Here is a 288,358-nt window from a genome sequence, read left to right on the forward strand (position 1 = left end):
TTCTGAGACAGTCTCTCACAGGACACGGAGTTCAGCGCTTGGCTAGTCTGACCAGTGAGTCCTGATATCTGCCTGTCTCTGTTCCCCACGCTAAGCTTTTTAGGTTGGTGTGGGGGATCTGAACTCAGGTCCTCATGCTGGCATTTTGCCCATGCAGCCATTTCCCCAGCCTCTGTTCTTATTTTCTTATCCTGTGGGGTCCGAGGGGATACACATATAGAGCTGTGACAGACAACAGGATCCTCTCAGTAGGTGCTGTGTATACAAAGTGTGGCGTCCACACTGCAGTACCAGAGTGCCACTTTAACAGCCCTTCTGTGTTTATTGAGCACCTACAGAGAGCAGGTCACAGGCTCTGGGTCCTTGTTCTTGGGACTCACAGGGCAGTAGGAGCCTGGTAGTAGGCTACTTGAACTTCAGATGACAGTATTTTAAAATAAGAGTATCCTCTGTGGTGTTTTCATTTGCTAGATCTGGTAAGTCTACCCAGGACACCATTAAGAATACAAAGTATGGGGCTGGCGAGATGGCTCAGTGGGTAAGAGCACTGACTGCTCTCCTGAAGGTCCTGAGTTCAAATCCCAGCAACCACATGGTGGCTCACAACCACCCGTAATGAGATCTGACGCCCTCTTCCGGTGCATCCGAAGACAGCTACAGTGTACTTACATATAATAATAAATAAATCTTTTTAAAAAAGGAAAAAAAGAGTGAGAATTAAAAAAAAAAAAAAGAATACAAAGTATGGAGTTCTTAGCTAGGGTCTCTTGTCATTTCTTCCTTTCTGACTCTTTCCAGGCCTTCCAGATGTTCAAGTAAGGACATGGGTTGGGTCCCCTGGAGTGACATTCTGGAGTTCCCTGGGTCTTTCGGTAGGAGCTGTGATCAACATTGCTGACATTACAGGAACCAAAAATTCGTCATCTCTGTGAAGGAAATCAAGGACCAGCCGAACAGATTTCCTGCTGCTGGTGTGGGCACAGTTAAGAAAGGCAAACAAGAACTAAGAAAAATGGTCCGCCCAGCAGGAGTCATGTGACAATGAAAGTCATACAGAAGAGAAGATAGGGTGTTGCTTTATTTTGAAAGATAACGCAGGGGTCAGAGTACACAATAAAGAGGAGATAAAAGGTTCTGCTATCACAGGTCAGTTATAAAGGAGTCTGCAGGCCTGTGGCCCAGAATTTTATCCAATGCAGTCAGCATTGCATGATTCTCCAGTGTATTTGTAAAATATATTAATTAAAAAGTATTTTCTCAACCAACAACACACACACACACACAAAGTATGAGCTAAGGATGTACTTTAGTTAGCTTCAGTTAGAAAAATATTTGTCCCCGGGCAGTGGTGGCACTCACCTTTGATCCCAGCACTTGGGAGGCAGGGTCAGGTGGATTTCTGAGTTCGAGGCCAGCCTGGTCTACAGAGTGAGTTCCAGGACAGCCAAGACTACACAGAGAAACTATGTCTCAAAAAACCAAACCAAACCAAACCAAACCAAACCAAACCAAACCAATCAAAAAAAGAATATTTGTTTAACACATGGGAAACCCTGGGTTTTTTTTTTTTTTAAGATTTATTTATTTATTTAATGTATGTGAGTACACTTTCACTGTCATCAGACACACCAGAAGAGGGCATCAGATCCCATTACAGATGGTTGTGAGCCACCATGTGGTTGCTGAGAATTGAACTCAGGATGTCTGGAAGAGCAGTCAGTGCTCTTAACCGCTGAGCCATCTCTCCAGCCTGAAACTCTGGGTTCTAGACCAACACTGCATGAACCGGGCATTCAGGGCATGGTGGTGCTGCAGTCCTGCCCTCAGGAGAGTGACAGCCCCAGTGACAGCCCCCACCCAGTGCCTGTCTTGTCACTCATGGCTGCTTCTGCATTTCTGTGGTCTCAGCAGCCTGTCCCCAGGACGATGGAAGCTCCTGAAGAGTCCTCCATCACTGACTGTCTTGGTTTCTAACAAGGATGCTGGCTGCTTATTAGACAAACAGCTGCTGCTGGGACCCATGGAAGGAGGGTGGAATGGTGAGGGAAGGCTTCTCAGACGATGCGGCATTGGAGTAGGACCTCAGAGAAAACCAGTACTGACTGAGAAGACAGAGCAGAGGGAAGGAGACTCCAGGCTCCCCGGGCTGTGGTGGGAGCAGAGGGCCATGCTCACGGAGTTGCCAGGATATGTCTGGGAAGGCTTGGGAAGGTGGCAGGAGCTTGGCCATGCAGGGTCCCCCGTGCCTTCCCTGGGGATGGGGGAGAGAGAGAGGCAAGGAAAGTCTTGGGGAAGGTGAAGGGTGAGGCACAGCAGGGAAAACAGACTGGGAGCTCCCCAGGCAGCGGTAGGGACAGCGCTCCAGGCAAGGAAAGCTGAGGCTCATGTGAACTGAAGTGTCCAAAGTCTCTCAAAGCTGACTGACCGGTTAGCATTTGGAAAGTTGGAATGGTTCAGATCTGAAGCCAAGTTATCTTGGGTTGGTTGTCCCTTTAATAGCTTCTCTCTGTCCAGTGTTGTCAGATTTAACAGCCACATAAGTCATTTCAGAATGCTCAGACAGACTTAACCATTAGCTTCCACCAGCCTCGAATCTAAGGATGTCATTAAAGAACGTCTACAACCTATAGCACAGACCTGGCTGCTTTGCTGTAAGCCACCTGTAAGCTTTCCACCAATGTATTTTTAAAAATAATGTGACTGGGGACTGTCTTTTGTTCTGTAATCATAAAAACCCCATGAAACCATTGCCATGTTGAAATATGATATTTGGGGCAATGTGAATCCACGTTCCTGGACCACAATAGTCGTATTTATCTACAGAATCAACTATCTCTTATTACTTTTGAGGTGAGAGCTACATATTGAATTGAGAGCTTGAACCAGGCAGGGAATTATATGTAAGCCGTTGTCAGACACACCAGAAGAGGACATCAGATCTCATTACAGATGGTTGTGAGCCACCATGTGGTTGCTGGGAATTGAACTCAGGATCTCTGGAAGAGCAGTCTATGCTCTTAACTGCTGAGCCATCTCTCCAGCCCCTGAGCCTCGTGTTTTAACACCTGTAAATCATGCACCCGTTCACCCTTCTCCCTAAACAGAGGCCTAGTGTCTAAATTTGCTTTTCTCTTAACCACTGGCCCTTACTCCCTCCAGAATCAGAGTCTTTACTGGAACCCAGTGGCCTTTGCTGAGGGTTTCTGGAGTCATATACCAGGCAAAACAGTATGTTTTGTTTTATTTTAACATATATTAAATGATTTGCCTTTCTGCCAACAAAGATGACTTAGTAGGATTTTTAAAAACTTCTTATTGATTATTTGTAAATTTCCCAGCATGCACCCTAATCCCACTCATCTCCCCGTCCCTTCATATCTACACTGGCAACCTCCCCCACAGAAGAAAACAAATAAAACATCACGGTAGAAGCCATAGTGTGTCACACAGTACAGCCTTCTTCCCAAACAGGTTTACATGCAAATGGCAAGAAGTTTCACATCACGAGATTTAGTTCAACACAGCATACGTGGCAAAGTGTGAGAGAGCCAGGTATTATAAACTAAAGGCTGTCAGAAGCAGCATAGATTGTTATTACTACAACAACAACAACAACAAACAAACAACAACAACAACAACAACTGTCCCAGAGAGCTGTAGGAAGGCACGGCTTGATTCCTGTTGTGGGATCTGACCTAAAGGTACAGGCCAAGGTTCTAACGTAATTTCACTATTTGAGCTGCTGAGGCAGGATAGACAGCTCAAGGTTGCCCAGGCTTCATGAGATTGTGTCTTAACCGTAATAAAAAAACCAACCAACCAACCAAACAAACAAAAAAACCCACCACCACCAACAAAGCAAACAAGCAAGAAGCCTCAGATAAGAGAAATTGTTTTGTCTTTGTTTTGATGCCAGAGAAAGTTTTAAGCAGGGATGTCACTGGGAAGGGGTAGCCTAGTTTCACTTGCAGAGGCAGGGGCTCTGTTGCATGGGGTGTGAGTGTGGGGTAACCTGATCTCACTTGCTGAGGTGGCGGCTCTGATGAATGGGGCATTTGTGTGTGGAGGGGGTGTTGAGGAAGTAAGACAGAAGCTGGTTAGGTATTTGGCTTTTATTTTTGGAAGCTATGGCTTGCCAAGGTTGGCATACAGACTCTGGGGTCAATGGCTTTGTCCAGTGTGTACTTTTATTGTGATTTTTTTCAACCCCTAGCTTGGCTTCTTATATCTCAAGTGGCTGTGATCTGAGTCATAGCTATTTCAATTTCCTGAACATTTCTTTCCTTATCTGTCCCAGGTATGGCATCTTCTTATAGAAACTTAATCACAATGTTGGAGAAGACGTGCCCAGAATGATGGGGCCTGACAAAATGCACCAGGAATTAAATGGAGTCAGAAGTGAGACAACTGCTTGGATCTCTCCGGACTCCTTCTAGTCCTGATTGTAGAACTCAGGCTACTTCCTTCTAGACAGCTTGTGGTCAGAGAAAGAACACAGAATTGGGGGTGGGAACTCATACCTCTAGAACACTCAGCTCAGTGTTTGGCCTAACAGAAACCCTTGTTGAGCAGCAGCTGGCTTCTCTGCCCCCTTTGTGTGCTGTCTGACATTCTGCCTCTGCTCAGGTGCAGACAACACCTACGGTCCAGGAGTGCGTCCAAGTGTCCATTCCACGTCACTAACACTCTATGTTCGGGACATACCTCTCAAGGTGGCCTAAAGAGTGAGAAACATACACAGCTCCCTCTCAGCCTATCAAAATCCATTGTGTGCTTTGAGCACATCTTGAAGCTACCTGTCCATCAAACACAGCTGCCCACCTCCTAGATGTGCTCAGGTGGTCCGTGAAATCATGATCCAGCTCAGACTTGAAACTATCAGAGGAGACAGTAAATTTTTCTCCCTCTCCCGTTGCACTTCTACATATGGCCACATGGGGTCAGTGTCCTCTTAGGCCTGGCCAGGAGATCTGCAATGGGACTCAAAAAGCTTTCTCTGAAGTCTTTTTGTAGAGTTGAAATAACTGCAAAATGCTCTCTGAGACTGGGAACAGGTGGCTTCCTTAGGTCAGAGGGACCAATAGTGAGGGTGAGGGTCTTCGGCTTGTGGTGTGGTGAATCACATGGCTTTCCTGAGCTGAGCCACAGGGGCAGTACAGGTGCAGCATGGGCTAGCTCTGTCCACCCTCACCTGGGCTGCCACAGAGCAAGCAGGAGGTCTGTCACAATAGGGAGAAAGACTGAAATATGAAGCTGTATGCCCCTCTAGTATACATGGGGTCCTAGTCTACCACAGACTCCTGCTGGTCCTGTTTGTTTGATTTTTGTTTTTTTTTTTTTGTTTTGGGTTCTTTAGGGGAACGGGGAGTTCGAGACAGGGGTTCTCTGTGTAGCCCTGGCTGTCCTGGAATTCACGCTGTAGACCAGACTGGCCTTGAACGCACAGAGATCTGCTGTCTCTGATGTGCTCCACTACCATCTGACTTGTTTGATCTTTTTTAACATTTACTGTCTCTCTGTGTGTGCACATGTGTGGGAAGACAGTTGGTTCCCTCCTTCGCCTTTCCATGGTTTCCCAGGATAGTGGGTAGAAAGTGTTTTTATCCACTGAGCCGTGACTACAAGGGACTCAGCCTCGGGTGTTGCTGGTGTCCTGGCTTAAGGCAGACCTTAGCTCTGGGCTTTCCCTATACCAGAAGGCAAGCATTGCTAATCCAATGGCCAGCCAGGTGCCTAGCCACACACATCTTTTTGGAAGGGAAACACCTAGAGGCCTATCAATCAAATAAGTGTGTCACCGGCCCATGTGCCTTCTGGCTTCTGAGCCTCTAGATGAAGATGGCTTCCAGGGTCTGGAAATAAGGACTAGGCAGAGACCTTGAGAGGGAATGGGCTAGGGGCCAAATGAAGCTTCTATGGCCAGGACTGACTGTTGGTGTACAGTACCTGGGCTGGACACAGATCTAGATTTTATAGAGTTTGAAGTTTAGAGGCCTCTGCAAGAAAAGTAACAGAGGGCTGGAGTAGTAGGTTAGACACTTGTGTTTCCCAAGGACCTGGGTCTGGCTCTTAGCACCCACATGGCCACTGTCAGTAATTCCAGTGCTAGGGCCTCCTCAGGCATCATTGCACACACATGATGCACTGATACACACACAGGCAAAATACTCATACATGTGAAACCAAAGTAAATAAATCTTAAAAAACAAAAAACAAAAAACCCAAGTACCACATTCAAGTAAACACCTTGTAGAATGAAAAACCATGTCACATCAGTTTATGAATTTTTAAAGGTAAATACCACAAACATCGTAAATTCCAGAAATTAGCATTTCTTAAAAAGATTTTAATTTATTTATTATTATAAGTAAGTACACTGTAGCTGTCTTCAGATGCACCAGAAGAGGGCTTCAGATTCCATTAAGGATGGTTGTGAGCCACCATGTGGTTGCTGGAATTTGAACTCAGGACCTTCAGAAGAGCAGTCAGTGCTCTTACCCGCTGAGCCATCTCACCTGCCCCCAGAAATTAGCATTTTTTAAGCTGGCACACATCTGCAATGTTTTTCCATTTATTTTGGATGAAAAGGCCTTGGTAATCACTTCCAATACCAACAATGTCATTTTCTATTTAAAAGATGAAAGAATAACTAGCTAGCATAGTTAGTCTTTTTACAAAACGATTGATCTAAATTTATGCAACATTGCTTTTAAACCTGTAGCTTTCGAGTTTGCTTACAAATTCAAGAGAGATTCGGCACATTATGTCCTGTCAGCCCTAATGGATAAAAAGTACACTGCAGTGCTAACCGTGTGCTCTGCAGTGCTCACCTGTGTACAGTGCTCACCTGTGTACAGTGCTCACCCGTGTACACTGCAGTGCTCACCGTGTGCTCTGCAGTGCTCACCTGTGTACAGTGCTCACCTGTGTACAGTGCTCACCCATGTACACTGCAGTGCTCACCGTGTGCTCTGCAGTGCTCACCTGTGTACAGTGCTCACCTGTGTACAGTGCTCACCCGTGTACACTGCAGTGCTCACCTGTGTACAGTGCTCACCTGTGTACAGTGCTCACCTGTGTACACTGCAGTGCTCACCTGTGTACAGTGCTCACCTGTGTACACTGCAGTGCTCACCGTGTGCTCTGCAGTGCTCACCTGTGTACAGTGCTCACCCGTGTACACTGCAGTGCTCACCTGTGTACAGTGCTCACCCGTGTACACTGCAGTGCTCACCTGTGTACAGTGCTCACCTGTGTACAGTGCTCACCCATGTACACTGCAGTGCTCACCTGTGTACAGTGCTCACCTGTGTACAGTGCTCACCCGTGTACACTGCAGTGCTCACCTGTGTGCTCTGCAGTGCTCACCTGTGTACAGTGCTCACCCATGTACACTGCAGTGCTCACCGTGTGCTCTGCAGTGCTCACCTGTGTACAGTGCTCACCTGTGTACAGTGCTCACCTGTGTGCTCTGCAGTGCTCACCTGTGTACAGTGCTCACCCATGTACACTGCAGTGCTCACCGTGTGCTCTGCAGTGCTCACCGTGTGCTCTGCAGTGCTCACCTGTGTACAGTGCTCACCCATGTACACTGCAGTGCTCACTGTGTGCTCTGCAGTGCTCACCGTGTGCTCTGCAGTGCTCACCTGTGTACAGTGCTCACCTGTGTACACTGCAGTGCTCACCGTGTGCTCTGCAGTGCTCACCTGTGTACAGTGCTCACCCGTGTACACTGCAGTGCTCACCTGTGTACAGTGCTCACCCGTGTACACTGCAGTGCTCACCTGTGTACAGTGCTCACCTGTGTACAGTGCTCACCCATGTACACTGCAGTGCTCACCTGTGTACAGTGCTCACCTGTGTACAGTGCTCACCCGTGTACACTGCAGTGCTCACCTGTGTGCTCTGCAGTGCTCACCTGTGTACAGTGCTCACCCATGTACACTGCAGTGCTCACCGTGTGCTCTGCAGTGCTCACCTGTGTACAGTGCTCACCTGTGTACAGTGCTCACCTGTGTGCTCTGCAGTGCTCACCTGTGTACAGTGCTCACCCATGTACACTGCAGTGCTCACCGTGTGCTCTGCAGTGCTCACCTGTGTACAGTGCTCACCCGTGTACACTGCAGTGCTCACCTGTGTGCTCTGCAGTGCTCACCTGTGTATAGTGCTCACCCGTGTACACTGCAGTGCTCACCTGTGTGCTCTGCAGTGCTCACCTGTGTACAGTGCTCACCTGTGTACACTGCAGTGCTCACCTGTGTACAGTGCTCACCTGTGTACAGTGCTCACCCGTGTACACTGCAGTGCTCACCGTGTGCTCTGCAGTGCTCACCCATGCACACTGCAGTGCTCACTGTGTGCTCTGCAGTGCTCACCGTGTGCTCTGCAGTGCTCACCTGTGTACAGTGCTCACCTGTGTACACTGCAGTGCTCACCGTGTGCTCTGCAGTGCTCACCTGTGTACAGTGCTCACCCATGTACACTGCAGTGCTCACCTGTGTACAGTGCTCACCCGTGTACACTGCAGTGCTCACCTGTGTGCTCTGCAGTGCTCACCTGTGTACAGTGCTCACCCATGTACACTGCAGTGCTCACTGTGTGCTCTGCAGTGCTCACCGTGTGCTCTGCAGTGCTCACCTGTGTACAGTGCTCACCTGTGTACACTGCAGTGCTCACCGTGTGCTCTGCAGTGCTCACCTGTGTACAGTGCTCACCCGTGTACACTGCAGTGCTCACCTGTGTACAGTGCTCACCCGTGTACACTGCAGTGCTCACCTGTGTACAGTGCTCACCTGTGTACAGTGCTCACCCATGTACACTGCAGTGCTCACCTGTGTACAGTGCTCACCTGTGTACAGTGCTCACCCGTGTACACTGCAGTGCTCACCTGTGTGCTCTGCAGTGCTCACCTGTGTACAGTGCTCACCCATGTACACTGCAGTGCTCACCGTGTGCTCTGCAGTGCTCACCTGTGTACAGTGCTCACCTGTGTACAGTGCTCACCTGTGTGCTCTGCAGTGCTCACCTGTGTACAGTGCTCACCCATGTACACTGCAGTGCTCACCGTGTGCTCTGCAGTGCTCACCTGTGTACAGTGCTCACCCGTGTACACTGCAGTGCTCACCTGTGTGCTCTGCAGTGCTCACCTGTGTATAGTGCTCACCCGTGTACACTGCAGTGCTCACCTGTGTGCTCTGCAGTGCTCACCTGTGTACACTGCAGTGCTCACCTGTGTACACTGCAGTGCTCACCTGTGTACAGTGCTCACCCATGTACACTGCAGTGCTCACCGTGTGCTCTGCAGTGACCTGTGTACAGTGCTCACCCGTGTACACTGCAGTGCTCACCGTGTGCTCTGCAGTGCTCACCTGTGTACAGTGCTCACCTGTGTACACTGCAGTGCTCACCGTGTGCTCTGCAGTGCTCACCTGTGTACAGTGCTCACCCATGTACACTGCAGTGCTCACCTGTGTACAGTGCTCACCTGTGTACACTGCAGTGCTCACCTGTGTACAGTGCTCACCCGTGTACACTGCAGTGCTCACCTGTGTACAGTGCTCACCCGTGTACACTGCAGTGCTCACCTGTGTGCTCTGCAGTGCTCACCTGTGTACAGTGCTCACCCATGTACACTGCAGTGCTCACCGTGTGCTCTGCAGTGCTCACCTGTGTACAGTGCTCACCTGTGTACAGTGCTCACCTGTGTACACTGCAGTGCTCACCGTGTGCTCTGCAGTGCTCACCTGTGTACAGTGCTCACCCATGTACACTGCAGTGCTCACCTGTGTACAGTGCTCACCTGTGTACACTGCAGTGCTCACCTGTGTACAGTGCTCACCCGTGTACACTGCAGTGCTCACCTGTGTACAGTGCTCACCCGTGTACACTGCAGTGCTCACCTGTGTGCTCTGCAGTGCTCACCTGTGTACAGTGCTCACCCATGTACACTGCAGTGCTCACCGTGTGCTCTGCAGTGCTCACCTGTGTACAGTGCTCACCTGTGTACAGTGCTCACCTGTGTGCTCTGCAGTGCTCACCTGTGTACAGTGCTCACCCATGTACACTGCAGTGCTCACCTGTGTACAGTGCTCACCTGTGTACAGTGCTCACCCGTGTACACTGCAGTGCTCACCTGTGTGCTCTGCAGTGCTCACCTGTGTACAGTGCTCACCCGTGTACACTGCAGTGCTCACCTGTGTGCTCTGCAGTGCTCACCTGTGTACAGTGCTCACCCATGTACACTGCAGTGCTCACCTGTGTACAGTGCTCACCCGTGTACACTGCAGTGCTCACCGTGTGCTCTGCAGTGCTCACCTGTGTACAGTGCTCACCCGTGTACACTGCAGTGCTCACCTGTGTGCTCTGCAGTGCTCACCTGTGTATAGTGCTCACCCGTGTACACTGCAGTGCTCACCTGTGTGCTCTGCAGTGCTCACCTGTGTACAGTGCTCACCTGTGTACACTGCAGTGCTCACCTGTGTACAGTGCTCACCTGTGTACAGTGCTCACCCGTGTACACTGCAGTGCTCACCGTGTGCTCTGCAGTGCTCACCTGTGTACAGTGCTCACCCGTGTACACTGCAGTGCTCACCATGTGCTCTGCAGTGCTCACCTGTGTACAGTGCTCACCCATGTACACTGCAGTGCTCACCGTGTGCTCTGCAGTGCTCACCTGTGTACAGTGCTCACCCGTGTACACTGCAGTGCTCACCTGTGTACAGTGCTCACCTGTGTACAGTGCTCACCCGTGTACACTGCAGTGCTCACCTGTGTACAGTGCTCACCTGTGTACACTGCAGTGCTCACCTGTGTACAGTGCTCACCCATGTACACTGCAGTGCTCACCGTGTGCTCTGCAGTGCTCACCTGTGTACAGTGCATCATTAAATGGAAGACATGTGATCTTGGCAGGCCAGACCCTGCTTTTACATTCATGCTGGATGAAAAGACTTCTCTTAAACTGGTTTCTCACTCAGAACAGTTTTGAGCTTCGTTTCTCTTACTCTTCCTGTCCACATGCAGTGCTGGGTGTGGAAAGTCATACCCATGCTGCACTGACATTGTAAGCAGCAGCCAGTCAGGACAGTCCCAGACGTCAGTTACACACTGGATGAGGCTGCTGCCAGACAGTGCCACAAGATGAAACCACAACCTGTTTAAAGACAGGGTTTCTTTGTGTAGCCTTGGCTGCCCTGGAACTCACTCTGTAGACCAGGCTGACCTCACACTCACAGAGATCTGCCTGCCTCTGCCTCTAGAGTGTGGGGACTAAAGGTGTGTGCCACCATTACCCAGGTCAATTTGAAGATTTTAACTAGTGTTTGTTTCTGGTTCTATCTTTAGCTAGACCTGGAGATCAGAGTACTGTGTCTGTAATATATTCAGATCGCATCGAATAAAAAGAAATAGAAGTAATGTAATAAACGATTTGGTTACCACTCAGTATTTTGCCCTATTCAATCCAGGGACTACCTGTGACTGACTGAAGCTGCCACCAGGACTCAGTGGACCCCTAAATTAGCTTTGGGATAACAACCCAAATTAGGTTGCAGCTTGTTATATATTGACTTAAGCAAGGAGGTACCGCCAGGCATGGTTTTAGTTTGACAGAAATGACTGTACACCACATAAATAAACATCTTCTTAACTCAGTTTTTCTCTAGCCAGAGGCTAAAACTGTCTACAACCTTTCCAGTCTCCATTCAGCTTAAAGAGGTGTGACTGAGGGATGTCAGAATGGAACAGAAATTTATAGTGGCTGATATATTAACTCTTACAGCTTTTGTAAGTGCAAAACCAATTGTTTTGGGGGTCTTCCTTCTGGAAACTTTGGAGGCTCCTTGCAAGTGAGGTGTTCAGGCTTAAGTACCCTTTCTTACCTTTGTGTAAAGTCTACCTTCATCCAAGACCCACCGCTCCTTCTCCTCTCCCCTTCCTCCTCCAGGTTGACCTGCCATCTTTGCTCTTTGCTGCCCAACTCCTAGGGCCTCTGGGGAGGGAGTTTCCTCTCCTTCCAAAGGGAAAACAGAGCAAGTCTCAGCCTCTAGACTCAGCCCCTAGACTCTCCAGGGCTTTGCCTTTCCTTCCAGCTTTCTAGAGACTGAACAGCCACAAAATAGATGCAGAACAGAACACAGCCCTGTTTTCTAATCCACTCTCATCTTCTGCTCCTTTGGGTGTCACAGAGTGACCCTAGCACATGTGCAGGAAGATGACACATATTATCTCCGAACAAGGGCTGGCTCAAGACTGTGGTCACATTTCAGAGGAGAGCAGTGTTTATCCCTGGAGGTGGGGTTGAAACTGTAGCAGGAAGAGATGGGAGAGAGACTGGGGTTGTGGCTACCCTCTCCCTCATCAGACCCGGCTCTTCATTGCTCTTTTGATGCAGCTGCCTTTCGAGGTTGCATCTTATGTGTCTCTGTGTTGCCAATCCCTCCCATAGACTTGGTACATAGATGGTGTTTGATGAATGTAGAATCTAAAACCCAGAGCAGGGCTGGGAGAGTGGGCAGCTCCCTGGTAGCATTGAGGCTACCGCAGGGCTCCTCATTGGCTGTGAGTTTGTGAGGGCAGGAGACTGCTCCATCCTGGATGCTATTCAGTCTTGGGTTTAGTTTTGAGAGAGGGTCCTGTTATGAGGCCTGGTTAGTCTGGAGCCCTCTATAAAGACCAGACTGGATGCTACTCTGCTTGCTAAAGGTCTTTGCTTAGCTGTTAAACAAAGGACACCCACCACTAGCATCTCCATGCAGGAATGTCTTCCAACTCTTGACCCCTAAGAGAGATCAATGGGGAAAAATGAGAAAAAGCGTTTCTCATTATCCAGTGAGCACTGAAGCTTGACCATCAACACAGAAACACCGGGGGTTTAAGGACTCTGCCGACATTCCATCCTTAGAAGCAACAAAAGGCTGACAACCCCAAGGTGAAGAAGGTTAAGGTTGACACTTTGGGGAACAATGACCAAGGTACACAGAAGAGAGATGGTCACTGTATAATCATTTTCACTGTAGCTCTTGTGGTGCTATGAGTATTTGTGACCTCTTCTGGTGCTATGAACTATTGGTGAAGTGAAATAAATGGTAATTAATTTATATTTACAGTGTAAGCTGTCCCCAAGTACTGTGAGTGGGCTGGGTCTGATAGTACAGGCTTGCAATCCCAGCTGCTTTGACAGTGGAGACAGTGTAACTTACAGGCCAACTTCAGGGAGAAAGAGAGTTTAGGGCCAGCCTGGGCTACGAAGTGATATCTTGCCTCAAAAACAAACAGGCAAACAAACAAAAAGCCAAACACTACAACAACAACAACAACAAAAAACTCAACCAACCAACCAACCAAACATACTGAGTATATAGCTCAGTGCTAGACTTTGCCTAGCATCCGTATGGTTTTGGGGGTGTTTGTCTGTCTGTCTGGTTTTTTTTTTAAAGTCCATTGGTGAAGTGCCAAGAAATAACTAAGTCTGAAAGCAAAAACGAAATCTGAGAGGCTGGTAAGATGGCTCAGCTGGTAAAGGCCAGCAGCCACCAAGTCTGATGACCCAAGTTTAATCTGGGGGCTCTCCATGGTAGAAGGAGAGATCTGACTCTTGTTCTCCACACACATGCCACAGCATAGGAACCCACCCACACAGAAGGGAAAAGAAGGTAGTTTTAGAAAGTTCCAAGATTCATAGCTCCAAACTGTAGTTCTGTGGAGCACCGGTCCCCTTGCTGGAGATCTGAAATATCTAAATATTTCCCGGTCAGTGTTCACTGCCCTTTTCCAGTGTCTGAGTGTTTCCTAATAGGTGGTTGTTCCACATAAATATCCTAAACTTAATACTTATTATATATTATATAAACTTATATATACATATACTAATGAGCAAAGGTTATAAAGAATATTAGAAGTATTTTGATAATAATATGATGGCAGAATTTCTTAGACTTCCCAGGAGCTCAGATTTCTTATTCCTGGAGAAGGGAGGCATCCGAGAGGGATTCGGAAGCCCTGCCACAGCCCCCGTGAAGGTCCCATTCCGAATCAGAGACTGAGCAGATCAATTTTCATACAGTAAAGACTCTGGCTTTGCTGGTCCACTTCAGTGACTCTTGGAAAATACTGTTTCCGAGGACATCCTGGTCCCGAGTGCATACTGCAGTTTGAATTGGTAGTGTCAAATCACAAGGAACTGGAAATCCGAGAGGATTCCGAGGGTCATCTAGAGCTCTCAAGACATAGGGCCACATAGATAGTTTTATTACCCATGATGCCCCGGCCCCGGCAGTTCCCACCTCCTCCCAGCGCAGTCCATCTCCTCAGCCTTTCTCAGGTAAGGAGAGTCTGTGAAATAAGACACCGCAGAGAGCATGACTGTGTTTCTTCAGGGGCAAGTGGGACCTAGCTGAAGCATCTTATCAGCTATAGGTACCGTCTTGGTGGCTCTCAAGCTGCTCCTGAAAGTGTTGTCAAGGCCCTTCAGTTGCTGCCCCCCCCCCCCGTCCTTTGTGGTGAGATTGCAGGGTGGCTCCGAAGTTCCCTTGCTTAGCATCAAAATCCAATAAGATAAAATTGTGAGCCACAAGGGTTCCGCGTGAGAGGTAAGGCATGTTTTTTAATTAAATGGGATTTCTTGTGAAATTCCTAGCTTTACGGCGGCGAAAGGACAAAGGTCATACCTGGCTTAGGTTTTAGTTGAGATTCACAGCTATCTAAATATGGTCATTGGAAAAACCTCTCTGTATAAAAGAAATACCATCCCCGTGTTGGTATCCGTCACAGCAAATGCTATTTGGTTTGAATTCTTGATTCCCAGCTGGAGAGAGGCTTGCCTCAGAGTATAATTTTTCTTACAGAATGAGTTCTAGACCCGATTTTAAAACCTGGATTTGAGTTCTGGGATCTGCCAATTAGAAGTGTTATTTTTCCGGACTCAGGTATGTTTACAGAGTTTTCTACGGACTGTGAGGACACGATTGGGCACTAAAGAAACACTGGCTAAATAAATCGAGTGGGGGGGGGGGGGAGAAATGAACACTTTGGAAGGCTCTTGAAAAGGGTCCAGGGCCTGACATCAGCCTCAACGCTAGCCTTCACAAAGGAGAAACAAGACCTTGGGGCTGAGCGGCGGAATATGTTAAACATGTATCCTCCTTCCCCAAACACCATCTGAGAAATTTTAAGAACTCCCAAGGACCAAGCAGAAGACATCAACAGCTGCTAAGAAGATGGAGTGGAGAGAGAGGAAACTGAAGGGGTGGGCGCCAGCTTCCTCAGCAGGCAGTAAAGACAAGCAGAGAAGAGGAGCAAGCGGTGGCCAGGAGGACAGGGGGCCACCTCTTCTCATTCCTGTGGAAGAGACAGGACATTCGTCCTGGTACAGTCGAGGGTGCAGAACAACACACTGCAAAGCATCTCTGGAGCTGGAGGCCACCATGAACATCTGGCGGTTCAGTCGCGGTACATCCTCCTGCTCCATGATGGACAGGTGAGCTGCAGGGGTCGCCTGGTCTTGCTCGCCTGCGCCCAGAGCGGGCATGCACCTGCCACAACTTGTGCTAACCAAAGGCAGCTTCGTGGTGCTGGTTCCCTCTCATCTTGGCTGTTACCATCCACGAGAGCTATTGTAGGATTTCTCTGTGGAAAACTGGCCAACCGGAGAAAAAAAAGGCCTATTGCTACTGAAATTAGATTCAGGCAACAAAATAAGCAGGCATCAGGCCTGCTCATGCTGGATAAGAGCCCAGTAGGCCCCATGCCCTGTCCCCTGCTTACAGAAGCCCCACTCACCACCCTAGATAGCCTGGGGCCTCCAGAGCATGAGGAAAACATAACAAACGAGAAAACCAAACTTTACTAATTTTTTTCAAGTTTAAAACAGTCACCACACTACTGCAACATACACGAGCAAGTAGAATTCATATAAGTATGTACTGGGTTCTAAATTCCATATTCCCATGGAAAAAAATCATTATTTTTATTTAATATTATTAACAGCTTTGGGCTTACAGTGAATGTTATACTGTCTATTAGGTTTTTAAATATGTTTAAAATTATCTTATGTATATGTGTGTTTTGTCTGCATGTTTTTGAGTGCCATGTATGTGCCTGGTGCCCAATGAACCCATGAGAGGATGTCAGATCTACCAGGTCTGGAGTTATAGATGGTTGTGAGCTGCCATCTGGGTCCTCTGCAAGAGCAACAAGTACTTTTGACTGCTGAGCCATCTCTCCAGCCATAGATATATTTACAGCCATATGTATGTGCCCGTTTTTCAGGCATACCCTCTCCCAGTTGGATAGTAAAGGCAAGGTCCCTGGTGGATCATAAACTCGTCTTATGGCACATATGTCCCCTCTCATGGATGAAGTAACTCTGATTGGGTCAAGAGAACACGGGTAAGACATATGCACTCCTTACTGGTTCTGTTCACTGTGTACTCAAAAATGGCCAGCTCTAATTAAGATGACTTCAGTTCCCAGTTTCTGTCACAAGACCCATAAAAGCCCATGGCAGGGCAACATGGGGTTTCCATATGTGGAGCCCCTCTCACTCTCACTCTTGGGATTCTGGTTTTTTTGTTAATCAATTAATTAAAATAATAATTATTATTCTTTAATTTTTTTTACATCCAGTCATTATCCCCCTCCCAATCCACCCTCTGACTGTTCCTCATTCCATTCCTCTCCCCCCTCTCCCCCTCCCCTCCTCCTGCGCCCCTCCCATCTCCAAGAGGATGTCCCTACCCCACCCCACCCCACCAGACCTCCCCACTCCCTGGACCCTCAACCTCAAGTCTTTCAAGACTTAGGTGCATCTTCTCTGACTGAGACCAGACCCGGCAGTCCTCTGCTGTATATGTGTCTGGGGCCTCATATCAGCTGGTATATGCTGCCTGGTTGGTGGTTCAGTGTCTGAGAGATCTCGGGGGGGGGGGGGGGAGGTCCAGGTTAGTTGAGACTGCTGGTCTTCCTATGTGACTGCCCTCCTCCTCAGCTTCTTCCAGCTTTTCCCTAATTCAACCACTGAGATCCCCAGCCTCTGTCCATTGGTTGGGTGCTAGTGTCTGCATCTGACTCTTTCAGCTGCTTGTTGGGCCTCTCATAGGGCAGCCATGCTAGACTCCTGTCTGTAATGGTTTGGTTTTCTTCTGCTATGATAAAGCATTGACCTAAAGCAACTTGGGGGGTGGGGGGAAAGGGTTCATGTGACTTACAAGCTGCAGTTCATTTTCAAGGGAGGCAACGACGGAGACTCAGGCAGGGACTGAAGCAGAGGCCATGGAAGAACCTGCTTACTGGCTTAGCCCTATGGCTTGCTCAGCCTGCATTCTTATTCAGCCCAGACCTGGCTGCTTAGGGATGGATTCGGCACACTAGGCTGAGCCCTCTTACATCAAATAGCAATTAAGAAAGTTCCCCACAAGGAGAGGCCCTTGGGGCCTGAGGGTGTTCGATGCCCCCTTGTAGGGGAATGCCAGGGTGGGAGGACAGGAGTGGGTAGGTGGGGAGCACTCTCATAGAGGCAGGGGGAGGGGGAATGGGATAGGGGGTTTCCGAAGGGGAGACCTGGAAAGGGAAAAAACATTTGAAAGTAAATAAAGAAAATATCCAATAAAAAAATTTTTTTTTCCACAAGTCAATCCGATGGCGGCAATCCTTCAGTTGAGAGCCCCTCCCTCTTCCTGGGTGACTCTAGGTTTGTGTCACCTTGAAGCCAACTTTTCCTTAATAAATCTGCGTCCACTGTGCCTACTGCTCATCTGTGGCTCCTGTGTCCACTATGCCTACTGCTCATCTGTGGCTCCTGCGTCCACTGTGCCTACTGCTCATCTGTGGCTCCTGCGTCCACTATGCCTACTGCTCATCTGTGGCTCCTGCGTCCACTGTGCCTACTGCTCATCTGTGGCTCCTGCGTCCACTGTGCCTACTGCTCATCTGTGGCTCCTGCGTCCACTGTGCCTACTGCTCATCTGTGGCTCCTGCGTCCGCTGTGCCTACTGCGCATCTGTGGCTCCTGCGTCCGCTGTGCCTACTGCTCATCTGTGGCTCCTGCGTCCGCTGTGCCTACTGCTCATCTGTGGCTCCTGCGTCCGCTGTGCCTACTGCTCATCTGTGGCTCCTGCGTCCGCTGTGCCTACTGCTCATCTGTGGTTCCTGCGTCCGCTATGCCTACTGCTCATCTGTGGTTCCTGCGTCCGCTATGCCTACTGCTCATCTGTGGTTCCTGCATCCGCTATGCCTACTGCTCATCTGTGGCTCCTGCGTCTACTATGCCTACTGCTCATCTGTGGCTCCTGCGTCCACTATGCCTACTGCTCATCTGTGGCTCCTGCTTCTCCTTGGGTTTGAGACAAGGAACTTGGGATCCACTGGCTCTGGGTGGCCGTGGTTATTTTGTGATTGTCAGGGATCCTAGCGACCCAGCTAAACTCCAAGAGCAGCAACAGGCTCTTCTCTCAGTAAACAGATGTCAGTTTCACAAATGGTAACCAATTCAAAAGCAGAAAAACTGCGATGCGATGTTTATAGTGAAAACAAGGTTTAATGCCAACTAATTTCTTTATTATTTCTGGGGTTTGTGGAGCATCTTAAATGTCATCTAGAAAGTACAATGTACAGCAAAATACAATCTTAGTTGAAATTTTTCATTTTATAACAATGAATTTACCTTTTGTCTCCTTAAAGGGAGCTTGTATACTTTAATTTTTTCTGAAGAGAGGTTTTTATATTTTGTTGTGAGTGTCCCCTCCTGCCCCAGCTTTTGTATTTTTGTATTTTTAAAGCCAAACTACACAACTTTCAGTGTTAAAGACACCAAAACTAACAAAAACAAACAGAGACAGGGACTTGGGTAACAAAGGGAATGTAAGGCACCAAAAACCCAACCCAACCCAAAACAAGCAAAGGAAACCCCCGAACCATTAAAATAATTACAGGGATGCTCAGAAAGATCAAAGTCCAGTTTTCCCTTCTTTTCTTTTCTTTCTTTTTAAAATTTTTTTTAGTTTTTTTCTATTTTTCTTTTGGTGTTTTGGGAAAGTCTGACTATGTAGATTAGGGCTGGTCTCTAACTTACAGATATCCATCTGTTTTTGAGTTACCACGTCCAGCTTAAGGCATAGCATTTCGTTTTGTTTTTGTTTTTAAAGGGGAAAGGTGCCATTTAAAGAAATGGATACAACTGCATAGCTTGGAAACTACTAACAGTTTTATCCCACTGGGGACTGTAAATACCAATTGTGGAAATCCCCTAGGAGTAAAACAAAAAACAAACAAACAAAAATCAAAGGAATGGAAAATAAGGAAGGTCAAAGGTCATACTGCAGGCGTTTCAGTGGGAAAGAGCAGAGAGCACATAATCAATTAAGCATACTAGAAAGTATTTCAGTGCCACGTTCATAAATCACTGGTCCAAAGGCATGGCGGAGAAATGAGGCCCACAGCCAGGTACTTAATCTTGAGTTGTCAGAGCATCGAGAACGCAGAGATGAGCTGGGTGAGGAGAAGTCACATACAAAGCGCAGGGATGAGGACAAAGGCGGCACACAAACCAGGGCACGAGGAACAGTGCCTTCAGAGTGATCGATCCCTTCGCCTTTTTGCACAGGACCGTACTAAACAGTAACTCCACCAAAATGAAGTGTAGGCCGAGGCAGAGAGAAGTAGGATCAAAAAGGAACTGAAAGCAAGTGTAGCGGGTCCATAGCAAGGAGATGAGAGCTTGCTACGGTGGTTTGAATAAGAAATGAGCTAGCTCCACGGTCCTGCATTTGAACATCTCGTCTCCAGTTGGTGGCGCTGTTTGGGGAGCTTTAGCCGGTGCAGCGGTGGGGCTGGGATCGGTGGAGGAGGGCTTTGAGCTTAAATAGCCTTGCAAAGTTTCAGTTTGGCCTTTCTGCTTATGTTTATAGCTGAGGATGTAAGCTCTCAGTTTCCTGGTTCTACAGCCCCATTTAACCCTTGCCAGGCAGCCATAACTACTGTAACTCCAGCTTTCTGTATTCTTGATGCTAACACCTGGCTGTGGGTCTCATTTCTCCACAATGCCTTCGGTTGCTTTGAATGGTGTCTTATGGAAGCAATAAAAGTAAATAAATCATCCTCTGAAGAGAGCGATGTTTCGGAGAGAAAAATTAAAGCATCCCGCTGTGGGTTTGAGTCATCTTGGAGGGGAGGTGGCATGGGGAGAGATGAATGATAAACTACACGGAGAATAAAGCAAAACAACAACGGCAGTTATTTTTTTTTTTAATTGAGGTTCATTTTTACTTTTCATATACGGATGTGGCCGTGTCTCTCTGTGTCTGCCCCAGGTGTGGGGGCGTCCTTAGAGGTCAGATCCCCTAGACCTGAAGTTGTAAGAAGTTATGAGCTGCCTGCTACAGCTGCTGGGACCTTGAAGAGCACCAAGCGATCTTAACCACCGACTCATTTCTCTAGTCCCATAAAGGTGGTCTCTAAGGTGGGAATGGGGTAGAGGTGGGGACTCTAAAGAAAGGAAATGAGTCTGGATTTAACATGGAGTAGTATTTGCCTCGAAACAATAAAAGTGCTAAATATTGGTTATTATTTTTTGGCATTACTTTTTGATTGATATATAGTAATTATATGCATTTTGGCATGGCTTATTTTAATACGGTGTATGCTGAATATTTAAATTTTTTTCTATTTTTAACTTTAAAATGTTTTAATTTTTGGTTCGGTCCATAATGGCCTTGTACAAGTGCGGGGACTTGGGCTTGCGTCTTAAGCATGCACTTGAAAAATCAAGTCAGACATGAGAGTATACGCCTATAATCCCATTGCCAGAGCCAGTGGTGGAGACAGGAGGATTCCTAGGACTTGCTGTATAGCCAAGCTAACTGAAATAGCAACCTCTGGTTCTGAGTGAGATCCTGTGTCAAATAAGGTGGGGGTTAAACTGAGGAAGACTTCTGGTATTGACCTCTGGCCTCTACAGGCCGACACCCACAGATGTACTGCACAGTTGCTCTCTCTCTCTCTCTCTCTCTCTCACATTGTAGTCTGTTAAAATGCATAATTAATCATGTCAGACTCTGTTGCTCTTTTGTGCTACAAAACATTAGATTGGCACCGCAACCAACTGTGGTTTGAAACCGTTCTCCACTCTCTACTGTCGAACAGCTGATGGTTAAGTGGGCCAGTGGAAGTGTGTGTGTGTGTGTGTGTGTGTGTGTGTGTGTGTGTATACACATGTGAGCGTGTGTCTGGGGATCAGAAAAGTATATGTAAAAGAGATGAATCTTCATCTTTTCTGGTGACAGTCAATAAAGAGTGTCTAAAATGAAAACTAGATCAAGATTAATAGCCCTTTAAAATGTGTAGTTAAAGTTTTAAGAATGGGTAAGGAAATACAGGAGGTTGCCCTCGGAGACTCTGGCTCTGAGGGAAAGTACTCGCTGCACTGCTGTTTGTATTTTATGCTTTTAAGTAATCCTTAACTTCGGAAACTATGAAATTATGCATAACTGTATAACACTATAAAAATCAATGCCAGTTGTTCAACATCTCTGCTTCCTTTCAGTTTTATATTGTACTACCCTCTGCCCCCCTGGCCCACTGACTAAGACAGTGTCAGAGTCACCTGAAGTCTACCAGAAACAACCAGAAAACTCTCTCTCTCCCCACTTCTAGGAGAGAAGCTGCCAGGCAGCAGCTTGGCGGTAGGGTGAGCCTCTACCTTGCTTCTGAGCTGGGAGCGCCTTCCAGATTCAGTGTTTTTTCCAAATCAGAGCAGAAACCCGAACTCTCCACTCCCGGCCCCCAAGCTGACCAAACTGACTTTGCAGGAAGAGTCATTAAACTGGAGGAACCTACAAAAGGAGAACCGTGCACAGCCCTAAGCCACAAGGCTTCTTCCATTGCTTTTGTCCTTCGGAGACAGCAGAATGGATGGGCTGCCCTGGAAGACCTGGCAGATGGGAAACTCGTTAGAGATGCAAGCTTCAGAGAGAAGGACCTGTGCATGTCAGGAGTTTGGGGGGTATTCACTGTTGCCTGGAAACCAGAGACCAAATAGGAAACAGGAAGCCCCAGGAGAAGAGAAGCAGGAATACTTGAGCTTCATTTCCAGAGGTGAGGGCTGCCTGCCAAGGCCCGAGGGCAGCTCTGTGCCTTATTTCTCCCCCAGCCTCAGACAATCAGCACTATTTCCCCTGTCTCCCACTCCTTCCCAGCCTCTCTTTGCACCTCTTAGAGTCTAGATGAGCCTGTAATGGTGTCCAAGGACATATTCGTGTGTGTACACGTGCACGCACTGAGCCTTGGGCCATTTTCTGGAAGAAGTTTCTGACGAAAGTGACAGTCTAATAGAAAAATTGCCTCACCTCTGGGTTTCTTGCAGCTGTTTGGCTACTCGGGGCATGGACTCCCAGGTCTATCTGTGTGACCCTGGGTGAGGCAGGGTCTGTCTGAGTTTGTCCTAGAAACTGCAGCTGGATCAGTGTGTGGCCAAGTTGGGAGAATTCCTAGCGTACAAGGGAGCACAGAGCATAAAACCCGAATGACCTCTATTCTGGGAACCTGCTGAACACACCAAATAGGTCCTTTACTGAGGTACACACAGGCCTAGCTAAAAAGGGTCACTCAATGGGCCATTCTGGTTCAGGGCATGGTCTTCATTGTCTCATACATCTGTCACTCCAAATGCAGGTGGAACCTCCTCCTCGTTCCCATCTTGGGAGCCAGATTATTGTACCCACACCATGGATATTTTTTTGGAGTTAGCACCTGTGCACTTGAAAGTTTGGGAGGAGGGAATGAACTTGGGGATCAGGCAGACTGCTCCCCATCACTGAAGCTGGGACAGCTTTGCCTCAGCTTCTTCATTTAGAGACCCGTGGGAATCCTATGGGCTCAGTGAGGCCATGAGGATTTGGGTATTTGAAATCTGGGTCTTGAATAGACATGGCTCCAGAGAGGATATACAAATGGGCAAGAAGCATCTGACCAGGGTAAAACCAGCGGAAAAATACAGCCCCATACTTACACGAGTGTCTATAGCAACGAAAAAGGAAAGGAGACCGTGATGGGCGTTGCAAGACTGTATGGAGCCTCTGTACACTGAGGGGAGAGATAGAAATGCAGCTGTGGGGGAATAGGCTGGCGTCTCTGATCCCCATCTCCACGTCCTCAGTGGGCCACCAAGCCAGGTTTGGCGCTCATCTTTTAGAGGAGGGTTGGTAACCTCCTCTGAACATTGCATCTCCAGTTGGTGGCGCTGTTTGGGGGAGCTCTAGCCGGTGAGGCGTGGAGCTGGAGGAATGGCATCAGTTGGGGAGGGCTTTGAGGTTAAAGCCTCTCTGTTTAAGTTTGTAGGGAGGATGTGAGTGCTCAACTTCCTGCTCCTGCAGCCACACTTGCCTCTTGTTGCAGCGGGCCTCTCTACCATGATGGACTGTAAGTCCTTGAACTGTAAGCCCGATTTAACCCTTCAATAAGTTGCCCCTTTTATCTGCATCTCTGGCCACCTGGTCCTCTCTCTTTCTTGGTTTCTTTATATTGAAGAAAATGGCATAACTGTGTATTCTAACAACAACAACAACAACAACAACAACAAAATCAGTCTTCCCTCACACACTCTCTGTTCCTTTCTCCTCTGCTACTTACTGTCACCTAATGTCCAACCCTTCCATATTGTGAATACCTCCTCTTTCCCCCATTCCCTGTCGTGGTTTTACCAGGCTGCTGTGGACTCTCTTCCTGACCCTTCTCCTTGTTCAGCCCCTGTACCTGTGCCCACGCTCTTCTCAGAAGGAACAAGTGGAACACTTTGCTCTACATAGTGCTCCTGCCTGGCTCTCCAAGCCTTCACAAGATGCATAAACTCAGAAACCCAGCATTCTTCCCTGCCCGTCCAACCTAGAGTGGCATCCTAGCTGTGTGCCACGGGAGGGCTCCTTTTTCTCCCTCGTATTCCTCATTATTTCCTATTTTCTTATTTGTCTGCCTCCACCATGATGTCTCTTCTTTTTCTTTCTGTTTCTGTTGTATTTTTCGAACTTCTAGCTATTCTTAGCTCATCTTTCATCTTAAGTTAAATAAGACTTCTGTCTCGGTCTCTGTGTATGTGTGTTTGTGTGTGTGTGTGTGTGTGTGTGTGTACATTCTTGAGTGTCTATATGCTTGTGACAGCGCATTCATGCCACAGCAAGGACAGCCTTGGGTGTTGGTCCTTGCTCACTCACCATCCTGTCTGGGGCAGTCTCCCATATCATTTGCACTGTATACTTCAGGAGAGTCAGAGCTCAAGCTTCCAGGGGACTGGCCTCCATCTCACATGTCCTAGGACGAGTGCTGGGACAACAGGTACACACCACTGTCACAGTGTCTGGCTTTTACTTGGGTGTTAGGGCTCTGAACTTGGGTCATCAGGTGACATAGTAATGTTGCTTTTACCTACCGAATACTTCCCTTGCCCTAGGTCAAATGTCAAGATTTACTGATAGGTGTCTGTTTATTTGTTTTTGCTTTGTCTTGTTTTTTAAATCTGGAAAAGACCATTTCATGTATTTCCACCAATGTCTTAGGAGAGACTACATTGTGGTGACCTTGGCAGCTCTAGGTTTTAACCAGTCAGTCACACACAAATGTACATGCCCCTTGGGAAAGATTTTGGAAAATCCAGAAGAATGTAGGCAAGACTCAGACTATGGAAGGTCTCAGAGGACAGTGCTGATGACCCCTGTGCAGAAGCAGGACATGGCTAAAAGGAACAGAGCCACCAGGTCACTCTCACCCAATGTGTCACTGTTCTAATGCAAAGGGCACTCATCAGAGGGGCAGGACAAGTACAGGCTGGGGGAAGGGAAAGAACCCTTCAGGGAAGTAAAACCAGGTTGCCTCCAGTGAGTGTTAACACTAGGTTATTTTCACCTGTTTTGTATTGCTCTTATAACTAATAAGCTGAGACACTTTAGACAACACAGATTTCCGTTCTTACAGTTTTAGAGATCGGAAGTCCAACACAGGGTTTCACTGTGCTAAAGTCGAAGGGTCGGCAGGCCCTGCTTATCCAGGCTCCCAGGGACAGTGTGCCTCCTGGCCTTTTCTAACAATCTGCCCTCATTCATCAGTAGCCCCTTCCTCATCATAAAGAGCAGGACTGTGGGGCCATGGCCTTCCCTTGCTGCTCTGATGCCTGCCTCCCCCTTTCTGCTTTGCAGGCCCCTTGTGGTCCACGTGGATGTATATGAAGAGCCCAGAATAAGACAACCTTGGCTTCTTCACTCTCATCCACACACTGTGCCAGGAAGTCATCCGTCCCCAGATGCTGGGGGTTCCATGTAAACATCTTTCAGAGGCTTCAGTTTTGTTTGGAAGATTAATATGAAAGATGAACATGGAAGGGTAGGTCTATTACTTGGGGGAAACAAACAACTGTTAATAAACATCAGGGTCCACTCGGAGGCCATCTGCTCCTAACAGTTTTAAGAAGCCGTTGCTCCTGGAATAGCAGCTGGCTTAGCAGAGGAGACTCTTGACTCACAGGTTCACATGTGGAAGGAAGGTCATATTTTTCTATTTTTCCTCCAGCCTGAATCCAAGTTCCTACACTGTCAGCTTGGCAAGAAATCCTATTTAAATTATTACCAAGACTGTCTCCTTCCCAGAACCCAGGGGCCACAAAACCATCAGTCACCACAAGGGACAGCACAATGCTACGTGCCAGGCACTGTTGTAAGCTTTAGAACTGTGACCAATCCCATTCTCCACGTGAGGAGGTCATGATCCAAAGAATCACGGAGGTTCGTGTCAGAGCTGGACTCCGTTTTAATCGGCAGCCTGCAACTCACAGTGGAGCTCAGGTGGGCAGCCTCTGGAGGCCACTGTGCCATTGTGCGTAGTAGGGCCAGGCCTTGAAAACATCCTAGCTTAACCCTCTCAACCAGACAGACACAAGGGATCATCCTTATTTTACAGATGATTCCAGAATTCACGCTCGATCTCACCACACCAGGCTATTACGGCTGTGACTGACACCCTTATCATCCAAAGCCAGAGTGACTCCTTGAAGGCTTTCTCTGTTTCTATGGAGTGTGGGCCACGAGAGCCTGTGTTACAGCCACCCTGCCCCATGATACCACACAGCCATTCACCCAGGTCTGACCACTCCCTCAGCACTGCCCGGCCTTGCTTCCTCCCACTGTGATTGATTTCTAACTTATTTTCCATTTTTGGCTCTGGGGGGTCTCTTGGCATTAAAAAAAAACTGGGTATTTTTCAAGCCAGCACCAGCAATAGTCAAGCAGGTACCTCTCTGCGTTGGTTCTCTCTGGAAAGAAAGCTCCTGTGGGAGAGAATGTATGTACATACATACATACGTGTGTGTGTGTGTGTGTGTGTGTGTGTGTGTGTGTGTGTGTAAGGCTAGTTTCTTTCACCCTTCTTGAGGCCAGCACATTTCAGTGAGAGGACACTCACATTCAAGTTTTAAGAAATGACCTTGCTGGGTCTGGAAAGATGGCTCAGTGGTTGAAAGTCCTGGCTGCTCTTCCTGACAACCTACGTTTAACTCCCAGAACCCACATGGCAGCATCATCATCAGTAACTCCAGCTATAGGGAATCCAATACACTTCTGATCTCGGAGTGCACAGATAGACACACAGCCGAAGCACTCATAGATGTAAAATAAAATACATGCGCACACTCCCACTCTTCTGGGAGGAGGCTTGGGGAAGGGAGGAGGTCCCAGGAGTCCTGCAGATGTTGAGCCAAGTTCTTTAAAGTGTGTGTGTGTGTGTGTGTATGTGTGTGTGTGTGTGTGTGTGTGTGTGTTTTGATGGGAGAAGAGATTCTAAAGACAGATGCCAACCTTGGTGATAGTCTCTTTTCCTGTAATAGCAGGGCCATCAGACTGGAGGACACAGGAGCTCTTACACTCAAGGGGACTCAGGGCTCTAATATGACTGTTACCAACTTGAGGATGGAATAGAAAAGTCCAGTTGATAGCTGGTCAGATGGGATTGTGGCTGCTTCAAGGAAGCTCTTAAAAAGCAGTTGTTAAGAAACTGTCATGTGTGGCAAGGACCAGGGTGGAACTAAATTGATGTATGTGGGGTGGCTTTTATCCCATTGGACATTTGCATTAATTTGCTGGGTTACACCAGGGCATGCTTGTGGAAATATAGCTTGGACTATTACAGGGAAACGGGAAAGAAAAGAGCTCACAGGTCATGTGACTTGCTATGGCTTCCAGAGCAGAGCCTGATTGGCAGTTCCCCCAGGTTTGCCTTCATCTCATGTTTATGTATTTATTATCATCTCATGCTTGTTTGTTTACTTGGTCAAAGTCTCACTATGTAGCTCTGGCTGGCCAGGAGCTCGTTATGTAGACCAGGATGCCTTGGAGTACTAGAGATCTCCCTGCTTCTGCCTCCTGAGTGCTGGGATTGTGCCACCACCACCCGGCCGCTCAAAGTAATTCCTGATGTATACTTCATATACATAGTAATGACGTTTTTGGTTTTTGAGACAGGGTTTCTCTGTGTAGCCCTGACTGACCTGCAACTGACTACGTAGACCAGACTGGCCTTGAACTCACAGAGATCCGAGTGCCTTTGCCTCTCAAGGGTTGGGATTAAAGGTGTGTGCCTCCATGCCTAGCTTCTAATCCTATTAAAGTTACTTTTTAATACTGTGTGTGTGCACAGGCATGGGTGCTGCCCGTGGAGGTCAGAGATAGCTTGGGACGTTGGTGTTCTCCATTCACCTCTGTGCGGGATCCAGGGAGTGAAGTAAGGTCCCCAGGCTTGTGTGTTGAGCACCTTTATCTGCTGCGCCATCTCGCTGGCTCCCCAGCACTATTAATGCCATGGACTCAGAGGTCTGCAAGTCGCAGCTCTGGACATGTGACAAGTTCTCACCCATTTAATTCTCTCAACCCTAGGAGAACGGTGCTGTGACCAATCCCATTCTCCACGTGAGGAGGTCATGATCCAAAGAATCACGGAGGTTAATGTCAGAGCTGGACTCCGTTTTAATCGACAGCCTGCAACTCACAGTGGAGCTCAGGCGGGCAGCCTCTGGAGGCCACTGTGCCATTGCGCGTAGTAGGGCAAGGCTTTGAAAACATCCTCTGTGACTACATGTGCTGTCCTGGGACAGAGAGTACACAGAATGTGCTCTGTCCCAGAGTCAGGCTCGACAGCCCACAGCACACAGCAAGCTGGGTGCTGGGTCACCTGGATGACTGATTCCACGGCTGGTTAACATCTCCGGATGTCTTAAGCTGTTTGGCGGCCAGTAAAATTCCCCGCAATGTGCTTTGGGGGAAAAAAATACCCAATCATCAAACAAGAATCCCACCCCCACCCTCACCCTTAAATTTTTGAGTCCATGTGTATTCTTTGGGAAAATTCAATCCATATGTTTCTCAGCCTTTTATATATTGAAATGTTTCTTGGGGAATATTTGCCTTCCAGGAAGTTCAAATCCTTCTCTCCCTGTGCCCCACCCCCACATCCCTCCCCCTGTCTCCTCCTCATCTCCTCTCTCCCAACACTTTAAAACCAGGAATTCATGCTTGCTCAAGCAAAACTCCAGGGTAATACTAAAGCTACAACCATCAGCACCCCCAAAGAGGCACCCTAAAGCCTTCAGGTGCTAGGTCAGAAAAGCTGGACGTTCCCGTCTGTCCCAAGTGCATCCTATTCAAGGAGGGCTGCACTGGAACAGTTTGCAGGGCCTCGCTGTCTCTTTGCACACCCAGGGTGGGGGACAGCCTGTGGAGTCTGATCAGACTCACGTTTTTGTTAGAAGCTGGAGATTGCTTGCGCCCAGGGTTCTCACCATCGTTCTCAGCAAGGCCCTTCATGAAGGCTGAGTGTGCAGGGTAGAGGATCTGAGGTGTTGCTACACAGAGCTTCGAGCCAAGCTCTAGGAGGTGGAGGTAATGATCATTTTAATGCCTGGCTTTTTATAGAGCACTTCATAGTTTAAGAAATGCTGTCAGCGGCTGGATGGAGCCAGCGGTTTTCTGGACCAGGGAATCTGGGTTCAGACTCTTTGTCCTAGATCGACAAGCGAGACGAATGGTCTCATCTATCTAAGCCTCCGTCCATTCGTCTGTGACAAGGGACAGCGGTGCCTACTCACAGTCAAGTCTCATGAGACAATGCCTCTGACACTCTGCAAGGCTGACTGCCACCACTGCTATCGTGGAAGCAGTCTCATTCAACGCTTAAATCCCAGTGCTTATGAGCCTGACCTGCTCAAAAAGATAACTCCAGGAAAGGAACAATATCTGCACAAAGATGTTCATAGCACAATTATTAACAAGAGGAACTTCAATTTCCAGTTATTAGGAAACAACTGTGTCCTTCAGGCATATGTACACACACACACACACACACAAACAGAGAAAGAGAGAGAGAGAGAGAGAGAGACACCAGGCTAAGAGAGAAAGAGACAGACAGACAGGCACAGACAGACACACACAACCCAAAACCAAAGCATTAAACAGATTACAGATGTCAGGAGGGACCAGCATGAACTCTCAGGACTGTGGAAATGTGTTTACAATCTAGTTCTACGTAAAATAAACAGAATACAAAATTACTTATAAACACTATGATTAGAACTGAGTTAAAAAAAAAAGTATTTTAGCTGAAGATTACAAAGGGGCAGAGAGACATGGAAATGGTTGTGTAAGAGGAACAGGTAGGATTACACATTGGCCTTTTTCCCTCTAAGCTCTTTTAATGTTATTGTAAAACCCATGTCAATAAACATGTCATATAAAATTAAAAGTAACACACTACTGTCCCATTCCAAGAAAGTTCATGCCAAATATGTCATGGCTTGAGGTTACTCTCTCCTGGTTGTCTACTTGGATCAGGAAGGACGCTTCTGGGAAGTAGACTTCCCCTCTTTGTAAATGTCTTATGTATGTGTGTGTTGCCTGCACATATGTATGTGTACCATATGTGTGTGTTGGATCCCCTGGACCTGGAGTTATGGATGGTTGGGAAGTGAATTTGGGTCCTCTGCAAGAGTGGCAAGTGTTCTTAAACACCATGCCACCTCTCCAGCCCAGTGAGGCTTCCCATATTGGAAACCTTAGGAGATGGGGTCTTAGGCAGGCTGTGTGGTGCGAGCCAACTCCTGCCTCGTTTCCTCGCAGACTCCAGTAGATGAAGAAATGAACCATCACATTTTTCTTGGCTCATTCCAGGGACCAACTTCCTAAGGAGCCAACGGCCTGTGGCAACTGCTCTTCTGTTTCTGGATGCCTAATGTCATGGAGCAGCCAGCCTCATAGGTACTCAACCTCAGTCCAGGCTGGAAAGTAGGTTACAACAGCAAGGGGAGGGGCACGAGATCTCAAGAGAGAAGGGAGAAGGGCTGAGAAGTGACAGAGGTCATCCAGATGTGGCCCAGGCTGGGAGTCAGTGTGCTCCAGCGGAGGAAGAATGGAGTCTGCGGTCACACCACATATTAGCCGGGTGTCTTAGAACAAGTCGTCTGTCTTTCCAGCCTTAATTTTCCCTCCTGTAAAATGGACATTTAATGACTCCTTTCTGACTATGAGAAATGATCAAGGACCTCAAAGTACAGCGCTGCTCGTCAGAGGCACCGTCATTGTTTCCAATATGTCTTTTTGGTGGGGTTGGAAGGAAACCCAGGCAGACTCTCTCCAAGTTCATGATGTTCCAGGGGAACCGCAAGGGAAAGGGCACCGTGAATCATGGCGAGAAACACAGAGGAGCTGGGAATGTGTCCCAGATATGGAGCACTTGCCTAGCATGTCCAAGGCCCTGGGTTTGAGCCCATCACCGCAAGAAGAAGAAAAAAAGCATAGCAACCCCAGAAGGCAGGTCCTGGAAGGGTGTGCAGCCCAGAACATTCTAGCCTTATGATTTTAACGCCTTACAAGTCCATGCTTTATCATCACTGTCTGTGCCACAGGAGCTCCGAGACCCTCAGAATCCGGGACCATCTCTCCAAAGGACCACTGGGAATGGATGACCAATGTCAGGGAGAACAGCCTCTCTCTCAAGCTCCGACAAAGCCGAGGGAGATTTTGCCACCTCTTGACTAAACAGGCCAACCCAGTGCCTGAGTTGTGAAATGAGTGCTCAGGGAGAGACCCCATGTGTGTCTTCTGTGAACTAAATGGCCAGAGGCCACTGAAATGAACCAGCTACTGGGGCACGAAGCCTAGCAGGGAAAGCCAAGTGGAGTTTAGTCATGATTAAGCTATGGGTGGCTGCAGGGAGCACTGTAGATTGCTAAGATGCTACGTGTGTGTGTGTGTGTGTGTGTGTGTGTATGTGTACACGTATGTATGTATGCATGTATGTATGGCATGAAAGCAAAAGTCACGTGTGTGAAGGAAGGGGATGGAGGGGACTAGGAGTGAAAAGGAGAGGGTGTAACGGACATAACTGATAACTGATTGCCTAGCTAAGCTGTAGCAAGAGAAGTCATACTCTGTGTTTCCCTCCTGTTTTCCTATAGATGCCGCCGGAAGACACTGTTGCCTGGAGTCATCAGAGCCTACCTGGGTTCTGAGGCTATCCCATTTCACATAATTACTTCTGTCTTGCTAAATAAACTCCATTAAATTCCATCGATGGGACTGTCTGTAGTGAAGCACGCTGAGTGCCTTTGCCCTGCCTGCCTGAGACAGAGCGAGTGGCAGACAGCTTTGTGGGGCCTGCGCCTGGGTCCTCATCCCTATTGTAGCAGCACAGAAAACGCCAAAGACGGGAAGCCTTGCTCATCTGCTGACTCTGACGCCGAGGAATCCTGGGGAAGTCCCTCTTCCTCCTCCTCTTCAACTTACTTTAATTTACTTTTTATCTTTATTTTGCTTTAAAGAAGACTTCATTATTTTGTGTGTATGGGTGTTTTCTGCCGGAAATGTTTGTCTGTGTATGTATGCAGTACTCTTGGAGACCAGAAGAGGGCGCCAAATCGACTGGACCTGGAGTTACAGTTGCCATGTGGGTTACAAGGACAGAACACTGGTCCTCTAGGGCCACTGAGCCGTTGCTCCAGCCCCATCTTTTGGACAGGATTTCACTGTAGCGCTACATAGCATTGTGGTCTCAGGTTTGCAGTGAGCCTCTTATCTCAGCCTCCCAAATGTGTGGGCCACTGCCCAGTTTACTTCACATGAAAAACATTGTTTGAATTGGTACATGTTCATTGTGCAGTGGTAGGTTCTGTAAATATATTCACCCTTTCCCTCTCCTTTCTACTCCTTGCACATACACACCCATCTTTTTTCTTTATAGTCTTTTGGTTTCATGGTGTGTGTGTATGTGTGTGTGTGTGTGTATGTGTGTGTATATAAACATATATGATCTTACATATGTGATCTTATGTCTCTATAAAGTCTAGAACCCACAAATGAAAGGAAACATGACATTTGTCTCTCTAAGTCTGGCTTATTTCACTTAATATGATGCTCTTCAGTTGCTCCCATCTTCCAGCGAAAGACATGATTTCATTCTTCCATATGGCTGAGTAATTCCACCATATGTATACATCACACTTTCTTTGCCCGTTCATTTGATAATGGACGTTTGGCAGATTCTGTAACTTGGCTACTGTGACTAGAGCTGAAGCAAACGTGGGTGTGGTGTGCTATCTCAGGCCTCCTCAGCTATGTACCTCAGAGTGATAAAGCTCGGCCATATGGTATTCTCTTTATAGTTTATTTACTCTATACATGCTTCCCACCAGCACTCATCACGCAGTCTGCTCAGCCTGTACTGGGTGCTGCATTGAAGGTGGTGTACTTGCTGTTGGTACTTGCTAGGGTGGGTTACCTCACAGGCAGTGAGGGGTGTCACACCCACTCCAGTGGAGTTTGCATGACAAGTCCAAAAGCTTGGCCACAGTCCTGAGGCAAAAAGTTTCACGGAAACTGGTCTTCTGGAGGTCCTTGGTGTCCCCTAACAGGGGTGTGGTCCAGATTTGTCCTTGCGATAGTCGCTGGAGGGGTTTGTGTGCTTTCTTTCAGTGTTGTTTTATTATAGGTGCCCCCAAGGAATGATTTGACTTATTCAAACAAAATGCCTCCAGTACTGATAGAGAGATAGTGAAAGAAATCAGGCATAGCAGTTTTCTGGATAAGAGTGAGAAATTTCAGGGCAAGTTCAACAAAGTAAACCTAGAATTCTCATTACAGTCATGTATGGCAGACTACATTACATAGTAGAAGAAAGTTGGGCTCCTCTGATAAATGGAGGCTCCCCATGGATACTTAAAATAACAGCCAAGTCACTCCCATATGCAGGAATTTACAATGGTCTAGGAAGAAGGTTTAAGAAGAAACTAGAGTATTGTATTATTCATGAAAAGGTTAGCAAGAGTGGAACCCCCTGGTGCAAGCTTTCACAAGGCCCAGTGGAATAGGAGCAGCATAATTAGGTGCTTACTAAGGGACCCAATGGAGGGTTATACAATACACTAGAATTGTCACTAGGGTGTGAAACCCTCACACCTGGCTCCTAGAATAGCTGACTTTAGATGGGGCCACTTTTATCTCAGTTGTAACCACTCCCTGGTTCCTGCCAGTCTTTATGTATGCATTTCTCTGTTTTGTTTAAAGAGTCATTATGCATCAGATGACCTCAATGTATCTTGGCCGATGTATCACCTAACTTCCTTGTTTTCTTCTGTAATATAAATCTGACACTCACTTTGTGAAATTACACTCAGATTCAGCACTCTCTTGTGTTTGTGTCTGTTTGTCACTCACCGACTCCTTGCCTACCTGAGTACCAGAACTCTGATTCTCCCCTGGGTTGAGGGACCAGCAGAGGGGTACATCATATTGAAGCAAACCAGAAAAGGACAAGCTTGCAGGTGAAGCCCAAGCTGAGGCTTGAAGGCTGTGTCCTATGTGCCCCAGGTATCTGTGTAGGTGATTGGCAGGTAGAAAGGCAGAGTCACAGGTTAGGCAAAAAGGAAGAGCTATAGATGGTGGCAGCAGAAAAATGTCCTTAGAAAGGACAAAAAAGACTCAGTCATGCCTTGGTGCCATGCTTGGGGCTTTGAGTCTTGTCCTGGGGACCCAGCTTCCTATGCACGTGAGTTTGAAGTGTGATCAGTTAACGTCACAGTGATAGGATGGGCAGCACTCCTCTGTGGGCCTCTACCTACCACCATGAAACTCCTAAGATGCCTGGAATCCATGGGAGAAGATCAACATGCACACACTCTGTCTTAGGGTTTCCATTGCTTTGAAGAGACACCATGACCAAGGCAACTCTTATAAGGACAACATTTAATTAGGGCTGGCTTGCAGGCTCAGAGGTTCAGTCCATTATCATCATGGCAGGAAGCATGGCAGCATGCATGTAGACATGGTGTTAGAGGAGCCGAGAGTCCTACATGTTTATCCAAAGGAAGCCAGGAAGAGACTGTCTCCTCTGCCCTGGTGGAACTTCAAAACCCATTCCCACAGTGACACACTTCCTTCAAAAAGGCCACACCCATGCCAACAAGACCATACCTCCTAATAGTGCAACTCCTTGGGCCAAGCATATTCAAATCACCACACACTCCCTGAGAATTTGTTCACTGCCCAGGGATCCTTGGAGCTCAAGAAGGGACCTGGGGCACTGGATGGTAAGGCTTCTCCTTACTGTGCTTCATGAGGCCTCAGAGCTCAGTGCGACTAGTGTTGTGCTTCTGCACATCAGGTAGTCACACCATTGTCCTTGTCTTGGCCTTCCTGCAGGATTCCCCAGACACTCAATGCCTCCCGTCTCCTTACGACAAGTTGCTCCAGCCCTGCTTCCTATCCCTCCTGTCCGGAGCTGAGTGCCACAGGAAGCCATGGATCCTCCTAGAGATGCTACAAACAACCCCCCAGTATCTGACATCCTGGGACCCACACATCATACAATCAGGGAGTTACACCAGCCTGTGTCCTTTCCAAAAACAGTATGAGGAGCCTACTCAAGGTGACAAGCAAGGCACTCATTACCTTGACCTAGCAAGGGAGACAACACAGCAAAATTCTCATTTCTGGGCAACCCAAGGAAGCAGTTAGCACACTGGGGTCAACTTGGACTCATAGCCCAGCCTGGTTGAAAGACACTGGGGTGTCAAGGCAGTGCTGAGGTGACACACACATGCCCTTGGGAGAACTGAAGGGGCCAAGGGCCTCTCACTGGAGGACTTCCTTCATATCCTCAGGATTATTTTCCCCTCCCAAAGTTCTCTTTTTATTTTCATACATACATAAAATTGTTCATAAAAATTGTATGAGTAGCATGAAGTTTCCTCCTGTGAATTCATTATGTGAATCTCTGATCAAAGTAAACGTGTCCATGTGTAAATTAATATGAATTATGCTTACTCTCGTCCAGCTTCAAGTGAATGAGACTCAAACTATGATTTATTTATTAGGTCTGTGCAATTACTGGAGGATTGCCTCTAATCTAATTCTCTAACCCTAGACTGGCTACTTCTGTTTGAATCTTCCTGGGTTATTTCTGCTCCAGCATTCTGGAGTCCTAGGGAGGCATTTCCCTCAGGCATGTGTTGCTGCTCCATCACGACTGATGGAGACCTCTGTTCTGTTTCCTCCTCCTCTTCCTCCCCCTCTTCTTCTTCCTCCTTTCCCTCTTCCTCCTCCCTCCTCTCCCCTTCTCCTCATGGTCCCTACTTGTGACTCTGAGTCCAGAAACTCAAACTCCACTTCTGCCCCCACTGGTGATTGGCTGTTACCAGTTTTACATAACCAATAGTTTTAAACTGGAGAGTAAGGTTTGCACAACAAAGGCTGGGAGTTTGTTCATCTTGGGGGCAACCAGATTTTGGGGTACAGAATTTAGCATATACATACAAGCAACACCAGACCAACCCCCAACATCCATGTCACATTGTGTAAAATTCTGATCAAAGTAACTGTGTCCCATCCGGTGTCCATCATTTCTTCATGGTGAGGCAATTGTCTCTTTAATGCACATCTTCTGGCTCCATTTGTGCAAGCAGATGTTGGAAGGCAGGGTCTGAGTCACATTTTCCTTCTGTCTTGAGAATTGAATGAGAAGTACCCCTTGCAGTGGGCTAGAAACCATGGCAGCTCACCTCAGCTTTGAGATTTGGGTGGGATCCCAGTTAGTATAGAGACACGGGAAGTACACCCTGACAGAGATGGTATAACTCAAGCTGCACATGGGAAGGGACACAGTGTGTCAGGAGCTCAAACGCAGTGGGTGGGGTCCATGGTACAGAACCACGAGGAATAAGACCTCAGAGGGGGCCTTTGGCATAGCCTGAGCCTGGGGGAGTGATCTTTTTTCCAGGCTGACTTTGGCTCGGCACAGGGAACGACGGTGTTATGGAAGAGCCTGATTGCACTTGGCACTTTCTTGCAATCAAGAAAGGAGAAAGAAAAATAACTTAACACTAAATTAGGTAAACAAATAAGACCCAAGCTGCTGTGTCCAGACCCTGAGTGAAAACAGACAGCCTTGCTGTCTGACGCAAGTGCGTCACCCCAGATGAGATCGGACCTTTGCGGCTGCTCCAGACGAACCACAGCAGGGTCCCCTCGAGGATGGCGCTGGTCACTGGCTGAGGTGAGGCTGACTCCTAGCAGCGGTGATGATAAGGCCAGACTCTGCCCCCTCAGACACTTAGGGGACTGTGCGAGGCAGGAGAGGAGGCTTTCTTCGGGAACCTTCCTCTTTTGCTGGCCTCTGCTGTCAGTCTAAAGACCCTTCCAGAGAAAAAGCTGGGGGGGAGGGGTAGAGACGATCTTCTGGAATGGCTAGGACTTTCTCAAGAGCCTCTGTAGCCTTGGCTCCAGGTATCCACCACCTTTCCCTGCTCTCTAGGGCTGGCAGCAGGGAGAAGTGGTCAGCCCCTACTCGGGCCCAGCCTAATTTTGGTTGGAATTCTGGTGTTAAGTAAAAACATCAGGGAAACCTGGCAGTGACTCAGACGAAATGAGAATTAGGAAAACAGAAGAATCTCCAAGTCTTCCCAAGTGGGATAAGCCAGCGGCCCAAGCCTTGGAAGCCTCTGGAGAGCGTCTCTGGCAGCAGGCAGCCCACCACCTGCCCAGCTCGGGAAGCGTCCTCTGCCTGTGGTTCATGTTAGAGACGCTAACTGATGCGTACAACAGGCTCTAGATGCTTCCATCTGAAAGGAAACGCCGCGTACTCAACAGGTCAAATGCAAACTTTCCCCAGCCCCATACACATCAGAATTTCCAGGACCATCACACACCAGGGAGAAGAGGACCAGGCTGCTGAGGAGGTTCAGTCATCCCAACGCCAAGTGCTCCCCAGGGCTAGTCCTCCTCCCCAATTATGCCGCTGCTTCCTGAGTTCAAAGCTATTGTTTAGGAGACTCACAAAGGACTTCCATGTTCTTCTTGCATACACGCTGCCCATCCTTAAGGCACCAGGAGACTTTCTAAAAACAAGGTGGGCCCTTTTTCCTCTCAGTGTATGCTGGAGGGAACAGTTGGAAACCAAAGCTTTGCAGGGCGTATCCTTTTGAGAGGTAATACTCTGGTTGGGAGGTAGACTGGGGGAGATCCTTTCTCCCACGACAAAGGATGGGAAACAAGGGGCATTGCTTAGGGCAATGAGACCAGAGAGATGGCCGAGTGGCAAGAGCACATGTTGCTTTTGCAGAGGAGCCAGGTTCTATCCCAGCACCCGCATAGTGGCTCACAACTGTCTGTAACTCCTGTTCCAGGGGATCTTCTGACTTCATGCACACAGCACACACAAATACATGCAGGCAAATGTATATACACTACTGGGAACAAGTAAAATATGTAAAGCTTACCTTCTTTCCTCCCTCCCTCCTTCCTTCCTTCCCTCTTCTTCCTTTCTTTTCTTTCTTCCTTCCTTCCTTCCTTCCTTCCTTTTGAAAATGTCAGGGCCAGTCTTGCAGGACAGCGGAGCTAACAAGAGGCTCCATGACAAACTTCAACAGTTGAACAGGTTGAGCTAGAGAAAGATGGTAGATTCATTAAAACACCTAAACTCTATATAGAGAAGTGAGGACGGGTTAAAAGGAGTGTGGGTATAATGAGGTGTGTTAATTTGTTGTGACTTTGATACATGGGACATTTCATAGAAACAGAGCTTTTTTTTTTTTCCTAATATATACCTTTCATTACGGATAGATGCTTATTTCTGTCTGCAAGCAGGAGAAAACAGATGAAGGAATATTGGGAGTTTGCTGACTGACTAAAGAAAGGCCTCCATGTATTTCCAGGGGGGCTATAAGTGACCCAAATGGATGTCCTGCCTCTTCCCTTAGTCAATTAGAGTTCACAGTAGCTCTGTAAATTATGAGTCTACCCCAGTAGGAAGACACTCCACTGTATTAATGCTAACAGCCCCCAAGTCCATCTTGAACTCGGAGCAGTGGATATGAGCTGGTAGCAAACCAGATTTTCCTGACCTCATTTCATGGGGGATGGTCAGGGCTACCAACTCCTCCCTCAATAGTTAAGGGTTCTTTATAATATGTAGGCTTAGTTGTCAGCCCCCCCCCCAAAGTAATTGGAGATCTTTTAATAAATTTGATTTCTTTATTTCTCAAAAAAAAAAAAAAAAAAAAAAAGATGGGGCTGTTAAGTCGTTTACTTACGTACGGGAAGCTTCCCCAGATGGACTATCCGTGGACTCTGCAGCCTAGCTTCAGATCCCGACCTAGAATCAGTAGCCCAGAGTCCCAGATTTGTGCAGCTCTGACAGTCCAGGGTGGCTCTTTTTTCTTCTTGTGGTCTGGTAAGGTTGTTAAAAAATCCCTAAGAAGCAAAAAATAGTATTTGGTAAAAGTCACTGAAATCCTAGGAAGGTGTTAAAATTGGCACCCTGGGAAGGTGTGGAATTTAGGATAAGAAAGAGTGAAATCTACACAGTCTTAGGAGTTTTATGGTCGGTTTTGGCACAAGGGTATTAAACAGCTTGGGATGAATCATGGTATTTTTGTTTATATGTTTAATATATTTCAACTCTTTAAGAGAAGCGGCTATTTATAAATTTAATTAAAGGCTTGGAGGTGTTTAATTTGCAATAAATGTTAAATATTTGTGAAAATTTGATTTACTAAATACATGACATTTTTAATAGATTTCCTTTCCCTCCCTCTTTTTTTCCACCTCTCAATGTAGCTCAGGCTGACTATGAACTTCTGATCCTTGTGCCTAAACCTCCTGACAGGGAGGTTATAGTCATGCGCTCCAGGCCTGGTATGGATTATATTGTAGAACACTTTTAGGAGCATCTGTGTGGTAGCACACATCTGTAGTCCCAGCATCCAGAGGCAGACGTGCTGCAAGTTCAAAGCCAGCTTGGTCTATGTACTGGGTTCCAGACTAGCTAGAGGTATGCACTGAAACTCTATCTTTTAACAGAACAAACAGAACAAATAAAGATTTCCCAGCAATTAAATAGAAAAGTTTTAGGTTCATAATAAAATTAAGCAGAATAGTGGCTCTAAATGCCCCTAACATCATATACTCATGACCTCTCTCACAATTCTCAACCGTAGTGGCACCCCAGAGTCCATAGTTCACACAGAGGTGAATTCTTGGAGTGCAGTCTGTAGATTAAGACAAATGTTTGATGACATGTATCCTTCACATAGTATTGTACAAAATGATTTTTGTGCCTAAAGACGCTGTTCAGAAAGGTCCCCTACTGGTCCCTTCCCTCCACCAGCCCCCTGATCCTTTTTAACTTTGCTAATCATTTTGCTTTTCCCTGAATATTACACACAGCTGCAACCTGCAGCTCGGAGTCTTTTCAGGCTGGAGTCTTTCTCTTAGGACTATCCGTGTAAGTTTCCTCCATGTTATCTTAGCTACTTTTCTATTGCGCTGATAAGATTCGATGGTCTGCACAACAAGTCATTTATTTAGGGCTTATGGTTCCAGGAAGCTGGAGTTCATGACCATGATATTGGGAAACATGACAACAGGCAGGCAGGGCGCCATAGCACTGGAGCAGGACATGAGAGCTCGCATCTCGATCTGTAAGCATGAGGCAGAGAGAATTCATCGTGTGGGCTTTTGAAACTTCAAAGCCACCCCCAGTGACACACCTCCTCCAACAAGTCCACATCTCCTAATCCTTCCCAGACAGGGCCACCAACTTGGAAACAGGCATCCAAATACCGGAGCCTCTGGGGGCCACTCCCATTCAGACCCCCATGTGTGCCGTTTCAAGGCTTGGTGTCTATTTCCTGTCTTGATTTCTATTTAGTGCTGGATAATATCTCATGGTGTGGGTGTTTGCTCATTACCTAAAGGGCATGGTGGCTGCTTCTAAGTTTGGACAGTTCTGCATAAATCTGTACAAATGGCTATAAATGTCCTTTGTCAGATTTGGGGGTCTATAGAAGTTTTTAGTCCATCTGGGCAAATCTCGGGAATGTGTCTAATGGGACCTTTGTATAAGTACATTGAGTTTTGCAAGAAATTCGAGCCATATTCTAAAATGGCTGTGCCATTTGCCATTCCTCCAGTGATGACCATGAATCCCTGATGTCTTGTACTGTTACTGCCACAGGGTGGTTTAGACTCTGTCCATACTTAGAGGCATAACTTTGAGTTTTTAGAGTAAAACTTTATCTTATTAACTATGTGCATGAATATTTAGAGGAAGGTTAGTTGGTAGAGAGTCAAAGTATTCTCTGCCAGGTAGAACTAATAATTGGGAGTGAGGTTGTGTTTAGCAGTGATCCCAGCATGGCTAATAGGGCAGAAGGAGGGGAACTGGTAAATGCTTGATGCCAGTCTGATCTACATAGCAAGCTCCAGGCTAGACAGGGCTACACTGTGAGGCTCTGTCTCAAAAACAATCTTTCCTCACAACCCTTGCAAGCCACACACACACACACACACACACACACACACACACGCAAACGCACGTGCACACTCATGGGGGAGGGGTACATGCATGTACGTGGAGGCCAGAGTTCAGTCTCAAGGGTCATTTTACAGGGTTTACCCACTTTGAATTTTGAGGCAGACTTTGAGGTTCACACATTAGGCTAAGGGGCCTGACCAGTGAACCCCAGAGATCACCAGCCTCTGCCTCCCTGTATTGGAATTACAAGCTTGTACCGCCATAGTTAGGTTATGTTGGTGCTGGGGATTGAACTCAGGTCTTCAGGCTGGCACAGGAAGCGCTTTAACAATGGGGGATTTTGAAAGGCAGCACAGGGGAAGAGGAGAGCAGCTGAGGTTGGAGGGGACAGATTCGAAGCAGGAGCCCAAAATCAGGATGGTGGAAATGGCTTAGTGATGAGGAGTGATGGGGTTTAGTGCTGCGAGGTCAGTGGTGGTAACATCACAAACCAGAGATCAGGGAAAGCTGCAGAAACTTCTATGGTGAGGCCATGTGACTGGCTGCCGAGGGGAGCCTGCTGACAAGGACTGAAGAGGGCTTCCTTCTCCCCAGCGCTGAAACCTGAAGCCTCCCCTCCATATGGCAGGAGTTCTGGCCCGTGGTCATGTCTGTTGGTGCACAAGCCTGGTGTGTACCAGGCCCTAGGTGTCAATACAGCAGACTGAAGCCTTGGCCACCAGCTGTCCCTGCTGTTGTCCCTGGGTGGAGCTGCTTTCCCCCTTGTCAGCAGGACTAGAAATGGCTCCTTAAACAAAAAGTTGAAACTGGAGGAGTCATTTCTAGGGCAGCAGTGAGGCCAGCTGCTTGGGAGGATTTAACAAGGCTGTCTCCGTCCTCAAACTGATGCTGACCCAGGGCCTTTGGCCTGCCCCTCCCGTCTCAGTTTCTTGGATGAAGATAAAGAGATGGGGGAAAGATAACGGAGACTATTCCCCGATGTGGGTTCTTACTCAAATCGTGTACACCATAAATCCTGTTTCCTTAGACTCTAAGTACCGGTTAAACTTTTTTACTAATGATGTCTTAAAAACACAGCCAGTCTTTCTAATAGTGCTGTAGGACATTGTCCCCAACTCCAGCAGGAAAGTGTTTTGTGATGAATGAACTCAGCCGCCTTGTTCATCTAGATCAGTGGTTCTCCACCTTCCTAATACTGTGAGCCTTTTAATACAGTTCCTCATGTTGTGGTGACCCCCAAACATAAAATTATTTTCATTGCTACCTCATAACTGCAACTTTGCTACTGTTATGAATTGTAATATAAATATCTGTTTTCTGATGGTCTTACACAACTCCTGTGAAACAGTTGATTGGCTCTTAGAGGGGTTGAGACCCCCAGGTTGAGAAACATTGGTCTATACTCTAGCCTCTAGATTCTAGATTCTAGAAGCAGCCTAGCCTTCTGGATTAGGATTGGTATTATCAGCAGACTCACTTACCTCTCAGGTTTTAGGTTTTCTGGGCTTGGCCAAGATTTCAGTTCCTGGAAATCCCACAGGCCCGTGTGTTTCCTGAGCCTCTGGTATTCACTGCTGGTTGACCAAGGCTTTCCTGGGAACCACTTCGCTGTGGTCAACTAGGTAGCAGAAAGAATCCACCTTACAGCCAGGCTCAGCTTCCAGGACAGACCTGCTCATGTGGAACTCCTTAGTGGTCCAGGCCAGGGCTGAGAGCAGCCCGTGGTTTACGAGGCTCACTCTGGGCTTCCTATTAGCCTTGTTCTGGCTCGAGAAACCTACGCACCACACTCGGCCAGAGCTTATTCCCACTTCTGCTGAACAGAGCGGGTGCTGAGACAGCTCACGGTCCCCCCGATATGTAGACCAGTCTGGCTTCAAATGAATGGTGATCTTCCCGCCTCTGCCTGCCTTCTGAGTGCTGGTGATTACAGGCATGTGCCCCCATTCCCAGTTGGGGGAATTATCCTTAAAATCATCTTCCATGCGGGAAGTAAGACTCAGAGATTGATGGAGCTGGTGACAGAGCTTATAAGTGCTGGAGCTGAAATTTAAACACATCTCTCATAGTTGGGGGTATGATCCTGCCTTCCTAGATACAGAACGATCTTTCATCTGACTGTAAAACCCAAAGTTTAACTTGGACTGTCTATGGACAAGAGACAGATATAGTATTGTTCCTTACCAAAAGTAGGAGATGTCATTCCTGGGACATTTCCTTCATTCTGTCATCCGAAGGATAAACCCAGTGTAACATATACCAGCTATTAACAGACTGAATCCCTTTGGCCTGGTTTTCTCTCTGCAGCCTGTCTTCCTCCACCCCCACTGTAGCTGCTAAGTATTACATGGACCCTTCCTTATTATGGGCCTGTCTTAGTCAAGGGTTATTATTGCTATGATAAAATATCATGACCAAAGCAACGTGGGAAGAAAAGGGTTCCGTAGAACAGTTCATCATCAAAAAGCAGCGAGAACAGAAACTCAAGCAGCGTGCCAACCTGGAGGCAGGAGCTGATGCAGAGGCCATGGAAGGGTGCTGCTTACTGGTTTGCTCGGCCTACTTTCTTATAGAACCCAGGACCACCAGCCCAAGGATGGCACCACCTACAATGAGCTGGGCTTTCCCCAGGGATCACTAATTAAGAAAATGCCCTACTGGCTTGTCTACAGCTGGATCTTATGGAGGTGTTTTCTTAATTGAGGGTCCCTCCTTTTAGATGACTTTAGTTTGTATCAAGTTGACATAAAACTATCCAGCACAGGGACCAAACCAGTAAACGATTGGTGGTTTCATGCAAGCCATTGTCACCTAGGCTACCTTTCCTGCCTTGATTACATTTCTTCTCACCTAATCAGCAGTCTGTCTTGTCCAGACCTAACTCTCAAGTTTCAGCTTGGAGCCGCCACCTTCTCTAAGAAGCCAGCTGGCTCTCCAACTAGAAACAATATTTTCTGAGTCCCTGGTCACACTCTTGCAAATGCTTCTGTCTGGTCAGGGAGCCATGTTGAATGTTTGTTTACCTGATCAGCTCTTGGCACAGCAACTGGCAATGTTGTAGGTGCTAGTCAAAAGCCATTTTAGCTCCGCTGTGACTTCCTAATTCTTGGATGGCAGTGTCTGCCAGGAATTGAGCTTGTAGAAGAATCTGAGTGGGGTGGGCAGCAAATCCTCAAAATTCACAGCCCTACCCCGACACGATCTGGAAAGGGGTGATAAGGATATATCATATATATATATATATACACCCCCATATATATATGGAGTCGGGGGTCATCTTTAAGTCAGACTGAGTGGAAGGATTAAATGAGAATGGGCAACAGATGAACAGGGAGGGATCCCTTTTCCTGCTATTTGACCGAAGACATGCTTGATCAGCAGAGACAAGAGCTACAGGTTTAGTCATTGCCTTATGAAAGATTTAAGGACAAAGAGGATCCGCTGGCTGGGGAGTCAGAAGGCAGTGGCTTTGCGTTTCCAGCTGGTTCCACTCTGCCCCCTTGGCTGCCCTCCCCTCCAAGGCTTAATTAAAGTGGAAAGGATTAATGGGTTTCCAGTCTCTTTGGAGGCTGCAGAGGCTGAAAACCTATGCGTCTGTCTGTGACCTCTTTAGAAACAACAATTTAGACGACTGTAGGGCCCAGAGTAGCGGGTCCTCGAAGGGCGTGGCTTCCATTCCATATCTCCTGGCTTGAGAATCGAGAAAGGTAGGACTTGAAGGGGCTGACAATCCCATTTCTTTGTGGGCCATAGCCCAGCACACACTCTAAATCAAGCCTGAGGGAATTGGTGTGCTGAGTCAAGGGAGCTCAGGGTTTCAGCCTGCTGATCTTTCACCACATGCCCCCGAGACCGGGGCAGCAGGATCCCCTGAGAGAGACCAGGGTAGCAGGGTTCTCTGAGAGAGACCAGGGCAGCAGGGTCCCCTGATCACTTTTTTGTTTGTTTGTTTATTTTTTGTTTTTGTTTGTTTTCATTTGTTTTCAAGACAGGGTTTCTCTGTGTAGCCCTGGCTGTCCTGGAATTCACTTTGTAGACCAGGCTGTCCTCGAACTGCCTCTGCCCTCCCGAGTGCTAGGATTAAAGGCGTGCGCCACCACTTTGTACAATCTCCACCATCTCTCCTGACTCCCAGCTAGGAGGAAGCAGATGGTGCAGGTATGCTTCTGAAAGAAATTGTGGGGTGTGTGTGTGTACATCATACAACCCCAAGTACACATACAAACGACTTGGGAGTATTATACAGAGCTGCACACATGTACAGAATCTAAATGATTGGTACACTGTTTAACTCAATCACTGAATGCTGGGAAAATGGCAGGCAGTGTGGATGGTGCAAGAATTTAGGCTCCTGACTGGCAGGTAAAACAGCAGAGGTCAGACAAACAGGCAGACAGGGCAGAACAACCCATGTGAGCTAACAACAGGCAAAAGCTTGTGGGAACGGAGGGGAGACGGACGGGATGTCGAGGGCCAGGTGTTGAAGGCACTGAAGGAGGAGGGTCCAGAGAACTCTGGCAAGGCAGGAGCCATTCTGGGGAAAATAGGTAGCGCAGATGGCATTCTACATCAGGAGTATTCCAGGCTGAGGCCCAGAGGCAGAGTCTGGGACACGCCTGAGGGCCTCTGTCGGGAAGAAGTTCCGGGTGAGGGGCTGTTGCAGCCAGAGACTGCCTGGGACCAAGTCAGAGCATTGATTGATTCCTGCAGTTGCTGGGAGCGTGCTCTGGGATGAGAGGATGCCAGGGGAGTTTTCTAAAGCAGGCGAGTGACAGGAACAGGTTTGGGGTGCAGAGACGAACACAGTGCCTGGTGTGGGGCCCTGCCCACTCCTTAGTCTCCAGGCAACTTGATGGGGAGGAGCCACTTCCACCAGTACGGAACAGAGCAGGCAAATGGGGAGGCCAAACTGGGAGAGCAGAGAGAGGGTGCCTGCTGGGGCGGCCAGAGAGACCGTGGGGAGTATTAAAAAGCCGAATGCTGTGATTGAGAGATGGGATGAATGGACTTAGGGAGGTGGGAGAAGGCCACGTACTTGCTCTGTGTGGGAAGGAGCGTGGGTTGGTTTCCATCTTTAGAACTGAGGGTTCTGGGCAAAGATCAGGCCGGAGAGGAAGGTGGAGCTCTGCTCTGGGTGCCCCAATGAACGTCTTTTAAGTGGGCAGTAATTCACACCCCCATCCCTCCCCGTGAACTCACTAACTTACCTCACAGCCATTTGCTTTGTTGGAGAAGATTGAGGGCACAAAGGGGAATCTGCAAGTGAATTAAAATCCCTCTTAACTCTGTCACTCAGAGACAGTCTGTGAATGTATTCGTGAATGTGTTCCCCATTTTAAAAGTATAAATGTAATTAAAAAAAAAAAAAAGGAATAAAGCCTAAGTCTTTGTATGGCTTCTGCTACTTGGACCGCATCTCAGTTCAGATAGGATCCCTGTGGTCTGGGTACCAGGCATCGGTGTGCTTTAAAGCTTCTTTCTGGTTCTGAGAACCGGTGCCATAGAGCCGGGACCGTGCCTAGAAGGGAGTCCAGGCAGCCCACGTTGGTTCCATACTGTTTTGGAAGGCCTCAGGAAGAATCCCAGATTAGGAATAGTGAGTCAGGGACCATAGACCATTTAGGATCGGACAGAATAGAGATGGGGTCTGAGGAAAGAGCATTGTGAATTCGGAGCTTCTGGGGCCGGCTCCAGCCCAGTGGCTGCCTCTGACTCTCTCGCGGGGAGCCCCTTTAGCGTTCAGACAGTTACCAGAACACCCAGAGACTCCAACCTTCTTGCTGGCCATTGGTCTTGAGGACACAGTCAGTAGCTTAACCAAGTCAATGTTGGGTACTACCTACCGAGAAAGCGACTTTAGACTCTTGGAACTGGTTCACCTTCATAAAGAAGGTGAAGAGGCAAGAGTGTTTCTGATACACACCAGAGCCCCGAGTCCAGGAATTGTAAACACAGACAGGCTGCCAAGTCTCACTCCAAATATATTCCTATGAGCTCATACTTTCATATGCAGCGGAATTAAAAAGAGTCTCTTTCTTTTTTCTTTTCCATTTTGGATGACAGAATCAGTCGAGATCTTTTGGGAGTGCTGAAGTCGGAGTCGAACTTAGAGCAACAGCCAGTTTCGGCCAGTCAAAATCACCAGCAAGCATATTAACCACACCGCCCAGCAATTACTCTGTCAGTGCAATTAGACCTTCTGATGAGTTCCTGAATATCTGCAGCCAGTCCCCAGCCCCTGGGAGAGGTCTCCAATCACAGATCTTCTGAGGAGAGTCAGGGAGGCTGGAGGGAGCCCTGCATATTTGGAGATGATTAACATTTGGGTTTGGCCTCCTTGTGTGTCCACGAGAGCATCATCTGTTACTTGTTGTCTCTTTGGCCAAAAAGGCAGCATCCAGCGTCCTGTAAGGAGAAGGCTGGATTTTTTTCTTTTTTTTTTTTTTTTAAAGTGGAGCCCAGTGAAAGGCACACGCAGCTGCTCTTTAATGGATGTCTCACATACAGGACGAAATCGAGAGCTTGTCTCTGCTCCCCAGGCTGTGGAGGTTGAGCTGACTGAAGGTTTGATCCTGAGGGTCACCCTTTTGGTGACCCCTGGGGTGATGGAAAAGCCTATCATTCCAGCTCCTGACTCCTGGCCTCTGCCCTGTGTCTACATAAATCAACCAGCAGGGTAGTTCAGAAATATGACGAATACCTTGGCTAGTCCCGCTTGAAAAGACGGGGAGGGGAGGGATTCTAAAGTAACCAGGCCTGGCTAGAAATGCAGCCAGAATTTAGTGTTCCCAGAGCCGAAGCCAGCTGCTTGGCTGGGGAGTCTTCCCTGGGGGCAGCCTGAGCTCTCCACGCGCAGGAGGAGGAAAAGGCTGTAGTGTCTGTCAGAAACATTATTCACAAAATCTTGGACACGTCTAAGCCCTTGCTGCGTGCTGGAGAGAGGAGTGGGGAGTGGGATGGGGGGTGGAACTGGGAGCTTTTGCCTGGGCCGGCCTGATGCTTGTGTATAGCCTGGGTTTGAAGGCCACCATTTCCATGAAAATCTCTACAAGATGGGTGTGCAATGGTTGTGTGTATGGAGGGGCCAGTGGGGCAAGAGCCTTTCTGAGTACTGTTTCAAGTTTATAAGCAGGCTCTAGGCTTGGGGGCTCAGTGTGGGAGTTCGTGTCTGTTGTCACATCTCTGGAACTCAGTTGGTCTTTCGGGAGCACCAGGCTCTGGTCAGCAACCTGCTCCCAGTCCCTGCCACCTTGCCAGCGTGGTTTAGCCTAGAGGTTTGTTTTGTCTTTCTGCTGTTGTTCTAATGCAGTTTGTTTTGTCTTACTGCTCTCGCTTTAGTTTATTTTATTTTTGGTGGGGGGAGTCTAGTTCAAGCTGGCTATGATCTTCTCCATCCTTCTGTTTAAGCCTCTCGAGGGGGAGAAGGACCAATTATCACATGGTTTGTTTTGTTTCTGAGAGTCATGAAGACAGCATCCTAATCACCACAGACCCGAGGCCTAGGAGATTGCCCGTACTCAGTGGGACCGCAGAGGAGGTCTGTTTTGAGCAGAGCTCGGGTGGGGATCTAGCCTCTTCAGCAGTAGGCTTTGTGGACACGTGTGTCTGAGGTACTGAAGAACTGCCTCCTTGGAGGTCATTAATCACATTAAACTATTCACTCCCTTTTCCAAGACCTCCCCCTCAGCACTTAAAAGCATTGTTTATTGAAAGAAACATTTTTTTTTCTTGGTGGGGAGAAGCTCTGTGGGGCTCTCACTGAAAGGAGACAGGCCATTATCCTCCCACCCTCTGTCCCGCCTTGCCCTATCTTGACCACGGTGTCAATCTTCCAAACAGACTGCCAGAGCAATTAGTTTTCCTCAGGGAAGGGTGGATCATCAAGGCAGGCGGGCGTGTGTCCAGGGGCTTCTTGACACTACAGATACACTAATGCAAACCCATTTTTCATTAGAAGAAAATAAAACTCGTAAGTGACATCAGCTGAAAAAAGGTTCTTTGAGAGCAAGTAATTTCCATTCAGAGCCGAGCACATGACAGCTGGTGACTTTTAACGGAAAGTAAAATTTGCTGGGCTGAAATACTAGCAACCCACTGGAGAATTTGTTTTTAATTTTCCTTTTTGGAGGAGGCCAGCACTTCAGAGTCCAGCAGAGCAGATGAGGGATGGAAAGGTCTGGTCTTATGTATAACTGTGGCCTGAAAGGACCCTGGACAGTCCTTATAAAACTGTCCCCGTATAGGGATCCTGCGCCAGGATCAGGGCCAGCCTGGTCTATGGAGTGAGTTCTAGGACAGCCAGGGCTACACACAGAGAAATTATGTCTTGACAAAAACAAAGCAAAACCGAAACCCCCTCCTGATTATGCCATTAGGGTTGTATCCCCAAACAGTTCTGCAAACTTCTCACCCTTCCTCCCCTTAGCAGAGAGCTTAGGTATGAAGGAAGCAGTGTTGCTATTGAGTGCCTGACCCATCAAGTTCAATGCCGAAGCCCAAATGGCACTGGAGGTGGGGCCTTTGGTTTACATGAAGTTATAATGATGGGGCCTCTCCATGGCCACAGCTGATGTCCTTATTAGATAAAGAAGTGTCCAGAATTCTCTGTCCATATTATGTAAAGACACAGAGAAGATGGGCGCTTACAAGCCTTGGCTGAATAGACTCGGCTGGTATTTTGTATTAGTGGCCTCAGCTGATTAAGACCATGGTGAAGTAACCTAGAGGAGCCTGTCACAAGTGCTAGAGAAAGAGGTACCTCTACAGCTGAGCTCATTGTGTGGGCCAGGCTCAGCTGCACATTCTATTTCACACCAAGAAGAATCGAATTTCTTTTTCCTTCCAGATTCTTCTAGTACTTGTGGAGTCTATAGCATTTGTTCCGCGTATGGGCAGTTGGCGGCACCTTTAGCATTTGGGGATGAGGTGGAGAGAGAGGGGAGTCCTCACAGTAGGACTGAGACCAACCACCTGCAGACACACTCCACCTTCGTAGAGGTTTGGGGATGCAGTGATGAAGATTTCATGCGTTACTCCATCAAGATTAGATGACACCAAGTTTACTGAGAGATTAAGAGACACATTAAAGTTAAGAGTTAGAGATGAGGTGTGAGTTGTATAAACCAGTGATCTGGTAAGAGTTAAAGTGGCTAGGCATAGAAGACCCTGTGGAGACCTTAGAGAGGTGAAGAGAGAGGATCTAGTGATGCTGATGTGGGGGTGACACCCTCCTTCAGTACCTTTCCTCTGATTCCTGCTTCCCAAGCAGTTCTTTTTTTTTTTTTTTTTTTTGTTTTGTTTTGTTTTGTTTGTTTTGAGACAAGGTTTCTCTGTATAGCCCTGGCTGTCCTGGAACTCACTTTGTAGACCAGGCTGGCCTCGAACTCAGAAATCCACCTGCCTCTGCTTCCCGAGTGCTGGGATTAAAGGCGTGTGCCACCACCGCCCGACTCTCCCAAGCAGTTTTTAAGCAACAATCTACTCTGTCTGGAACACACTGGAAAGAGAGTCCAAGACAGCGGTTTTGGAAAGATACGTCCCCACCATCCACTGGTTCAAAGGCATGAGTTTGGTCAGCCAAGACTCTTGCATGCAGCCTGGTCAATCTTGTAAGGGCCGACTGCATGGGCTTTCAGAAACGTGCCTGTTAACTGCAGGCATGGCTCCAGACCTGCACCACAGCATAGATATGCTTTGAACTCCTTTGACCCACAGCAGTAGCCACGGGACAGCACCTCTGTGATCCCATCCCCACGGTTACCATGTTTCCCACTGCTGAGAAATGACTTTGCACACACTGAGCCTTCCTTATTCACTGCCTTCCCCCCTTCAGAAGGCGAGTTTGCTACAGGACACTCCCTCCCTCCCTCTGTTCATTAATTGAGCAGCATATCAGCCACAGGGATACTCAGTGACTGAAATAACATTGTAAACAAAGGTATCCACAACCGTGGAAAGCGCCAATGAAATTGACTTACCTCCCTAACTGTAAAAAATTAAAGCAGAAGCAGTTTGTTATGCTGTGTTGCATAATGTTGGACTCTCCATCCCATAATACTTTAGCAACAAGCACAAAATACCGCTGCTGTACCCTTCTATGCTCTGACCCACAGCTTTTGCTCATATTTAACTCCTCTACTGGCCGCTAAACATGATGCTGTTCCAGGCTGATTTAGAGCGGTGCTTAAATTGACTCCCAATTACATAGTTAAAGGTAAGTATTACAGCCAATCACCATATGGAGCCACATCCCTTTAATCATACTGTGGAAAAGAAAATGCTGATCTTGGAAGACTGCATAAGCATAGCAGTGAGTGGGCTTACCACAGGCTGTAGGAGGGGCATGTGAAGGGAACAGAGCTCTCAGCCAAATGCCACTTTCCATCCAAGTGCTGGCTAAATGCACGCGCTTGGGCAAGGTTCTCTAACTAAGACACTATTTTCTCATTAGAATAAGTATGTGGACAGCCATTCCTCTTTTATGGGATGGGTGTGAGGGTTGGATACCACAGTGTATGTTAAAATGCACAGCTGTCTGGCACATGTGGAAATGGTAAAGTTTCTGCTTGTTGTGCCCAGGGCACAGGGAATGGAACGACAGATCATTTGTGAGAGGGTTCTTCTAGTGTTCCTAGTTATTAATTCTTAGTGAAGGGATCCAATGGCACCCCACATCCCCACCTGAACCTCCATGGTAGCACGGATGCACGGTGCCAGGATATGAATGTAGCCGAAGAACGTTCTGTGACAGCAAGGTCATAGCCTTAAGGAGCTATGTGTCACGCTTTGCCATCAGAGGGGGAGCAGCTTCTTGCCCTTCTGTTGGATACGTGTCGCCTTAATTCCCCCAAGAATGGATCCCACTTCAGACTTGCTGGATTTCTCCTTCAGCTGTCTGTCAGAGCAGAGTAGCCATGTTTACTCATGGCAGGTCCCCCCAAACACGCTGAGAGCTCTGTGGGTGTCAGTTCCTGCTGACACAGAAGCCGAAGTCTCAGGCTAGTGTCTGCCTTCTGCTGGGGGGCTCCTGCACTAGGCCTTGGGCAGCTATCTGTTATCTCATTTGGCCTCACAGGCACCTCTGGAACGAGGAACGGTCTTGCATGGTGCATTTTCTATAGATGAGGAAACAGGCTAGTGAGGTGACATTGGTGACATGGATGCTGAACGTGGGGCTACTGGCATTATGGGGGTGGGACTGTCCCACTCTTTCTCCAAACAGGACACTGTGTAATCTGTAAGGACCAGAGCATCCTGCCAACAGACAGGCTAATTAACAGGAGCAGTCCTGCCTGGGCATGTGGGTTCTTCCTGCAAAATGCTGCTTGCTTGTAAGCTTTCAAGCTTAGTGGCTGAAGAGGAATGTTGGAGCAAATTGTTCTTGTGGGTAACAGATTTATGAGGGGAGATCTTGATGGCATAGATACATGGCAGGGGCTTTGAAAAGTCTGGGTCCCCAAACCAAAGCAGGGATCTCCTCTCTCAGGTTCCAGAGAGTCTGGAGTAGTCCAGACCATGTAGTTGATGAGTAGCCCATATCAAGGGCTAGCAATCAGGTTGCCTCTGGATCCCAGGTCACAAGGGGAGAGAAGAAAGCTTCAGCCCTTTAGTTCACGTGTGCTTAGATTATGGGCGATGCCACCTGTAGCCTCAACTGCTTAAGGGGCTGAGTAATGGTCCTTTGAGAAAGTGAGTGTTACACACAGATAGCCACAGTAGGGATCCTGTAGTTTCTTTCCAGCAGTTATAAGGGGAGAGGAAAGCTGTTTGAGAAACTTCTAGCCCAAATCTCATGTCAGGACAGGCCAATTATCTCTCCGTTGGTCCACAGCCACTTTTAGCTTGGTCTTCAGCATCCTCTCTCTGGTCCCTCATCCTGGCAACTGAAGTCCTAAGCATCTTGGCTCTAATTTTTTTTTGTTTCTTTTTTTTTATTATTATTAGGTATTTTCTTCATTTAAACTTCAAATGCTATCCCAATAGTCCCCCATACCTTCCCCCCTTGGTTCTAATTCTTTACCCAACTTTATTGATGTATTCATAAAAAGATAGAGAGAGAGAATATGTAGATATGTTCTACGGAGGTATGGTGAGGTATGCAAAAGGGGTGTCTCAGCAGGCCTATGCCAAGGCATCCCTTCCCCCTGAGGGACCAGACACACGATGGTATTGTATAGAATAGAGTTTATTCAGGACATGGGGAGGGGAGTTAAGAGGGTAGTAGAGATGGAGAAAGGGAGAAAAAGAGAGAGAAGAGAAGAGAAGAGAAGAGAAGAGAAGAGAAGAGAAGAGAAGAGGCCAGCCATGGCCGCGGGGAGAGAGGGGGAAGGGAAGGGGAATAGAAGAGCCCAAGAGGTCAAGAGAGAAGCAAGAGGGAAGCAAGAGTCAGAGGCAAGAGATGAAGAGAGAGAGGAGGGGGAAGCAGCCCCTTTTAGAGTAGGTCAGGTCACCCTGGCTGTTGCCAGGTAACTGTAGGGAGGAGAATACCTAACTGTTGCCAGGTAACTGTGGGGAGGAGTTTAGACAGAATGCTAACATTCAGTATAAACTCTCCCAAGCTTCAACTACCCCCTTCTACTTCCCACAGACCGTTCTCCTGTGGTTCTAAGCCCTGACCACCAGCTTCAAATCTCCCCTCTTCCTTTCAGCTTCCCTGGACTCTTGAGGCCACAGCACTGGGCCTGAATGCTTGGAACATCTTTGTCTAGCATGGGCGGCAGCACACTCAGGCAGTCTGGGAATGTTTGTGCTGTACACGCTGGGCTTTGTGTTGGCAGTGAACTTGTCAAATGCCAGGGAGCAGATGCAGCATGGTTGGAGACCCACAGGGAGGCAGTACCCCAGCACAGACAGAAAAACAGACGTACTCAGACATGTTGACAGCACACACATAGTCTTTCAGTGAGAAAGCATCCTTAACAAGCACCCAGCGCAGGAGGCATCTGGGTTGTCTCTTGTGTTATGTAATTGATCATAAGGACTTCTGAGCTACTAGCTCTGGGCACTAAAACTCAAGTGATGACTCTGGCTTGCTCTGCCTACCCAGGCCTTGTGGCACCGGGTATGGGTCGCACACAAGTAACAACTGAGAAAGGCGCTGATCTCTGAGTCTGAGAAACTAGGGTTCAAATCCTAGCTCTGCCTGTCTGCTGGGTGACTATTGGTGAATTCCTAAACCTCTCTGAGCCTTAGAGTAACAATTCATTTTGTTTTTTAAAGACTTATTTATTTATTATATGTAAGTACACTGTAGCTGTCTTGAGACACTCCAGAAGAGGGCATCAGATCCCATTACAGATGGTTGTGAGCCACACCATGTGGTTGCTGGGAATTGAACTCAGGACCTCTGGAAGAACAGTCAGCGCTCTTAACTGCTGAGCCATCTCTCCAGCCCCGAGTAACAATTCTTGAATCACAAGAAGAAAGAATACCTTCAGAATGTCATTGGAAGGAATAATGGAAATACTGTGCCTAAGATGAATAAGATTAGATCCAGGGCCAGCCTCAGAGACTATACTGAGTTAAACTGGTCACCTTCACCATGGTGAGTTTGAGCAGAGGAGGGATCTGAGCTGTGGAGCTGGGAGAAGGCAGTCCTGAGGACAGCCCAGGTCCTGCTGTTTGTGCAGCCCACCAGTCTGCTGTAAAACCTGGCTTACAGCTTTCAGGACAGTCTCAGGTTGCTCACCTGATAACCATGAGATCCACACAGGACCCTGAGTTGTCTCAACAAGGAGTTTGATTTGAGCTAATCAAGAAAAGCCCAGCTGTGTCTTGGTGGCTGCATCTCCTGACAGCCAGGACACTCTTAGTGGTTAAACAGCCTTGAGGCTGTAGATCAGTTATTCTTGCTCTGCCAAAAATGAAAGTGCCCCGGGCATTTTGCTGTATATGTACACTAAGGCTATGTGGCCCTTTCTAGAGGATCATGGGAAGGGATTCTCTACAAGTGACTCTAGTCTACCATGACTTAAAAGGGAAGAAAGTCACCTTACCCCATGAATATGATATCCAGGTCATTAAAATCTATCGAAGTTCCTTTAAAACCCACAACAAAGAACACAGTGTCCCACCCTGTGTCATAGCCCACTCCAACTTCTGTCTGGAGAGTTTGCTTTGTTCTGCTAAATAAACATCTACTTAAACTGTGTGGCTCTCTACTGAATTCTTTCTACCTTATCTTTCAAACTCTCTTGTTCTTTCCCTATTTTTTCACTATGCCAATCTCAGGCACAGGGCACTTACTAGAAGCTCGGCCACACCCACTCCCTTGTTGCTGCTTCTTGGCCCCAAGACTGTTAAGGCTCTAACTTCAAGTCCCCCAGATCTGCTATATGGCCAGAATTCAGCACATTGTGTGTGTGTGTGTGTGTATGTGTGCACACACACGTGCATGTGTGTGTACTCGTTCACATGAATGTGTGTGCATTCCTCTGTGTGAGTGTAGGGGTCAGAGATCAGGGTCACGTGTCTTCATTTGCTTGTTTCTGTCTGCTCCCAGCGCTGGAGTTTCAGACTCACATTATCAATCAACTGCTTTTTTTTATTCTCGAGTGGGTATTAGTGATTCGAACTCAGGCCCTCACACTTGTGCATCAAGCACTTTACCCACAGAGCCATCGTCCCAGCCTCCACATCTTAGTTTTTATTAGACAGATTCTAAGTGTATGCTTCCTAAGAATAAAAGATGCAGGCTCCTTTTTAGAACAGCAGTTCTCAACTTGTGGGTTGAGACCCCTTCGGGGGTTGAACAACCCTTTCACAAGGGTGACATATCAGATTTCCCACACACCAGATATCCAGCCTATCAGAAATTTATATTACAGTTAATAACAGGAGCAAAATTACAGTTATGAAGTAGCAGGGAAATAATTTTATGGTTGAGAGTCACAACCACACGGGGAACTGTATTAAAGGGTTACGTCATTAGGAAGGTGGAGAACTACTGATCTAGATGGATGTTCTAACCAGCAAATGGATAATTAAGATGTTGCAAAGAAGTCCTTGGCGGTGGGGTGAGGGGCTGCTTTATGTCAATTCTACAGGGATGCTCAGGGGTCACACTTTTTAACAGCAATTATATAGCTCATCAGTACAAAGGAGAGCTCCATTTCTTAGTAGGCCTGGCTTTGTTTGGTAACTACTGGATACCCTGGTAGCGCCCTGCCCTGGTGTGCTGTGGGAGAGGGGCCGCTCAGCCTGGAACAGAGAATATAAATACTTGGTGGGAAAAGCATAATTATTTAAAGGCACTTCAAAACAAAAGCGAAGAGGGAAACAATCTGGCTTTAACCATTTGGGAGAATCCAGCTTAAGAACAAGCTGAGCTGCTAACAAATGAGCATAGGAGTTGGTTGTTGCCCTGGGGCGCTTATGACCCCCTCACTGACCCTTAGAGGCAGCATTCCGATCTCCCAAGTGACTCAGAAACCAGCAGGGCCTGGTCTGACTTACCAAAGTAAACACCAAGTTCCCTTTCTCTCTCTCTCTCTCTCTCTCTCTTTCTTTCTTTTTGTTAAAGATTTATTTATTATATGTAAGTACACTGTAGCTGTCTTCAGCCACACCAGAAGAAGGCATCAGAACTCGTTACGGATGGTTGTGAGCCACCATGTGGTTGCTAGGATTTGAACTCAGGACCTCTGGAAGAGTAGTCAGTGCTCTTAACCACTAAGCCATCTCTCCAGCCCTTCAAGTTCCTTTTCAAGCTGAATCTCCACAGACAGGCCCTGGGGAAGGGCTCCCTAGACCCCTCCAGGGGCAAAGGAGACAGCCAGGCTATGCTGTCTATTCTAGTGTATCTGTTTAGTTTGGGAAATTCTACTCTCATATTCTGCAAAGGTCCCATTTTTTCTTCTTCAGAAATATTTATGTTTTATTCATTTATGTGTGGTATGCACACCATGGTACACATGCAGGGGCCAGAAGACAACATGTGGCAGTCAGTTCTCTCCTCCCATGAGGGGCTCAGGCTGTCAGGGTTGGTAGCAAGCACATGTACTTGCTGAGTTACTTTGCCAATCTTCTTATCTATCCACACATGCATCCAAGTGTCTATCTATCTATCTATCTATCTATCTATCATATATCTATCTTCTATTGATCATATATTTGTCTGTGTATTTATTTATTTATTTAGTGTAAGTGTTTTTCTTCCATGTATGTCTGTGCACATGTGAATGCCTAGTACCCAAGGAGACCAGAATAGTGCATCTGATCTCCTGGGACTGGAGTTATAGATGGCTGTGAGTCACCATGTCCTCTGGTGCTGGAAAGTTAACCCACGTCCTCTGGGAGAACAGTGAGTGTTAGCCCCTGAGCCTCCTCTCCAGCCCTCATGATTTTTTTTATAATCAAAAAAAATCCCCTTTTTTATAGTATCATGTGCAAGTACTTAAATGATGTCTACCCCTTCTCCCCTTTCCAACTCCTGTCATGTCCCCCAACTTTCTCTCAAATTTATGGCTTGATTATTGTTGCATAAATATACATATGAATACACATACATACATATAAATCTGATGAGTTCATTTAGTGTTGCTTATATATGTGTGTGTATATATGCAGATATATATACACACACACACATATATGTATATGTGTGTGTATGTATGTATGGGTTAACTACATGGGTATGTAGGGGTTGGGTAACCTATCAGGGAGCCTCATCCCTAGTGAAGACTGACTCTCCCTTCCTCCAGATACTGATTACTTATAGTTCTTCATCTAGAGATGGAACCTGGTAAAATTTCCTGTCGACACTGGCATGCCTCCTGGTGTTATCATTCAGGCTTTGCTCGTATGACCATGTTGTTGGGATCTCATGGGTACAGCTTCTTTGTCTAGAAGACATTATCTAGTGGGCAGCAGCCCTAGCTGGGCTCTTACGGTCTTTCCCACCCTCTTCTACAGTTTCCCCCACACCTTTTCCTCTACAAATCATTTGGGGCAGGACTCTCCACAAACCCATGTTCTTTGCATTTTGGCCAGCCGTAGGTCTCTGTAATAGTCTCAATATGTTGCAAAAGAAGGCTTCTTCGGTGAACAGAGAGACACTTCGATTGTCTATAGGCATAAAGATAAGTCTTAATATCAATAACAGATCATAAGGAATAGATATTTCTTTCCCCTATTTTATGTCCAATAACTAACACTGCTTAGTTATACTTTGCAAAATTAATAAGTTGGGATGTACAGGTAGAAATTGCATGAGAGATTTTGGGTAGGGGCTGGTTGTGTTGCCCAGGCTGGCTGGCTTCAAACTCCCTATATAACCAAAGCCGGCCTTGAACTTACGATCCTTGTCGCCTGGCCCCAGCCACTCAAATGCTGGGACTGTGGGCAAGTTCTGCTTGCTTGGCTCCAAAGTTTTTTTTTTTTTTTTTTTTTTTTTGCAATCATATAATTCCTTGCCAGCATTTATTAAAGTATATTAAAGTTACTACTGTGTGTGCGCATGTGTGTGAGGGAGGATGGATAAACATATGTCATGACAGGCGGAATAGCAAGAGGTCAGGAGTTAGGTCTCCCCTTACACTTTATTGAGATAGCAGGGTCTCTTGTGTCTGCTGTCTTCATGTCCCATTTCACTATCGGAGTTGGGCTTTGTCTTGACCTTTACAGGGGTTCTAGGAATCAAACTCAGGACGTCAGACAGACAAAGCAAGTATTTTTACCCCCTGAGCCAGCTTGCCTGCACCAACATTTGTAAATGGTTATTTTTCCCTTTTGTTGATTTTTTTTTTTTTTTTTTTTTTTTTAGTGTCCAACAAGATGCACCTGTTATTGGTACTTCTTCTTCTTTTTTTTTTTTAGAATTAATTTTTTTATTAGGTATTTTCCTCATTTACATTTCCAATGCTATCCAAAAAGTCCCCAATACACTCCCCCCACCAACTCCCCTACCCACCCACTCCTACATTTTGGCCCTGGCGTTCCCCTGTACTGAGGCATATAAAGTTTCCAAGTCCAATGGACCTCTCTTTCCAGTGATGGCCGACTAGGCCATCTTTTGATACATATGCAGCTAGAGTCAAGAGCTCTGGGGTACTGGTTAGTTCATAATGTTGTTGCACCTACAGGGTTGCAGATCCCTTTAGCTCCTTGGATACTTTCTCTAGCTCCTCCATTGGGGGCCCTGTGATCCATCCAATAGCTGACTATGAGCATCCACTTCTGTGTTTGCTAGGCCCCTGATTTTTTTATTATTGAGAATTTCATATGTGAATAATATAATGTGTTTTGGTCATGGCAAACTCTATTCCCCTCTCCTCCACTTCCTCCTCCATCTTCACCATAACTATTCCCTCCCCAGTTTCATCTGTCATTCTCCCCCCTCCTTCTTGCCTATCCTCACCCCCTCCTTAGAGTCCACAGAGTGCTCATGGCTGTAGGTGCATCTACTGAAGCATGGGTACCTCTTCCCAGGAACGGAATACGTAAAGAAATCTGGCTCTCTGCACTCCCAGCAGCCACCTGCTACCCATAGCTCCTCACTAGGGGCAAGGCTTTGTGAGCTCCTCCCTCTCCACACTTGGATCTTAATTGGCTCTATCTTGTTGCTGGTCTTCTGTGTGCTGTCTCAGGAGCTGTGAGTTCACGTGTGCAGTTCCCATTGTCGCTGGAAGAGACTTTCATCATCCTTGTTGTTTTGATTTTTATTTTTTTGTAGCAGTCCTCTCTGACCTCTGACCTCTGTCTCTATTGAGCTGTCTTTAAAATGGCCTTGTCATTTTCTTCCTTTTCTTCTCTCTCCTCCCTCCCCTTTCTTTCTTGCCTTTCTTTCTCGACCCCCCTTCTCTCTGGTCACTTATCCCCCCCCCCCCCCGCCTCCCCAGTTTTCTTTTCTCTTCCTCTTTAGAAAAAGAATAAAACACCTGAAAGGCCAAGAGACGCTCCTCTTCCGTGCCTCACTTAGCAGCACGGGGAGTCCTGGAAGACCTGGGCTCCTTCCAGCTTTTTCTCCTGGTGCCACAGGACCAGCTCTACACAAGGGCTAACTTCCCTCTGTCTGTCATGGAGCCTTGGTTCTTAGTATGGTGTGACAGCACCTGGGTTGGTGAGGAACCAGGGTTAGTGGTGAGTTGGCATGGCTGTGCCCCAGGCTATCAAATAGAAACAATTCCCCTCTTGCTTCAGAGCCTTTGGTATTGTGAGAGGCAAGCTTACAGGAGTCACTGTCCTTCCAGAGGATTTCTGAACACCTGTTGTTGCAAATAGTTGGAAGCTTTGCTCTCCTTTAAGTTGGAAGGGTGCATCAGGGAGATGAGGTGACCCACACAACTTCAACAGGGGCTCACAGGGCTCCTCAGTCCCAGCCTCCCCTTGGCTTTTCATTACTACTGGGGCAATTTGCCCCTGCCCAGCCTTCAGATCTGTCGCCATAGTCAAGTCCCTGGTTGAGTAGGTTGGGGTGGGGCCTTTCTCCATGGTACCCCGCTAACATTCACTCAACAGGGTGACTACTCTAGTGTGCCCCTTGTCAGCTCATTTCTGATCTCCAGCAGTTCTCTAAGTGTCCTTCTCAGTAACAGCAACTTGTTAGGAAAATTAATCTGTAGACTCTACCCCCAAACCTACTACCAAATCAGAGCCTGTGTGTGAAGGCAGCAAACAGCATCCAGGGCTTCTAATGCCTTCTGAAGTGTGAGAACCTTACATCATGTCTTACATAAAGCAATAGAATGTTTAGAGGCCAGCATTGGAGGATTCCCCTCCCAGATATGACTTTGAGTCCCACAGTGAACTTGCAAAAGTGAGCGATTCCTGGCTCCCAACAATGTTTCCATCTGATGTTCGTGGTCCACTGTGCACCTGGGCACTTGAACAGTTCCCCCAGGTGATTGTAAACAGAAGCTGAGAACCACTGATATGAATGGATCCCCAAGGAGAGAATCTTATCAAGTAGCCGCACACTTAAACAGAACGGAAAAGGGACAGATGCTAATAGAGGATGCTCGGAAAATGGAAACAGAAGAGTCTCTTTGGGTTAGATACTTTCAGGAATATCTACCTCGCATGATTTACATGAAGCTGGAAACCCCTTCACCTCCTTTGGGAACAAATAGCTAAACTTGTGTGTGCTGCCATCCCTGGGAAAAGCCTCCCCACTGCTGTAAAACATTATGTAACACCCTCATCATTGGTGTGTCTCCTTCACTGCCCTTTCCCCTTCTGGGGGTTCAGAAGCAGGAAGAAGCCTTGAGCTGTCACAGGCTCCAGACCACATGAGACAGAAGTGGCAGGTGTTCCATGGAAGTCTCTGGAATGCAGAGGCCTTCCTGTTAACAGACTGAAGAAATAAAGACACACAAGGACCATCTTAGCTAACAGTGTAAATCGAATATCAGCCACAAAGGAAGCCATTTTAATTTAAGGACAATCAAGGAAGGACAGGGGCAAATGGCTCAGTCAGAAAAGTGCCTATCATGCAAGCTTGAAGACCTGAGTTCAGGTCCCCAACACCCATATCATCCCAGAGCTGCAGATGTAGAGACAGCCGGCCTGCCAGTACAGCCAATCAGTGAGCCCCAGGGTTAGCGAGAGACCTGTCTCAAAAAGCAAGACACAGGCTCAGCAAGTCGTCTCAGCAGGCAAAGGCGCTTCTCACCCATCCTGACTATGTAAGTTTGCCCTCTAAAGACCTACGTGGTAGAAGCTGGAAAAAAAAAAAAAAACTCCAAGAAGCAGTTCTCTGACCTCCACACATGTACCACGGCACATACAATCCCCTCCGTAAAATAGATAGATAAGTAAATAAAAAGAAGGTGCAGAAGTGGAGAAGACACCCGTGAAGTGCAGTCCCAAAATGGGCACATGTGTATGCATTCAAGGAACTGTGTAGACGGTATACGTCCCAGGTGCAGCCCTATTACCTCATTTGAAGCTGCAGATCAGGCTGGATTCAGGCTTCAATTCAAATTACAGCAGCTACACTCTGGACTGGTTCTGAACTAAAAAAAAAGTTCCAGGCAGACGTGATCACACAAGTGCAGTTATTTGTCTTTTGGACATGAATGGAAATTAAAACCTCATGCTTGTGTGGCTGAACATGACTTAGGTTACATAAGCCGTAACACATGGCCCCCAGAGAACCACGCCTGGCAGAGGGTCACTGACTCGACCTACAAAGCCCTGCTGGCCAGTCTGAGCTTTTCTTCCACATCTGAAGGCAAAGGGTCCTGTTTTCACATTAGCATCTCAGACTGGTTCCAGGCACCAAAAATAGCTTCTGACTTGTTTGTGTTTCTTCTGTAGCAGCTTACCACAGATGTTGGTTTCGGAGCCTAACTGGTTGATGAGCTGGGCTTTGATGATCAGGCTGTGTTGGAGATAATTCAGCCGTGGTGGTCACTTGACATGAACTGAGAGCAGATCCGGGAATGCTGGGCTGGCCACAGCTCCCACTTTGGCTGAACTAGGGTGGCATTCCAAGTCTTAAGCAGCAACACCCCCCCCCATTCTAATGCAGGTGGAAATTCCGTGTGTGTGTGTGTGTGTTACAGACATCTCATTTATGGCTGAACACTCCACAGACACAGTCTCTGCACTTTGGCCTGTTGGAGTCTCTGAATTAAACACTATCTACTGTCAGAAGACTCTTCTCTGATGAGGACTGAGAGCTAGGATCCACATGAGATATAGCTCATAGCATTTGTCTTCCTGAGGCTGGATTACCCCACTGAGTACAATTTTCTTTCTAGCATTATCCTTTGCCTGCAAAGTTCATGATTTCATTTTTTTTCACAGCTGAATAAAATCCCACTGTGTATATATAGCCCATTTTCATTACCTATTTGTCAGTTGATAGATACCTAGCTGCTTCCATATCCTAGCTACTGTGACCAGAGAAGCAGTGACCACTGATGCACCAACCTTTCTGCAGAAGGATAGAGTCCTGATAATAGCGTCCCCAGGAGATGTATCATTTGCCAGGTCCATTTCTACTTTTTTTTTGGGGGGGGGTGAGATGGGGTCTTATTGTGTAACTCTTCCTGGCCTGGATTGCCCTGTGTAGACCACCAGGCTGGCTTTGAATTCACAGGGGCCTGCTGGTGACATGTAGATGTTTTTAGCAGAGTCATGCAGTTTTTACTTACCATGGTTTTGTGGTTTCATGGAAATGACGACTAGTGATACGTCCAGCAATATATTTATTGTTCAGAATGTTTTTAGCTATGGAATCTTTCAAGCTTCCATGTAAATTTTAAGATTTTCTTTTCAATTTCTGTGAAAAACCTCATTGGAATTTTGGTGGGGATTGCATAGACTCTGTAGATTGTTTTTGGTAGGATTGTTATTTTCTGCCAATCCATGAGCATGGTGGTGGTGGTGGGGGCGAGTTTCTCCATGTTCTTAATTGTTTTCTTCAGTGTTTTCTTTGTATAAATAGTTCACTTCCTTGGATAGGTTATGAGTTTTGTTGTTGTTTTACTCTTGTGAATGGTTTCTTTCTCAGTATGTTTGTCTTTGTATATAGAAAGACAATGTTAAATTTGAACCTGTCAATCTGCCACTTTGTGGAAAGTGTTGACATCTTATCTTTTGAAAATAGGGATTCTTTGACTTCTTTCTTTCTGAATCAAATTCCCTTTATCTCCTCCTCTTGCAGCTGGCTAGGGCTCCCTCCGGGTGCTGAATATTTGAAGAGTGGATAGCTTTGTCTCTTCCTGATCTTAGTTGGAACGCTTTGCAGATTTCTCTATTAACGCAGTGGTGGCTATGTTTGTCATAGACAGCCTTTATTATGTCAAGGTATGTTTCTGGAATTTCTGATGTTGAATTTTGTCAAAGACCTTTTCGGCATTGAGGTGACAACATAATTTTTGCCCTTGAGTCCATTAATGTGAGCACTACATTTATTGACTTATGGGATGTCAAACCATCCCTGCATTGTCAGACTTAAATTTTGGTTTGTACTTTGTTATTTTTATATCTGTTTTCACCATGGAGATTAGTCTGTAATCCTCTCCCTTCCCCTCTCCGTTTTGCTGAGGCTTTATTTGGTTTTGGTATCAGGGTAATACTGGCTTTGAAAAATAGTTGGAAAGCGTTCCTGTCCTACCTGATACGCACTAATAATGTTAGTTCTTTGAAGGTGGAATTCTGTGTTGATTTTATCTGTCCCTGGGCTTTTTTTAGTTAGGAGATTTTAAATGACTTCTATCTTGATGCTTACAAAAGGTATACCTAAATACCTTAATCATTCTGGTTGAACTTTGGAGGTCACATGCCTCTAGAAATTCATGCGTGTCTTTTAGATTTTCCCATTTGGTGGAGTATACAATTTGAAAGTATGACCTTGTGACCCGAATGTCCTGCCTGCCTGCTATGTCTCCTTTTCCACGTATTAATTCGGGTCTTCTTTCTTCATCATGTAATGGTGTTGCTTAGCCTCCAAGAGTCTGTCTGTCTTCTGTTGCGTTTCTTGCTGTTATTTCTTCCAGCTTTATCCCACTGTGGGCAGATAGAATACAGGATGATGCTTCAGTTCCCATATATTTACTGAGACTTACCTCATGCCCTTGAATGTGTTCTACTGAAAGGTTCCGTGGGCTGCTGAGGCTGTGACGTGTAGTCTTTAGGATCTGGGTGAGTGTACCATCCATGTTAGGTCCATATTTGATCTATGGTGTCTTTAATTCCAATGTTTATTCTTTTTTGGGTTGGGGGTTCAGCTGCTCTGTGTAATGATGAAGGGAGGTATCGAAGTCACTATTTTGGGATTAATCTGTGATTTAATAGTTCTTGCTTTTATGAAATTGAATGAGCCAGTATTTGGTGCACACATGTTTAGAATTATAATTTTCTCTTGGTGGATTGTTACCTTGATAAGTATAAAGTGCCCTCATTTTGTTCTGATGAGTTTTAAAGTTTGTCAGATATTAGAAGCAAACAAGCTATACCTGCTTGCTTCCTAGTCCCAGTGGCTTAGAATACCTTCTTTTATCCTTTTACCCTGAGATAGTGTTTATCTCCGCTGGTGAGGGTTTTTATTTATTTATTTATTTATTTATTTATTTGAAGGCAGCGAAAAGAGGGATTCTGTTTTCTAATCTACCTGGCTGGTCTTTCCATCTCTCTCTTTATCACCCTCCCACCCCCCAATCTCTCTCCAAGATTTCTTTATGTGGCCCTAGCTGTCCTGGAACTCACTCGTTAGGTCAGGCTGGCCTCAAACTTACAGATGTCCACCTGCCTCTCAAGTGTTGAGATTAATATTCAGTTACTACTGGGAAGACCTGTATTGCTTCTGGTATCTTGGCACAATGGCCATGACTTTCGGATTTGCTTGGTACCAAAGTTTGCACAATTTTTTCACAATTTCAAAAGCAGGCTCTTACTGTGGAGCTCAGTGACACTGCCATCTTGTTTCTTTCCATCCGTTACCTTGCTGGCTTATCTGAACTGCTAGTCATTACTCTCCCGTTTCGGGGCCTCTACAGTGAAACAAGTTTCACATGAACATGAGATACGATGAAAAAAAAAGACAAAAAACCCACGGCAGTTACTAAATGGCTACTGGGCAGACAGTGCACTCAGATTGGCATGAAACTTCCGGAACTTTCCATTTAATGTTTCCCAGCTACATTTGACTGTGAAGCCATAGATGTATCACAAGTCTCCACCAATGAAACTTTTATCTAGTTGGCGACACGTGGCTGCTGCTTCCTGCTCCACTTCTTCCCAGGGTTCCTCTTCCATGGCTGCTTAATTCCGACTGTAGATTTCAACTCAGGGAATCGAATGAGAACCACCAGAGGACAGATGGCCCTTACGTGAACAAACTCAAAGAGGGAAGAATGGAGATGGGGTAGGGAGGGAAAATAGGTGAGAAAAACGGAGTATTTTAAAATTGAAGGACAGAAGTGGGCTACGACCTTCAGGGCCTGCAGAGATGGTTTAGTGGGGAAGAACACTTGCTGCTCTTGCAGGCAACCCAGTTTTGGCTCTCAGCACACAGTGGCTCATAACCATTTGTAACTCCAGTTTTAAGGTTAGGATACCCTCTTGTGACCTTTGTGGATGCTACTCATATGATGCACATAAACTCAACCAGGCTCATACATACATATGAATGAAAGTAAATTTAAAAGACGAACCACTTTTAGCTTCTTCTCCTCCCTCCCTCCCTATCTTCCCCACTCTCTTGACAGGTTTCTCTGTAATAGTCCCGGCTGTCTTGGACTTGTTTCGTAGACCAGGCTGACCTGGAACTCACAGAGATCCACCTGCCTCCGCCTTCTGCGTGCTGGGATTAAAGGCGTGTGCCACCACACACAGCTACTTCTAGTTTCTAATGTCAACATACTAAAAGCTTTCATCACCACCAGAAAAAAATGTTTACTTTTCTCAAACCCGGAGGACTTCTGATTATGTGACCAACCTTTCCCGATACTGATTGCTTTTTAAAGACCTGAAATAATTTGTGATGTTTGACTTGGTTTTAAGAAAAGTACCAGGAAAAGGCACATGAAATTGCCATCTTATAGGCCCCAAATGGTTAAATACAGACAATTTCACGTCTCATCTGATAGATGCGTAGGCTGAGGAGTCCAACATCTGGAGCTACTTATCTGTTATAGGAAAGTGGAAAATGCCAGCTCGTTTAGTCAGCTTTCAAAGACGATTTATGTAACCTGTTTCATGCAAGGCGGCCCTTTGATGCCACTTCAGGATGCTGCTTCTGATCCCCTACGATGAAAACAAATAGGCAAATCTGTTCACTTCTCGACTTTTGAGATGGCAGTACTTTTTGCATGTTTTAGTGTGCTAGAATCTATGTGAGGGTCTGAAGTTAGACATTTGATCGAGAGAGGTAGAAAATGTTGCCAGAGCTTGAGTCAGAAATAAACGATTCTAGGAACTGACTCAAGGATAATGGTTTTATTAACTATGGGGGGTGGGGGCGGGGAGTGGACAGTCTGGCAGGTGGGGCAGGCAGCTTCCATCCGACGGCTTTTTGTATTGCTTGGGGTTTTTTCAAGGATATTTCTTCTTTTTCTTTTTTGGGGGGTATGTTTTTATAATACTTACACAACACCCCCCCCCCCAAAGCCTCTGATTTAACTGAAAGGTTAGTTTTACAGACAAGCTGGTCTAACACACTGATGGCCAATTTTGTCCCGCAAGCAGGACAGTTTTTCTAGACTTATAAGGACTAGAGAGGAAGGTGTGTTTGCACCTTCCTTGCTCGTTTAGAAGGCTCTCATTCAATGTGCTTCAGGTTGATGTATTTAGCTTTTAGCTCAGGTTGAATAGACTAACACCTTGGCTACATGAGTGACAGAAGGTGACTTACTTGCTTTTCTGGACTTTGATCTGCCTCAACTCCAGCTCTTCACTCGCTGGCATTCACCAAATACCTTAACATATCATGGCTCAGGGTCTGAATATGCTCTGGTGGTGTTAATGCAGGTTATTGCTTTCCGGATACAGTAGGCTGAACTTTGAAGAGGAAGGGGAAAGTTACAGTGGACCCAAGCTGAACTTTTCCTACAAGCAAGGTCAACATGTTGAGTTTATGAGATCTAACACCACACAGACCAGGGGCTCTGAGTCTGGGCATCGCTGACATTGAGCTGATGACCGACAGTAGTGTTTATACCAACCCTTGCTTGTCTTCCTGCTTGGTGTCCAAAGAGCCCTGTCCCAGGTGTGCCAAGTTTTTTCTGGCAAGTATCTCCTGGGGACAAAGCTGCTTACAATTCAGAAACAGTCTAAGCTGTGCGTTGATTCCACAGACTCTGTAGTGTCCTGTGGCCCAGAGGTCTACTTAGTACAGAGGGAGCAATGGCGGCTCAGAGTAAACATTGAATTCATTTTTCTACCTGAGGATTTGAACTTCTCTGTCTCACCGACTCTTGAGGTCCACTGAGGACTGGGTAAGACTCTTGAAATGTCATCACTGCCTCTGACCTGGCACTGTACACTAGTGGAAGCCAAATGTGGCAAGTCAGACAGGCGTACACCCAGCTAAAGGAAGGACAACTATTCTGTTTGTAATTAAGATTCCAACAAAAATCTATGCACAAGCTATAGAACTGACTTTCAAAAAAAGCTGCTGGACATAAGCACCTAATAATAGCATTCTCAGAGAGAAAGGGAAAAATGAACAAAAAAGTCAAAGTAAAGCCAGATTTACCTATATGTAAGCTAACAAAAGATATACAAGACCACTAACAGGGAAACTGAAATAATATTGGACGGGCGGTAAAAGCTGTAAACAAACAGGCAAACAGACATTTCATGTCTTACATGAACAAACTTTGAAAACCTGCTAACTCTCAAACTACTCTATAGACGGAAGCAGTGACAGTGACAGTGACAGCAGTGACTGTACTTTCATTACGCTGGACAAGGTGATCCTGGAGACAGGACTCAGGAATAGCGGAGTTGACTCTGAAGATGAAAAAGATACAGTCACACAGTACTTAAGGCAATGTGGTGTTGGCTGAGTGACAAGCAAGTTATATAGTAAACCTGAAGACCCACCTATGCATTTAAGGAAGACGGATGCATGAACATGGTGGCAGGACAGGTTGACCCCTAGAGAGCTCTCATACGTTCTTGGTTCCTGTAAAAAAGCCTGAGTTCTCCTCTTATCCTCTTGCTCTTACTGGTGCTCATTTGCTACCCCCACTCTGTGTCACCCCCCCCCCCCGCCTCCACGAACATTATTGGAAACTAAGTCATGGTTTTATACACACACACACACACACACACAGAGTCTTGTCTGGCGTGGTGGTGCGGTCCTTTAATCCCAGCTACTTGGGAGATCAGATAGGAGGATCTCAAATTCAAGGCCCACTTAAAAAGTCAGCCCAAGCAACTGAGATTCCGTGTTGAGGAGTCAGGGAGTATATACCTCAGTGGCAGAATGTTTGGCAAGCACACATAATGTTCAAGCTTCAATGTTCAGTCCTGGAGGCAGAAAGTTGTGCCTTGGAACCTACGGGATAGTGTTTCAGCAATGAGGCCTTTGGGGACACTGCTCACATTCAGTGGGGGAGAGAAGATCCCTCTGTCTACATTGCATGCCAGAACACAATCCCATTTGGGACAGAAACCTCCTCTGCAGCCACTGTCCTTATTGATTTCTCTTGAAAGGTTAAAAACCCAAACTAAACCCACAAAGCTGACTGCATTTTAAGTGTAAATATGGTAACAACAACAACAACAACAAAAAGCCCACACAATTTACTTTTAAGTCATTTATTTCGATAGAAATATTTCAGAAAACTGTTGTTAAATTCATTTTAGGTTAGCTTATGCAAACACACTGAAGATCACACACTCACTTCTGCATATTAAAATGAAACAAAAGCAGAGAGGAGCCAAGTTGCACATCACTCAAGGAGGTCACAGTGCAAGCGAATGCTTCATCATTAAGTACCTCAAGTTAACTGGAACACAGAATGAAAATGGCTTGTGGGTTTGTTTGTTTTTGTTTTGTATAGATTATTAGCTTTGGGTAATTATCTCTACAGATGTTTGAGTTCTTTCTTCTAGGTCCTTCAGTAGGCTGTCAAAGAACGAGCGTCAACAGCCAAGGTGCAGAGACACTTGAGAAACACTTCTGTGTCCCATCAGCTACCTTAGTCACACCTGTTAAATTAGTACTTCTTGGAATCCTATTGAGTAGTTCAGGTGACATCTTCAGGGACGTGACATTTTTTACTTGGCATATACATCTGAAATATCCTGCTGATATTTGGCATTTTCTGTCTTCTACCCTCAAGCGCTCTATGGACACCTGTAACTCTATTTTGCAGACCAACCGTCTGAAACCCCCAATGAACAGCTAGCCCTTCCCTTGTGTCTGTGTGTGTCTATCTATTCTCTAAGGACCCTGAAAACAGTGTTCCTACTCAGATGACGGTATCTCCCAGACTTCCAAGGTCTTAAGCAAGATGTTTCCAAACTCCGCCCTGGCTGAGTCTTCCCTCTGATTTATTATTAGTGCCGCTCCTTCCCTACTACTAATAAAGATTTTTCAAGTCAGCAGTAACAAGCCGGAGAAGGGACTGCTTGTTCATTCTGTCTCAAGTAGGAAACTGAAATAAGTTCCATTTCTGGCTCAACAGACTGCCATCACAGGACTTTAGTGACATCTCAACAACTCCTTCTGTGTGCATCTTACTCCTTTCGGATTTCCCCAACAGGCCTCATCATTAAACCTAAGCTCAAAACAACACAAATATATATACTCAGCTCGAGGGAGGTTCTTCAAAGCCAACATTAAGAGTGCTCATCAAAAGGCTGACTTGAGTGGCTCTATTTCTCACCTACCTGGACATGAGAGCAACAGGGTGGGGGAGGCTTATCTGAAAAAGAACTAAGATCTAAGATCAGAGGCCTGCAAGCATCCAAATGTCTGTAGTCTCCTATTTTACGACTGCCAGATTTAGTGGGTGGGGAGAGGGACAAGCACGGCCCTCAAGTCAGGGGGTTAGGTGGGCAGGTGGTCCCAGTCATCCTCAATGCCCTAACACTGACCTTCAGACCGCTAAGACACTGACCCAATTTCCCCAAACTATGGCTGGAGATAGGGAAAAAGAAATTGCTTTCACTGGGCTGAAGAGCTGGTGAGTATACATCTCTTCAGAAGATTCTCAAACTGGAATTTAGACACAAGCCATTTTTGAGAAGCAAATCCAAAAGGTACTTAAGTCATTTTGAAGTGGTTCATAGGCAATTTATCATCAATACTATTTAATAGCAATTCTTGTACCTCAGAGGCTTGAAGAAGCAATAACCCCACAGCTATAAAACCAGGATGGTACTATGTTTCTAAGAAATAATATAAAAGAAAATGAATGCAAGCCCTAAAAGGAGGCTTGTCAGACACACCCCAACCACTGCTAGCTGTCACCCCTCAAGCAGCAGTGGTCCTCACTGATGTTGCCCCGCACAGTGCAGCTCAGCATCCATTTCAAAAGGATCCAAGTCTTTCAAAAGCATTGTGGGCAGAGGATTCCTTCTGACTAAAGCCAATCTTCCAGTAAGCAATGCCAGTAACTCTTGTTTGCAGAAGGTTTGCATGATGGCTTGAAATCCAGCTAGAAAGGAATGTGCCTCAATAAACAGGAAGGGTGTGTTCTCTTAAAGGCCAATGAGTTAATAAATCGATTAGTACTGATTTCCAATCAATAGACTGCCTCAGTTTTAAAGGCATGTAATTTACAGATTTAACCTCAGAAGGCTTTCTGCTGAGGTCATTGGAGAGGTAATGCAGCCCCAGAGACTGACGAGGCTGTGTTCATCCTTGCTCCAACCATGGAGGGGCTGGCTAAGCATGGCTCATTCCTCCGGGATAACAATGTTCTTGTTGGGCTTCTAATAAGTCAAACTCTGCAGTTATGAACAGTATGACTCAACGTCAGGATCAAGAGCCTGTGCAGAAGGTGGCACAATGGTGGATGGTCCGGTTGACACAGAAAAATAACTGCTACGGGAACATAGGCCTACAAAGAGGGAAAAACACAATCGCAAGGTAGATCCTTTCTGAACTGTTTACACAAATATACACTGAACGAAACCAAACAGAAAGCTGTATCCCATCAATTCTTCTGATCCTTACAGTTTAGCCAGCATATTGAAATATTCTGAAAAGCAAGCACATGAAGCCCAAAATGGTGCTTGGGGCATTATGCAGTCATTGTTACAGGTACACTTTAAAAACAGACTTCTGAAAAATAAGCCTCTCTGTTTGAATCAGTTGTTAGATGAGAGATGGCTAGTACTACACACTATCACACCAGACCAAACAATATCCCAGTCGGTCTGCTTGTAAAGTTTAAATTTTAATCGAGTTTCTAAAAGAGTTCTCCTTGGCTATGAGAGAAACAAACGAGCTTTACTGTCTGTGGGAAATGAGCTGGTGAGAACTAATTTACACCTGAGGGGAAGCGTGATAGGATTCATTCTCCAGTAAGTAAAATACTCAAAGATTTAATAGAGTTTGGCAATGTTTTCTTTGCTTCAATTATAATCTGATACCATTTGGTGAATTACAGATAAAAAACAACCCACCTACTCTGATGCATCTCTCCCGGTTTCTAAAATCATCCTAAAAAGCAATGACCGACCTTTAGAGCCATCTCAAGGTAGAAAAATAGTTTTACTTTCAGCCAGGAGCCATGGTGCTAATAGGACCTGGCTGATCAAATCTAAATATGGTTCTCCCTCCACACACCCATACGTGTCCAGAGCTGGGTGCACCAAATACAACTCCCATCCCAGCCCTTTCTCTTTGGCAAAACTGTGAGGCTGGCTTCTGCAAGCTGCCCATCTCCCCAGACCTGATTCACCTACATTGTAACGGCTTTAGCATATTCATGACAAAGAAGTAATACAACAGCCACAGGGTTCTCATTCACAGTATCTCAAAAACAGTATGCATACGACTTAAAACATTGTTCTGGAGCAAAACAAACTAAGGGATTGCTTAAAAAAAAAAAAAAAAAAAAAAAGGCAAGATAAAAGTAAGACACACGGGGAAAGCCTGCGCTGTAGCCCCGCTGGCCACTGCAGATCTGTCTGCATATACTCAACACAACACGGGTTCGCTTAGACTGTTATCTGAAAAATCATTCTCTAACGGCAATATGTGCCTTTCCCTGCTTGTCAAGGAAGTCCCAAATAAGGTATTTCTGTCACAGGACATATTTGAATTATTCAAATTAGAAACACTCAGAAAAGGCTCTTCATTTTCTCTTGGACTAATTTCCTTTTTTTAGCTAATTACTGTAATTACTGTATAGACAGTATTTTCTAGTTAAGCTCAATGGGCTTGGTGATAAAATACTTCTAATAAAGTATACAATTCTTGAAGGACACAATGTGAGACATTTTACACGAGACCCAAAGAGCAGTTTGCTAGGAGGTGTCTGTCAGTCAAGGCCTTTGCACACGGAGCCACTGTAAAAGTGGGGACCCCGCAACAGTCAAGCGTTATTTTTGGTTAAAATTCTAAGCTATGTCAAGTCCAACATTCGTTTTAAAAATTAAATGTGTTATTGCCTAGGAGAGCTCTCTCCAATGCTTGGTCAGCTACTAACAAACATGGTTCTCACCCTGGGGACCGACAGTAACTTTCTGAATACAATGCTCTGGTATATCTTGTGAAGTCATACAAGAAAAGCTTTTATATTTCTAATTCCTAGAACTGCAAACTTTGCCTTTATTCTTCTTAAAATTGCTTTGTCTTACAATAAAATACATACATATACATGAAGAACCTTTTAAACAAGTATGCTTTTGAACCTCATACTGAACAACAAAAAAAAACTCAATAAAAAATAAGTCTGGCATACTGCACATTAAACACTGCAAGGGGCAACACCACGAGAAACACCAGGGTCTTCCCTGCGACACCCGTGGCTGGATAATCCACTTGACTTGAGAAAAGGCTACAGAAACCCGAGCTTGGGATCACCATGCTCCTATGCGGATTTGGGCCCAACAATGAATTCATACAGAAAGTTAAACTTTAACCCCGGTGTGTTCTGGAGCCTGCTGGCACGTGAACACTCAGCCTTTGTCCCTCCTGCAGGAAATCATGTTCCCCTTCTAGCACTCAATTCCAAACGGTAGTGTTTAAATGGATCCCTCAACCAAAGCGAGGCACGCCCTCCTTAGCTATCTACCCACAGCTTCCACAGCAGGTCCCTCCCAGGTCTTGCTGTGGGAATGTGAGGCAGCCACTGGCAGAGGCTGAACAGAACCTGCAGGGGATTTCTCATTGCACCTAAAACAGCTCCTGATGGAATCCATAAGAAATGTTTTTCCGTTTTAAAGTGTATCTAAAAAAGATGGTTTCCCCTCCAAAATTAGTACAAAGTTAAAAGAAATGCAAATTAGCTACAATTTATTCCAAGCACAGCACCGCCAGAAGACGCACACACACTATTTGGTGTCGGCTCTCCTCGCACTCTGTTAAGGCAGTGGTTTCCACAGGTCAGTTCGGAGAGAAGAAGCGCAGTTCATGGCAGTTTGCTTTGCAACTCCATCGTTTTTCTCTGGGAACATCTCACTTCATTCCCTGAAATTAGTGCTTTTGGTTCTGAGCTCCGGAGGCTGGGCTGGAGCCTGGGGGCTCTTCCTGGCACGGGATGGTGCGGCTGGGGCTCTCGGCAGGTCCCGGTTCCACACGGGAACAATAGCACTCCTCTTCTGTCTCAGGAGTTTACTCAAAAGTCATCAAGTTTGTAGGAACCTGAAAAATACAAGCAGCCCACACTGACGGCTACCACTCCATCCGACTGCTTAGCTGTTTCTAAGTCCCTGGATATATCTCTGTCACTGAATACCTCTGTCACAATGTCCTAAAGTGAATCACCCCTCAAATCCACTCTGTGGTGAGTGGGATTCTGTAACTTGAAATTTAGCACATAAATTTTATTATTATGTAATACATAAAATATAGTTTCCTATTAAATAATGTGTTTAAAATTTATATAAAATTTAACAAACCAAATTCAGCATTTATTTTGTCTTGTTATTTAGCCAAGCCCACATCACGCTGACCTATGCATCTTTCTTGAGACAGACTCAGCTTTTAGCCCAGGCCAGCCTTGAGCTTGGGAGTGCTGGGCACGAGCCACCACACGGTTTAAATGTCCTTCACAGGGAACTCGTTACAAGGTGCTTTGAGTGGTTTACAACAGTGAGTCTAGCATGCCACATCACTAGAAAATCACGGTTAATACGCTTTTCCAAGTTGATGTGCCTGGACAGGAGGAAGGACACAGAGTTTTTGTGCCTTACAGGGGCCTAATGGGTGTTTGCCAAAATAAATAAATGAATCAAAGAAATATGGCAAACCTTGTAGAACAGAATTCCATACAATTACCATCAATTAAAAAAGCTACACTGACTGTTTTATAGCAATCATGAAGGACTTTTCTATGAAAACTTCAGAAATACTAAAGAGTCAAATCTATTAGGAAAATTATCTGACACTTTCTGACTTAAAATATATGTAACAGTTTAGCACTTTGAGATTACACTGTATTTAGTTTGATTTCTTATTTGTCTGAATTAAAAGAATTACTGTGTTGGGGATGAAGCTCAGAGGCTTCAACACACTGGTCAAGTGTCTTCCCATGGGGCACAATTCCAGTCTCTAAAACTCAGGACTCTCTACCTAAGGGCTACTGAGTTTCATGGAGCTACTAGCACAGGCTTCCTAAGTGCTGGCAGAGCTGGTAGGTCAGTGGTCCCCTCCTCATCCATCTCACTGGCCAGCAGACTCTCTCTGAAACCTGTTAGCCTCTGGAGCTGCAGTCATAGGTAGTTGGGTCACTAGATATGGGTGATGGGACTTGAACTCTGGTCCGTACAAGAGCAGCAAGCATTCTTAGCCACGGGGCAATCTCCACCCTGACATGCTAGCTTTTGCATGGAGAATTCTACTAGATAATCTGCCTCTACTCTAGACACAGATATTCTAAAAACCTCTAGCTTTATCTGCACACTTGCTGTCCCCACACTGTCCCTCCACTCACCCTGTTCTTATGCAGCTTGTTCCTTCCAACCACTCACTTCAGCATCACTCTGGGAAGGCTCAGTCACACATTTACCCACCTGTCTCTCTCTCTCTAGTTTATAAACATAGTTTTGTTTACTTATGTCCTTCTTTCTTTTTTCTTTTCTTTTTTGAGACAGGGTTTCTCTGTGTAGCCCAGGCTGTCCTTGAACTCAGAAATCCACCTGCCTCTGCCTCCTGAGTGCCGGGATTAAAGGCGTGCACCACCTTATATCTTTAGTAGGTGTGCTCAGCTACTTGTATCTTTCTAAAATGATCTGTCTCTTAAACACATGAATAAAAATTTCTGAGGATGAGGAGGAGAAGGAGGAAGAAAAGGAGGAAGTGGAAGGGGAGGAAGAGGAGGAGAAGGAAGAGAATGAAGATGAAGAGGAGGAGGGGGAGAAGGAAGAGGGGCAGGAGGAGGAGATAGGGGAAGAGGAGGAGGAGGGGAGGAGGAGGAGGGTTCACCTGTTGCTTGTTACTCTGGCAGGCCGCGCTCAAGTGTTTAAACCACAGCATTGCATTCATCCTGCTGCCAGCTTGAAACTTGTATGAATTTCCTGTAATTGCCAAAAGCGAGTAAAAAATAATCAATTTAAAGACTATAACACAATATTCCTGCCAGATATGTAAGACTGAATGAAATATGACTACAGAGCTCAGTTTCAGAATTTCCCAATGGAAATTCTTATGCCATCTGCTCACAGGACCTAACATTTAGAAAGTCATATTTCTACCATGCATACAGTAAAAGTGATTATAGTTCCCTAAATGTTCATTAAAATAACTGGTCTGCAAAATACTGTCACCCCACACCTCTCTGTGTAGGGAGTGTGCGACTCTGCTCACGCCAGGCCTGAGCCCTGCTTCTCAATGCATCCTCTAATAGTAGTATGGAGGTTTCACCTGTTCATGATTCTATACATCTACCACTTAAATAGTCATTCCCAATTACATCAAACAGCCAGTTATATAACATCAACATTGTTAAGACATATGCCAAGTTATTACAAATGTTCAGATCTTCTGGGGGGGAGGGTCTCTTAGAAACTGGAAGCCAGGGCTTCCGACTTGCTAAGTGCTCTACCACTGAGCTTAAAATTTCCAGCTCCAGGGAGACAGCAAGTGTTTCTCTTTTAGGAAGTTACCCTGTGTGAACCTGGCAGCTCCAGTGTCTAATCTCATTCAACGTGAGACAAGACAGGAACGTGATGAGGGTGTTTTACACGGCTCCATAAAGTAATGAGGAAGGGGTGGGGCGAGCACTGATCTGTGAGCTGCAACGTGCTGAGCCCAGCTGTCTTCTTTTGTCACTCATCCCCTAGGATGCAGAGCCTGCACCCAGCAGTGCTCAGAGCCCTCTGAGAGGCTCCTGAAGCCTCCTCACCTGCAGAAGCTGCTGTCTTGTCTTCATGGGATGCTCAGAAACCATCTTAGTCCTGTTCTGTTTGCTGAATTCAGGTAAGTATTACTACTTAATCTGAACAGAGAAGTCTACAACTGCAACTTGTCAAGGCTACAATTTACACTAGTAAATACTGTTGCTTGTATGAACCATAAAAACTCGTGTACTCCGAAATAGTTCTATGAAGTTTGCTAAGAAGATGGAAGGAAACCAAAGAATTTGTTAATAAAACTCAATATCCCATTTTAAAAGTGCAATTTTATGCTGAGTAGCCATGAGATTCTACGGGACTGAGGCTTTAATTTAGAGAGCTGGGAGTAAGGTGTTCTTACTCTGTAAGCTGATTTACAGCCAATTTGGTGCAACTTTTTTCTTGCATCTACCATACAAATTAAATGTTTAATTTAAAATTATAATACATGAAAAGCTATTTGTTGATACAAAACTCACACCTGAACAGATGTAAATACTCAGTGGTGGAGTTGATTAAAGGTAATCTACTTCAGTAAGAGTTGCTAAGTGGACGATTTGGAACAGATGTGCAAGAATTCTCCAGATGGACTCGTACTCGTGGTGGCTGTCAGCAACAGCTGGCAGCTGCTGTGAAGGAAGAGGAGCAACCACTCGGGATCTTCGGGAGGAGCCTATGAGAGCCACCACGGGTGCCGCAGGCCAGGCAGCGGAACTCTGACAAGCCCACGCTCCAATTCTTCTCACCCACTTCCCAGACTCCTATGGTCAGTCCTAACGAATGTTTCTATATATTGTATGTAAGGTATTTTAGAATTGGATTTGAGCTAAGCAAGCAATAAAGCCACAATGAAAGTTATGGAAGGGCAACGGTAATTTTCAGAACTTGAGAATGATGTTACTGCTGGGTATAGATGACGAGGCACACTGCATTTACAGGTGGTGAGCATTTGTCCAAAGTATGGCATACAGACTCCATGATCTGGACTACTTTTAATTCAAGCTTAAAACACAATATGGCATAAAAGTCCTCCCAATAGATACAAGTCCTCAAATACTTCTCTGTTGATAATACAGCAGAAGCCGGATCAGGATCCGGAGTTAGGGTCTGCAGTACTTGACCCCAGTCTGTCTAACCGTTCACCTTTCTCGGAGTCAGTCAGCAGAAAGAGGTCTGGATGCTCTGGATCGTCAGCCATCATCACCATCCAGCCCACCACAGACACATTCTTATTTGACGTTGATTTGAACTGAGATGAGAGGAGCAGAGAAAACAGAGATGACCAGTGACTTTTATGTCCAGTTCTCAGTCAAAGTTACAAGTGTCAGGGAGCTTATCTCAGTGTGTCCACAGGAGATAAGCTGTGTGACTGGACGCTGGCTCAGGTCAGCTCCGCACGCCCTCTTAGGTAGCCACTCCACATTCCCGACAGGCATGCTGGGAATCTGCTGTCCCCAAACACCCGTGTGCCTTTAGCCTGAAAATTTCATGTGCTCGCGAGGCTATCAGATAATTCCTACTTGCATTTTGCAAAAGCAAGAGAGATTTAAAAAAAAAAAAAAAAGGGAGGTACTTTAGGAATGCTGGTTATTTTTATAGTTAACTATTCTTTCTCTTGAGAAAGGGGAGCTAAGAAGAGCAGAAAATGAGGTTAACCTCAGTAACAGAAATTAAAAGTGAATGTCTAAGTAGCAGCAACTCAATCCTAGCAGCATGTTAAAACAAACAAACCTGCCAGAAGTCACAGTACACAACAAAACAACGAACAACACTTCTACCATGACATTACTAGTGGAGTGTGCCTTGGTTTAATGAAGAACTTTTATTAATTAGAATAAGGACAAGCAAAAGACCTGCACAGGCATCAGGGAGAAGCAAACGCACAAGAAGGGTGAAGCTCACTAAATAGCCAACAGCACAGAATAAAGCTAGGCTTTATGCTATGGGCAGCAAAGACCAAAGGGAGCCAGCTTCATTCTTTCTAGTGACCAGGAACCGTAGTTTGCCCTTTATGGAAAAGCTTGGTATTTACACTCCTCAGGCTATACCCACAGAATCTGGACATAAAAACCCACAGCTTAAGGAATGGAGGCATTATGATAAGCTCATAGAATACAAGCCTATCCAACTGTGAAAAAAAATAAACGACAACGTCAGGCACCAACAGTGACTGTCAGCTCTTAGGAGTGCGCGAGCACGAGTACACGCATGCACGCATGCGGCTGGCTGGCTGTGGCGCTGCTCACCTTTAATCACTGCCTAGTTTATAGGAGTTTTAGGTCAGCCAAACTGGCATAGTGAGACCCTGTCTTCAAAAAGGGAGAGTGCACAGGTGCACATGTGACAGACATGCAACCCCAAGGTGAAGGAAAGCAGAGCGCTGACTACAATGGACTGCAAGATGATGCAGGTGAGGTAAGGTGCTACATCTTATTTGGGAAGGATGTAAGCATGTTTGCTCACTATCTTTTACAGCTGAAATTACTAAAAAGGAATGACTATAGTACCACAGTAATGTTAATGGCACAAAAAAATAAAAAAGAAAAAGAAAACCAGGAAGCTATAAAACTGACATTGAAAATACATTAGGATAGCACACTTGACAGCTGATAACTTTTTTAAAATACATTTTTTATTAGATATTTTCTTCATTTACATTTCAAATGTTATCCCCAAAGCCCCCTATACCCTCCCCCCATCCTGCTCCCCAACCCACCCACTCCCGCTTCCTGGCCCTGGCATTCCTCTGTGTTGGGGCATATGATCTTTGCAAGACAAGGGCTCCTCCTCCCATTGATGGACGACTAGGCCATCCTCTGACAGCTCGTAACTTAACTTCAAAATAAACTGCACAATTTACTAATTTGGGCTTCTTAACTTCTGCTGCACTGTCATGCAGTGTAGGCCCATAGTACAGAGGGATGAGCTATAAACAGTGACGGGCCTCAGTATGCTGAACCCTCAGGTCTGGAGTCAGTCGTGTGTGGGGAGGGATGCCTCTCCCCAACTCCATCCTATGCTTGCAAACAGGGCCTTTTTGTGCTGATACAGTTTCATGCTAACTGGATCTATTTATACTGTGATTTGTGTTTTTTTTTAAGCCGATCAATAACTTTCCTTGCTGTGGTAGTTTGAATGAAAACGACCCTATAGGCTCACAGGAACTGGCACCATTAGGAGGCGGGTCTTTGTTGGAGGAAGTGCGTTACTGGGGGGCGGGCTTTGAGGTCTCAGATGCTCAAGCCAGGCCTAGTGTTTCTCTCTTTTGTTGCCCATGGATCCAGATGCAGAACTCTCAGCTACCTTTCCAGCGCCATGCCTACCTCTGTGTCACCGAGCTTCCTGTCATTCAGATAATAGACTAAACCTCTGAAGTCTAAGCCAACCCTAACTAAATGTTTTCCTCTATAAGAGTTGACGTGGTCATGATGTCTCTTCCGAGCAATTAAAACCCTAAGACGACAATTACTGTTAATTATTTTATGTATTCTCAGATCTCTGCTATTGTAAACATTATAGAAGTATTCTTCTACCAACATCTCTGTTCACTTGTTCAAAGAACACACGTTTTCCTAGATGAGGAACTTTGATATTCAGGAAAGTACCAATGAGGCCTGCCTGCTTAACACACACACACACACACACACACACACACACACACACACACACGCGCACACACAGGCAACCTTATTTCCCAGCTGATGCAGGCTTAGTCTTTCCATCTCCCCAGTGAGCGAGCGTGTAACTAAGGAGGCTGGTTGGTTAGTGCGTTTTACCTTCTGCTCACTTCCTGCTCTACTCTCCTGGTTTATTACTTTATAAATATACAACTTTTCTTTTTCACACATTTCAAATTTTAACCAATCAAGCACATTTGTTGAATCATTATCATGTATTGATTTAAACATACCTCAATTTTTTGCAATGATTATACTTTACCTAAATCTTTTAATATCAGTATGTTTTCATTTTTAAATTTCAAAAAATAGCAATATAACAAAATAGTGCCCAATATAGGCATATGGCCGTCAAGTATCTTTCCTCTCGCCTTCATTTTTGAGACTAGGTCTCATAAGTAGCCCGTTAGCCTTGAACTCATGGTAATCTTTTCAGTCCCTCCCTAAGGTCCCAGTATGAGTCCTAAGTGGTCACCCCCAAACACATGCAAATAAGAGCAACACTAACTGGATTTGGCAGGTTGCATACCAAGGGTAGGGTGTATAAGTGTGTATATACAAAAGAAAATAATGTCATACAAGAGATATAAGAGGAGTTGGGCAGAAATAATTCACATAAAGTGTACTTGTACATTAAATTCTCAAATAAAAAACAGTGGGAAAGGTGGCTTCTGGGGGAAGAATGAGGGCTGGGGAGAGATGGGGAGGATAATCAACAAAACAAAACTTGTTTGAAATACCACAATAAAAGCTAACACTTGGTATACTATAAAACGTAATCATTCCATAAGTAAAGGCTATGTGCAGAGAAAGAGCATCAAGAGCTTCTAAAGGAACAGGGAAGGTAGGAAGCCGAGTGCAGTGCCCGCTCGCCTCCTCACTCCGCCATCTCTCAGGCCTGAGACAGAGTCTCCCTAAGTAGTCCCAGAACTCACTAGTGTGGCCTCAAACTCACAGAGGTCATAATTTCCCTGCCTTTGAGAGCTAGCATTAAAGGCATGTGCCTTCATGCCCAGGTGAGTAGAGAATTTCAGGTATTGTTTTCATTTCCATTTAAATAACAGGAACTGAGGCCGTGAGGCAAAGGTTTTGAGCCATGTTGTGACCCAAACTCATGGCTGAGAAAGGTCTGATGCTGTGATAGATATTTGTAAGCTGTCATTTTCACACTTGCAATGAAAAAACAGTGTTCAAAAAACTTGAAAACACACAAGTGACCCCAAGGCATTGCAGTGTGGCCCCTTACACACTCCAGAATGGCCCCTTACACACTGTCATGTGCTTGGCCCACGGAGTGGCACTATTAGGAGGTGTGGCCTTGTTGGAGTAGGTGCGTCACTGTGAGTGTCGGCTTTAAAACCCTGATCATAGCTGCCTGAAAGCCAGTCTCCTCCTCTTTGCCTTCAGAACAAGATGTAAAACTCTCAGCTCCTCCTGTACCATGCCTGTCTGGATACTGCCATGCTCCCACCTTGATGATAATGGATTGAACCTCTAAACCTGTAAGCCAGCCCCAATTAAATGTCGCCCCTTGTAAGAGTTGCCTTGGTGATGGCGTCTGTTCACAGCAGTAAAACCCTAAGACACACATTCCAGAGTGGCCCCTTAAACACATTTCCAACTCCAATACTGCACACCAGGAGGAAGCACGAGAGTTGGTGGGTGAGAAACGTGGTCCCATGTCCTACTAGGGAGGGGTGTTTTCTTTACAACCAGGAAGAGGTTGTGAAACAAAGCTAAGGATTTTGAGGAGGAATACTCACATGCTTTCTTTCTGTAGCCTTCAGAGATTTGGCGGCATAGTAAAAAAGCTGTGTTCCACACAAGGCTGCCCAATACTTTGTCCAAGATGCTACCTGTGGAGGATAAACACACGGGTAACTACTGAAAGACCCTGGCTTCCCTTTCTTTGTGACAGCACTCTACTCTCATTTTAGCTATTGGAGTTGCAAGTTCAGAGGCAGGTTACAGCACTTCTGATATCTGCATCTTAGATACCCCCCCCCATCATGTTCAGTGAACATATGTTAGTGTGGATCCAGTAATTCTTCAAGAATCCTGTAACTTTTAGGGAGACAGTAAAGTGCTTGCTTGGTGTGCATGCACAAGGGCCTGGGTTCGGAACCCCAGCATGTAAAAGCTGGGTGTAGAAGCTGGGTGTATCTGAGGCACACACAGACAACAGACTCCTGGCCATCCAGTGATCTTGTGGTTGGTTCAGTGAGACCCTGTCTCAAAAAATAAGGGGGTAGTGATGAAGAAGACCCTGATACTGGCCAACTGCATGCAGAATTGTGCATTTATATGCACATAAGTACGCACAAGCACAAACTCATGAATATGTACATAGACGCAGACGTCAGATCACTACTCAATATTACTCTGTAGTGCCATCACCTTCTTGCCCCAATCCCATGTCCTTTCTCCACTCTTCCCAGCTGGTCTACACCTCACAGGCAGGCACTCCATCTAGTCTCTCACACCTTCACCCCATGCCCTCGCCTCTCCTGATGAAATTGGGACCTCTAGTTGTATCTGGTTTCTTGGCACCATATTATAGGAGCAGAGTATCACAGGAGGAAACACAGTTGTGCCACTGGTAAGAGTGACTAAAGTTTATCAATCTCTTAGTATTTTTTTTCTTTATTTTTTACTCCATTAAAACACTGTACTCTTTCTCTATAGACAACGATTACATACCCACTCCTCAAAGTTTTATTATATTCTCCTATCATGTCATTCTATAACTCCTGTACAAAACAAAGTCTGGCTTTAAAAAAAAAAAACTCATGGTTTCCAGCACACGTCCTGCCTCACAAACACCGCAGCAGCAGCCTTCTCTCTTGCTAAGAGAATCTCATCAATGCTGATCTATTGAAGACAAACTCAATTGTTTACTTTTTTTTTCTTTTTCTTTGTTTTCTTTTGAGACAGGGTTTCTCTGTATAGCCCTGGCTGTCCTGGAACTCACTCTGTAGACCAGGCTGGGCTTGAACTCGGAGATTCTCCTGCTTCTGCCTCCCAAATGCTGGGATTAAAGGTGTGCGCCACTACTGCTCAACAGTAGCAAACCTGATGTTAATTTTTAGGAGTAAACCTAATGCCATTAATGTTTTATTCAAAGAGGACGGCTGAGGTAGAAACAGCTTCTGGTTCTCACCTCAGCTAACTCTTCATCTACCAGTCATTTGTAGTAAAGAGACAAACTTTCCTTAGTCTACCCTGGTGCTAAGAAAGCCAAACTTTCTCTCTGTACTAAAGGCTCCTCCCATGAACTTTGTCTCTAGCATGCCGATTGTTTGGAGAACATTTAGAATTGGGATTCTGTTTTACATGAAAAAATACTGTATTACAAAGTTTAAATGAACTGATGGAACAAAATTGGTCAAATTCCATTTCTCAGCATGTACACAGCACCACCTGCCAAAACTACAACAAAGGTCAAGTCCAAAGTCCATACACAGGTCTGGGAACCTTGCCTTCTGGCTTCTGTAGCTCCACTTCAAGCTAACTTGTTATCTGAAGGTATGTCGACCCAGAACATAGTTTTTACGGTTAGAAGCTCACCCTGAGAAAGGTTCAGGGCTATACTGGGAACCCAAACACCCAGTGTAGTTTCCGGCCAGCTAACAGAAGCTTTCTACTGGCGAAGCTCATGTTCGAGCACTCTTCTTTGTGAACACCCAAATCAACAACCAGGTACACTTTCTGTCTGTGTGCTCACCCTCCTGTTGAAGAACAGAGTTTTCCCAGTCCAGGATTTAAATTAAAAACAAACAAAGAAAGAAACATAATAAGGAAAATGTATAGGTTAAATGACTCAAGAGGTGAACCTTACTGTGGGTTTCTTGCCTTCTTTTAGCAAGGTTTTCCTCCGGAGCACACCTTGAATAGTAACAGCTCCGGGGTACAGATGCACCGCCAAATCTTCCGACTCCGCAGAGCTGTAACAATGAGACGAAGCAAAGTGGCTAAGAGTGTGTCTGCGGTGGTCACTGAGAGGGTTCATCAACAATCCAATTCTTATGTTGAAAGCTCTGAGACTTTATTGAGAGCTGGTAAGATACGGAGGATCTTACAGAGTTACTAATTTTAAAGTTTTAAGCTGTTGTAAAGGTAAATTAGGAAGTTATTAAGGCCAGCAGATGTTTAAACACACATTCATCACATATTTCAATAAGTAGACTTTAGAAAGGAAGCAGCAATTTACTTTAACTAAAATTAGTTAAGATTTCCAGGTAATTTTTTTAACGTGCCACAGTACATCACTGTGGTAAACCATCAGAAACTGTTGGCAAGGAGACAACGATTTTGTTACAAGTATTTAAGTATACAAAACAGAGAAATACAAATAACAAACAAACAAAAACAATAAACAACCAACAAACACTCCACCCCACTCCCTAAAAAAAAAAAAAACCAACCCCCAAAAACTCACTTCCTTTTAAAGTATTTAAATAAAAGTAACTGTGTCAGTCACCGGCTTTTAGAAACTGGCTTTCTGGGTAAGAAGTTTTAGTGACATTCGGAAGCCTTACAGAGAGCTCTCTAACAGAGAAACCTAACACTCCGATTCCCTCTTCATATGCATTCATTTTAATGTCTTCCCTCAGTTGAGTTTAGAGCTTATGTTTAAGACAGAATGATTTAAATGCCAGTCTCTGGTGATGTGTTGTGAGATGTACAGCTCTTAAAACAGCCAAGAATGTAGAAGCTCAATTTTCTTTATGATTATTTAGGTGTCTTCAAAGTGACAACCTAGAGATTTCATGCTCCAGCTGTTTGTATGGAGGGGACATATACGGGATGTCACCATCAAGCTGACAGGGCTTGCTTCTCGTTGCTCTGAGGTGACTTCCTGTTGCTAGAGTTCCCACCCCCATGCATCTACCATCTTTAGGTGCTCACACAGCTAGAAAAGTTCTAAGAGGAGCCGGGCGTGGTGGCGCACGCCTTTAATCCCAGCACTCGGGAGGCAGAGGCAGGCGGATTTCTGAGTTCGAGGCCAGCCTGGTCTACAAAGTGAGTTCCAGGACAGCCAGGACTACACAGAGAAACCCTGTCTCGAAAAACCAAAAAAAACCAAAAAAAAAAAAAAAAAGAAAAGTTCTAAGAGGCCCAGCTAAGTAAAGAACTCAATAAAAGTTACTTAATGAAAGAAGATTTTTCTAAATTCAGGCTCTATGGTTTATCCAAGGAAAGAAAAAGCTTACCTTGAAAGGACAAACTGATATAAACTTACTAGAAAAATAAATGGTCTGATTGCAACGTAAGAAAAATAAATTGATTTTTGTATAGCTCAGCCATAATTAGCAGCACTAGAAAGTGTGTCATTAAAGGTCTAATAGCGTTTTTAAAATGTGACATAAAGATGCAATTTTTAATAATTAGCCTTGTGATTGAGAAAGAATACTTCAAATTTAAACTGCATTAAATCTTTTAAAGAAAGTTTTCCTGGGCAATTTATTTAGTTTTAAAACCAATTAGCTGAGGAAGAAGAGAAAAAAATGTCAGACCACACCCATATGAGCCAGCCACCAACACCAGAAGGGAGTTCTATGGCCCCTGATGCAGGGGATTGTACCTGCTGGCCTTCGTGTGGCTTCGATAGCCATTTCGCGGCACTCTTGTCACCGGGCCGAGAGAATGGTATAATCTGTTCCTGTTGGATTCCATTATAAATTGTATATATTACTCATATTTTTATTGATAGGATCATCATCAATACCTAGAATAGTATTCCAGTTTCCTATGTAATCTAGCTTTCTATATTAATCCTTAAAAAGGGTAAGATATGGTTTTTTAAAACATTCAACACATTTAAACTTTTTCTATTGACTCTAGAAACACAGGTCTAAAGTACATGCTATCGTATACAGGAACACATGCACTCACTGTCATACATCTGTCAAAAGGTTAAGAACTATTTATGGCCAAATAGTCTGGAAATCTGAAAAGATGCTCCAAAGCCCCTGTGCTCTTCTTGGTTTCCAGTTTAAATATGGTATATGGACATATATAAATTTTATTGTATGTCCCTCTGAAGACACCTAAAAGTAATGTGGCTTATAAACTTAAAATAAATGAGAAAATCTATTATAACTCAAAGTAAACTAGTAGAGATAAACTAGGGCGTAAATACTCGCAGTTTGTAATTTCATATCAGCTGACAAAGCCAATAAATGATAAGAACAGTAGGAACCCATGTTCATCCCAGATCATGTCATACTTGATGCAGGAAATATACCCAGAAACAATGGTGTTTCTTTGTTTGGGAAAGTTGGGAAAGTCAAAAGGATGTGATATATGATCCTGAAGTAAAAACCTACTGTGGTATTTGGTATGTCTCTAGGAACACTGTGGTTAGAATACAGAGGCTGAGGCTATAGCTCCTGATACAGCATTTGCTACATGCCTAAGGCCCCAGGCTTGATGCAGGGCACTTGGTGTGTGTAGGGGGCAGTACTATTATTTCAAGTATAAATTTTTCTGGGCTATATTTTTTTTAGCTATTTAAAAAATGTCTGAAGAGCCACAGCTTTGAATTTGGCACAAGTGCAGACATGTTAATGGCAAATGTATGTAAAACAAACTTTTATACAAGAAAATCACTATTTTGAGGTATGAAAGACCTTATAAACTGCCTTCCTAGGTAACCTGCTGAGATGAGAACACACTAACACAGTGGTAGACTGGGTTATGTATTTACAGTTTGAGCAACCTAAGAACAATACTGTTAACCTAAAAATGACAATATACACCTTAACCAAGACTGATGCTACGCCTTTTCCTGAGGGAAAGACACTCTTTACAAATTCAAAGAGCAAACTCAATGTAACTTTTATGTTCTCTGTTTCAGGTAAACTCAAAAGAATGAAAGTGGGAGCTGAAGAGATGGCTCAGCATCAAGAGTACTGTCCATTCTTGCAGAGGGCCTGGGTTCAATTCCCAGCACCCACACAGCGGCACACAACCATCTGCCACTCCACTTCTAGGTGATCTGACGCCCTCTTTTGCTCTCTGTGGGTACCAGGCATGAAACGGTACAGATATACATAAAGGCAAAAACACTTATACACACAAAATAAAAATAAAACTTAAAAAAAAAAGAAAGAATGAAAATAAAACTTCAGAAGAGAATACATAAAACCAAGTTGTTACAAATTCCCCAATGGTGACAACAAAACGGGACACTCAGTATATAAAAGATCAAAAAGTAGAGTGTTTAAGTGAACTTGTCATAACATAATACTCCTGAGAAATCTTTAAAGAGGAAGTTTCCAATAAGTAGCCTGAAATTAAGACGACTTAAATATAATTTCAAATGTTCCTTTTAAAAATGAGTGATACAAAGTTTTCATAGACCATAAATATTTAAACTAAGCAATGATCTTAGGGCTCAGTAGAAGGCCCTAGGTCCACTCCTTAGTATTGCATAAAAACCAGCAACTCCCCACTGCACTCGCTGCTTACAAGTTCAGGTCTTGGTTTACACGTAAAAATGGGACAATTCTTTCTGTCAAGTCAAATGTCTTGAGCCCAAGCATCCTGAAGTAATGACATAAGATTTCGAATGGGCGTTTAGCAAACACCTATGTGAATAACTTCATTAGTCTCGGGGAGGTCTTCTGTTGATGAGCACTGGAGAGCACCGTCTCCACACAGATGACAGAGTTTCTAGCTTAAAGGGAGGAAAAGGCAGCATGGCCTTACAGCAGGTCTGTGCAAAGCACTACACATACTCACATCTTTATGTCAAACATCCATCTTTACTAGTAATTTTAAGTTAGCTGTCATTCTGTCCTTAGGAAAGCAACAAAGTGATAAATAAATGTCTTACCATTAAATTATCCAGACCTAAGGAAATAATCTCATTTTGGAATATAGAAGTTAATTATGGTCATTTAAAACTTTTTATTAGAAATTCATTATTAAGAGTCTACATTACAATTTCAAAAATTCAAAAACGCATGTAAAAACCCCAAATAAACATACATAACGATCACCAATAGCCACTCTCATGTACAATTCCATATTTAAATGTCTACTTGTCATTTTTTCTGACCAGTAAAAAACTTAAGCCGCTTAGTGATACGTAACATGCATCTCTTCAAATCAAATTCATACATTCCGTAAGACAGACCAAGTAAGTTTGAGACAGTTTTAGCAAATCATTTCTCCTACCTTTCAAAAGCCGGCCAAGAGGTCTCTTCGCTTAGTTCAGAACCATCACTGCTCCCTAAAACCAAAGTTGTTATACTACTGTTACACAAGTGATTGTTCCATAAATAAAATTATATTTCAAAAATAAGATTTCTGGTGGTACCTATTAATAACATGTTAATAATACTAATAATCCTAGTATTTAGAAGGGGGAGACATGAAGGTTACAAATTCAAAGACGGCTTGGGTCAAGTAATATTTGACCCTGCCTGAAAACAAACAGCACAACAAATACAAGGGCTGGAGATGTAGCTTAGTGGAAGCGAGCTGGTCTACCCCTGAATCAGACGCTCAATACCACAAAACCAAAAGCCTTCTACCATCAAAGTGTGCAGAGAGAGAAAAGGCCTTTTCTTACTAAGTTTGCTGTAACTGAAATTGAGAGAGGTTCATGGCATATGAATGTCCTATTTTGAAACCAATATACCATGATGAGGCTCAACAGCCTAATGAAATTTGAAATGGCGTTCCCCAGGGCATGGCATCACCTGGAACACCGCTGTATTACCGCAGAGTTACCAGCAGGACACAGCTCGACTGCAAGACTTCCCGCAGGTGTTCTTCAGTAAGTACAACGTAGTATCTGATAACTTAAGTTAGACTAAGTGCCTCAAGCTGGAGGCCATCTCTTCAGGTTTCTGCCTTTGTATTTATTTTCTTCTCCTAAGGCTATTATGTGGGCAAACAGTAAACAATGATTCATAACTTCATACTGAGAATATCACATATACGTCATTTTCTTCTCAAGACTTTCCTTTTTCAGTGGTGGGATTCAAACCCAGAGGCTTGGGCATTTTAGACAAGTCTCATGAGCAGAAATGATGCCACCCTACTCACTCACCAGTGTGAACGGGGACTGTAAGCATACATGGGCATAGTCAGACCTCATAAAAGAACTTAATGGAGACAGTACATCAAGGAGGGGCAGCACCTGCAGCCTGATTTCACAGAGGTCATAGCCCTCTGATGGTGCCAGCTCCAACCACCTGACCATTGGTGTGTGCCTCAGGAGACAGACAGTAAGACAAGTCCTGACTCTCCGTGTCAGCTCACCTCTGTTGAGGTGACTTACTCAAATTATTGTCTGTCTCCCTGCTTGTCTGTCTGGATGTACTGACCATGTCTCTGTTCATTCCTTCATTTGAATTTGGTCCCGCCCTCTGTTCTCTGTCCCTGGACTCAGCTCTACAGCTCAGGTCTGATCCTGAAGCCCCTCACACAGACCTCCTGCCCGTTTGTTACCTCACTTCCGGTTTCCCAGCTGAGGCTCCCTGCCTCCTTGATCCTCTGTAGCCATTCCACAACCCGCCTGTGTCACACGTAATATCTGACGTGGAGCTAATATCAATTAAGACTGGAATAAGAGACCCTGTGTTTGTTTTGGCAAGTAGCAATATCTGACAAATTGCTGCCATGAAATTGTGGTACTTGTGAAACCAATGTTCAATAAATCCTGATTCCATGGAGATTCATAAATGTTTCATCTACATTTCTGACAAGACACACTCAAAACAAAAGTAAAAACTACAGCTAAATTAGGGTATAATTTTAATACACAGAGGGAAAAGCGAAATATGTATACAAAATCTTTTTTCTTAAGTAGCACACTATATTCCATTGGAATAAATTGGAATAACAAACTTTTTTTTTTTTGTTTTTCGACACAGGCTTTTCTGTGTAGCCCTGGCTGTCCTGGAACTCACTTTGTAGACCAGGCTGGCCTCAAACTCAGAAATCTGCCTGCCTCTGCCTCCCAAGTGCTGGGATTAAAGGCGTGAGTCACCACACCTGGTGAATAACAAGCTTTTAACTGAAAACAGGTTCTTTTCTTTTCTTCCCCCTCTATCAAGGCTGATGCTGCACACATGGCTACTTAGAACACTGATAGAGAGGTATTCAGACAACAATCTGTCTTGTCATTTAATTAGCAGCGTTTATATAGAAAGAGATGACCAGCATCACAGGTGCTAGGTGACGCTGGGGGGTCAGAAGCAATTCTGTGTTTAGGGTTTGGAATTCTCAGGCTAAGGGAGTCCGTAGCTCAGATAATAAATCTCTACTGACACTGAGAGGTTGTATCAATACAGCTTAGCCCTTGAGCAATGTGACAATCCGAAACACAGCTGAGCATACTATGGGTACAGTTTTTAATTATAAAAAGAAGTAGTGACTAGGTAAAAAAACAAACAAACAAACAAACAAACAAACAAAACCCACAGTTTAAGAAGAAAAAATGGGGGCTAGACAAACGGCTCAGCAGTTATGAGCTTCTATTGTGCTTGCAGAGGTCCTGAGTTGTGTTCTCTGGATGTGTGCTGGCAGCTCACAAATGCCCGTGGCTCCAGCTCCAGGGCTATCTGAGGCGCCTGCCTCTGGCTCTCTGGGGCATTTTTGCCTGTGTGCATCATGCAAGAGTTTGCTCTCTCTCTCTCTCTCTCTCTCCCTTTCTCTCTCTCTGAGTCTGGCTGACTACCTTAGATTATCCTCCAAGCTGAGCTCCTCCTGCCTCAGCCTCCAAAGTGCTGGGATTACTGTTGTGCCAACTGTCTACAGTTCGAACCTAGGCTATCCTGTAGAGGTCCATGTTTTAAATGGATGGTCCCCAGGCTCGGCCCTATTGGGAGGTGGTGGGGCACTGAGGGGACTGTTCTAGGGTGGGCCTAGAGGAGTCCATTCCTTTTCAGTTTCCAACTCAAGGTAAATGGTTCTGCTCTGCTGCACGCTTCCACCATGACGGCTCCCTTGCTGCAGGCTCAGAAAGCCACAGAGTGATCAACCACAGGGAAAGCATCTCAGGCAGCTAAGGAAACCGACGACGAACACAGCATCTGAGTCTGGCCCCGCACCGCAGGCTGCTGGGTTTACAGTTTCCCTCCTCTGCACTGGGGTGCTGGCTCAGAGGAGTGGACTTGCTGTCCAAGGATGAAAATCTAAGCTTGGAGCCCTAGACCTCACGTCAGCACAGCAGCACACCCCTGTGACCCCAGCACCAGCAGGAAGAGGCTGGAGGATCCTCGGGGTTGGTTGGCAGCATGTTCCAGGTTCAGTGAAAGAGTCTATTTCAAAAATCAGGTAAAGAGTGACAGAGGAGGACATCCCAGGACAACCTCGGCCTCCACACGTGGGGTGCACATACACACAAATCAACTTCCCTCTTCAAGACAACGGGCTTCTGTATAGCACATCTGGCTTCTCCCCGTCATAGTTTCCTCTGTTAGTCCATCTTCTATTAAAAAATAATTCCTATAAACTTCTATATGTGAGAACATTCTTACTTATTTATACTGCAGCTAAGTGAGCTAAACAAGTCTTACAGTTTGAGATATTGGTGCTTTTCATTTAGCTGTAGACCTGACACTACCCAAAGGGAGCCCCAGACTCATACGTCCAGTGACCTGGCATCTCTAGTAAGGACCAAACAATTTCCAAATAAAATTCTCAACTTGCAAAATTCATCCACCTCTTCAATATGTATGTCAGCAGTCAGCATCGATTCTCTCCCAGTCTTATGTGTGCTAAGATCACCACCCGCCAACTGGGTGCTGAATTCAAGGCACTTGGAATCCCATTTGACTCCTTCCTTTCTTCTCTTCCATATCCAAATTGCATATAGTTAACCAACCAATTAAAGTAGTCTCTGGTCTTTTCTCAAAGTCCTCAAAGGTCTTCTCATTTAGAGTCAAAACCATTAACAGTTTAAAAATTATCATCATCTTATATTTAATTGTACCTTTGTTTTAAACCAAAATTTTTTGTGTTTATACTAGGGCAGTGGCTCTCAACCTGTGGGTCTCAAGTTGCAGGGGTCACATATCAGATATCCACATTAAAATTCATTAACTAGCAAAAGCAGCAACAACATTATTTCTATAGCGGAGGATTACCATGGCATGAGGAACTGTATTAAAGGGTCACAGCATTAGGAGGGTGAGAGCCACTGTGCTAGGGTTGATGTATGGTTTGCAGCTGAGGTATTTTGCAGCAGCTGGAAGTGCGGGTGAGTCTCTCACCTATGGATATTCCACTGGAAAGCGTAGAGCTCTCAGCCTGGCCTCGAGAAGGTGCGTGGGGCTCCATGACACTATCATCCAGCAGGTGCCGTGGCCCTGCGTTTGGGAACGTTGCGCTCTTAAATTCTGCTGTGTTCATCTTATGAATGAAACTAGAAACAAAGAGAAACTTTCTTTATAACTTCCTATGTTTCTAGTTCAGGAGATAAAAGACAATCAACCTGTTTGCAGAATTTGTTTTGGAACAGAACCATGCCCACTGAGAACGCTTCCCTCCTTGAGGAATCACTAGTGCAAACCTACTGATGCTAAGCAAGAACTGCCTTCCTTCCTTTCTTCCTTTCTTTCTTTCTCTCTCTCTCTCTCTCTTTCTTTCCTCTTCTCCTCTCTCTCTCCCCTTTCTCCCTCCCTTCCTCTTTATTTTTGTATTTAGAAATACAAACAGTAGATTTTTAGAGCTTAATTTATTATTTGTATTTGTTATGACAAATAACAGTTCTTGATATCAAGGTTACAGTTTTAACAAGAAACTTTCAGTGTATTACTACAGCTCTCTAAACTCCTAATTTATCTTCCTCAAATATGGGCATTTCAAGAATACTCAATTCCAAATCCAGGTATAAGAAAAAATAAATCTCTTTAGGCAAACAAGGTAGTTTTTTACTGAATCTGAAGACGGATGTTATTAACAAAAGCAATCACACAGCGCCTAATTTCTACTTAAGTAAACAGAATGTAGAAGCACATTTTACTAACAAAGAAATAAAACAATCCATCTACAAACAACTTAGAACACTTGCTGACTTGTAACCCAGGCTGTGGCACTTCCTGTGTCCGTGTGGAATGAGGTTCCGAGGGGAGGGTGGCGTCTGTGGCAGTAAGGCTCCCTCGGCGGCGGCGGCAGCAGCAGCGGCAGCAGCAGCACTGCTCTTCCTCCCTCCCTGGGGCGAGGCGCCTATGTCAGGACCTAACAGTTCAAGGGGAGAAGACAGAGGGAAATTGTCACAAGATTTCTAAGGATGATCCTTAAAAACAAAAACAGAACCTCTGATATAAAACTGCTCTAAATTTTAGATCCTGTTAGTTGTATTTGATTGACTTGAAGAAAATACTTATTTTCCAAATTCTAAAATAAATCAACTGTACAAAAATTTTTATCTCTCTTATGTACAGTAAACAAAGGCAGTATAAATAATTCCCTACTTTATATATGAGAAAGAGATAGGCGTGGACTCTTCATTCAAAAACAAAATTTAGACTAAATACCTAGGTCTTCTGATTCCTAGGATGTAGTAGTTTCAATTTGACGCCCTACTTTTTTATGTATAACTCTGAATTTACATAAAGAAATGTATAGGCTAGGTCAAGTGCTCAAGTTAGAAATTATCTACATTGCCCAACACTGGATTTGATTTATGTGAGTAAAAATCACCTCACAGCATATGACTCTCAAAATACCTCCTTAATAAAAAGCTGCTGGGCACACAGCCTCAGTCTCAGCACTCAAGAGGCAGAGGCAGGTGGATTTCTGGGAGTTCCAGGCCAGCCAGGGCTACACAGTGAGTGGCAGCATGTCCAAAAATGCTGGCCATGGAAGTGTGCACCTAAAACCCACAATGGGGAGGCTGAGGCAGGAGGACATCGAGTTAGAGGTCAGCACAAACCACACAGAAACAGTCTGTCTTGTGGGGCTGGAGCCATGGCTCAGTGAGTGGTTAAGAGCACTGGCTGCCCTTCCAGAGGTCCTAAGTTCAACTCCCAGCACCCACACAGTGGCTCACAACCATCTGTAATGGGATCCAAAGCCCTCTTCTGGTGTGCACTCATCTATATAAAATCAACCATTAAAAAAGAAACAAACCAGGCGGTGGTGGCGCACGCCTTTAATCCCAGCACTTGGGAGGCAGAGGCAGGCGGATTTCTGAGTTCGAGGCCAGCCTGGTCTACAAAGTGAGTTCCAGGACAGCCAGGGCTATACAGAGAAACCCTGTCTCGAAAAACCAAAAAAAAAAAAAAAAAAAAAAAAAAAAAAGAAACAAACCAGCAAAGGAATGAGAGGCACAGAGTCACCTTTGACTGCTCAGCTCCGAGTGTGCTTCATCCAGACACTGTCACGTAGCTCATCCCACCCGACCAACCCAGCCTTCCAGGACTTTTAGGCTATGTACTAAGAGGGAGGCTTAGTTTGAAGGTTTATATTGATATATTTGAAAAGGTCCTTTTTTGTAGCAGTGAAAGTCATGCAAATTCTTCACTTATTCTACAGTATAGTTCTCTCATGAGATCAGCTTACCTGGTCTACTGTTTGGGAGATAATGAGCCCCACTTTGGAAACACCCTTACCAAGCAACCGTGCACCAACCACCAGCCCCGGACTCACCTGCTAGGTCCTCCCTGGAGGCAGCCGAGCGGGGAGTACTTGCTCCTGGTTCTATCTTTAAGGAGAGCCTAAATTTCAAAAGAGCAAAACGTAAGAAACCTAGTACTGGCAAAATATTAATGGCACATTTCCTTACGAAAACCTCGATAAGAGAGACGGCTCAGTGGTTGGCAGTGTAGATGGATGGCTTAGCAGCCTGTGTGCCCGGCACACCCATTCTGTTGGGCACTTCACCCTCTCAGGATGGAAGATAGCAGGAGCTGGCTGGCTACACCCCAGGGCTACCTACAGCACTTAACTGCAGTATGAAAGCACTGCTATTCAAGTATCAATAGTATCAAACTTCCATCTCATAAGAGTGATGTCAAGTCACAAAGAAGAAAAGAGACTGTTCTGTGTTAAAACTATGTACCAAATGAAGAACTTTTTCTACCTGGCTGAAAGACACAGATGTTGTCTGGAACACTTATGCTGGCCATAATAAAATGAAGTTGCCTGAACAGAGGATGAATATCATTTCCATTAGTTAAATGTTTATTTTCTTTTTATCCAAAAAACCCACATTTAGGTGGCTGCAGAGATGGCTCAGTGGTTAAAAGGACTGGCTGATTTCCAGAGGACCCAGGCCAGATTCCCATCACTCACACAGAGATGCACAACCAGCTAAGGAATCTTCTGCCCCTGGGTACCAGGCATGCGTCGTATGGCAGACTGAGTTCTTTGAGAAAAAGTACACTATCCATTCGCTTTTTCAATCTGAGCAACAGGCACAGTACCTGGCAGAAGCTTACTCAGCACCTGCTAAGACGGCTCTAATTCTGACCACCAAGGAAAACAAAGTCCGTATGATGCACCAGCCTGCCCGTACAAATGGAGTGTTGTCAGACGTCACTTTGGAAATATCTGAAGTCTAGCTAAGTCTATGTCCTTCAGGAAAAGGAGAGTGGCTTTAAGCCAGGCATGGTGGTGTTGCCTTTGATCCCAGAATTCAGAAGGCAAAGGCAGGTGAACCTCCGAGTTCAAGGTCAGCCTGGTTTACACAGTGAGTTCCGTGACAGCTAGAGCTACGCAGAGAGACCCTGTCTCAAAATCAAAACAATTAGCTCTAATTAAAGCAAAACAAAACTCTTATCATAATCTTGCTATAGTCAGTAAAAGTTTACCACTCTCTGTAATTGTGTAGGTTTCACTTAAGTCTATTCTGTTACATGATGCTTTAACTCTTCGTAAACCAGTAAGTTTCTCTGGCCAGAAGACAGATATTAATAAATACTTGCATCTTGAGTTTTCAAGACATCAAGAGAATCAATCGATCTTATTTCCCTAGACAAAATGTATTTATGAAATATAAATTCTACACCAGTAACTAGAGGCACAAGAAAAACAGGTGAGTAGTAATGCCCCGAACATCAGACTCAGGACTGTTATAACACAGGGGAGGAGCTCTCTGAACCTTCAACCTTCAAAGGCTACCCTGACTTCATATTATGTTCAAGTGAGTCGCTGACACAAAATGTTTAAGTGTTAGTAATAGGATATGGGGAAGAAAAAGGTAATAAAGGTTTCAAGCAACAATTTTAGGTGCATTAAAAATATTTTAAGAGTTCACATATTTAATATCAGAAAAAAAATAAATTATAGCTTTCCAGAAGAAAAATATACAGATGAAGAAACCAAAGAAAAAAAAATCAACAAATGAAACCAAAAGAAAACCAAGAGGCAGCACCTTCTCTGCCCGCGGCTGTGATGTGCACTGAAATGGTTGCCGGCCACGGATCCTTACAAAGGACAGTGTGCTCTAGGTTACATACGCTCCTACAGTGGTAACTGGCACCGTTACTAACAACCCAGAGATGGGAAGTCTAAGTAGCTCCTCAAGACATGGAAACACTTTTAAAGACATGCCTAAAAATAACCCTTTAAAAGAAGGAATATGTTTTTGTATTTTGTAAATGGCATATTTTTTTTCTGCTTAGAAAAATATAAATTTCCTTAGGAAGAGTCCCATTACATAAGAAAAAGGAAAAAACAAAACAAAACAAAAAACCAAAACCCCCAAAAACCAAACCCCCAATTTTGAATGTCTGTTCTCTCCAGCTTAAGAACGTTAAACTATGTTTAAAGTCTAGTTATTTTTTGAGGGAGGGTAACTCATGTGGCTGATTCTGCCCTCTCACTGTGTGGGTCCTGGAATCAGTCGCAGACTGTCAGCTTGTCCTCAAGTGCCTGTCTACCTGCTGAATGCTTGCTGGCTCAAGAGCTTCACTATTTTTAAATTAAAAAACAACAACAACAAACCAGCTGGTTCAGTTGTATCAGTGAGTAAAAGAAACACAGGTAATTACTACGACCCACTGGCTAGGCACTAGAGTAGACTCCATACTTAGATGAAAGGATTAAGGCTCAAAGTAGAGAACTAGATAAAGTATCCAAATTTGAAGATGGACCTACTTGTAATTATCGTCTTCCACAAACTTTTGTAGTTCTTCTATATACTGAACAGAGTTCAGGTATTTTTGGACATGAGGCAACATGGGAATATCTAGGCAAAAGATGATAAATGATTATTAAAGTACATAGTAGCTGAAAACTTGAGAGAAATATAACTGAAGGTAGCTAAGGCCATGTGGTACCAAAACGGAAATTAACTCTAAAACCCATTCTTTTAACTCACCATATTCACAGGACTGCTGCAAATCAGAAATTATTCGAAGAATGTTGTTCATCAGATTTGATCTTTGCTCATTTTCTAGAATGCTGCCGGTGGACGGGTATGCAGAGTCAATGTAGGTCAAGTCAGACAGATAGATGCCTGCAACAGAAACCAGACACGTGACTTGCAGTTTGGATGACTTCAAGTAAGTAAAGGTAAGAAAACACAACCTATGTATGTTTTCCAGTGTGTTATATTTAGAGTGTATTATTAACATAACATGATCTCTTGGCGTTGAGATCTCTAGAGTTGGGGTCAAACCATACAAACCCAAGGTCCTTGTCAGGTTTCCCCATGTTGTTTTCAAGTAAAGTCTGGGGCTGCAATTAAAAGTCCTTATCAGTGGGCAAAGTGGCCAAAGAGAAGGTTATTTAATATCTGAAACTCAGTAGAACCCCACTTTCCTGAGTCTACAGACAAGGCCTTGGGTGGGGAAGTTAATGTTTTCCCTAAGTCTGACATCTCTTCCCAAATATCACACATGAACACTATTCATAACACAGAGCCAGTATGCTTTTAACCAGAAGTTTCTCTTTAAATGTGGCACTTATAAGGTAACCGAAGTGTCAATCTATCCGTTGAGAACTAGGTAATGACCACATCAGCTTTTCTCTATCAACTCCCCCTCCCCAGAAGGAGAAGAAAAAGCAATACTACTGAAATAACATTTTTTTGAGATTTCTATAACCAAATATATAACCAATGTGTAATGTTAGCAAATAGCTTTACAAATTTAGCCTACATTTCCAACGCTGACATTTGATAAATGCAAAGATGTTTTTCTCTTTGAAGTGATGTTTCAGAGATTTTCTTATGTGAAGCTATATCAACAATGATCAGTGTTTATGAATAGGCTGCATTCTGTCTAGCCCCCAACTAAAACGCACGGTTGTAAGATCAACCTGAAGATGAAATACATTTTACAGTACCTCCCAGTGGTACTGCTGGGTTTATATAGTCATTGTTTTGGTAGTAGGAGTGAGGAAATACTGAAAAGGCCCTGGCTCTGCTGAAGGAAGCATCTCCTTTCTAAGTTCTCAAAATTATTAGAAACATGAAAAAAACAAACAAACAACCCCTTCCCCCAGACATCTGCAAGGATGCCAATGCCTGAAACAAATGATTCACCTCACTATAACCACAGCACCTGGAAGAGAGGTTCCCTCTGCCATCCCAACCTAAATCAGAGGGATTTTCAGGTCACTGGGAGAAACTTTCTTCGGTATGGTTTTTCCTTTCTGTTACTGTCTTGAATTAGCTTGTGAAGGCTCAGGTAGACACTCAGGATGCTCCCCACTGAAAGGTTCAGGACTGGTGGTCACAGCTAGTGCAGCTTTTACCACCTTTCACATCATTACTTCTGTCACTTACTGACACTAAAGGACTTGACGGTCCCAAGTTAAAACACCTACTGTATAAACCAGCCCAACATACACAAAACCTCTCTGCCTTTCTACACTATCAGCTGTGTATCACAATCTTATTCAAGACCAGTAACTTATCGTCTCATAAAAGAAACAGAATTTAAGGCATGGCCATTTATAGTATTGTGTCAAATGTACCAGGAACTAGAAATAGCAGTAAAACCTAGGTACTGAATGCATCTCTGCATGCTGCTGACAGTCTCTCTGGGCAAGAACAAGCCTGCACTACCCAGCATTCTCACCAAAGGCAATGCCAGAGAACTACCAACTTGACAATTTATACTCAGAATGCTAGAGATGCGTTTCTTTCTTAGGTCCCTGAGACTAGAAAAGTGTATTTCCCTACTCAGAGATTTTAAAAAACAAAACAAAACAAGAGAGACTGGTCAAAAAAACTTCAGCATTCTTGGAATCACCATAGCACCTGCAAAACAAGGGCCAATCACATGACTGCCTAAAGGCGCCCACCCTAGCCTTTCCACTTTCTGTTAGGTTCATGAAACACATTTCCCAGTGCCATCACTAATAAAGCAGGGTCCACACGCAGTCTTCTGCATCTTTCTGTAACAGGATGACTGACAGCCTACCTTTCATACACAGTTAATCCTACAGAACTCTTAATTCCTCACCTAATACTGCATTTGGTACATTAACTTGTATGTATGTGGTTTGTGCTGCTAATTTTAAGTCCACGACTCAGTATCTGTGCAATTTAAAATGGTAATTAATAATGGCTTTGAAAAACAAGCAACTTCGGAATGCTAAAAATATTTTACATACAAAATTAAAGAACCATGTTTACTGATATTAGCCATAAAAAGGTAAAATTTGTAAAGAACAAAGTGTTTATTTTTAAGTGCACATTACCTACATCATGAGTCTTTTTTTTTTTTTAAATCAGTGTAAGACAGGTCATTTGCTAAGGTGTATATCTGAAAGAGACCTGCAATAGAAGGCAGAAATTTCCATTTAATCCAGGCTTGATCCAAAATAGACAGAAGATCTTTACCAATGTAGCAGATTTGAGTCTGTTTCGTTTTTCTCTCATTTGAGATGGGATCTAAGTAGCTCTAGCTGGCCTAGAACCTGATGTATAGACTAGGCTGTCCTCAAACTCCTCTGCCTCCATAATACTGAGGTTAGGGATATGCCACCCTAGCTGGCTTGAGTCTGTTTCTTTATCCAAAACTCTGTGGTAACAGCATGTCACATCTAAGAAATTACTGGAGAATCTGTGAAAAACTCCTGAGAAGATATAAACTGTCCTCCATAGTCAAGCTGTGCCCAGTGGGTTAGGAGCCCTGCTCTATCTGGATTGGGTTTCAAAAGTCGTTCCTTTCACTGCATGCAAAATACATATATCCCTAGATTATGTACTCTTTGTTACAGTCCAAGCAGCAGGAGCACTGAAGACAGGAACGCTGAGTGACAAGCACACACGCCAACTCCCAAAGCACACATTGGCAACAACCATGGCTGGTCATTACAGGGCACTGGGGTTTACCTCACTGTGGGCAACTCCAACATTCATGTTGGCTCTGCCGCCAGCTCCCAGTGGCCTTCAAGACACAGGACCAGCCCTCGGGCAGCAGTTGTACATTATCATGCTAGGGCACCACCGGTGCACCCTACAGCTTCTGAAAGGCTGAATCATGACATCATGAGTCTTTCGATGTTACTTTCTCAATTTGCTAAACCTGAGTAAGCCATTCTCAATTCTTTCTCGCTCTTAATTCTATGCAATGGTACAGAGTTTCAGGGCCTAGAGCTCACGGTTCTGACTTGTATTGGAATATGATGTGTGCTTTTACATACTGATCCACAAAGGGTTGAAAACAGTGTTGAACTACAGTATATACATACATATATATATATATATATATATATATATATATATACACACACACAGATGTATTCTTACGTGTATTTACCATTAAATGCAGATGTCTTAAAATTAGCAAAATAAAGTACCCACATCAAGGTACTAAAAACTCTTTTTAGCCAAGGTCACAATTCCCGACCACTATAACACTTTATCAGCTGGTCTTCACCACTCCCTAGCCACTCTGCTGCAGTGACGGATTCTCTTACCTTTCTGTTTGTGCAGTGCTGAGCTGGACCCAGCGCCTCCGCATGCTAGGCAAGCAGGACCGCTGAGCTAAGTCTCCTCCCTCCCTCTTTGCTCGACTCTTCCTCCTTTCCACTTTCTAGCTTCTGGTCCTTGGGCGCTCCTTTCACTGCTCTCCACAGCTGCCATTACACCTCACTCTACAGCGCACTCTCTGTAGTTCCTTAGTTCTGCTTTTCAGGATTTTCCACAGAACTCATCTCCATGTTTAATTTTCCATGAAACAAGCCAAATCAAGTGTTATATGGTCCTAAAGTCTGTCACTCCAATTTTTGAAAAATGTTGGTTAGTAATAGAAATTGTTCAAGTAAGAAAGCTAAATAACTCTCAAACTTAAAGGCTCAGAGGAACCATCTCCCTTCTCACCCAAGCCGACTAGCAGTAGTGAATGAAAACACCACTCAGTAACTGTGGAACACAGACCAGAGGTTAGAAGCTACTATCTTATCTGTCCCCGTGAAAATCTGAAAAGGGTCCAGAAAAACTCCAATCACTTGCTTTCCCTAAAAACAAAACAGAACCCAGAAGAGATGGCAACAGTACAGCCCTGTAGACCCTCATGGCTGCTGACACAGTAACCACCAATCATCATCAGCGTTTTCCTGTTAGATTCTAGTTGACTTATTTATTATTTAAAGTTTACAGCCCCTTATATTTAAATATGACAGAGGCGTTCTAAGAAATTCTTCTACAAAAGTGGTAACAACCTCGTCCAGTAAGTAAAGGATACAGGTCCTGCAAGACGACTGGAAGGAGTTAAGGCAGTGAGGGGTGAAAGCACACAGCATGTGCAGCATGAGAAGCCCCAAGGCCTCACTCAGCAACTAGGATGCCAAGAAAGCGATGCTTTCGAGTGCGAGTTAAAAACTCAGATACTACTTATCATTGAGCCAAGCTATTGAAGATGTTGAAATTCGGGTTTCCTTAGCTATTGAATTACTAAATATTTGTTTCATGAAAAAAATAATAGTTATTCAAGACTTACTCTTTTGCTCTTTTGGAACCTATTTTTATAGCAGAAAAAGCTGGGCCAGAGGACATGATGATTCATCTTCAGTTCACAGTCAATGGGGAGTCAAAGATCCCTTGGGTTTTCTTTTTTTCTTTTAATTTAGGGTTGTGTTTGTTTTTAAATGATAGCAATCAACTAACAACAACAACAACAACCACCTTATTTTGACAATTGACACTGAATTGACTAGTTTTTAAGTCATCTTGACACAAGCTAGAGGAGGAAGCCTCAACTGAAAGTGCCTCCAGCTGAGGGACAAGCCTGGAGGAAATTTTCTTAGTGATTGATGTGAAAGGGCCCAGTCACCCCTGGGCTGGTGGTCCTATGGCTGGGTGCTATGAAAGCAGGCTGAGCAAGCCAGTAAGTAGCACTCCTCCATGGCCTCTGCCTTAGCTCCTGCCTCCAGGTTCCTCCCCTGTTTGAGTTCCTATCCCGACTTCCTTTGATGATGAACAGTGATGTAGACGTATAAGCCAAATCAACCTTTTCCTAAGTTGTCTTTGGCTATGGTGTTTCTTCACAGCAACAGTAACCCTAGCTAGGACAGGAGGCATAATTTTATAGGCAAGTATATTACCTATCACAGAACTCAAGATCAGAAAAAGCATCAATTATGTATCACAGAATTTAAGATTTTTCTTTCACCAGATTTACCAGTTTCCCTTGTGTTAGGTGACTACATATAAAAACAAGGTGTGTGTGTGTGTGTGTGAGTCAGGTTCTCACTAGCCCTGGCTGGTCTGGAGTGTGTGCATGTGCGTGTGTGTTTCTTCAGTCAGATTCTCACTTATTAGCCCTGGCTGGCCTGGAGCTCACTGTGTATTCCAGGCTGGCCTCAAGTTCATAGGGATTCAACTGCCTCTGCCTTCCGAATGCTGAGATTAAAGGTCAAGCTAATAAAAGCAATTTTCTCTTAAACGTTACACAATTACAATTTTAAGCGTCCCAGAAGCTGTCAGAATAGCACTGTTAGGTGGCTGCTTCTGGGGAAAGTCTAGCTCCTTACAACCTGCAGCTACTTCTAAAGTGGATTTCTTTTCTTTCTTCCTTTCTCTCTCTCTCTCTCTCTCTCTCTCTCTCTCTCTCTCTCTCTCTCTCTCTTTCTTTCTTTCCCAACTCAAAAGCTCTGTGGCAGGCAGACTAAAATGTTTATTTTATAATTGCCTGCTGAACTATGATAGCCTGTTTCCAGATGGTGCCCTTCCTTCAACCTGCACACAATCTCTCCTTGTTAGAGCTATTCAACCTCCTGCTGATCCAGTCCCCAGCCCCACCTCAAGCAACGGAGAGGAAATCCTAAGGAGGAGGTTCCTACCCCCTCTCCTGGCTCCAGCTCTTTTCTAATGACGTAATATGTGGGCTGAACTTGAGTCTACTGAGAACGAGAGGGAATCACTCTTCGGACTGTGTGGACAGTCTGTCAGCTGCGGCTGGTTTCTGCACATCTCCTCCATGCAGCAAACAACACAGGCACAGAACCTTCGCTGCTGCATTGGAGGAGTCCACAGATAGCCCCAAGTTACACAGGCGGCCCAGCAAACTCAGTCCATTAGTGCTGTGAAAAGAAGTTCCTCACTTCCTGGATTCACAAACGCAGTTACCGCTCAAGTAAACCGAACAAACTTCTACACTGATCTCAGAGAGCAAGGGCAACGACGCACGTTCACGGACTCGCTTTTTTCAACAGACAACAAAGGTATTTTAATATTTCTCTTAGATTTATTCAAAATTCTATGTCAAATGCATCATTGTCCTTTGTACTAGAAGGTAAGAGGTTTCTCAGGGAACTTTAGAAGATGCTGCCAGTTTGTATCTGAAGGCTTTGTTTTGCATCTTTCTGTAAAAATAGTCACGGAGTGCTTCATATGTGACTACAGATTGAGACATACATGCTGGGTTCTAAAGACAAATGCTCTAGTGACATTACAAAGTTTTACAAGTAACTCAGTAAATGTCTAAGGCTGACACAGTGAAGGATGTAGGATAAAGGAAACAACTGTGAGCACGGTGAGTTTCTCTTTTGAACGCTGGTGTGTGTGTAAAGACGTATACCAACTACTGCGATTTTCAAAGTATGGCTACAAAACGAAGCTAAGAGCTGGTCAGCTGAATGCTTGCAACAGAATCTCAGTTACACCTGAACAAAACTCTTCTGAGTCTTTGTTAATCTATGGTATTTCTTGTTATGATTAATCATTTTAAACAATTTCCTACAACAGAAATTTCATTTCAGCAACAGGTTAAAGCTGGAAATTACTTGGAAAAGTAATATTGATACAAACAATAATTAAAACCTCCTTCAAGGTCAGGATTGAGAAGTATCAGGGTCACCAGGATTAAGCATATGAACTCAGAAAATGTCAGTACTGAAGAAAAACTGGCAAGGCCAAAAGCCTGTTTTAAAAAAAATAAAAATAAAATAACCTTTGTAACTGTCCCTAAGAGGCAGGAGCATGCCCTCAACATTCTATTGGGGGGGCTTGGTTAGTCATGAGAATTATGAAATTGCTACTCACCAACAGTAAGCTTTAACACCAAGACAGCAAGCTGTTACGGTCAGGATTCCCTGACTTTTAATCTTTAGTGGTAGGAATTTTCAACAAACAAATAATAGTAATGTTCAGATTTTGTTTTTTCAACTTTGCTTAAACATTAAAACTCTCAACTCTGAGCTCTGTTAAATACGTATTTTACAGGAGAGTCTGTAAAATCTTGAAATCATACTCCATCTGAAACACCGTCGCCTCCGTGGCTGCTGCCATGATGAAAGCAAGTCTCACTCATCTCAGCTCTTCCAATGACCTATGCAGGCATTTCAGAGCCAGTGCGCGCGCGCGCGCGCGCGCGCGCGTGTGTGTGTGTGTGTGTGTGTGTGTGTGTGTGTGTGTGTGTGAGAGAGAGAGAGAGAGAACGAACCACAAATGATCACATCTGTCTGTTCTGGGGACATTTCCAGGGCTATTCTTAGGAAGGTCTTCTACCTATCCAGTCAGTGCTCCTCAGCTAACTTCACTGCCTCTGGCTTCTCTCAGTGCAGGGCACAGCCAAAGGAAGGGAAGGCAGCTTTTATCCTCCTTATAGCTGGCAATACAGTACAGAGAAATACTATTAAGAATATGAATATAACTGCACAAACTTTTTTCCCCCTTTTCTAAAAACCACCTGGCAAAGGCGCAGTTCAAACTTCAGTAACTGTAACTAATTTTCCACATTCCCTTGAGACCTAGGAAAGACTTAACATAAATAGGAAGGTTCACGAGGTGACACAGATTTATGGTGCTTTCTCTGAACATGCGTGGGAAACATTAAATAAGAAAATATTTTTAGACAATGTGAGAGTGAACAAATTTTAAAAATCAATTCTTCGCTTATATTTAGTCTGCTAGAGATGTCTCTTAACTCCAATTAAAGAGACAATGTGCTCATCACTGATGTAACAAGGAAGCAAAGAACAAACACAGCGACCAGAAGGAGCTTTGAACACCATCTTAAATCTTACGGATTTTACAACTTTAGTGACTCTAGGCAGAGTAGACCAAAACCCCAAATATTCCTCAAGCTTTTAATTTAAAAGCTCCCTTGTTTTGGTAGCTTATTTCATTCTAGAAAGTATTTATATAATTTTATGAGTCAAGTCTTCAGTACTGACATTTTCTGAGTTCATACTATTAATCCTGGTGACCGTAATACTTCCTTTCTGTCCTATTATTAAAACGAGACAAGGAGAGTTAGGAGAAATGACATATACTTGCCCAGAGGCTAATGGCTTTTTACCTTATTTTACTGTTCTGTTTGTTTGTTTTGATAAAACTACAGTTAAATTCCAAGAATTTCCTGTAAATATAACTCCAAATATACCATCAGTTTTAGTGCAGGTAACTCTTGGAGAGTAAGAGATGCTCTGTGAGAAACAATGATTCCTCAGGTTTGTATTTCCTGGTGTCAGAAGGCACAACACAGAACAGGAGCCAACTTTCTCACGTGTGTGCCTTTGCCACCAGCAGCCACAGAAAGCTCTGAGTAAACGGTATCATTTCACCGAGCAACTCCCCAGCTCTTCCCAGTCTTTGCTGTGTTTATTATTTCTCTTCTGGAAACAGCATCTGAGGACCTTGCTTTCCAGTGAGGTGGCGGCCATCTATTTGCACAGCCACCGAAAGCCCACATTTCACTAAGAAAAGTGTGTTTTTGTGTGCATGTACGTATGGGGTTGCAAGTCAGATTACATAAACAGCAACTGATGGAACACACATGGGCAGAGAGGAACGACAGCAACATGGGGTGTAGAACAGGCCAGACTGTGTACAATGACATGCACATGCTTTTGCACAACACACGAACAGGCCAGGGAAAGCTGGAGGCAGCACATGCCAAGATGCCTTCTGTTACTACAGACACTGTAATACACAGGTCCCAGGTCTAATATCTGAATCCCATATGAGTGGTTTTGGACCTCGGGGACTTCTCTTTTGAAAGTGATACCATTTCTTTTCTTCATACTGCTACAGAGAGTGCACCTCTGACAGAATGTAGTTTAGAAAGCGGAGCCATATGATGAAACAGTTAACTTAAAAACATATACCCAGCCAGAAGACAACCTGGGTTCAAATTCTAGCTCTATCTTTTAACAGCTGTGTGGCTACTGATATGGCCTTTAGGGCGCCACTTCCTGTACAAATGAGTATCAGAATCATCTGCCTCACCGGGCTGTGATGTTCATATATAAGGGACTGAAGACAGCGATGCCTCCTGAGAGCACTCACTAGGTATTCAGTAGTGTTAGTGTTGTGCTGTCTGGACTACACATAAACAACCGGGGTCAACCTCTTAGATCAAGAAACAAGGGCTGAGGTAGTAGCAAAGTTGGCAAGAAAAGGTCCTCAGGTGCCCTCCACTCCTCGGGTGCCCTCTGCTAGCCTTACAACAGCAGATGGCATGAAGCTGCTGTGGGGTAGCTTGGCCATGAACCTGAGCACAGGAACACACTTTGCCCACTTCTTCTCTAGTCTACTGCACTACTCACTTGGGAGTGAACTAAAGAGGAAGGAAGAAATCTAGGTTCTTGGAAAGAGTTCCAGTGTCAGACTGGAAATAACAGGTAATTCTCATTTGCCACAGCCAACAGGGCACAGTCCAAGTACACATCCTGGCATAACTGTGGCTGCTACAGATTCTGACCAGGGGCCAGGGAACCAAAGTTTTAGACCTGTTTCTAATATCAGTGTGGCTTTGGCCCTTAGTACACACATAGGTACAAAAAGACCTTTTATATCCAATTTGATAATGCTTGTTGAAAATTAGGACTTTTTAAAAACTAAAATACAACCCAGTAGACTTTAACAGAACACACCCACTGAGTCACCTATAAACTTCAAGCATAACCATTACTGCAGTTCAGGAAACACAATTACCCACAATGACTGGGGGCATCTCGTCATTCTTAAAACTGTCTCTAGTCTCAAAAGCGACGATATAAAAATGTTCACTTTCTATTGGTCTAAAATGTCTGACTTGGTAGGTTGAAAAAAATGTCGCAGGATTTACTGCATAAGACCAACTTAACTGATGTTATAGTATTCTAATCTAAAACCCTGGGTAGTAAGATCACGCGGAGACTGCAGTAATAACCAAGCAAGGCTCTAACTAGTATCTTATATATCACACACTGTTCTCATAGTCCCGAGGCAGTGAGCTTTCTAAGGGCTCTTAAAGGCTCCCCAGGCCTGGCAGTGTGCCTTCCATAGCACGGGCACGAATCAAAATCTCCTCTGAGTAAGATGGCAGGTGGCAGCTGCAAGCTCATCAAGAGAAGGGTCTCATCTTTACACAAATGTCAAAATACAAACCTACAAACCTAATAGTGAACTCACGACTTCAAGTGAAATCTAATTTACTAATACAAACCTCTCAGTATTCCCTTAGTAGTCTCAATGAGAAACGTCCTCTGTAGGCTTGTGTATTTACACAAATGCCCTCCCCCCCCCCCCCCGGGGCTGATGACACTGTGGGTGGCCTTGATGGGAAGAGTCACTGTGCTGGGCTTGAGATTTCACAGCCCAATCCCAAGTCCAGTTCCATGTCTTTGCTGGTCTGACTTCTCAACTCCTGTCTCTGTCGGCAGCTTCCCCACTAGGATATTCTCATCCCTCTGGAAATGCAAGCCAAGACGTACTCTTTCTCTTGTAGGTGGCTTTGGCTGTGTTACCACAGGAGCAGAACAGTAACTACTCTAAAAATGGTTAGCCTTATATTCACTGGGTTACACACTATTCTTGTTCAAGTATATGGTGTATTTTGATCATATTCATGCCCCGTTTTTCTCCTCTAGTCCTTTCCTAAAATAATCTATTTTCATAATTCCCTGTTTTCATGTCATGTATCATGCATGTCTACAAAAACCCTAGGTTCCATAAATAAGAGAGAAAATACAAGATATTTGCCTTTTTGAGTCTGGTCTAATTCCTTAGTAAGATGACTTCAATTCTATTTTTTTTTTTTTTTTTGCAGTAAGACTTAACTCTGTTAATCCCAGCACTCAGGAGGCAGAAGCAAGCGGATTTCTGAGTTCGAGGCCAGCCTGGTCTACAGAGTGAGTTCCAGGACAGCCAGGGCTACATAGAGAAACCCTGTCTCGAAAAACAAAAAACAAACAACAAAAAAAGACTTAACTCTGTTGTTTATGGTTGAGGTGCTGTATACATATATAATAAATACATACACTTTAATTATTATATATACATGTATGTAATATATAATTTTTTTTTCATTCTTCTCTTGATGGATACCTACGCCATAACGTGGCTGTAGTGGATAATGTTGCAATAAACACACGTGAGCAAGTGTCTCTGAAGTGTGTTGACTTAGAGCCTTTAGACAGAAAGAAGGAAACATCTCACCCATACGACAGTTGTACTTCTTGTTTGAGGACCCCTATGTGGACTCCCATAGTGGCTATTCTAGTTTATAGCCCACTCACTGCCTGTGTATAAAAGATGTCTCCATGCGCATCCTTGCCAGCATTTGTTATATTTTTTAATAATAGCTACTCTAACAGGGATAAGATAGGATCTCAATGTAATTTTGGTTTGTATATAAACTCATATTAATTATTTTTGTTTCTTCTTCGCTCACTGCTTTCTAAAAAGACGCTGTGGTAGAATTTCATTTCAAAATGAAGGCTTTTGTTTGGACCCTAAGTGTACTACTCTTCCTACTGGGCAGTGGTCACTGCAAAGGAGGACAATTCAAAATAAAAAAAATAACCCAAAGGAGATATCCCCGTGCTACTGATGGGAAAGAGGAAGCAAAGAAATGTTCATATACATTCTTGGTGCCTGAACAAAAAATAACAGGGCCAATCTGTGTCAACACCAAAGGTCAGGATGCAGGCACTATTAAGGACATGATCACCAGGATGGACCTGGAGAACCTCAAGGATGTGCTGTCTAGGCAGAAGCGGGAGATAGATGTCCTGCAGCTGGTGGTAGATGTGGACGGGAACATTGTAAACGAGGTGAAGCTGCTGAGAAAGGAAAGCCGGAACATGAACTCCAGAGTCACGCAGCTCTACATGCAGCTACTACATGAGATCATCCGTAAAAGAGACAATTCACTCGAACTTTCCCAACTGGAAAACAAGATCCTCAATGTCACCACAGAAATGCTCAAGATGGCAACAAGGTACAGGGAGCTAGAGGTCAAGTATGCATCCTTGACTGATCTTGTCAATAACCAGTCTGTGATGATCACTGTACTGGAAGAGCAGTGCTTGAGGATGTTTTCCCGACAAGACCCCCATGGGTCTCCCCCTCTTGTCCAGGTGGTACCGCGACACAGTCCTAACAGCCACCAGTACACCCCTGGTCTGCTGGGAGGCAATGAGATACAGAGGGACCCAGGTTATCCCAGAGAGGTAATGCCACCACCTGATCTGCCAACAGCTCCCACGAAAAGCCCTTTCAAGATTCCAGCAGTGACTTTCATCAATGAAGGTGAGTTACCGTTTACTGACCAATGGAAGAATGAAGCTGGTGTGCGTATGATTCACGCAACAATACTCTTATCTTAGTAAGTCCTAGTTCTTATGTGCTGATGCCATTATACATGTCCAATCAAAAATTTCACTTTTTAAAGTGATGTTTGGATTTGATATAAAACATCTCTTTTCTCCCTGATGTAAGTTTCTAGGTGTTTATAAGTTTTTCCCCTCTGTGGAAAAAAAAGCACTCTGCCACCCAAATTCTTACAATGGAGGCTGCTGTCAAAGAGAATGACCACTGACACATAGCTGAAGGAACTCACTCTACACCCCACTTTGCAGCCAGCTCTACCGCATCCCCACCCTTCAGATTCCCCACCGCTTCCTCTTGCCTTCTTGCTGTCTTCAAAAGGAGTATTTAACCTTGTGCTCTCCTTGTCCTCAGGCCTTATCTCCACTCAGGGTGTGCTTCCTACACTGCTCTAAGTCTAATCAGGTCCTGGGTTCTTGTTCTTTCAAAACACCTATATAAAACCTACCTTTGCTACCTCAAGAGAAAGGGGAGTCTGTTTTCCAAGGCTAAATAAATGATACTGAGCACCCTGCCTTCCTCTCACTGCTCTGCTCTGGCCTTGACTCTGGGGTGACCACCCAGTGCACAACAGAGTCCTGTGTTTCACTTAAAACTGTCACATGTGCATCCACTGTCCCACAGGCCACTCTCCTGAACCTGTTACATTACTGCTTCCCTACAATGTGGGAGGAGGGACTCAGATGCCCTTTCCTCGTTTACATAAGGAAAGGCAGGACATAAAAGCTGCACTAGGAAGCCACCGCACAAGGCTGTCTGCAGCAGTGGCATCCACTGACACATGTGTCCTTGTGCCTGGCTTCCACACAGTCACATGAACAACCTATCTTCCAGACTGTATTTTAGAGCTCCCCCACATCTCAGGATGGCAAGGGTTACCTGCCTGCTGGTGTAGGAGACACCTGACTGTGGCAAGGGTTCCTCTACTGAAACAAGTGATCAAGGCTCACCTCAAGGCTTTCAAGACTAATGCTAAGACTTCCAAGAATCAAACAGACAATACTGAACATCTCTTTTTCCACATCCCAGGCTCTTTCTTTCCTTCTTTTCTCTGCGTTCTGTCTTCTGTACCACACTACACTGGAGTTTCTGAGATCCACTTGTTTGCCTTCCTGCGGGACCAGGGTTGGCATACTGTGCTCATCGTTTGTGAAGAATAAGTAAGCACGCCCTAAAACAATCACCTCCTCACCAACATTTCCTACAGAAGCAATTATAGGTCATTTGGGCTACCAAGAGAAATTGTCTCCAAACTAATACATATTTACTTGACAAAATCTAGAAAATACCATCTTTTATAAAATGCTCAACAGCCTAAGAAGCAGAAATAAACAGTTAACATTTTATTCATTTCTTTTATCTTCTTATAAACATGGTTATTAATATTTGTTTAACCTTTAAAAACAACTTTGTTTTCTGAAGATTATATTCTTAAGACAAATTTCACTGAGTAAAACTGACAGACTTATCTATTTGATCCTCACTTGTCCCATAAGCACAGTCACCTGAATTCTACTCAAGTACCCTGTAAACATTTCAGAGGCAAAACAAACAGGTCATTTAGATCCAGAAGCTGGAGGGGAGGGAGCAGGTGTCGCTTTCCTCACCCACCATGGGAGTAACAGTGCTGGGACCTGGCTCAGAGCTTAGGATAGAAGTGCCTGCAGCAGTGCCTGACACATCCTACCCAGGTGTGTAAGTGCTTGCTGACTGCTCCCCACAGCCATTCCCTTGCAACACACTCTGCACTGGTACCAGCCTCCTTTATAAAGTATGCTCACAGGTACTGCTGCTCATCAATTTTGTACAAAAAAAAAGTGTAGCTGTCCTTTGCTACTTTGTAGCTTCTTCTTTCTTCCACCCTTCTCCACCCCTTTTCTTCCACCCTTTCAACCCCCTAACACTAGATAAGAGAGAAAAGGGGATAAAGAGGAAAGGAAAGAGATCCCGGAATAAAACCAGGGATTGGAAAGGGGGTGATATTACCATTAGACTATTTCCTGCTGGTTAGAGGTGTCAAGTTACTTAGGGCAAGTTTGATATTAGCCCTCAGGATATCTAATTTCTTCTTGTTGTTTCTTCTTTGGGCACAAGTACTTAACAAACTGCAACCAACAACAACCAATCAGGAATCTCATCTCTTGGGGTCCTAGCATTTATATACGCCCCCAAATTCTAAATGTCACAATAGCAGAAACTATCTACAGCTGGCCAAACCATGATTCTGCTAGAGCAGACCCATAATCCCCACAACTGGGATTAAAATGAAAACATTCTCATAATATTTCTGTGTTTTTTAAAAAAACAAAATTCTGGAATTCTCACTACAAGAAAGTCTCATTTTCATTTCACGTGCTTCCTTCAAAAAAATTGTTCCAACAAAGCAAATCCACTTTCTTCCTTTTAATAACTCTAGGACTTCTGTCCATTCAAATGATAAGGATGAGACCAAACGAATGAGTACATGATGGAAACAGAAGGCCCTCCGTAAGCCCTGTTGACCTCACAGGCCTGAAGTAGTTGTTTATAATCACAAACACCTCTACTGTCTGTAACACATACATTTATTAAATTACCTCACCTTTACAGGTAACCACAGCCCATCTAAGTGAAAGGCACTCTAACACATGAGCTCCTTTCTGGCAGAGAGATCCTGTATTTCAGCTGCAGGTGCTGAAACATTACATGATTTGATAACACAGAGCCTCTTAGCGTAGTCAACCTAAAGACCTTCATGAAAACCAGTGTTAAGAGCAGCAAGAATATCATAAAATTAGGTCAATCAGCAGCTCAAGTCCTTTAATTTTCAAAGACATGTACAAAACTGTCCACTGGACTTAGAAAGGAAAAAAACTTTCCCATTCATTTCAAACTAACATTTTATTAAGTTTTTAAGACATGATATGATTTATCAGGATAGCAGTTCCTATAATATTTATAGATAAAGATAACTTCGATGTATTTTATTAAGCTACGGTAGGTATAATTATAGAAGTGTAGAAACAACTGCTGCTGAGTTTGTAAGTAGATCTGAAATTTAAGTCAGTGGCATCATCAATTTTAGCAGAAATGAAGACACATATATTTATTTATTTATAACAAACCAAGGAAATACTTTACAGAATGAAAACATCAGCTCTAGTTTTTTCACACTCTGAGCATCAGTACAAGAAAATGCATACAATTAAATACATCCATACAATTATGCATGCAGGATACGGCATACCCAAGGCCAAAGTTTATCTCACTTTTACAAGAAACAACGGTGGCACAGAGTAGTCCTAAGAAAATCAACCTTTAATGTAAAAATTAAGCCACAGAGATAACTTTTCAATGTTGTTTTAAGTAAGCATTCCCTTCCGTTTTACTCTATAAGCAAAGTGACATTATCAGTTGTGTCATAACAAGCAGCGCCCCCTCACGACAGAAACTCAGCACCTCTGCCTGTAACTTGCTTCCCGGTTCTAACACTTTGATCCCTAACAAACATGCGTCATCACACACAACCATTAATAAGCCTACTGTTTTATCTCTTTACATAGTAGCTTAAAACAATTTTTACAACTCTAGGGGAAGTGTCTCACACTGTTTGGAGACTTTCAAAGAAAGAACAACATAAATGGGTACTGTGCTTACATGTAGTGTGACATAGGTGGCTACTGTACTTATGCGCTGACAGATACTGCTGCTGTGCATACACACGCTCTGACATAGGTGGTTACTATGCTCATACATGCTCTAGCACCAAGTGACTCACTGTAGTGTGGTACACACAGGTAGCCATGCTAGAGTCTCTATATGCATGACAGAAGACACACAATCCATTCTACCTAAAATTTAGTAAGCTGGAGTCAAAAGCCGGCACAAAAACTATGACTGCACTTAGGTGAGATACAGGGAGAGTCAAATTCACCCATGGAATCTAGTTTTCTGCTTTGAGAAGAATTAAAATGTGTATCATAGGAGATGAATGAATCCTATTTCAAGATTACTGCATCCTGAAGAAGGTTCTGCATTCAAGATAAATGTGATTATAGCGGAGATAGTGCCTATCTATGTACATTCTTTGAAGCACCAAATTTCTGAACCAGAGGTAAATTTGGATTTTCAAAAATAAAGCTGATAAGTTTCTAATAGTAGTTTTAAGAATTTTTGTTAAATATGATCCAGAGAAAGAAGTTAGTTTCTATTTAAAAAAAAAAAACAAAAAAAACTATCATCTAATTCTAGAGCAAAAAATTTAAAAGGAATGAAAGTAACAATAAGAAACCGTCTCTGCCAGGATCGATGAGCTGATGGTGTAACTATAAAACCCAGTAACTGAGTGCTGAGAGCACTGTCTTTTCTAAGGAGGAGAGAACGCACTGTTAAGTTTATCTGTGTCTTCCACAAAATAATTTGAACTAAAATTTCCTGAGGTTTTGTAAGCCTCAAAGATCCTGAAATGTAGCCGGGCGTGGTGGCGCACGCCTTTAATCCCAGCACTTGGGAGGCAGAGGCAGGCGGATTTCTGAGTTCGAGGCCAGCCTGGTCTACAGAGTCAGTTCCAGGGCAGCCAGGGCTACACAGAGAAACCCTGTCTCGAAAAACAAAAAAAAGAAAAAAAAAAAAAAGATTCTGAAATGTAAATACAAGGTCCACTGTCAAAAACTGGATAAATTAGTGAAGCTGATGATAAACTTAAATTTGCCTATATTGGAAGTTTTATCAAATGAAAACTGAACTCAGATAAGCCAGAATTCTTCAATTTATCTAAACGCCTAAAACACACGTTAAGTAGCGGAAAATAAAAACAGTTCTCTGGTATTTAACAAAACCAGGCTAAAACAGAATCTTTACACGGCCTCCGATCTAAACTCCGAGTGCAGGCAGTAAGAGCTCAACAAGCGAAGTTTAGTTCCAAATCTCGGACATGGGATCTGCTCGACAGGAGCAGCACGTAGGTGCCATGCTCACAGAGCCCCTCCCTCGTGTGCCGCTAAACAGCACCAAGTCTTAAAATAAGAATTTACAATAAAATAAAATATGCTCCTTAGACACCCTAGCTTCCCCAAAAGTAGCAACTCAGGAGCACAATGTGGCTAACTTTGGAGATTCCACCATGACTGTTTTTAAGTAAAACCATCAAGCACATAGTGAGGCAGTCTCTGGCCCACCTGATAGGCTATAAACACCATCCTGTCGTTTATATTTCAGACATAGGAAATGTACAACAGCTGTGGAAGACTAAACATACGTCAGCATGTAGCCCACATGTGGCTTAGATGAGGTCCCGCGACTCCCAACGGCCTCACTTGGATTCAGTAGACTGAGCTTAGACAGGAAGACAGCAAACCCCCCCTGCTCAATCTCAGCTCTCAATTCACACTCTTACCACGAGTTCTGCTTCAAACCTCATTAGAAGCTTAGCCACGCTGTGCTGGAACCAACCTTTTCTTATCCCTTCTCTCATCTCCCACTTAACTTCAGGGTTCTTCATCTGTCTCTGGACCTGAGTCTACCCTGCTCTAGATTCAGAAAAGATAATTCTTTTAAATTAAAACAAAATTTGTTCATTTGTATTTGGCCAAAGGTTGACCCTGAGTGTCCTTCTTTTTGAGATAAGAGGGTCTTTCACTAAATTTGAAGTTCCTTGATTTGGGTAAATTGGCTGGGATTTCCTGTCTCTGACCCCTAACCCAGTGCTGACATTACAGACACTGTGTATGCTCATGTGTCTGGCTCGTGTGAATTCTGGGATCTAGACTCAGTCCTCACACTGTACAGAAGGAAAGTTACAGTCTGAGCCTTTGCTCCACCCTCCAGAAAAGGCTCTTAAATGACAATAGAAAACCGAAGACATTCTGAAAATGACCACCATCAGAAATGTTAGTATCTGAGAGTCCCCCAATGAGCTCCAACTGTGCACGGCCAACAAAGAAAAGGTTCTGCCTGTGCATTCTGCTTACTTGACATGCATCACATGACATGCGGGGAAGCCGGAGGGTGGGAGCGGGGGCCACTTCATTTTCCTCTCCACTGCTCCTCCACAGGCAACATTACAGCTTTCACCCTACCTGACATGGAATGATTCCTCTCTGCCGGACAACACATGGTCTTCAATGTGAAATTATTCTTATGTGATTAAGGGAAAGAGAAGGGGTGACATCGATATCTGAGGTGTTTCCCCATAATATTTTGTGTTGCATGAAACACAGCAGAATGTAAAGTATGTTAATCAGCTGTTATTTTTAATCTATGAATTTTCACAACATGATCATCCAGTTATGTCTTATTTCTGTGACAGAAATGACTATATCGTAACCTTCAACTAGCCATACTAAACGGCTCAATGAGCATATATGTATTAAATAAAGATATTTAGTACAGTACTTCTGCACAAGAGAGGCAAGAGGGACTGACAGTCCCTGGTGACACTGGCTCTGTTAAGCACAGTGTACACACACAGTCCCAGCACTTGGGTGCTGAGGCACAAGCATCTGGAGACCAAAGTCTGTCTCTCAAAACAAGGAGAAAGGAAAGAGGAAAAGAATCTCTGAATACTTTAACTGAGAATTCTGGAATCCACTCATGACTTGAAAAGAAAACGCTGAACCAGTTACATACAGCAAAGAGGGCTGTACTTCCAGCATTTGGGAGACTGAGACAGGGTGACTGTGTTTACAGACAAGCTTGTACTACACCACCAGTCCCAGGCCAACCTGGGCTACAACATGAGATCCCATCTCAAAATGAAAACAACTTTAGCAAACTAAGGAATGCAAAAACCAAGAATTGTATATATATATATACACATACATACATATATATATTTGGTAGCAACTATTCTGGAGGCCTTCATAATAGACACAAAACCAAGGAAATCCCAGAAGAGAAAAAAATGAGCCAATGAAACTGAGAGTAAAAAACCCACAATACCTAATATTACCTTTAAAATTATTTATTTATTTATTTATTTATTTATTTATTTATTTAATGTATGTGAGTACACTATAGCTATCTTCAGACTCACCAGAAGAGGGCATCGGATCCCATTACAGATGGTTATGAGCCACCACGTGGTTGCTGGGAATTGAACTCAGGATCTCTGGAAGAGCAGTCAGTGCTGAGCTATCTCTCCAGCTCTCTTAATGATATTTTTTAAAAGATGCCATTTTCCAGGTTATATTTTTACTAATAATCTATAGTACAGATGGACACTGATAATTTTAAAATTTTGAAAAAGCTATATATGAAATATAAGACTATTGGGTTGAGACTCTGACCCACTCAGTTCGTACATATTGTTTTCCATTTCCTTGGATTTAAAACTAAAGGACTGATTCATTGACTTAACAACCTTGGCTGATGCCCAGTTGAAACATGGAGAGAGACGTGAAGTCAGCAGAGCACAGCGTCTCTATCCTCAAGGGGCAATCCAGAAGGAAGAGCTCACATTCCCCAAGTTGCCTCCAGTGACAGACACAATGAATGGTATTTACATAATAAAATTAATTTATCTTAGTAAGAACGATTGGGGACAATACTATGTATTGTTATCTCAAAACTTCAGCAATATTATTAAAATTATAGAGCAGAAAAAATTCTTAAGAATTCTGACTAAACTAGTTTCAGATACTTAAAAATTACACATCAGAATTTTAAAATATTCAGTAAAATTTTTTGATGAATGCCTTTAAAACTCCCTTGTTCAAATATATCTATATTTAGCATTATTCTTTTTTTCTGAGCCATAATTTTTGTATGCTGTTTAAAATAAAAATTTCGAAGCACTGGTATAGTTATAAAATTCAAGGCTGTTCAGTAGAACTAGACAGTTATTTTCTGTAGATCCCACAATGTACCAATCAGACACTACAGATGATTTAACATCAGGGTTTTTGTTTGTTTGTTTGTTTGTTTTTTAAGAAGTTGAAAAATCGGGCTGGTGAGATGGCTCAGTGGGTAAGAGTACCCGACTGCTCTTCCGAAGGTCTGGAGTTCAAATCCCAGTAACCACATAGTGGCTCACAACCATCCATAATGAGATCTGGCGCCCTCTTCTGGAGTGTCTGAAGACAGCTACAGTGTACTTACATATAATAAATAAATAAATCTTTTTAAAAAATAAGAATATGCTTTGTTTAAAAAAAAAAGAAGTTGAAAAATCTTAGCTGGCTAAAAATATAATGTCCAGGGGTAAGATCTTACTACCAAACTTGACAACCCGAGAACAATCCCCAGCTCCTGCAGGCTGTCTTCTGACTTTTTGCACAGAATAATAAATTAAAAAAATACAGCCTGGTGAATACTATGAAATAAAAGAGCCAACAGTGCGCAGCAGTTCAGAACATTTACCTGAGAGCAGAAGTGAGCATGAAGGAAGGCTTACCACCCCCTCACATAACCCTAACTACTACTTCCTGTCGCGTGACCTTAATTAGCTATTATCTGTGCAACAGAGAAGCTGTCATGGGTCACTGGGCAGCTCTGATAAGAAGGTTACTCCTAGCCATAAGAGTGCCATGATATCATGCATGAGATCAGTCAGTATCTTAGGGAGACATTTAGACCAACATTCCTACATTTTTCTAGTATTAAGACAGGGTCTCCACTGAAGCCAGGCTGGCCTGGAACTCATTACATACCCCAAGCTGACCTTATACTTGCAGTAATCATCTGGCCTTAGCTTCTGAGTTCTGGGATTAAAAGTGTGTGGTGGAACACCTGGCCTGACACGTATTCTTTATGAATATGATGGAAAGTTAAAATTATTTAAATTTGGGGGATTCTACTTTCTTTTTTAAGGGTTTATTTGTTATGTATACAATGTTCTGTATGCATGTATGCCTGCACACCAGAAGAGGGCACCAAATCCCATTACAGATGGCTGTGAGCCATCATGTGGTTGCTGGGAATTTGAAGTCAGAACCTTTGGAAGAGCAGTCGGTGCTCTTAAACTCTGAGCCATCTTTCCAGCCCTCTACTTTATTTTTAGAGCTTCTTAGCAATTAATAAGTGAGTGAATGAATACGACTGAGTTCCCAAAAAGGAACACAATGCTTAATACTGTCAGAACTTACCAGGCCTCTGCTCCACTTCCACTGAATATACCAACTTTGTGTGTTCCCTCGAAATAAAAGTGCAGACACTATAAATCTGGCACCAGGGAAATACGTATGTAAACGTCAGCAGGTCAATCCCACAGCATTTTGCAAAAATGTCTGAAGAAAGTAAAGCTTGTAAGAATGAAGGCGCTCAGCACAGCGTATGCTGTAGCACAGATCAGAAGAAGAGACCATAACAAGACAACTGAAGCACCAGGGGCCAACCTGCTGCCAGAATAAATAAAGACCATAGCTTCAGGAAACATTTGTAAAAAAGAATCAATATAATGCATTGCGTTTTAGGAGTGCGTATCTACAGTATACAAAGCAGAGGAGAGTGGGAGAATAAACAAGCTAATGCTTTGAGTAGTGGGCCTGATGTCACCCTTTCCTTTAGCTTTGCATGTATTTTAATTAGTTTCTACAACTTGTATAGAGCATTATGCACACAGCAGATAAAATGTGGTTATCTGTAAAGAAACAAATGAAGGTAAGAATATTGATTTAAGAATTATTTAGTACTTATCTTTTACATTTCTCAAAAATCAATATTTAAATTACAGGACCATTCAAAGACTGTCAGCAAGCAAAGGAAGCTGGACACTCAGCCAGTGGAATTTACATGATTAAACCTGAAAACAGCAACGGTCTGATGCAGTTATGGTGTGAGAACAGTTTGGATCCTGGGGGTTGGACTGTTATTCAGAAAAGAACAGATGGCTCTGTCAATTTCTTCAGAAACTGGGAAAATTATAAGGTAAATGAGCAAGTTCAGACCTGGGGAAGGTAGACCTGAGTAGGTCTTCCAATAGTGACCCTCCCAGGCATTAAGTCAGACATGCTAAAACATAACTATCCATTTGATATTCATCATCTAGCAAAAGGTTTATGGTTCTCTTTTCTAGTTGAACAGCCAGAGTTAAAATGTGAAAAGAAAACTAAAATTATCCTTTAAATGTTTCTTTTGAGTCTGGATAACTTATACGTACATGCATGCATATTTTACAAAGATAACTCAATTCCATTTTCAAGTTTTTAAACCTATTTATTGACTTGTATGAGTCTGTTTTGCCTGCATTTCTAGAGGCTATGACTCTAGACTTCCATGTTCAAACTGTGACGTAACCACGCGCTTACTCAGGCTTAGGCGAACATTTTCTGGCAGTTAAGAATAAAACAGTAATCTATCCAGAAACTTCTAAACCTCAACTGCCACAAATCCGGGGTGGGGCGACTTCCTTGAAGTCTCTTTGAAGACAAACTGTCAGTGTTAAGATGAAGTTTACTAAATCTATTCTGCTGCAAATGTCCAATGTCAAATGCTTATTAAAATAATTTAGTCCACTTCCTTCAGACAGTAACTTACAACTTTCACAGGGTGAACTGTAAAGATTACTATAGGCGTCCCTGCGCGGGGCTGAGGGCCGCCGTGGCGGCCGGCATGGGGTTGAGCGACGGGCCGGTACTGTCAGGTGAAAGTACCTAGGGAGCTCCTGGAAGACCTGTTCCCAGGCCCTGTGACCCTGGTGATGGAGCGCTCGGAGGAGCTCAACAAAGACCTGAACCCCTTTACTCCTCTTGTTGGCATCCGGATTCCTGACCATGCCTTGATGCTGGACTTGGCCCAGATGTTTGGGGGACCACTTGCACTCACTAGTGCCAACCTCAGCTCCCAGGCCAGTTCTCTGAGTGTTGAGGAGTTCCAAGACCTCTGGCCTCATTTGTCCCTTGTCATTGATGGGGGGCCAATTGGGGATAGTCAGAGCCCTGAGTGTCGTCTCGGCTCTACTGTGGTTGACTTATCTGTGCCTGGAAAGTTTGGCATTATTCGCCCAGGCTGTGCCCTGGAAAACACTACAGCAATCCTACAGCAGAAATATGGGCTGCTCCCTTCACAGGGGTCCTGTTCATGAAACTTGGGAGGACCCAAGGACCATGCTGGATACTATGTGTCTGCTACTGGATGGCAAAGCCTCATTGGCTGAGGTTCCTACATCTATAGCCTAGCTTTTTAGGCAGCATCCTTGGCTCTGAATCCTGTAGGCCAGCCAGAAGCTGCAGGGTGAGCCTTGCCCCCAGAGGAAGGTTATATTTATTTATTCTGTACATTTATTTGTCAGCCAAGAATTAAATGGAGGGAAGGACATTCTCTTAGAGTGGCCTTATTATTTTAAGTACCCCTCTCACCCCCACCCCCTTTAAGTAACTTGAGTACAGAATTAGAATGCATTAAAAGCTGCTTTCTGGGGAACAGTGACATTTGATGTCAAACCAGCCAGAAGCACTAATGCAGTCTAGAATAGAAGTCTTAGGACCAATGCAGCAAAGTCTAGGAGCTGAGGGCAAAGCTTTCTGGGTACAGGGGAGTGGTTATTGGGGAAATTATTCTAGGGGTCCCAAGTGAAATATTGAAAAATAAAATCTTGACTTTTTTCAGCCAAAAAAAAAAAAAAAGATTACTATAATGCTTATTTTATTAAAGACATAGCCGCGCGTGGTGGCGCACGCCTTTAATCCCAGCACTTGGGAGGCAGAGGCAGGTGGATTTCTGAGTTTGAGGCCAGCCTGGTCTACAAAGTGAGTTCCAGGACAGCCAGGGCTATACAGAGAAACCCTGTCTCGGAAAAAAAAAAAAAATAAAGACATGCACGCTATCGTTTTGTTTGAACAATGGTCATGATTTTAGATACACTTTGTCTGCCTACTATGGGAACAATATCACATGCTCTCAAAACACACATCTTTGGATGAGGGTATGACCACGAACCTTTCTGAAGGATTGAGGTAGTTCCATATTTTTAGTAACTATCAATGACTTTTATTGTCGTTTGGCTTCACTCTTCTTTATAGCATTTGAAGCTACAAAAACTAATAGTGACATTAAAATAAAGCAAAGCAAAAGAAAGTGTCAATGTGGAACCAAAGTGCACTAACAGAAATAAGGCCCCGTCTACCATGGCACATCACCTTGAGTGGACAATATCCTCACTCTGCTCAGTATTTAAATTTCATTTGTAGTTGTAGCAACATTTACCATCTAAACTTACCAATATGTTCATGTGTCTGTGTTATTAACAGAAAGGGTTTGGAAACATTGATGGAGAATACTGGCTTGGACTAGACAATATCTACAAGCTTAGTAATCAAGACAATTATAAGCTGATGATTGAACTAGAAGACTGGAGTGAGAAGAAGGTCTATGCGGAATACAGCAGCTTTCGTCTGGAGCCCGAAAGTGACTACTACAGACTGCGCCTGGGGACGTACCAGGGGAATGCTGGGGACTCTCTGATGTGGCATAATGGTAAACAATTCACCACGCTGGACAGAGATAAAGATACATATACAGGTAAAGCAAACAAGCATGGCTGTCATTCAACATGTGCTACGCATTGAACAGAACCAAGCCACTAAGTGTATTAAAGGCCCTCAATCTCACAAAGGGTATTTTGGACACAGTAAAGGGAATATATATAATCTGGTTTTTAGGATTTCTAAGGCAACCTCAATGTTCTTTGGGAAGAACAAGTTCTGGGGAGAACCAAAACAAAACCAACCTATACCCACTTGAAAATGAAACTCTGACTAACACTGGTACACCAGCTGGACACCAACCATGTCAGAAACTGTACATGCTGGAGACTCAGTGGGGAACGAAATTTTTGTCCTTTGGGGTTCCTTTCAAGAGGAGACAAAATGTTTTATTAGGTGGAGATAAATATTCTTAGAAAAATGAAACCAAGTAACAGTTTTTAGTTCCTTTTTCTGCTGCTATGATAAAACTATGAGAAAAGCAACTTAAGGGGTAAGGAGAGGCTAAAGGGGTTTGCTTCAGCTCACAGCTCCAGGCTATAGTTCCTCAGAGCAAGGAAGTCATGGCAGCAAGAGCTTGAGGGGACTTGGTGACATCACACCCACAATCAGGAACACAGAGCCATAAAGGTATAACGCTGGTGGCTCAGCTTGCTTTTCTGCATTCTTATTCAGTTGAGAAACTTCCACCTAAGGATTGATACCACCTACAGCAGGCAGATCTTCCTACCTCAATTAACTTAATCAAGAAAATCCCCCAAGAACATGCCTGTAGGCCAACCTAACCTACACAGTTCCCAGTGAGACTCCCTTCCCAGATTATGTCAAGCTGGCAATAACACTAACAATCCATCAGGGAACAGAATATGGCAGGGGGCATCAGGCTCTTGGGTGGATGCTGTTGTCCAGAAAAGGTTCTTATGAGATGACATCATCTCAACAAAGGCTTATGGGAGGTAAACCATTTAGCTATATGGTCTAAGAGTATGTCTTAGATGAGAACAACAGAGACTGAAATGCAGCACAGTGGTGGTAAAATCACTTGAGGTAGAGGAGAAACAAATAGTTTCATGAAATTTAATCTACTATACTTCTGTCTTTTTAAAAACATGTTTCTGTACTGATAAAAGACATACCCACCATGAATACTGACTTAACTTTGTATTCAGCTACTGCCTTACCAAGCAGCATGTTGGACACTATTTTAACTTACTTCCCACTGGCAAAAGAGGAAGGAGAGAGCCAGGTCTGGAAGCCCGCCTTTCTGTTTACACTCATTTAATTACTAGCTGAGCTACTTCCAGACTTCAATTTTCCTTCAAGCTCTGCCATCTCCCTTAGTCAATCCTGCCCATTTCACCTTTGTCTTCCTCAATATATTTCTTAAACACAAATACTGCATGTATTTACTCTACTTTGAAGAAAATGAAATTATTTAAATGTTAAGTCGGCACAGAGTGAAATGAATACGGTAATTCTAGTAAAGTGAGTAGTGAGAAGAAAACCAAGACAACCCCTCCTGGAGTCAGTCACTCAAACGGCTCCAAGAGAAGCACATACGTGTGACAGTCTGCAAGTGTCATACACAGAAGGACTCTTACTTCACTGTCTCTATTTCTCCTGCAGGAAACTGCGCCCACTTCCATAAAGGAGGCTGGTGGTACAACGCCTGTGCACACTCTAACCTCAACGGAGTATGGTACAGAGGTGGGCATTACAGAAGCAAGCACCAAGATGGCATTTTCTGGGCTGAATACAGAGGCGGGTCCTACTCCTTGAGGGCAGTACAGATGATGATCAAGCCTATTGACTGATACCTCCAAGTAAATGACACAGAACTTCACTTCCAGTTCCCCAAATCTAAACATTACATGTTACTCTGCACAACTTATTTTTACAGGTACAGTTTTTAAAATACATTTTACTACTATAAGAATGTATCTGTGAAAACAGTTCCATTTTCCTCCAAGGAAGATTATGCAAATCCTTGTTATTTTAAAAATTATATTGACTGAATATTAGTAAATGTAAATATTGGCCACAATGTAAAACAAATCTTAGCTTTATTTTGAATCAAATCTAAATACATGTTCAAGATACTTCATGATTTATTTAAAAAATATAAGACTGCTCTAACTTTCACTGAAAAAAATTATTTCAAGATTTCAGACAATTAGTGCATTTTATTTATGAAAATACAGACAGGAAACTAGAGAAAAAAACTCTAGTTTTGCCACTAGGAAATGTTTTTCCAGTAAGTAAAACTTTAAAATAAAAATTTAAATTGAATTTATGCTTGTAATGATTTTCCTCTAATAATTTAGGACACAAAGTACAAAATGTATCACTTTTTAAGTGTACAACTAACACCCTCATTACATAAACAAGTTAATGTCTTTTTTTTAAATTTTTAATATTTTTTATTACATATTTTCCTCAATTACATTTCCAATGCTATCCCAAAAGTCCCCCATACCCCCCCTCCTTCCCTACCCACCCATTCCCATTCTTTTGGCCCTGGCGTTCCCCTGTACTGGGGCATATAAAGTTTGCAAGTCCAATGGGCCTCTCTTTCCAGTGATGGCTGACTAGGCCATCTTTCGATACATATGCAGCTAGAGTCAAGAGCTCCGGGGTACTGGTTAGTTCATCATGTTGTTCCCCCTATAGGGTTGCATATCCCTTTAACTCCTTGGGTACACAAGTTAATTTCTTGACAGTCATGATATGCTAATATCAAAATCTCCTGATACTCGTTATGTAATGACAAAAGCAACAGGGTACTGATATCACAAAACAAAATTGCCAGTATACCAACTTTTTAATATATTTGAATTATGATTCTAAATGTATTCATTATCCGCCTATCCCATTCACTGAACTTTACCTCAAAAACACCCACCTAACTACGGGCTAGCAGTGTAGCTCAGTGGTACAGTGCATGCCTAGCATGTGTGAAGGCCTAGGTTTGATTTATAGCAATGGCAAAGGAAAAAAAAATCTGTCTGTGACTTGTGAAAAAGATTGGACAGCTTTATACTTACATCTAACAGAATTTCAACAATCAGTTAAAGACATTTTCCTAACAGTGAGGATACAACAGCCTTAAAGCAAACTCCATAGGCCTTGGCAGGTTCAAACTGCTAACTCATTTTACAGTGTGTGTGACTGACCTTTGTCCTACTTTGTCTAACTCATCTTCCCAATCATCACCATTATCGGGGCCTCCTAGAACAACTTCCTCCCAATAATTATTCACTTCTTACAGCTAATCATCCATCAAGCTAAAATCGTAAAGATGTGAGACAACTGGTAAGGTAAAGCGAAAATGCAGCAGGACTAAAGGAGCCCTGTCCACACGGGGGTAGTTTAACACGGACAGCCACACAGACACCCTGTCCACACGGGGGCAGTTTAACACGGACAGCCATAGGCAATCCAAGTTCCCATGCATCAGAGGCAGTGAAAACCCCTGGTGAGACCCATGGCTGAGAGGCAGTGGCATTTGTCTTTGCCACCAATCAGCATTTCACAGCTGACATCAGAGGCAAATCTTACAGAACCAGCCCAGAACTAAAACCAGAACAAGGGAAAAGTAAACACACAAAATAGAAAACAAATGAGCTTTCAAATTGCCCTACCTTGTGGATGGATTCTACTCTACTGCACAGCTGGTGCAGATTCGCTCTTGAGCTCGCAGAAACATGACTGAAGTACCATCTGTACTATTAACGACCGCACCCCCTCCACCGCCCCCAGATGAACACTATCCAACTTTGCATGAGCATACAGCGACCCATGAGCTTTCCTTGGTGGTGATTATGACAGCGAGTTCTAGGACAGCCAGGGCTACCCAGAGAAACCTTGTCTCTCAGAAAAAAAAAAAAAAAAAAAATCAAAGCTAAAGAAGAACTGACAATAATAATTATATCAGGCACATATGGTTGAATGCCTAGTTGTTATTAAAACACATTACTAAAGGGTCAACAACTGTAATTCTGCTTGTGGCTAGCAGTCACTTCTGAATATCTGTTTTTGTTTGTTTGTTTTTTTGTTTTTAGACATTGATTGTAGAAAGGCAGAGAGGGAGAGAGTAGGGAAGTAGACTGGCTTAATAACCTCTTTTAAAAAACCATAAGCACAAGAATATTAATTAACTCCATCCCCAACTGACATCTGTCACAAGTCTTTGAAAGTAGCCACCCTCACAACAGAAAGAACATCAGTGGGACTTTAAACATACTTAACAAGAGTGAGGGTCAAAGGGATTGAGGGGTGGAGGGATGGAGACTGCAGTTCTACCTAAGGAGAAACCTACAGCCAGGTGCCACTGGCTAAGAGTTCAATCTCAGAATCCACAAGAAAATGATGGAATGTGCTCTATCTACTGCTGGCTTAGAACATGATACATAATCAACTGCCAGCAAGATGACTCAGCAGCTAAGGACACCAGGTGCCAAGCCTGATGCCCTGAGTTTATTCTCCAGAACCCACACAGTACAAGGAGAGAACTTACTCCAGCAAGTTGTCCACTGACTTCTGCACACACTCTCAATATAAATGAGTAAATATAAAAATTTAAATAAGTAAAATTAATCCAGAGCATATATTACTTACTAAACCAAAGAAATAAAAATGCAGTAAAATTCTTAAAATATAGATACCTACATGTTTCTCACCATTAGAGATTTTGATATCACTGTCAGTGACTTTTGTATATAACATTTTATCAAAGGAAAGGGGCAAGTATTTCTTTAGTTCCTTACAGAAAGAACTATAGGACGGGACTAGCAGTGTGGGCTGCTTGGTGGTAGACTGTCTAGCATGTTTGAAACCTGGGTTCAATCTCCAACACCAGGAGGGGAGAAAATCAGTTATGTTGTGTAACCTGTAATTTTAGCATGGGGACAGGGGACAGGAAGATAGGACACAGATAGCATGAACAGATGGGAAGATCCTGAACTCAAGGCCTGCAAACACACCCAGAAGCCCAAAACAACCAAAGTAACTGCAAGAAGCAGGACCTTGTTGAAATACCTTAACAAAATTACTGAGAATTATAGCCTTAAGAACTGCATATAGGATAGCAGACTTTTCTAACACCAACACTACACTGAAAAACTATATTCTGGGATCAACAACTCCTGAAAAACACAAAACAAAACCAGATAGTCTGAGGGTTCTTTTAAATTTAGGTATGCCTTAAAATTTTTGTTAACTTTGATGATGGATTAAAAATCCACTGTGACCACAAAATAGAAACAGAAGGTACTCTACCCAACTCATTCTATGAAGCCACAATTACTCTGATACCTAAACCACAAAAAGACCCAACAAAGATAGAAAACTTCAGACCAATATCCCTTATGAATATTGATGCAAAAATCCTCAATAAAGTTCTTGCTAACCGAATCCAAGAACACATCAAAACAATCATCCATCCTGACCAAGTAGGTTTCATCCCAGGGATGCAGGGATGGTTCAATATACGGAAATCCATCAACGTAATCCAGTATATAAACAAACTCAAAGACAAAAACCACATGGTCATCTCGTTAGATGCGGAAAAAGCATTTGACAAGATCCAACACCCATTCATGATAAAAGTCTTGGAAAGATCAGGAATTCAAGGCCCATACCTAAACATGATAAAAGCAATCTACAGCAAACCAGTAGCCAACATCAAAGTAAATGGTGAGAAGCTTGAAGCAATCCCTCTAAAATCAGGGACTAGACAAGGCTGTCCACTTTCTCCATACCTATTCAACATTGTACTTGAAGTCCTAGCCAGAGCAATTCGACAACAAAAGGAGATCAAAGGGATACAAATTGGAAAAGATGAAGTCAAAATGTCACTTTTTGCAGATGATATGATAGTATATATAAGTGACCCTAAAAATTCCACCAGAGAACTCCTAAGCCTGATAAACAGCTTCGGTGAAGTAGCTGGATATAAAATTAACTCAAACAAATCAATGGCCTTTCTCTACACAAAGAATAAACAGGCTGAGAAAGAAATTAGGGAAACAACACCCTTCTCAATAGTCACAAATAATATAAAATATCTTGGCGTGACTCTAACTAAGGAAGTGAAAGATCTGTATAATAAAAACTTCAAGTCTCTGAAGAAAGAAATTCTAGAAGATCTCAGAAGATGGAAAGATCTCCCATGCTCATGGATTGGCAGGATCAACATTGTAAAAATGGCTATCTTGCCAAAAGCAATCTACAGATTCAATGCAATCCCCATCAAAATTCCAACTCAATTCTTCAACGAATTAGAAAGTGCAATCTGCAAATTCATCTGGAATAACAAAAAACCTAGGATAGCAAAAACTCTTCTCAAGGATAAAAGAACCTCTGGTGGAATCACCATGCCGGACCTAAAGCTCTACTACAGAGCAATTGTGATAAAAACTGCATGGTACTGGTATAGTGACAGACAAATAGACCAATGGAATAGAATTGAAGACCCAGAAATGAACCCACACACCTATGGTCACTTGATCTTCGACAAGGGAGCTAAAAACATCCAGTGGAAGAAAGACAGCATTTTCAACAAATGGTGCTGGCACAACTGGTTGTTAACATGTAGAAGAATGCGAATCGATCCATTCCTATCTCCTTGTACTAAGGTCAAGTCTAAGTGGATCAAGGAACTTCACATAAAACCAGAGACACTGAAACTTATAGAGGAGAAAGTGGGGAAAAGCCTTGAAAATATGGGCACAGGAGAAAAATTCCTGAATAGAACAGTAATGGCTTCTGCTGTAAGATTGAGAATTGACAAGTGGGACCTCATGAAACTACAAAGCTTCTGCAAGGCTAAAGACACCATCAATAAGACAAAAAAACCACCAACAGATTGGGAAAGGATCTTCACCTATCCTAAATCAGATAAGGGACTAATATCCAATATATATAAAGAACTCAAGAAGGTGGACTCCAGAAAGTCAAATAACCCCATTAGAAAATGGGGCTCAGAACTGAACAAAGAATTCTCACCTGAGGAATACCGAATGGCAGAGAAACACCTGAAAAAATGTTCAACATCCTTAATCATCAGGGAAATGCAAATCAAAACAACCCTGAGATTCCACCTCACACCAGTCAGAATGGCTAAGATCAAAAATTCAGGTGACAGCAGATGCTGGCGAGGATGTGGAGAAAGAGGAACACTCCTCCATTGTTGGTGGGATTGCAAGCTTGTACAACCACTCTGGAAATCAGTCTGGCGGTTCCTCAGAAAATTGGACATAGTACTACCGGAGGATCCAGCAATACCTCTCCTGGGCATATATCCAGAAGATGTCCCAACCGGTAAAAAGGACACATGCTCCACTATGTTCATAGCAGCCCTATTTATAATAGCCAGAAGCTGGAAAGAACCCAGATGTCCCTCAACAGAGGAATGGATACAGAAATTATGGTACATCTACACAATGGAGTACTACTCAGCTATTAAAAAGAATGAATTTATGAAATTCCTAGCCAAATGGATGGACCTGGAGGGCATCATCTTGAGTGAAATAACACAATCACAAAAGAACTCACACAATATGTATTCACTGATAAGTGGATATTAGCCCAAAACTTAGGATACCCAAGATATAAGATACAATTTGATAAACGCATGAAACTCAAGAAGAGTGAAGACCAAAGTGTGGACACTGTGCACCTTCTTAGAATTGGGAACAAAACACCCAGGGAAGGAGTTACAGAGACAAAGTTCGTAGCTGTGATGAAAGGATGGACCATTTAGAGACTGCCGTATCCAGGGATCCATCCCATAATCAGCTTCTAAACGCTGACACCATTGCATACACTAGCAAGATTTTGCTGAAAGGACCCAAATATAGCTGTCTCTTGTGAGACGATGCCGGGGCCTAGCAAACACAGGAGTGGATGTTCACAGTCAGCTATTGGATGTATCACAGGGCTCCCAATGGAGAAGCTAGAGAAAGTACCCAAGGAGCTAAAGGGATCTGCAACCCTATTGTTGGAACAACATGATGTACTAACCAGAACCCCGGAGCTCTTGTCTCTAGCTGCATATGTATCGAAAGATGGCCTAGTCGGCCATCAATGGAAAGAGAGGCCCATTGGACTTGCAAACTTTATATGCCCCAATATAGGGGAATGCCAGGGCCAAAAGAATGGGAATGGGTGGGTAGGGAAGTGGGGGGCGCTATGGGGGACTTTTGGGATAGCATTGGAAATGTAATTGAGGAAAATATGTAATAAAAATCAAAAAAAAAAAATCCACTGTGAGAAGCAATGCCCATCTCCTCTAACATAAGAAACAGCCATTCAGGAGGTATAGTTACCTGCCAGACTCCTTGTTACTAAGGCCATGTTCAGTACCATGTACCCTGGAATAGGGCTGCTGCATTCCCAGCTATGTGTCCAGCAGCAGCCCTAAATACAGTGCTGAGCAAGTACAGCTGCCAGCTGAGGCATGCGCCCTCCCCTTATACTTCTCCCCCCCAAACCTAGAGAACTGCAAACATGCCACATGAACACAGTTCTGTATGACAATAGAACAAATGAACAGGCCAGAAAGGGATCCTTTGAATTGGCAAGTATCTATTAAATATTTCCTTTTATTTACATGCTAAAACCTCCCATCCAAACCAAACAACCACCCCAACAACAACAAAACAAGCCAAAGACAATGAAGGCCTTGCAGTGTGGTTGAACAGAACAATGTATTACAGAGAAGGGAGTGGATGGAGCGCAACCCTGCAGGGCAAAGACCACAGAAGGGCAACCCTTCCAACAGAGTCCTCAGTGAAAATGGGATATTTCCGCTGAAATTGAAAGGGATACAGGGAAAGAGCTGTCTCTTTAAGGCTGAGAGAACTGTATCTCCATACATCAAAACAATTGACTTGCTGTCTACCACACAGCTGGAGAGCCTACCAAAGCTTCTGTGCTCTGCTTCCCTAAGCGTGTGACAACTCACTCACTTTCAGTCCTAGAAATATGCCTTCCTCAGAACATATTCTAATTTGGTTACACTACTGCATTTTTCTGTGGCATGAATTAAGTAGAAATGAGGTTTAGAAAATACACATGAAAAAGTATTTACCATGTTTCACAAAATTAAATTATTTTTGAGCAATGTTCTAGTTCTCTCTCCACAGCGAAGTGGAATTTCCATGCCAAATTCCTCAACAAGCCCCTTAAGAGTGCTCTCCAGTGACAAGGACAAATGAATGCTGCTAATGGTTTTCAGATTTAAAGCAACAACTTTCTTATAAAACAAATTTTTCCTTGACACTTGCCAAACTATTCCTCTCTACACAAACTGTACCCTTGTTTTGAGATTTCTTGACTATAGTGTCCAACTGACCACTTTTCCACTTTTTTACCTTGAATGCAAACCAACAGAAGAGACCATTTTTAAGGGAGGAGGAGTAAGGTGCCAGGAAAGTAATTTCTACTTCCTGAAATGTAGTGCACGTTGATTTACTTTTGGCAATACGGAAGAATCTCATTACTATATAAATCCCTAACACTCCTTTAGAAAAATCTTTACAATGAATGATCAGTTTTGATTACTTTTAATGTTTTTTAGTCTTAAAAATGCATTATTAGCACGTGTGTCATGTGTTCCTGTAGAAGTGGGGGCACGGTTCTCTTTCCACCTTGATATGGGTTCAGGACTGTGTGACAGGACTAAGCCTGCTGACCACCGACAGCCCTCAACACCACCCTGAAACACTAGAGGATTAGAATGCCTCTGTTAGGATGCAGCTGTTCACCGATTACCCTGTCTCTATGCACTATAGATCCTTTTGGTTGATGACATCTTTTCTCTAAGAACTTCTACAAACAAAAGGGAGAACGGAAGCATTGAAAACTGAGTGTGAAAAGAACAGTGAAGTGAGACTTTGCTTCCAGACAGCTTCAGTCGATTCTGCCCCATCAGATGTACAGAATCTTAAGAGTCATTTTGGAAGCTGTTCTAAGTATATTTTCCCATGAGTAGGATTCTAAAACCAAGGAACGTTAAGTCAAGACCTAATTAATTTAAAATGAAATTAAATATGAAACACCAGCATAGAATATAAATCAGCAGCAAATCTTCTTTCTTCAACACACGTCATTACTACAGACCTCAAATGAGGAAAACGAACTGGTTTGTCTACCATGTAAACTAAGTCATATGAGGTTTATGTCAATATTTTCTTAAGAGAACCGAGTGTAAGGGCTGGAGAGGTGGCTCAGGGGTTAAGAACGCTGGCTGTGAAATCCTGAGGGTAGGAATTTGAATGCCAGCATCTGTGACAAGCTGGGCATCTGGAAAAGTGAGCTCCAAGGGATCGGACCACCTGTCATGCACAGTGTGCCTGTACATCCAGGAGATGTCCACACAAGCACATGCATGTACATCCAGGAGATGTCCACACAAGCACACACATGTACATCCAGGAGAGTGTCCACACAAGCACACGCATGTACATCCAGGAGAGTGTCCACACAAGCACACGCATGTACATCCAGGAGATGTCCACACAAGCACACGCATGTACATCCAGGAGAGTGTCCACACAAGCACACGCATGTACATCCAGGAGAGTGTCCACACAAGCACACGCATGTACATCCAGGAGAGTGTCCACACAAGCACACGCATGTACATCCAGGAGAGTGTCCACACAAGCACACGCATGTACATCCAGGAGAGTGTCCACACAAGCACACGCATGTACATCCAGGAGAGTGTCCACACAAGCACACACAATGTGCCTGTACATCCAGGAGAGTGTCCACACAAGCACACGCATGTACATCCAGGAGAGTGTCCACACAAGCACACGCATGTACATCCAGGAGAGTGTCCACACAAGCACACGCATGTACATCCAGGAGAGTGTCCACACAAGCACACACAATGTGCCTGTACATCCAGGAGAGTGTCCACACAAGCACACGCATGTACATCCAGGAGATGTCCACACAAGCACATGCAATGTGCCTGTACATCCAGGAGAGTGTCCACACAAGCACACGCATGTACATCCAGGAGAGTGTCCACACAAGCACACGCATGTACATCTAGGAGAGTGTCCACACAAGCACACGCACACACAACTAAACTTAAAAAAACAAATCAAAACAAAGAAAAGTATGTATACCTTGACAAATTAAACTGAACAAAATTGCCCTATAAGAAAAGAACATTTCTCAAGCTGGAAAGTAAACTAAGTCATAACTTGTCATGTGACAAGTTTCATTTGTGAAGTTTGTCAAGTGTTTATGTCAACTGGTCCGTATCTTCTCACTCTTGAATGGGTGTTCTTCATAGAACAAAGTAATGGGTAGCAGCTTAGAAACGGTGTACAGATGACATTCGTGGGAACTAAAATAGAAGATGAGATTGGGATCGCTCTGCAGGAAGGGGAAGCGTTCACGTAAGCACATGTTCAACTAGGAGCCAACCTAAGTATCTCAGGTTGACACTTTAGTTTCTAAAATTAAGTAGACAGACATACAGGCCCAACCTAGAGCAAAGTTATTAAATAATATATGGCAAATCCTAAAATCACTCTACTGTACTCAAGAGTATAGTGCAAAAAAATTAGACAGGTATCTTTATACGACTACATATTTGGAGTGGGGGGAGGCCAACGAAACAAAGCCCAGAGGCTTAGGAATTTCCAAGAGCAAAAATAACTAGCATCTTAATTGCAAAATAAGATGAAGTCTGAGAAGTATACAGAAGAAAACAGGATGCTGTCATGTGGGTGAGGGGAGAGACAGTAAAATGCTGAGCAAGAGAGAGCAACAACAGGGCCTTCTCCTCAGGTAAAGTCAAAAGCATGTGATGGAAAAGTAAGACTCCAAGACACAAGCACATATAGAAGAAAGGGAGCCCGGGGGTCACTTGAGAATACAGAAAAGAAAATGGTTCTGGTATTTTCTACAAATCAACACCTTCATGTCAGAGTTTTGCCTTGTCTGCTTTAACCCAAAGGAATGGCAGTGCTTCAGGCCCCAGGACAGGGAGACAAGGGGCCATCTCCAACAGAAAACCTTTCCACGTTCTGCTCAGCAACTTCCCTTCCTTTTCTTTGTATACACAGAGGTTCATGAATGTAAACAACTTTATGCACACACAAACATATATGCACACATACAGAGCTTCAACTTCTGTACCATGTTTCCACTAAGAAACCATACAGAACAAAGATCCCTGACCTGGAAAGTACAGCACAAGGATTAATTTGTCATTCTTCTCACTCCTGACTACAATTCCCCTACAAGATAACTAATTATGGCATCTAATATAGAAAAGCAATTCAGTGAGAAGGCAATCACAGAATCAGTAAGTTTCTGAGTTAGTGAGTTTAGCAGGAGCATGCTAGAGAATACCATTAGACTGTGGATATCATAAATGAGTTCTTAGGACTGTAAGTCAGTTTCCACTCTAGGGCCCTTAGCTCTCAATTTTGAAGTAGGTGGACTAAAGTCATCACCAAAAGAAATAAGACTGAAATCTAAACATAGAAGATTAAGCACAGAAGAGCCTTCTTAGATCCAACAATCACCAATGCTCAGTCTAATGATCCCATGTAACAAAGGGTTATTAACGCGCCTATGGATCACCAAGACAAGGTTTTAAAAGCTCCTTTGTTCCTTCTTTCCCTCAAATTACATTCCTAAATATGGGTGGAGCTAAGCTATGATTGAAAAAAACCAAAACCCAAAAAAACCCAATGCAGTAATCATTAACTACACAGTGCTTTGGGTTACTTACGCCTTCAATCGGGTGTGAAATCCATCTCTCTCCCACCAGAGTGTGGGGCTCACGAAACCATGTCACCAGACAGAAAAACCTGATAAGGTTGAGCTGATTAAGGAACCCCAGCAATTCTCATAATTGAGAATGTGGGCATTTAAATCTATTCCAGACCTGTCTCCTGTCCTGGAGCATGTAACCACGACACCCCTTTAACATGACAACTGGCCATGTAGCACAGAGCCTAGAGTTCTCTATGCTAATAAGGTATACAGAGTTTAGCCAATAAGTTTACCTTCCTGGGCATCCCCTCCAACAAAAGGTATTTAATCTCTGGTCCACCCTGAGTACACTGTATGCATTCTTTTCCACCATGAATAAACAATTTGGACAAGCAAGGACTGTCTCCTCTATCAAGGGAAGCCTTCATCATAGAGCCACGTCTAAGTCTCCTGGAGAAGGCCCCTCACACTCCTGGTACTTACCCAGAGCTAAGCTGGATCACCCCAATACCCTTCACCCCAAGCTCATCTTAGGCATCTGGGTGCCCAGGAGTTTGAGAACTCCCAGCCTCAGTCCCAGCCTGTGCCATTTCTCACCCGGAGAAACACAGGCTGGGGCCATAACTTAGGCTATGTTTCAATGTCCCCTGTGCAGCATATCTGTGTGTCCCGTGAGCCTGAAGAAATACAGCCTAGCACCTCTGTATTTCGCCTCCCTGAGAGGCTCCATGACAACCTGGCGACAAGGCGAAATGCAGACCCACACCAGATATCCTAGGACATCCCACAATGCAATTAGTCAGGTTTTCTCTGTGACCTAAGACTGGTGCTCCCTCTGACAGGTGGATGTTTATATACCACCCTTTGAGTTCACCTTTTAGTCACTAACAAAGACTCAAAGGAGACACTGAAGTATCCCAAACAAATAACACACTTGTAATTATTCTCAGAAACTGCTCTCTTGAAGTCTACTGTAGGTAACTACATAAAAGGTAGAGAGGAGACAGGGAGGCGTGTATAAGAAACAAATGCTCATCATCTGATGAATCTCTCAACAGTCAAGCCAGCTTGTTTTGATGTATCTTAGGTATGTATTATCCACAGCATCCCCCATCTTCAATTTACATACAAATTTAAAAGTACAGCTTATTTGGGGGCCTCTTTTAACTCAAGATTCAACAAAGCATTATTCATATTTTGTTGAAAAATTATGATATTTAAGTAGTTTTTGGAACTTATTGTAAGCTATATAAGACAAATTCTTTTTGTTTTTTTTGTTGTTGTTGTTGTTTTGTTTTTTGAGACAGGGTTTCTCTTTATAGCCCTAGCTAGCTGTCCTGGAACTCACTCTGTAGACCAGGCTAGCCTTGAACTCAGAAATCCGCCTCCCTCTGCCTCCCAAGTGCTGGGATTAAAGGCGTGTGCCACCACCGCCCGGCTTAAGACAAATTCTTAATCAAATAATAAGTACAAAACTGCCATGTACTAAGCTAAATTTCCACACTTAAACAATTCATTTAGGCAAACAACAATACCAATAATTAATTGAAATCACTCCTCAGAATTCACTGTCTACTACCAAACAGCTTGGATCAATATCTTCAGGTAATATATTAAGCTTCACAACTAGTCATTGTTTGTTTCAGTCCTTAAAAGCATTACTAAAATAGCTAAAACATACCATTTACCACATGGAACACTTCTAAGTTATTGTTACACTCTACAGAAAACCTGAAGACAAAAGGCTAAGTTGTTATGAAAACCATTTCAGGCAATAAGGGAAATACTTCCTTACCTGATTATTTTCAGCTTAGAAATCTGACACATGCACTTTAAAAATTACTTTGCATTTCATAAAAATGACTTGTTCAGGAAGAGCAACAACTACAAATAACGAACACAATGACATCACTCACCTAAATAGGGAATGCAAGGAGTCATCTTTAAGCTGCTTATATAGTCTCTGAGTCTTTTGTAGTTATCTTCTTTACTCATTACATATTCTAATTTTTCAAAGGTAGTTTTGTCTTTTCGACTTAATAACTAAAAAGCAAACAGAAAAGCCTAAGTTATTACAAGTTCCATCTTACTGTAACAAAGATCTGAATGAAAACTGTATCTACTATAAATCTGGACTTTAATTTCAAAATGATACTTTCCTTAATTTTATTGTGATAGGACATAAATAAAACAGATTCAGACATATTTATCACTCCAAGTATTTATAAATTCACCTTTATACAAATGTCAATGAACTTACTAAGTGGTGAACTATAACACATTATTTATCTTTACTATTTTATGTAATTAAGCAATTTTGTTGTTTTTATCTAATTTAAAATAATTATATGTATACAGTTAGCTCAAATACCCAAATATTTTCATTGACTGCCTCCTCAAAAGTCATTCTTTCATAAGCACCAAGAAACCCTCAAGTTTGCTGTGTAAGTGACAACTTTTCTTGACAAGTCAAGCTGTAGCTGGTCTTAACAGGACCTGCCATCGTCCCATGGCCTTTTGCTTTTTTGTTTTGTCTTGTTTTGTTTTAACTTCTGGCAACAAATTTTCTTCTTGACCAGAACATTATCATAGGTAGGTATCATTATCACAAGATTGTTTCAAGTGGCCTGAAGAGACAATATGTAGAACATGTCCTTTGAGATTACTGCAAATGATCAAAGAAGATAAGAGACAAGCAATCTTAGTGCCCACAACCTAACTGAAATCTTCGGGATGTTTGTTTTGTTCTATTCTGTTATCATTCCAAAGACTGTGGGCAGCATTTTTCATTCTTTAAACCTCTGGAGATACTATTTTGTCACAACACAGTAAGACTTGACTTTTTATTATGTCTTAAAATACTGGCTCTTTGTGTACTATGCAAACACTTCACTAAGAAAATCCTCATCTAAGCCGGGCATGTTGGCGCACGCCTTTAATCCCAGCACTTGGGAGGCAGAAGCAGGCGGATTTCTGAGTTCGAGGCCAGCCTGGTCTACAGAGTGAGTTCCAGGTCAGCCAGGGCTACACAGAGAAACCCTGTCTCGAAAAACCAAAAAAGAAAAGAAAAGAAAAAAGAAAATAGAAAATTCTCCTGTAAGGTTAACAGAAGTTTGTGTATTTACTTAGAGGTGGTGAAAACTGAAAGTCAAGCACATGGCTAGCAAGTAAAAGAATGTACTAATGCTGTTTGTCTCTTAAGAGTTTCAAAGATTGGTTCTGATAATGGACCATACTGACACCTAATCCATTAGTATTTTCTGGACTATATGCAAATCGGTGGTCCATTTTCTTGATTGATGATTGATGTGGGTGGAGTGGAATGTGGCAGGAAGCCCTTAGTTGTCAAGAAACTAAGCCCCACAAGCTGGCAAGCAGCATTTCTCCACGGCCTCTGCTTCCGTGGCCGTCTCTAGATTTCCACCTTGGGTTCCCTCAGTAATGGAGTGTGACCTGAAAACTGTACGATGACGTAAACTCTTTCCTCCCCATGATTCTGGTCACGATGTTTTATCACAATAGTAAACACCCTAACACCAATTTATAATACTTTCCTTGTCCTGTGTCGGAGATCTATTTCTGGGTTCTGTTCAGATTTTCTTCTAGTATATAATATAATATAAAATTATTACCTATAGTTACTAGCCTTGTATCTTAAATCTCAAATATATTCTTTAAAACTAAACTTTGAATCTACCCACAGAACAACAAACATCTTCCTATTACCCTGAAAACTGTCTACTCTGTTGCTGCACGTTCAACCACAGTTCTACTTCTCCTTTCTCATATGGCTGCAACCATATTGTATGCAGAGTCCCTTTTCTGGCCAACTCACTCACCAACAGTTGGGACTTCTTATCTTTTTGGTAGCAAGCAGCCTAGCAAGTGAGGTGATTCCTCAATGTGGCTTGGATTTGCTCTGCCCTGAGGTGTAGTCTCTGAAAGCTCACCATCACCTTCTGGAAAGACTTAACACATAGACTTTGGGAGACATTTAGGATCTGCACCAGAACATATTTTGCCCAAAGGTTGGCGTCTACTCTATAATAATGAAGAAAAAAGTCTAGACAATGAGGATAAATATCTCTGAAACTCAAGGTGAATTCTTTTTTTTTCTTTTTTCTTTAATTTAATTTTATTTCATGTGCACTGGTGTTTTGCCTGATTGTGTACCTGTGTCAGAGTGCTGGATTCTCTGGAAGTGGAGTCACAAGTCTACACAGGTGTGAGCTGGCATATGGGTACTAGGAATTGAGCCCGGGTCCTCTGGAAGAGCAGACAGTGCTCCCAACCACTGAGCCATCTCTTGGGGCCTCAAGGTGAATTCTTAACTATGAGTCTTTTAAAATGTTAATCTTTTTTAGCAATATCACACTCTCTGATTTCAACTTTAACAAAACTGTAAGTCTTAAAAACCTTTCTCTTCTGCCGTCTGATCCTGAGTACCTACGCCTATAACAGTGCCAAGAAATGGTGCACCTTGACATGTCCTCTGCGACATTAATGCGTTAGCTGCAAACTCAGCCTCCTACAAAGTCTCAAGGCTTGGACAGAACACAGTCGGCTCTTTAGTGTAAAGTGAGCAGCCTCTCACTTCATCAGCTCACCTCCACCCTGGTCTTCTAAGCTCCAACCATAACTGCCTCACTAAGCTCTACCCTCAGGATTCTAAACTTTTTCTTGGGTGTTTCTCTACTCTTTCCAAACCCCTCACAAACTGATTCCACAGACTTTGTACCACACCAGCAGGTACAGAAAGTTACAGTGACAGTCCTGACTCTTGGGACCTCACTTAGATATCAGTTTTCTATACCTGTGAGCAACACTTTAGGTAAACCTTCTCACAAGGAAGGAAAGATTTAACTATGAGCCACTGCATTGGGTCTGTGATGAGGTAAAACATGACAGAGAACATGTAGCAAAGACAAACTGCTCACCTCGTGGTAATCTAGGGGTGTGTGTGTACATGAGAGACCATCTTAAATGATGTAACCTTCTTCTACTAGAAGGTGCCACTACTTCCTAAAAGACCGTACTATGTGGCCCTTGAAGACGACATGATCCTTCAGGAGACATTTAATGTTTTAGGCTAAGCCTGAAATATCCCCTTCCTGGTCTAATTTGTTTGAATGCCTGGTCTCCAGCTAGCAGGACTGTGTGGGGAGGCTGTGGAACCTTTGAAGCACAGGTCCTGGCCAGAAGTGAGTTGCTGGGAAGAAGGCAGGCTTGAAGTTTATGCTTGCTTCTGGGATTGACTTGACTTCCATGGCACAGGACAACCTTGAAACAGGAGTCTCAGCTGTGTACATCTGCAATCAGGTAACAATTCTATACCATAGATACTCCCCAGCTCTAACTATGAGCTAAACTTACCTTTCTCAAGTTATTTCAAAATCAGGTGTTGTCAGAGGAAAAAGTAACTATTGTAAGTGACAACTCTATCCTACTATCCAGTAACGCCCCATCTCCCCTCTCCCAGGTTCTGGCCACCACTGTTCTAAAATCTCTAAGAATCTGACCCCTCCAGGCAGCTTAGATGACTGGAATCCTCCTTTTACATCTGTCCATTTCACAGAGTGCGCCTGTAAGGCTCACCCATGCTATCACAGGTGCTGTTTCCTTTCTAGGATGAAGAAGCTGCACTCTGTGGATCACCGTCTCCCACCATTCATCTACTTACAGATGACTAAGTTGTTTCTACTTTTTGGCTGCTGAAAACATTTATGAAAAAAAATATGTTTATATCTTCGCTCTTAATTCTTTTGAGCATATGTCTATAAGCAGAACTACTGGAGTACAAGGTAATTTTATTTAATTTTTAGGGGAGTTTTCATTGTTTTCAATAACTTCTTTTTTAAAAAATAAAGCTTCCTCTATAGATAAGCAAATTAACCTAAATAATTATCCTCCTCCATTCCTTGTAGGAAAAATTTATCTTTTTCTTATTTTCTTATGGCAGCTAAGTGCCCCATGTTAAACAAGAACAGTGAAAACAGGCATCCTTTCCTTTAATATTAATTAACTTAATATTAATTTGGAGACAATGCTCTAAATAGTTTACTTAGTAATAGGATATTAATTAGCTTTTTGACATGTTCCTTTAATAAATTAAAAAACTCCAAACAGACTAAATGTGATCTAAATGGGTAGGAAGCATTCCCATCGTACATTATACCTCTAACTTCAGATGCAATACCTACTCTACCCAAACCTTCTATCAATAGCTACTGCAACTCAGAGGCCTTCACAAAGCCCCCACCCTTAGCTTTCCCCATCCACCTCAGCACACATCCTTTCCTTGATTATAAACCTTGCAATCTGAGCCTGAGAGGGGCTTGGATCTAACTCTGGTCTCACATCTCTCCAAGCTGTTTTCTCCCCTAGCCCTCAACACCTATGATGTTTCAGCGCTAATTCACTGTCCAATGGACTTTATGTGATGGGGTCTGGGGGGCTGTTTCCATACAATGGCTGATATCCAGAGTTCCTGAACACTTGTAATGCGATTAGTATTGCTGAGGTAGAGGAATTAGTTTTAATGATGTAAAATTAATAACCACCCATGGCTACTACATTAGACAGAGAGCACTGTGAAGTGATCCTTTATGTTACTGTTATTTATGACCTGCAAGGAACTTCCCCTTAGATCTTTAGAAATTTAGAAGCTGAGGGAAAGGGGGGCCAGGAACCATTTCTCTTATCATTAAGTCTTTCTGGTCACGTTCTTCATGTGTGAGAACTCTCTTCTCTTCTCTTTCTGTTCTCCCATCTCCAGCCACTTTTACATGCCACCCTGTCATCTAAGACACAGCATGAGCTTTTCTGGGACTTCTGTGGTCCCTCCCACTGTTCATCATTCCCCGCCTTTTTTGTTTGGCTCAATTTCCTAAGCTTTCAATAAAGCAACCCTGATATTCTCTTTCCCCTCCTGTGCTACCCTAGAGAGTCCTGTGTTTAAGTTGCACAAACACAACTTGAAAGCCTCGAGTTTAGTTAAATACAATTCTCACTCACACTGAGCCTGAGCCTAGAAAGTACATGACAGTTCTCACTTCAAATCCATGACCAGTAACCTTCTGTCAGCCTCCCGAGACACCATGCTCTCATGCCCAGGTGCAGGGACGCTCCTTCCTTCTTCAAACTCCAAAAGCTTTCTTTCAATATTCTCAACTTAAGACTTTGGTTCAAAGAATCACAGCAGCCAGAGGAACTTCTATAGACTTCCACCATCCAATCTACCAGTTCACCTGCATCTGTACAAATACACCCTCTTCCTGCCTATTAGCATGGTAACAAACTCCTGAAACACTACAGTGCTGACGACTTCCTTTTCAGACCAAGTGAATCATTCTTTATTTTCACCTTCTCCCCAACTCCACTTCATCATTTCGACCAGCACAAAACTTGAAGGTCATGGATCCCATCTCCAAAATCAAAACCATTGTGCCACAAACCTTTAGCTTCCTATTTCTCTCCAGCTACTGCCGGGTCTATAGCAGACTCACTCAAAGGCAGGGTCTATACTTACTGACCTAGTCCTCAGCCACACTCTCAAATCCAATCAGTCTGTCATCCACTACCACACCAATACCACTCCTGCCAACTGTCAGATCCAATGCCATGCTGAACGTTCTCCCTGCGCTCAGCCTATTAAAATGCTTTCCCATAGCACATGCTTCTCATGTCCATGACTTCTTCCCTCCACTATCTCAGGGGTCGAGTAATGCAAAGCTGACAGCACCCAGCTAAGCAATAACCTCTTCCCACAGTACTAAAGACAATGCTGCCCTATTTCCCTCCTCATCCTATTTTATTCTGATAATTTGTTACTATACAACTTATCTATTGCAGTTCCTCTCTCTCCAGAAGACTATCAGCTGTGTAAGAATGGGATCTATATTCACTGGAATGAAATTCTTTTAAAGTTTATTAAGTTCACTATGGGTTAGTAGAGCTGTTACCAAATAAAAAAAGCTGTTTTTACAGAACTACCTGAGGGCTAACAAAAATATTTTCAAGGAAAATAACAACTTGAAGAGAATATATCCCACTTGTAAATCACAATATAATCAAAGTATAATTCCTTGGACTTTAAAGACAGAACTCTTTTTTATTTTTTAAGTGGATAAATTTTAATATATTCAGTATCATAAACAAGTGACAAAGGTATAGGAGGACAAACTTGAAGAAATGAGTGGTTTGTCACAAAGTAATAGGAAGAACACAGTGTCATGTCTAAGAGACCATGAGCATATCAAAAGTCTCAAAAAGTTGGGCTTGTTTTTACTTTTCTTTTTTCCCCTACATTTTTTTATTAGATATTTTCTTCATTTACATTTCAAATGCTATCCCAAAAGTCCCCTATACCCTCCCCCCACCCTGCTCCCCTACCCACCCACTCCCACTTCTTGACCCTAGCATTCCCTTGTACTGGGGCATATAAAGTTTGCTAGACAAAGGGGCCTGTCTTCCCCCTCTTCTGCTACATATGCAGCGAGAGATAGGAGCTCTGGGGGTACTGATTAGTTCATATTGTTGTTCCACCTATAGGGTTGCAGACCGCTTCAGCTCTTGAGTATTTTCTCTAGCTCCTATATTGGGGGCCCTATGTTCCATCCTATAGATGACTGCGAGCATCCACTTCTGTATTTGCCTGGTAGTGGCAAAGCCTCACAGAAGACAGCTATATCAGGATCCGTTCAGCAAAATCTTGCTGGCATATGCAATAGTGTCTGCATTTGGTGGCTGATTATGGGATGGACCCCCGGATGGGGCAGTCTCTAGATGGTCCATCCTTTCGTCTTAGCTCCAAACTTTGTCTCTGCAACTCCTTCCATGGATATTTTATTCCATATTCTAGGGAGGAATGAAGCATCCATGCATTGGTCTTCCTTCTTGATTTTCTTGTGGTTTGGAAGTTGTATCTTGGGTACTCTAGGTTTCTGGGCTAATATCCACTTATCAGTAAGTGCATATCAAGTGACTTCTTTTGTGATTGGGTTACCTCACTCAAGATGATATCCTCCAGATACATCCATTTGCCCAAAAATTTCATAAATTCATTGTTTTTAGTAGCTGAGTAGTACTCCATTGTGTAAATGTACCACATTTTCTGTATCCATTCCTCTGTTGAGGGACATCTGGGTTCTTTCCAGCTTCTGGCTATTATAAATAGCGCTGCTATGAACATAGTGGAGCATGTGTCCTTATTACAAGTGTGAACATCTTCTGGGTATATGCCCAGGAGAGGTATTGCTGGATCTAGTAGTAGTACTATGTCCAGTTTTCTGAGGAACTGCCAGACTGATTTCCAGAGTGGTTATACAAGCTTGCAATCCCACCAACAATGGAGGAGTGTTCCTCTTTCTCCACATCCTTGCCAGCATCTGCTGTCACCTGAATTTTTGATCCTAGCCATTCTGACTGCTGTGAGATGGAATCTCAGGGTTGTTTTGATTTGCATTTCCCCAATGATTATGATGTTGAACATTTTTTCAAGTGCTTCTCAGCCCTTTAGTATTCCTCAGTTGAGAATTCTTTGTTTAGCTCTGTACCCCATTTTTCAATGGGGTTATTTGAATTTCTGGTGTTCAGCTTCTTGAGCTCTTTGTATATATTGGATATTAGTCCCCTATCAGATTTAGGATTGGTAAAAATTCTTTCCCAATCTGTTGGTGGCCTTTTTGTCTTATTGACAGTGTCTTTTCCCTTACAGAAGCTTTGCGATTTTATGAGGTCCCATTTGTCGATTCTTGTTATTACAGCACAGGCCACTGCTGTTCTGTTTAGGAATTTTCCCCCTGTGCCCATGTCTTTGAGGGTTTTCCCCACTTTCTCCTCTATAAGTTTCAGTGTCTCTGGTTTTATGTGGAGTTTTTTGATCCACTTAGACTTGAGCTTTGTACAAGGAGAAAATAATTGATCAATTCTCATTCTTCTACACAATAACCACCAGTTGTGCCAGCACCATTTGTTGAAAATGCTGTCTTTTTTCCACTGGATGGTTTTAGCTCTCTTGTCAGAAGATCAAGTGACCATAGGTGTGTGGGTTCATTTCCTGGTCTTCAATTGCATTCCATTGATCTACGTGTCTGTCGCTGTACCAGTACCATGCAGTTTTTTATCATAATTGCTCTGTTGTACAGGTTGAGGTCATGCATGGTGATTCCCCAAGATGTTCTTTTATTGTTGAGAATAGTTTTTGCTATCCCAGGTTTTTTGTTATTCCAGATGAATTTGCAAATTGCCCTTTCTAACTCAGTGAAGAATTGAGTTGGAATTTTGATGAGGATTGTATTGAATCTGTAGATTGCTTTCAGCAGGAAAGCCATTTTTACTATATTAATCCTGCCAATCCATGAGCATGGGAGATCTTTCCATCTTCTGAGATCTTCAATTTCTTTCTTCAGAGACTTGAAGTTCTTATCATACACATCTTTCACTTCCTTAGTTAGAGTCAAGCCAAGGTATTTTATATTATTTGTGACTATTGTGAAGGGTGTTGTTTCCCTAATTTCTTTCTCATCCTGTTTATCCTTTGTGTAGAGAAAGGCCACTGATTTGTTTGAGTTAATTTTATATCCAGCTACTGTGCTGAAGCTGTCAGGTTTAGGAGTTCTGTGCTGGAATTTTTAGGGCCACTGAGATATACTATCATATCATCTGCAAACAGTGATATTTTGACTTCTTCATTTCCAATTTGTATCCCCTTTATTGTTGTCGAATTGCTCTGGCTAGGACTTCAAGTACAATGTTGAATAGGTAGGGAGAAAGTGGGCAGCCTTGTCTAGTCCCTGATTTTAGTGGGATTGCTTCCAGCTTCTCTCCATTTACTTTGATGTTGGCTACTGGTTTGCTGTATATTGCTTTTATTATGTTTAGGTATGGGCCTTGAATTCCTGATCTTTCCATGACTTTTATCATGAAGGGGTGATGGATTTTGTCAAATGCTTTCTCAGCACCTAACAAGATAATCATTTGATTTTTGTCTTAGCGTTTGTTTATATAGTGGATTATGTTGATGGATTTCCATATATTAAACCACCCCTACAACCTTGGGATGAAGCCTACTTGGTCATGATGGATGATCGTTTTGATGTGTTCTTGGATTCGATTTGCGAGGATTTTATTGAGTATTTTTGCATCAATATTCATAAGGGAAATTGGTCTGAAGTTCTCTTTGTTGGATCTGTGTGTGGTTTAGGTATCAGAGTACTTGTGGCTTCATAGAATGAGTTGGGTAGAGCTCCTTCTGCTTCTATTTTGTGGAACAGTTTTGAGGAGAGTTGGAATTAGGTCTTCTTTGAAGGTCTGATAGAAGACTGCAATAAGCCCATCTGGTCCTGGGCTTTTTTTAGTTCGACTATTGATGACTGCTTCTTTTCCTTTAGGGGAGCTGGGAATGTTAAAATCGATAATCTGATTCTGTTTTAACTTTGGTACCTGGTATCTGTCTAGGAAGTTGTCCATTTCATCCAGATTTTCCAGTTTTGTTGAGTATAGCCTTTTGTAGTAGGATCAGATGATGTTTTGGATTTCCTCAGGATCTGTTATGTCTCCTTTTTCATTTCTGATTTTGTTAATTAGTATACTATGCCTGTGCCCTCTAGTTAGGCTAAGGGTTTATCTTGCTTGTTGATTTTCTCAAAGAACCAGCTCCTGGTTTGGTTGATTCTTTGATAGTTCTTTTTGTTTCCACTTGGTTGATTTCAGCCCTAAGTTTGTTTATTTCCTGCCGTCTACTCCTCTTGGGTGAATTTGCTTCCTTTCGTTCTAGAGCTTCTAGGTATGCTGTCAGACTGCTAGTGTATGCTCTCTCTAGTTTCTTTTTGGAGGCACTCAGGGCTATGAGTTTTCCTCTTAGGACTGCTTTCATTGTGTCCCATAAGTTTGGGTATGTTGTGGCTTCATTTTCATTAAACTCTAAAAAGCCTTGAATTTCTTTCTTTATTTCTTCCTTGACCAAGGTATCATTGAGTAGAGTGTTGTTCAGTTTCCACGTGAATGTTGGCTTTCTATTATTTATGCTGTTATTGAAGATCAGCCTTAGTCCGTGGTGATCTGATAGGATGCATGGGATAATTTTAATATTTTTGTATCTGTTGAGGCCTGTTTTGTGATCAATTATATGGTCAATTTTGGAGGAGGTACCATGAGGTGCTGAGAAGAAGGTATATCCTTTTGTTTTAGGATAAAATGTTCTGTAGAAATCAGTTAAATCCATTTGTTTCATAACTTCTGTTAGTGTCCATGTGTCTCTGTTTAGTTTCTGTTTCCAGGATCTGTCCATTGGTGAGAGTGGGGTGCTGAAGTCTCCCACTATTATTGTGTGAGGTGCAATGTGTGCTTTGAGCTTTACTAACACTTCTTTAATGAATGTGGCTGCCCTTGCATTTGGAGCACAGATATTCAGAATTGAGAGTTCGTCTTGGAGGATTTTACCTTTGATGAGTATGAAGTGCCCTTCCTTGTCTTTTTTGATGACTTTGGGTTGGAAGTCGATTTTATTAGATATTAGAATGGCTATTCCAGCTTCTCATTGTGTCCTGGATTTCCTGGATGTTTTGAGTTAGGATCTTTTTGCGTTTCGCATTTTCTTTGATTGTTATGTCCATGTTCCCTATGGAATCTTCTGCACCTGAGATTCTCTCTTCCATCTCTTGTATTCTGTTGCTGATGCTCACATCTATGGTTCCTGATTTCTTTCCTTGTGTTTCTATCTCCAGAGTTGTCTCCCTTTGGGTTTTCTTCATTGTTTCTACTTCCATTTTTAGATCTTGGATGGTTTTGTTCAATTCCATCGCCTGTTTGGTTGTGTTTTCCTGTAATTCTTTAAGGGATTTTTGTGTTTCTTCTACCTGTTTAGCAGTGTTCTCCTGTAATTCCTTGAGGGATTTTTGTGTTTTTTCTTTTTTTTTTTTGTGCTTTTTGATTTATTTATTTTGTGTTAATTTTTTTTTAATTTTTAATATTTTTATTACATATTTTCCTCAGTTACATTTCCAATGCTATCCCAAAAGTCCCCCATAGCGCCCCCCACTTCCCTACCCACCCATTCCCATTCTTTTGGCCCTGGCATTCCCCTATATTGGGGCATATAAAGTTTGCAAGTCCAATGGGCCTCTCTTTCCAGTGATGGCCGACTAGGCCATCTTTCGATACATATGCAGCTAGAGACAAGAGCTCCGGGGTTCTGGTTAGTACATAATGTTGTTCCAACAATAGGGTTGCAGATCCCTTTAGCTCCTTGGGTACTTTCTCTAGCTTCTCCATTGGGAGCCCTGTGATACATCCAATAGCTGACTGTGAGCATCCACTCCTGTGTTTGCTAGGCCCCGGCATCGTCTCACAAGAGACAGCTATATTTGGGTCCTTTCAGCAAAATCTTGCTAGTGTATGCAATGGTGTCAGCGTTTAGAAGCTGCTTATGGGATGGATCCCTGGATATGGCAGTCTCTAAATGGTCCATCCTTTCATCACAGCTACGAACTTTGTCTCTGTAACTCCTTCCCTGGGTGTTTTGTTCCCAATTCTAAGAAGGGGCACAGTGTCCACACTTTGGTCTTCATTCTTCTTGAGTTTCATGCGTTTAGCAAATTGTATCTTATATCTTGGGTATCCTAAGTTTTGGGCTAATATCCACTTATCAGTGAATACATATTGTGTAAGTTCTTTTGTGATTGTGTTACTTCACTCAAGATGATGCCCTCCAGGTCCATCCATTTGGCTAGGAATTTCATAAATTCATTCTTTTTGATAGCTGAGTAGTACTCCATTGTGTAAATGTACCATAATTTCTGTATCCATTCCTCTGTTGAGGGACATCTGGGTTCTTTCCAGCTTCTGGCTATTATAAATAGGGCTGCTATGAACATAGTGGAGCATGTGTCCTTTTTACCGGTTGGGACATCTTCTGGATATATGCCCAGGAGAGGTATTGCTGGATCCTCCGGTAGTACTATGTCCAATTTTCTGAGGAACCGCCAGACTGATTTCCAGAGTCGTTGTACAAGCTTGCAATCCCACCAACAATGGAGGAGTGTTCCTCTTTCTCCACATCCTCGCCAGCATCTGCTGTCACCTGAAGTTTTGATCTTAGCCATTCTGACTGGTGTGAGGTGGAATCTCAGGGTTGTTTTGATTTGCATTTCCCTGATGATTAAGGATGTTGAACATTTTTTCAGGTGCTTCTCTGCCATTCGGTATTCCTCAGGTGAGAATTCTTTGTTCAGTTCTGAGCCCCATTTTTTAATGGGGTTATTTGACTTTCTGGAGTCCACCTTCTTGAGTTCCTTATATATATTGGATATTAGTCCCCTATCTGATTTAGGATAGGTAAAGATCCTTTCCCAATCTGTTGGTGGTTTTTTTGTCTTATTGATGGTGTCTTTTGCCTTGCAGAAGCTTTGCAGTTTCATGAGGTCCCACTTGTCAATTCTCGATCTTACAGCACAAGCCATTGCTGTTCTATTCAAGAATTTTTCCCCTGTGCCCATATCTTCAAGGCTTTTCCCCACTTTCTCCTCTATAAGTTTCAGTGTCTCTGGTTTTATGTGAAGTTCCTTGATCCACTTAGACTTGACCTTAGTACAAGGAGATAGGAATGGATCGATTCACATTCTTCTACATGAAAACAACCAGTTGTGCCAGCACCATTTGTTGAAAATGCTGTCTTTCTTCCACTGGATGGTTTTAGCTCCCTTGTCGAAGATCAAGTGACCATAGGTGTGTGGGTTCATTTCTGGGTCTTCAATTCTATTCCATTGGTCTATTTGTCTGTCACTATACCAGTACCATGCAGTTTTTATCACAATTGCTCTGTAGTAGAGCTTTAGGTCCGGCATGGTGATTCCACCAGAGGTTCTTTTATCCTTGAGAAGAGTTTTTGCTATCCTAGGTTTTTTGTTATTCCAGATGAATTTGCAGATTGCACTTTCTAATTCGTTGAAGAATTGATTTGGAATTTTGATGGGGATTGCATTGAATCTGTAGTGTTTTTTCTTTACGGGCTTCTACTTGCTTATTAGCAGTATTCTCCTGTAATTTTTTGAGGCATTTTTGTGCTTCCTCTTTAAGGGCTTCTACCTGTTTAGCAGTGTTCTCCTGTACTTCTTTAAGTGAGTTATTAATGCCCTTCTTAAAATCTTCTGCCACCATCATGAGATGGTGGTGGTTTGAAATCCGTGTCTTGCTTTTCAGGTGTATTGGGGTATCCAGGACTCATTGTGGTGGGCGTATTGGGTTCTGATGATGCCCAATGTTCTTGGTTTCTGTTAGTAAGATTCTTACGTTTGCCTTTCGCCATCTGGAAATCTCTGGTGTTTATGTTCAAGCTGTCTCTGGCTGGAGCTTGTTCCTCCTGTGATTCTGTTAGCCTCTGTCAGCACTCCTGGGAGTCCAACTCTCTCCTGAGTTCCAGTGGTCAGAGCACTCTCTGCAGGCAAGCTCTTCTCTTTCAGTCCAGCAGTTTGGAGCTCTGATCCACCTCCTGAGTTCTGGGGTCAGAACCCTCCCTGTAGGCCGACTCTCCTCTGGCAAGGAAGGTATGCTGGGGTCTGGGTCTCAGCTCTGCCTCCTGGCTGAAGATGAAGGCTGGACGGGACCCTGATTAAGAAGCTCTGTTGCTTCTATTACCAAAGCCAACGTGCTCTCAGGTGATCAGGAGGTCCTGGGTGTGCTATGGGGTTCACGCAGAAGATGGCAGGGCTGGCCCGAACTGAATGGATCCCAGCCTCTGGTCGGGCGGGGTTCCTTTGTCCCTGTTCCTGCTGGCACAAGACCCTCTTCAACTCTTTGGAGCTGATGTTGCGTTCCACTTACCCAAGATCCTGAGGTGATCCCGAGGTCCTGGTTGGAGAGCACCCTGGAGCCCTTAGCAGCCTCTAATGGGCTCAGAAGGAAGATGGCAGAGCAAGACAGAACTCTTGACTGTGTACTAGCAGTCAGTTCCACCCCATCCGTGGAATTCAGATTTTAAAGTATGAGACCGACATAATTAAAAAGAATTTTTAAGGTAGAAAAATCTTTTCTTCGGGTTTTTTGCTGTTGTTGTTGTTGGGTTTTTTTGCATTTATTTATGTTTTCTTTTAACTCTTTTTTTTTTAATTAGGTATTTTCCTCATTTACATTTCCAATGCTATCCCAAAAGTCCCCCATACCCTCCCCCCCACTCCCCTACCCACCCACTCCCACTTTTTGGCCCTGGCGTTTCCCTGTACTAGGGCATATAAAGTTTGCCAAGTCCAATGGGCCTCTCTTTCCAGTGATGGCCGACTAGGCCATCTTTTGATACATATGCAGCTAGAGTCAAGAGCTCTGGGGTACTGGTTAGTTCATAATGTTGTTCCACCTATAGTGTTGCAGATCCCTTTAGCTCCTTGGGTATTTTCTCTAGCTCCTCCATTGGGGGTCCTGTGATCCATCCAATAGCTAACTGTGAGCATCCACTTCTGTGTTTGCTAGGCCCCGGCGTAGTCTCACTAGAGACAGCTATGTGTTTGCTAGGCCCCGGCGTAGTCTCACTAGAGACAGCTATATCAGGGTCCTATCAGCAAAATCTTGCTAGTGTATGCAATGGTGTCAGCGTTTGGAGGCTGATTATGCGATGGATCCCTGGATATGGCAGTCTCTAGATGGTCCATCCTTTTGTCTCAGCTCCAAACTTTGTCTCTGTAACTCCTTCCATGGGTGTTTTGTTCCCAATTCTAAGAAGGGGCAAAGTGTCCACACTTTGGTCTTCGTTCTTCTTGAGTTTCATGTGTTTTGCAAATTGTAACTTATATCTTGGGTATTCTAAGTTTCTGGACTAATATCCACTTATCAGTGAGTACATATCATTTGAGTTCTTTTGTGATTGGGTTACCTCACTCAGGATATCTTTGGGTGTTTATAATAGAAAAATAATGATTGTAAGCTCTTCCACACTAATACTTTTCAATATAAAAGCTACCTTTTATGTAAAACCTATCTTTAGACACCAAGTAAAGAACTTGCACTGAATGCACAAGGCCCTAAATTGAGTAATCCCAGTCCTGAGAGATGGGGAGGTGAGGGGTGGAAGGTGAGAGGTGGGGAGGTGGGAAGGTGGAAGGTGAGAGGTGAGGAGGTGGGGAGATGAGAGGTGGGAAGGTGGAAGGTGGAAGGTGAGAGGTAGGGAGGTGGGAAGGTGGAAGTGGAGACAAAAGAATCCCTGGAGCTCAAGGGCTAGCCTACATAGACTAATTGGTGAGTTCCAGGTCAATGAGCATTCCTGTCTCAGAAAAAGAAGGTAGATAGCTTCTCAATAATAACACTCAGATGATATCCTTTGTTTCTAATGCACACACATTAACATATAAACGTGCAAAAAAAGTATATGCACACACAAACAATGATAGTTTAAAAAAAAAAAAAGCTTTTGCTGGGTATAGTAATAATTCACCTAGAATCCTAGTGTTCAAAGGGCCAAGGCAAGAGGATCACACACATCCAAGGCCAGTCTGGGCTACATTGAAAGACACTGTCTTAAAAGACAAAAATGAATAACTGAGTTTATAGAGTAATGTCTTTAGCACAAGACCATTAAGACGTATTAATCTGCTTAGCAAGTCAGTGCACGCCTTTAATCCTAGCAAAAGGCAGAGACAGGTGGATCTCTGAGTTCCAGGCCAGCCTGGTCTACAGAGTAAATTCCAGAACATCCAGGGCTATACAGAGAAACCCTGTCTTGAAAAACAAAAAGACATTAATCTTTTAAAAATATATATAGTAATATTTTCAGCACAGTATATGGTCCACCTGTAATCCTAGTACTTGTGAGGCTGAGGCAGAACTATGACTTTAAAGCTAGCTTGAGCTATAAAAAAAGACTGTGTGTGTGTGCGTACACACCCCTTCATAGAGGCTAGTATATCAGGCTTATAACTCCAGCTACTTGACTGGCCAAGAAAGGAAGTCCCCAACTTCAAGGCAACTTTGGGTGACTTAGCAAGATACCTTAAACAAGGCCGTAGTTTCAAAATAAGAAAGAAAAGAAAGAAAAGGGGAAGAGATAACCTAGAAAGATTGACTATGGTATCATTCTACTCAGAGATACAAACACTGATCATGCCAAAAATCATACTTTGCTTTTGTCTAAGTAACAGAACCTAATATGGTGGCTGTTGTAACAGAAAGTAGCATGTTTATCATGAGATTTTTCTATACAAGAAGTATAATCTGTACACAATTAAATTCTAATTAGATAAGTATTACATGTGTTATTATTATCAAAAAGGTATGCAAATTGATTCTCTGAAGAGCAAAATAAGCATTGCCCTTAATATTCCCTCAAAAGCTCAGTGCAATGCTTTAAAAGTCTTAAATGTAGGTTTCAAAGAACAAAGTGCAAGACAATTTAAGAACTCTTATCTATTATATTTGTCTAAGATTTACAAAAGAAACAAATAATATTTCTACTTCGCACAAAAGTCTATGCTTCATTAAACTAGGCAGAGTTACTCACCGCCCACGTCTTAGTCAACCTGAAAATCGGCGCACTCTGTAAGCCAGAAACCACAGCCATAAGTGCGTGGAGGTTGTTAAGTTCATATAGTTTCTGAAGATTTAAGAAAAAGGGGGAAGAGGATTGTTTTTTTAAGAAAATGACTGCAGGGAAATACAGATTAGCACAATTTAGGCAGTGGATAGAATAACTATTTATTATTGTTACTGTCACTGTTGGAAACCTGTCTTCTAGGATACCCAGTAAATTATTTTTGGCCTATAATATAATGTTCATGTTCTACCCTGGCACTTTCACCCAAGCTCTGGGAATAAACCCAACTCTAAATGGGTAATATATTTACAAAGCTGAAGTTATGGCTTGCTACCAAGGTTAACCGGCATGACTGTAACGGCCATGCACTTGGTTCTGGTGAGTATCCTTGCAATGATTTATGACTGGTCATCTATTTTGTGGTCCAAGTCATAAGAAAGGGTCTACTTGGTTTGGTTTCTTGCCCAGTGCTCCTATTATCCCAGGGCTAGAGTTCAAACCTGCTGTCTTTAGTGCTGCCTCCATTTCCTGCTTCCTCATGTTCAAGACCCTTGACATTATGGGATGTTGTTCTTATAGTATACAAACATCAAACAGTAACTTCTACTATTTCCCAAGAAACCCACTTTACATTTGCTGTTAGTTTCTCAAAATTTTTGTCATACCACATAATAGTTTCTACCCTAAAAGTGGTATCTAAAAATTAGTCATTTTACAGTTTTCTCAAGCAACCAGGTAAGCCCCATAGTGAGCACTTAATTGAAAAACCAAAAAGAGCAAATTCAAACAAAACAGTACACATGCAACAGGAGATAAACCTTCACACAGGATTCTATAATCCAGCGGAGGAACTAGTCACTAAAGGAATGTATATTAAACATTTACTGGAGACTAAGTGCCACATGAGACTTGATGGATGCCTAAACATGCAGAGGACCTAGAAAGAAAAGAAGAAATGGCACCTTGACACTTCCGCCTCTGCTCCTGCCTGAGTTTGCGGCTTGTTGTCATGCCCTAATGTTTCCAGACTTGCCAGTCCCATCAATACTGGGAGCTGATTTCCTAAATCTTGTTTTGCATTTTGTATGTGACTCACTATACACTGTTTGTACAGAGTGCTGTTGGTTCTCTCACTAGAGAATACTGACTATAACAGATATTAAAGGGTATGACCTACGTGAGCCTTTATTACAAACTGAACACAAAAGACATAGAGTGTCAGAATATGATTTAATAGCAATAAGGAAAACAGGGCATGGGGCTTGCAATAAAAGCAAAGGCTGTCAAATATAGGTCAGAGAGTCTGGAGAGAAATCATTTGGTAAGAAAAATTGTAGTCTGTATGGACAAAAACATACAAATAAATGGGGAAAAAAAAAACCAACTCAGAATCTATGGGGAAAGCCATTACTTTCTTTAGTTAAAAACTAATACTTACCTAACGTCTTACAAAGAATGCTTTTAAAAATTCCTCTAATGTGTCTGTAAAATCTTATACATGAGGAAGGCTAGTCCTGCCACCTAGTGCCACAGAATGTTAGAATAAGATTGTTTCCTGTACTCAGGGAAAATACAGGAAGAAGTCCAACTTAAATCATAAGCAGAGCATCTCTGTTTTACTATCCCACCTCTCAACTCACAGGTCAGGGAAGACCTGACTATTCCACGCATGACAAACAATGATGAAGACTGGATCCATCAACACTCATGAATTTCGAGTCATTACAAGTTGATCTTACTGTCTCCCTTTGCAATCTTCTGTTCCTCCCTCTGAAACTCAGATTATCCTTGAAAACCATGCTGCTTTCTCCAACTCTGTTTATTATCTATGCCTCTCAACAACTCCTCAGTGTTCCTGTTAGCGTCGTATGTGCTATTCTTTTAAACTAGACTCTAGGAGAGGCCTGTGGTTCACACCCATAATCTTAGTCCTGGGTGTCAGAGGTTGGAAAACACAAGTTCAAGGTCTTAAGGTCTTTTGTTAAGATTAATGCACTTTTATTTTATGTATATAAGTGTTTTCCATACATGTGTGCCCATGGACCACTGAGTGCCTGGTGCTCGTGCAAGGCAGAAGGAGCCATCATGTCACCAACTGTGTGTTGGGAAGTAAACCTGTATCCTCTGCAAGAGCAGCACGTGCTCACCACCAAGCCAATCTCTCCAGCCTGCAAAGTGTTATTTTCTATATAGCTGGGTGGTTCATTTCACAATTTAATAAATAAATAGAAAAAAACAAACAAACAAACAAACCAAACCAAAACCCCAGTAACAAAAGCATTATGTATTCTTTAAGTGAATACTACATGACTTTCTCCATCAACATAGTCTAATATTTGACAAATACTGTAATTTACCATAATCTAACCCCTGACTAGATAAATGGGGCAGGGGGATGACCAAGAATAAAGAGAAAGGCAGAGAAAAGAGGCGTTCAATGTACTCAACAGGCCTTATTTTCTAGGACCAATAAACAGATATAAACAGATATTCACTTAAAATAATTCTGAATGGGTTAACTAAAGATCAAGTCATACTTACCTTAGCAGTCTTAATATAGTGGCTCAAAACTTCTGCTCTTATTTTCAGTGTTTGAGCATGGAGAATTTCTCTTACAACCCAAAAGCTTACCTGAAAATAAAAATTAAAAATTAACCAAAAATTAACATTAAATTCTTCTTGATAGATTTGCTATAGTTATTTTTGACTATGGTTTTCTTATAACTAAAAGAAAATATCATGAAATAAAAAATAAAAATTTCATTTTAAAAGTTTTGTGATGGCGTTGGAGAGATGGCTCATGGGTTAAAAGCACTGGCTGCTCTTCCAGAGGACCTGAGTTCAATTCCCAGCATCCACATGGTGGCTCAGAACCATCTGTAATGGAAGCTGATGCCCTCTTCTGGTGTGCAGATGCACATGTAGACAAAACACACCTATATACACAAACACAAACTGTAAAAAGTTTTGTGATGTCTTTGAATTCAATGAAGCACTAATTTAAGCAAACAAAACAAAACAGACTTAAAAACCACTTATCAGAGGCTGACAAGATGGCTCAGCAGGTAAAAAAGCCACCAAGCTTCGAGGTTGGCAACTCGAGATTGATCCCAAGAAGTTTGCATCTCAAGCATTATGTAAAAAGCTGGGAAGACAGCGTTGGAATTGGGGTGGGAGGGTCTGCAGAGACAGCAGGATTCTGGGCACTTATTGGTCAGCAAGTACAGTCAGTCCATATGCTCAGAGTTCACTGAGAGTCTCAAGATGGGCTGGTGGTAATGACAAGGAGACACTAGACAATACTCTCTGGCTTCCTCCCACATGTGCATGCACGCCCTCTCACACCAATCAAGTATGACTCACGTGATTAAATCTTCTTGTGAAAGCAACTGCATTTGGTGCTGAACTATATTTTTCTTTTTTATTCCATCCACAACTTGAAAGTTCCTAGAAAATTAAAACAAAAATTAAGTATAAATTACATGTAAGAAACAGCTCAGTTTTCTTACATTAGGGAATTTAAACAGTAAAGACTGTGTATGTTCTTTTCTGGAACAACCAATAGGAATACATAACAATACTAATAATTCTGTAAAAGCTAAAACAAATTTATTAGATTATATGCAAATTATCTAAATGAATATAGACAAACTTGTATTTCATAGTCAGAGTATGACAGAGTGTCCTCTGGTTGAATACCCTATCACACTTAATAAACATTGCTGACTGTCAACCTATTCAATCAGTCAGTGACAACCCAAGTAGCTTGTTCTTTCTTCCTTTGTACAGCTACACGGTGTGACGTACATGTGTGCATGTGCTGTGGCTTGCCTTGGATATGTGGATGCATAGGGCAGAGGCCAACATCAGGTGCTTTCTCAGTCACTCTCAACCTCAGTGCTTGAGATGGCCTCTCACTGAACCTGGAACTCCCATTTTAGCTAGACTGGCTTAGCCATAGCCATCCCCAGCCACCAGGCTCCATCTTTCCCTTTAGTCATGTTCCATCAAGTGCTCAGGTTTGCAAACAGACTGTCTGGTTTGGTCTTTCACATAAGTGCTAGGGATTCAAAGTCCAGTCCCACTGAGCCAACTCTCAGGTCCACAATTAATTGTTTGAAAACATCTCATTCTTTGATCTGACAGTTGTTGACTTCAGATATTTGCAGACACCTGTTTAGTAAAGAAATTCTTGATCACTCCAGTGTTCTAAGAATAGAATTCAAGTGGCTCAAGATCTTGTATTAAAAGAAAAAGAAACTTAAAAAAAATTATACACTAATCCCCTTTACTTGAAATGAACTACTGAGGGCTGGAGAGATGGCTTAGCAGTTAAGAACACTTGCTGGATCTTATGGAAGATCAGGGTTTAACTAACTAGCAGCTACATGGTGGCTCACAGTTGTCTGTAAATCCAACCAGGAGATCATATGCCCTCTTCTGGCCTCTGTGGGCACCACACACTCAAGTGTTACACAAACGTGGTTTCAGGCAAAACACCCATCCACATAAAATAAAAATAACTGAATCGTTTTTAATTATAAATGTAGGCTGCAGAATATACGTACTCCTTGTGATATAAAAGAAATAAACACAACTGGTACAGATAGCTCAAAAATGTCACTTTTGCCTTGCTGCTTCAAAATTATGATTATTATCTCCCTATCATACTGAATGTAAATGAAACACATACATATGTCTAGTATATACCACCATTCAAAATGTTCTGATGCATGTATGCTAGTAGAACTGAATTCATCTGATTTTAAAGGAGAGTTTCTGCCTATAAATTTTAGGTCTATCAGAGAAGTTCTATAATATAGCAAAAACCATCAGAGAAAAGGGCTCATGACAAAAAAAGAAAAATCCTTTGGGTAGGCAACAAAAGAAATCAGAGAAAGAAAAATATGCCATCATTAGTCTTTGATAGATGAGAAAATTTACTATAACTGCCATATTTTGTTCAAAATGTATTTGCACATATAATTGTATATTTTCCTTGATTTCTTTATCATGTAGTGTAAATATCAACTAGGAGAATATCAGTGGTTATTCTATTTAATTTTTGAGATACTAAAACAATGTCCCTTAACGTACGCTACCACCTAATTCTATACAAAGGACATGGAAGAAGGAAGCTTCTGCTCTTTGCCTGTTTGCCCTCACTCGGGATGGGATGGCAAGTCCACTCCTTCACTGGCATTCGAGCCTACTTATTTAGGATTCCAGTGTGGACTGAAGACCAGCTGAGACATCCAGCTTCAGGGACTGAACAACTACTGGATTCTTGGAATTTCTGTTGGTAGACAGCCATTGTTGGGCTAGCTGGACCACTGCCTGCAAGTCAGTCTGACAAATGCCCTTTCTAGATATAGATGGATTGATGGATGGATAGACAGACAGACTGATAGATTCATTCTATCAGTTTTGTTCCTCTAGAGAACCCTGAATAACACAACACCTGTTGGCAAAATCCACCAAGACCCTAATTGGATAGTAAGTAAGAATTTATGTGTTAACATTTAAACAACAAAAACCTTAAGAGATGCAAGAAAGTAGCAATTAAAGAAAATTGCCAAGATAACAATTGACCCTCCTATGGCTTAGTACAAACATGAAGTATGTGGAAGGGAAGCCAAAGCATAGCATCAAAACAATTTTTAAAAATTTACAAAAGCAGGGGCCTGAGAAAATGAGATTTAAAGCAATAAAATAAATCTTATGTTCAATTTTTCTAAAGTACAAATTATCTTGAGAGAATGCTATTCGGGAACTGAAAGCACCAACTTCAAAGTTCTAGAATTCTACACCCGGTAAAATAAGAAAGGCTGGAGATCCTCTCCAGACAGGAAAGATCCTCAGACATGCTACTGTGTGTGCTCATTCCCAGAGAGCAGTAGACACAAGCTCAAAACAGACGGGCAAACCAGGGAAGGAGGAAGGGTGGCTCAGTGGGTCAATCTGCCTGCTCCCTGACTCGAGTTAATTCTCACAGGGTCCAAGGGCCCGCAAGTTGTTCTCTGACCTCCACAAGTGCTTGTAGCATTCACATACCTACATGTGCGTGAATGTACAGTGCAACACACACACACACACACACACACACACACACACTCACGCACGCACAGGAAGAGAACAGAACAGCTGGGGATGTAGCTTGGTGGTAGAGCTTATGCCTAACATGAGTGAGGCCCTGGGTTCATTTCTCAACATCAATAAACAAAAACATAAGATGTAAGATCTTCAAACTGAGCAAACTGCCACAGGGAAAAAAAAAAAACATAATTGGAAACCCACTGATTAAAGTAAAGAGTAATCCTGGGATCTTAGGAAGAGTCAAAAGAAGAAGTCAGAAATTCCAAAAGGCAGAAGAAAATAATCAAGGAAGGCAGGCTGGGGGCAGGTAGGGAGATAGTTGTAACTTAAAGGGGGTCGAAGGTTGGGGGGGGGCGCCAAGGAAGATTTGTTTCCAGTATATGAGGCAGCACAGCTCTGCTTGTATAATAAAACATCACAGAACTACACAGGCATGCATGGCACAGGCATCACTTTTCTATTTTGATGTAGTACTACACAGTCAAAATACAAGTGAAAAAAAAAAAAAAGAACAGGTAAAAGGCATGGAAGATTTCTCTGTTCAGGTTTTGCAATTTTCTATAAAACTTTAATTTTCTTTTCTTCCATTCCTTCTCTTCTATCCCTTCCTTCCAAAAGAACGCGTTTCAGAACCGTCCCTGTGGCTCACATGCCAGTAGTTACTCTGAACAAACAACCTGAAATGTTCCAAAGGCCACCTGGTGGTTGGGGGAAGCCGGGTCAGAAAAGCAAGGCTTGGTTACTCTGCATATACAACTCACTAGATCGCTCTTTGTTTAATCTAGACACTGTCGGTTCATTTTACAAACTAAAATTATCTGAGCTCCTCAGAGCAAAACAGAAAATTTAAAACTTCCGAATGGTCTTTTCTCGTTACGTTTCAGACTCTAGGATCTTCCTACAAATAACACTATAGTATCATGCTTTTGCTCTGTCTTATTTATACTGACGCCTTGGTCACACAGAATCCTGCACTCATGAATCTCACACAAACACCCCAAACTCAAGTGAGTCAGTGACTCTTTGTAAGGGTCTAGCGTAAGAACAGACAGGACTGTCTAGGTGTGCTATGTAAGTGCTCACCTCAGCCCTGAACCATTAAGATTTGCTCTAATGTGCTCACTTGCCATTTTAAGCACAGCCAGGAAAGACAATCTTCAAATATATAAAACAATGGTAATCGTTGCTAAAATGAATTTCAGAACAGGCATGGACTCACTGTGAATCATTACCTATCAAGATCAATTTCCAGTTGCATTTATTTCAGAAGCACAAGGAGGGCAAACCCCACAGCTGATGACCACCTACCCTATGAGAGAATGACTCAATTCACAGGAGTCACAGCTTCTCTTAGGTCTTGTAGGTTCCAACACTCTTAAAAGGACTGTTCTAAGGGTGATGATGTAAGGATACCTATAGACAGAAGCAGAGAAAAGGCCAATATAGACCAGCATGTAGACAGAGACCAAGGGAGGACAGAAAACAGTGGGATCCTAAAGATTGAGGGAGGGAAGCGATAGGACAGAGGGTGCCTGTGAGAAGGCTGACTGTTGGTGAGGTAGCTCCGTGTTCAAAGTGAAAGCTAGAAAGAGATAGGGCATCCATTGTACCCAACTATAAGGCTATACAAGTCGCCACCATGGATGGGATTCCATCATGTCCGCATTTTTATTAAAAACGAAAATAAACCCCTGAAACTATGCAACCTAACAGGGTAAGGCCCTCTTCTCTAATGTATTCAAGCCTTCCTTCCCTCCTCCCTGATGACCACCTTCTAATGAGATTAGGGATAAAGACAGAAGCTATTTCCTGCTTCCACAGAAGCAAATGCCAAAACAACTTTCTTCTTTGCCTTCCCTGGTCCCGATGGAAACCTGACCTTACTATGTCCTAAGATACTCAAGATGAGAACAACAGACACACACTGACAGGCAGCTGCATCGTGCTTCTAACTGAGTGCCTATGTTATTCTAACATACAAGGCTTTCAACAGCTTCCACTCTCTCACTAAGTCCATGACCTGCTTACAGTTTAATGCATTGATTATTTTTACTAAAACAGAAAAATATTTGTTAAAAATTTTGTATGCTGCTAAAATTATAGCCTTTTGGAGACATAAAAATATTTGCAGAGAAAGCCTTTTACACATCCTACAAGAAATGTCTCATAGAATAAATTTTTCCAAAATGTCTTAATAAGATTCATAATTAATAAGATTTTCCCAATTTAGCTAGGATTTTCCCACAATCTCTAGAGTGTCTCAATCACACAGATGAGCCATGTTCATTCCTAGTAAATAATAAAACTGAGAGAGTTCTAACAGAAGACTAGTTCTAGGATCTCCTGCCCATTAAAAAATCATAAAAATAATTAATTTGTAAATGACCTATGCAGTCCTCCACTATAAAGACTTATTTTATGTATTCTATTTGCACGTATGTCTGCATGACAAAAGAAGGCATCAGATCACATTATAGAAGGTTGTGAGCCACCATGTGATTGTTGAGAATTGAACTCAAGACCTGCAAAAGAGCAGCCAGTGCTCTTAGCCCTTGAGCCATCCATCCCTCCTGCCCTACATCCACTACACGTTAAAGCACCTCCAGGTCACTTGTAATACCTAACACAATGCACCTGCAGGCTTATTCAGCATTATCCCATAATGAAGTACTTTGGATGATAAATATTAAATTTACTATAAAAGGCTTAAATAAATTTACATTCACAGTGACAATGAAGTGTTACCAACGGATTGTGTCTTATTTTATATAGGTTAATTATATGTCTTATATGAAAGGCTTAGGCAAGAAGTGTTTTACATTTGAAATTTTCCAATTTTCAAAGGTACCTAATCTAAAAACAGAAAAAAATCCACAATGTCCCAAGCTCATGAGGATCTTCAGATTCAGACTACTGAGCCTGTGGCTACTGGACTGTACTGGGCATGCCAGGGAGAGAAGAAGTCTATACATAGAGAACTGCTTATTCTAAATAATTTTGCTCTGTGGTTGCTCAGAATTAAAATGTAGAATTCTCTTCATGCAGTGTAATGTTTGTTAGAAAATTTTTTGGTGGACTTTGTCCTTTAAAAATACATGAGAAGCTGGGCGGTGGTGGCGCACACCTTTAATCCCAGCACTTGGGAGGCAGAGGCAGGCAGTTTTCTGAGTTTGAGGCCAGCCTGGTCTACAAAGTGAGTTCCAGGACAGCCAGGGCTACATAAAGAAACCCTGTCTCAAAAGGAAAAAAAACAAAAAAACAAAAACAAACAAACAAAAAAAAAAAACATATGAGAACCTTGCATGGTGGTTTGAACGAGATGTCCCCATAAGGCATTTGACTACTTGGTCCTTAGTTGGTGGCTGTTTGGAAGGAATTGGGAGGTGCAGCCTTGTTGGAGGTGTGTCACCATGGAAGGGTTTAAGGCTTCGAAGGCCTCCAGTTATTCTTAGTGAGTGTTCTGTTTCATTTGTGGGCCAGGCTGTGAGTTCTCAGCTGCTGTACTCCAATACCATGCTGGCCTGCCACAGGCTTTATACCGTAATGGTTCTCTCTGAAACTGTAAGCCCCAAGGAAACCCTTCTTTCCTAAGCGGTCACAGCAACAGAAACTTTGTAAGAGGCAGATTTCAAATACAATTCAACCCTTAATTAAAGTCTATGGAAATACTAGGCAGTATTTCTGGATTTTAAGCCAACTTTCTGGCATACCTTACCCTATACTGAAAAATACAAAATTCACCCTGAAGAGAAACTCCACTAGCACAATAAATGCAGCAATGACTTCAGAAGAATACAAGCTTTGCAGAACATTAGAGAATTCACAAAAGACAAAACTACCCCACTCCTATGAACATAGTAGGATGGATATGGTGGTTTCAGTAATAAATGTCCCCCACAGCTGCAGGCACTTGAATACTTGGTTCCCAATTGGTGGTACTGTTCTGGGGGTGGTGAGGTTTTGCTGGAGGAAGTATGGGGCGCTGAGAGTAAAAGCCTCACAGGCTTGTTAGCCTGCTCTCTCTGCTTTGTGCCTGCAGTTCAAGACAAGGAGCCTTCAGCTTCCCACTCCACCAGCCACACCTCGCCTGCTGCCATGCTCCCCTCTCTGTGACAGACTCTTAATCCTCTGGAACCGTAAGTCTAGACAAACTCCCTCTGTATACTGCCTTGGCCATGGAATTTCTTCAGAGCAACAGAAGAGTAATGAATGCAATGGAGAACTTTTACAATCAGTCAGAGCTCGCACGCAGACGAGGCCCTATGGATGTGTAACAACTTTCTTCATGATCCAGAGAGATGTCATACCGACCAGCTCCATGTGTATGCGAAAGACTTCTACAAGAGCTTGGTGCCAGAAATATTAGAAATTAATGACTGTACAAAGCCTCCCAGCTAACTTTTCGTTCTTAGAAGATCCAGTGTCAGGGAAGAAACCTAAAATATTCTAGCAGAGGGGAACAAAACAACAGCCTCTGTCCACAGAAAGCATGTCACCTTTAGAAATCACGGAGCACTAGGAACAGATTTGTAAAACTGGCTACAAATAGTTTAAGAAGGTGGGAGTGATTAGTAGTCAGTGCTTCAACTCACCACAAGGGAAACACAGTTTCCTGCCATTGTATGGGTGACAGACCTACAATCCATAGGAACCTGACTCATGGTGGTCCCTCTACTGTTACCACTTCTGAAGATGGCTGTAGCTTTGACAGCAGCTCTCCTAATGGCTGTATCTACATATAGCTGACCCCTGGTTCTGAAATCACCTACTTCTGAGATTTACTTAAAAGACTTTGCAGTTTCAAGTAACTATCACCTCCTCCTCCTCCTCCTCCTCCTCCTCCTCCACCACCACCACCATCACCACCATCACCACCACCACCACCAGCCCCCACCCCCCACAGGTTAAGCTTTTTAAAGTCAAAGATGGCTACATTAGTGGCACAATTTATGAACAGCAAAGCTGAAAAAACAAAACAAAACAAAACTCACAACTCTTCTGACTTGCCATCCTTAAGTGTATTGAAATGAAATGGGCTCGGGAGACGGGTAAGTGGTTAAGAGCATCTATAGCTCTTACAGAGGCCTTGGTTAGGATTCTAGCACCCACATAGTCTATGACTTCAAGTACCAGGAGTTCCAGCACTATCCTCTGCGTACCATATGCTGCAGAAACCCATATGCAGGCAAAACATACACATAAAATAAAAACAAAAGAAAAATCTTCTATAAAAAAAAACTATAACAGGCCGGGAGTGGTGGCGCACGCCTTTAATCCCAGCACTTGGGAGGCAGAGGCAGGCGGATTTCTGAGTTCGACGCCAGCCTGGTCTACAAAGTGAGTTCCAGGACAGCCATGGCTATACAGAGAAACCCTGTCTCCAAAAACCAAAAAAAAAAAAAAAACAAAACAAAACAAACAAAACTATAACGTACTGGCATTTCCCTTTCTCTGCTTTCTGGATAACCCTGACAAAAATGTCTCCACTTTACCATGCTTTGCTGCCATGACTGAATTAAAATAAAACAAACCTTTTCACCTTTGAAAATATGGGGGGGGGGGGGGGGCAGAACATAGGAAAATTCGAGGGAGGGGAGGGGAGGGGAGGGGTGGGGAGGGGAGTGGTGGGGAGGGGAGGGGAGGGGTGGGGTGGGGAGGGGAGGGGAGGGGAGGGGAGGGGAGGGGACAGAATGTATTTAGCATCTAGGGTGAAGTACCACAGCGTGAGCAAGGCATGAGTTTGCTAACCAGCACTACTTTAAAAATAAACAAATGAAAGAATGTATTTAGAACTGTGTACTGAAGCAGCAGATTTCACGGCAGCCTCAAAGCACATAGCAATTGGCCGTGGAAAGTGAAGGAAGAAGAGAGATAAAAAAGCCACTGTGGATGGAGAGTGGGCCTGTTTGTTAGTCAGGAAAGGGCGCTTAATAAACACACACATAATTAAAAGCAAACAATGTCCCCAAAGGCTTACCACCTTCATCAGAGTAATGCTCTCCACGGTAACACACCCACCCTGCCCTCACTCCAGTCCTCTCGTGCACAGCCCTTTCATCCAGCTTACAGGGTTGCTATCCACTAGCCTTTGCTCACCAGTTCCTCACGAGAACACATTTCCCCAAACACACTAACAGTTCGCAGTCTCACCTCCTTACAGTGCTGTTCAGTGAAGACTTGATTATCGCGTCAACACTGAAGACCACTACACCTTGTGCCCTATGCTCTCCACTGTAATGTTCATGTAACACTGTCTAACTCACTTCACTCAAACATGCAACTGAGGAACAAATTTCAGTGTACGTTTTTGTTGGGTCTCTAGCAACTAAAGCAGTGCCTAACACATAACAGACACGAAGCTGACAGCATCACAACGTAAACAGTTCTGTCAGATAACACATGTAAGATGTCGGGGATCTGTAGAAAAGCAAGGAAGTCTAACTAACACCACCAGATAACTCAAGGAGGAAGAGGGAGTTAGGCATGACAGGCACTGGCTGGGGGATGAAGGACTGAAACGAGGTCATTTTGCTAGACCAAAAACAGTAGAAAATGTGCTTAGAAGCAAGAAGGTGGCAAAACAATGAAGGGATTCAGATCCTGCTCATCTTCAAAGCAAGTGAGACCACTGAGGTGGTGAGCGGAGATCACATGAGCACACTTCAACACTGCTTACCATGGCTACCTGAGAAAACAGACCTCAGGGGTCACAGCAGAAGCTCCCCGTAACAGTTTACCAGCACTGTCAAAGGGAATGGATGCATGTGTCCAGGTGTGTCTGTGAGGGTTTTCCAATGGTAACTAAAAGGAGACCCACTCTGAGTGAGGGAACACCAAACTATGGGCTGAGGGGAGGCCAGCTGAGGGCCAGCTTACCTCTTTGCTCTGCTCTATGGCCTACAAGGTAATAACTGCTCGGCTGCACCTTGCTTTCCCCACCAGGATGGACTCTCTCAAACCACAAGCCCAGATCTTTCCTCCAGGAAGTTGGTTCTGTTGGGTGTTTGGGCACAGTGAGTGACCACACAGATCAAGTGAGGAAGTGCTGCTATGATTGGTGGAGAGAAGATGGCTTCTTTGGATTGAGGTGCTGACAATACAGAATTGGGTATTGGGTGCAGTAGTGCACACCTAAAATTCTAGCACTTAGGAGGTGGAGGAAGAACTATCAGAAGCTCGCGGTCTTATGTCTTTGGCTACATATACTGAGTTCCAGGCTAGCGTGGGCTACCTAAGACCTTGTCTCAAAAAGGTGGTGGACTGGGAATCAACTTTGAAGGTTCAAAGCATTGTTCAGTGTCCCAAGAGAAATTTTTAAAAAATTCTCTTAAAATGGAAGTCTATGTCTTCAAGTAACAATCTAGTGTACCATGTCCAACCTCCAAGTCATCCATTTCACAGCACCCGAAAGAGGGCTACTCCAGGTGAAAGAATACCGTCATCTGATGGTAAACCTGGAATTCACAAAACTTAGCATGGGGGCGGGGGGGGGGGGAGTATAAAATATCTCAATAAAAATGTTATCCTGATTACAAGCTGAAATATTGTGGCTCCTGGAGGTTAAATAAGTCACCCATTGATTTGACCTACTCCTTGATACTGAATAATGTGGCTACTACATAATATACAGTTAAATAAATGAGACCAGATGTCCATGGCTTATGTGAGTCAGACGAAAGAGCAATAGCAAGAATATTTTATTCTAAAGGAAAAATGATTCTTAGAAGACTGTTGAAATCAAGGTGGCAGACGGGCTTCTCAGGAAAAACAGGAATGAATGCTCCAAGGTGTTTGTTTTGATCATTTAAATACAACATTCTCTGTCTACCATTATCTATAGAGTACACAGTTCTTCGTCTCCTATTAACCCATAACTATTTTTTTAACCCCTCTGCACTGTTCGAGAAGGACAACTTATGGAAATGACAGGGCTGGGAGGTCACGCGGCCAGCTCTCCCTTCACTTGATAGGCAGCAAACTTGAGATACTAACACATTAAGTAGCCTACATGCGGAAGAAAAATCACAAGCATAATGTGTTCACACTCAGATGTGCTGGACTTCAGCTATTACAGCATTCAGGGTCACTACAGACCGAATATAACACAACAAATGATGCACACTATTCCCAAAGAACCAACCGTGAGTTATCAAATGGCTTTGTTTGGGAGACAAAGATCAAGTTTACATTCTTACTAAGAGCAAAACCTGTCTTTCCCGAATCTAAGGCTACTGTCAATGCTGAGCTCTTATAATAGTTTAGCTGTGGCCTGAATGCATCTCTGAAGGTACATGTGCTGTCTGAGTCTCTAATGTAGGGAGATGAGGGAAGCTTTCCGAGTCTTATGGAAAGTCTTATAGCACAGGCGCACACAGGAGTGAGGTGGCTCTCTAGGAGTGGTTGTCATAAATACACCCATGCTTGGCTCTGCTGCACATGCCATTTCCCTTTCTACTTTCCTGCCACACTGTGGGGCAGCCAGAGGCCTTCACTCAAGGTCCAACAAATAATACCTCCTGGTTCTGAACTTTCAGCCTCTGAAAACTCGTATCTAAACAAACCTCCTCTATATAATTACCCCGCCTCAGGCATTTTGTTACAGCAATGCAAGGTAAGCTAAGACAGCGGTATATAAAGGATAGCTGTCACTATTAGCTTATCAATGAAGCAAGATTATTATACACAGGCCTTTAAATGATAAACTATAAACGTACCTGAGCGCACACACATGCACTCACAGTGAGTAGGTAGATATGTCATATTAGTCTCTATTTTTATTGTGAGAAAAATGTGTTTTGTGGTCCTCCTCTAAAGTGTCAATATTGGGACCATCTATCCTAGCCCTGAGTTCAAGTGGCACATGAGGGTAGAGAGAGAAGTGACCTCATGAAAGTTGTTCCCTGACCTCTACACACGCATCCACACCACTCACAACACATGAGCTACACATGCATCCACACCACTCACAACACATGAGCTACACACACATCCACACCACTCAACACATGAACTACACATGCATCCACACCACTCACAACACATGAGCTACACATGCATCCACACCACTCACAACACATGAGCTACACATGCATCCACACCACTCACAACACATGAGCTACACAAGCATCCACACCACTCAACACATGAACTACACATGCATCCATACCACTCACAACACATGAGCTACACATGCATCCACACCACTCAACACGAGCTACACACGCATCCACACCACTCAACACATGAACTACACATGCATTCACACCACTCACAATACATGAGCTACACACGCATCCACACCACTCACAACACATGAGCTACACACGCATCCACACTACTCACAACACATGAGCATACCCGATAATTTTTAAAAGGTAAATAAGCTAAAATAAGTCATATTATAAAAAATTAAGGTAGAAGGAAAGACTAAGTTATGTCTAATTTTCACCTTCCCATTAAAAAATCTCAGCGTCATGGGTAAAAACTTCCTTAAGTCTATTCCTTCCTTCCATAACCAAGTGATTCAAACATCCCATTTTTGACTAAAGAATGCACTATGATGAATGGCATCTGAGTCTCAAGACTGAATAGGTTAAGTGACATTACAAGCTTTAGACATTTAATGATTAATACAAAATATGATTTGAATTTCTTAAACATCTTAAGACACTATGGTTTACTATCTTCTATATTCAAAGAATATTCTTAAAACTACTTACATCTGGCTGAATAGCCTTAAACACTGGAACATCCATTAGTGTTATCTGACCCTGTAAGACAAAGGGATTTGGTTTGGTTTAGATGGCAATATACAAGTAAACAAACTAAACACAAATAAACAAAATTTATTCAAAATAAAATTTGTACTCCATACTAAATTACTGACTGTGTAGCCTTTTAGGACTTAAAAAAAGTAGAAAATTTAGTCTTTGCACCATTAAATACAACTCCTCGTTATCTCCTTCCCAGGTAAGGCAGGAAAGGGGAAATACTTTGGCACTGTCATCCATGAAATGGCTCAAGGGGTCTCAGCAAAATATTGACAACCTGAGTTCAATCACTGGTCTCCACATGGTAGAGGCAAAGAACCAACTGTAAAGCTGCCCTCTGGCCTGTACATGTGCACTATGGCATATGACTCCCTTTCTCACACAAAAACTAATAAATGTAATACAAAACTGCTAAGGGCCGGAGATGGCTCAGCAGTTAAGAGCACTGACTGCTCTTCTAGAGGTCCCGAGTTCAATTCCCAGCAACCACATGGTGGCTCACAACCATCTGTAATGGGGTCTGAAGCTCTCTTCTGGTGTGTCTGAAGACATTGACAGTGTATTCACATATATTTAAAAAATAAATACATTCTTTAAAAAAAGCGTTAGCCGGGCGTGGTGGCGCACGCCTTTAATCCCAGCACTCGGGAGGCAGAGGCAGGCGGATTTCTGAGTTCGAGGCCAGCCTGGTCTACAAAGTGAGTTCCAGGACAGCCAGGACTACACAGAGAAACCCTGTCTCGAAAAACCAAAAAAAAAAAAAATAAAAAAAAAAAAATAAAAAAAGCGTTAAGAGAAAAAATGTTAAGAGGAGAAATCAGGGAAAGGTACCACATAAGGTACCAAACAAGAATATTTTACTCTTAGAATGTAAGAGTGGTAAGACCAAAAAAGCAATGTATTCAGTTAATGAAAGGAGGTAAAAAAAAATCTAAATCAATGAACACTTATGTCAGTTAAAAAGATTTTCTAGATAATTTTATATCACTCATATTCCAATGGTTGGTAAATCAGAGTTCTCAATTCTTAAATTTCAAATCAGTAAAAAAATAGTGAGCATGTTCATAGTTGTTTGTGAGCCAGCACAGCAGTGACCAAGTTATCATCTCTGCTCCACCCTGACGGGGTAACAGGCAGCTGCCCCTTCAGAAGAAAGCTGCCCTCGCCCCTCACCCCTCACCCCTCACCCTTCACCCCTCGTGCTCCATTCTTGTGTTATTCTCTAACTATTCCTAGATCCAGCTTTAAAAACCCATCTCCTCTTCTGAGGAGATCTGTGAGGCCACAAATTCTAATTCAATAAAGATGCTGTATATAAATTAAGTGCAAAACTGGAAAACAAGAGACAGACAGCTCACCGCGTATTCTTCTGGCGTAACCTTAAGAACATCAAACACCACAGCATCAAAGCTTTTCTTCAATTCAGATCCCTTCTCGCTTAGTGACTCAGAGCTGCTACTCTTCTGACAAGATGGAAGAAAACACAGCCTTTAAACATCGTTTCACAGCCCAGGCCACACAAAGTAGATAAGCCTTTAAAGACAGAGGAACTCTGGGGTTGACAGGATAGTTGGCTGGTAAAATGTCTGCTATAGAAACATACAGATCTAACCAGGAGTCTCCACATCCATGTAAAATCTAGGTAGAGTGTGCACTCCTACAACCCCAGGGCTGGGCAGTGCACAGAGATAAGAAGATCCATAGTTTGCTGGCCAATCAGAGTAGCACATTTAAATCAATTCCAGGTTCAGTGGTAGGATCTCTCAAAAATAAGCTGGAAAATGAAGAAAGACACACCTGTATCAACCACTGGTGTCCACACGCACAGGGGCACACCACATGAGCATGCATGGGCATGCGCACGCACGCACACACACACACACACACACACACACAAACTGAGGAACTAAGAACACTATGTAATAAAAGATGTAGAAAAGCTGAGTAGAGCATGCTGCTTAGATGGAGAGATGCTAATATAAAGCCAGAAATGTGAAAGCCAATGTTGAATTTGTACTTTTTTGGGTTCCTATGTAAGTCACCCTCCCTTTCGTATGTCTCTTCAAACAAACATTCTGATTTTACATAGTTCTAACATAGGTAAAGAAAACTGCACATCCACAGCTATGCATCACTTAGCAATTCAGACACTGTCAAAGTGTCGTTAAACAATCTTGTCAATTACTAGCATCACAGTTTCCTCACGGCTACAACATGATCGTGGCACCATCGTTATACCTGAAGTTGCTGTTGAGCAGAATGCCATAACTTTTAAAATGAGGAGAAATAGAAAATACTCTTGTAGCATATATCAGAAGAAAATACAGAGGATGCCATTTATTATATAATGGTACAAGCTATTGTATTTGTTCATATATGTTAATGGTTGGTCCTAGTTATCACTTGATACAGGGAACTTAAGTGAAGAATTGCCTCCATCAGGCTGGCCTGTGGACATGTCTGTGGAGCATTTTCTTGACTGCTAATTGATATGGGAGGGCCCAGCCACTGAGGAAGGCACCACCCCTAGGCAGGTGGATCTGGGCTCTAAGAAAGCTGGTAATGAACCTGGGGAAAAGCCAGTAAGCAGCTTTCCTCCAAGGAATCTACTTCCCTTCCTGCCGACCTTCACTCAGCCTGTAAACTGAAATAAACCCTTTCCCCCACAAGCTGCTTTTGGTCACCCCAACAGAAAGCAGCTGCAACAAACCTGGTATCAACAGGGTAGGGCTGCTACTGTGACAGACCTGGCCGTGTTGATGTGGGGAAGGATTCTGGATCTCTGGGCTAGAAAGGCCACTGAATGCTCAGACCTTAAGGGAGGGGCTGCTCTACGGGAGCTTAAGACGTGAGAATGCTGAAAGAAATTGCAGACACTGATGGGAGTCTGAACAAAGCATAGCTGTCAGGGCTGTTCATGGAATATTCTGGATTAAGGATCTATGGGATAAACCTGTGCTGAGGAACTATCTGGGACTACTGGAAGTCCAGCATCACTGAGGCTAAGTCTTCTGGGAAGTATTCCTTAAGGCCATCACACAGCAGGGAAAGGCTGAATCTCAAGCTGGACGCTGAACAATGTGTAAGAGTGCCCCACGTGGTACTGGGGTTGAAGGAATAAACAGGTCATGGAGAGTAGCTGAAGCTTTGCCCCACATGGTAGGGCTGGTGTTCCTGCAGAGAATCCAGGAGTAGCCATTAGTAAAGGTGCAGCCTTAGCTGCAGCAGAAGGCCCAAGACCAAAGAGTCTGGGAGAGAACTAAGGCTTGGCACCATGGAGATGGCTAGAGCCTCTCAAGTGAGGGCTGGAAATGCCAACAGGGCAGAAAATCCTATGAGAGGAAAACTCATAGCTCTGAGTGCCTCCAAAAGGAAACTAGAGAGAGCACACATTAGCAGCTTGACAACACACCTAAAAGCACTAGAACAAAAGGAAGCAAATTCACCCAAAAGGAGTAGACGGCAGGAAATAATCAAACTCAGGGGCAAAATCAATCAAGTGGAAACAAGAAGAACTATTCAAAGAATCAACCAATCAAGGAGCTGGTTCTTTGAGAAAATCAACAAGATAGATAAACCCTTAGCCAGACTCACTAGAGGGCACAGGGAAAGCATTCTAATTAACAAAATCAGAAATGAAAAAGGAGACATAACAACAGATCCTGAAGACATCCAAAACACCATCAGATCCTTCTACCAAAGGCTATACTCAACAAAACTGGAGAACCTGGATGAAATGGAGAAGTTCCTAGACAGGTACCAGGTACCAAAGTTGAACCAAGATCAGGTTAATGATCTAAACAGCCCTATATCCCCCAAAGAAATAGAAGCAGTCATTAATAGTCTCCCAACCAAAAAAAGCCCAGGACCAGATGGGTTTAGTGCAGAGTTCTATCAGACCTTCAAAGAAGATCTAATCCCAGTTCTTCACAAACTATTCCACAAAATAGAAACAGAAGGTACTCTACCCAACTCATTCTATGAAGCCACAATTACTCTGATACCTAAACCACAAAAAGACCCAACAAAGATAGAAAACTTCAGACCAATATCCCTTATGAATATTGATGCAAAAATCCTCAATAAAGTTCTTGCTAACCGAATCCAAGAACACATCAAAACAATCATCCATCCTGACCAAGTAGGTTTCATCCCAGGGATGCAGGGATGGTTCAATATACGGAAATCCATCAACGTAATCCAGTATATAAACAAACTCAAAGACAAAAACCACATGGTCATCTCGTTAGATGCGGAAAAAGCATTTGACAAGATCCAACACCCATTCATGATAAAAGTCTTGGAAAGATCAGGAATTCAAGGCCCATACCTAAACATGATAAAAGCAATCTACAGCAAACCAGTAGCCAACATCAAAGTAAATGGTGAGAAGCTTGAAGCAATCCCTCTAAAATCAGGGACTAGACAAGGCTGTCCACTTTCTCCATACCTATTCAACATAGTACTTGAAGTCCTAGCCAGAGCAATTCGACAACAAAAGGAGATCAAAGGGATACAAATTGGAAAAGATGAAGTCAAAATATCACTTTTTGCAGATGATATGATAGTATATATAAGTGACCCTAAAAATTCCACCGGAGAACTCCTAAGCCTGATAAACAGCTTCGGTGAAGTAGCTGGATATAAAATTAACTCAAACAAATCAATGGCCTTTCTCTACACAAAGAATAAACAGGCTGAGAAAGAAATTAGGGAAACAACACCCTTCTCAATAGTCACAAATAATATAAAATATCTTGGCTTGACTCTAACTAAGGAAGTGAAAGATCTGTATAATAAAAACTTCAAGTCTCTGAAGAAAGAAATTCTAGAAGATCTCAGAAGATGGAAAGATCTCCCATGCTCATGGATTGGCAGGATCAACATTGTAAAAATGGCTATCTTGCCAAAAGCAATCTACAGATTCAATGCAATCCCCATCAAAATTCCAAATCAATTCTTCAACGAATTAGAAAGTGCAATCTGCAAATTCATCTGGAATAACAAAAAACCTAGGATAGCAAAAACTCTTCTCAAGGATAAAAGAACCTCTGGTGGAATCACCATGCCGGACCTAAAGCTTTACTACAGAGCAATTGTGATAAAAACGGCGTGGTACTGGTATAGTGACAGACAAATAGACCAATGGAATAGAATTGAAGACCCAGATATGAACCCACACACCTATGGTCACTTGATCTTCGACAAGGGAGCTAAAACCATCCAGTGGAAGAAAGACAGCATTTTCAACAAATGGTGCTGGCACAACTGGTTGTTTTCATGTAGAAGAATGCGAATCGATCCATTCCTATCTCCTTGTACTAAGGTCAAGTCTAAGTGGATCAAGGAACTTCACATAAAACCAGAGACACTGAAACTTATAGAGGAGAAAGTGGGGAAAAGCCTTGAAGATATGGGCACAGGGGAAAAATTCCTGAATAGAACAGTAATGGCTTGTGCTGTAAGATCGAGAATTGACAAGTGGGACCTCATGAAACTGCAAAGCTTCTGCAAGGCAAAAGACACCATCAATAAGACAAAAAAACCACCAACAGATTGGGAAAGGATCTTTACCTATCCTAAATCAGATAGGGGACTAATATCCAATATATATAAGGAACTCAAGAAGGTGGACTCCAGAAAGTCAAATAACCCCATTAAAAAATGGGGCTCAGAACTGAACAAAGAATTCTCACCTGAAGAATACCAAATGGCAGAGAAGCACCTGAAAAAATGTTCAACATCCTTAATCATCAGGGAAATGCAAATCAAAACAACCCTGAGATTCCACCTCACACCAGTCAGAATGGCTAAGATCAAAAATTCAGGTGACAGCAGATGCTGGCGAGGATGTGGAGAAAGAGGAACACTCCTCCATTGTTGGTGGGATTGCAAGCTTGTACAACCACTCTGGAAATCAGTCTGGCGGTTCCTCAGAAAATTGGACATAGTAACTACCGGAGGATCCAGCAATACCTCTCCTGGGCATATATCCAGAAGATGTCCCAACCGGTAAGAAGGACACATGCTCCACTATGTTCATAGCAGCCCTATTTATAATAGCCAGAAGCTGGAAAGAACCCAGATGTCCCTCAACAGAGGAATGGATACAGAAATTATGGTACATCTACACAATGGAGTACTACTCAGCTATTAAAAAGAATGAATTTATGAAATTCCTAGCCAAATGGATGGACCTGGAGGGCATCATCTTGAGTGAGGTAACACAATCACAAAGGAACTCACACAATATGTATTCACTGATAAGTGGATATTAGCCCAAAACTTAGGATATCCAAGATATAAGATACAATTTACTAAACGCATGAAACTCAAGAAGAATGAAGACCAAAATGTGGACACTGTGCCCCTTCTTAGAATTGGGAACAAAACACCCATGGAAGGAGTTACAGAGACAAAGCTTGGAGCTGTGATGAAAGGATGGACCATCTAGAGACTGCCGTATCCAGGGATCCATCCCATAATCAGCTTCTAAACGCGGACACCATTGCATACACTAGCAAGATTTTGCTGAAAGGACCCAAAGATAGCTGTCTCTTGTGAGACTATGCAGGGGCCTAGCAAACACAGGAATGGATGCTCACAGTCATCTATTGGATGTATCACAGGGCTCCCAATGGAGAAGCTAGAGAAAGTACCCAAGGAGCTAAAGGGATCTGCAACCCTATAGTTGGAACAACATTATGAACTAACCAGTACCCCGGAGCTCTTGTCTCTAGCTGCATATGTATCGAAAGATGGCCTATTCGGCCATCACTGGAAAGAGAGGTCCATTGGACTTGCAAACTTTATATGCCCCAATATAGGGGAATGCCAGGGCCAAAAGAATGGGAATGGGTGGGTAGGGAAGTGGGGGGGCGCTATGGGGGACTTTTGGGATAGCATTGGAAATGTAATTGAGGAAAATATGTAATAAAAAATATTAAAAAAAAAGAAAAAAAAAAGAAATCTAAAGCTTAAGCTGAAGTAGAGAATACATGTTTTTAACTGCACTGTCTCACCACAGCAGAACTATTTAAAACATAGACCTTGTTGTCCTCACTTGTCATACAGAAAGTTTATTAGCCTGAAGCCTAACATAATTTACTTACTTTTAGAAGAAACTATTTTTATGCAAATAAAAGGATCTGTTTTATCTGATAGATATTTGCACACTGCTTCCAGTGAATTACAGTAGGTGTCTCTGGATACACAGTTACAAATACACTAACCACAGACACATGAGACATTTAAGAAATATGGTTTTAATATAACAAGTAAACACACAAACAATCTGTCTCAGGGAAGAAAAACTATGAACAAATTTATACAAGAAAATGAGTTGTTTTTTTAAGTTATAGTTTCAAAAATAACTCCCATCTGTTTATAGAAAAAGGATTTGTTAAAAATACAGTATTTAAAATATATCTTAAAGATGAAATTTCTTTTCTATGTGGAAGAAAGGGAAACACAGGAAGAAGGAAAAATCCCATGTGTAAAATCTGACTCAGGCAAGCTGTAACAGAAGTGGGAAACGCCAACTGCTTATGAAACATCAACAGAAGTGATATTCTCTCAACAGAATGTTAAATCTCAAACAGTAGTAATGGGAATTAAGTCCACTAGACAGAAAATCTGGAGGGCTGGGAAGATGGTTTGGTGACCTGACACCCTCTTCTATCCTCCGAGGGAATTTGCACTCATGAGGAATACACACATGCATGCACACACTTCATAACAACTCCTAAAATGAAAGAATACTAATTACTACTAAATTTTAGTTAACTGAATCAGGAAAAACCAAACAGCAAACTCAGGGCAGGCATGGAGGCGCACGGCTATAACCCAAGCACTGGAAGAGAAGAGGCAGGGAGATCCTTGACTACACTGGGCTTGAGGTGAGCCGGGCTCCGTAAGATGTGGCATTTGTAAGTAAAACAAAACATTTTTTGACCAAATTTCACCCCTTCAGTGTGGGCAAGATCTATGACTTGCTTCTAATGAAGAGACTATGCAAAACAGGGATGGTATGACTTCTGTGAGTGTATCATGTAAGTTTATAATTTCGAGTTTGCTGGCTGACAGAACAGTGTGGTGCCCAAAGCCACTCAAGTAAACAAAACAACAGCAAAAATCTATCTTTACACAGGAAGCTATGAAACTGTTCTGCTATTGACAGATGTCAGGAAAGGGGTTGTCAGGCTTGCTGGTTAAGACTATTAAAGATCAATACAGTCAGGGGATTGAGGAATTAAACAGTATTCTTCTCTACCACTGTAAGAAAAACTAAAAAGAGTAGGAAATACTATAATTTTTAAGCAAAGTACTTAAGATCTATATACAAAGCAATAAAATAAAATGATGAGGAAAAAATAAATTCACAACACATGAATGCAAGAACTGACTTCCTCCTTTGGTCTTAACGTCCATTTAAACTCTAAACTACATCAGCAATGCAAACCCTTTCTATTGCTCTCCAAACGGTGGTTATATTCTCCAACAGTGTTAAAGCCAAGGTCTCCAAGGTACCTATGATGCAATTAACACGTGAATGATAAAAATTTAGTTTAAAAAACAAAAGGTCAGGCACATAGCTCATTTCCTTTAGTCCTAGCACTTGGGAGGTTCAAACAGGCAGACTGCTGGGAGTTTGAGGTCAGCACGGTCTACAAAGTGACTTCTAGGCCAGCCAAGGTTATACTGTGAGACTCTGTTTCAAAACAAATTAATAAGCACAAACCCTTAGAAATGGCTCTGTGGGTAAGGGAGCTTGCTCTCTAAGCATGAGGTTCTAAGTGTGACTACCCAGTGCCCGCCTTGTCTCATGGCAATAAGGCAAAAGGTGGCAGAAAAAGACACCCAATGACCTGTTCCAGCCTCCACATGCACACACCCAGGCATGTGAGCTTGTACACTAATATGCAAACACCACACACAAACAAATAATAGTCCTCAGAAAAATAAGCTATATATTCTTCTTGGATTATAAAGAATCTTATTTAAATATAAATACATATGTACATTTTATACAACATGAAAGTCAAAGGGGGACTAGTAAGTGAGAGGGTAAGATATCTATAGAGAAGGGAGAGCTGGACAGTGGTGGTGCACACCTTTCATTCCAGCACTCAGGAGGCAGAGGCAGGGGGATCTTGAGTTCAAGACCAGCCTGGTCTACAGACCAAGTTCCAGGACAGCCAGTTCTACACAGAGAAACCTGCCTTAACAAGAGAGACAGGGAGTTAGGGGGAGGAGAACATAAGAGAAGGTACAATGGGTGGAGAGACAACCCACTGCATGTCTTTCTCATATACAGAGAACCTAGGTGTGTGTGTGTGTGTGTGTGTGTGTGTGTGTGTGTGTATTCAAAGCTGAAGAATAGTATTTGAGAATACTATTTGTAAGGAGAAGGAAACTAGCAAGTGGGTGAAGAGGGAGGGGAACAAATATGACCAAGGTACAAAGACGTAACAATAAAATCTATTATTGTGTCTGATAAATAAGAAAGAGTAGTTGAAGACAAGCTGTAGAAGTGGCCTAGTCCTTTGCTCACATTGATTGTAAAAATGTAACCAAACGTAATCTTTAGACATTTAGAAAACAGGTAAGAAACTTTACAACACGGTGTTACATCTCACCTCGGAAATAGTGGCTGCGATATTAACATTGCTTGCCTGCCCGTTCATTAGGTCCATGCTTTCCTCATCAGCCCCTGAGCCTACAGTAACAGCAACAGAGGTCTGATTACTTCATGTCCAAGGCCACAAATACATCATTCCTGTTGGAAAAAAACAAAGAAGAAATTAAAATGTGTGTCTTTCTAAGTTCAAGAAAACCACCATGCCACTGGTGCACTAGGGAGAGGCTGTGATTGTGCTGAGGTCTTCATTTTAGCCAAGTCACTGTGTCCCAAGGATCAGGATTGCAATGGTGCCAGTACTCGCTACGATTAGTCTTCATAGGTGAAATAAAACTATGACTTTCCCCACTAAGTGATACCGTGAGGGAAAGAATTAGACTGCACAGTATTTTTAGTTTAAACTAAATAACAAGCATTTAAAATGTGGCAAAGTAATACATCCCCCAGCTCAGTTTCCCAGATTTAGATGCAACCTCTAGGTTAACAATGCAGAAGAGACTTGCCTTTATTATTCCCCTACCAAGACACCACTAACACTTAAAAATATAAGACATGTACAAAAGAACAATGCAAGACGTGTCCATATGTGTGGAGGGATTAAGGTTTGTTGAATACCCTCAATCCATTATCCCACTGAAAACACGAGTTAAGGGAAAATACTGTACTCACGCTCTGACAAAAAAAAATGCCACTGCTATTCCCTGGCACAGAGAATAGCCTCTGGGGCAGCATCGGGCAGGTGAGGACAGAGAACCGTGACTCAAGACATCTAAGATGCTAGCCAGGCATTCTTTCCATTAACACCATTCTTCCTTTCTACCTTAAAATCACAGTGTTCACTGATTTTACTGTCTTTCCTAAATAACATAGTATAATTTCTTCTTTTCCGTAAAATAACAGGAAAACAGACTTTAAGTTCATTTCCAAATTTAAATACCTATTTTTATCATAAAAGAAACTGTAAGTTGGGTATTCTAGACTATTTACCATACAGAATAAGTATAAACTCTACCAAGTCTATTATACCCTTTCTCTACAAAGCTCAGGCTCTGTTGGACCTAGCGATGCAAGCCTGCAATCCCAGCTAGGCAGGGGTCTTAAGGCAAGATGATCACAAACTCAAGGGCAGACTAGACAACTTATTAGAGGGAGAGGGAAGGCTGGGGATCCAGCTCTGTAGTAGAATGTGTATGTCTAAGGATCTAGGCTCAATTCCCAGTACAGACTCCCCTCCAACTCCCAAAGAAATCAAGACTGCTTATAGTCTGCATACCAACACAACAAGTCAACTTTTCTGTACTGTCTCCTTATGTACAAAATGTGCAACAATGAGTATCTACTTCCCAGAGCTGTGCTGAAGAAAACTGAGCTAAGATGCACTTGCATATGGTAAATATGCCTCTGTAGCAATGCAGTGAGGGTGCAGATGTTTTCATTATCTACTTAATGAACATAAAGTTTAAATGTAATAGTCTTCTAAATAAAGAAAAAAAGACAAAAACTGTTTAAATACACTGCTGGCACTCAGAGTATATCTGGTGAGTGTCATGAGAATCCTACACAGAAAGAGTGAGTGTTCCTCAGACAGACCAAAACATGTTCCTGGGGTTTCAAAAGCTCCAAAATGATAACTGCTGACAGCAACTTTCAAGCCATGCTAAATTTCTAAACTAAATACATTTGAATTAATAGGATTTAGGAACCATTTACAGAGTCAGTATGGCAATAAAGAGCACGAAACTTCCTTCCAGCTCACACTATCGCACCACACAGGCCACTGCTAGGATGAGGCTGATGATGCTTGCTCTCTAAAAGAACAGCTTGTGCTGGGTACGGTGAGCCACACCTGTTACCCGGACCCTAGGAGCCCAAGAGCAGCCTAAGCTACACAGAAAGTTCCAGGCCAGCCCCGGCTTCACAGTGAGACCCAATCGTAAACAAGTAAGTATTTAAAAACCCAGCTTTATAATGCATTATGCATTAATACAATTCAATCTTGTTTCCTTTACCTGCTTTCAACTTTACTCCTGGTACAGAAGGGGGTAGTTTTGAAACCGCACCTTACTCTGCAAACCAGACTGGTCTAGAACTTACTAGAGCCTAAGGTGATCTAATATTTTCTGGCAATAGCACTCATTTTGTAATAAAATGTTTTCAAGTGATTTCCTACACTGTGACATAGAACAAGAATCCATAAATCTAGAGAGCCCCCTAGTGTTAAGAAAAAGATTTTTATTTAATTGTAAAAAAGATTGTATCTTTAACCTACATGTTAGATATATAAATTTTATTACTATTTACTGAATAGAGGTAATACAGACTAAAAATAAGCGTCAATACACTTGAATAAGGTTTTTTTTTTTGCTTGCTTTCAATCTGTGTGTGTGTGTGTGTGTGTGTGTGTGTGTGTGTGTGTTTTAAACTAACTACAGAACTTAGACTGAGGCCGGGCGTGGTGGCGCACGCCTTTAATCCCAGCACTCGGGAGGCAGAAGCAGTCAGATTTCTGAGTTCGAGGCTAGCCTAGTTTACAGAGTGAGTTCCAGGACAGCCAGGGCTACACAGAGAAACCCTGTCTCAAAAAAACCAAAAAAAAAAAAAAAAAAAAAAAAAAAAAACCAACAACAACAAAACAAAAACAAAAACTTAAACTGGCCACAAATCCACAGTAAGCCTGTTTTTGTCTGTTTTGTCATTAAAATATTTCATGAGTTATATTAAAATCCATTATGTGGGAAACTGAAAAAAATATGCATCTCAAGACAAATTAAATAAAACAGATATATATTGTAGTTTATTTCATTTTCCTAGGAATATGAAGTGGCACTCTCATTCATGACTACATATATCATAATAACTATTTTCTTAGTTAAGTTCACTAACTCAACTTACTCTCTTTTCTACTTCTGAAGACATTTATTTGGCTGTCTTCTGGTTCTTTCAAATAAGCAATATCAGCCCTTAGACAGAAAACCTTGAAATATGCAGTCTTAGACTCTTGCTTTGGTTCATAAACTAGATCATTAAACTGCACCCAATCAACCATTTAGCCTCCAAAGTGACCATCTTTTCAAGGGTTCTTCCAATACCAAACAAAGTATTTTTCTTTTTCCCCTTAATAAACAAACAAGGGATAAAAGCTGACAAAAAAAGTTCCCTATGGACTGATCTGAGTGCACAGCTGCACATTTTTGCCTCTGCGTGTAACTAAACTGTATTTCCTTTAGCACCTGAGTCTATGTGTGCACTCTTCTCTGTGTTGAGGACTATCCTGTAATACTCCCACTAGGGAACACAGAGACTTACTGCCAGCGCCAGAGGTCATTGCTGAGTTTGCCAGATACCACTATGCTGTTACTTCTTGACTCATCAAGTCACGCTTCAGTTGCTCTGACTAGGGAAACCTCTAGGCTTCAATCTAACAAGGTTTCAGTTTCTGTTGCCTCTCCATCTCTACTCCAGCTGCAGTTACACAGTTTATTCTAGTTTGAAGTTTATAGAGAAAACTTTCAGTTTGTACTGTTGGCTTTTATTCTTCAACACCACTAACTGTCAGCCTCACCCTGCTTCATGTATTTAATAATAAATGTATACTATTCAGTAACCAACTGAAATGTTGAGTATCTATGAATCGGACCACTTTTGGTACAGTACTATATGATTATCCATGCTATTTATAGGTCACAAAAGTTCAATTTATTATGATAGAAATTTCAAAAGAATGGGTTCTGCTAAATATCTGAGTTACAAAAGGTTCCCTGCCTAACATCCCCCACAAAGTGGCATTTTCACACTGTTTATTTTATCTTTTATCGTCTTTTAGTTCCTTGATGTTAAAGAATAACATTTTTAAAAGAAAATTAAAACATTATCCTTCCTCTTTGCATTCATACACATATATTTCATCTAGTCATCTACTTACTACATACCTGTTGAAAGAATGAGTGGATGCCTGAACAAAGCAACCATGCACAGGGCAGGATTATACACAAGCCAGACAAGCGGTAAAAACATTGGAAATGGGATTTAAATATTACATACAAGTCCACAAAGCGACAGGTTAAGATTCAGTCATTTGACCATTTCTAGTAACATAGTTGACAAAATAATCTAAAAACATGCTGTGCTTCATGAGAAACTTAGAAAAAGAGTCTGAATTTTACTTCCCAGCTGAAGAGAAAAGACAAGGCCACTAAAAAATAAAAACAGAACCAAGGCCTACACCCTCACCTTCCAGCCCCACCCCACCCATCTCCATCTGAAGCAGAGCTAGAGAGGTCAGAGTCTGGCCCATCGGTGGCAAGATGCTCAGGAGGAAAATGTGTCTTGACCAGGCAGATCTATAAACTTAACTGTGTTGGCCTGGACTTACTGTTGAGGTCAGAAGACAGAATCTATTCCAGACACATACATTACCATCATGGCCCAAGACCCTCAACATAAGAAATCCACGTTAAAATATGTTCACAATGCCAGGCATATCTGTGACTTTGAGGTCACCCTGGTCTACATAGAGAGCTCTAGGCCAGCAAGACTACACAGTAAGACACTGCCTTAAAAATAAAGTTCACAGCAGTTGTAGTTCTTCAACAGACAGTGGAATCAAACCTGAGCATGGAATACATGATATATACCAGTCAAGCAAAGCCTCACTGACAGACTCAATACAGAAGCACCAGCCACTCCATGAGCACACAACCTACTGTAAACAACAGGGAGCAACAGTGACTGTGATTACCTCTCACCAAAACTACCAGAGAGACCCGACATAGCAGATGGATTAAAATCAGTGGCTTTCAAAGAAGGAAGGCTTAAAGAGAAATAAGAGTTTAAAACAAAATTACTATTCACTACAGAAGCACCATACCAAACTCTACTCAAGAGGGAATTCATGGTAAATAAACAGGAAGGTAATACACAAAGCACCGTCCAAATGGAGACACCATGTAAGAAGTAAAAATCAGGGTAAACCCTACATGCCCTGAGAGCAGATCCAAAAGAGCCGATGAAACAAGGCAAGCGCTCAAGACCCAGGCTGAAGTTTCCAGAACTCAGGAGATGGGAGGGACTCATACTCTGGGCCACCCTTAAGCAGGACAAACAAAAAGAACTGTATTCTTCGTGCACTACTTTAAACCTGCAAGTAATTCTTTTAAAAGGGATTTAAAAGGCAAAATACTTCTAACAACAATAAAACCCTGAAGATTTCACATCACCGGCAAAAAGAAAGTAAGGGCTTCAAAGTGCCCAGAGAAAACAGGCATCAGCTTAGAAACCTAGCCCAGCTAAGGAGCGGGCCCAGCAGTTAGGAGCCCACACTGCTCTTGCCCAGCACCCTCCATAAACAGCGCCCACACCTCCCCTACAGCTGCCATGGTCCATCATCTGCACTCACATGCACATACCACTCCCCACTACACACACACATGCACACACAACTACAAACAAACATTTTTGAAGAGAGAGAGAACAGGGTTGGGGGTCACTGGCAAGAGCGTAGTGGTAGAGCTCTTGCCTTGAGTTTTGTTCTCAACTGGGCAGGGGTAGGGGTGTGGGGAACCACAAAAACATTTTCAAGGGATTGGTGCACCACAAAATACTTCAGAGAATAAAAAAACATGAAAAACTATTTCCTGTTTAAGTTTATAACAACTGGAAGAAAACTTCAGAGAAGAAATAATTATTTTAACCATGATTAAGACACTAATATTTTTGGAGCTTTGCCAAAAAGTTTTAGAAGTTCATAATTAACTCCTATTACTAGCCTTTTCATGAACAATATTCTGCTTTTATAAGGAAAGGCTAAGCAACTGTTTTCATGCAAAGTCTGGTCATACATCTTATTCATTGGCTACAACAATATAATGTACAACAATGAGGCTAACATTTATGGGGTACTTTCTACAAGGAGGCCATGCAATTTATCCTTAATATACCCAATCAACCTCCAAGGGAGTCTATTTTTTTAATTATTTATTTTGTGAAAATATAAATGCACACCTCCCTTTCCTCTCCTTAAACCCTCCACACCCCTCCTTACTCTCCTCCAAACTGATGGCCTCTTTCTACATTATTTTTACTATATAGATATATATGTATATCTATACACAAATGCAACCTGTTCAGTCTGTTTAATATAACTTGCATGTATGTTTTCAGGGCTGACCACTTGGTATTAGATAGTCAATCTGTCCTTATACCTACAGAGAGGTTTAGTCCTCATCTTGCATCAAGGAAACTTCTCTTTGCAACAAATGGAGACCATTACAGAATATGACAACCAATCAAAATGCAGAGGTTGTGGAGCCCCGTCCCATTGGATACATCTACAACAGAACTCCAGCTCAAGGAACTTGTGGAAGAGGGGGCAGAAAGAGCCAGAGGATCAGGGAGTTGTTTGTGAGATGTGTGTCCTAGGAAATGTCAGAAGCTACACTCCAAGTCTCACCAATACAAACATAGACATTCTGAGGTGACGGGAGAGCGGAACACAGGAGGCCTCAGCTCTACATAAACAACTGCTAAAGGCAACTAAGGAATGAGAGACAGAGAGAGAGAGAGAGAGAGAGAGAGAGAGAGAGAGAGAGAGAGAAAGAGAAAGAGAAAGAGAAAGAGAAAGAGAAAGAGAAAGAGAAAGAGAAAGAGAAAGAGAAAGAGAAAGAGAAAGAGAAAGAGAAAGAGAAAGAGAAAGAGAAAGAGAAAGAGAAAGAGAAAGAGAAAGAGAAAGAGAAAGAGAAAGAGAAAGAGAAAGAGAAAGAGAAAGAAAGAAACTGGCTTCCCCAGGCAAGAATACAGCAAATGGTTATCCAAAACCACTTTAAAGAGGGCGAACAACTTGTTTACAATGTTGAGATGGACAGCCTGAAGAGAGGGAGAAAAAAAGGACAGATGAAGGGGAACCTAAAAGTTTGTTCCTACTCTGATCAAACTTAAAATATGGCTAGCAATGAAAAGAGCAAGAAAAACAAAGAAACTACTGTATTGTGATTCAGTTTCAAGAATCAGGTGATTTCTATAAAAGTAGGACTCTAAGGTGATAAAAGAGAGACAAGCTGAAGAGTAAAAGGAAATCAAAACCATGATGAAATAGTAGAAACAATACAAACACGCAAATTTAAAAGGCATTATTAAGAAAAGATGCGACACGGAAGCCTGGCCTGCCACACATGAAGAATCTCTGATGAGCTCTGGGCAGGCTCGAAGCAGCAGGACTGTACAAGTCTCAACAGTCAAGCAGAGACATGTAGGCTAGCAGAGACAGGAACTGGGAATCACCAACAGTTTCTGTAAGGAAATCATCCTAGGAAACTATTACCTGTCTTTAAGACAAAACTGGCATTCAGGTCCTTTCCCATCAATGTTCTCAAACCTCTTCTCTTCAGGACCCTCCTTTAGATGTTTTTTCTACAAACCACGCACGTTCACACTCTAGCCGTTTGACTTCAGCCTTCTTCATACATTATCACTCCACCTAACTCAGAATTCTTGGTCACACAGAAAACACAGTCTCTAACAGATAACATCAAAAAGAAAAAAAAAAATGTAATCTCCCTGAATCCATGAATAATTCACACTGCCCTCCTTGCTTAAGAGTCAAATAAAATGATAAAACGGTGTAAAAACAGGGAATACGGAGCTTCAGTTACAGGTCTAACCAAGAATGTTTTACTGGCAAATTATTTTCTTAGGGAAAAAGGAGATGAGTTTACATATTTAATAAAAACACTACATCTTCAGTATGCTGTATACCTGTGCAGTTCTAAACGGCTGCTTTACCGATGATCCATCCATACCTTCAGAGTGCTAACCCCTACCTAATGTTGACAACTGACGTCTAAGTGCCGGCTGAACCTCCCTCAGCTCTAATGCTTGAGGACTAGAAATGGTTCAAATTTCAGAGTTTCTCAAATTTTGGAATATTTATGCAGATGACACCAGTTGAATAACTTTAAAAGTTTCCTACTTTGAAGTGTTTCAAATCTTCTAAGGATACTTAGTATCTATAAATTAACCATGTTATCAGCGTATTCAAATATATAAAATGTATTCTCAGTTCAAGACTAAAAGGTCGCTTATCCTTGGCATGAAATGTAAAAAATATAAGCTATACTTAAGTCTAAATCTGAGAGTAGCTAGAATTTCAAACAATGGTGATAGTTCTCATGGACATGAGCACACCCTGAAACTGTGAGAGAGTGAGGTCTGGACAGACTCCCATTGCTTGAAGCCAAGCATAATGACAGGGTTAGCAATTTCACACACCACCCAAGAAGCAAAAGGGGGAAACGCTGGTAATGTTAAGTGAATCTACTACATGTTTAGAGTGTCATGTCAGAACAACTAAATAAACCACCTTCCAGGAAGCCTTACTCACTCACTAAATGATTGTTTGAGTTAAAACATCTATTTATACTTTATATTTGTTTCTAAATGCTTAAGGCATACATTTAAGAAGTCTGAGAAAGGAGGTTTTCAAAACTAAGTCAGCATATTAAACTAGAAGGGAGGGGATAAAGACAGCAACAAAGTGCTTCTTCTACCCTGTAGCCATCTAGTACCTGAGCTGAAGTACATGGTACTCAAGGCAAAACATTGGAATGCTGGACCATTGCCAGCATGGGGGCACACTAGTCCAATCACCAGCATGGTGGCACAGTAATTCATCACTAGCATGGGGCACATGCCCATAAATACAACTCCCCCCCCCATATTTGTAATTTAAAATACCAAAATATTCTTTTAAAGAGTATATAGACTGAGCAGTTTGCATTTGTGTGTTTGTATAATTTATATGTAATATTATGTAAATATATATCAATTATTACTGAAAAAAAAGCCATAAATATGAAAAGATTAAGAACGGCTATATAGGAGGGAGGAAAAGGAAGGGGAAATAATACAATTATAATCTCAAAAAATAAAAGAAATAAATTTTAAAAAAGAACTCTAGCCTCTACTATACCAAAACATGCACATAGGTTAACTATACATAAATGTGCTCTAAACATTGTTTCACTATGTAGTTTTGCTGGGAGTTTATACATTCTGGTCAGACTCTGTACTCAAGACTGGCTCTTAGAAGTCCACTTAACTCACAATACTATGTACTTGAGGGTTTTTTTAAGCATGCTTATATAATACTAGCAATCAAAGCATGAAAACAACCCAATTGAATCCTAAGTAGATTTACAGTCTAGCAAAGTGTGCTGCTGTGAGGTCATGAGGGAACACACTGGCATGGGAGGAAAGCTGATTACTATCAGCTCTCCTAGGTCTCCCGCTTGCCAACTGTGAATGTGCCTTGGGACTTCTCAGTCTCTCTGACTACAGGGCCAACTCCTTAATGTGTGCACATGTATACATGTTGTGCATATATGTACAAAATGTATTAAAAGAGCTTTTCATTATCTATAAAAATCTATTAAAATATATACACAATTATTCTAAAGGGATATATATATACACACACGTCTCTGTGTGTGTGTGTGTGTATCTTCTTGGTTGTTTCTGTGGAGAATCCTGGTATGCTATTCTTATAATTTCACTTATAGTTTGAAACTATTTCCAAATATATAAAAGGAAATTAAATTCTCCTGAATTACAAAACTCTCCACCTTGAAAAATTCAGTTATCTAAGCAAGCTACATGTCTAGTAGAAAGTACAGCTTTACCGATAGGTGGCGATATAGGTCACTTGTTCAGTCAGCAACATGAACAGACAGCCGGAATGTACTCAAGAATGGCTTTTCTGGACTGAGTTACAGATAGACAAGTATTTTTGCCTGAAGCTAAAGGGAAGAATAACAGAGATGAATATTACTGAAAAGGTAAAGGTATTTTAAAGATCTCAACTGGGGTTGTATTTCAAATCCCAGATCTTTCCATGTTTTGATACCCCTCATACCTAGCATGCTCCTCAACCCTTCTCCTGTTCCCATGGAGAATCTTAGCTACAAAACCTTGCTGTAAACTGATGAAATGTGTTAAGATGAAAGGAAGGGAAAGAGAGAAAAGAGAAAAGCATATCTGCGAACCCGCTGCTTCATTCCATTTCTCAGATTTATGTGCCAGAGCACCAACCCAATGCTGAGCTCATGTGTGCTCATCTATAATGGGTTAACCAGAGATGGGTGGGTTCTAACTGTACATCTGCTTGCTTATCCTTGGCACTTTCTTCATAGCCAGACCATCTTTCTTATCCTTTCTCATATGCTCAACTGCTGTGAAAATGACAGAGTGGCAGGAGATAAATTGTCTGTCTGTCTCTGTCTCTCTGTCTCTCTCTCTCTTGGTGGCAGTTCATTACAAGAACAAACAATACAATTAATAGTATAAACAAAGGCGAAGAGAGGCAAAAAAAACCTCTTTTTATTAGAACAATGAAAATAGTGTGAATGTAACAGTGAGCAAAATTCAAGAAAGAAATTTGAAGTATGAGGACTGAGTGTGGAGAAACGGATATAAAGGGTGAGCACGGTCTGTCACAGAGATGAGGCCTGGACTTTATCCTGCCCCCCCAGTATGGATGAGTTCTTATAAATGCACTGCTAACTGACAAGCTCGAAAATCTGACTTAGAAAGTTAAAATATACAGACAAAGAGACTAAGAACCCTGTCTGTCATTCCTACAAATGAATACCTTTATAACTTCAAGTATAACAAACCCTTGACACTATGAGGGATCTGTCCCAAAACACCTCGAAAGACCCCACCTTTGAAAACACTATAATGGCACACAAAACACTAAGGTATAATTTTCTTTTTAGTCTTACAAACAGTTAATAATTCTAAGAAGTCTGAAATGACACATACTTCTAGATTTCTTTCCAGTCACTATGAATTATCTCCAACAAAGGTTACTACACAGAATAACATATTAATAAATCATACTGGAATGTGCTTTACTGGGTAATAGACTGGGTTCAAATCTCTGCTCAGCATAAATGATAAATTATTAAGTGTTACACCCTCCTGGTCACTCACAGAATGGTGAAAACCACAAGCCTCAGTACAAGAAAGCTAGAGATCTACTACACTAGTATCTAACCAGCCAAATGAACACGGCATTCTCTAGTGCTAAGCATCCCACAAACTAAGGGTGGGTGCTTGTTTCTTGGCAGTACTGAGAGTGGACCTGTATCATCGGGTATGCAAGGCCAGCACTCTACCACTGGGCTATAGCTAAAGCTTTCCACCGATTTGAGATTATCAGATTGGGTGTGTTGGCACATGCCTATGATCCTAGTATGTAAGGAACAGGGTCGGGAGACAAGAGCTAGTCTTGGCTATATAATAAGCTCAAGTATGAAACCCTATCTCAAAAAAGGAAGGAAAGGAGGAGGGGTAGAAGTGACTGGTTTGCAAAATATATGTGGCTTCTATGGATCCAGATTCAACCAGCTATAAAATGTGAGGAAAAATTGCATTGGACATGCATATTTTTATCATTCCCTAAACAATACACTGTCACTACTTTATACAGCATTTATATTGGGCTACATATTGTAAATAACCTAGATCTTAGGAAGATCTGCACAGGCTATATGAAAATACTGTAACTTTTTTTCTTGATAGCCTTCCCATGATGCCAGGCTGACCTTGAATTTACAATCTTCTCACCTCTACTTTCTAACCTGAGATTATAGGTCTGCCTATACCATCATGCCCAGCTACTACACAATTTAAAGTAGAGTACTTGAAGATCTGCAGACTTTGGTAACTAATAATACTTGGGAAGGAATTACTATGCTTATATAATTTATAGCGTGAGCATGAACGCTCGTGCACACGCGCACACGCACACATTAAATTAATTAGCAGAGGGATTCCTCCTAGAGCTGAGTAGATGGTTCAGTGGGTAAAAGGCTTGTCACACAAGTATGAGGACCTAAGTCCTGATCTCTGACATCCACACAAAAGCCCTCAGGCATGCTGCTAACACAAGCGCTGGAAGGGCAGAGAGAAGCAGATTTCTGGAGTTCACCAGCCAGTCAATGAGTTCCAGGGCAGTGAGAGCTCCTGTCTTTAAGAATTAGGGAAGAAAGTGAGGAAGATACCTGGCCTCCACATACTACATAAGCACATGCATGAACTTGCACAAACACACAGACATGTGTGCGCGCGCACACACACACACTCACACACACGAAGTGTATATCAGTGTATATAAGTTAGTCATTAGGAAAATGTAAATTAAGCCTCAATTTGATAGTACTACAAACACATTGGATGGCTGTGGTTTTTGAGATGAAGCTCTAGACTGCCTTTACCGGGCGCTGAGAACCGGCTCTCTGATGATGACTTACTCCTGAACAACTTCCTGGTCTTGTTATAACCAAGAAAAGACAGTTTACTGCGTAAACAGTGAAGTGTTTTGGACACTGGAATACTGTCCTTTATTGGTTCTAAGAGCCCTCTAAGGTAACTACTAACATACAAACAGTAAGGTGGGGTTGCAGGGCCTAGGGGAAGGAACTCTCAACAAACAGTCTCTAGAAAGTTCCACTTCTCATCTTCACCTCCCACCAAAGGAAGACTTCTCTGTCACACTTCATTTGCTAAACTCCTTCAGATTTGCCTGCCAAAGAGAAAATGTCAGGATATTCACAGAAAAATCTTACATCTTAGATGAGTCTTAGCAAGTAGAATCCATGCAGAGACATGCAGAGTATAAATTTATGCGAAGGGGCCACCCCAGGGTTCCGTCTCAAACCTGGCACAGAAGGCTAAATGGAGTGCCTATTAGCATATCAAGGCAGACACTGGCTATGAGGTTCTCCTGTATCCCTCAATCCCTTCCTGTGACAGAGTCCTCCCAGCTGCAAACCCGCCCCTACCCTAAACTAATGCAGCCCAGAGGCTGGGCTGCCCTTCTCCCTTCCCCTTCCCTAGATAACCCAGCCATTCTGGCTGTGCCAGGCCTTACACCCCTTCCCCCTTTCGGCCTCTGAGTCTCCTGATTCTGCTCTCTCCACATGGCTCAGTTCAGGGTCTTGCACACGCTGGACCCTCCAAGATGTCTGCCTCCATCTACAACAAATCTTCTCCTCCACCAGGCTTAGGACTCCTTTTTCGTTCTCTATCACCCACCAGGAAAAACTTTTTACAAAGCCTTAAGAATGGATAAAATGGCATGTACAATTCTTTGGAGAGAGAGAAAGGAGGGTGCATATATGTACAAAAAAGACCCACTCGGCAGGCAGACTTAGTGGGCTGCTGTGAGGCTCCTGCTATAGAATTAGATGCTCTTCTCTGAGAAAGCACATCCTAACTGAAACATCAGGAGAAAAGCCCCAGGCACCCAGACAGTCCAGTACCTTTAAAAAAAAGGGGGCGGGGGCTACTGAATACATATTTTAAAAAATCCTTATGTTCATGGATATACAGCTATAGTCAAGAATTGTATCCTGAGTGATGGGAATAACTAGAGGGAGAAAAGTAAGTCATAGTATTTTATTTTGGAAAGTATTTAAGCAACATACACGACTGATAAGTTAAAAGCAGAGAAAGCAGACAGCTCACTGCCTTTCTCCAAGTGTGGACGGGAAAGCCTAACTCCAAGACTATTTCCAAAGGTAAATGTGCCAGAATTTGCTGTCTGCATGTGGGCTGTGTGAGAAATGAAGAGGCTAAGGCTGTTTTATCATTCTGCTCCTTAAAGTTCATGCTATCAATAAGAATGAGCACAGTAAAAGAAACCATTTTTTTTCCATTTGCAATTGTCCACCTCAGGGGAACCAGCCCCAAATACTCACCAGCAAAGAGGAAGTGCTGATGAGAGAACCGGAAGTGACAGGCCTAAGCCTGTTGCAGTTTTGCAGGAAGCCTCAGTGGACCAGTCACCATGCACAGCCCTCTGTGCTCTCACGCACAGGCCACTGAGGAGTCTTTGAGCTCCACAACAGCACTGCACCTTTACAGAGAGTCTGCCACTCCTGGTCTAGAGCAAGGTCTAGGGGCAAACAAGCTATAATGTGACAGAAAAGAAGAGGACACAAAGCAAGAGTGGATACACTATTCCACACGCACACCAAGCAACCCCAGCCTCAGGGAGCAGCTACAGGCCAGTCTGCAGTAGCAGCAAGCTCTGTCTAAGGTCCCCATCAAACTGACTTCACAAACTCCCGGGAGTGACTATCCCAGAAGCAGAGCCTGAGGTCTCAGGACCTCAACCTCAACCACGTCATCCGTGGTCCCGAATCTTCCTCTCACCTCTACCTTGCTCTTTTAAATCGGTAAAAGACAATAAATATTTCAAACAGCTAGAGCAAAGAAGTTTGGGTATTTTTACCACAAAGAAATGAGAGAACTAGATTTACACAGTGTGTATATTACTGAAATACCAGGATACCTCAACAAATAGGTAAAGGTTTCTGTTTTTAAAGATCAGTTAAAAATAAAATTTGTAGCTCTTATATGAAAAAGAAAAAAACTACGAAGACCCAAGTATTACCATATAAAACAACTGAAGTATCTGATCTGGGAATGGAGGTCTTGGCCTATTAAGAAATACCAGCAAAAACCTGACCAAAGAGGCCCTTTTGACTCATCAGTCTTAAATACAAATTTCATGTTTTAAACAGTCACTAATTATTTCAAAACCAAAATTACACCCCAGCCCATAGTTTAAAACGAAGCTGTACTGACAGGCCTCAGTTGGACAAGGCTGGGGAACTGCCTGCACGAGGGCTGACTTCTCACAAGATAGGAAACCACTCCAAGTCTCAGACGTACATCACACACACACACACACACACACACACACACACACACCCCTGAGACACAATCTCTGCAGAGGCTTTGCTCTGTGACTTGTTCTGCCAATGAACACCCTCAGCACAGGCATGGTAAGGACCGGAGTCAGATGATCAGCTGACTTCCTCGGGGTTTCTCACCTCACCTCGCCGCAGCTCTAGCACGTGCAACTGGTTAATTCTTTGCTGAGGACTCTGTTTCCAATTGTAGGCTGCTCGGCAGTACATATTGCCTCTCTCCACTAGATGCCAATGATAACTATTAAAGCCAAATGTCCCCAGGGAGACAGAGGGTCCAACTGCAAACAGGGTTTACAAACAGGCAGGCTTCTAACTTCTGCTCCCCTCACCTCAGCCACCTGGTGCTGGGAGCACCAATAAGAATATGCACCTTCGGGCTGGAGAGATGGCTCAGTGGTTAAGAGAACTCACTGACTGCTCTTCCAGAGGTCCTGAGTTCAATTCCCAGCAACCACATGGTGGCTCACAACCATCTGTAATGGGATCCGATGCCCTCTTCCAGTGTGTCTGAAGATAGCTACAATGTACTTATATATATTAAATAAATTAATTAATCGACAAATAAAAAAGCACTTTCACACCAGGCTTCTTCCTCTAAGAACACAATTTCAAGTTTTTCCTACTTTGTATATACTTAAAATAATTATGTGAGAGGTATAATTTTATCCATCTTATACCATTTCACAGCCATAAAAGTAGCTTTACCATATCATTTCTTAAACTTTTTAAAAACAACTCACTCTATTGGCAGGAGTGATGCTGGCTCATCCTTTAATCCCAACACTCCTGAGGCTATGGCTTGAACAGTGAGTTCAAGGCCACGCTTGAGATCCAAGACTAGGTGGCTACAAAGGGTCTTTTGTGCCTCAAAAAACCACATGAAGGAAGGAAGGAAGGAAAGAAGGAAGGCAGGAGGAAAGGAGGAGGAAGGGAGGAAGAAGGGAGGGAAGAAGGGAGGGAGGGGGAGGGAAGAAAGAGATTTTGCGGTTTTTTGGTTTTTCAAGACAGGGTTTCTCTGTGTAGCCTTGGCTGTCCTGGAACTCACTCTGTAGACCAGGCTGGCCTCAAACTCAGAAATCCGCCTGCCTCTGCCTCCCAAGTGCTGGGATTAAAGGCGTGCGCCACCACGCCCGGCGAGATTTTGAGATTTTTACCTCTACCTCTACAATGAAAACAGTGAACATGCCTAGCCACCCCCAAATGTCTGGTTTCTTATACTTAGCCCAGTTAGACTTGCAGGAGTTCTCAACCTGGGGGGGTCAAACAACCCCTTTACATTGGAATTCATAACAGTAGCAAAATTACAGTTATAAAATAACAAAAATGTATGGTTGGGGGTCACCACAACATGAGGAACTGTATTAAAGGGCCGCAGCGTTAAGAAGGTTGAGAACCACTGCTCTAGACAGTCATCTGTAGGGCTCTCTATGTTTTGTTCATGCTTTTGTACAGCCCTGTCCCATGGATAGTTCACAATTATCAGTTTATTCATTCATCTGCATACCTTTGAGCATGTGGAGCTATTATAAGTAAGGCTGCTGTGAGCACTCAGTATGAAGGCCCTGTATCACCATCAAATACCCACGAGTGAGATAACTGGAAAATCTTAGTAACTGTCTCCTAAGGAGGCTGTACCACGGTAGTCCCAAACACAACACACAGAATCTTAATCTTCTCTCACATCCTTGCCATGAGGGGTGTTCCATGGTCATAGCGTACTATGATTTTAATTTTAATTTTGCTAGTAACTATTTCAATGAACAGAAAGGCATCTATCTCTTCACACACACATTAAGCTTTTTGGTGATGTGCCTATCAAGCGATTGGCACATTTTTTAAAAGTCGGGTTGTTGGTTGGTCCTAAGAGTGTCACCCTACACCTCCTTAGGTTCTTATCTCTCATTCTGATTATGTCTTTTTCAATCATGTAACAAAATGCCACACACGTATTCTGATAAAACTAATAAAAACTAATTTGCCATAGTGCCATTTACACGCCATATAGTTTTGTGCCTTAACTTCTCCAATAAAGCTAATAGTACTTCACCAAGTTACCATGAAAACCCAACGAGTTAATATACATAAAACAGATCATCAGGACACGTGGCAGACACCCCAGTGCCACCCTGGGCCGAGAGACTAGGGCAGGTTGGTGTCACTGCAATACACAAATGTGACAGATAGGTGGGGAAGACTAAAAAAAACAGCTGTGCAAGTAACAGAGACAGAACTAGAGACCTGATGGCAGTGACAGGTCAGAGGGCTGGTGGATGAGTGTCATTACCAAGTATAGTTGTCCAGGCAGTGTGCACCAGCCTGGAGCTTATGTCATAGACACAGCCCCCCTAACCTGCCACCTGGCCACCGAATCCCCCTGGTTCTGGGCAACAATGGAACCAGGGACAAGGAACGCTTCACTTTCTGGATTGGTCCTCCTTGAAGGACCACTGCTGTTTGACACTCGCTGATGACTTGGTGATGTTTTCAGGTTCTGCTGCTTTAGGGAGATCACCCTGATGTGAGTGGCAAGTTTACCCACTGAAGGCAATGCTGAGACCTGTGGCCTGTGCAGCTGCTGAGTGGGTCAGTGGGTCAGACACAACCAGGGCCACGTTGATGCCTCAGCCTAGGCAGACATCTTCGGCCTGGCTGCTGCCTGAAGCCATATGAATGTTGATAGACAAGTGAGAGTGGGCCTCGCCCTCCCAGACCACCACAAAGCTCTTCTCAGTTATTGCCTTCTGGAGTAGGCTGAGACAGACTTATTCTTCCTGGGGAGCTGGCCACTAGGAATTTGACCAACCTCCAGTGAGGACAACACTGGACGACACGAATGGACTTGCTTTTTCCTTGTTTAGGGAGGGGGAGCAAGAGTCACAGGGGAGAGGGGCAGACATGGGAAGACTATGAGGTGAGCACAATTGGGGTGCACGATGTGAGATACCAAAATAATTACATAAAAACGCCTGTTATTTTATTGGACACTGTTTTTGTGCATAGCATTGTTATAAGGGCTTTGCATCTATCATTCTCAAATCACCTGTGAAGTAGAGTACTGTAAAGATGCTCACTTTACAGGTGTGAAATGAGAGGGAAGTTGAATAACCTGGGCCTAGACTGGTGAGTGGCTCATGCCTGTAATCCCACTGCTTGGAAAGCTGAGGCAGGAGGATTGCTTGAGTTTTATACAGTGAGTTCTAGGTCAGTCTCAGCTACAGTAAGACTCTGTCACTCACAAACACAATAAAACAAAACTTTACTAACTTAACATAGTTGCTAAAAGATAGAGCCAGAATTTTAAAGCTAAAACTAATATTTAAGTGGACAATCTTTGAAGGGAGATGGTAGGAAATTGAAATGGTCTCAAAAACAGTAGTTGTAGCACTGGAAATGTAAATGAAGAAAATACCTAATAATAAATAAATAAATAAATAAATAAATAAACAAACAGTAGTTGTACCAGCTAGTTTTATGGCAACTTGACGAGCCATTTAGAAAAGAGACTCTCAACTGACAAATGACTCCAAAAGATATGCCTTTAGGAAAGTCTGTAGTGCATTTCATTAATTAGTGATTGACAGGAGAAAGACCAGACCATGGATGGTGTTGTCATCCAAAGGCAGGTGGTCCTAGGATGAATAAGAAAACAAGCTGAGTAAGCCAGAGGAGAAAGCCAGTGAGCAGCACCCCTCCATGGCCTCTCCATCACTTCCTGACTCCAGGTTCCTGCCCTGCTTGAGCTCCAGTCCTGACTTCCCTTAGTGAGGAACTGTTGCCAAGTGTAAACTGTAAAGCCCTTTCTTTCCCAAGTTGCTGTTGTTCATAGTGTTTTATCACAACAATAGAAAAGTAACCAGGACTCACTAAAGACTAGTAACATAAAACCAGATGCTTCATCAAGTGTTCTGTACCTTTCAGAATGTAACCTGTGCTTGTCTAGGGGAACATGTCCAATTCTTTTCTGCTTATCAAACAGCTTACTCATCACCTTTAAATTTCCTGTAATTCAGCTTCTGATTAGAATGACTTCCATTCCTTTAAACTAGTTTTTATAGGACTCTAATGTAATGCAGTCTTCCAGCTTCAGTTCACACAGCCTGAGAGCAAATTAACTCCATGTTTATTGTAACTAACTGTATTTTTTCTAACCAAATAACCCCACATTGTCACATAGCTTTAGCCATTGTTAGTGGCCTTTAAGTCAAATGTCCACTGTGAACCATCTGCTGCAGTAGTTTTATACACCATAAAGCATTGCTATAGAGTTCTACAGTGTACTGTGAAAAGGGCAGATGTCCCTTCAAAGGGACATAGGTAGGCCTGGATGATAATCAGCATGTCTGAGACATTGAGTCAGATAAACCACTAATCTGGAGCTCAAACATCCTGCTGGTCTTTCTAATCTGTTTAGTTATAGTAACTAGGCAGCTATAAATACACACTTGGTTGTTACTAAGGAGATCATGTAATTTACAGGAGCATCACGTATTTAAGACATGGGTCAGGGCTACAGCTACTGCTTTCTCAATTTAAAATGACCTTTTATTTCCTTATCATTCATTTGTACTTGTACTTGCAGGTGCACACACCAATGTGCATGTGAAAGTCAGAGGACAGCTGCAGAAGTAGGAATCAACTATCCTTCTATCATACAGGCCCCTGGGTAATCTGCACTTCTATGCTGTATTTGGACAATAAATGAAGGAAAACCTATTGTCTGCTCTCAGTTCTCATTCTACTTACATGAAATGTCCATTCCCATAGCTTATCTGTTGGGCCACATCAGACTTCAACATTATAGCAAATTCCCAGCTGCATATACTGGCTGGAGAAACACCTTCAAGAAGTTTTCAATAGTATTGTGAATTTCCTAAGGTCCAAGCACACACAGAGGAATGACTCTTTATCACATCTGGCCTGGTTGGGGATGTAGTTAAGGTGGTAAGAGTTCTCGCCTAACACATGTAAGGCCCTGAGTTTGAATTCCAGAACCAAAAGGAGGAGGAGGAGGAAGAGGAAGAGGAGGAAGAAGAGGAGAAGAAGGAAGAAGAAGGAAGAAGAAGAGGAGGAGGAGGAGGAGAAGAAAAACTTTGGCAAATGAGTTCTGGCCTCCACCTTTTGGCTTTTACTAGCAATAAAAATTTATAATTTTTTTCTGCCCCATAACTACCTAAGACCAGTTAATAGAATCAGAAAAACTTAGCAGTGCTAAGTACTATCACTGTTTTTTTAAGCTTTTCTGTTAGAAAGGCTGTCTAATATATTCATAAGAGACATCTTTCTTTTCAACATATTCTAAGCAGTCTAGATTTCTCAGATCTTCAATCACAAACTTTCCTCACCCTTGAGAAGAAAATGGAGTGAGAAGCTCCGAGTCACTAGCTAACAGTGCGTGTTCCCCAGCTCTGCTTCATTCAAAACCTAGCCTTTCCTCTAATGAAACTGCTCTTCCCACCCCAACCCAAATAAGCCCTTAAGAAGACACGCCGAGGACTAACTCCTCCTGCCTTTTCTTCAGTACTTAGTATGCCCTCCTTAACTCCCGTCCTGGGTACGCCGCCCATGAAATGCTAGTACTCTCTAAGTTGACATGTAAATGTGTATTATCTAATATCATTTACTGTGGTTTTACATATAAGGTTTAGTCTTTTACCAAGTTGTAAACAATAATGCCTGTGTAGCATTCTCAAGTACTATATACACAGTAAACAAAAAATATCACTGCCTAAAAGATGCTAACATTAGCTGCTTATCTGTAAACATCTCGGGATGTTTGTTTCAGTACCCTCACTCATATTCTGACTTAAGAGACAGGATACAATGTACGGAAATATCAAGCTGTAGGAGAGGTAGTCGTCACTGCTGAACAACATCTCTTGGTCACTTACAAACTAAGACTTTCGTTGAGCAAACCTGAAATCACCCACCTGTAAATCCTACACTGTCTATTGAGGTTTTGGCACATGCACATGAGTGCCACAGAATATACATGGATATTCTAAACTAATCCCAGGCCAGGAAAGATCTAATCAATTCTTATCTACTCCTCTATATCAGAACTGGGAGAGTAAAGCAGAACTCCAGACTGATCTCAGATACAAGAGTGACCGTGCTGTGGCTGCATCCAACCTCTGAAATTCAGAGGGCAGCAAGCACTCATGTCTTTTACTCACACTGCCTGTCTAATGAGTCTAAAGAGTCAAGGGAGCTTACAGCAGAGACCTACCACTGACTTCAGCAGGGCTTGGTATTACTTACCAGTGCTGTAGTCTCAGCCAAATACACAGTGGGTCGTTTTGTCTGTCTCAGACATAATGGAAATCAGACAAATTACAAGTCCATTAGTACAACAGTCAGACTACATGTACATTAGGAGAAGCATAAGATTTCACAGCCTTGGAGTAAGAGAAGGATTCTTCGGTATGGCACTAAATGGCACCCAAAGAGTCTGCCATTGAGGCTACAAAACATCTGGTCACGGCACAGTAATGAAAAGCACCCAACCTCTAGAATTTTTGTTTAGTTTTACAGTGAGTATATAGTAGGGCCATTTTATGAAAGGAGAAACTGGGTCGGACATTGAGCTCAGCAATACATTTTGACATAGAAAAGTAATTTTTACTTTACGTGTTATGTTTTATCTGCATGTGTGTGTGTACACTAAGAAGTGTCATATCCCCTGGAACTGGAGTAACAGACAGCCTGGGAACTGAACCTGGGTCCTCCAAGAAAGCAGCAAGTGCTCTTAACCACTGAGCCATCTCTCCAGACACAGACACAGACATTTTAAAACTTGTATTACTAACAACAACGACGACGACGACGACGACGACAAAGATCTCACTAAAGAAAATCTGAGACACAAAAAAATAGGTTTGATTTCAAGGAATCCATTTTCTCACCTTTTACCTTTCTCTAGGCAAAGTGCTATCATTTTTATTTTTATTCCTAGATGTATATTAAATAGTGAATCTTATACTAGAAGCAACTTAGGATCAATAAAATGTAGTAAGTCACATGACAAAAAATAAAATAGGAGAGATTATGGCTGTTGAGAATAGCTCAACCAGTTTAGGCACTTGTCACACAGCAGCCTGAGCTCAACCCCTAGAGCCTGCATAGCATAAGGTCGGAGAGAACCGAATCCACACAGTTGCCATGTCACTCACACACACACACACACACACACACACACACACACACACGAGAGAGAGAGAGAGAGAGAGAGAGAGAGAGAGAGAGAGAGAGATCCATGTACACACCAAGTCCCCCCTGAATGTACATAGTTGTTACTAGAAGTTGGCAGTCAGCAGGGGGAGACCACAGACAGGGCTCACTTTGATTGGTGCATGATGTATGCGGGGATTAAGTCCCTCGCCAAGTCCACTACTATATACAATTAATTTTCATGCAAAATCCAGGGTCAGGAAATGCATGCCCATAATCTCAGCACTGGGGGGGGAGGGGGGGCAGAGGCAAGGGGATATCAGGTCCAAAGCTAGCTCCAACAAAACCAACAAAACCCCTCAACACTCCACCAGAAGTCCACTCAACCCGGAGAGTGAATTCAGGGAGGCTGGGAAGCAGCAAAAGAAAACAAGGAGAGCCGGGCGTGGTGGCGCACGCCTTTAATCCCAGCACTCGGGAGGCAGAGGCAGGCGGATTTCTGAGTTCGAGGCCAGCCTGGTCTACAAAGTGAGTTCCAGGACAGCCAGGGCTATACAGAGAAACCCTGTCTCGGGAAAAAACAAAAACAAAAAAAGAAAACAAGGAAGCGAAGCTTAAGCTAGTATCCTTCCTTCCTTAAGGACAGTGAAATCATCCTGACTTTTAAACACAGATTAAATACTAGAGAACACCTGGTTATGTGTGGGTAAGAGGAGTCGGGTGCTTTTCATTACTGTGCTGTGACCAGATGTTTTGTAGCCTCAATGGCAGACTCTTTGGGTGCCATTTAGTGCCATACCGAAGAATCCTTCTCTTACTCCAAGGCTGTGAAATCTTATGCTTCTCCTAATGTACATGTAGTCTGACTGTTGTACTAATGGACTTGTAATTTGTCTGATTTCCATTATGTCTGAGACAGACAAAACGACCCACCGTGTATTTGGCTGAGACTACAGCACTGGTAAGTAATACCAAGCCCTGCTGAAGTCAGTGGTAGGTCTCTGCTGTAAGCCCCCTTGACTCTTTATATCTGTGACACAAGCTCAGCCAGGGCAGGATGATCTGACTCCTGACGGTTGTTAGAGCCTTCCCCGGTGCTTGGCTGCCTGAAGCAGATGACTGCCAGCCAAACAGCCCCTTTGGCAGCCAGCGGACCTGCCCTAGTAGCAACCCAGCTGCGTTCTGCACTCTAGGTTTGCCTTGCAGGATACACTACAGCAACAGCTGCTGTCCAAGCATAGTTCTGACCCTCTCCAGCTCTAGTCTAGTCAATGCTGACCTGCAAGCCCCTTTCACAGACAGAAGGAGTGAGGGAGGGGGCCTGTGACTGCAAGAAGGCAGTGCCACAGGGGCTGGAATCACCCTTGTTGAACAACTCCTTTCTGGCTAGCACCATGAGACATACTCCTGTGCTGACTCCTTAGTGCTGCAGCATTAGTCCCCCAACTGGCTTCTCAGTGATCTGTCCTTGCCACTTGTAATCTTTATCACTCTTACAGCGTGGTGAGCTGGTCACATGAAGAAGACTCAGCAAAAAACGCAGCAGAGCGATGGTAGCAACAGCCAGAAACCACTGAAGAGTGCAGACTGTTGGAGGGAGGGAGGGCGGGCAATGAGGGGCACAGCCGAGGGGAGAAACTGTGGGGCACAGTTGCTCGAGTTCAGAGCACTGCCAGGTCTTAAAAGTCATGACACCCTAGGTAAGACCAAGAGCTGTTAACACTAACATCTGTAGGGATTACAGGCCCAATACCCAAAGCATGACCAGAGGACAAGACAGGAGCTGCGACATTAAGCAGTAGCCACTGTGGCTGCTGACTACTGCTTACTGTTGCTTACAGCCAAAAATCTGGCTGCTTGTGGTTAAAGCCTAGTGTAATGGCACTCAATTCTCACAGACTAGAGCTATAGCTGGGTCTGCCATCCTGGTTCCTAAGCCATAGGCACTCAGAGTTTGGTCAACTCCAACAGAGTTTCTCACCTACTCATAATTTCTATCTGTAGAGACTGAAAGGACTCCAGCAGCAGACAGGTTCCATCCAGTCTGCAGTATGACTGCTGGATCCAAGCACACACATGAAGAGTTTTAGCAGATGCTACTGGGGGACTCTCCCAAATCCAGTGTCTCTCTGGGCTGGTCACCTCTGTGTTCCAAGCATTTTCATGAATGCCATTCTAGGGGCAGCATTGCACTCTCATTTTAAACTCTATCTTTCTGAACTTGACAGGCAGGGGCTTCCGTTACCTTGGCCTTTAGGACACTTCATTTTGTAAACACCTCTTCAGATCCTTCACCCATTTGTTGCCATGTTTTCACAATGGTGTATCTTTAAAGGGCATTCACCACAAGCCCTGTGGCAGAGGTAAGTAAGGCAAACACATTTTCTAACTTGTCATCTGCCCTTTTGTTCTCTGAATGCTACTACCTGATGGACAGACACAGTTCACACACACTACCAATCGTTACTCTTCCGGCCAGAACGTCTCCTGCTCTGCTCAAACAAAAACAACAACAGATGACCCTTTCACCTGCAAGGCTCCTGCAGACATATTTTCTTTTAGGATTTTTAAGTGGGAACGAGGGAGAACACACCCAGGGCCGTGCACATGGGGGTGCATTTAAGTGCCCCATCACTAAGACACACCCTCAGTCCTACAACTTGTCTATTCCTCCTTCACAGTTTGAGCAGTGTATGTAACCCCTAGGGAACTGTTTCAGAGACAGAAAGAACAAGAGAGAATGCTTTACAATATAGTGTATGAACTTAGGAAAACGCTAAAGAAAACCAAAATGCATACACATAAATCTTATAAATGAAATTTTAAAAAGCAAACTCTAAGGCACTGGCAAGTCGACTCCAGCTGGGGGTTGGGGTGTGGGAGGAGAACATCACAGTTAGGTGGAGGCTGGAGTTCAGAACTTCAAGAGCTCAGCAGAAAGCAGCATTAACACAACACAGTCTATTATTAATCAAGAAAATATCTATGATTACCTATAACAACACAAAGACTTGATGACCTCAACACTTATATTTTAGAAACTTCAAAAAACTAAGGGTGACACTACATACTGTTTCTCAATCTTTTTTATCAAAGATGAAAAAAAAAAAAAACTGCTTATAGGCATGGTGGAGCGCTCCTGTGATCCCAGTACTCAAGCTGGCCTGGTCTACATGGCAAGTTCCAGGTCATCCAGGACTTCATAGCAAAACCTAGAGGAGCAAGGATCATTTACCTTACATATTAGAAATCAATAGTAAGATACCTTATACATTTTTACAAGTATTCCTAGTAAAGTTCTGAACACAAACAAAATTCATGGAGCTGTGGAGATGGCTCAGTGGGCAAGTGCAAGTGTGGAGACCTATGTTTGAGTCCTCAGAACCCATGTGAAGCTGGACACAGCAGTGCACATCTGTAACCACAGGGCTGCAAGGCAGGACAGGAGAATCCCTAAAAGCAGGCCAGCTAGCCTGAGGTTGGCAGGAGCCAACAGATACTGTCTTACAGGGGTGCCTGGCAAGCACTCTACAGTCCCTGCTATATTCCTCCATCACTCTGATGATGTCATGGTTTCTTCTCAAATCTGTTACACAGTCTCCATTCCTCCTTACTCTCTGCTGATGACCGATTCCCATAAAGTGAACAGAAACACTCAGAGGTGGCTTGAAGCGATTACCATCTTGTCTCTGTCCATGTTCTGCCTTCTCTCCCATTTCTATGGTAGCATGCGAGAGAGAGAGAGAGAGAGAGAGAGAGAGAGAGAGAGAGAGACAGAGACAGAGACAGAGAGAGAGAGACTGGTAAACACATGCAAAGCTAGAGCAAGCCTGCAAACCACAAGTCTGCACCTGCAAGCCACCTGCAGCCGCTTTCACATTACAGCACAGCGAACTAGGGGAGTCAGTGAACAAAGACTGTATGGCTCAGTCTACCTGCACCACTTACAATCCAGCTCTTAAAGTACACTGGCTCCATGACCCACTACATTCCGTGCATAAAAAACAAAGACTCATAGACACATAAAATACTTCAGACATATTGATGACAAAGAAAAAAATCTTAAGGCCAGGTCTCATGTAAAGGAAGAAAACTCTGAATGACACTAGGACTTTTCAACAAGCTTTTGAAGGTAGAAAATCATACAGCAACTCCTTCTATTTCATGGTGCTCCCTTCTATTACACTGTGCTCCCTTCCAATTCACAGTGCTCTAATTCACAGTGCTCCCTCCTATTTCACAGTGCTCCCTTCCAATTCACAGTGCTCTCTTCTAATTCACAATGCTCCCTTCCAATTCATAGTGCTCTCTTCTAATTCACAGTGCTCACAATGCTCCCTTCCAATTCATAGTGCTCTCTTCTAAATCACAGTGCTCCCTTCGAATTCACAGTGCTCCCTTCCAATTCATAGTGCTCTCTTCTAATTCACAGTGCTCACAATGCTCCCTTCCAATTCATAGTGCTCTCTTCTAAATCACAGTGCTCCCTTCGAATTCACAGTGCTCCCTTCCAATTCATAGTGCTCTCTTCTAAATCACAGTGCTCCCTTCGAATTCACAGTGCTCCCTTCCAATTCATAGTGCTCTCTTCTAAATCACAGTGCTCCCTTCGAATTCACAGTGCTCCCTTCCAATTCATAGTGCTCTCTTCTAAATCACAGTGCTCCCTTCCAATTCACAGTGCTCCCTTCCAATTCATAGTGCTCTCTTCTAATTAACAGTGCTCCCTTCTATTACACAGTGTTCCCTTCTATTTCACAATGCTCCCTTCCAATTCACAGTGCTCCCTTCCAATTCATAGTGCTCTCTTCTAATTCACAGTGCTCCCTCCTATTTCACAGTGCTACTTTCAATTTCAAGGAAATCTTATCATCTTAATTCAGAACTTAGCCCAGACTGTAAGCAAGGTAGAACAAAGCATTTTCAGCAATGTAAACCATTCAAAAGGTTCATCCTGCCATACATAATTATAAAACAGTCTCACACTTCGGCCCAGATCAGCCTGGAACTCCCAGAAACCCTCTTGCCTCAGCTTTTAAGCGGTAGGATTTTAAGTGTGAGACATCTTAAAGTCAACAAAAGATGCAACTCACTCAAAGAAGAAAAACTGAAAACGGGAGGGGTGGGGTGGGGTAGGGTAGGGTGGGGAATGGGACATTAACCCAGAGAGCACAGGCTCCAATGCAGTCAGACAGGACACCTGTCAGACGTGCGATGATGAGAAGCTACAGATGGGCTGCGCAGCTCCAGCACAGAGCAGCACTGCAGATCTGAGCAAAAACAGAGGGCTTAGGAGGACCTTCCCAATTTTTAAAAAGTTTGAATATCTATCACCCTATGTGTTTGTAGATTTGGACAGACTATAGAAAAAGGTAAAGGCAAATAAGAAAGTGAGTAAAATTACAAAAGAAAACAATCTAATGCCAAGAAATTTAATCATAGTATACTGCAATGTACAACTGTTAAACATTTACAGAGCCATAATAATGTAAACAACGAATGTGTAATCAAACGTATAATATCACAACACAGGAAGAAAACAGAGGATGTTCACGGTACCATAGGAATCCTAAAGCAAAGGCACTGTAAAAAATCTGAAGTTGGAGCTGGAGAGATGGCTCAGAGGTTAAGAGCACCGACTGCTCTTCCAGAGGTCCTGAGTTCAATTCCCACTAATCACATGGTGGCTTACAACCATCTGTAATAGGATCTGATGCCCTCTTCTGGTGTGTCTAAGAGAATAACATGGTACTTATATAAATAAGTAAATACTCTCTCTCTCTCTCTCTCTCTATATATATATATATATATATATATATATATATATATATATCTAAAGTTGAAAAATAAAACAGCAGAACCATGCACTTGTGCCAGAAGAAAGAAGACAGACACAAGGTATGGCAAGAAGCAGCCAGAGTACCAAGAACTGCTGTTCTGTAAGCAGGACCTGGGAAGGAGGCCATGAAGACATGAGGCAAGGGACCAAAGCTTTTACCAAAAGTCTTGCAGGGTAACTTTTAACTGTATAAGTTCAAGTAGCAACTTTTAAAAGAAAAACAAAGTGGTCATATCATTTAATGTCAATTATTTTACTCTCTGGCCATAATCTCTGACCAATAACTGGACATTGTTTCAAGTGTGAGGTTCTTTTCTAAGAAAGGAGAGGGGGGCAGGGAAAGAGGGGAGAAGGAAGAGGGAGGAGGGCAGAGGAGGTTAATGAATAAAACCCATCTGGAATATTTAGAATGAGGTCGTGAATAAAACTTGAGAACCAAAGAAAATAAAACTATAAAGCATGAAAAAGGAAAGAGTACAGATTAATTTAAAAATACTGAAGTTTTATCATATCCAATCTTCATTCTCTCATTAACAAGGAACTAATGGGAATTTAAAACACACTTAAGGAAGTAATTATAGAGTAATGCCATAAACTCACTCTTTTCCATGGGACCTATTTTAAGCTATCTGAGTTATGTTTTCATTGAATACTAAATAACTATTTAAAAAGTGTGAAGTGCAGACAGAAGTAACTATCTCAAAAGCAAACATTAAACAAAAGCTCATATTCAAAACACAGGATCCATTTTAATGCATTTTATACTCAAAAGCTTGTATGTGTTCGTTTTCCATATCAAAGGAAAGTAGAGCTTTAGAGAAAACGAAGGCAATTTCAAATAATAGATTGGCGGTTAAAACCTCCTCAGAAACTTCTGGAAGCTAGCAATACACTAAGTCCTCAGCTGTGCATCTTCCCAAAAAGTCTCCACTCCAGAGACAGGGGGGGGGGGGGGGCAGGATGGGACGGGGCAGGATGGGACGGGGCACATCACACTCTAGTAACAACAGTCTAGGCCTGGAGTCCCTGTATGATTACTGATAGCTGGTCTCCCACTCTGAAGTGGAGAGACTAATGCCTGCGTAGGGTAAATACTTTTAAAGCTCTGAAATCTACAAAGATCTACACCAATGCATGTCACCATGATTATTAATCAGAGCATAAATTAATCTCTTCTCATCAGCCCTTTGGAATCCAGTAAGATTTTTCTTTAACAGACAGGTAGAATGCCATTTCCCTGGAGGGAGGATGTCGGCTTACTTCTCCTGAAGACTCTTACAAACAAGTAAATATCAAGACAAGAATATCAGCACACATTTCATTTACGTATATAAACCAACCGATTAATTGTCTAGCCACATATAAACCACACACCCTCTCACTCCAGGTAGAGTAATATTTAGATATGTTTGGAAGCCAGATACCTAGTGTGTATAAACACAAGCCCAGTTTAAGACAACTGTCTTGATGCTTTTATTCACTAACAGTTCCTTCTATCCTCAGAAGGAAAAATGCAAGCAGTATCCTAACTCAAAAGGCATCCTGAGTTTTCACTCCGACTTCTACACTAACAGAGCTGCCCACTGATGACTGTATCTCCCTCACAGCTCGTGTGCGTTTGTGCGCTGCAGCATCCCCTCCATACCCATCAGGACACAGCGGAACGCACAGGTACTCCACGTGTGTCGAAGAATTGACCCTCTGGACAAGAGCTTAAAAGGAGCTTTTAATCCCAACTCCTCATAGGCAGAGTCAGGCAGATCTCAGCCAGTTAGAAGCCAGCCTGGTCTATGCAGTGAATTCCAGGACAGCTAGAGCTACATAGTAAGACTCTGCCTCAAAAAAAAAAAAAAAAAAAAGTTTCAAGTTGCAATCAAATTAATATTACCAACAAAGCCATCTTTCACCAAAGGCAACCACTGCCCCAATTTTAATTGTAAGCTCGTTTTTAAAATGCACACAAATTGCATTCATTACTCACACATGTCTGTTTCATAGTTATCTTTTAAAATTCATTTTCTCTCAGAATTTTTGGGTGTATCCTCCCTGATACTGTAATATCAGAAAAGTATACTAGGATCTTGACACACAAGCAGATCTTTCAACTTCTGCTGCAATCTGGTGAATAAAAGACAGAGAACAATATTTGCAGAAAAAGTCAAAATTCCTGAAATCAATGCATGGTGAGATAGAATGGACAGGGTTTTACTATTTTAAAATTACTATGCCAGAACTTAAACTCAAATAACTACACTTAAACCATTCGTGGGAACTCTAATAGACACATTTAATGTATACATGTGGCTAAGACAAGCAATTTTCCACATTTTTGAAGCTTCATGACTACACACGTTCAGTGGAGATTATTATTATTAAAATAATGCTGTTTGGTTACAAATCCCACTCCTGCAGTAACAACAGTATTACACTTACTACATTTGTGATGCTACAGCCCGAACAATCATATCTGGGTGGGACAGGCTTTTACAGTTTGCAAGTTAACGAACTGTAGCACTGCGGTACTCTCTCATGCAAGGAATGAAAAGTTCCACAAAATTCGAATGGTCATCTTCAAAGACACACGACCTCGAGTCCACCGGATGGTAAACATTACATAAACAACGCCAAAGTCAACTCATAAACAAACACCAACACCGAAACAAAGCTCTATAGCTACTTCAGCGTAATAAGACGGGGTGTGGGGGTGGGGAGGGGATGCAGAGCACCTACGAGGAAAAGGCTCAATTAACTGCCGCCCGTGCTTTCATCCTCCGATCTTAAACAAAAGACGCTGGATGCTTTCGGTGGAGAGCGCTTTCTGCAGAGAGATTTGGGGACGCAAACGCCCCTCCTCCACGGCCACCATCAAGCCCCTTTCTTCCTCCTCCCTCACCCCTCCCAGCTCAAAACAAATTAACATTCGCACTAAGGTACCTCCTATCAGCTCGCAGCTTCTTCCCAAACACGCCCACGCACCCTGAAACCCGCCTGCGTCTACACCGCACACGGCGGCAGGAAAAGCGCTTCGAGGGGGGCGGGGAGGCGCGGCGGCAGCGCACAGGTCCGGGCTTCCTTCCAGGTCAGCTCCCCATCGCCTCCCCGAGCCCGGTGTTTACGAGCCCGCCTAAGCCCACACAGCAAAGGAATCCTGGGCGCTGTGGGCAGCTAGCGCGGCGGTGCGGGAGCCCCCTCCGTGTCCGCGCGCGGCCTCCGCCGCCGCGGCGCCGCTCACCCCGCGCTCCGCGGGCGGTTCGGCCCCGCAACAGGTCACCCGCCTCGGCTCGGTGACCCGGGTGCAGGCGCCCGGGCCGAGAGGGGGTGTGGCTGGCGCGGCGGGGCCCGGCCCCGGCTCACCTGAGAGGCTGAGGCTACGCCGGGGCCTCCGCCACCGCGGGACCGCGAGCGACCCGCAGCCCGCCCTCCCGCGCCGCGCACCGCGGCCGCCGCCGCCATTGCCCGCGCCTCCCCGCACGGCCGCCCGCCCGCCCGCCCGCCACGCCGACCTGTGCAGCCGCGGCCGTCGCCTCCGCTTCGCCCGCGGCTCCGAGGCAAGCGCTCGCCCAACCGAGCAGTCGGCGTCTCTCATTCAGCGCCCGCCGCCGGCGCTCGGGGGAGGGGAGTGCGCCGGATCCACCCCGGCCGCGCAGGGGGCGCGCGCCGGGCGGGCGGGGCGGAGCGGCGCGCGCACCAACCGAGCGCGCTCGCGCGGCCGGGAACGCCGGGTCGCCGGGGTCTCGGCGCAGTCTGCGGGCGCCGGGCTATGCCCGCCGAGGCCAACTGCCGCCCGTACCGGTGTCCGCGGCGCGTGCCCCAGCCGCAGCCGCAGCACGGGCCGCAAGGACGAGCCGCAGGGCTCAGGACGGACAGGTGTGGCCCCGCGGCTGCTCCCCGCACGGGTCTCGTTGGCGCCTGGGACGCGGGCGTTGCTCCCCGCTCGGGCCAGAGGACAAAAGTCTGGAAACGCTTGGCCCCCAGATCAAATACCCAGTCAGTGAGGGCGGCGTCCTTAGGAGTCGTGGCGGACAAGTGGAGGGGGGCTGCAAATGTGAAGAGTCACCCCACAGCCGTGGGATCTTAAATGATGGAGTCTGCACTCTCGCACATCATCATGCCGGAAGTGTTGGGTCGGCCTCTTTAGGTGTTAAGCAGGGTGGCTGCCCGTGGTTTAATGAGCAAATAACAATATTTCGCATCCCCTAGTCCCGGATTGATGAGTTTCAGGTGGACTGTATTTTCACGCCATTGCGGGAACGTGATTCTAAAAGGTGAAATTTTTCCTGTGAATGAAAGGGAATAGAAGGGTGTTGTTTCTTGGGGTGCACCTAGGTGGCCTACTTAAACTTAGCACCATTTGATGCAGTGTGACTTAGTGGAAGGTTTTCAGTGAGCCACCTTGGTGTATCATTAGGTCATTCGGGAATAGATGCGATTCTTTTCTAGGCATTGTGCAGTGGAGGGTGGAGGGACAGTTCTATAGCAGCACTGAGTGTAGATTGTGAAGGGACCAAACTCGTTTGATTTCCTTTTTCTCTATAATAACTAATCAAAACAATGGATTCTTTTATGCAGAAGAAAGTTAACCACTGTCCCCTTTGACCACTGTTCCCTTCTGTGGAGAAGGTAGAAGAACGCTCCTTCATCCCCTTGGTTAAATCACGCCCGAGCAAAAGTAGGTGGAAGATAGAAACAAAGCAAGGAAAAGCGATAAAGCCCAGTGCTGGTTTTTATTCCGTTTTAAGTTGGAAGTCTCTCCAATAGATGCACAGAAACCAAAAAGAAGAAAAGACTGTCAGAAATCTTCAACTGAGCGTAGACTAAAGAAAAGGGGGCGGGGCTAAGGAACACTAGTGACCAAAAGGCTTCAGGAGAACTACTTAGATGCAGTTTTCACTTAGATGCTGTTTTCTTCAAGTCCCAAAGAAACAACAGACAAACTGAAGTAACAGTTGGGAGGGGGAACCCTTTGAGTCACTGAGTAAATGATTGATCTTTCTTTCCCCAAGTTAGTAAGAGAGTAAGGAAAAGGTGGATGGCTATGTGCCAACAACAATACATTCAAAGATAGATAGATGATAGATATAGATACACACACATATTGCGTGTGTGTATATATACATATATATATATAATTGTCCCAAGTTATTAACTGCTTTTAAAGTAGGAAAAATAAGGAGCCTCGGGGAATTTCATTTGGTATAAATGTCTTGCAGCCACTTGAATTGGAGCTTCATAAAAACAAAGATCCCAGGTCCCCACATCTGCCAGTAATTTTCACAGTTTACTGTAAAAGCAATAAAATTTTCACTCCAGCTTTGAAGAGAAAAGGCCCAAGAGTTCATGGATTTTATACAGGAGATTCCTATGCCTACATAATGTCTGAATTTGGAATAAATCACTCCAAATGGGTTGCTCATGTTGACAGCCTGCAAAACCACACTTTTACTACTCTTAAGAGCTCAGGATTTTCTAAACTTGATAAGGTTGAGAATTTCTGTATGAAAATATATTTTAAAAAAAAGCTTGGGAGAAGCTGAGATGATGACTTAAGAGGCAAAGGTGATAACCTGGCAGGCCCGAGGATCAGAGGTCAGTCCCTGTGTGATGAGTATAAAGCTAGATGTGGCAAGCCTGTCATCCTGAAATCCTGCAAGGAAATGGGAGGTGGGAACAGCAGACTTTTGGCTGGAAGCTCTTGGGCCAGTTAGCCTGGGATGTACAATTGTGCAACTCGTCAGCAGAAATGAGAGAGACCCTGTCTCAATCAGGTGGAAAGTGAAAGCTGCCCTCTCCCCACAAGCTATGACCTGGGTGCCCACATGTGCACACACAAAAAACAGAAGCTGGGTGTGGTACTCCATTTGTAATCCCTGGGCTCAGGTGGCTGAGATAGGAGGACTGTCTTCTTTTCCAGGCCAGCCTGGACTACAGTAGAAGATCCTAGCTCCAAAAACCAAAAGGATAGAAAACAGCTTATCTACTTACGTTTTTGTTGTTTATAAACCTTGAGTTATTTCTCAAAGTCTGTTCCCCATCCATTTATATGTAAATGAAGCAATGACTATTTGCAACGAATATTCTTTACCAGAGCATTATTTTTTGTAGTTCTTTAAGTTGCTCTATGAGAGCCATTTGCTTTTGCCAAAAGAGAGGAAATATGCAGAATCTGAGAACAAAAAATGCTAATGGATATAACAGAAACGCTCTTATATAAAATAGAAGTCGATAACAATTCAATACGCTTAAATGTCACTTCAGGGGAGTTACCATTGTGTAACTGTTTTATTACTGTGCTTTACTTCCAAAGGTAAGCCAAGGGATCCATTTAGATAGAGAATTAGCACATCAAAGGCAAAACACAACTACAGCAAAAAGATCAACAAACGATGTATCTTATTGTCAAAACCAATCAGACAGGCTTCTTGAGGAAACCTGTCAGTCATGGTTCCAGTGCTCTTATCTAAAATATAGGCAGAGCAGGATATTCACAACTCTCTGGGGGGACAGATGTAAGAAAGGACCTCAAAGGGTTCCACAGAAAACAGTTTAAGGAGAGTCCGCTGGACTCCCAGTGGAGAAACACATGCTATAGTTTCCGAACAAAGTTGATCCACAGACTATTCAAATCTGAGTGCCATATTAAGTAATTTCCAATTAAGCTATCCTTAAAGGAGGAATTCTGTATCAGGCATGAATCAGCAGGGATTTATTAAAGATGATTAGTATTTCCCTGGAATTCTCTTTGGCGGCAAGTTTGTGTGTAAGTAAGTGTTAGAATTTTTAAATGTTTTTCAATATTAAAGACAGTTTCAGAGGCTGGAGAGTGGCTCAGCACTGAGTGGCTGCTCTTCCAGAGGTCCTGAGTTCAGTTCCCAGGCACCATAGTGACCCACAACCATCTGTAATGGGATCTGATGCCGTCTTCTGGTGTGTCTGAAGAGAGCATATGCATCTATATGTGTGTATATATACTCATATACATGAAATAAATCTTAAAAAGAATAAAGACAGTTTCGGCAATTATTTATCTGACATGACTATTAAAGAAGTTGTTGAGGGGTTATAATTATTCTAGATAAACAGTTTAAACCATTTTCATTGATTGTTTTTCTTTGAAATGTCACTACCTTTTTTCCTTTAATACCATCCAGCTTGTAACTCAGCAGTACAGTGCTTGTCTGGCATGTTCAAGGCCCTGTGTTCAGTCTGCAGTATCACAAGGAAACAGAGCACAGTGTAGCTGAACCTTTGCCGACGTGCCCGCTGTGATATAGGATGTCCTTAGGAGCTCAGAACATCTTTTTCTCATAATCATTAATAGACAGTCTTGGCCACTCTTTTTCTGCAGCATCACGGATCTGGCACTGAGAACTGAGTTTTCAGCTGTCCTGGTACTGTCCCTACTGATATAGCACTGCCTTGCTATAGTGATATACACACACATACCTCTGAAGTGCCTTATAGCATGTAGAGTACAATGTAAAAACAAATAGTATTTAAACAAAACAAAAATGTTAAAAAAAAAAAAAAGAGCTCTGATTTGGGGGCCATTTTTTTTTTATCAGAAAGTCCTTTTGTTGTGTCTTCCTCTAAGTTTGGATAATTGCATTTATCTGATAGCTTTTTTCCAATTAAGTGGATCTTGTTCAAGTTTCCTTATGAGAAATTTAAGCATAAATTTTCAGATGTGGTGGAAAGAAAAGTTCATTATCCAATATCACATCCATTTCCTTTAAAATATCAAATAGGTTCAAGTTTTTAAAGGAATTCATAAGTCCATACTAATAATAAACAGCTTGGCTAGGGATATAGGTCAGAAGTAGAGTGCTGACAACATGCATGAGACCCTGAGTTTGTCCCCACCACTAATAAAGAAAAATGGTACTAATAAATAGGAATAAAAAGAAATATTCTTATGTTAGAGTATAGAGTGGGAAAAGACCATTATGCAGTAAGTGGCAAAGACTAGGGAGAACCATCCATGGAACTTTAGGAGGGAGTATACAGGAGGAACCAGTTGTATGAATGCCTGGCCTTAGTGAGTTTGTCTGCTTTAACTACAAGGGCAAAGCCAGTTCATCACAGTTGGATCACAGATGAGGGACAGACAGACAGACAGACAGACATCATTTGCCTTCAGATCTGAATCTCTGGAGATGGCACCTAAATGGGGCAATGATGCTCAGTCCCCAGTGAACAACATTTGGGTCGGTTTTGTAAAGTGGGATGAACTGTCTTTGGGGCATGCTAATGTCATGAAAGACAAACGCTATGAAAATACAAGAGTGGGCATGGTGTGACACTGAGCGACATGGGAGCTACTGGGCTGGGGCTTCTATAGGAAGGAAAACGGCATTGCTGGGTCAACAGGGAAACATGATAAATCCATTCCAGTCTTTCAATAACGTTAAAGTTACTGACATTAGTAATGACTAATTACATTCTTAGAAATATACGCTAAAGTATTCAAAAGTAAAGGGCATATATGACTTTTAAAAATACACTGTCTACAGGTATTATGCAAATATATATGTAATGATAAAATTTTAACAGCAGGTGACTAGGTAAACAGTGGGCATTTCTATAAATTCATAATTAAGTCCAATAAAAGATCTTTTATTTTTGGTTTTGGTTTTTGGAGACAGTTTCATGTGGTATAAACTGACGTCAAGATCAGAGGATCATTGGTGAGAAGGACACAACATCTGCCCCAACACTGGGAGTAACTGGAATCAGCAGGACCCAGGCACCCAGGAACTCTTCCCCACCAGTGGCACAGGTTCCTTCCAGTCTCCTCCTGTCACATAATAATCAAAACACCAAATGCCCTAAACAAAGAAAGTATATTAAAAACACAAGTAACATATAAAGGCAGACCTATTAGAATTACACCGGTCTTCTCACCAAAGACGATTAAAGGTAGAAGATCCTGGACAGATCTAATAGAGACCCTAAGAGAACATGAATGCCTGCCCAGGCCACTCTACCCAGCAAAACTCTCAATTACCATAGCTGGAGAAAACAAGATATTTTATGACAAAACCAAATTTACATAATACCTTCCCACAAATCTAGCCCTACAAAGGATAATAGATGGAAAACACCAACATGAGGGAAACTACACCCTAGATAAAGCAAGAAAGTAATCTTTCAACAAACTCACACAAACATAATTCCACCTCTAGCAACAAAAATAACAGGAAGTAACTATCACTTTTTCTTAATATCTTTTAACATCAGTGGACTCAATTCCCCAAAAAAGACTAACAGGCTGGATATATAAACTGGACTCAATATTTTGCTGTATACAGGAAACACACCTCACTGACAAAAGCAGACACTACTTCAGAGTAAAGGTTGGAAAAGAATTTTCCAAGCAAATGGTCCCAAAAAACAAGCTGGAGTAACCATTTTAATATCGAATAAGATGAACTTTCAAACCAAAAGTTTTCAAAAAAGATAAGGAAGGAAAAAATACTGGTCAAAGGAAAAAAAAATCTACCAAGATGAACTCTCAATTCTGAATATCTATGCTCCAAATGCAAGGATACCCACATTCATAAAAAGAAACTTTACTGAAGCTCAAAGCACACATCACACCTCACACAATAATCATGGGAGACTTCAATACTCCACTCTCAGCAATGGACAGATCATGGGAACAGAAACTAAACAGGGACACAGTGAAACTAACAGAAGTTATGAAACAAATGGATCTAACAGATATCTATAGAACATTTCATCCTGGAGCAAAAGAATATACCTTCCTCTCAGCACCTCATGGTATCCTCTCCAAAACTGACCATATAATTGGTAACAAAACAGGTCTCAACAGATACAAGAAGACTGAAATAATCCCAGGCATTTTATCAGATCACTACCGACTAAGGCTGGTCTTAAATACCAACAAGAACAACGGAAAGCACACATACACATGGAAGCTGAAAATGCTCTACTCAGTGATAACTTGGTCAAGGAAGAAATAAAGAAATGAAAGGGTTTTTAGAATTTAATGAAAATGAAGACACATCATACCAAAACTTTGGGGACACAATGAAAGCAGTGGTAAGAAGAAAACTCATAGCTCTAAGTAACTCCAAAAAGAAACTGAAGAGAGCTTACACTAGCAGCTTGACAGCACACCTGAAAGCTCTAGAACAAAAAGAAGCAAATACACCCAAGTAGATGGCAGGAAATAATCAAACTCAGGGCTGAAATCAACCAAGTAGAAACAAAAAGAACTATACAAAGAATCAGCAAAACCAGGAATGGTTCTTTGAGAAAATCAACAAGATAGATAACCCCTTAGCCAGACTAACCAGAGTGCACAAAGACAGTATCCAAATTCATAAAATCAGAAATGAAAAGGGAGACATAACAACAAAATATATCTTAAAATAATTATTCTGTTTGTTGAATTTTTTAAGGTTTATTTATTATTATACATAAGTACACTGTAGCTGTCTTCAGACGCACCAGAAGAAGGCATCAGATCTCATTACAGGTGGTTGTGAGCCACCATGTGGTTGCTGGGATTTGAACTCAGGACCTTCGGAAGAGCAGTTGGTGCTCTTAACCACTGAGCCATCTCATTAGCCCTGTTTGTTGAATATTAACAGTTGAAAATATTAAAATCATGTTCTACAAACAAACAAAAAAATTGACTTCAAGCTCACTATACTGCAGAGAATGACTTTAAATTCCTGGCTTGTTCTGCTTCCACTTCCCAAATTCTGGGATTACAGGCCTGTGGCACCACATCCTGCTCAAAGGGTTTTTTTTTGTTTTGTTTTTTAAGATTTATTTATTTATTATATGTAAGTACACTGTAGCTGTCTTCAGACACTCCAGAAGAGGGCGCTAGATCTCGCTACGGATGGTTGTGAGCCACCATGTGGTTGCTGGGATTTGAACTCTGGACCTTCGGAAGAGCAGTCGGGTGCTCTTACCCACTGAGCCATCTCACCAGCCCCTCAAAGGGTTTTTTTTAAACAACAGGAAAATTCTTATTTGAGTCAGGTGAGGCCATAGGCCTATAATCCCAGCCCCTGGGAAGAATATAGTGTTTCCTAATGATCTCCTTGCTTTAGACAACTGGCACACATTTTCTCCTACATCATTTTCTTAAAAACAAAACAAAACAAAAAAATCCCCAAGATGTATTTATTAACTCATTTATTTATACATTTATTTCTTGTATCTGTGTGTCTGTACGTGCATATACGTGTCATGGCCCTTGTATGAAAGCAGTTATTTGTTCATTCTCTCATGTGGTTCCAGGGACCCAAGCTCTGGTCATCAGACTTACTGCAATCCCCATTAAACAGTGAGCTGGTCCTCCTACCCCGTCTTCGCTGTATCATGAATACTGACCCAAATCACCACCCAATTCACAGCCCACATCCTGCGTACTTCTCTAAAGTAGCACCTCGGATCTGCTATAACCTCAGTCTACCCTACTTGTTCACCTGCATTCTTTGGCTGATTGAAATATGCACATTCGTGTTTCTCCTTACAAAATAACACTTCCATTACAACACATCTCCCACTCCACTTTTTTCTTAGGATCCAACTAAAGACCCACTTTCTGCTTCTTCCAGGATCTCTCCCTTCTCCACACAGGTGTGGAGGTCACACATTAGAGTCCTCTGGCTTTGACAGTCTACTATAGAATGGTTTACTGTGTTGTCAGTGTGCGCATTTCTTTCCTGTTTTGTAAAGTCTCCCTTACACAGGCTCTCCCCGTGTAGCATTGGCTATCCTGGAACTTGCTATGTAGACCCAGGCTGACCTTGAATTTGCAAGAATCTTCCTGCTCTGGTGGGATTATAGATATTTGGCACCATGCCTGGCCAAAGACATACATTTCCTACGTCCCCCAGTAAACTATAAGTTCTTGGACAGAATAATCCATGAATTTCTTTAGATTTATTTTTTTAATTGAGCACTTACAATAGACAGGCATGACAGCCAGTGCTTTATATAACGTCACCTTAAGTCTCATGATGGCCCTGAAAAGTCCGTCTTTTAAAAATATGTTTTGATTACATGACTCAAAAGTGTTGAATAATTTGCCCAGGGTCATGCCACTGGGAAGAGACAAAGTTGACATCCAATCTAGGCATTCTGCCTCATGTCCCCATGGTATGTTGTTTCCAGTGAAACCTCTTCACATGTGTCCTTGTCAATCATAGCACAATGTCACATATGTTGATGAGGCTTAGAAAATACTGAATGCTAACAATGAACCATCCAGTGGATGCGAGATACCCAACACATGTTTAGTTTAAAAAGTGATTTCTACAACTTACTTACGTTATGAAAGCTCAAGAATTCCAAACAAGGGGCTGGTGAGATGGCTCAGCGGTTAAGAGCATTGACTGCTCTTCCAAAGGTCCCGAGTTCAAATCCTAGCAACCACATGGTGGCTCACAACCATCCGTAACGAGATCTGAAGCCCTCTTCTGGTGTGTCTGAAGACAACTACAGTGTGCTTACATATAATAAATAAATAAATCTTAAAAAAAAAATTCCAAACAAGTGAACCGCTTTCAAAATCCTTTTGATTAAAGAAAAGTTACAATGGAGGGCTAGGTGGGTGGCTAAGAGGATAAGAGCCCTCTTCCTATGAGCACAAAGCAGTGACTTTGAATCTCCAGCACCCACATGACTGAACTCATGGTGGGGCTGTGTAACCCCAGCACTGGAGAAGAAAGACAAACAGATCCCAAGAGCATATTAAAGAGTGGCAGCATCAGGAAGGCTCAGGACCTTAGAAGAATCTAACAACCAACGCCTGAAACGAGCAAGCCAACCTAAGTTCCCACTGAGCATTGCAAAATGACTCAAATGCTTGCTTGCCATGTGTAACCAAACATCACTGAGAACAAAACAAAGTTTTGGGAAGGAAATGAAGGGGAGAGGAAGGAGGGAAGGGAAGGGAAGGGAAGGGAAGGGAAGGGAAGGGAAGGGAAGGGAAGGGAAGGGAAGGGAAGGGAAGGGAAGGGAAGGGAAGGGAAGGGAAGGGAAGGGAAGGGAAGGGAAGGGAAGGGAAAGTCACAACCATTGTAAACAGACTCCATTCGGTTTTGTAATCAGTTTTTGGTTGAACCTTAGGAATGAACAGTGCTCATATACATTCTCCTTTCCTTTCCTTTTTTTTTTTTTTTTTTTTTTGTTTAAAAAAAAAAAGATGTGTTTATTTTATTTTATGTGCATGTGCCTGTATGAGTGCATGTGTACCGCCTGCAGCTGTCTTGGAGGTTAGAGGGCATTGGATCTTAAAACTAGAGTTACTTGGCAGCTGTGAGATGAATTCTAGGAACAGAACCCTGGTTGCCTGCAAAAAGATAAAGGACTCCTAAAAGCCGAGCCATCTTTCTTTCTAGCCAACAGCCCCGCCCCCCCGGGGGGGGGGGGCTTTCACTGCCACGCCTACTGAAAGCTTGGCTCAGGAAATGTTTTCAGGTGGGGCTGTGTCAATCGTGTGACTGGCCTGCTTTCTTTATAGAAATGTATTCGTAAGTGACCAATAAGCAGCTTGCACATCAGCTTGTGTTTCATATAAATCTTAACATCTGTGGATTCTCCACTTCAGAACTGTGGGGTTCTTTCCCAGTAGGTACCTTGAACTGTACTTTCTGCTGTGTTAAAGGAGTGATACCTACTCAGAGCAATGAGTCCTGACCTGAACGGTTTCCTGTGGTTGGAGGTGAGTTCTGGGGACAAGGAGAACAGGAGAAGCCAAAGCATGAACGCCAGTTCACCTGCAGCTCGCTGGAGGCAAGCACGGCATAAGTAAAGAGCTACTGCCCAAGCACTCTGTTCCCGATTCATTTTCACATGCATAAATCTTTTCTTCCTGAATTTGGCAGACAGGATCTTACTACAAAAATCAGGCTGACCTCAGACAGACATATACCTGCCTCTGCCTCCTGAGTGCTGTGAGTAAAGACATGCACAAACATGAGTGGCTAAATTTGGCATCTATGAAGATACACTGTCCTCTGTCTCAGTTTTTTTAATATCATTGGTGTATGTGCGTGTGCATGTACGTGTGCGTGTGTCTGTGTCTGTGTGTGCATGTTCCAATGCTGAGGACAGAGCCCAGGGCCTCACAAATGCCAAAGGAGCACTATATCACTAACCTACATCCACAGACAGTGAGCAAGCCCTCATAATCCTACTTCAGCCTCCACTATAGCCTTGGCTAAAATGATGGCTCCGAGTTACTGTGACCCAGTAACCACCCCTCCCCTGCTCCCAGAGGAGATGCCCTAAGCCATACTCTCCACCCTTCCACTTTCTCTAGGAATGTGGAACAAAATCATGAGAAACAGTCTGCTGACTCTGGGAGCCAAACCTCTCAACTTATGGGAGACTTGAGATAAATTAGCAAGGGAAGGAAGCCCATATCTCCCATGGAGAATACAAGGCAGAAAAGGGACAGAGGCTACATGAAGGGCGTTTCCTGGGCTCACTGGCCTATCTTGTCTTTATTCCTCGCTACTGTCCCCATGCCTGTGCCTTAAGCTGGTGTGTCTCATTTTCTATTCGTTTAACTAAACCATTCCTTAGCTAGAATGCCAACTATGATGTATACACTGCTTCTGAGCCTCCTAAGAACTGATCTTTTATTTATTAATAATCCCATTGTTTATCCCAGTAGAAATAATATTATGGTGGACACATGGTGAACTCGGAGTTAGATCATTCCCCTAGTTAACCACAGTAAACAACCCCCTGGCATAGCCAGCTTCCCTTGCGTTAAAATTAAGATAATATTCTCCCTAGTCTCCATATCCTTAATATCACAGAAACAACTTTAACTTTGAGCAGCATTTTAGAACATCAGGTACTGTTCCTTGTAGGATGCCACTATGCAAGTTTCTGAGCATTTCCTTGAATTGCTAAAGTTAATTTAGATGTTGGGCCCTAACCTGATGGTACCAAACCTGTCCTGACTATGTCTCCATTTTCTTCCTTTTTGATTCCATATTGCCTAGGACCACTGGGTAACTGTGTGGTCAAAGCTGCATTTGCCTTGTCCCACATTCAGCTGGGAACACCGCCTTTCAGATATCCAGGCCTCTGCATCACTAACCCCTGGCCATCGATATGATGCACACCCAAGCTAGACTCCTGGAGATCTAACTGCACTTACTCAGGTAACATGTCATAAGCCCACTTCATCCTTTCCAGAGCTATGCATAGGATAAACCCAAAGTAGGTTCCAAATTTACATTGCAGAATTTCCTGCCTCATCTCAGTGTCTCAGGGAGACTGGCCATGCAAGGGTGTCAGAAAAAACATCTTTCAGCACCTATTTCCTCTCAGGGCAGACACAGCTGCATCCTCTCCTCATCCAAGCTCTTTCTGACTTCTTTCCCTTTGGCCCTTATTTCAATTTGACAGTCAGTACTTTGTTTCCATTAGGTAGGGGCAGAAGTATGCTTTTCTTATGTTTCATAAGTCCCCTAGGGACAGCCCCATGGATGATGCTTAGCTATGAAGGTTTTAGGTAAGATATGAATCCGATTCAACTAACCATACAAAATGTATAATCAGCAAATAAAAGTCTCCATCTAAAACAATAATCATTAAAATCTAGGGCAAGAAATGGAGAAAAAGGATGAAGACTGAATCCTCAGGAAGAGAAATAATTATTTTGTTTGAGGTACTGGGACTTGAACTCAGAGCCTTGTGCATTCTAGGCAAGTGTTCTGCCTCTGGGCTTTATGCCTACCAAGAAAAGAAAAAGATTCAGTCACTAGGACAGTATTTGTTTTTTGCAGAAAGCCTTTTGACATAATTCTTCCTACGGTCAGATTCCAGATATATCAGTAAGACACTCATTGCTTCCCTGAATGTCATCAGGAAGAAAAAAAAATATGTGGCTGGTATAAAATGAGATAAGAAGCTGGAAATTGTAGAATGTTAGACATCTTTTTTAAAAAATGAAAAAAAAGTTTCAAAGAGAAAAATTCAAAGGGAGGGGCTTAGAAGAACAGTCTGGACACAAACTGGTCAAACACTGAACTATTCTTGGAGTGGAAAATGTCCATCTCTTGATATAGAACTATTTTCTGAGAGGATCTATGAGAACGGGTAGAGGTAGAGGAAGAGAATCAGGAGATGTCTCATTGGTCAGCCTGGTTATATACTTAGGTAGTTTAATAAATTCTCATTCTGACTCCTCCCTTGCTCAGTCAGTGGCCTCACCAGGCTCCGAGCAATTTCTCAATCTGAAAAGTATGGAAAGACCAGCATCCCCTGAACATCTGTCCTCATGCTGGGCATCTGGGCTTCTTCACGCACCAAAGCCTAACCCACTTTTCAAATGTGCTTAATAGAATTTCTAGAAACCATTGTGCTGCCAGTTGGTGTCACATTTCCACAGAACTTTCTATGTTGTATTTGATTTTCTATTTGTTGACTTTTTTTTTTTTAAGACAGGGTCTCCTACAGCCCAGACTGGCCTCCTGTTCTCCCTGATTCTGATTCAGAATGCTGGGATTATATGCATGTACTACCATACTCAACTTATATAATTTCATATAACAGACTCTAAGTTCCTTGAAGATAACGGTTGTCTTCAAATTTGGAGATCTTTCTGACCCAGGCGCCAGTGTCTTGCATGGACTGTGTAACAAAGCAGCATGAATGTACACTGTTAATGGACAGACTGCTTGGCTTTAAATATCTACATGGTGAATCACAGCTTCTTCAAAGTATCCTATCATAGCTTCTTTTCTCCAGAAACCTTTCTCTTTGTAGCCTTGATTATTGTTTTGCAATTTGGGGGAGTTAGGGATGCTGAAGTTACATCTTGACTAAAGGAGCTGGTTTTAATATTGTATCCATTTCTAAGACCCTTTATTATAAACAGATACTTTCTCTCTGTTTCCTCCTAGCTGATTTTTAAGTTCCTTGAAAGTGGGGACCCAAGCCTTCAGTTTTATCACATGGTGTATGCACTTTTCTGAACACCCCTCTCCCGGTACCTGTGGCAGGTATTAGATAAGTCAGGAGGTCAAGGTCGAGTTGCTAGGAAGTGGCGGCTTGTGAATTCGATGTGAGGCAGTTCTGCTCCAGAGTCGCCATCTTGGAACTCCACCTTACGGCACCCAAGAGGCTTCAAACGTAACCTATGGTGCTGCCTGGCTGCCTCTTGGCTATCATGCATTCCATTCTTATAGAAATATTAGACTACCACTGAGTTATCCCTGATACCACAACTATGTCAAAGTTCTTCTCTGTATCCAACACCTCACGACAACATTCTAGAGCCCCTTGCTGCTGCCTGCCACAGAGGACCTCGGCAGCACAGTCTACTGAAGGTTGTCTAGGCTCTGCCTCTCATCAGCTATGGGAATAAGGCAAGGCGCTGAGTATCTCTCAGATTCAGTTCTTCATCAGGAAGACAAGGAATCATAAAACCCCCATCAGAAGGGGGTGGGAATAATGGCACAGTGCTTGATCAGTGTGCACTGTTCAACCCCCAAAACAGAAAACAAACACACAGAAAGTGTGGAGAGAAGATGGAAACAAGGTGGCTACCAAGATATCTGGAACATAATAGGTGGTCAATAGGTAGCAGCTGTTGTTATTCTTTTAGTAGTTCATAAAGTTACATAGTTACATACAGGACATAGAGGTACTCATACAGGTTTGCCACTCAGCCTGCTGGTGTGTATGTGTACGCTGTTGCTAAAAACCGACCAGATTATAAATCATCACAATGTCAGTCAAGATGGTCCCTGATGGACCCACGTATCTTTGCTGTAGCCCCATTATCTCCAGAGAATCTGCTGTGTGGTATCCCTACAGCTGTCAAGAAAGAAAAAACAAAAAAGCAAAACCAAAAACCCCGTGACGATATTGATCTTGGATATTTCTTGCTTGTAAAGAATAAATTATTTCTCTATCTTTGTTAATGCAAAGTCATTTATAACTATCCCTTCTAACAAATCAGGTTAGATCACAGGCCTGTCACTGGAGAGTTATTCCGATTCAGGGATTTGCAGTACTCAAAGAAAAAAGACCAAGCGGTTGACACTTACTGTGCTGTATCCTAAAGTCAGGAAGGACAGAATAAAGACACTTGTGTTTGGAGGAGACTGGGGGAGGGGGGTGGGGGGGCTCCCTGTTCTCTCGACCTCTTGTATTCCTCCCAGCTGATACTGGATTCAGCCACCGAGAACAGCCAAGTGTCATCTAGCCTCTGCTTTCCTCCAACCCCCAACCAAACAGAGTGAGGGCAGACAGGACAGTTCCCAGTTACCAACTTCTAACTGGGCGGTAGTATCCACAAACAGATTCAATTGCCTTTAAACGTGTATAGCATTTCAGAGCACACTGTGCCAGAAGTACTGTATGTCCTGTAGTGTGTGATCTGTACTATATGACACATTAAATTCACATCACTTTTTTGTTTGTTGGTTGGTTTTCAAGACCTTGCTGGAACTCACTCTGTAGACCAACCAAGCTGGCCTTGAACTCAGAGATCTGCCTGTCCCTTGCCTCTGCATCTGGAGTGCTGGAATTAAAGGCATGTGGCACTACCACGGGCTCCCCCATAGTCACTGTTCTTATTTTGTTGAATATCATTGGTTCTGAAGGTTAAACTGTCAACTGGAAATGCAGGGATTTGGGGGCTAGGGATCTAGTTCTGTCTGTGTCTTTTGTCCAAAGAATTTACACTACAGATCCAGTATCCGATGGTGAAACGCCAGCTCTACCTGGTCTGTCCAGCTGCAGCCTCCCTCCTCGGCAAACAGGCAGGCCCCAACTCACAAGTTCTGTTCAAAAAGGCTACAGAAGCTTGGTGTGCAGAGCTCAGGAAATAGTCCCCACTGAAGCAATGTTATAACGACGCGGCTGGGACCTCAGTTTTGCCCACGGCAATTTATTTATTCATTTATAACACAGTTAAATGTGAGCTTAGTCCAAGAGGGGGAAAGTACTTCCCCCCTTTCTGGGTACAAAATGAATCTAGACAAAGCTGGTGCATGGGCTGTGTATTGGGTATTCTCCCACTTCCTGTCTGATTCCTCTTTCCATCTTACTGCATCCTTTACTGGGGGCCCAAGGGCACCAGTCAGAGGAACCCATCTATTCAGACCTGCTCCACCCTGCAAAGACCTTAGCTTTGTCTTTCCTTAGTACTTAAAACTCCACCCTCCTCTATCTCTTCTCCACCTATCATCTCTCTCACTTTTGGTCCCCGCCCTATTCCACCCCTAGGCTGTCTTCCCATCAAACATCCGCGCCCTGGGTGGAGTTAACCTTAGCAGATTAGGGGAAAGGAAATCTGGTTTATCTGTGAAAGCGAAACCCAGTAAGAGCTGACAGCTTCCTGGGTGCCTGGGGTTATTCCACACGGGCCTCAACTATTTAGCTCCTCAACTGGTGAGAAAGGAGTAAACCCAGCGAGCATCCGTGGAAAGACTCCTACCCGGTTTTACCGGGTCTTAATACTCCGCTCAGTAATGAAGGTGGATGTGAATCCGAGGCAGTCTAAGTGATGCAATGGTCTCATTCTTTTTTTTTTAAATTTTTAATATTTTTATTACATATTTTCCTCAATTACATTTCCAATGCTATCCCAAAAGTCCCCCATAGCGCCCCCCACTTCCCTACCCACCCATTCCCATTCTTTTGGCCCTGGCATTCCCCTATATTGGGGCATATAAAGTTTGCAAGTCCAATGGGCCTCTCTTTCCAGTGATGGCCGACTAGACCATCTTTCGATACATATGCAGCTAGAGACAAGAGCTCCGGGGTACTGGTTAGTACATCATGTTGTTCCAACTATAGGGTTGCAGATCCCTTTAGCTCCTTGGGTACTTTCTCTAGCTTCTCCATTGGGAGCCCTGTGATACATCCAATAGCTGACTGTGAGCATCCACTCCTGTGGCAATGGTCTCATTCTAACTTTCCCAGAGGCTATGTGCCTTGAAAATGGAATGCCTCTCAAGTTGAAGGCATCTCTCTACTTCAGGCAGCACCAAAGAGAAGGGAAAGCCATTCAGATAGATTCAGGAAGATAATCTGGGGTTGGGCAGTCACCAGGCCATTGTGGAAAATTCAAAGGTTTCTAAGGCATTGTTAGGTGAAATGCAGGGCAGGCTTCACCTTGGTATTTTAGATTGTGTTCCTTCACATAGGCACAACCTGTGAAGATATCCTTTCTAGCCAAGCTAGGGTAGGGACTGCGCCAATTTTTGTTTTGTTTATTTGAGACATGGTCTCACTATGTAGTGCTAGCTGGCCTATAAATCAGTCACTCTGTAGACCTCACAGAGATCTGCCAGTCTCTGCTTCCCCGGTGATGGGATTAAAGGCATATACTACCACACCCAGCTTCTAATTTTCTCAATTCTTTCTCTTCTCAGTTTTGACACAGGCGAAATTTCTGAGTTGGAAGATAGCCTGGTCTACAGAGTGAGTTCCAGGGTTACATAGACTGTACAGAGAAACCCTATATTGAAAAACAAAGCAAAATAAAAAACAAAAACAAAAGAGAAGTGGTTGATATTGCTCATAAAAAAGGCATCAGGAAACATCAATAAAGGCCAGCCAATAGCATCAATGTGGTGGTAAATGACAATCAGCTCTGATTCCTGGTATGCTGACGTCCTTATGACAATCAGAGAACACATGTTCTCGGGGCAGCTGTTCCTCAGAGCCAGGTGGCTTTGGTATGCTGAAAGCAGACACTTTGACTCCAGAGACTCCCTCTTAATTGCTTTAAGTTGTCAAATGACACTTGGACCATGTATGTTTTTTTTTTCTTCTTCTTCTTCTTCTTTTTTCTTTCTTTCTTTCTTTCTTTCTTTCTTTCTTTCTTTCTTTCTTTCTTTCTTTTTTTTTTTTTTTGGTGGTAGTGGTAGTTACTGGGGATTGAACCCAGAACCTTACATATGCAAGGCTATGATACTAACACTGAGCTGGAATCCAATGTTCGCTTGCTTATGATCATAACTGTAAGCCAGTTTGGCAAGCTGTGGTGTTAGGCTGGGGACCCAGCCGTCACATTCTGCTGCTTCTCCCAGCAAGCTTCACTGTGTTCCTCCCTCTTTACTGTGAACTTTGCACCAAGTTGCAATGGAAGTTGCTGTGGGATTTATTTTATTTTTTTACCTATTTACTTTACATCTCGCTGACTGCCACACACACACAGACAATCCTTCCCCCATTCTCCTTCCCCTACTTCTCTGTGTGGGTGGGGGGTCCCTTGGGTTTCCCCCACACCCTGGCACTTCAAGTCTCAGCAAGGCTAGGTACTTCCTCTCCCACTGCTGGCCACACAAGGCAGCCCAGCTAGAAGAACACATCCCATGTACAAATTTCTAAACCTGGGCTTTGATGCTTGTGACATCATCTACTTGGAAGCCCTTGAGCTGTCTCACAAAAAACAAAACAAATCAAAACAAAACAAAGCCAACTCCTGACTGTCCTCTGCAGGAGAATACTGGGAGGTTGTAAAGGAATTAAGATTTTGGGTACAGAAGCCCCAAATTTTGAGCACTTCTGCTGCAGTGAGGCCATCCCAGACTCTCCTACACACATGGCAGTCAATTCTTCTGGCACTAGCTAGAGTGGAGGCTGGAATCTAGCCCACCCCACTGAATGATGAGAAATAATGTCTGTCATTTTTAGTCTTTTAATGAAATGATTTCTTGTACAATGATATGTACTTTGGCATAGTGATTGTAAAAAAAAAAAAAAATCTATTCAGGATCAAGATAGAAAACATTCTTTTTAAGATCTACTACCAAGTTATCCATCTTGACCTCTGTTTAACTCCAAAAAGCTGTCCCCCCAGAACAATAAGATAGAGACAAAAGCATGACGATTGGAAGGGGAAAAACTGATAAATATGGCAGAGAATCTATAGCTGAAGTTGCTAGTTATCAAGAGGGTTTCCAGGTGGATGGATTAAAGAAAGAGCTATACTACTTCCCAGTTGGAAACAGTAAGAAAATGAAAGCAAAATATACGTTAAAGATAATCTTTATATAAGTGGATGTAACAAAATAAATACATGATTTATAAAAAAGTTCTTTAAGTTTATTGGAGTCATTAAGGATGACCTATATAAATGAAAAGATACATATCATTGTAGGCTTCAGAAATCTCAGTCTCATATTGTATTATGTCAATGCAAACTGTTCTAAAGGTTCAATGTGTGTGAATTCAATCAAAAGCTTGCCATATTTCTGTCCCTTTGGAATTTGATGAACTATTTTTTTTAAAGAGCACAGGGTTACCTTATCAACTAGCTGAACTTCCTGTCAAGCTAGAGTAATTAAGAGTGTGGTGTTAGTTCAAGAGTAGACAAATTGACCAATAAAGCAGGATAAAGAGCCCATAAAAAGACCACACAGATATGCAAAGTTGAATTCTGCCAGTGCAAGAAGTACAGGCAATGGTGCTGGGTCTGTCTACCTACTCAAACCAATTCCAAATAGTTATAACGGTTAAAACAATAAATATTTGAGAAAAGCTCTCAGTGAAGCTGAAGCTCACAGATTTGTGGTCAGCAAACCCCAGAGATTCTCCTGTTTCTTGTTTCTCCAACACTGGGATCAGAGGTGCATGCCTTACCTGTGTGTGTGTGTGTGTGTGTGTGCATGCGCACGCATGTGTATGTATGTGTGTGCTCTGCCGTGTGCCAGGGACTGAACTTTGGTTCTCATGCTTACATGGCGAGCACTTTACTGAGTTATATTTCTAGCTTCCTTATCACCTGCCCCAACTACAAAGCTTTTAGATAATCAGTCCGGAAATACTTTCGTAATTTCTGAGCAGAGGAAATAAGTTCTCTCCTCTCCTTCCTCTTCCTCTTCCTTTTCTTTCTCATTCTCCTCCTTCTCCTCCTCTCCCTCCTCCTCTTCCCACAATACCTTTATGTTTTATTTTTAGTCTTAGTTTTATTTCAAGTTTATGTGGTGTACTGTAAAGAGAGCAGCAGGCAGAGTAGGAGGAACGGCCTGCCTACAGAAGGACTTCCTGAGCAAGACTGGATTTTTGTTTGTTTCTTATTATTGAGACAGAATCACACTGTGTATCCTAGACTGTCCTCTAACCTTTAATCCTCTGGCTTCAGGCTCTAAGTACAGGGATTATAAGTATAGGCCTCCAAGCCTGGCTTGAATGAGTCTTTAAAAACAAACCAAGCCAGGCAGTGGTGCTGCATGTCTTTAATTCCAACACTCAGAAGAATGCAGGCAGATGTCTGTGAGTTCGAGGCCAGCCTGGTCTGCAGAGTGAGTTCCAGGACAGCCAGGGCTACACAGAGAAACCCTGTCTCACGGAGAAATAAAGTAGCAACAACAACAAAAAACAACCAAAACCTCACCACACACTTAAAAAATAATAATTAAGGTTTCATCACTGATTATTAAAGATAAGCCTGCAAACTTTGAGAAGATATTTATAAAACATAACTGGCAAATAATTTAAGCCAGAATATTAAAAATTATATCCTCAAAAAAAAAAAAAAGGAACAGAAACAAAGCCACATTAGAGCGAGTATTTTTTTCAAAAAAAGCCCCAACTGCTCAATGGAAACATGAAAGCTATTTAATCTTATTGCAACAGGAAAATAGAAGTTATTCTCATAATGTGCCAGGACATGTTTATACTGTAACATGCATCTGGCCTGGAACCCCTGGGTCTCAGTGCCTGGTGAGCCTGCTCAGTGTATAGAAGCATCCTGAAGCCATTGGACAGAGAGCATCCACAAGTGATTTACTTATGAAAGTGTTTGTGGACCAGGAAACTCCAGAAGACTGTATCCTGAACTCAGTTCCTCCTTTGCCAGATCCTCGGATGCCTGTGGCCACGTCTGCCACATCCCACTGAAAGGGGTTTGCACCAGAGTCTTAACAGATTGAACTAAGACTATCTTAATTCTTCAGATTTTTTTAAATCAATAAATGTGCATTCATATTACCAAGATCCCACTAATCATGGTATGGAAGGGACTATAAAACATAAGCTTTGGCTGTGTGTGATGTATGGGATAAAATCAATGGCCTTGCACATGCCCAACAAGTGCTCTAGCCTTGAGTTTTGTCTCTGGCCTTCAGAATTTTGAGACAGGTTTTTGTTCTTTAACTCACTCAGTCTTTGAACTCACAATCCTCTTGTCTCTGATTCCTAAAAGCTGGAATTACACAGTAAATCTGGCCAGGTGGTGATGGCACACTCCTTTAATCCCAGCACTTGGGAGGCTGAGGCAGGTGGATCTCTGAGTTCAAGGACAGCCAGGTGTATAGAGCAAATTCCATGATAGACACGCAGTTCTACAGAGAAACCCTGTCTCAGTAAAACCAAAACTGACTAACCAACCAACCAAGTAAACAAACAAACATGTCAGTAAATCTGCTCATGGGATTGACATGTGTTTGCTGAATGTGCCTCATATCAGACACTGCAATCCAGGCTTCTCTCTTGTGGGACAGGAGTTGTCCATTCTCTCTACCAGTGTCTGATATTATTCCTTTTTCTAACTCCATGTCCCTCGTATCTTCTGAATCAGACGGATTCCTGGAAGGCTCCTCATCACTGAGGAACATAATTACACAGTAGACCCAGGGTCCCTTCCACTGGGGGGGGGGGGTGCGGGGGAGATTGGTTGTCCATCCCATTTGAATACCAGTCTCCTGGGAGTTTTCATTGTGTAGCTGGACCCTAAAACTTGATACTTCATGTGTCCTGACAGAACTCGGTTTCAGAACATACTACACACCAATGCCCATTCTTACAGAAGTAACCCATGGGCCTTGTCACAGCAGCCAGGTAGGCCTTTCCCAGAGAGTTGCATCTATGCAGAAAGCATACCTCCAAGTTGTGACTCTGATAACTGAAACTTGATCAAGCAGTTTAGATTAATTGGACATTATACAGGTGAGATTTTCTGTTGCCTTGTAGCTTTTTTTTTTTTTAAAGTTAATGTTTCCATAAATTAAAGTGATGAAGAATGTTTATTACCTACCAGTATGTCAGGTGTCAATTCATTTTCTCTCTCACAGACTTGGTTGTCAGTGACAAATGGCCAAGTGTGGTGTCTATTAGCATATCAAAGCATGTACTGGCCTCTAGGCTTGCTCAGTACTTCAAGTACCCGGTATAGAGTCCCACCATGCCTTCCCGGTTCCTCTTGCCTCTTCCCACCCCACCCCCTACCTAAACCTCTGTAGCCCACGGGCTTGCTTCCCTCCCACCTCCAGCTTCTCATTTTTATACAATCTTGCCCTTTCAACCATGTCCTCTCTGGCTCCTTCCTCTTGTGTCTTCCTCTCCTTTGTCCCTTCTTTCCTCTCTCATCCTCACCTAACACCCCCCACCCCCCACCCCCCACCCCCAACCCCACCTCCCACTCAGTTCAGTCTGCTGGTCTACTGCTTCCTCTCCCTGCTCTAGATAGACTCCTCCAGATGCCCCTGGCTGTTCCCTCTCATGTCTACAGTAAAAACCTCCCCTCTTCTTACCTTGGGGCAGTCAAGTCCTCATTCCATTCACTGGGTAATTCACTTGTTAAAATAAAGGCTGAGCTGAAGACCTGAGTTGAGTTTGGATTTGCCAGAACGCATGTAGACTGCGGGGTGCTGTGGCACGAGTTTATAACCACAGGGAGGTGGGGGAGGACAGGTGCAGAGAGAGGTGGATCATGAAGCTCCCTGGCCAGCCATTCTAACTCAATCAATGAGCAGATTTAGGTTCAATGAGAGACTTTGTCTCAGAAAACAACGATGGAGAGCAGCCAAGAAAGACAACAGACATCAACCCCAGGCCTCCACATGTTCCTGCCCATGTACACACCCTCACTGAAAATTTATATATCACACATACACAACACACAAAATAAATAAGTAGGGAGATAGATAAACACATAGATACATAAATACATACATACATAGATACAGATACATGCGTACATACATACCAATACATAGATCTAGAGATACATGGATTTATTCAGTTTAGGGTTTCAGAGACTCAGAGTTTCCAGGTCAAGGGGTTACATCTACTAAAAGCTTGCTTGTTGTTGAGGATGCAGGTGGTCAAAGATATCACACAGTGAGGGAGAAACCAAGATACAAAACCAAAATGGTGTGTGTCTGTGTGTGTGTGTGTACACATACGTGCATGCCAGAAGTCAGCCTCAGGTGTCTTTCCTCAGAAGCCATCCACCCATCTGCCTTGGTTTTGGAGACAGGGTCTCTTATTGGCTTGGAACTTGCTGGACAGTTCAGGCTGGCTGACCAGTGAGCCCAAGGTTCCCTAGCTGCATCTCTCCTGCACTGCATCAAGGCTGTCTTTTACCCGGCTTCCTGGGATCAGACTGGGCTCCTCATGCTTGCAAGACAAGCACTCGACTGATTTGAATTATATCCCTGCCCCAAAAGGTGCTTGTCTTAGTTAGGGTTTTACTGCTGTGAACTGACACCATGGCCAAGGCAAGTCTTATAAAGGACAACTTTTAATTGGGGCTGGCTTACAGGTTCAGAGGTTCAGTCCATTATCATCAAGTGGGGAGCATGGTAGCATCTAGGTAGGCATGGTGCAGGCAGAGCTGAGAGTTCTACATCTTCATCTAAAGGCTGCTAGTGGAAGACTGACTTCCAGGCAGCTAGGGTGGGGTCTTAAAGCCCACAACCACAGTGACACACCTACTCCAACAGGGCCACACCTTCTAATGGTGCCACTCTCTGGGCCAAGCATATACAAACCATCACAGTGCTTTATATCAGATTTACTATCAGGATCATCTTTTGATTGATGACTAGGTCAAACCGTTCATAAGGGTAGATCCTTTATAATACAACAGCCTACTTCCATCTCTTAAATGGGACCTACAGTTCAACATGATTTTTTCATGGCCCTAGCACAGGGACAGGATTTTTGTTTTGTAAGGAGACTTAGTTCTAGGTCAAAAGACAGGAAGCCCTTTCACAGTTGCTCTCAAATGGCCCAGGAGCATATAAGCTAGGCGTTAAGATCATGGATTCTCCACTCCCTCAGGCTTTCAGTTCTCTGAGGTAAAGGGCAAAGGACTGCAGCCACACTCACCACTTAACAGTAGATCCCATTCCTATGGAATTCTTAGGGGTGGAAGCCACAAGGTCATTGCATGTAGGTTGCTCATTTCATAGACTAGGGCATGGGACTGAGGTTAAGTTACTCATCCAAGGTCTCCTGATAGGTAGTAGACAGTGGGATTCTAGAATGGGTTTAAGGTATGATTAAAAAAAAAAATCAGAATGAAGGTGACAGAGATGTGTACTGAGGCAGCAGCTAGCTGCCTGCCCCCAGACGGTTTGCAGAAGGGCATTCCAGTATCTACCACCACAGGCAAATGAACAGCTGCGAACAGTTGGAGACAACTGTCCTTTCTTTGAGTTTTGAATTTGCAAAAACCTTGCAATTAATAATATCAGAGAACACTTGCTCCTCTTGGTTCCATTCATCCCCAGAAGGTGACTGGGGCCACCAGCTGTCGTGTAAAAAGGTATGCCCAGCCAGAACAGAAACGAGAGCTGAGAGGAGGCGTTAAGACAAAAATTCACTTTCAACACGTTGGCATTGACAGAAAAGTCCCCAGAGACCTTGTCTCCGTTGGATGGGAAAGGGAGGGAAGCCTGGCAAGCGCAGATCAGCTCTCCAGGGGTAAAATTTGTGACAGGAAGTGGATGTAACAGACCACCCTGGAAAGATAAAAAAGGAACTGGTAATTGCTTCCCAGGAGGGAAGCGAGGGCTGCGGGGTCTGGTGGGAAGACTCTACGGGCAAGGCACTGCAGGGCCTTCTGTACATTGAAGCACTCAAATCATGAAGCATCCATCTGTTTTGTTTTAAATTAATTTCCAAAAAGGGAAATAATGAAGTATTCTCTAAGATTATAGGGCTTTAAAACCCCAATCCTTGCGGAAACAGGATCTGAGCAGTTTAATAAAATCCAGAACTAACCTGAACCTTTTGCAGAGATTTGAGGAGAATGTGGTCAAGGGTGTGCAGCCTGGAGCTGTGCTGGGGAGCAGCTGGTTCTCACCAGAGCATCAAGCCAATGCATGCTTCTCATTCCCTTAGAACAGATCTTGTGGCAACTTCTAAATAGCTGTCTGAAACAAAGTATCTCCTTTTTAGGAGAAGGCTTGAGTATGGGTACTATCCTGTTTTAACAGCTATCATCACGCTGTCCAGTTCAATATAACAAAGTCCCCGTTTGGGCCAACAGCCCACACATGCATGGTTTTGCTCAGATTTGCTGGGATATGTTGATACCCGTGAAAGTAACAGTAAAAATTGTATATGCCCGCAAAAATCTTGTAGTTGAACCAATTTAAACATATCCCATCTAGCTTACAAATGAATAAGACTCAGACTATGGTTATTTTATTTGGCTTTGACAGTTTCTGGGAGCTAACCCCTAATCTACTTTCCTTACTGCTGGACTGGCTATTTCCCCAGCCATGTACCCTTAAAGACTCGCTGTTTCTCCTGGCCATGTGTTTAGGATCCATCTCCTCTCATGGTGGCTTCCTCTACCCTCCGGCTCACTTCTCTCCTCTCTACCCATGACCGTCAACCCGACCCCCACCCCCACCCCCACCCCCACCCCCACCCCTGCCCCCAACCAGGTAACTGGAAAAAAATATGCCTACCTCTATTCCCTCCAGTAATTGCCTGTAGCCATTTTTATTCAACTAGTAGTTTTAAATTAAGGAGCAAGTTTTGCACAACAAAGGCTGGTAGCCGAGGAAGTTGAGGCAACTAAACCTTGGGATACAGAATTTAGCATTACAATACGTAGCAACACACCAAATCTCAAAAAAAATGTAATTATATGTATATACACATATGTATCACACACACACACACACATTGTTTTTATTTGTTTGAAGAAAGGTCTCATATGGTTCAGGCTTGCCTCACACTGGCTTTGTCGCATAGGATAACCTTGAACTTGAACTCCCGAGTGATGGAATTACAGTCTGGCAGCATCATGCCTGGGTATGTAGTGTCCCAACCCAGGGCTTCCTGCATGATAGTCAAGCACTCTACCACCCCAGCTGCGTCCTCAGGCCCTATACATAACACTTTAAAGGAAAAATACTTCAGCAACAATGTTAATGTCAATGGAGGTCAGATCTATAAGAAGGCATGACCAAGGAGATTAGGCAACTGATCTATTCTGTGCAGTAGAGCAAGAGAGAGAGGCAGATGTACAGCATTGGAAAGCACAGCATCCAAGGGTAGGACAGCATAGCAGCTTAGCACAGAGTCCAGAGCCAGGATACCTGGGAATCTCTACTTCACTACTGAACTAACTGTGCAGCTTTAGGCAACTGTCTTATACCTTTGTGTCTCAGGGTTACCATCTATAAAATGGGGGGAGGGTTGATATCTCAAACTACAAAAGGTCTTTATAAAATGGTTTATAGTTAAGGTGTCTGGAACAGCAACTGGCCACGTGATAAGCACAGTCATCTTAAATATTAGTCATTCTGCAAAGAAAACGTCAGCAGTAAGGGCCATGCCACAAGTCCAGTGTATGAAGATCTAGTTGCTCAGACTGGCATGAAGACCTGGAGGAAACAGCCCTTCATGCTCACAGACAGCTCTCTTGCTTACTAACTCAGCATCCCGGGTATCTCTGTTCTGAATGAGATGCAGGGTATCTTCCCTCTTCCATAAAGTAAATGTAGTGGCATTTGGTTTTCTTTTTTCTTTTTTTTTTTTTTTTTTTTTGGTTTTTCGAGACAGGGTTTCTCTGTGTAGCCCTGGCTGTCCTGGAACTCACTTCGTAGACCAGGCTGGCCTTGAACTCAGAAATCCACTTGCCTCTGCCTCCCGAGTGCTGGGATTAAAGGCATGCGCCACCACGCCCGGCGCATTTGGTTTTCATATCCACTGTTGTGGGGACTGGGGTGGGTGGGGCAGTGGTCACTGAGTTTGCATGTCTGGGTACATTTTCAAAACCTACTTTTCAAGTATGTCCAACTGAGATCTAGAACCTGCACCTGGGTAAAGTTACCAAAGACAGATCACCTCGGAGCTGCGCGTGGGACTAGGCAGCACAGATCACCCCAGAGCCTTGAGTGGGACCAGGCAGCACAGATCACCCCAGAGCCTTGAGTGGGACCAGGCAGCACAGATCACCCCAGAGCCTTGAGTGGGACCAGGCAGCACCAAGAGCCCTGGTTTTCTTTACTTTTTTTTTTTTTTTGAGACAGGGTTTCTCTGTATAGCCCTGGCTGTCCTGGAACTCACTTGTAGACCAGGCTGGCCTCGAACTCAGAAATCTGCCTGCCTCTGCCTCCCAAGTGCTGGGATTAAAGGCGTGCGCCACCACCGCCCGGATGAGCCCTGTTTTTCTTACTCCACTGTGGGTAGAGACCATTCAACATGTCTGCAAAACAAGGTCATTTTGTTTAGCGAAATAGTATTTTTAACATAGTGTTTATCTAATTACACATTTGAAAGATACAGTTTGTTAAAGACATGTGATAACATTGAGCCAAGAAAGGGGCTGGGAGAAGGTTATCAAAACCGCATAGTGAATTCTAGGGCACCCTGAGCTACAGAATCTGACTCCGTCTCAAAAACAAAAGCAATCAAAACAAAAACTCCGAATGAACACCCAAAGCTTCTCTGAGAGTTCCTGTTGTAACGACCTCAGACTTTCTCCACTTGCGTCTGGAGAGTGATTATTTCAGACGGGCTCCCCCTTCACGGAGGCAGAGGCAGGCCGATTTCTGAGTTTGAAGCCAGCCTGGTCTACAAAGTGAGTTCCAGGACAGCCAGGGCCATACAGAGAAACCCTGTCCAAAAAAAAAAAAAAAAGATGAATTACTGGGCTGGGCGTGGTGGCACACTCCTTTAATCCCAGCACTTGGGAGGCAGAGGCAGGCGGATTTCTGAGTTCGAGGCCAGCCTGGTCCAGGACAGCCAGGGCTACACAGAGAAACCCTGACTCAAAAAAACAAAAACAAAACAAAACAAAAAGATGGATTACTTTATTCTATGAAACCCACTGCATAAGTAATCCATCCACAAAGGTAAAAACAATCAAAACTTCACGGAATGTGAAAAATTCCTTCATTTTCTTTCCCACTTTTCATGTCCCTCTGCCAGAACTCTCTGGAGTTAATCTCAGGGAACCATTTGGTGAAAAGCTTTCTGGAACTATAGGATTAAAAAACAACCAAAAAAAAAAAAAAAAAAAAGCAAAAAAAAAAAACCAAACAAACAAAAAAAACTACTCCCTACAAATATGTAATAGGTGTACACCTTGGTCTTCCTCTAACAGCAGGAGCACTGGTCGCCTCTGACTCTGCTGCCTGCCTTTGGATCCCTTTCCCCAACTGGGTTGCCTTGTCTGGCTTCATAAGAGAAGCTGCACCTAGTTCTTCTGCAACTTGATATGCTAATTCAGGGTGTGTCAGCTCCTGTGAGATCTCCATGGGAGGCCTCCCCTTCTCTGAAGAAAAAGGGAGAGGGGAGGGAGGAAGAGGAGGTGAGAGAGAAGGACTTGGGAGAAAGGGCAGGAGAGAAAACTTTAATCAGGACATAAAGTTAAAAAATAAATTAATGACTGGAAAAATATATTTAGGCCCCTTTTGCTTAAAACCATATTGATCATAGTGATCATGGTAGATGAAGTGAGTAGGTCGCTAAGGAGGATGAGGATTAAGTGGGTGGAGGGTGGGGGTCAGGCCTGTGAAAGAGCACATGAACCAGACAGAACATGGAAGTCAGAATGAGCAGAACAGCCAGGAGAGTAGCTGCATCTCACAGACACTCTGATGTGCTAAAGGGCTGACTGACAGAATGCTTTGCCGAGTTCTGTTTACGTGAATCATCACACTGCCCTCTACTCTGATCAACCTCCTTCTGATGACGTCACATCTGGACCTGCTTCAATTTATGTCCAGTATGTGAATGGTTGCTTTCATCCAACATGTCTATCAGAATCACATACAAAAAAATTTTCCCAAATTTGCTATTTCATAGACTATAAACTTAAATGATTATGTCTGATCCATGCCTAATATACTTGGTGTGTAATAAGTACACTTTAGGGTTTGTTTTATATACCACTTAGCATCTAAAACATCTCATTATATGAAAATGTTATCTCCGTTTACCGGTAGAAATTTAGATCCTGAATGGCTAAGTATTGAGTTCAAAATCACATAGCAGAGAAGATGCGGAATTGGAGTTGAGAGCCAATTCTAATTAACCACACCCAGCGTTGGCCTTTCTGCTCCAATGGGAAGGTGTCTTGGGACTTGAAAGCCCAGAAACTGTATAGCTCTGAGGGGAGAAGGTATCCCAGTGGAAGGGAATCCTGGGACACAGGAGCCCAGGAACCACATAGCTCTGAGAGGAAGCCTCCTCAGCAGAGGCATTAGAGATCCCAGGGGAGGGTATCTCCAGGAGGGTTCAGGGGAAAAAAGAATCCAGGAGTGGGTGCCTAAGTTCCCAAGAGGGAGCAGACAGCAGCAGGGAATTGGACAAAGGGCGGTGCTTATATAGGGCTCCTTGGAGGGAGCTTTCTAGGGTGGAGATATCCAGGGTGAGAATTGGTGGGACTTCATATCCTGAGCTCAGGGATTGGTGGGTTTTCCTATGCAGAGCTCAGGGATTGGTGGATTTTGTTCCAACTTTTCACCTAAAATTAGCATAAACTGGAGAAGGTCCTGTTGAGGGGCTGGAGATGACCTTTGTGACATTTATGTCAGTTAGGGAAGTCTAGGTGAGGGGCCTGGTTGATGGAGTTCAGCAGGCAGTGCCCTGGCCACTTTCCTGCTTTAAGGGTTTACAAAGTATACAAATTTTACAAAGGGAATTTCAGGCAGGAAAGCCCTTGAATATCTAACCCCCAAAGATCTTTCCTACACACCCCTGCCTTTACGTTCCTAAGTGTGTTTACGTGTATATATGCACCATGCGCATATGCTTGTGATTCTGTGTGCTTAGCTAGCATACATGCATTCACAGCAATCCTGAAATGCATTTTTTTTCTTATTTGTTGTTCATAAATCATCACAGTATTATCCGGGGAGAAAATGATGCAAAGCATCAGAAGACTGGGCTTTCAGAGGAGCCCCTTTGATGCTCAGCAGCTCGGACCACACACAGCCTTGCTCCTTCCTGCCTGCCCTTGTGGATTCGCTTTTGAAGGAGTTGGTCGGCAGCGACACATTTGGTTGTTATTTCTGAGGCTCATGTCAAATGAGTGCTAAGACCTCGTGAGCTTGGCAGTGCCTGTGGACACATTTTTTCTTAATGACTGCTCAATAATGTCTCTCCCCATAAAACAAAACACAACAACAAAACCCTAAGTCCTAAATGACTTCTTTAACCAAGAGGTCTCAGTTAAAAATTAAAAATTTCAGGCCGGGTGTGGTGGCACACGCCTTTAATCCCAGCACTCGGGAGGCACAGACAGGCGGATTTCTGAGTTCGAGGCCAGCCTGGTCTACAAAGTTAGTTCCAGGACAGCCAGGGCTATACAGAGAAACCCTGTCTCCAAAAACCAAAACCAAAACAAAAACAAAAAAAAAATTAAAATTTTCAGTTATAAAAACCCCACTAAGATGAATATTCATTTAATAAAGGAATTTAATATTCCTTTTTCATTTGGAATGCTCTGCCTCTATACTAGGGCCCACGGAAGAAGGCTGAGTAGGTCCCAGTAGGTTGGGTGGCTCGTCTATAGTCAGTCAGTTCTTTAGAGAAACTGGCCTTCACCACATTAAGAACACTCAGTCCTTATGCCCACCCTCATTATTTTCTTACCCTGGAATGAAGTTTTTTTACAAGCCAGGCTCATTTCATTTATCTACTTGTTCTTATTTGACAACGTTTATCTGACTCATCTGCCCTCCTCACTGCCATGTCCTGGATGATTCAGCATGGCCCTAGGAGAGAGGCTTAATGAATGGGTGTCTGCAGGACCCAGCAATGCCTCCTGCATGGTAGCATGTGTACTTATGGTATGACTACTGCCTACAACAGTCATGGAAGGAGTCAGCGTTCCTGTGACCCTGTGGAACAGTCAACACTTGGTTTATCTACTGCAGACACTTTCCAGAGACAGGCTCCATGTGGGGAGAGAAGTACTAATCACAAAGTGCTTCCAAGGAAAGACCTGTGACCCAAGCTGAGTCCAGCCCCGCCCTTCATTTCCAGGAACACACATGCCAGTCCTCATAAGGCTCAAGTCTCCAGCCAGGCCAATCTGTGCTTTTGCCAATACCTTTCAAACTTCAGCTAAATAAAGATATCCCTGCCATTTTCCTTCTTTCTCTTCTCCCTCTTCCTGCCCCATCCACCTTCCTTTCCTTCCTTCTCTCTCTCCTCTCTTATTCCTTCTTTCTCTCTCTCCTTTCCCTGCCTCTTCTGTTCTCCCCCATCTCCCTTCTTCTCTTTTTCCTAGGGAGTTGCAAGGATGTGTGCCTATAGCTAGATCGTCTCCCGTGGAGAAGCCCCACCCCCCCAAAAAAAACCTCCCAACCCCCAATCCTCTCCCTGAGAGCCTGACAGGAACATGCAGAAATGAGGGAGGGGGCGTGGTTAGAACGCCTCAGTGGCCAGGGGCCAGTGGACATGTCTTTTCAGGGCTTAACTGTTCAGTTTCAAATTTAGTGTCCTTTATAAATACCTCCCTAAAACCAAACGAAACCAATAGCAACAAAAGTCATCTCTAGTTGCTTGTCTAAACCCAAGAATCCTAACCCATAGAAGTATAGAGATGGGGATGCTTCTGGATAAAAGCACAGAGATTGGGCTAACGATGATACATAGGAAAGCTCATGACTAAAAACTACGACGAGAGATACATATGGCTTTGATCTCTCTCCACTGTGACCCTCATTTACACAGTTAGCATGTACTTCAGAATGGGCAATGAAATATGAAAAAAAAATGCTTCAGATATAGAGCTGAGTGAGGAGAGAGAGACGGGAATAAAGACAGGCAGAGGGACAAAGGCTCAGAGAAATCACATAGGCTTTGGAGTCAAGCACTTTGATTTGAATACATAGTTTTGGTTTTATGAGTGTGGCCTTGAGCACATTGCTTAATATCTTTGAGCCTTTGGCTTTCTGGTCTGTAAACCAGAGATAACACCTCTCACTGTTATTGAGAGATTAAATGAAATACAATATGTAAAATCCCTACACTGTGCCTGATGTTTAAAAGATGTTCCTTTTTCTTTTTTTTTCTTTTTTTATTTTTTGATTTTTATTTTTTTTTTTATTTTTTGGTTTTTCGAGACAGGGTTTCTCTGTGTAGCCCTGGCTGTCCTGGCACTCACTTTGTAGACCAGGCTGGCCTCGAACTCAGAAATCCGCCTGCCTCTGCCTCCCGAGTGCTGGGATTAAAGGCGTGCGCCACCACGCCCGGCTTTATGTTCCTTTTTCTTAATGCTCGAAAGATAATAATAAACTCACCGTATACATCTAAAAGTGCTGGAAGAAACATACTCCTGTGTTAATCGTATTTGTGTTCAAATTTATTCAACAAACATTTATCAAGGATGACAGTGTAGCTGTTAGGTTAGAACCGTGGATAAAATGGGAAGAACTCTTGTTCTTACTGGGTTGAACAACTTGAAGAGAGATACACAGGGTACAGAGATAGATCAAATGGTGGCTCAAACATCTGGAGGTGCTGAAGATAGGGAATTCCCAGTGCTCACGTGTGGAGATGGATGAGCAATGAACAGCAATTATTTTAGTTATTTGTTGATTGTTGGTGTTGTTGGCACTGGGGCAAGCATCCTCACCAGCACCCCCAGCCCGTGAGCAACAATTTCAATGCAGACATCATGAAAAGGTCTCCAAGAAAGCCATGTCTGAGCAAATGTTTAGAGGTAAGGAAGAATGATATGGCTGCTTAAAATATGCCTTTCCTTGCTTGTTTTCTTCTTTTCCCTTTCTTGACTTCCTTTTTAAAAAAACAAAAAACTTTAAAAAGTTTTAGCATGGATGTGTGAGGGCAAGTACACATATAATACAATGTACTGTAGAGATCAGAGGGCGGCTTGCTCTCTCCCTTACCACTAGCGGTGCAGTGGGCAGACAGACACAGGTCGTCAGGCTTATCACAAGAGCTTCTACCTATGGAGCCATCTTACCGAGCCATCTTGCTGATTTTTAAAATGAGAATTTACAAACTGATCATATTTATTTTTATTTTGGAAAACTGCTATTTTCCACTTTTATTAAAATATAATTGAAAAATAATATCCCATATACTTAAGATGTGCTCTGTGATAACTTGACACACACACACACACACACACACACACACACACACACACTTTGATATTACTACTTTAATCAAGCTAGTTAATTAACACCCATCATCTCACATAGGCAAGCTCTTTACTGACTGAGCTGTCTGCCTAGCTCAGATTTCTCCTTCTAAAGGCTAATTATTCCATTTGGCATAAGTTTGTCTGTCTGTGTCTTATATTCTTGTTATCCACCAATCCACCCATCTGCTTATTTTGAGGTTGTCCTTAGATCTTGGCTATTATGGATATTACTGTGATAAACATCGGGGATGCAGACACATCCCCATACTGATTTCATTTCTTGAACTGCATATCCAGATGTGGGGTTGCTGGATCATTTAGCTATTCTGTTTTTCACTTTTGGAAGATCCTCCACTGTTTTCATCACAGTGATTGTACCAATTTATGCTCCATCACCAGCGTGCAAGCTTCCTTTTCTCCCCAGCCCTGAGAACACTTATCTTTTTGACAATAGTCACTCTAACATGTGGTGGGGATAGATATCTATCTCACTGCAGTTTTGATTTGTGTCTCCTTGAAGATTAATGACACTGAACATCTATTTTAAAGATTTATTTGTTCATTTTTATGTAGATGAGTACACTGTAGCTGTACAGATGGTTATGAGCCTTCATGTGGTTGTTGGGAATTGTATTTAGGACCTCTGCTCACTCCAGTCAACTCCACTCGCTCAGTCCCTGCTCGCTCCAAGCACAAAGATTTATTTATTATTATACATAAGTACACTGTAGCTGTCTTCAGACACACCAGAAGAGGGTGTCAGATCCCATTACAGATGGTTCTGAGCCACTGACCCGTCCAGCAGGACCAGTTATTCGAGGGTCTCGAGGGGACCTTCTCCTAAGAACCAAATGGGGGGAGGGAGAGACGGATACCAAGTGCAAGAACACACGGAAGCAGTCTGATTAGCATCAAGGTGTCACTGTATTCAGCAAGGCTCAAGGCTTAAATGCACAAGCAAAAGGGGAAGTACTTCTCAGCAGGAGGGATGGGGCAGCGGAAATTTTTCTTTTGGCAACTACACGGGGAAGCAGGAACTTGTTGATATCAGGGTACATCTTGTAGTCAGGACATCCTGCACTGACTTAGGGCTGGAACATTCTGTGGTTGTTCTCGGGGCGGTGTGTTGGTGGCCCCCTTTTGAACCCCTTTTCTTCTAGGGGGGAGAGGCCCAATTCAGAGATCAGGACAATAGTGTTGTCTTAATAGCTCCCAACAAGCCACCATGTGGTTGCTGGACCTTTGGAAGAACAGTCAGTGCTCTTACCCGCTGAGCCATCTTGCCAACCCACCACCGAACATTTTAAAACATGCCTTCTAGTCATGTGCTGTCACTTTTGGATAATGTTTGCTTACTCAGTTCCTTTGCTCCATTTTTGTTTGTTTGTTTGTTTGTTTGTTTTGTTGTCTTTGTGGTGCTGGGGGTAGACTTTGCATATACTAGGCAAGAACTCCACTACTATCTTAGTTAGTGTTTCTATTACAGCAATGAAATATCATGACCAAAATGCAAGGTGGGAGAAAAGGGATTTTGACTTACACTTCCAACTTCTGTAACACTGTTTATCCTCAAAGGAAGTCAGGACAGGAACTCAAACAAGGCAGGAACCCGAAGGCAGCACCTGAAGGAGAGGCCATGGAGGAGTGCTCCTCCCTGGCTTGCTCCCCATGTCTTGCTCATCCTGCTTTCATAAAGAACCCAGGATCACCAGCCCAGGGATGGCACCACCCACAATGGTCCAGGTCTTGCCCTATCAATTACTAACTAGGAAAGTGCCTTACAGGCCTGCCTATAACACATCTTTTTTTGTTTGTTTGTTTGTTTATTTGTTTTTCAAGACAGGGTTTCTCTGTATAGCCCTGGCTGTCCTGGATCTCCCTCTGTAGACCAGGCTGGCCTCGAACTCAGAAATCCGCCTGCCTCTGCCTCCCAAGTGCTGGGATTAAAGGCGTGCGCCACCATGCCCTGCGCCTATAACACAGCTTTTCGAGGCATTTTCTTAATTGAGGCTCTCTCCTCTGAAATGACTTGAGGCTTTGTCAAGTTGACATAAAACTAACCAGCATGCCCCTTGGCTGTACAAAGTCAGACTCATTTTGTTGTTGTTAATTTGTTTTTAAGACAGGATCTCATTCTCTAGCCCAGGCTGTCCTGGACTCATTGTGTAGTCTCTGCTGGCCTCAAACACATAGCACTCACACTACTTCTGAGTGCTGGGGCATGTACCACCATATGCAAGATATTTTGCCCATTTAAAAATGATTCTGCTGCTTGGTTGGTTGAGCAATGAGCATTGAGTTCTTTCTATAATTACTTTATCAGTTCAAACTATCGCGTCACCCCCTTGCCAGACGTGGGCCAGCAACTCTTATTTTTCCCTTTTGCAGATTGCTTCCTTTGTAGTGTGGAAGCGTCTCAGTGTGATGTACTCTTTTGATTTTGTCGCTTGTGCTTCAGGATGGACACGCACGCACACACACACACACACACACACACACACACACACGATTGCCAAGACCAATTTTGAGGGTTTTCCCTATGTTTTCCTTTAATGGTTTTATGGCTTTAGAGCTCATGTTTAAGCATCGCTTGAAAGGAATGGATGCTTTCGTAGCATACGTCAATGCTGATCCGTGACAGCCTTGGCTTTCCCTGAGTCTGTCAGTTTCCTCGGTCAAGACTTTAACCAAAACAGTACATAAGTCTGACATCTCCTTGCTCAAATTTATTCCTTAAACATCTTATTCCTTTTGGTACTATTATAAAAGGAATTTTTCTTAATTTTTTCTCTCTCTCTGTTCTTCCTTTCCTCTCCTCACCCTCACCCTCACCCCCATTCCAGGCTTTCATGGATTCCAGACTAGCAGGCCTTGAAGTCACTACGTAGCTGACAATGATCTTAAAGTTTTGGTTTTCTTTCCTCCACCCACAAGTGTTAGGATTACCAATGTCTCCTACCACATCTGGTCTCTATGGTGCTAGAAACCAACCCCAGGACTCCCACAGGCTCCACGAGCATTCTACCAACTGAGCCACACCCCAGCCCTTGAATTTCTCTCTTAGATAGTTCCTGTATAGTGTGTAGAAGTTGGAACTGACTTTGGCATGCTAGCTTTGTCTCCTGGAGCACTGTTGGTTCAGTCTTTAGGGTTTACATATGTAAGACTGTGACATCACAAATGCAATTTAATTTCTTCCTTTTCAATTTGGATGGCTTTTTAAATTTCTACTCCTACTAACACCTCCTCTCAACCCCTCCTTGTTCTGGGAACTGAACTTACTGCCTTGTGCCATGAACCATATTCTCAAACTTACAAGCTCTCTCTCTATATATATCTATCTATATCTATCTATCTATCTATCTATCTATCTATCTATCTATCTATCTATATAGATAGATAGATATATAGATATAGATAGATAGATAGATAGATATTCAATATGGTTTTCTTTTCTTTTTGTTAGTTGTTTGTCCTTGAATTTTGCTTTTGTTCTGAGACCTGGTCTCCAGCTCAGGCTGGCCTTGAACTTACTAAGTTACCCAGGCTGGCCTTGAACTCCCGATCCTACTGCTTCTGCTTCCCAAGTGTTAGGATCACAGCCGTGCACCATCACATTCAGCTGAGGCAACAGTTCTTATCCTTTCCCCTGGCAACTTTTCTACTTTCTTTTGTGACAATTCTAGTTCAAAGCCAGCGTTTTTATTGTAACCCATAATCAAAGCGTGCAATTAAGCTAAATACGGTAGTGATGGTAGTGACATTCTAACAGAAATGAATAGTTACACTAAAACAAAATATCGGCTTGGAGTTGATAAAATTAACCTTGCAGGCTTTCCACACAAGCATTCTTTCCCCACTTGTTAGGATCGCAGGAAATAGGGATCTAAGCTTTGGAGGTAGCAGTATGAAAATGAAAATATCTTCCTCTTTCTGTAATGTACAAAAGGAAGAGAAGGTCTGAGGAAAACACAGGCAGATGGAATGAAGTGAAGAGAGAGGGAGGCTGACAGGTTCCTAGCAGAGAACCCAGCCGTTTGTCTCAAAGTGCTCTAGCTAGCGCTGTGCTGGAGTTGAAGCTCAGGGGTAGAGCATTGGCCCAGCACGTTTGAGGCTCTGAGTTCAATCTCCAACACAGGAAAAAAATAAAAGTTAAATAAACGATATAGCATAGTTTGCCCAAGAGAGAGACAGAGAGAGACAGACAGGGTATGCTGGGTACTAGAATTGTTGTTGTTTCGTTTTATTTTATGTTTTGTTTTTTACTCGCAAGTCAGACCCAAGCTCTACCCCTGAGCCACACTGTGGCCCTAGTATGATTGTCTGACCCATGTAGCTATAGCTGTAAGTGAAATAAGATAAACGGTACAGAAACACTGAAGATGGTACACACTGGCATCTGGTGTTTGCAGTATCCTTGTCTGAACCTGTGAGTGGCACGTGCTCACCCATTCTGCCCTTTACCATCTTGTTTTTTTTTTTTTTTTTTTGTTTTTTTGCATATACATGCGTTTTATTTTTTTTAATTTTTAATATTTTTATTACATATTTTCCTCAGTTACATTTCCAATGCTATCCCAAAAGTCCCCCATAGCGCCCCCCACTTCCCTACCCACCCATTCCCATTCTTTTGGCCCTGGCATTCCCCTATATTGGGGCATATAAAGTTTGCAAGTCCAATGGGCCTCTCTTTCCAGTGATGGCCGACTAGGCCATCTTTCGATACATATGCAGCTAGAGACAAGAGCTCCGGGGTACTGGTTAGTACATCATGTTGTTCCAACAATAGGGTTGCAGATCCCTTTAGCTCCTTGGGTACTTTCTCTAGCTTCTCCATTGGGAGCCCTGTGATACATCCAATAGCTGACTGTGAACATCCACTCCTGTGTTTGCTAGGCCCCGGCATCGTCTCACAAGAGACAGCTATATTTGGGTCCTTTCAGCAAAATCTTGCTAGTGTATGCAATGGTGTCAGCGTTTAGAAGCTGCTTATGGGATGGATCCCTGGATACGGCAGTCTCTAAATGGTCCATCCTTTCATCACAGCTATGAACTTTGTCTCTGTAACTCCTTCCCTGGGTGTTTTGTTCCCAATTCTAAGAAGGGGCACAGTGTCCACACTTTGGTCTTCATTCTTCTTGAGTTTCATGCGTTTAGCAAATTGTATCTTATATCTTGGGTATCCTAAGTTTTGGGCTAATATCCACTTATCAGTGAATACATATTGTGTGAGTTCTTTTGTGATTGTGTTACTTCACTCAAGATGATGCCCTCCAGGTCCATCCATTTGGCTAGGAATTTCATAAATTCATTCTTTTTGATAGCTGAGTAGTACTCCATTGTGTAAATGTACCATAATTTCTGTATCCATTCCTCTGTTGAGGGACATCTGGGTTCTTTCCAGCTTCTGGCTATTATAAATAGGGCTGCTATGAACATAGTGGAACATGTGTCCTTTTTACCGGTTGGGACATCTTCTGGATATATGCCCAGGAGAGGTATTGCTGGATCCTCCGGTAGTACTATGTCCAATTTTCTGAGGAACCGCCAGACTGATTTCCAGAGTGGTTGTACAAGCTTGCAATCCCACCAACAATGGAGGAGTGTTCCTCTTTCTCCACATCCTCGCCAGCATCTGCTGTCACCTGAATTTTTGATCTTAGCCATTCTGACTGGTGTGAGGTGGAATCTCAGGGTTGTTTTGATTTGCATTTCCCTGATGATTAAGGATGTTGAACATTTTTTCAGGTGCTTCTCTGCCATTCGGTATTCCTCAGGTGAGAATTCTTTGTTCAGTTCTGAGCCCCATTTTTTAATGGGGTTATTTGACTTTCTGGAGTCCACCTTCTTGAGTTCTTTATATATATTGGATATTAGTCCCTTATCTGATTTAGGATAGGTGAAGATCCTTTCCCAATCTGTTGGTGGTTTTTTTGTCTTATTGATGGTGTCTTTAGCCTTGCAGAAGCTTTGCAGTTTCATGAGGTCCCACTTGTCAATTCTCGATCTTACAGCACAATACTATCTTGTGTTGCTGGTTTCCCTCTGGGCACTAACTCACTGGATTAGATGTTAAGTTCAATAGGATGCATTGGTGGGTTCGAACACTCACTATATGCCAGGTCTCCTGTGAACCCCGGAAGCTTCTGTGAGTTTGCATCTCTGTAAGCTTCTCTTCTTCCCTCAAACCTCAGAGTAAGTCAGTGCTGGGGTGGAGACTTTTATAGGTCAGAATCTACTCATAAAGACCATGATGTGTCCAGATTCGTGTCCTACCTCGTGCAAAATGCTTACATACTTCAAAAGCAAACCAGGTCATTTGAAAGGCAAAGTGTAGTAGCTTTGATCCGTATGTAATGACTTTACATTCTGCCTAGTAGAGGCTTTGCTTGTATCTGTCAATCAGGAGGCATAAGGCTGTGCACAAAGATGCAGAAAGTTCCCCTGGGGTAGATGATAAATGTCACTACTGCTCTTCTGTTAGGTGAAATCACAGAATGTTTTATAGTTGTTACTCTGCTTTCTTTTGGAAACAGGGTCTCTAATTGTAGTCCAGGTTGGCCTTAGACTTTTAATTCTTCCCTTATTCTCTTAAGTTCTGGGATCCAGGTTTGTAGGAGCACCACCAGGAGCACCACCGGAAGCACTACCAGGAGCACCACCAGGAGCACCACCACAAGCACCTCCAGGAGCACTACCAGGAGCATCACCACAAGCACCACCAGGAGCACTACCAGGAGCATCACCACAAGCACCACCAGGAGCACTACCAGGAGCATCACCACAAGCACCACCAGGAGCACTACCAGGAGCATCACCGGGAGCACCACCAGGAGCATCACCACAAGCACCACCAGGAGCACCACCAGGAGCACCACCACAAGCACCACCAGGAGCACTACCAGGAGCATCACCACAAGCACCACCAGGAGCACTACCAGGAGCATCACCACAAGCACCACCAGGAGCACTACCAGGAGCATCACCCAGTCATCAGTCATCATTGTCATCCTTGTCCTTTTTTTTTTTTTTCCCATGCTGAGGCAGGAGGACCTGCCTGCCTGAGAGCAGGGGCTGTACCTAATGCCACAACTAGTTTCTAGAATCCTAGCATCAAGCACTCAGGTACGGATGGTAGACCAGTAGTACGGCATAAGATACCAGAGTCCTCTCTATCCCAGCCCCACCTTTTCTTGTGGAAAAGCAAAATGATCACCTGGGGACTTTAGGGATTGAGGCTTCATTCTTTAAACCTCTGAAAGCAGAAACAGGAGGAGCCCTGAGGTGTACCACAGGGCAGGAAAAGTTAAAACTAAAGGAAGTATTATCTGTCTAACCCTTCGGCCTCACCAAGAAACACTACACATTTAAACCCGGCTTGCCCAAGGGGCCTTGAAGCTGACTGATCTTCTATTGGTCCTTGGGATGAGGGAGGACAGAGGTTATACCAAATAATCCAGGCCCAGCCTACGTTAACTGGCTGCAATTGTTTGTTTGGTTGTCTTGTTGGTTTTGTTTTGTTTCCTCTGAGACATGGTCTCCCTATTATGTAGCGCTACCTGTCCTGGAACTTTCTTTATAGACCAGGCTGGCCACAAATTTACAGAGATCCTCCTGCCTCTGCCTTCCAAATGCTGGGATTAAAGGGCATGGGTTACCACGCCTGGCAACTGGTTGTATTTTTAACTTTGTGTGTATGTGGCAAAATACATTTCCTGTTTAATCACATTAAGTAGGCAAGCCAATGGCGGTCATTACATTAATAGTGTTGATGACAAAGCTCATCTGCTTGCTCACCTGGCAGATCTGAGGGAAGGCTGTGGAACAGGAGCCAGTGTTTATGGAACAAAGCAAAGCTACCTGGCTTTGTAGAACTTTCCTCATTTAGCACTGAGGGAGGAAAATAATAAACAGCAGAAATAAGAAATAAGTAGATTATGCGGGATGTTATCAGGTGATAAACTTGGTTAGTACTTGGGTACAGTGTGCCCAATATCTGCTGACCTCTGTGTCTTCAGATAGCCGAAGACCTTTGCCATCTCTTACCCGTTCCCCACTAAACCCAACCCCCTAAAGACTGTGGTTAAATGCAGACAGCTCACTAGTTACTAAATACCCAACGGAGTCTGACTGGCAGTGGAGACTGTCAATATCAAAGTGTAAAGGTCTCAACTACACATGCACCGTATGCTTTCTTTTCCTGAACAGTTTTCACTTTCAGAACAGCTATTTAGCCCCTGGATTCAAACAGAAAAACACACCTTGTTCACATATAACAGGATGCCTTTTAAAAGGGGGCTCAGTCAAAATACAAGCTTTTGTAATTTTAAGTTCGATTAAAAAAAAAAAAAAGACCAGTGAGATGGCTCAGGGGATAAAGGGGACTGCCACCAAGCCTCTCATGTGTGCTCTCACACACACACAAATGTAATAAAAAAAATTAAAAGAGACAATTGCAGTTTGAAAATTCTTTTCTTTCTTGGGATCCAGCTCAAGGGGAGGCCTGACACTATTACTGAGGCTATGCTGTGCTCACAGAAAGGGCCCTATCATGACTGCCCTCTGAAAGACCCAACAAGCAGCGGAAAGAGTCAGATGCAGATATTGACACCCAGCCAATGGACAGAAGCTGCTGACCACTGTGGTTGAGTTAGGGAAAAGCTGGAAGAAGCTAAGGAGGAGGGCCACCCTGTAGGAGGACCAGCAGTCTAAACTAACCTGGACCCCTCCCCCCAAGATCTCTCAGATACTGGGCCACCAACTAGGCAGCATACACCAGCTGACATGAGGTTCCCCCAACGCCTAGACAGCAGATGACTGCTGGGTCTGGACTCAGAAAAGATACACCTAACCCTCAAGAGACTGGAGGCTCCAGGGAGTGTGGAGATCTGGTGGGGTGGGAGGTGGAGGATGAGGAGTTCTTGGAGACAGGGGTTGGGGGTGGGTGGGAGTGGAGGGGGTAAGGGATGTGGACCAATCAGAGGGTGGACCAGGAGGGGGAAAAATCTGGACTGTAAAAAAAGATTAAATACAATTAAAAAAATCTTTCCTTTCAAATATTTAAAGTAACAAAGAAGAGAAAGTGTGAGGTCTGAGATGGGTTGCTATTATACTGTGCATGACAATGGGAGAGGACTGGAAGGAGCTTTCTTTTGTCAAGTGAAAGGAAGCTATCGACTGCTCCCTAGGAAGTGCTGAGCTTCTGAAGTACACAAGGAAAAGGAGTGTGTGTCCAAGTGCATGTGTTTGTATGTATGCAAAAGTTTACTGTAAGCAAGCATGGAGAGGCAGGAAAGTCATGTGTACACGAATATGAACGCAGCCCACACCTTGACCATAGTCAAACTTGGCGTTGCCAGCACAGGCAGATAGACATCTATGTCTCCAATGTCTACACGCTGAAACAGACACATTGTTAGCGTAGCATCCCAGCATCCTGGCCCCAAATGCATACCGTGGGAGAGCATCAGATAGACGAACTGAGGGACAGTCAGTAAGATAAATGACTGGATCTGTTTCTTTTTCTGAGGTAGAGTCTTATGCTGTTGCCCAGGCTACAGTACGTAGCCTATACTGGACTTGAACTAGAAGCAATTCCACCATGTCAGCGTCCCAAGGGCTAGGGTGACATACATGAGCCACCACACCCGTCTCTGGTTTAACTTCTTTAAAAAAAAATATTACAGAAGTAAAGAAAATCTAAGGAGCTATTACGATTAAAAGAGGCTGAAAAGTAGGGTGAGCAGCTGCCCCTGTTGGCTTGGCTCTGAACAGTTATCCAGGATGCAGGACTGAGTGCTAACATCAAGAGGGTCCAGGCAAACCAGAGCATGCCAAAGAGCCCTCCTAGGGACACATAATAATTAAAAGCTACCTGTGAAAGGCAGGGTCCTGGTGTGGATTCTCGATTCCAGGGGAAAGTAGCATAAAAGATGTTATCAGAATGGGTCACACAATTATAACGTGAACCTTTAATAAAATGTGGCAAAATAGACATCGGATACAATTGCCACCTTAGCTATTTTACTGGAATGGTCGGTCTAGTGGCAGCGAGCACGTTTACCATTCTGTGAAGCTGTCATTACAATCCCATCTCCAGAAATAGAAACTCCGAGTCTGTCAGACAATTAATCCCCATTGCCTCTCAGCCCACCATTCGTTCCTTTTCTAGGAATTTGCCTGTCCTAAATACCTTTGAGTGGACTCGCCGCACTGCATGTGTCATATTGTGCCTGGGATAATGTTTCCAAAACGAATGTTATCTAAAAATTCATTTTATCTTAAGACTGGGTAATATTCTGTTGCCTGCATGTACCACATCTTGTTTACGTGCTTGTCCTTTAGGTGATGGGGGCAGGAAGGAATTTGAGCTCAGGGTGTTCATACATGCTAAGCAAGAATTCCCCTACTATATTCCCAGTCTTAATTTTATTTTTTTCAAGGGGTTGAGGGTTTGCCGTAGTAAGGTACTTGTCTTGAAAGTGCAAGGCCGAAAAAAGCACCGGGGCAGCTAGGGCGCAGGGTCGGCTGACACTCGCCAGCTACCCACAACACCCGCCACAGGATCTTAAGACTTCTGGTGAGTGGAACACAGCTTCTGCTCCAATCCAATTGCGCGTGGGACCTGAGACTGCATTAGTTAGGGAAGCAGAAACCGGCCTGAGTAGGGCCACAGGCCTCATCCGGCCGGATCAGCACAGGGGTAGCTTGAGCGCAGGGTCGCCTGACACCCGCCAGCTACCCACGACCCCCGCCACAGGATTTTGAGACTGCTGGTGAGTGGAACACAGCTTCTGCTCCAGTCCAATCACGCGGGACCTGAGACTGCTTTGGTTGGGGAGGCAGAAATCCGGCCTACGTAGGGCCACAAGCCTCTTCCGGTCAGAAAAGCACCGGGGTAGCTAGGGCGCAGGGTCGGCTGACACTCGCCAGCTACCCACAACACCCGCCACAGGATCTTAAGACTTCTGGTGAGTGGAACACAGCTTCTGCTCCAATCCAATTGCGCGCGGGACCAGAGACTGCATTAGTTAGGGAAGCAGAAAACCGGCCTGAGTAGGACCACAGGCCTCTTCCGGCTGGACCAGCACCGGGGTACCGCCAGCTACCCACGACCCCCGCCACAGGATCTTGAGACTGCTGGTGAGTGGAACACAGCTTCTGCTCCAATCTTTAAACAGTGACAATGATAACAACTAACCCCAGAGATTACCAGATGGCGAAAGGTAAACGTAATAATCTTACTAACAGAAACCAAGACCACTCACCATCATCAGAACCCAGCACCCCCACTTCTCCCAGTCCAGGGCACCCCAACACACCGGAAAAGCTAGACACGGATCTAAAAGCATATCTCATGATGATGGTAGAGGACATCAAGAAGGACTTTAATAACTCACTTAAAGAATTACAGGAGAACATGGCTAAAGAGTTACAAGTCCTTAAAGAAAAACAGGATAACACAATCAAACAGGTAGAAGTCCTTAAAGAAAAACAGGATAACACAATCAAACAGGTAGAAGTCCTTAAAGAAAAACAGGAAAACACATCCAAACAGATGATGGAAATGAACAAAACCATACTAGACCTAAAAAGGGAAGTAGACACAATAAAGAAAACCCAAAATGAGGCAACACTGGAGATAGAAACCCTAGGAAAGAAATCTGGAACCATAGATACGAGCATCAGCAACAGAATACAAGAGATGGAAGAGAGAATCTCAGGTGCAGAAGATTCCATAGAGAACATCGGCACAACAATCAAGGAAAATGTAAAATGCAAAAAGATCCTAACTCAAAACATCCAAGAAATACAGGACACAATGAGAAGACCAAACCTACGGATAATAGGAGTGGATGAGAATGAAGATTTTCAACTCAAAGGACCAGCAAACATCTTCAACAAAATTATAGAAGAAAACTTCCCAAATCTAAAGAAAGAGATGCCCATGAACATACAAGAAGCCTACAGAACTCCAAATAGACTGGACCAGAAAAGAAATACCTCCCGACACATAATAATCAGAACAACAAATGCTCTAAATAAAGATAGAATACTAAAAGCAGTAAGAGAAAAAGGCCAAGTAACATATAAAGGCAAGCCTATCAGAATTACACCAGATTTTTCACCAGAGACTATGAAAGCCAGAAGATCCTGGACGGATGTTATACAGACACTAAAAGAACACAAATTCCAGCCCAGGCTACTATACCCAGCCAAACTCTCAATTAACATAGATGGAGAAACCAAAGTATTCCACGACAAAACCAAATTCACACATTATCTCTCCACGAATCCAGCCCTTCAAAGGATAATAACAGAAAAAAACCAATACAAGGACAGGAACCACGCCCTAGAAACAACAAGAAGGTAATCCCTCAACAAACCTAAAAGAAGACAGCCACAAGAACAGAATGCCAACTTTAACAACAAAAATAACAGGAAACAACAATTACTTTTCCTTAATATCTCTTAATATCAATGGACTCAACTCCCCGATAAAAAGACATAGACTAACAAACTGGTTACACAAACAAGACCCAACATTTTGCTGCTTACAGGAAACTCATCTCAGAGAAAAAGATAGACACTACCTCAGAATGAAAGGCTGGAAAACAATTTTCCAAGCAAATGGTATGAAGAAACAAGCTGGAGTAGCCATTCTAATATCTGATAAGATTGACTTCCAACCCAAAGTCATTAAAAAAGACAGGGAGGGACACTTCATACTCATCAAAGGTAAAATCCTCCAAGAGGAACTATCAATCCTGAATATCTATGCTCCAAATACAAAGGCAGCCACATTCATTAAAGAAACTTTAGTAAATCTCAAAGCACACATTGCACCTCATACAATAATAGTGGGAGACTTCAACACACCACTTTCACCAATGGACAGATCATGGAAACAGAAACTAAACAGGGACACAGAGAAACTAAGAGAAATTATGAATCAAATGGATCTGGCAGATATCTACAGAACATTCTATCCTAAAACAAAAGGATATACCTTCTTCTCAGCACCTCATGGCACCTTCTCCAAAATTGACCACATAATTGGTCACAAAACAGGCCTCAACAGATACAAAAATATTGAAAGTGTCCCATGCATCCTATCAGATCACCATGGACTAAAGCTGATCTTCAATAACAAAATAAATAATAGAAAGCTAACCTTCACGTGGAAACTGAACAACACTCTTCTCAATGATACTTTGGTCAAGGAAGGAATAAAGAAAGAAATTAAGGACTTTTTAGAGTTCAATGAAAATGAAGCCACAACATACCCAAACTTATGGGACGCAATGAAAGCATTTCTAAGAGGAAAACTCATAGCTCTGAGTGCCTCCAAAAGGAAACTAGAGAGAGCACACATTAGCAGCTTGACAACACACCTAAAAGCACTAGAACAAAAGGAAGCAAATTCACCCAAGAGGAGTAGACGGCAGGAAATAATCAAACTCAGGGGCGAAATCAATCAAGTGGAAACAAGAAGAACTATTCAAAGAATCAACCAATCAAGGAGCTGGTTCTTTGAGAAAATCAACAAGATAGATAAACCCTTAGCCAGACTCACTAGAGGGCACAGGGAAAGCATCCTAATTAACAAAATCAGAAATGAAAAAGGAGACATAACAACAGATCCTGAAGATATCCAAAACACCATCAGATCCTTCTACCAAAGGCTATACTCAACAAAACTGGAGAACCTGGATGAAATGGAGAAGTTCCTAGACAGATACCAGGTACCAAAGTTGAATCAAGATCAGGTTAATGATCTAAACAGCCCTATATCCCCCAAAGAAATAGAAGCAGTCATTAATAGTCTCCCAACTAAAAAAAGCCCAGGACCAGATGGGTTTAGTGCAGAGTTCTATCAGACCTTCAAAGAAGATCTAATCCCAGTTCTTCACAAACTATTCCACAAAATAGAAACAGAAGGTACTCTACCCAGCTCATTCTATGAAGCCACAATTACTCTGATACCTAAACCGCAAAAAGACCCAACAAAGATAGAAAACTTCAGACCAATATCCCTTATGAATATTGATGCAAAAATCCTCAATAAAGTTCTTGCTAACCGAATCCAAGAACACATCAAAACAATCATCCATCCTGACCAAGTAGGTTTCATCCCAGGGATGCAGGGATGGTTCAATATACGGAAATCCATCAACGTAATCCAGTATATAAACAAACTCAAAGACAAAAACCACATGGTCATCTCGTTAGATGCGGAAAAAGCATTTGACAAGATCCAACACCCATTCATGATAAAAGTCTTGGAAAGATCAGGAACTCAAGGCCCATACCTAAACATGATAAAAGCAATCTACAGCAAACCAGTAGCCAACATCAAAGTAAATGGTCAGAAGCTTGAAGCAATCCCTCTAAAATCAGGGACTAGACAAGGCTGTCCACTTTCTCCATACCTATTCAACATAGTACTTGAAGTCCTAGCCAGAGCAATTCGACAACAAAAGGAGATCAAAGGGATACAAATGGGAAAAGATGAAGTCAAAATATCACTTTTTGCAGATGATATGATAGTATATATAAGTGACCCTAAAATTTCCACCAGAGAACTCCTAAGCCTGATAAACAGCTTCGGTGAAGTAGCTGGATATAAAATTAACTCAAACAAATCAATGGCCTTTCTCTACACAAAGAATAAACAGGCTGAGAAAGAAATTAGGGAAACAACACCCTTCTCAATAGTCACAAATAATATAAAATATCTTGGCGTGACTCTAACTAAGGAAGTGAAAGATCTGTATAATAAAAACTTCAAGTCTCTGAAGAAAGAAATTCTAGAAGATCTCAGAAGATGGAAAGATCTCCCATGCTCATGGATTGGCAGGATCAACATTGTAAAAATGGCTATCTTGCCAAAAGCAATCTACAGATTCAATGCAATCTCCATCAAAATTCCAACTCAATTCTTCAACGAATTAGAAAGTGCAATCTGCAAATTCATCTGGAATAACAAAAAACCTAGGATAGCAAAAACTCTTCTCAAGGATAAAAGAACCTCTGGTGGAATCACCATGCCGGACCTAAAGCTTTACTACAGAGCAATTGTGATAAAACTGGCGTGGTACTGGTATAGTGACAGACAAATAGACCAATGGAATAGAATTGAAGACCCAGATATGAACCCACACACCTACGGTCACTTGATCTTCGACAAGGGAGCTAAAACCATCCAGTGGAAGAAAGACAGCATTTTCAACAAATGGTGCTGGCACAACTGGTTGTTTTCATGTAGAAGAATGCGAATCGATCCATTCCTATCTCCTTGTACTAAGGTCAAGTCTAAGTGGATCAAGGAACTCCACATAAAACCAGAGACACTGAAACTTATAGAGGAGAAAGTGGGGAAAAGCCTTGAAGATACGGGCACAGGGGAAAAATTCTTGAATAGAACAGCAATGGCTTGTGCTGTAAGATCGAGAATTGACAAGTGGGACCTCATGAAACTGCAAAGCTTCTGCAAGGCAAAAGACACCATCAATAAGACAAAAAAACCACCAACAGATTGGGAAAGGATCTTTACCTATCCTAAATCAGATAGGGGACTAATATCCAATATATATAAGGAACTCAAGAAGGTGGACTCCAGAAAGTCAAATAACCCCATTAAAAAAATGGGGCTCAGAACTGAACAAAGAATTCTCACCTGAAGAATACCAAATGGCAGAGAAGCACCTGAAAAAATGTTCAACATCCTTAATCATCAGGGAAATGCAAATCAAAACAACCCTGAGATTCCACCTCACACCAGTCAGAATGGCTAAGATCAAAACTTCAGGTGACAGCAGATGCTGGCGAGGATGTGGAGAAAGAGGAACACTCCTCCATTGTTGGTGGGATTGCAAGCTTGTACAACCACTCTGGAAATCAGTCTGGCGGTTCCTCAGAAAATTGGACATAGTACTACCTGAGGATCCAGCAATACCTCTCCTGGGCATATATCCAGAAGATGTCCCAACCGGTAAAAAGGACACATGCTCCACTATGTTCATAGCAGCCCTATTTATCATAGCCAGAAGCTGGAAAGAACCCAGATGTCCCTCAACAGAGGAATGGATACAGAAATTATGGTACATCTACACAATGGAGTACTACTCAGCTATCAAAAAGAATGAATTTATGAAATTCCTAGCCAAATGGATGGACCTGGAGGGCATCATCTTGAGTGAAGTAACACAATCACAAAAGAACTCACACAATATGTATTCACTGATAAGTGGATATTAGCCCAAAACTTAGGATACCCAAGATATAAGATACAATTTGCTAAACGCATGAAACTCAAGAAGAATGAAGACCAAAGTGTGGACACTGTGCCCCTTCTTAGAATTGGGAACAAAACACCCAGGGAAGGAGTTACAGAGACAAAGTTCGTAGCTGTGATGAAAGGATGGACCATTTAGAGACTGCCGTATCCAGGGATCCATCCCATAAGCAGCTTCTAAACGCTGACACCATTGCATACACTAGCAAGATTTTGCTGAAAGGACCCAAATATAGCTGTCTCTTGTGAGACGATGCCGGGGCCTAGCAAACACAGGAGTGGATGTTCACAGTCAGCTATTGGATGTATCACAGGGCTCCCAATGGAGAAGCTAGAGAAAGTACCCAAGGAGCTAAAGGGATCTGCAACCCTATTGTTGGAACAACATGATGTACTAACCAGAACCCCGGAGCTCTTGTCTCTAGCTGCATATGTATCGAAAGATGGCCTAGTCGGCCATCACTGGAAAGAGAGGCCCATTGGACTTGCAAACTTTATATGCCCCAATATAGGGGAATGCCAGGGCCAAAAGAATGGGAATGGGAGGGTAGGGAAGTGGGGGGCGCTATGGGGGACTTTTGGGATAGCATTGGAAATGTAATTGAGGAAAATATGTAATAAAAATATTAAAAATCAAAAAAAATGTAAATATAAAAAAAAAAAAAAGAAAGAAAGTGCAAGGCCCTGGGTTCTGTCTCTAGCACCAGGAAAAACAAAAATTTCTGAGAAATTTGACACAGGATTTTGTTATGTAGCACAAAGCTGAAACGTAGTCCCCCTTATGAGTCTCTGCGTGCTAGGACGCGAGGTGCGTATAGGGTTAGGAGTATGTGCCACGAGCCTGGTTGCAGTCATTTCTCCACGGGCATTGAGGTTGTTCCTACACTGTCTCTTGTGAATAATGCTGCTGGGAGAACTTGTATGTATGTGGACTTCCACGCTAAAGTAACCCTTCAATGCAAAATTTCCTGAATTTGATGTCTATAATGAGACTGTGTGAAAACGTCTAAGAAAATATGTTATCATATTCAGAGGCAAAGGGGCACAGTATTTGCAGCCTACTTTTAAATGCATCTGAAAAAAAAAACCAAGAAAGAGAAAAGGAAATATGAAAAAAATATTAAAGATTGATGACTCTAAACAATGGGCATACGAGTTCCCTGTCACGGTCCTGCAGTTTTTGTGTGTTAAAATAAAAAAAACTCAGGAAAGCAAGGAAGACAGAAATGTCATTAATAACGCTCAGGCCTAGTGGGGAAGGCAGAATCTATGACCAGCTAAGCCCTCACGGGCTTCTGTACGTAATGAGGGGAGTGGAAGGCTTAGGTTAAAATCCATCACAGCCTAACTGGGCAGCATCTGCACATCACTGTGAATGGAAGAGGTTGCTATGCACTTCTGAATGCTCTGCTGTTTGTGTTGCTCAACCTCTCTGCTTCTCCTTGAGGTGCTTCTGTTCCTACCAACTGACTCCTCCAGCTTGTCCCCTCTTCTCTTATCAGCTTTCTTATAGCTTATTTCCTCTTGGCCTCTCTCTCTCTCTCTCTCTCTCTCTCTCTCTGTGTGTGTGTGTGCGCGCGCTGACTGCATCTGCCATTCTCCTACACTTTATACACCGTTGGGCCATGTGGTACAGACAAGGATGACCTTGGAGTGCAAAGGACCTGTAGCTTTGTAGCTTTGTAATTTAAGTGTGTTTCATGACAGTCCAGTCTCGCTTAAAAGACCATGGGAGTAGTAGGTGTGCTTTAGGGGTTAATACAGAGGCTGAAATGTGAAGAAAAAGCAAAGCTCTAAAGGTCACCTAGACACAGGGTTCACTTGAGAGAGATGGGGTGGGGAAGAGACTATGTATGAAGTTTCAAGGGAACTGGAGACAAATGTTGATGCAGCCTTGGAACGAATGAAGGCTGAGAAGCAGAAAACGATTTCATTCTTCCCTCTCCTCCCCCCCCCTCACTCCCTTCCTCATCCATTCCCTCTTTGCACAGAATGTATTACGCACAAGGTAGCAGCATGGTGAATGCTATGCAGAGTGTGAATGGATGGCCCCTGGCACAGAAAGCTTTAAGCATGTCCAGCCCATTGGTTGTAGATGCCCCAGAACGTCTACGAATACATTTGTTGAGCACAATGTCATGTTGCAAGTCAAAGGCTGCTCTGGATGTGTTTATTTGTTTATTCAGTGGCTGCTGTTACAACCTATTTGGAATATCTTCCTCTGTCAAAACTGTTCAGCAGCTGGGTGGGGTGCAAGCTGGGGCTTCTGTGGGACATTCAGGAACTGGGCACAGGGCATGGCTGGAATACTCAGGGATAGGCATCCGCTCCCATTGGCCAGCAAGCAGGATCCCAGTGGTCAATGGGCTCTCTGGGCAGTCATTGGTACAGTTGGGTAGGTTAAGGCAGTGGGTGCTGCTAGTAGGCAGATATTCAGTAGTTCAATTCTCTGCCCTAGGAACTGGGGTCCAGGAAGAACTGAGCACCAGTTACAAGCCGGGTTGTTCAGGATTCCAGTCCTGGGAATTGGAAAAGCATAGCATGTTTGGAAGCTGGGGCCAGGAGTGCAGTAATATAAACTGGGCTGCTCTGGAGTCCAGCATCAGGGATCACAAGGCAAGCGATGCCCGATCCCATGTGACTTCGGGCAGACACCTGCTCAGCTTTCAAGCCACATTGTTGCTTTCTCTTTGTTTTTCCGCTCTCTGCTTCTTTGGCGCTGTACCAGCTCAGGTCACACTGAAATCTGCTTGAGCGAAGGCTTCATTAGATTTCACATGCAGCTGCAATGACTCCCCCAGTGACGCTAAGCAGCTTGAGGAGATGCTTGGACCAATCACAGCCACTAATTTGGGGACAATTAGGGGTCCTTGCTCCAGCCAATTATGGCCTTGCCTCTAAGAACCTGTCATAGTCGTTAAGGATTGTGTGGTAAACCAAACTTAGCCTTGCCCCTTTCTCTCCAATCACGGTAGTCCCTTCACCACAGAAAGTGCACAGTGTCTCACCAACGTGGGAAGAGTTCCTTGACTTAGGACTGCAAGAAGCTTGAAACAAGCTGCTTTAACCAGCTCTTGTCGGGTTGTACCTTCTCTGGGCCGGGAACAATCAGCTGTGCTCTTGGTGCCTGTATCTCAAAGGTGGGGATGCAAAAGACTCTGACTATCTCTTACACAAAGTGCTTTTGCTGGAGACAATTCAGGCAACCAGAGAGAGGTCAATAGCTGATAATTAGGGAGTCAGGTCGACCCATCCCCAGTGTTTTGGCTTATTTATGGGAAAATGAACCTTAGAATAGTGAAGAACTTACCTTTAACACTAATAGTGCTGTTTTTCTCTTCAATTCTTTTTTAAAAATTAATTTACATCCCAATCACAGCTTCTCCTGCTTTTCCTCCCAGTCTCTCCCCCTCACCCTCCTTTCCCTCCCCACTCTTCTTTTCTCCTCAGAGAAGGAAAGGGCTCCCATGGTTATCAACCTGTCTAGGCCTAGACCCACCTCAACCAGCAGTAGGACTAGGCGCATCTTCTCCTATTGAGGCTGGGCAAGGCAGCCCAGTTAGGGGAAAGGGATCCAAAGGAAGGCACCTGAGTCAGAGACAGCCCTTGTTCCTACTGACTAACAGTAATTTTAATAGTTTTTAAAAAATGCTTTAACCAAGTTTAATATCTGCCCAGTTTCTAGAGGAAAGTAGGTCTGCTTAGTCTGCCTGTAATCCCAACACAAGGAGGATTGTGGAGGATTTTGAGTTCAGTATCAGCAGGGTTCGATGCACAGAGACCCTGTTTCAATAACAACAAAAAATGATGATGAGGAGGAGGAGGAGGAAGAGGAGGAGGAGAAATTAAGCAGGGCTTGTTGGCAACACTTTTGTGAGGCAGTATATTAGTCAAAGATCTCTAGAGGAAGAAAACTTAGAAAATGTGTATGTATGTATGTATGTATGTGATTTATTAGAATGGCTTTTAGGCTATGATCCAGCTAATCCAACAATGGCTGTTTTCCAGTCAAAGGTCCAAGAATCCAGTAGTTATTCAGTGCATGAGGCTGGATGTCTCAGATGGATGTTAGCACATGCCAGGATCCTAAAGAAGTGGGCTCTAAAGCCAGTGAAGGAATGGACTTGCTAGCAAGAGCAAGCAGGCAAAGAGAGCAAGCTTTCTTCTTCCATGTCCTTTACATAGGCTGCGAGCAAAAGGTGTGGCCCGGATTAAAGGTAGATCTTCCCACCTCAAAGATCTGGATTAGGAGTGGGGCTTCCCATTCAAATGATATCCTTAAGGAAAAAAATATTCCTCACAGATGTGCCCAACCATTTGGATTCTGTTAATTCCAGAGGAAGCCACGTTGACAGCCAAGAGTAGCCCTCTCAGGCAGGCAGTGATCAGGTGCTTGGAAGAAGCGTCTACTCCTTGGATGCAATGCTATGATGGTGATAATAATGACTGTTTGAACTAGAGAACTTTGCCAGAGGCGGTTCATCGGGGTCTGTTCCTGGCCGCAGTCTACAACACAGGACTGGTTGTTACCACATGAGTCTACCTCAGTCCCTCCTTACTTTAAGCACTGAGACTAGATTAACAAAGATGATGAATGCAATGCTGTGTGCAGGAGGAAGAAGTAAGGGTTCATTGTGTGTGATGTGTGTGTTCTTTTGAATCCTGGTTTTGTCTTCTCAGCTATAGCTTGAAATAAGTGAAATCTGGCATGTGTCATATCAGGACCTGGAAGGTAAAGGCAGGAGGATTGCTAGTTTGAAATCAACCTGGGCTAAAAAACAACACCCTGTTTCAAAAACCAAAACAAACGAAAAACACCCAAATAAAATAAAGCCAGGTGGTGGTTGCACATGATCCCAGCCCAGGGGAGGCAGAGACAAGTGGATCTCTAGAGGTTGAGGCAAACCTGGTCTGCAGAGTGAGTTCCAGTACAGCCAGGGCTACACAGAGAAACCCTGTCTCAACCCTCTCCCCCCACCCAAAGCTAGAGAAAGACTGAAAATACAGAGCAAGCTCAAACAGCAATGCTATTTATTGTAAATGATCTTTGTGTTTGTGACTAGGTGGGGCTACTGTTGTTCAGGGCCTCAAAAGAGTTCAGAGGGTCAACATTTTCCTTATCTGAAAGAAATAGACCATGAAAGACAGATGTCTTCTGGGCTTACTTTCTTCCTATGTGATGGTGTGCCAGTGTGACACTTTCTTCATGGTGTGAGGGCTCACTTAGTGAATGCATGGAAGGCACACAGTGGGGACTCTGTGATGTAACACCTCATAAATGCAATTTCTCTCCAAGCCTATCAGAAAGTGGGAGGGGGACACCCTGGAGCCAGGGAGAGGGCAGCACAAGCTCCTACCACCCACGGAGATGCTACTGGTGTGTGAGCTGGTGGGAGGCACAGTGGGAGGATGGCTTTGCCCAGCAGGACAAATGACCCAGTTACAGGCTAGGGCTGAAGTGATGCTGAGGGCTTCTTTAAGCTGTGGCTTTGGTGCAGCATAATGAGCTACTGCTTGCATCCTGGAGGGGAGGTGGAAGCCAGGCAACTGGACCAGGCTTTGCCTGTCTGCCAATTAGCCACTTGATCTTAATACAATAAACAAATGAATAAGTAACAACAACAACAACAACAACAAAAACAAACCCGAGCAGATCCTCTGGGCTTTGCTGGACTTATCTAGGTCATTTCCGGAATCTTCACACAGTCAGTGGATTCTGCACCACTGACACAAGTCCAGGACATCAGCAGGAAACGGGATTTCCCAAAAGGTCACATGCGCATCTTCAGAGCGAGGCTGCCAAGCACAACTTCAAATACAAAAATCTCACTTCCTAAAGCAGGATGGCCTGTGAAGCAACCAAAAACCATGGAGGTGATTCACTTGGGACCCCACTGTGATGATTTTTTTGATGATTGAAACCCAACATTCTCCCCCATATATTTCCAACTCGTCTTTGAGAAGTAGGGCCCCATGCTCCTGTGTTCAGGAGAAACAGCAAACAAACAAACAACAGTAACAACAAATCCCCAACACTTGCTGGACCTCACAGCAATAAACAGTTCCTCCGTGTGCACCGAGTGCGGGCTGGGCCCACTGTCAGATTCCGTTGCAACCACTTGTTTCCGACATTTCAAGAGCAAAGGGGCCTCTTCCTGAGTATCTACTGAGGCCAGGGGAAGGCTCACTGTAGAGTCTGTTATCTTTTCCTCAGACTTTGGCCAAGTTTTTTTTTTTCATTCCCAGCTTCCTATTTTACACGCACACACACACACACACACACACACACATACCCCGCCGCCACCACCACATTCAGCATTTACTCAGAACTGTGCCTTTCCTTGCTGTTTCTCTGTGGCTGTCACTTGCTACCAGATCAGTTTTGTATCTACTCTCACACAGATCTTGTGATCTTCTTTGTTTTCCCTTTGCTATTTCTCCACCTACTAAGTCTGTCCTCCTCCTCCCCCCCTCCCCCTCCTCCTCCCCCTTGTCTCCTCCTCTTCTTCCCCCTCCCCTCCTCCTCTTCCTCCTCCTCCTTCTCTTCCTCCTTGTCCTTCTTCTTACTCACCTATCTGATAGGTCCTTCCAGTCCTTCAGAACCAAGTAGAATTTTAAGAAAATGTATAATATACTAATGCTAATTATTCTTCCAATTCATTTACTCACCCTTCATTCATTCATTCTTGAAACCAGTACTTAGAAGAGCCCAGTGCGAGTGGCTCACTACTCTAGAACTTGGGATACTGTGTTGAATAAGATAGTCTTCAGATTCTTGAAGATTTATATTGTAGTGTAGAAGACAGTCTACTAACAAGTACCATAGCTTCAGGTTGACCAATGAGCTATAAAGGAAAACATTGTTAAATAACAATAGATGAGCCAATTAATTAATTTTTTAAAAGATAAGGTAAGGACTGGGGCACAGCCATGGGAACAGGTCTGTTCTCCATGTGGTGGTAAGGAGGATTTCTTTGAGGAGTTCTTTTGCTATTTGAACAGAAGCTTAAATCATTAAAACAAATTGTCCAGCAATTACTACAAGAGTGTTTGAAGTAAAAGGAATGCAGGAAGTTTCTGAGGCGTGAATGTTCTAAAGAGATAAAGGGTGGGGCAGAGCATGGTAGGAAATATGTGGTGGAATGGAGTGGGGAGAGATGTCAGGCATGGGGTGGGGACCAGAATCCAGAGTTCTTCCTCAGTGTTCAGTCTGGTACCCCAAGGGACATACATGGTGCCCGCTCCCAGGAGGAAACACTCGGGGAAGGAAGCGAGGGCAGGTTTGTGTAGACAGACAGTGGAACTCTTGGATCTGGAAGCAAGAGTACTTTTCCAACACATTAAGTATAAGAGCCCTTTAGACACCCCCTCCTGCCCCAATAGATGCAGAGCAGACTATGGGATGTATAAGAGTCTGTGGCCCAACACGAGATCTAATAGAAATTTGAGATTCATCAAAAGCAAGGAGCCTAGCCGGGCGTGATGGTGCATGCCTTTAATCCCAGCACTCAGGAGGGAGAGGCAGGCAGATTTCTGAGTTCGAGGCCAGGCTGGTCTACAAAGTGAGTTCCAGGACAGCCAGGGCTACACAGAGAAACCCTGTCTCGAAAAACAAACAAAGAAAAAGCAAGGAGCCTGCAGAACACAACTTCAGAAAAGAATGTAGGTCGAAAGGAGAGAGGACCAGGGCTCTGCGAGCCAGCAGCATCTGAGGTCAGGAAGGCGGTACCAGAAGGCGTGTTCTAGAACTTAGGTTCTTAGGCTCAGACACGGTGTCAGACACGGTGTACAGTATGCTAACAGCTCCATATATGTTAGATTTGTCAGGAAGGACCAATGCTGCCTTCCTTCACAAGATTTTAAAGATTTATTGTTATTTTTATTTTATGTATATGAGTATACTGTAGTTGTACAGATGGATGTAAGCCTTCATGTGGTTGCTGGGATTTGAACTCAGGACCTACGGAAGAGCAGTCACCCACTGAGCTATCTCACCAGCCCTGCTGACAGTGTTTCTTTGGTGTACATGATCTCGGTAGGGTCCTTGATTGCCATGTGCTTCACAGTGTTCCAAACTCTCAGAGCAGAAAGACACTGCCGGGCTCTACGTCCTTATCTATCTATCTATCTATCTATCTATCTATCTATCTATCTATCTATCTTCTCTCATATATTATATCCCAACCACAATTTCCCCTCCCTCTCCTTGATCTCTTTCCCCCACCACTCCTTTTCCCCAGATCCACCCTCCAGCTCACCATCCCCTACCCTGGCCTCCTCTCAGAAAAAAAACAGGCTTTCCAAATCAACCAAACAGTATAACAAGCTACAATAAGACAGGCAAATACCATCACATCAAGGCTGGATGAGGCAAGCCAGTAGAAGGAACAGGGTCCCTTAAATAGGCAGAAGAGTCAGAGGCAGCCCCCATTCCCACTGTTAGAGATCCTACAGGAACAGCTACTCAGCCATGACATACATGTAGAGGACCTAGGTTAGCTCCCTAAAGGCTCCTTGATCTCTGTGTGCTCCCACAAGTCCCATTCAGCTAATTCTGTGGGCTCCGTTCTCGTGGTGTTCCTGACCTCTCTGCTTCCTCTGATCTTTGAGGGTTGAATTCTCAGACTAGCTCACCTAGCAGTAAACAAAAGCAGAGAAAATTATGCACAGCTCAGCTGCGTCAGAAGCCAGCCCACGGCCACAGTGCTCATTACAGTGTGGGCTGATCTTAGAGGAGAATCTACTACCGCCGTTCTACTAGACCTACATAATTCCCAACTGCAGTTTAAAACTTACCCTTATTCCCACAGATAACTGTAGCTCTCATCCCACATCAAAGAAGCTTTTCTTTGCAGCAAGCAGAGACCATTACAGAAAACCACAACTAGTCATGATGCAGAGCTCACTTGACTGTGGGAAGCCCACTCCCGATAGACACATCTACAACACGGCTCCTGCACCTAAGTCAGAAGAGGAAGAGGAAAGACCCTAAGAGGCAGAGGACCAGGAAAGCTGCTGAGATTGCATCTCCTAGAAACGAAGCTGTACCCATGACATCTCTATGACCCAGCTGCCTAAATGACACAATGGTGATACCAATAGACATGCTAACAAGGGGGAAGTTCATGGAGTCCCACCCCTAGGCAAAGAACTCCAGGCTACTAAGGACCACAGAGTGAAGGGAGGATTCGTTCCCCCCCCCCCCAGGGATGCGTCTCCTAATTAGTTATCCAAAACAAAATGGTCAGCCCTGAAACCATATACACGCAAGCAACACTAAATGAACTCAGCATGTTGTATTTATGTATTTCTGCAAATAACCAAATAATTCACTAATAAAAGGGGCCATCGGTTTAAGAGGTGGTTGGAGGGGCTGGGAAGGGTTTGAGGAAGCAAAGGAAAGGAGGACTGTGGGATTATTCTAATTTAATTAATTAAAAGAATAAAATAAAGCCTTGCCAGCGTCTAGGGCACCAGCGGTGCTACTTTAAAATCAGCTGCTGTCACATGCACATCCTCTGCTTGGTGCTTCCCACGTGGTCACCAGCTATGCTACACACCATGCCATAGGCACTGTGCCCCTCACATCCACAGAGGAAGAGTCTGAAGCCCGAGAGAGTGGCAGCAGCTGGCGAGTCTGGCTCCTGAGCTGTTCTCACAAACAATGCTGTATGGCCCACGGAACAGAGTCCCTGGAGACGGGGCACAGAGCAGCCTGTATTTACAACAGCGACAGGGACGGGTTTGTGTGTGTGTGTGTGTGTGTGTGTGTGTGTGTGTGTGTGTATGAAGTTTTAAGAGCCAAAGGCTCACCGGGTTTCAGGTTTGTTCTTTGTAGCTTGGAGGTATCTTATTCCTTCTCCATTAAGTTCTTTGACATTTCTAAGCATCTAGGTTTAGTACATGCATTCATGTCATAGATGATTCTTAGTAAAACATTTTAAACACAGATAGCAGCTTATTGATCGCATGGTTATCATTTCCAGAGACATAAGGCATATGCCTGCACACTGAGGCAGCTTGCGTCCATCTAATATGTTAACAATAACGACTCAGCAAGTTAAAGCCTCACACCAGGGACACTGGCACAGCCTGTTCTTAACAAGCATGTGACTTCTTGTCCTCTGTTTATGATTTCCCTCTGAAAGCCACAAGTAATGATGAAAGAGGGGTTGGAGACAGAGCACTTGTGAGCACATGCGAGTGTGTATACACACACAGAGACACACACACCCCCCCTCCCACAGAGGACAGAGTCAGGTGCAGGTGGAGGATCAGCCATATGGCAAGCAAATAAAGCTTGCTTGCCTCAGTAGCAGAGAAGAGACAATCCCAGCCAGACATGTCTCAGCTAGGTACTCCTCAGACAGTAAGCGATAAAGCCTCGTGATATATGGGATGGCCCAGGGCCTTTAGAAAAGACATCCTATGGATTATTCTCTTGGCTTTGGATGGGATCAGGAACTTATGGGCTAAAGTGGGGTCATAGCAGTACTAAGGTAAAAGAGTGAATCAATCTTTCTTTGGAACAAGTTAAACACACATGCCTTCAGATCCCTGCAGATAACTTGGAGCACACTGCTTCCTGTTGACAAGAACTGTGTCTTAACTATCACAGATCTCCACCCGTGTGACGTTCGTGTCATTTGTACAGCTGGACTGGTTACACCTGTTTCAACTGTTGGACGATTAGTCATCGGTTCAGAGGTTGCTAAAGCAGCTTTCCTGGGCAATGTATCATGCATCCATCTTAAAACCCTATTGCAGAAACCAGCAAAGACAACACATCTATTGTATGTTGTCCCATGAAGATGAAATCAAAAACCAATTTGAAATAGAGGTGAGACTATTCAGTAGGCCTGGGGAGACTGAACATTCATTCACACTTCACACTAGGGAGACCTTTTTGTTTGTTTTTTTTTTTTTACTTTTTCAAAAAGAGTTGTTTATTTATTTATTTATTTTATGTATATGAGTACACTGCAGCTGTCTTTAGACACACCAGAAGAGGGCATTGGATCCCATTACAGACGGTTGTGAGCCACCATGTGGTTGCTGGGAACTAAAATCAGGTCCTCTGGAAGAGCAGTCAGTGCTTTTAACCACTGAGCAATCCCTCCACCCTAAGAGACCTTTCTTAAGGAATGGGCTGAGTACATTTTTTTTTTAAGAAGAAAAAAAAAGAGAGAGGGAGGGAGGGATAAAGGGAGGGAAGAAAGAAGGGAGGGGATGAGGGAGGGAGAGAGGGAGGGAAAAAAGCAAAGGGGGAAGGGATGGAAGGAAGGTGTATAGAGAGATGGGAAAGGGGGTCAGTAGAAGACCAGGAGCAGTCAGGTGGCTGTTGGTTTAGAAGAGTGGGTGAGGGGAATGAGGGGCAGGGGGCGGGGAAATGAGAGATGGGGAAAGGAGGGAGTGAACAGAGAAGAAGGAAGAAAGGAAGAGAGGAAAGGGAAGAGGAGCTGGCGTGATGGGGCTGTGGGGTGGCTTGGTGGGTAATGTGCTTGCCTCAGAAGCATGAAGATCTGTGTTGAATCCTCAGAGGCCCCATAAGTGTCTACTGTACCCACCCCTACTGGGTACAGTAGACACTTGAGCTATGGGAGGAGACCGGAAGCTTTTGGGCCAACTAGGCTGGACTAGACAATAAACAGCCAAAGAGACCCTCTCTCAAACAGGCTGGAAAGTGAAGGTTTAAACTTGAGGTTGCCCTTTGACCTCTTTGTGAATACCATGGAGCTTTATATAACTTCTCCCCTGCCCTGCCCCGCCCCCAAACACATTTATACACACACAAACAAAAAAAAAAAAAAAAAAAAAAAAGGAAAGAAAGAAAGGACATAGGGGAGAAAGAAAGGAAAGAAGACAGGGTGGCAGACAGGCTGAACAGGTAAACAGTATTTTCTTAGGGTATGCATGTCTCATTCAATGTCTGACACAACTTTTACTACAGAATCATTTGCCATTCCTTCAAGATTCTAATTTAAGTGAAGGTCAAGTGTTCTACTTGGCAGCCATACTTGAATAGTGACTGTTAATCTCAGTTAGAGAGAGAGAGAGAGAGAGAGAGAGAACTCTTTTGGAAAACAGATGTCTCGAGGAAACCAGGCCACGGCTTCACCAGCAAAGCACTTGCTAATTATGCTGCACAATGTGTCAGACTTATATATCTGAACAATATTAATACGCTAGCTATGGGAAGGGAGCAGGGTTACTCTGCTTTGAAAACTACCCACTTCATTGATCTACTTGGTAGCTGCTAGAATACACTAAAATTGGATAGTGCTGATTCTGGAAGTCAGGGACATAGAAACATCTGTTGGTCCTCCGTGCCCAATCCCCCTCTTGTTCTCTCTCTGTACAAAGGCTTGATGCCCCACTATCATCTGTTTTAGTAATCACAAAAGATTTACATGAATGGATTCCCCTGAACCACCCAGTTTCTGCCTAGTACTTACTCATCTAGATTTAAAGAAATAATAGACCCCGCCAAAGACAAAACAGACCCCAAAGAGAAAGCAGACTTAATGCATCCTCCAAACTATCTCTTCACCATAACCTATCTGATTCCAGTTTGTCCAAAGTGGTAATAGCCTAGTTCAAAAACCAGGCACAGAGGGCTAGGACCACGACTCACTCAGTGGGAAAGGAAGCTCGCTGCCGAGCCTGCTGACCTGAGTTCAGTCATCAGAACCCACATCATAGAAGAGGAGAAAAATATTCTGATTTCCATAGGTATGTCATGGCACACACATAGCAATATACAAACATACATAGACACAGATTGAGGAGGGGCAGACATGGCACAAGGGCAAAAAAAAAAGTAAAAAAAGCATACAAATAAAAAGTCTCGAAGAGTCAAAACATTAACATGAGGCCAAGAGAAGATAAAAAGTGGGGGTAAGGGCTATAAATGAAACTAAGTGATGGACACCACACACATGCGCATATACATGTGCAGGCACACACACACACACATGAACACATGTACAAGCACACACACTCACATGTGTTCATGCACATATGCACACACATTTATACACACATTCACGCACACATACACGCACACACTTACATGCACACATATTCATACACACTCATATATCCATTCACACATGTGCATGTACACACACATGCATGCACGCTGGGAACAGAAGGGAGCAGCTGTGACCTGTGCTTGCGGTAGAAGGAGAAGAGAAACAGAGAGACAAGGAGGAAACAGGCAGAAGGATGCAGACTGTGTAGACTAGCTGATATTCGAAGCGTGTTCAGATGAAAGTACATTTAACTTAACCATTCTAGAGGAGGAAACCCAGGCCTGTCAACAGACAGAGCAGAAGACTATATTTTAGACACCATTTAGACAAGTGCTTTCTAAGAATGAGAGCTAACTACAGGTAAGATGGGCTATTGTGGGCCTGAGTTCCAGAGGCTTTCTATGGAGATCTCTGGCCAGGCCTGGTGTGAGGGTTCCGGTGAAGGGAAGCAAGTGTGGGCAGGGAGCCTCTGACTCTGCCATGCCTTCCAGGTCACTCAGTAACTCTGAGCCACTGGGGTGGGGCTGGGCTGAGAGGCCGACTAGGCAGTGAAGGGTGCAGGCGGGACCTCAGGCAGGGTGCTTCAGGAGAGCAGATCTCTTCCCAAGTGTTACAGCTCTTAGGACAAAAGGCTCAGATGAAGGAGTAGTTCTCACACACCTTTAATTCCCTGGATAGGATTGATATACAGTTCTGGGGTGATTCAGGGTTTGACAGCAGGTACCTCTCATTGGCTTGGACTGAGAGTTTGGGGGAAACCATATTTGTGCTTGGGAAGGCTTGGTGCTGCTCCTATGTGACTGATAGCTACACACCTCTCTTGTGCGGGTCGGGGGTTGTGGGGACGGTAACTTTGACAGGAGCTAGGGGTCCAGGAGACATGTAGGAAATCACCACCCATTGGGTCACCAGAGTTCTAGACCTTTGCTCGACTAAAGACCAGGTTGTGTGCAGCCCACCACCCCACAGGCTATCACTGGGGGCTGCTGGCCCATGTTGAGAACTCATGTTTAGGGGATTATAGGCCTAGATGTGGTATGTTTTACACCTGAAGTGCTAGTTGAGACCCTATCAGTTTTATTAATTGTTATATCTTCAGTGTTTGACCCACTTAGCAAATCTACAGGACTGGCTTTGTGAAGGAGAGGGTACTGTTGGCCTACCGTTCTAGAGGGCAATAAAAATATACAGGTGGAAGTCACTAGCATATTGGTGATAAAGCAGATGGGAAAGAGGCTTATTTCAGGTGAAAGACAAGGAGTCAAAAGCTATTATTTAGGGCCCTTGTTCCTCTAATCAGGTTCACCTCTGAAGCCATGCATTCCCATGCCCCTCCCTGGATCTCATGAATCTAAATGGTAGAGGCTAGGGAGACCCCAAGGAACTGCACTAAAATGACCCAAGTGGGATTCTTTTCTCAAAGTTTATATCCACTGAAACAGGAATTTATGTCAGGCAAAGACAGGAACCTGAACAAGGCAAACACATGGTTGGTGCTGTAGGCTGGTGACTGCTGTTGGTCAGAGCCGGCACCGGAATCAGTCAATGTTTCTTGGAATATAAGACGCAAGAACAATGACAGTCTTGAAACCAGTGTGATCCCCAAACAACAAAAGTGAATTAAAGAACTCTGGTAGGATGAGTCACAGCCTTGGTGCTTGTCCCCAATTGGGACTTTCATCAGTGACCTTGAGTCAACCCTGTGTGCATGGATGTAGCTTGTGAAAAAGGTATGCCTCGTGGGTTATTCTGGGATTTCTTGGTAGAGCATCTTCTCTGATTAACTGCAGTAGAATGGAGGTAGGAGTTTAGCATTCATGGCTGGCTCAGAAGTCATGTGAGGTAAAGGACTACGACTCAGTTAACAGAGTGGAAAATTGTCAGGCATCCCGTGCCTGGCTTAGCCTTTGTCTGCCAGGAGCAAGAAATCTCTGTGCCCATTGCTGCAGTTATGGTAAGGATGTCAGCCAGAATCTAAATGCCCTGGGAGATTATCAGCAAGCTATGGGCCCCTTATCCTAATCTTGCCTGTCCAAGCATTGAACACAGAATTTTACAGATGTGAGAGTTGCCCAGAAGGTCTAGGGTACAACCTCGGGGGTAGCAAGAGGAACTGGGAAGTCAACCTGCAGTTTCACTAGAGAGAAGCTGGGTACCAGCTAAAGGAAAACCCCACTCCTACCCCAGTCCAAGAAGAACAACTGGCCTGAAGTAGACTGAGAAGCAAGGAGTCAAGTTGAACCAGTTATAACTTCATTGACAACGCACCCAGATGTGCTTCGTGGTAAACCCCGTGCAATGCTCTGAGGGTTTTTTTTGGTTTTTTGTTTTTGTTTTTTACTTTTTTTTTTTTTTTTTTTTGGTTTTTCGAGACAGGGTTTCTCTGTATAGCCCTGGCTGTCCTGGAACTCACTTTGTAGACCAGGCTGGCCTCGAACTCAGAAATCCACCTGCCTCTGCCTCCCGAGTGCTGGGATTAAAGGCGTACGCCACCACGCCCGGCGGTTTTTTGTTTTTTTGTTGTTGTTGTCAGTTTTTCCAGACAGGGTTTCTCTGTGTAGCCTTGGCTGTCCTGGAACTCACTTTGTAGACCAGGCTGGCCTTGAACTCAGAAATCTGCCTGCCTCTGCCTCCCGAGTGTTGGGATTAAAGGCATGCGCCACCATGCTTGGTTCTGAGTTTTTAATTCATGGCTACTTTGTAAGGGAGGGACCTTTTGTAACATGTGGCCGTTCTGCTTAAACAATTCCATCTTTCAGTCAACATTAATTTGAAAGTGACTTCCACAGGACCTGCTGCTGCTAACTTTTGAGAATGGTGCCATTTCTTGTCACAGTGCAAGGGTGTAGAAAATGGTGAAGGCCACAGAGTTGCCATAATTTTCATTTTTTGAAGCAGGATTGGCTTCCAACTCTTGGTAATCCTTCCAGTTTGGGCTTCTGAGTGCTGAGATGTTAGGAATGAACCTGCATACCCAGCTGTGCTTTTATATATATATATGCCATTTTGGAATAAAGCTGTCCATGACTTAATCCAGCATTGAACAAGTGGGCCTCCTGGGACTGTATGTGGCTGGGGTAGCAAGCATGTGTCCTTCCTCTTTCTCCTCCCAAGGGAGCAAGTGTAAATTGTAACTGAAGTGTGTAACTTCTACTTCCCTCTAGGAGGGAGGGGTAAGCCTGGGGGAGTGCCGACATTTGCATTCACAACAGCTATTTTCTACCCTGTGGGTCAGCAACTGAAAGTTGTTTTTGCCTTCACAGGAAGAGAGGGGGGGGGGCAGAAAGGGGGCTTATGTACATAGTTATGAATGTGTGGAGCTCCTTGTAAATGTTTCTAAGATCACAGAGACGTAAAGCTGTCCCCTCTAGACAAGTAGGCTAACGGCTTAAGTGTCCGTGAAATTTTAGATCTGTGATCATACAGATGACCAAGAAGCTACTTTCTATAAAACACAGTCCCTAGTGGGGTGGGATGAGAGAAATTGCTTGTAGTAGGATTTATTAAGCCATCTTCGGAGACAAGATCCAAACAAGCTAAGAGCAACGGTAAAGTGGGATGCAACTGTGGAGGTAGTTAGGCTTCACGTCTGTGTGCACGCCGGTAGCCAAGAGATTTACCCAGCTCCCGTGTGGGCGCATCTGTCCCTCCTTTAAATCCGATTTCTCACCATCTGCTCCTTTACTCCAGCCTTGGCTGTAAATAAAAAAGCGATGCACAGCAATGTGTTGTGTTGCCAGGCAGCAATCTGTGCATCTCCAAAAGTCAATTCTGAGATGAAAGTCTGGGGGCTTCATTAGTTTCCCTGACAATAGAAATTGTGGGAGAGTTGACAGTGATTTTAGAAACTGGATTTCCAACTGCCCTTGGTAAACATGGAGCGCTTAATTGTCTGGTTTTTAAAAATCCTATAAGAAACACTGAAATGAGTTGGGAGGATTTAGCATTCAGAGAAGGATTTCCCTTGCCCTGAAGAACAGTGAGGACCTTGTGAGATCCCCGTCCCCACTGCCACAGTGAGCAAGTCAAGGAGAACCTGAGGAACAGCTGTGGCGCCCAGGGACCTTGATGCTTCCAAGTCTGCAGTTTGGAGTCGGGGTGGGGGTGGTGGGAGTGAAGGACAGAGGAGTCAGGCATGACTTGAAGGCTGGTATCTAGGAAATAAGTTTGTGGCCCTGAAAATGTGCCAGAAGAGCCAACCATCTGGCAGCGGTGGGGAGGGATCAGCTGACCTCTGACCTCCAGCTGGGGCCTTAACAGCTATATAAAATTTATAACACACCCTTCCTGAGGGAAGCCTGGTATACCACATGTCTTCAAATGAATCCAGCTAGTCCTTTTCGGTCTCATGGGTAAAGTGTAAAGAGAAAAAAAAATTTTTTTTAAATCATGTTTAAAGGGGTCACTCACTGCTATGGCAAAGAAGAAGACCACACCCACTCTGCTAGGCAACAGCAGGGAAAGCAAACTCTATGTCTCCACCAGTTCTCAGTCCAGACAGCAGCAGGAGCAGAGAGGGTAGAATTCACTCCCAGGGTGCACGGTGATCACTGTGAGTCATTGTTCATTCACAGCTCCCTTCCCATTGTAAGGAGGGACTTGCCAATTTGGAGCCCTGTGGTAAGCCAGCAAGCTCTTGGCAATTGCAGCTGGGGCCTGAGGTTGTGTAAAGATTGTTAGTCAAATAAGTAAATGCCCTGAGGGCGATGGGGGAAATTACAATACAGACAGGGAAAGGCTGCAATAAACTGTGTTGCTAGACTGTGTGGTTGAAGAGCTGGTGCAAACCCGGAGCTTTGAGTAGACATAGATATTGAATTAGTGTAAAGGTGAATACATGTGTAGGTGGGTACACACACACACACACACACACAAATTCATAGATAGATAGGTAGATAGATACATACATTTATAGATAGATATAGATACATATGTAGATGGGTATACACACACATGCATTTGTGTATGTGTGTGTGCATTTCCTGGTTCTCTAGGCTGAGAAGGTTAGAAGCAAAGATATCCTGACAGTAGTGAGAATGCCTAGATAGCGTTCAGCTTCTAAATATCATTCTCCACTTATGGTTGACTACGCTAGGGCTGGAGTGTTGAAAATAAACTATGGGACAGGGGCATTTATACTATGAAGTAAGGAGATGTTCAAAGCGTGTTGGGGATATAGCAAAAGCACCCAGAAGTTGACTGCCCTAAAGGGCTTCTTACAGGTCAAGGCTGATCTGGGACTCCTGGGTTCAGGAGGTCCCCAGACCTCATCTTTCTGAGTAGCTAGGACTACAGGTGCGGGTCACCATGCCCAGCAATAGTTCCTGATTTTAACGCTTAGAGTACAATAGGAATCCATGGGTCTGTACTAATAAAGAGGAAATAAACAAGGTTGGGGAGTTAGTTCCATGAGCAAAGCGCCTGCTTTGCAGACACAGAGACATGAGTTCAATCCCCAGGATTCTGAGGACAAGTTAGGAGTGAAGGTGTGAGCCTGGGTTCCCGTGGCTTGGGAGTCAGAGGCACATGCATCCATGGGGCAACCTGCAGCTTGGCTAGTTCAAGGCCCATGTTAGGTCTATAGCTCAAAAACAAAATCACCAAACAAAATGCCCAGGAAAACTCAGGTACATGATGGCCGAGGAACCACACCCAAGGTTGTTTTTTGGCTTCCACATGCAGGCGCACACATGAGCCGTTTTACACAAGAACAAAACAAAATGTGCAAATAGAGAAAAGAAGAAACCTTTGTCTTTCAATGGAAGCTTTAAGGTATCTCATGACCAAATACTTAGGTGTTGCTCTGTGAAAATCTCTTGTCAAATACTGACTTTAGCAAGCAGACAAATTGGTAGCTTTTCCCTCCTGGCACGATGCAATGAGGAGAGCAAAGCCTTACCTCAGAGATTCTTGCTCTGAATGCGTAAATCACAAGGGAAATCATATGAGAAACTAGAAAAGGACGTGTGTGCATCCGAAAATGTCAAGGTTAGAGAAGAAGAAAAAATGGAGACATTGTTCCAAACTGAAGATGAAAAAGAAGTGCTATTTAAAGAGTTTGAAACTGCATGAGGTATAATTGGTACTGTATGGTAAGTACTGTTGGATTATATGGTAAATTAGGACAATTATTGGTAGCCAGTGTTCATGGATACTGGCCATTGATGGGTTTCTTATGTGAGATAGCATCTTTATTTATAAGAAACACCCATTCTAGGATTAAACAGGGAAGGGGGCATCCTGTCCACAACTTTTTTTTTTTTTCCCCAAATGGCTTGGGTGTGTCTAGAGAATGAAGCGGATGTGATAAATCAGTGTTCTGGGTAATTACCGGCATACAGGGTACTTGAGGGTAGAAGTGGAAAGTACTTAGAGTGTCAAGTATTATTCGTACAGATTTTCTATGTATTTTAAATTTCAAAGGGAAAAAGCCAGAAGCCAGTTTCTACTGTGGGTTTCTGTCACAGAGTAACAGTGATTCAAACTGAGCAGGTTGGTTTAAATCAAGTCCAGTGTTTGTGGAATGATGTGTTGTTCAGTGCCACAGGTCCCTACAGAGACCCAAGAAATGGAAATGGAGTGGGATGGAAGGGGGGGGATGGGATGGAAGGGGGGGATGGGCATGTCAGAGAAGTGACACACGGAGCTGCTTTAGGAAGGAAAGGAGCCGGAAGGATGTAGGGAGGCGTGTGGTTGGAGAGGCCCCTGGTCAGACTGGGCAGGACTGGTGCGCATGATCACAGAATTTGGGAGACTTCTGCCTTTGGCTTGTTTCTCACCTCCACACACTTGCTCCCTGACAGAAGGGAGGTCTGTGAGTCTGCTGCGCCGCCCATCCATCCGTTTTTTCAGGGGCTTCTAAAGGTTAGCTTTCCCCTGTCCTCTGACTTGATTATCTCAAGCTTTAGGGAGCCACCCATCTCTGCCTCCCTGACACTGAGATTACAGGCTTGTGTTGCATTCAGCTTTATATGTGGTGCTGAGGATCCAAACTTGTTCATCAAGTACTTTACCAGCCGAACCATCTCCCCAGACCCACACATGTGGCTCTTTACGGACTTGCCAACCTGTCTGAATATTCTCCTGGCTTACAGTCTCCTAGGCAATGCAGCTTCTTGCATCTCTGCCTTCAATGGGGACTTAATCATTACTAAAGTAATCAATTGGACCTAGCAAGTTCCCCAGATCACTCCTTCCCTCTCCTTCTTTCTGATGCTAACTAAAGGCTTTACCTAATGAAAATATTTTGTGGGCTTTCCATTTTCAAACAGGAGAAATTCAAATTTGGGGGGAAAGATTTTTTTTTCACCTCTACCTTGGAGCCGTCATTAGAGCTGAAGGGAGAGATGGCTACCATGCCTTGTAGGTAAGAGACAGGATCTGCCATGCCAGCAGCCTGAGTTCCTGGCTGATTAATGATTCTATGACTAATGCACACAGAGAGCTGCGAACCACTCTTTGGAGTTATGTTTGGCAAGGCTCCATCATAGCCACCACAGATTGTAACAGCCAATCAGAATGACACTACCCGCCAACCAGGGGCTGGGAGTGTCTGACATCAAAACAGAGTATTTACAGAAGGCAGTCCACTTTCTCAGTCCTATAATAGTGATTATCAAGAAGCAGCACCCTGATAAGCAATTTTCACCCAGGCACCACAAACACCCACTATATGTCACAAGCTGGGTAGGGAGGTTCCACCTGGCCCATCTGTGGCAAGAGACAGCATTTGCGGCGTAGAAGGCAACTGTTATCTCTGGATATATGCAGCAGCCATCCTTAGCCCTCACCTGTGATGGAGGCTTGGGTTATAGAGCAGCTAAATACCACTTAGCCTTCTGCATAGTAATTGCAATTGATATTTGAAAAGCATTTTCCTTAAGCCCACTTATACTTAACATATATGCCTTGTATTAAGACTGCTGTCTTCCTTCACACAGAGGATCATGAATCTGCTGAAGTGTGTAGACGGGTTTCCAAGTAGGAAGTTCCCTTCTTTCTATAGCTAACAGTTTTTTTTTTTTTTTAATTAGCATGCATGGAACTTTATTTTTTTATTAGATATTTTCTCTTCTTTTTCTTTCCTTTCTTTTTTTCTTTTCTTTTTCTTTTTAACATTTCAAATGTTATTCCCTTTCCTGGTTTCGTCTCTGAAAACCCCCTATCCTCACCCCACTCCCTCTGCTCACCAACCGCCCACTCCCTCTTCCTGGTCCTGGCATTCCCCTACACTGGGGCATCGAGCCCTCACAGGACCAAGGGCCTCTCCTCCCATTGATGACCTACATGGCCATCCTCTGCTACCTATGCTGCTGGAGCCATGGATCCCTCCATGTGTACTCTTTGGATGGAGGTTTAGTCCCTGGGAGCTCTAGGGGTACTGGTTGGTTCATATTGTTGTTCTTCCTATGAGGCTGCTCTCAGCCAACCATTGGACTGAGCACCAATGGAGGGCCTAGAGAAAGGACCCAGGAAAACAGGCACCCCTAAAGCTCTGTCTCAGCCGGCTTTCAGCATTTGCTTTGCACCACCTGTTGTTTCACCCTGAGGGAGCAGCCTCCTCACCTCCTAGGGAAGGTGGCAGCTGTCTGGAGACTTTTCAACACCAGGTTATTTTAAAGCATGTGAAAAGTGGGTGAAAACTAATGCTAGTGAGAAAGCATGTTTGGTATATATATATATATATATATATATATATATATATATATATATATATACTTAAAAATAAATCAGAATGGTTTTTTCCTCCCCATGAGGCAGCTAGCACCTCCCTAGGGGGCGGGGGGTGGGGGCTGGGAATATTGACAAGTTTTTACCTTGAAAACTGTCATAGAGTATCCTTACTGAAACCAATATAACTGTCATTCTATGGAGTGGCCGATTGCGGTCCCAAGGATTTCACACTGAACAAAGGACCTCACTGGCATATGTTCTATCAGTTCTAACTGTGTCCTTGGTAGTAAATACCAGCTTCATTCCATGGCCTGCTGAGATGGCCTTAAAACAAAACACATCACACACAGAGAGACAGAGAGAGACAGAGAGAGCACATTCCTGTATTAGAGAACTATATACCAGCGCTGCTTCATGGGTTAAGCCAAAACAAATGGACACACCAGCAGCTGTTGGGCTTTATCCGAAGGGGCACTTCACACCCAGTTTCTGTGTTGACCATAGGGTGAGGGTGGAGCAAGGCCCAGGAAATGTAGGGCAGCTGGTCTTAGAGTGCCTTTCTCACGCTCCTAAATTTAGTCCATCGAGTCATGACATCTCATCTGGTTGGGGATTATGGTTTTAAAGATGATTGCTCATGCATTAACCCATTATGATAAACAATCTAAAAATTCACGTGGAAAGAGCTAGGAAACCCGAGTCAGAAACATGGCAGCTTGAGTTTTCACCAGCCACACGCCTTGGCGCCCAGACCTTTAAGTTAGCACATAGATGCTTCTTCTCGGGCCTCAGACGTGAAAAACTGCTGTGACCTTTTTAGAGATTCAGAATCCCATCAGAGAGAGTGAAGGGTGAAGGAAATAAAGATGGCACCTGTTTTTCAATGTTTCACGTTAGAGACCTGCATGGAGAGAGCGTGGAGAACAGCACACAGCTGTTAAGCTCCACGTCTCTTCTATTTAGATGAGGCGAATACGGACATATAAAATGGGTCAAGCAGCAGAATTTGGCCCGGACATCAAATCTGGCCCGACACCTGTTTTTGTGCCACTCTATTGGGTCTAAAGATCCATTGTTCTTAAATGGATGGAGAAAGAAAATCAGAAGAAGAACAGTGTTGTGTGGCATGCGACAATTGCATGACATTAGGCATCTTTTTGTAAATATGTATATGTGAATATGGCTGCACATATGTGCAAACGGGCAGCTATGCATATACATGAGGCTACGAGTTACACATGCTGGGCTGTGTATGTTCCTGTAGAGGTCAGAGGGTAACTCAGGTCTTATTCCTCAGGAGTCACCCAGATTGCTTAAAAAAAAAAGATTTATTTGTTTATTATATATAAGTATACTGTAGCTGTCTTCAGACACACCAGAAGAGGGTATCAGATCTCAGATCTCATTACGGGTGGCTGTGAGCCACTCTGTGGTTGCTGGGATTTGAACTCATGACCTTTGGAAGAGCAGTCAGTGCTCTTAACCACTGAGTCATCTCTCCAGATCCCCAGATTGGTTTTTGAGACAAGCTGTCTTGCTGCCCTGGACCTTATCAGGTCAACAACTGAGCCCCAGGGATCCACCTGTGTCCACCTTCCAATTGCTGGGACTACAAACAGGCACTATCACATCCAGTTTTATTCTGGGGACCAAACGCAGGTCCTCTTGCACTTTACTAACTAAGCTATCTCCCCAGCCTCCCAGCCCCATAAAATCTCAACACACCTAAGTACGATTTAACTGAAATGCAGCCATGTTCACTAATTTGTTTATTGTTGATGGCCAGTCTTATGCTACAGTGGGCAGCAGAGCTGAGAGGTTGTGACAGACTATGTGGGCCTCCAAATCAAAAATGATCATTGGGCCTCTACGGGGTCGGGGAGCTTCTGATGGGGTTCATGTGGGAGGCTCAGAGGCAGTTGAAGAACCAGGAAAATTCCGAGAAGGGAGAGGTTATCTTAGGTGGAAATAAAACTTTGAGTGTACCAGAGCAGAACTTAATGGATAACACTGGACATCATGATCTGTGGACGAGATCAGCAGATTTGGCTATACTGCCGTGTTCTTGTCAATTTCTTGTATTTCAGTTTTCTCAGCTGTTCAGTCGAAATCAGTCCTACTTCCCAGGGCTCGGGTTAGGACATGGGAAGCAGTAAGTTACCCTGGAACACACAGCTGTTACTTCACCAATGTCAGCTGTCAGCAACAATGACTCTTACTCATGGTCACATTTGGCCACCTGTTGATACAACCAAGCAAACATTTCATCCAAAGCTCAAGCCTCCCAGAGGTTATAAGTGAAAAAGTTTAAAAGAGATGAATTTAAGCAATTGTATTATTTTTATGATGGTTCAAAAATGATGGCAAAGGATAATTGCAATAGAAGATATCCCAGTGTGTTCTGTGAGAATAAAATAAAAATAAAAAATTGCCTGGTGGCTAAAGTTGCTCATGTGTGTAACCCTAACATTCAGGAGCTGAGGCAGGGTTGCCAAGAGTTGGAAGTCAGCTTGGTCATGTGGCAAGTTTCAGATTGCCCCAGGCTATGGGGTGAGGCCTAGTCTCAAAAATTCAAAAGCAAAATTAAATAAGTAAAACCACATTATTAAATAGTTCCCCCACTGTATTATAGTGTAATAAGGAAAGAGAGAATGAAGGAAGGACAAAGGATGGAAAAAGGAAGAAAAGAAAAACTGCTATGTTAGCATAGTTTTTTTTTATTAGGGTCACTCTGGTTTTACAAAAACAGAAATTCTCTTTTGTCTGTGCATCTGAAAGTCTTTATGAGAACCATGTGAAAGCTAGTGACCCTTTGATAAATACACCACACACACACATACACACTTGTGTACACACACATACTTGTGTGTATATGTACATATGTACACACACAGGCATGTACACATACCCAAGCACACACGTGCACACACACACACACATACACTTATTTTTGCATACACTCTCAGAGCTTTGTGGATCCCTTGAAGCCCACCCATGGTTTTCCAGTTAAGGGCGCTTGCTCTACTTGCTCACTCCTACTTACACAACCCATAAGATAATGATGCATGGACCAGAAGGCCAAATTACGAATTTATGAAGAAGAAATAACATCAAGTGGATTAAAAGCCTTCACTCTGGCCAATCAGTTCATCATCTATCTGGCCGTATAAAAGCCTCACAGACAAAGCACAATTAAAAGGGAGTGCGGAACCAGAGCAAAGGCAATCTGAAATGGTCTTAATGGCTCCTGTCGCCCAGCTGCGGTAGTCTGCCCCATCTGCTTCTGCTGGAAAATAGCCCCTCCAGGGACGGCAGAGACGCTGGCCTGGCCTGCCTGCCTTCCACGGGCGGTTCTTGACATTCACATTCTCTACTTACAGAAGCAGCAAAGGCTAGACTCTTCTGTTACTGTTCTTGCAAAGATGGGGCAGGTGTGTGTGTGGGAGGCAATACGAGCACTAGAGGCCACATTTAGGCAAGCTAAATTTCCTTTTTCCCTGTCTAGTCCCTTCTATCAGGAAATATATCCAATGTCAGGAAATGACCCAGGTTCCAAGCAGCTTACAACTCCCAGTAACTCCAGCCCCAGAAGATCTAGTACACTCTTCTGCCCTCCTCGGGCACCTGAGCTTGTGTGACATACCCTCACATTGGCAAGGTTCATAGATGCATAATTGTCAGATACCTCTGTAAACAAACAAACGCATGGCCCCAAGCAGTGGCCCCTTGCATCTATCTTTGAATTATGTGATCCCAGGCCTCCTGGCTAGCTTTATGTCAGCTTGACACAAGCTAAGTCATCTGAGAGGACAGAGCCTCAGGTAAGAAAATGCCCCCAAACTTCCATGGAATTTACAATTAGGAAGCCTATCTGACCTAGGTCTTCTACACATATGTTACAGTTGTGTAGCTTGGTGTTCTGTGGGACTCCTAACAGTGGAAATCGGGGCTGTCTCTCACTCTTTTGCCTGCCTTTGGGACCCTTTTCCTCCTATTGGGTTCCCTTGTCCAGCCTTGATGTGAGAATATGTGCCTGGTCTTCTTGTATCTTGTTATGCTGCATTTGGTTGATGTTCCAGGTTGATGGCCTGCGTTTTTCTGAGGGGAAATGAAGGAAGGGTGGAACAGAAAAAAGGGAGGTGGGGGGAGAAACTGGGGAAGGTGAGAGGGGAAACTGCAGTTGAGGTGTAATATATGAGAGAAGAATAAATAAAAAGGAGGGAAAAGAAAAAGGAAAGCGCCTCTATAGGATCAGGCTGCAGGCAAGCCGGTGGGGCATTTTCTTAGTGATTGATGGGGAAGGGCCCAGCCCATCGTGGATGGTGCCATCCTTGAGTTGGTAGTCTTGAGCTCTATCAGAAAGCAGACTGACCAAGCCAGGAGGGGAGCAAGCTAATAAGCAGCACCCCTCCATGGCCTCTGCTTCAGCTCCTGCCTCTGTTTCAGTTCCTGCCCTGACTTCCTTAGATGGTGAACAGTGATGTGGAAGTGTAAGTCAAATAAACCCTTTCCTCCTGAAGTTGCTTTGGTCATGGGGTTTTGTCACAGCAATAGGAGCCATAACTAGAACACAGGGGTGGGAGTGGGGGTAGGGGTGCAGAGAACTAAAGCCATGAAACAGGATAAAGTCAAGGCAGGATTGGTGGAGGAGGCTATGCCTGACCCCAACACGCCCCACAGTGAAAGCTTTCATTACAGAACAGAAGAACATACTGCAATCAACCTGATGCCTCTAGATGTCTATGATAAAACATTACAACTAGAGAACAGATATGTTTAGCTTGGGTTCATGAACCATATCTCTTTTAACCCCTTTATCTGGCAAAATTACAACAGTTTGCTAGACTGTAATTTCAGTGGAAGAGTCCTACTGTAGTGCTCTAAAGGTGTCTTGTTACATGGAGAACAGTTGAAAGTTCGGGTACCATGTCTGGGGACATGGACCTGTGGTTAAGTCACCTGCTATACAAGCATTAGGGAATGGAGTTTGGATCTCCAGAAGTCATGTAAGTGCTGAGTGGGTGTGGCAAGCCACCTGTAATCCCAGCACTCTTGGTGACCATGACAGGGAAGCTCTGGAGCAAGCTGGCTGCTCAGACTAGTCTTATCATTAAGTCTGGGTTCAATTGAGAAACCCTGTGTCAATGAATAAGATAGAGAACAATTGAAGAAGACTTCTAACATCAACCTCAGGTCTTTACATGCACGCACAGACATATGCTCAGGCATCCACACACACATGAACATACATGCACACAATCACAGAAAAATAGTACTAGTCTAGTCACTTTCATAGTTACCATGAAGATGAGAAAGATTTTCTTAACTCAGGGTTTAAAACTCTTTAATGATTCATGTAATTAGATTCAAATGCAGTCACTAGTGTTGAATGCCCATTTGCTAATGGCGGGGAATGGGGCAATAGAGCTGACAGACTACAGAATGGAATGCAGAAGTGAGCGAGGCGCCATCTTTCCCATCTAAGAAATGCTGACTGAGGTCAGTGAGGCAGTCATGCCCTGCTCCTCTCCCTGCCTCCAAGGTCAAGATGTTATCCCACATGTTTAAGGACTGGAATATGTGCTATGTAGAAGGATATATTCTTATGAATGTTCATATTGCAAAAGTGAGAACTGTCCATTTGTTTGTGAGAGTCGAAGTGGGAAGGTCTAAGCTGCAGTGGGAGGATTAAGGGACCAAAGACAGCCAGGAAACCTCACATGTTTAAATATATCTGTGTCTGTCATTTGGCCCAGGAGGAAACAGCAATGTCAGGAATGACGCTCTAATGTTGCTAACAACATTCTGGAAGAGACACTGGAGACGGCGTTGGGAGGTATCTGCAGCAGGCTGTGTGACCCAGCAGCTGGATATTCTCAGAAGCTCAGTCCATGAGACCTTTGAGAACAAGGCAGACAGGACCCCAGGGGAATTTTCTGGCTTCTTCTTGCTCCAGCCAAAATTCCAAGATGGAATAGTGTGAAGTGTGACAAGACCAAAATGGAAGGGAAAAGGGGAGGGGGCAGGAAAAAACCCCAGAGGTTGCTGTTTTGGAAGACTGGGGAACGGGACAGTGGGGGAGGAGGAGGGAGACAAAATCCTGCCTGGATATTCAATGCAAGAAGGGTTTTCTTTTTTGATTATGACTGTTACTGCGTCATCAGGAGTTACTTTTTACTGAGTGCCGAGTTCCTAAACAGTGTGCGTCCAAATGTGTCACCATGAGGAAGGAACCGTCCTGTGAGGACAGCGTCACTATCACTACAATCCCACAGAAGCGATGACACAGAAGCTTAAAGTGTGTTCCGTGTTGGAAGATGATCAGTGCATTTCTGGACATAATTTCAGGTGACAACGATTTGTAAAAGGGACTTTCCAAGCCAAGCATCTTTTGGAGACAGGCATAGTGCTACATATCTGCAGTCTCAGTTTCTCAGAAGTTTGAGGCCTGCCAGGGCAACTTTGTGAGACCCAATCTTAAAATCCATCATCAATCAATTAGAAATTGATCCTGGAGGACTGGGGGGTGGGAGCAATGAGAGGAAGAAAGGTTTCTGGGCATATAGGTCTTTTTTCTACAGGGACCTTCATGTCATTTAAATTATGATCATATGAATATCTAATAGTTCGATAAATAAAAATGTAAAATTAAAAAGACTAAAAACTTAAAAGAAATTTGAAGTAAAATAGCAATTCTAGCTG

General features: G+C 43.5%; 2 protein-coding genes, 2 long non-coding RNA genes and 1 pseudogene across 12 annotated transcripts; 3 read left to right on the plus strand and 2 right to left on the minus strand.

Moving 5' to 3' along the window:
* Positions 1–36,982: 36,982 nt before the first annotated feature.
* Positions 36,983–45,943, minus strand: LOC147006174 (uncharacterized). The gene is made up of 4 exons (XR_015046517.1): positions 45,857–45,943; positions 38,597–38,756; positions 37,784–37,947; positions 36,983–37,126 (listed from the first exon to the last, which is right to left on the minus strand). It is a non-coding gene; the product is annotated as an uncharacterized LOC147006174 (long non-coding RNA).
* A 27,730-nt stretch (positions 45,944–73,673) lies between these two features.
* Positions 73,674–210,917, minus strand: Ralgps2 (Ral GEF with PH domain and SH3 binding motif 2). 6 transcript variants are annotated; one of them, XM_021173192.2, is made up of 20 exons: positions 210,816–210,917; positions 179,531–179,670; positions 171,251–171,355; positions 169,842–169,892; positions 157,390–157,473; positions 156,568–156,657; positions 153,994–154,086; positions 137,429–137,555; positions 97,693–97,830; positions 97,470–97,560; positions 95,019–95,086; positions 93,443–93,605; positions 92,639–92,790; positions 88,590–88,644; positions 85,990–86,067; positions 84,244–84,349; positions 82,169–82,261; positions 77,872–77,977; positions 75,821–75,912; positions 73,674–74,038 (listed from the first exon to the last, which is right to left on the minus strand). In XM_021173192.2, the coding sequence occupies exons 2-20, from the start codon at positions 179,585–179,587 to the stop codon at positions 74,009–74,011; spliced, it is 1,779 nt and encodes a 592-aa protein (XP_021028851.1). In that variant the 5' UTR covers positions 179,588–179,670; positions 210,816–210,917; the 3' UTR covers positions 73,674–74,008. The 6 variants fall into 6 exon arrangements, with proteins under 6 accessions (XP_021028851.1, XP_021028857.1, XP_085698486.1 ...); XM_021173198.3 differs by lacking the exon at positions 210,816–210,917 and adding an exon at positions 210,247–210,328; XM_085842360.1 differs by lacking the exon at positions 210,816–210,917 and adding an exon at positions 210,043–210,161.
* On the plus strand, positions 103,662–125,088 carry Angptl1 (angiopoietin like 1). 2 transcript variants are annotated; one of them, XM_085842330.1, is made up of 6 exons: positions 103,662–103,991; positions 108,803–108,884; positions 109,441–110,286; positions 120,014–120,207; positions 122,529–122,799; positions 124,389–125,088. In XM_085842330.1, exons 3-6 carry the CDS (start codon positions 109,467–109,469, stop codon positions 124,574–124,576), a joined length of 1,473 nt encoding a protein of 490 aa, XP_085698456.1. In that variant the 5' UTR covers positions 103,662–103,991; positions 108,803–108,884; positions 109,441–109,466; the 3' UTR covers positions 124,577–125,088. The 2 variants fall into 2 exon arrangements, with proteins under 2 accessions (XP_085698456.1, XP_021028870.1); XM_021173211.3 differs by lacking the exon at positions 108,803–108,884.
* LOC110309668 (threonylcarbamoyl-AMP synthase pseudogene) lies at positions 120,289–121,646 on the plus strand (annotated as a pseudogene).
* Positions 210,347–224,294, plus strand: LOC147006175 (uncharacterized). Of its 3 annotated transcripts, none has more exons than XR_015048032.1 (4): positions 210,347–210,391; positions 220,964–221,252; positions 222,315–222,476; positions 223,761–224,294. It is a non-coding gene; the product is annotated as an uncharacterized LOC147006175 (long non-coding RNA). The 3 variants fall into 3 exon arrangements; XR_015048033.1 differs by having other exon boundaries at positions 223,765–224,294; XR_015048031.1 differs by having other exon boundaries at positions 220,964–222,476.
* The last annotated feature ends 64,064 nt before the right edge of the window (positions 224,295–288,358 follow it).

This window comes from Mus caroli, unplaced genomic scaffold (assembly GCF_978045245.1).
Source record: "Mus caroli unplaced genomic scaffold, Mus_caroli_1 scaffold_1, whole genome shotgun sequence".
NCBI lineage: Eukaryota > Metazoa > Chordata > Mammalia > Rodentia > Muridae > Mus > Mus caroli.

Excerpts from the sequence above, each read along its gene's own strand:
- Ralgps2 (XM_021173192.2), bottom strand. The coding sequence starts at position 179,587 with ATGGACCTAATGAACGGGCAGGCAAGCAATGTTAATATCGCAGCCACT. Across the intron at positions 95,087-97,469 it reads GTGGAAGACGATAATTACAA|GCTCTCCTTAAAGATAGAAC; the intron begins GTAGGTCCATCT and ends TTTGAAATTTAG. Across the intron at positions 88,645-92,638 it reads TTCCAGTGGAATATCCATAG|GGAGCAGTGATGGTTCTGAA; the intron begins GTGAGAGACTCA and ends CTTTGGTTTTAG.
- Angptl1 (XM_085842330.1), top strand. The coding sequence starts at position 109,467 with ATGAAGGCTTTTGTTTGGACCCTAAGTGTACTACTCTTCCTACTGGGC. Across the intron at positions 120,208-122,528 it reads GAAACTGGGAAAATTATAAG|AAAGGGTTTGGAAACATTGA; the intron begins GTAAATGAGCAA and ends TGTTATTAACAG. Across the intron at positions 122,800-124,388 it reads AGATAAAGATACATATACAG|GAAACTGCGCCCACTTCCAT; the intron begins GTAAAGCAAACA and ends TTTCTCCTGCAG.